The sequence below is a fragment of the Hemitrygon akajei genome, chromosome 3 (genome assembly GCF_048418815.1).
Source record: "Hemitrygon akajei chromosome 3, sHemAka1.3, whole genome shotgun sequence".
Lineage (NCBI taxonomy): Eukaryota > Metazoa > Chordata > Chondrichthyes > Myliobatiformes > Dasyatidae > Hemitrygon > Hemitrygon akajei.
In genome coordinates this window covers 132299410-132587767 of record NC_133126.1, presented here as the reverse complement: position 1 = coordinate 132587767, position 288358 = coordinate 132299410, and the positions used below count along the sequence as shown (strand labels likewise).

At 40.9% G+C, this 288358-nt stretch overlaps 1 protein-coding gene across 3 annotated transcripts; it reads right to left on the bottom strand.

Annotated features, from left to right (window-relative positions):
* Window positions 1-45367: 45367 nt before the first annotated feature.
* Window positions 45368-254239, bottom strand: LOC140725402 (SH2/SH3 adapter protein NCK1-like). 3 transcript variants are annotated; one of them, XM_073040825.1, is made up of 6 exons: window positions 254075-254239; window positions 173304-173353; window positions 144826-144868; window positions 110760-111003; window positions 51678-52390; window positions 45368-50566 (listed from the first exon to the last, which is right to left on the bottom strand). In XM_073040825.1, the coding sequence occupies exons 4-6, from the start codon at window positions 110983-110985 to the stop codon at window positions 50372-50374; spliced, it is 1134 nt and encodes a 377-aa protein (XP_072896926.1). In that variant the 5' UTR covers window positions 110986-111003; window positions 144826-144868; window positions 173304-173353; window positions 254075-254239; the 3' UTR covers window positions 45368-50371. The 3 variants fall into 3 exon arrangements, with proteins under 3 accessions (XP_072896926.1, XP_072896925.1, XP_072896927.1); XM_073040824.1 differs by lacking the exon at window positions 144826-144868; XM_073040826.1 differs by lacking the exons at window positions 110760-111003; window positions 144826-144868; window positions 173304-173353; window positions 254075-254239 and adding an exon at window positions 88621-88844.
* Between the last annotated feature and the right edge of the window lie 34119 nt (window positions 254240-288358).

The following is a 288358-nucleotide window of genomic DNA, read 5'->3' as shown; positions in this document are numbered from 1 at the left end:
CAAGTTTCCAAATATCACTCTACTTTTTCCCATTTCAGAGGCAACATTGCTTGTGAATTTCCTCTGAACCCTCTTCAATGTCACCACATCCTTAAATAAGGGGCCCAAAACGGCTCACAATTCTCCAAGTAAGGCTTCATCACTGACTTATAAAACTTCAGCATTACATCCTTGCTTTTATATTCTCATCCTCTTGAAATGAATCCTAACGTTACATTCACCTTCCACACCACCAAATGAACCTGCAAATTAAACTTTAGGGATTCCTGCACGAGGGCTCCCAAATCACTTTGCATTTCGGATTTTTGGATTTTCTCCCCATTTGGAAAATAGTCTATGCTTTTATTCTTTCTAGTGAAGTACATGGCCATTCTCTTCCCAACACTGTATTCCATCTGCTATCTCTTTGCCCATTCTCCTAATCTATGTCCTTCTGCAGCCTCTTTGCTTCCTCAACACTACCTGTCCCTCCACCTATCTTAGTATCATCCACAAACTTCCCACAAAGCCAACAATTTCATTATCCAAATCCTTGACATAAAACATAAAACGAAGCGGGCCCAACACAGATCCCTGTGGAACACCACTAGTCACCGGGAGCCAATCCTAAAAAGATCTGTTTATTCCCATTCTTTGCCTCCTGTCAATCAGCCAATTCACTATTCAAGTTGATATCTTTCCTGTAATACCATAAGTTCCTACCTTGCCAAGCAGCCTCAAGTGCAGCACCCTGCCAAAGACCTTCCAAAAATCCAAGTACACAACATCAAATTATTTTCCTTTGTCTATCCTGCTTATTATTTCTTCAAAGAATTCCAACAGATTTGTCAGGCAAAGTATTCCCTTAAGAAAACCATGCTCACTTTGGCCTTGTTACACACCAGCAGCAATAGATATGAAATTGAGTCAAGTTTTTATAAATAAACAATGAAATTTTAACCATAACTCAAAAACATTGATAAGTAAACAAACGACTAACTTAAATGGAAGTTAACAGTGTTATGCATCTATAGTTATCAAACAGTCAAACTTAGAGATAATTCTTAACAGAGCTTATTCAAGCACAGTCTTAAAGTGGTAGTTTAATAAGTCCATATGGTTCATAAAGTAAGTGAGAGGAGAGACTTCCCGAACCAGCATTGAGCGATTCTTGAATAAAAAAGACAAAACTGCTGACGCAGATTCCAGCCGAGAAATGCCTTTTCCAAAGAGATCCCAAAGAATAAGATTTCTCAAAGTAACTGACCTTTCACTGGAGGTGGTCACCGCACACCCGAGACCATGCAGGAGTTAACCAAAAGTGTGTGCCACAATTCACATCAATCACTTCGAGACACATAGAACGCCGTTGATTTCTACCCAATTCTTTGGGTTTGCACGAAGCTGGTAATTCTTGACTCTCTCTCTCCTTCTACAATTATGTAACCACCAACTGTGACTCCCAACAAAACAACTACCCAACAAACTACGGTCTCCCCTTTTATACCGGCTGGAACATTCCATCACGTGACATCACATCACCCCACTATCCGGAGACAATTACATCATGCTCGCAAGAAACTCATGGGGCAGGTTACAGGCCTAATTTGTCAAGTGCCTCCAAGTACCTCAAAACGACATCCTTAACAATCGACTCCAACTTCTTCCCAAGTTCTGAGGTGAGGCTAACTGCTCGATAATTTCCTATCTTTTGTCTCCCTCGCTTCTTGAAGAGTGGACTGACATTTCCAGCCCTTCAGAACCATATCAAATTCTATTGATTCTTGAAAGATCATTACTAATGCCTCTACAATCTCTCAGATACCTCTTTTAGAACCCCGGGGGTATAGTCTATCAGGTCCAGGTGACTTGTCTCCCTTCAGACCTTTCAGTTTCCCAAGTACAATTGCCCTCGTAATAGCAACTGCACTCGCTTTTGTCCCTTCACACTCTCAAACTTCCAGCACACTACTAGTGTCTTCCACAGTGAAGACTGATGCAAGATATTTTTTATTCATCCACCAGTTCCTTGTCTCCCATTACTATCTCTACAGCATCATTTTCATGTAGCCACTATCTCAACTCTCTTTTATAATTTATCTGAAGAAACTTTTGGCATAATTTTTGATATTATTGGCTCACTTACCTTCATATTTCAGCCTCCCCTAACCCCCTATAGTTCTTTTTTAGTGGTCTTCTGTTACTTCTTAAAAATTTTTAAAGTCCTCTAACTTCCCACTTTTTTGCTGTATTCTATGCCCTCACTTTTGCGTTCATGGTGGATTTGACTTCCCTTGTCAGCCACGGTTGCATCATCCTGCCTTTAGTTCCTCTTTTTTGGGATGTATATATCCTATGCCTTCCAATTTGCTCCCAGCAACTTCAGCTATTGATGCTCTGCCATCATCCCTGCTTGTGTCCTCTTCCAATCAACTTCGGCCAGCTCCTCTCTCGTGCCTCTGTAGTTTCCTTTACTCCACTGTAATACTGATACATCTGACTTTAGCTTCCCCCTTTCAAATTGCAGGATGAATTCTATCATATTACGATCACTGTTTCCTAAGGACTCCATTATCTTAAGCTCGGTGATCATATCCACTTCATTACACAATACCCAATCCAGAATTGCTGATCCCGTAGTTAGCTCAATTGCAAGCTGTTCCAAAAGCCATCTCAGAGGCTTTCCACAAGTCCTCTCTTGGGTTCCAGCATCAACTTGTTTTTCCCAATCTATCTACCTATTGAAATCCCCCATAACATTTCCTTTTGACATGCTTTTTTTTAATCTCCCACTGTGATGGTGTAGACCACATCCTGGCTGCTTTTCGGAGCCCTGTAAATAACTCCCATCAGTCTCTTCTCACTCTTACAGTTTCTTAACTCTACCCACAAGGATTCTACATCTTCCAATCCAATGTCACCTCTTTCTATAGATTTGACTTCATTTTTTATCAGCAGAGCCACTCTTCTTCCTCTGCCTACCTGCTTGTTCTTATCGGTAGATTATGTATCCTTGGATATTAAGCTCCCAACTACAATTATCTTTAAGGCACGACTCCATGATACCCAGAACATCATGCCTGCCAATCTCTAACAACACTACATGATCATCTACCTTATTTTGTAGACTGAATACTTTCAAGTGTAACACCTTCAGTTCTGTGTTTGTTACCTTTTTCAATTTTGTCCGTCCCCCCCACCCCACTAGACTTCAACCCATGCTACTGACTGCAGTTTTGACCCATCATCTGCTTGCCTTTCCTGACTATACACTACCTCTGCTTGCAAACCAACATCCCTATCCTCAGGCCTATCACTACAGCTCCACCCCCTGCCAAATGAGTTTAAACCCTCCCTAACAGCTTTAGAAAGCCTGCCCAAAAGGATATTGGTCCCCCTTGGATTCAGCTGTAACCAGGCCCTTTTGTGCAGGCATACCTTCCACAGAAGAGATCCCAATGATCCATAAATCTGAACCCCTGCCTACTGCACCAGATCCTCAGCTACACATTCATCTGCCAAATCATCCTGTTCTTGCCCTCACTGTCATGTGGCACAAGCAGCAATCCAGAGATTGTTACCCAGGAGGTCTTCCTTTTCAGTTTTCTACCTTGCTCTCTAAATTGTTTCTTCAGGACCTCCTTTCATTTCCTTCCTATGTCATTGGTGCCGATATATACCAAGACATCTGGCTGCTCACCCTCTCCTTTTAGAATGTCGTGGACACGATCTGAGACACTCCTAACCCTGGCACTTGGGAGACAACATACCACCTGGTCTCTCTATCGCATCAACAGACTCTCCTCTCAGCTCCTCCAACTATGAAATCTCCAATCACCAGTGCATTCCTCCTCTGCCCCCTTCCATTCTGAGCCACAGGGCCAGAGACCCGATTGCTGCGGCTCCCTTCCCAGTAGGTCTTCCCTCTCCCTCCTCAACAGTATCCAAAATGGTATACTTATTATTGAGTGGAGTGGCCACAGTGGTACTTCGTACCGGCTGCCTACTTCCCTTCCCTCTCCTGACAGTCACTCGTTCACCTGCCTCCTGCAACCTACCTCCCTGTAGCTCCTATGTATGATCTCCTCAGTTTCCCTAATGAGCAAAAGATCATCGAGTCGCTGCTCCAGTTCTTTAACACGTTGTTTGCTGAGTTGGAACTTGGTGCACCCGGTGCAGATGTGGTTTTCCGTGAGGCTGGAGCTCTCCCAGAATTCCCACTTCTCACACAAAGAACAAAATACAGCCCCTGGAGGCATTCTTAATGCACTAACTGTACACTTACAGATGAAGAATAAACAAGAAAAGTCCTAGCAGATATTTACGTTGCCCAAGCCTGATCCCCCTGAGCAGGTTGAGCCAAAGCCAAAAGTCTCCCCGCTCCAACACTGACCCATTCACACGATGGCCACTCCAACAGTGGTTTCTCTACTTGCCCTTTCCCTATTTTTAATTGACTGTGCTAATGAAGCCTGAACTCCATCAGACTCCGAAAAAAATGGCTATGAAGCGCTGACTTTTAAATCTCTCTCCTGGACCTGGGTGAAGACACCTTTACTTTTTGCCTCCAAACTCTGACTGGCCGCTGTTTAAGCTCCAATGAGAGAGGCCATCCACTTTTGATTTCTTTTGTTTTTGTCCTGAGCCATTGACGTCCTGCAGAGTGCACTGTTAGCTGCAAAACCATCAGAACTCTCAAGCAGATCAGATTACGTATTAGTGACACAACACAAAAGAAACTGCCACATCTGTGCTGAGAACTGACAACCAGTTTCATTTTTTATTGTACATCCCACATCCTTAACAACTCTATCAACCCCGTACTTCATCACACTCTCCCCTCCCACCACCCCCCAATGAAATTATCACTCATCTACACAAAATGCAATTTACATCTGTTGTTTGGCTGCCTATCTGATACATCCTTAGGCCACGGGAAGAAACTGGAATACTCAGGGAAACCCACACCGTCTCAGGAAGAATATGCACACTCCACGTAGGAATCAGCCAAGGTCAGAATTGAACCCTGGTCTCAGAGCTGTGACAAAGCAATGCTAACTGACGTACCTGTGCACAAAAGATCCTAAAACCACTAACATCGCAGCAGGAGGATGTTAGCAGTTACATGAGAACACCATGTAGTTGCACATTACGCAACCTGCACAGCTATCACCATTCCTTCATTGGTGCTTACTTGGTATGTAGGAAGACTTCTTACAATGCTCAGAGTACCTTCAGAAGAGAAACATTCGATATAACAAAGTCTCTCTATGCTACCACAAGGGCAATAAATTCTCACTTCCCAACAAAATGAGAGTTTTTTTAAGTTATCAAGAGCACTGTAAGATAGAGTTTTGAGCAAGAAGGTGGAACTGAGGCAAAATGTTATCCGTAATCTTATTGAATTATGGAACAAAATGGCAATTCCTGTTTCTACTTTCTATGTAAATATCTAGAATTAAAGATTCTCAGAATTCTTAACAAAATGTATGTGCTACTAGTTGCAGCTTTGGTTTGACTTTGTTTTACTTGTCCTGTTATACCCACATGAAGACAGGAACCTTGACAATTTGATCTTTAGATAATTGAAGTATAATAGCCTATTTTCTATGCACCAAGCAGTGTTATGGCAACATGCTTGAATTCTAATGAGCTGAAGGGTGGTAGAAACAGATTGAAGATAACAGTAATGGAAACATCAGGACATATCAACTTTGTCATCCAAGAGTAAATTCTGGAATTACTAATGCTCATGATTTTCGAAGTGAAAGCATCTAATAAACTAAGTAACTTAATTAAATCATTATGCATCCCAGCACCCAAATTCCCTGGAAAAAACTACCACTGCACACTTTATAGATCTTTCTCAGTATGCAGCACCACATGTTTACTGAAGATTCTTGATTAAAATATAACATAATAGCTATGCTTTCCTGGAAGAAAGCCAATTCCAAGCATCCACATAAATTCCCAATGTCAATGAATTTCCGTATAACTATTGTATCCATTAAAGTTGCCCAGAACTTCATGTCGCATTCCACTAGGGATTCATTCCTTTCCCATTCAGAACTAGGGCTTCTTCCAAACGCAAACATTGTAACATTATAATGGCTGCTATATTCATTTGAGCCCTGGAAAAAAATAGCTGCTATTCTCATCTTGATCCAGATAACTAGTGGCAGTGGTTTTCCTGCTGGCTGTTCTGTAACATCTTCAAAAAATCACAGCACTTCAGCAAAAGGTTAGTTCCATGTTCTTTGAAGCATTGATGAAGTGTGGCACTTTAACTACCATTTTAAGGTTACAGACCTAAATAGGAGACTATGTTTTTGAAATGTGCACTTAAGTTTAAGTGATATATAGAAACTAAATGAAGTTTCCATTCTCTGATTTTAATCAACTGCTAAAACTATTTTCGGTAGAATGTAAAGAACTGACTCCAGTCAGTTGGATTGGCAACAACATCTCCTCCACAATCACCATCACTACAGGTGCACCACAAGGCTGTGTGCTTAGCCCCCTGCTCGACTCACTTTATATTTATGACTGCGAAGCTAAGTACTGCTCCAATGACATATTCTTGTTTGCTGATGATAGTACTGTGGCTGGGAGAATCAAAGGTGGTAATGAACCAGTATATAGGAGGGAGACTAAAAATCTGGCTGAATGGTGCCATAACAACAATCTCTCAGCCACTGTCAGCCAAAACAAAGAACTGATTATTCACTTCAGGAGGAGGAAACTGGAGATCTATGAGCCAGTCCTCATTGGGGCATCAGAGATGGAGAAGCAATGCAGGCAATGAGTCATCCAGACAGTGGTATCTTCGCACTGCTGCCATCAGCAAGGAGGTACAGGAGCTTGAGGTCCTTCACCTCCAGGTTCTGGGACAGTTATTAACCCACAACTATTAGCCTTCTGAATCAGAACGGACACTGCAACTTATGTTCCTGAAAATTATTATTTACTTTTATTGTTAACGTCTTTTATTTCACTATTTGTTGTAGAAACATAGAAAACCTACAGCACAATACAGGCCCTTCGGCCCACAATGCTGTGCCGAACATGGATTTACTTTAGTAATTACCTAGGGTTACACACAGCCTTCTATTTTTCTAAGCTCTATGTACCTATCCAGGAGTCTCACAAAGTACCTACCATATCGGCCTCCACAATTGTCGCTGGCAGCCCATTCCACACACTCACCACTCTCTGCGTAAAAAAACTTACCCCTGACATTTCGTCTGTACCTGCTTCCAAGCACCTTAAAACTGTGCCCTCTCATGTTAGCCATTTCACCCTGGGAAAAAGCCTCTAACTATCCACACGATCAATGCATCTCATCATATTATACACCTCTTTCAGGTCACCTCTCTTCCTCTGCCGCTCCAACTAGAAAAGGCCGAGTTCACTCAACCTATTCTCATAAGGTATGCTCCCCAATCCAGGCAACATCCTTGTAAATCTCTTCTGCACCTTTTCTATATTTTCCACTTCCTTCCTGTAGTGAGGTGACCAGAACTGAGCACAGTACTCCAAGTGGAGTCTGACTAGGGTCCTATATAGCTGTAACATTACCTCTCGGTGCTTAAACTCAGTCCCACGATTGATGAAGGCCAATGCACTGTATGCCTTCTTAATGACAGATTCAATATACGCAGCAGCTTTGAGTGTCCTATGGACTCGGATCCCAAGACCCCTCTGATCCTCCACACTGCCAAGAGTCTTACCATTAATAATATATTCTGTCACCATATTTGACCTACCAAAATGAACCACCTCACACTTATTTGGTTTAAACTCCATCTGCCACTTCTCAGCCCAATTTTGTATCCCATCGATATCCCACTGTAACAATAACAGGGTTGTTGTGGTGGGAGATTTTAATTTCCCAAATATCAAATGTCACTAGAGTAAGGGGTTTAGATGGGGTGGAGTTTGTTAGGTGAGTTCAAGAAGGTTTCTTGACACAGTATGTAGATAAGCCTACAAGAGGAGAGGCTGTACTTGATCTGGTATTAGTAAATGAACCTGATCAGGTGTCAGATGTCACAGTGGGAGATAATTTTGGAGATAGTGGGCACAATTCCATCTCCTTTACAAAAGCATTGGAGAGGGATAGGAACAGACAAGTTAGGAAAGTGTTTAACTGAAGTAAGGGGAAATATGAGGCAATCAGGCAAAAACATGAAAGCATAAATTGGGAACAGATGTTCTCAGGGAAATGTACAGAAGAAATGTGTCAAATGTTCAGATGATATTTGTGTGGTGTTCTGCATAGGTACATTCCAATGACACAGGGAAAGGATGGTAGGGTACAGGAATCATGGTGTACAAACGTTGTTGTAAATCTAGTCCAGAAGAAAAGAAAAGCTTACAAAAAGTTCAAAAACTAGGTAATGATAAAGATCTAGAAGATTATAAGGCTAGCAGGAAGGAGCTTAAGAAAGAAATTAGGAGAGCCAGAAGGAGCCATGAGAAGGCCTTGGCAGATAGAATTAAGGAAAACCCCAAGGCATTCTACAAGTATGTGAAGAGCAAGAGGATAAGACGTGAGGGAATAGGACCAATCAAGGGTGACAGTGGAAAAGTGTGTATGGAACCAGAAGAGATAGCACAGGTACTCAATGAGTACTTTGCTTCAGCATTCACTATTGAAAAGGATCTTTGTGATTGTACCCATGATTTACAACGGACTGAAAAGCTTGAGCATGTAGATATTAAGAAAGAGGATGTGCTGGAGCGTTTGGAAAGCATCAAGTTGGATAAGTCGCCGGGACTGGATGAGATGTACCCCTGGCTACTGTGAGAGGCGAGGGAGGAGATTGCTGAGCCTCTGACGATGATCTTTGCATCATCAACTGGGACAGGAGAGGTTCTGGAAGATTGGAGGGTTGCGGATATTGTTCCCTTATTCAAGAAAGGGAGTAGAGATAGCCCAGGAAACTATAGACCAGTGAGTATTACTTCAGTGGTTGGTAAGTTGATTGAGAAGGTCCTAAGAGGCAGAATTTATGAACATTTGGAGAGGCATAATATGATAGGTATAGTCAGCATGGCTTTGTGAAAGTAGATCAGTAGATATAGTGTATATGGATTTCAGCAAGGCATTTGCCAAGGTACTCCATGCAAGCCTTATTGACAAATTAAGGAGGCATGGGATCCAAGGGGACATTGCTTTGTGGATCCAGAACTGGCTTGCCCACAGAAGACAAAGAGTGGTTGTAGACGGGTCTTATTCTGCATGGAGGCCGGTGTGCCTCAGGGATCTGTTCTGGGTCCCCTACTCTTCGTGATTTTTATAAATGACCTGGATGAGGAAGTGGAGGGATGGGTTAGTAAATTAGCTGATGACACAAAGGTTGGAGGTGTTGTGGATAATATGCAGGGCTGTCAGAGGTTACAGCGTGATGTTGATAGGATGCAAAACTGGGCTGAGAAGTGGCAGATGGAGTTCAACTCAGATGTGTGAGGTGGTATATTTTGGTAGGCCAAATATGATGACAGAATATAGTATTAATAGTAAGACTCTTGGCACTGTGTAGGAACAGAGGGATCTTAGGGTCTGAGTCCATAGGACACTCAAAGTTGCTGTGCAGGTTGACCCTTGGTTAAGAAAGCATACGGTGTATTGGCCTTCATCAATCATGGGATTGAGTTTAGAAGCAGAAAGGTAATGTTGCAGCTATATAGGACCCTGGTCAGACTCCACTTGGAATACTGTGCTCAGTTCTGGTCACCTCACAATAGGAAGGATGTGGAAACCATAGAAAGGGTGCAGAGGAGATTTACAATGATGTGGCCTGGATTTGGGGGCAAGCCTTTTGAGAATAGGTCGAGTTCACTCGACCTTTTTTCCTTGGAGCAATGGAGGATGAGAGGTGACCTGATAGAGGTGTATAAGATGATGAGAGACATTGATCGTGTGGATAGTCAGAGGCTTTTTCCCACAGCTGAAATGGCTAGCACGAGAGGGCACAGTTTTAAGATTCTTGGAAACAGGTACAGAGGAGATGTCAGGGGTAAGTTTTTTACGTAGAGAGTGGTGAGTGTGTGGAATGGGCTGCCGGTGACAGTGGTGGAGCCGGATATGATGGGGTCTTTTAATAGATTCCTGGACAGGTACATGGAGCTCAGAAAAATAGAGGGCTGTGGGTAATCCTAGGTAATTTCTAAGGTAAGGAAATGTTCAGCACAGCTTTGTAGGCCGAAGGGCCTGTATTGTGCTGTAGGTTTTCTATGTTTCTATACTTCTAAATCTGAATTCCTGCCCTCTGCTCCAATCCCACAGCCACACATTTATCCTCCACCTCACTCTATTCCTATACTCACTATCAGGTGGCATAGCCAGTAATCCTGAGATTACTACCTTTGATGTCCTGCTTCTCAACTTCCTTCCTAACTCGCTGTAGTCTGTTTTCAGGACCTCCTCCCTTTTCCTACCCATGTCGTTGCTTTTTAGCTGTTTCTCTATCTTTGGTGTGTTCAGGGTTTCATTGATTCTATTGTATTTTTTGTATCTACTGAATACCCACAAGAAAATGAATGCCAGGGTAGTGCTGGTGCCATAGATTTCCTTTGAAGTTGGTTGAATTACGTAGACCATTTATACGATCTTACTACAGTCGAGGACCTCAGGAGCAGGAAACGGAGGTCCATGAGTCACAATTACAGACTCTGCTGCAGGGTCTGTGCAGCCTCACAGGTGAGCTGTGGAATGGGTTCGGCAATCACGCTTGTCAGTATGCATATTTCAGCAAATTAGTGTTTCACCGTGATGGTACTTAACTCTCTTCCCCTTGTTTCAGTCAAGACCTGACCAAAGACAGAGCACTGTCAACGGTTCCTGCATAGCATTATCCTGGTTCAGGGAAAGAAAACTACCATTTAGACTGATGCTGTTAAGGAGTATTATTTATTTAGTTTTAAGCTACTACTGCTGAGCTGCTGTGTTGGTATTAGCTTTAATTTGAAAGTTCTAGTCTATGGCTGGTTGGCCTAGTGTTTATTATTTCCCCTTTATTTCTGCACAGTACCTATTCAAGTCAGTGAACAGTTGATCCATTTCAGTGCGTTTCTCTCGGCACTTAGGCCATAACTGCACACCTTGAGTCAACAAGCCTCAGCCAAACAAAATGAATCTAGCAGAAAGAGAACAGCTGACCTTATCCCTTACATTCATTGGCCAGATAGGTGAGAAGTTACAGTCAGTTGAAACTGCATTGCGAGAAGTGACTCTAGCAATGCGAGAAGTGACTCTTGTAATGCAGAGTGACAAGCCCAGTCTAGACCGAAGTTCGTGGAGGAGAAACTAAAATCAGTAGAGGCTAGACTGTCTCAGGCAGTGTGACAGATATCCTTAGAGTGGCATGCCCAGACCAGCTGGGAAAACAGCCGTCAGCCCTCAGAAACCCACTGCAGACAGACAGAATGAGGTGGCAGCCATTACCACTCTCACTGCCACAATTCAGCAGCCTTTAGCTATGTCAGTCCCACTCTCAGCATCTCATAGCCTGCTCCTCAACAGTCTCATCAACTTCAGCCACTAATTCCACGACTCGCATAACTTTTTTGTGCTAGAACTGAGTATTCATCCACCAGGCAGATACTCCAGTGACCCTGACAGCTGTAGCAATTTTATTACCCAGTGTGAGCTGTCTTTCCAAGCCCCGCCTGGTCAATTCAGAGATAATGCGCATAAACTGGTGTTAATAGTGAATCTCTTGATACAGCAAGGGTAAAAAGATGCTGAAGGGATACAGACCTCCAAATAGTAGCCAGGATATGGGATAAAAATTACAATGGGAGATAGAAATGGCATATAAAAAGGACAATATTATGATATTCATGGGGGATTTCAATATGCAGGCAGATTAGAAAAATCAGGTTGGTGCTGGATCTCAAGACAGGGCATCTGTAGAATACCAAAAAGATGGCTTTTTAGAGCAGCTTTCTTTGTTGAGTTAGCATGGGGACAGGCAATTCTGGATTCAGTGTTGTGTAATGAACCAAATTTGATTGGGGAGCTTAGAGCTAAGAGAATCCTTAGGAAGCAGTGATCATAATATGATAGAATTCACCCTGCAGTTTGAGAGTGAGAAGGTAAAGTTAGATATATCAGTATCACAGTGGAGTAAAGGGAATTACAGAGGCATGAGAGAGGAGCTGGCCAAAGTTGATTGGAAGGGAACACTGGCAGTGATGATGGCAATATAACAATAGCATGAGTTTCTGGGGGAAATTTGGAAGGCAAAGGAAAGATACATGCCAAGGATGAAAAAGTATTCTAAAGGGAGGATGAAGCACCAGTGACCGACAAGGTAAGTCAAAGACAGAAAAGGAGAGGGCGTACAATATTGCAAAAATTACTGGGAAGTTAGAGGATTGGGAAGCTTTTAAAAACCAACAGAAGGCAACGAAAAAGCCATAAGGAGAGAAAAGATGAAGTATGAGGGGAAGCTAGTCAATAATATAAAAGAGGATAGCAAAAACTTTTTCAAATATTAAAGAGTAGAATAGAGTTGAGAGTGGATATTGGGCTGATAGTGAAAATGATGCTGGAGAGGTAGTAATTTAGTAATTGGGACAAAGAAGTGGTGGAGGAACTTAAGTATTTCAGAATCAGGTTTAATACCATTGGCATGTCATGAAATTTGTTGTTTTTAGGCAGCAGTACACTACAATACATAATAATAGAAAAAATGTGAATTAATAATATATAAAATAGTTAAATTAGTGCAAAAATAGAAATTGAAAAGTAGTAAGGTAGTATTGATGAATTCAATGACCATTCAGAAATCAGAAGGCAGAGGGGAAGAAGCTGTTCCTGAATCATTGTACGTATGCCTTCAGCCTCCTGTACCTCCTTCCTAATGGTAGCAATGAGAACAAGGTATGTCCTGGGTGATAGAGGTCCTTAATGATGGATGCCGCCTTTCTGAGGCATCACCCCTTGAAGATGTCCTCGATACCATGGAGTCTGGTGCCCAAGATGGAGCTGACTAAGCTTACAACTCTCTGCAGCTTACTTCATTCCTGTGCCTTCCTCACACCAGGCTCAACCTGCAAGTTAACTTTTAGAGAATCCTGCACAAGGACTCAGTTTTTTATATTTTCTCTCCAATTAGAAAATAGTTAACCCTTTCATTTATTCTACAAAAGTGCATGACCATACACTTCCCAACACTGTATTCCATTTGTCATTTCTTTGTCCATTTTCCTAATCTGTCAAAGTCCTTCTGTAGCCTCTCTACTTCCTCAAAACTACCCAGCCCTCCACTTATCTTCATATCATCTGCAAACTTCGCAACAAAGCCATCAATTCCATCATCCAAATCATTGACATATAACGTAAAAAGAATCGGTCCCAACACAGAACTCTGTGGAATACCACTAGTGACCAACAGGGAACCAGAAAAGGCTCGACACAACATCAACCAATTCTCCTTTGTCTGTCTTGATTGTTATTTCTTCAACACATTTGTCAGGCAAGATTTTTCCTTGAGAAAACCATGCTGAGTATAGCTTATTTTATCATGTGCTTCCAAGAAAGATGGGTGAAGGGACTGGTAGTTTTGAAAAACCAGGGAGTCTGTAGAAGAACAGACAGATTGGGAGAATGCGCTAAGTGGCAGATGGAATATATTGTAGGAATAAAGGCGTAAACAATTTTCTAAAAGAGAGAAAATTCAAAAATGGGAGGTGTAAAGGGACTTGGAAGTCATTATGCAAAATTCCCTAAAGATTAACTTGCAGGTTGAGTCAGTGGTGAGAAAGGCAACTGCAAAGTTAGCATTTATTTTGAGAGGACTAGAATATAAGAGTAATGTTGTAATGCTAAGGCTTTATAAGGCCTGGGTTATTGTGATTAGTTTTGAATTCCTTATCTAAGAAAAAAATGAAAATTCAAAGTAAATTTATTATCAAAGTACACCATATACAAACCTGAGGTTTGCTCTCATGCGGCCATACTCAGTAAATCCAAGAACCATAATAGAATCAATGAAAGACTGCATCCAACACATTGGACAAACAATCAACGCGCAAAAGATAACAAACTGCAAATACAAAAGAGAGAAAAGAAGAAAATAATAACAATAATGAGCAAGAACAACTTATTTAATAGATATAGACATTCCAAATACACAGAACTTGTAGTATCTCGCAACTAATCACCACTCACTTAGATACCAAAAATACATACAGAAGAGGAGAAAAGATGCCATATGGGTATGAAAGGATGTAAAGAACAACCACTAATAGATTCCATAATTCTAAATTTTCAGAGGGAAAGCAGAAATATTTTATGTTGCTATATTGACTACCAATAGCCTCTGTCTCACACTAATGGTGAATAGAATTTCTTAACATATATATAAACTACACCTAATATTTGTGAAATTCACGCAATAACCGATGAAGCATTAGTGTACTCTAATCATCCTATCTATTAACAGCCAAAAATGAATAACCATGGTTATCAAAATAAACCGAGGCATTTTCCAAGACAACTTGCTGTCCACTATGGTCTGTCTAGCTTTAAACCTGCTCTCTAATTTATGGAATTGGATGAAAATTGGGTATTAAATCAGAAACAATGAAATCAGCTATACCTTAACCTTTTATACATGGATGATTTGAAATTATATGCTCCTTCATCAGTTAAGCCAAATCAATTAATCCAAATAGTAAAACTATATTTGAAAGATATAAGTATGAACTTTGGACTGGGTAAATACAGAGCATTAAACATAAAAAAATGTAATAAAGCTAATAGAACAGCAGGTAACAATACAACTAACAGATGAATATGAAACATATAAGCGTCTGGGGTTTCAACAAGGGAAGAAAATAGATCATGGTGTGTTAAAGGAAAAACTTCTGACAGAATTTACTTCAAGGCTTAAGAAAAATCTGCCAAACAGAGCTCAACAGTAAAAATATTACAAGGGCAATAAACACATTTACTATGCCTATATTAACGTATTCTTTTGGCATAATATTTTGGTCTGAAACTGATCTGGAAAATTTACAAAGTAAAATAAGAACTGAAATGATAAATTTCAGAAAACATTATGTTCATTCAAATGCGCATAGATTAACACTACCCAGGACAGAAGGGAGAAGAGGTTAAAACATTACACACAACAGTCAGATAAAACTTCTAAGGATATACTTCCATCAACGAAAACAGGAATCAGCACTCCATGCAAGTATTTGCAACTCCGATAAGAAGTATGCATCACTAAACTTAAATGAGAGCACAACCGAGAAAAATGAAGTCATCATTACTATTGATGAAAAAGTTAACCAATGGAAGAGCATGGCCCTCCAAGGAAGACACCCCACTATCTGAACAGAATAGATGTCAACAAGGAAGGGTTGAACTCCTGGATCAGATTTGGAGACCTCCTCCCAGAAAGAGAGGGGTACTTTGTGGCAATATAGGATGGAGTGGTTCACACAAAAAATTATAAAAATGACATAATAGTAGACCAACAAATTCAAGATGGTAAATATAAAAAAATGCCGAGAAAAACAAGAATCAATCCAACACATTGCAAGATCCTGTAGCAGTTTAACACAATCTGATTATTTACGCAGGCACGATCAAGTGAAACACCATTTATCAAAATCTTGCTTTAAAATACAAAACCATAAATGATATCACACTTTAATATAAATACAAGCCTGAGCCAGTTTTAGAGTTAGAATACCACAAATTATATCATGACAGATCAGTTATTACAGATAGGACAATCCATAATAACTGCCTGGATATTTGTAATAATACAGGATAAACAAGTAAGAACAACTTATTGAATAGATATAGCTATTACAAACATACATAACTTACAGAAATCAATAAGTGAAAATCACCAGAAATATGCTAAACTAAAAGAAGAAATTGAAAGACTTTGGAACACGAACAGGGTATACATTGTCTTGATAGCAATATCTACAACTGGTATCATTCCAAAGGCACTGCCCAATAGCATTAAACAATTATGGCTACATCTTCAGAAAAACTTCTAAATCTTCAGAAAGCCACAATACTAAACACCACTAGAATAGTCCAAAAATTCCTACCAATTCACAAATGAAATTTTACCAGCTTGAGCTGAGAAAAAAAACCATCTAAATAAATAAATAAACAAACAAACAATAAATATTGAGAACATGAGATGAAAAGTCCTTGAAAATGATTCCAAAGGTTGTCAGAACAGTTCATTAATGGGGCAAATGGAGTTGAATGAAGTTATCCCCAGGTTCATGAGCCTGATGTTGAGGGGTAATAACTGTACATAAACCTGGTAGAGTGTGTCTAGAGGCTCCTGTACCTTCTTTGTGATGGCAGCAGTGAGAAGAGACCATGACCCAGGTCATGGGGTCCCTGATGATGGATACTGTTGCGACAACACTGCATGTAGATTTGCTCAATGATGGGGAGGACTTTACTGTGATGGACTGGGCTGTAACCATTCTTCTTGTAGGATTTTCCGTTCAAGGGTATTGGAGTTTCCATGCCAGTCAATGTCCTCTCCATCACATATCTATAGAAGTTTGGCTAAGTATTAAATCTCATGCCAAATATCTGCAAATTTCTAAGGAGATAGAAGTGCTGCCAGGTTGGAAGAGCAACACCTATATTCCATTTGGGTAGCCTCCAACCTGACGGCATGAACGTCGATTTATTGGACTTCCAGTAATGTCTCCCCCCCCCCCCCCCGCCCCCACTCCTTCACCATTCCCAATTCCCATTTCCTTCTCTCACCTCATCACCTTATCTGCCCATCACACTCCCTTTTGGGGCTCCTCCCCTTCTCTTTCTTCCATGGCCTTCTGTTCTTTCCAATCATATTTCCCATTCTCCAGACCTGTATCTCGTTCACCAATCAACTTCCCAGCTCTCTACTTCACCCCTCACGGTTTCACCTATCACCTTGTGGATCTTCATCCCCTCCCCACCACTTTCTTACTCCTCCTCATCTTTTACTTCCGGTCCCGATGAAAGGTCTCAGCCCAGAACATCGACTGTTTACTCTTTTCCATAGATGCTACCTGGCCTGCTGAGTTCCTCCAGTATTTTGTTTATGTTTCCTGCCTGTGTTGTGGTGATTCACGACGTTTCCAGGCTTCATGTCCCAAACATCCTATAAAAGAGGAAACCTGTCAGCAGGAAGGGAGGTTCTCATGGGTCATTTCTCTCTGCAGGCATCTTCCCCTAACTGTGCGATGCTCCCAGCTTCCTTGTTGTGGGGGTCTCAGATCCATGAGCTTCAAGTGTTTATTGACTCTGCGGCAGCCGGGAGCCTCATGGTTATCTCTCTGGCTCAACGATGGAGAATTCCACCTTGGCAATTGAGAGAAAATATTGATGTTAAAGCCCTGGATGGTTGGCTTTTGGCACTGGTAAGGTTCAGCTTTCCTCAGAACCCCTCTAACTTGTGCTAGAAGGCAACTATCAACATGCAACCAAGTCTCACTAATGGTTACAATATCATAATTCCACATGCTATCCTCCTGCAACCACGTCTCACTAATGATTACAATATCATAATTCCACATGCAGAACCGTGCCTTAGGCTCATCCGCCTTCCCTACACTACTCCTTGGATTGAAACATCCGCAGCTCAGCACTTTAGCCCCACCATACTCAAATCTTGTGATTCCTGACTTTGCATGTAGCCTTAATAACATCTATCTCCACAACCACTCTACTGTGCGTTCTCATGCTCTGCTTCCCTCTGTCCTATAAATCTAGTTTAAACCTCACCCCCCAATCCTCCCTGTAGCACTAGCAAAGCTTCCCGCTAAGGATATTAGTTCCTCTTAAGTTCAGATGAAAACTATCCTTTCTGTACAGGTCCCACCTTCCCTAGGAGAGAGCCATATGATCCAAAACTCCGAAGCCCTCCTTCTTGCACCAACTCCTTAGCCACATGTTAAATTGTATGATCTTCCTAATTCTGGCCACATTAGCACATGCCATCGGACATGAGGTCACAACCCTAGAGGTCCTGTGCTTTAACTTAGCACCTAACTCCCTCAACTCACTTTTCAGGACCTCATCACCCATCCTACCCAAGTCATTGTGGTCTCTGGCTGCTCGTCCTCCCACTTAAGAATGCTTAAGAACATAATCCAAGATGTCCCTGACCCTGGTACTCAGGAGGCAACAAACTCTCCAGGTATCTTGTTCTCATTCACAGAACCTCCATTCTGCTCCCCTAACCAATGGATCCCCTGTCTCTACAGCTCGCCTCTTCTCACCCCCACCCTTCTGTGCCACTGAGCCAGCCTCAATACCTGAGACATGACCACTGCTAGGTTATTGTCCCAACAGTATCCATAGCAGAATTCCGGTTCTTGAGGGGGTTGGCCACAGAGGTACTCTGCACTTGGCTGCCTATCCCCTTCCCCACCTGACAGTCACCTAGTTTCCTTTGTCCTGCATCTTGGATGTAACTACTCCCCTATATGTCCTGTCTATCAACCCTCAGCCTCCTGAATGATCCAAAGTTTATCCAGTTCCAACTCCAACTCCTCAACATACTCTGTTAAAAGCTACAGCTGGATTTACTTCTTGCAATTCTCTGAAAAGCAATGATCACAAGCAAGGATCAGCATTCTCAAGAGAAGATTGTTGAGTAATCTTTCTAACTTACCTGATTCTGACATTCTTTGGAATGTATTTGTGTGTGCCCCAACACAATGTTCACTTAACCAAACAGTGGTTATGATCATAATGTGATTTTCCTATAAATACATATACAAATACTGCATTCACGAAGTCCAACATCCTTGTAACATTCCATTAAGGGAAGATCCATATCAAAAAACCTAAACATCATATATTTATGAATACTTTGGTTCAATGCATTTTTTTTGAGATTGGAATACTGTTTGGTATAACAAAAACTGATTTTACAAATCAAAGTAATGTACTCCAAAAAGTTCATTTCCATAAAAAATATAAATTGAACTTGCATGCAACAAGAACAGGCTCTTAATTACACAATAAACGCTTCTCAGAAACATGGAAAGAATTTTACTATTCAATGCATCGCTTTGATAGCACATGCTATAAAGTTTTTAACAAACAAAAGTCATATGTCTAATTAGATTTAAAGTTGGTTCACATGAATGCTTGCACCCAGACATTTTGCAGTTTGCATACAAATTGCTTGATTTGCAAATGTTATGCTGTAGATCTGCTGGTGTGTCAAGATTTAGGTCAGACAGCAGACACCACCCACATAGTCAAGCTCTGCTCCTTACAGCTACTGAGGGCTCTTGGGAGCAAGTGAAGGGTCTGGAGTGGTGGTGCTGATTATTCCTGAAGCTGTGTTTATTCGCAACTTCAAAAAATGTAGATGAAAGTCTAAACTAATCAATGTAGTTAAAAAGTACTAAATAAACATGAGCTTCTGAATTACAAGAAGATTAACATTTACTAAACTAACAACACTTGGGATAAAAACCAGCAAGAAATCTCTGAATAGTGATTAGGCTAGGATTAAATCAGGATATTGTTAGGCGGTATGGTTCAAAGAGACAGAAGGGCCTAATCTTGGGGGGGGGGGGGGGGCGGGGTGTGTGTGTGTGTGTGTGTGTGTGTGTGTGTGTGTGTGTGTGTGTGTGTGTGTGTGTGTGTGTGTGTGTGTGTGTGTGTGTGAGTGATAGATAAATAAATAGATAAATATATCTATATAATTGCCATATTGGCAATACAGAAACTGAAGGAATTGATTACGCTTTATCATGATCACCCAACCATCTGATGAATGTATGGCAGAAATGCTTTAAATGCATCCAGGTTCTTTTGCAACTTTAGGGTATTTCATCAGGAAACGAGGCATTGTAAACAAAATTAATTTCTTGAAGTAGGCAAAGATGCTGCCAGGAAATTATGAGACATTGGAAATATCCTCTCAATGGATAATATGATTATTATGTACAACATTGCCAGCACAATCCATCATCATTTTGCTCTGGTCACAATGTAGTGTGTCTGATGTGTTTAATGAGCTTGCTATTCAAAAAAAAACTTTATCACTTTATGTTAAGATTACTTTTGCTCCTTTGATTTTTCCATTCATTATTTTTCTCAAGACATGCACTTGCTAAGCTGAAGTTATTTGTTCGAAGAGTTTTGTTGTTCTTGCTCAGCCATAAGGACACCCAAGGAATGATATTATCTTCATTGCCCTCATGAACTTGTAGTCAACTGACCCTCAGTGGCTCTGTACAGTATCACAAATAGGATCACCAACTTTAAAGTAAATTTATTATCAAGAACATATATGTTACCATAAACTGTTACGATATGGCAACAATGAATATAGAATTGAGACTGTTTTTTATAAACAAATAATAAATTTATTAAACACAGCTCAACAACAAATGAAAAGTAAACAAATGACTAACGTAACTGGAAGTTAACTGCTATACGGCAACTCGAACCGTCTTTAAAGCATTAATGTGAACATAGTTCTTGAAGCAATAAATGCAAAAGTCCAAATGATTTACACAGTCAATTAGGAGAGACTTTCCTGAAGTAACGAATTCCTGGACGACATGACGTTACTGCTGATCCCCGCCGAAATACGCCTTGCCCAAAGGATTTACGATGTAGGAAATAAAGCAGCTTAAAGGCACTGACCTTTCCTTGGTGAATAACCCTGCTCCAGCCCTTTCTGCTCTTATTGCAGGGACTATCTCAGATGCAGGTTACTATCTCTTCCAAATGAGGATTCAATAAGGTCGATCCTGCATTACCGATGACGACACCAACTTTACTCCATCCTTCAGGTCTCCATACTTCCATAAATCTTCACTCTCCGACTGGACTAAACTGGCAGCATTTGGTGAGACTGCCGGCAATAACCTTTGAGACTTAAGACAGAAAGCAAAACTCCACTTTAAAACAAAACTGCGTCATGAGGTGAATACGCAACATAACGGAGTCACTGATGAATTAAACCATGAACTGACCTGCATCACAGCAAGTTTTCCCCCTTTTATACCTGTTGAAACAGGCCATCACATGACCTCTCATTGGCGGGAAAATTACATCATGTGGCCTCACATTGGCAGGAAATTACATCACCCCACCATCACAAGACCATTACATCATGCCCAGCAGAGATTCAATTACATCATGGTCATGTGACAGTCACAAGATACCCACGGGGTATGTAACAATACTACCTTGAGATTCTTTTTCTTGTAGATATTACATGGAAAAAAGAAATACGATAGTATTTATGAAAAACTACACATAAACAAAGACAGACAAACAACTAACAAGCAAAAAGGACAAAATATGCAAATAAAAAATACAGAGAACATAGGTTGTCAAGAGCCCTTGAATGCAAGTCTATAGGACATAGAATCAGCTCAGCATAGTAGTGATTGAAGTTAGTCATGCTGTTTCAGGAGCCTGATGGCTGTAAGGCAATATCTGTTGCTAAACCTGGTGGTGTGGGATCTAAATCGTTAGTAATCCAACCACCTACATTACACAGAAATTCCTGTGTGCCGACACTCCATCAATCTCACGTACAGTTACCAGTTTCTGACCTGAATTTGAAATAAATCGGGTACAGAATTGTTTCATTGCATAGAAACAGATCTTTCCTTGGAATATAGTCTGCTTGACCCATGTTCCAGAGAAGCAGAGCCCAGGATACACCAGAGCAGACTGAGGAATTTATAAAGTGCAAATCACACTAAGCAAGTTCTCAATCTTCTGGTAATTGCTCTCCCCTTCTCCTTCACCATTCTCCCATTCCTGGTCCCCTCTCTCAGCTTATCTCCTTACCAGCCTATCACTCCCTTCTGGTGCTGCCCCCTTCTCTTTCTTCCAAGGCTTCAGATTCCCCCTTCTCCAGCCTTTTATCTCTTTCACCAATCAACTTCCCAGCTCTTTACTTCACCCCTCCTACTCTCCCAGTTTAACCTATCACCTCCTACCTTGTACTTCTTCCTCTCCTCTCCCTCTCCCACCTTCTTACTCTGACTTTTAATCTCTTTTTTCCAGTCCTAATGAAGGGTCTCGGCCGAAACATCAACTGTTTATTCTTTTCCATAGATGCTGCCCAGCCTGCAGAGTACCTCCAGCATTTTGTGTGTATTTCTACTCTACTTTCTCATTCCTCATTTTGGGGGGCTTTGAGGTTCATGATGCATGTGTTTCTGGATTCTGCTTACCCTTTTTTGCTATTTCTGAGCGGTTTGATTGCGGCCATCGATGTAGACCGGGCCACTTCGGTGAAGAATGGCTCTGAGGCCTGCAATGGGCTAACAGCACAGTGCTGAACTGAACTGAATACGACTGGACTCCTGCTGTGATGTTTGATGTTCTCCGTGTTGTTCGCTAGCTTTTTGCTGCTTGCACAATTTTTTATTTTTTCTCATGTGTGGTGTTTGATGTTTTCTTGAGCGGGTTCCCCGAGTTTCTTTATTTTGTGGCTGCCTGCAGGAGGACAAATCTCAGAGCTGTAGCCCAAAAGACCACAAGACATAGGAGCAGGATTACAGCATTCAGCCCATCGAGTCTGCTTTGCAATTCTATCGAGGCTGATCCAGATCCCACTCAACCCCATACACCCTCCTTCTAGCCAAATCCTTTGATGCCCTGTCTGATCAGGAAACCACCATCTTCTGCCATAAATATACACATGGGCTTGGCTTCCACCACAGTCTGTGGCAGAGCGTTCCACAGATTCACCACTCTTTGGCTAAAAAATTCCTCCTTAACTCTGTTCTAAAAAGTCGCCCCTCAATTTTGAGGCTATGCCTTCTAATTCTGAACAACACATCCTTTCTGAGATATGGGTTCAAAACAGTTGACAATACTCCAAATGTGGCCTGACTAGTGTCTTATAAGCATCAGCATTAACTCCTTGCTTTTATATTCTATTCCCCTTGAAATAAATGTCAACATTGCACTTGCCTTCTTTACCACAGACTCAACCTGTAAATTAACCTTCTGGCAGTCTTTCACAAGGACTTCTAAGTCCCTCTGCAACTCTGAAGTTTGAACCTTCTCCCCACTTAGATAGAAGTCCATACTATTGATCTTTTACCAAAATACATTCTCATACATTTACCATGTATACAAAGTCATACTTTGATAATAAATGTACCTTGAATCTTTGAATTAATTACCTGCCTTCCCAATTTTCTAGCTTCTACAACCCTGCAGGTATGAGAATTGCAGACATTCACCATTCTCTGAGAGAAGTTGTTTCTATCAATCTGCAGTTTAAATGACTGTTCCTGAATCTTGTAACTATGTTCCTTCACAGGAATTTCCCATTGGTAGATACGTCTTGGCATCTATCTTATCTTATATTACTAAGACCACCCTTCATTCACCTTAACTCCAAAGAAAAGCCTTTTCTTTAGCCATTTGCAGTTTTCCTCACCTCGGGAATTAGCCTCATGATACTCTTGAACCTCCAAGTGTGTGTCCCTTCCTAAATAAAGGGAGCAAAAACTGCACAATACTTCAGGTGTGGCCTCAATGTAATGTTGTACATTTACAATTGTAACAAAACTTCCTGCTTTGAACTCCGACTCTCTTGCAATATTGATCAATGTGCCATTTTCCCTTCCTCATCACTGACTGAGCTGCCTGTGACTTTCTTGGTGATTTGTGTATAATAGCTTCTAGACCCCTCTTCACTGCATTTATCTGCAGTCTGTCTCCATTTAATTAGTTCGTTCATTCATTCATCCATCGTCCGATGATGAGAAGCACTCTAATCATCCATGATTTGTAGGGGCTGTGCTGGTCTGTGGGTACGCAGATGGCTGGAGAGGCCAACCCATGCTCGAAAAGCTTTTTGGCAGTGTGGACAAAAGATGACAGACACATCAGGTTGGGGGTCGCTGGCTCGGACTTTCCTAGCCAGCCTACATCTCACTGCTGCAATTGTCCTTTCTGCCTCATGTCACTGAACCCTTCTGAAGTGAGGAGTGTCATCCAACCTGATCCCAGGCAGTCTGTTCCCAAGTGTCTGGGTTGGTGCTTTCTTTTCTGTAGTTCACCACAGAGCAGTCTCTTAGGCAGTTGATGACCTGGCATATGAGCTATGTGGCCTGCCTGTTGCAACTGAGCCTGGGACAGGATGGTGCAGATGCCAGGCAGGCCTGCCTTGATAAGTCCCTCAGTGTCAGGCATTCTGTCTTGCCACTTAAAGTTGAGGAGCGTTCTGAGGCAGACTGCATGGAAATGGGTCATTTTCTTGGCGTGCTGTTGGTACACTGTCCGTGTTTCATAGGTGTGAAGCAGAGTGGGAAGTGCTATGGCCCTGTATTCCTTCAACTTCATCTGCAGACTTATGCCTATTCTGGTATAAAGTCTGCTGAAGGTTACACTTGCTTTGGTGAAACTGGTGTTTACTTAATCATCAGTGACAATGTTCTGGGACAGTGTGCTGCCAAGATATGTGAACCTGTTCACTGGGTTGAGTCTTTGACCATTGATTGTGATGTTTGGCTCATCATACAATTTTCCTGGAACTGGCTGATGCATTACTTCAGTCTCCTTGGTGTTGATGGGAAGCCTAAAGTTGGTGCTTGCAACAGAAAACTTGCCAACACAGTGCTGCCTATCATCTTTTGAACCAGCATTGAGGGCACAGTCATCGGCAAAAAGGACATCTCCGTCGTAACCTTAGTTTTTACTTGGACTCTCCTGAGGTTGAACAGTTTCCCATCAGTGTGGAATCTGATGCCATTGTCTACACCACCGTCTCTGAAGGCATCAGTCAACATGGTGGAAAACACCAGACTGAATAGCGCTCATGCCAAGACAAAGCCGTGCTTGACCCCATTTGAGTTAGGGAAAGCCTCGGATGTCTCTCCATTGTCCTGAACTCCCACTTGCATGCCACCGTGAAATTGCTGCTCTATGGTGATGAATTTCCTTGGACATCCATACTTGGCCATGATCTTCCACAGACCCTCCCTGCTAACAGTGTTGAATGCCTTAGTCAGATGGACAGAGCAGGTGAACAGATCAACGTTTGCCCCTGGCATTTCTCTTGCAGCAAACACCTTGCTGAGAGTGACACTTTCTTTCTGGAATCCAGACTGGCTCTCCGGTAGGAGTCCCCGGTAAAGCGGTGATGTCAGACAGTTGAGAAGAAGTCTGGATAAGACCTTGGCTGCAATAGACAGCAAGAATATTCCCTGATAGATGTCGCGGGATTGTGAGTTTCTCTTTCACTACGTGAACTATGGATGCGCCTTTAAATTCCTGTGGAATCATCTCTTTCTGCCAGTGAGCTGGAAGAGCTGGTGGAGCTTTTCTGCTTTGCTCCACCTTCCTTGTGTGCCTCGTCTGATCCAGGCGCTTAACTGCTAGAAAGCTGATGTGTCGCTTTCTGGGTTTCAGCTAAGGTTGGTGGAACACCCAGTGCTACACTGACTTGGGGCAGGCGATCAATGGCTTCATCATTCATAGTCAAAGGACAAGTCAGGACATTGTTAAAGTGCTCAGCCTACCTATGAAGAATTTTCTCTTTCTCCATGCTCAGCGTGTTCCCATCAGCACTAAGGAGAATGAATGATCCTGATAATGTAGATTTCTTTTAGTGCAGCGTAAAAGTTTGTTAAATCACACCTATCTGCATACACCTCAATCTCACCAGCTTTATTGCTAAATCAGGAAAACTGCATCAGGCACAGTTTGGGTTGTATGGTTCTTTGTATATTATTGGAGGCATCCTTCTTTGAGATGGACTTGGAGTCACTGAGGAAAGATTTGTGGAGACAATGTTTCTCATCCAGCAGTCATTTGATTTTGACACAGTTTTCATCATTCCAGTCCTTGTACTTCTGCTAGCAGCTCCCAGAATCTCTGTGGTGGTGTTGTAAATCAGCTCTGGAAGGCTTGACCAAGCAGCTTCCTCCTTCTGATTGTCCAGAGGGGCGGAGTTTAAGTGATCTTCCAGAGTGTCAACAAAAGTCTGCTTTGTGTTACTGCTTTTCAGCTTGGAGACATTCAACCGTCTTGGGGCTTTCTTTCCTTGTGGGCGTCTCTTGGGCTGGATATGATTTAGAAATGATGAGATGGTGCTCTGTCCAGCATTCAGCACCACACATAGACTTTGTCATACTTACATCCTTCCTGTCTCTCTTCCTGATGATGATGTAGTCGATTAGATGCCTATGCTTAGTGACTTGATTCCTACCATGTGACGGGGGGAGTTTCATGGTCATGAGCTTTCGGAGGTGCAGCAAGCTTGCCAGTGATCCCTGTCTTCACTGTAGTTCCAGACCCAGGCTCGCATTGGTCCCGATTTCCTCTTCCATGCCTAAAGAAATTGTATCCCAACCCCCCCTTCACAAAGGTTACTAGTAACCCCTGAAAAGCCAGCAAGCAAGATGTTTGATGAAATTGTTACCATTGTTACAAAATCATTTGAGCCCTAAACTGATGGTAATAGCTGAGGTATTTAGATTTTACAAAAGGAACCAGTCAAAAGATGAGAGCATTTCTGAATGTATTGCAGAACTATGCAAAGTTTCCCAGTACTTTAACTTTGGAGATGGACGTTCTGATGTGTTAAGGGACAAGCTTGAATGTGGCATGCATAGTCAAAGCACTCAAAAGAGGCTACTGGCAGAAAGAGACCGAACCGTAGGAATGGCCATTGACCATCACTAGAGACTGCAGCAAATGATGCAGCAGAACTACAGAGAAAAAGGTTAGAATGAGAAATGAACAAAATGTCCCTGAATGGTGCAAAAATCCAAAAATGTTATCAATGTGGCAAATCCTCCCATGGTGGAAATGATTGTTGGTTCAAAGCAAAAGTCTGCAGGAAGCGTCACAGACAAGGCCACAGAGAGAGAGTGTGCAGGGCAGACAAAAACCACAACCGAGTAAAAACTCCCAAACACCAAACTAATCAACAAATGCATAAAGTTACTGAATGTAAAACAGAATCAGACAACGCAGACCGTGAAAGAGGTGAAATGTCATGCCTAGAAATGCATGTATAACTGAATTAGATCACAAAATCATATAGATCACAATAGAAGTGTCTGGTGTAACACTGAAGATGGAGCTGGATACAGGGTCAGCTTTGTCCATAATCCCAGAGGTTGACTATAACAGACTTTTTTCTGCGATACCATTAGAGAAGAGCTCAGTGTTGCAAAAGACTTCACCATGGCAAAGATATATACTGACTTTTCTGGGCCATTCATGAACTCCATGTTTCTGATTGCTGCGGATGCTCATTCAAAGTGGCTGGAGGTTACACCAATGAAGTCAACCACCTCAGCGAAGATTGTCTCTGCTCTGAGGACTATCTTCGCCAGAAGCACTTTACCAGAACAAATTGATAGTGAAAACGGACCACAGTACATGTCAGAAGAATTCAGACTGATCATGAATTAAAAAAACATTAGACATTTTAAGTCAGCTCCTCACCACCCAGCAATGAATAGGTTAGCTCAAGAAGTCCATTAAAGTGATAGGCAAGGAGGACATTCCTCTGCAGCACAAGGTGGACGATGTCCCTTTTTGGGTATCAGAATTCTGCTCATCTGACAACAAATCAAACACCTGTAATGCTGTTCAAGTCAAGTCAAGTCACTTTTTATTGTCATTTCAACCATAACTGCTGGTACAGTACATAGTAAAAATCAAACAGTATTTTTCAGAACCATGGTGTTACATGACACAGTACAAAAACTAGACTGAACTACGTAATAAACAACACAGAAAAGAAAACTGCACCAGACTACAGATCTACCCAGGACTGCATAAAATGCACAAAACAGTGCAAACATTACAATAAATAATAAAGACAATAGGGCAGTAAGGTGTCAGTCCAGGCTCTGTGTATTGAGGAGTCTGATAGCTTGGGGGAAGAAACTGTTACATAGTCTGGTCGTGAGAGCCCGAATGCTTTGGTGCCTTTTCCCAGACAACAGGAGAGAGAAGAGATTGTATGAGGGGTGAATGGGGTCCTTCATAATGCTGTTTGCTTTGCAGATGCAGCGTGTAGTGTAAATGTCCCTGATCGCGGGAAGAGAGACCCCGATGATCTTCTCAGCTGACCTCACTATCCGCTACAGGGTCTTGTGATCCGAGATGGTGTAATTTCCGAACCAGGCAGTGATGCAGCTGCTCAGGATGCTCTCAATACAACCCCTGTGGAATGTGATGAGGATAGGGGGTAGGAGATGTACTTTCCTCAGCCTTCGTAGAAAGTAGAGACGCTGCTGGGCTTTCTTTGCTATGGAGCTGGTGTTGAGGGACCAGGTGAGATTCTCCGCCAGGTGAACACCAAGAAATTTGGTGCTCTTAACTATCTCTACCGAGAAGCCATCGATGTTCAGTGGGGAGTGGTCGCTCCGTGCCCTCCTGAAGTCAACAACCATCTCTTTTGTTTTGTTCACATTAAGAGACAGGTTGTTGGCTCTGCACCAGTTCATTAGCCGTTGCACCTCCACTCTGTAAGCTGACTCGTCGTTCTTGCTGATGAGACCCACCACAGTCGTGTCATCAGTGAACTTGATGATGTGGTTCGAGCTGTGTGTTGCAGCACAGTCATGGGTCAGCAGAGTGAACAGCAGTGGACTGAGCACACAGCCCTGGGGGGCTCCCGTGCTCAGTGTGATGGTGTTGGAGATGCTGCTCCCGATCTGGACTGACTGAGGTCTCCCACTCAGAAAGTCTAGGATCCAGTCGCAGAGGTAGGTGTTCAGGCCCAGTAGGTTCAGCTTTCCAGTCAGTTTCTGAGGGATGATTGTGTTGAATGCTGAACTGAAGTCCATGAACAGCATCCGAACGTATGTGTCTTTTTTGTCCAGGTGGGTTAGGGTCAGGTGGAGGGTGGTGGCAATGGCGTCATCTGTTGAGCGGTTGGGACGGTACACAAACTGCAGGGGGTCCAGTGAGGAGGGTGCAGGGTCTTGATATGCCTCATGACGAGCCTCTCGAAACACTTCATGATGATGGATGTGAGTGCAACGGGACGGTAGTGAGTTAAGCAGGACACTGAAGACTTCTTCGGCATGGGGATGATGGTGACGGCCTTGAAGCACGTTGGAATGGTGGTACTGCTCAGGGAGATGTTGAAGATGTCAGTGAGAACATCTGCTAGCTGGTCTGCACATCCTCTGAGCATTCTACCAGGGATGTTGTCTGGTCCAGCAGCCTTCCGTGGGTTGACACTGCACAGGGTTCTTCTTACATCGGCCACAGTGAGACACAGCACCTAGTCATCTGTAGGAGGAGTGGTTCATGAACAGGAATCTGAGATCTTACATAAAACCCCCGAACTCCTACCTCCAGAGGGAAGTACAGAATAAAGTTCAGCTAATTGTCCAGTGAAGTAGCAAAGAGCTTTGAGATTGGACAGGAGGAGCTGGCACATGATTATCGAGAAGACAAGTGGACACCCAGTAGGATATCTACAAGAACTGGACCACTGATGTACACAGTGGACATTGGAGATCAGACATGGAGGCGTCATAGCGACCAGATACCGGATAATCAACTGAAGAACATACCTAAGTCAATTGCATCAAACAAGATGGACACATTACCATCACCAGACTTACCTGTCAGTGATGACCATGTCACTGACAGCAACTTGACACTGGAAACCCAGAACATTGTCTTAGACAAGATACCTTCCAAACCTGATGCCACCCCACAGTTCCACAGGCACTGCGAGAACGCTATCATTGACAAGATACCTGCCAAGCCTGATGCCACCCCACAGGTCCAGAGGCACTGCGAGAACGCTCTCATTGACAGGATACCTGCCAAGCCTGATGCCACCCCACAGGTCCAGAGGCACTGCGAGAACGCTCTCATTGACAGGATACCTGCCAAGCCTGATGCCACCCCACAGGTCCAGAGGCACTGCGAGAACGCTCTCATTGACAAGATGCCTGCCAAGCCTGATGCCACCCCACATGTCCAGAGGCACTGCGAGAACGCTCTCATTGACAGGATACCTGCCAAGCCTGATGCCACCCCACAGGTCCAGAGGCACTGCGAGAACACTCTCATTGACAAGATGCCTGCCAAGCCTGATGCCACCCCACAGGTCCAGAGGCACTGCGAGAACACTCTCATTGACAGGATACCTGCCAAGCCTGATGCCACCTCACAGGTCCAGAGGCACTGCGAGAACGCTCTCATTGACAAGATACCTGCCAAGCCTGATGCCACCCCACAGGTCCAGAGGCACTGCGAGAACGCTCTCATTGACAGGATACCTGCCAAGCCTGATGCCACCCCACAGGTCTAGAGGTGCTATCCTGAAAGAAACACAGCGCCCACCAAAAGACTCAATCTTTAGAACTGTGAAGTCAGTTATGGACTGTTAGTGTGAAAGCATGTTATTTGGAATATGGGCTTATGAGAGGGAAATAGAATATTTTGTACATACACAGTTCTATATTGCATTAATCTAAAGAGGAAATGTAATGTATGGATCTATTTCTTTTAGGCAATGACCCCCTCCCCTTAGCACTACAAATTGATCTGATTTCTGCACATGTGCATAGTTCTCTCTCTCTCTTTCACTGCAATGTGAATACACCAGTTAAAGCCATCTCCCATGTGCATACTTCTATTTAATATACGGGGGGTGATTGATATGTTCGTTGCCTAAGGTTGAAGGAGTCAATTTTAGAAAACTTAGCACATTTATTTTTCAACATAGTTGAACTGCATGTGCATGTAAAGAGAGCTGCATAACTCATCTCCTTCTACCTTAGGCCACAAACTTATCAGTCACCCCTCGTTCATGTAGTTGTACACAGACACAATTCCTGTCAGAATAAAAGATGAGGATAACAGGCTTAGAGAGCCTCGATTTTTGAGAGACATTAAGGCCCTGCTTAATAAAAGGGAGGTGTGTAGCAGGTACAGGCAGGAATGAACAAATAAGATACTTGAGAAGTATAAGAAATGCAAGAGCACACTTAAAGAAATCAGAATGGCTAAAAGAAGGGATAAAGTTGCTCTAGCAGACAAAGTGGAGGAGAAACCCAATGGTGTCTACAAATACAGAAAGGATAGCAAGGGGCAAAATTGGTCCTCCTGAAGGTCAAAGTAATTATCTGTGCCTGCAGCCGAAAGTTATGGTGGAGAAAGTTAAGGTTAACTTGCAGGTTGAGTCAGTGGTGAGGAAGGCAAATGCCATGTCAGCATTCATTTCAAGAGGTCTAGAAAACAAGAGCAAGGATGTGATGCGGAGGCTTTATAAGACAGTGGTGAGTATTATTTACAGTTTTGGGCCCCTCATCTTCGAAAAGATGTGTTGGCATTGGAGAGGGTCCAGAGGAGGTTCACAGGGTTGATTCCAGGAATAAATGGGTTATCATACGAGGAACATTTGATGCCTCTGGGTCTGTACTCACTGGAGTTCAGCAGGGTGAGGGGGGGATCTCATTGAAACCTTTCGAATGTTGAAAGGCCTAGACAGAGTAGATGTGGAAAGGATATTTCCCATGGTGGGAGAGTCGAGGAAAAAAGGGCACAGCCTCAGGGTAGGAAGGCGCCCTTTCAAAACAGAGATGCAGAGAAATTTCTTTAGCCAAAGGGTGGTGAGTTTGTGAAATTTGTTGCCACATGCAGCTGTGGAGGCCAGGTCGTTGGGTGTATTTAAGGCAAAGATTGATAGGTTCTTGATTGGACATGGCATCAAAGGTTACGGGGAGAAAGCCGGGAACTGGGGTTGAGGAGGAGAAATAAAAGGGACAATCATGATGGAATGGCAGAGTATTCTCGATGCACCAGATGGCCCAATTCTGCTCCTATGTCTTATGGAGATCTGAAATTGATTTTCTTGCATCTGTACTTACTCAGGATCAGACCGACACAGTGTCACTGGGTTCGGATGTGACCCAGTGCGGAGCGAGAGACACTGAAGCAGGTCGATAGTTCACAGACTTTAATGCGAACAAGTTAACAGGGAAAAGAAAACAATAAATGTGAAGCCAAACAGGGCCATTAACTAAAACTACCAAATGGAAAACAAAGCCTATACTGCGGCTGAAAAGAACAACTAAATATAAAACAAATACCGCGAGTCTTCAGAGTCAGTTGACTCGACAGTCCAATTTCTCAGGCAAGGCCGAATGCAAGCAGGCAGCAAAGTGTTGCTGTGCTGTGTCCAAGTCTCGACAAGCACTACAACAGAAAGAATGGAGTTCAATACTATCACAATAAAATGATAATTAGCTGACACGTGTTTGCTGTCTTGCGGAAGATTAGGATGGATAAATCCCAAAACCTGATAAGGCTAGTCGGAAACTGCAGGAATCCTACTAGAGGTATTTGAAACATCCTTAGCAACAGGTGAGATGCTGGAGGATTGGACAATAGCTAATGTTTCGTTGTTTAAGGACATCTATAAGAATAAGTTTGGAAATTATAGGCCAGCAATCACATTATTAGCTTGCCTCCACAATCAACAGAAACATATGTGCATGTAGAAAAAATACAGATGAAACAATAGAACCAAGTTTTGTATTTCATTAAAGACCCCATTACAAATCTACCCATATTCTCAAGGAGAATTTTTAAATTTAGGAATTAATAAAAACAAATTCAAATTGATTTATAAACAGATTTCAGAAAATCTAAATAAACTCTCCGTCATTCAGCCTCATTCTCAACAAACCCACAAGCACAGGAGATAATCACAGCCAGGAATATTAATTCAAGGTCCTTCTGTAGATGAATTTATAGAACTTAGAGAAGCTAATATAAACAATGTTCAACAGAGGCAGAAAAACACTACCTTATTAGAAAATGCTAAGGCACTGCTGCATTAATTTTTCAATATTGCAGTAGAATGAAGAACTATATTAAAGTTCTAATCAAATCAGAATTTCTCCATTACAAGTCAACATCTAATCAAGTTCCTTCATACTGTCTTGTAAATGTATCAACCAAATTTCCAAAGACTATTCCCAAGTTGGAGAATCTCATTCCTTCGCATTAACACACCCAGAACACACCATGCATGGATTGAGTATATTGGAATGTTAGCAAGCCAAAAAAAAAAAAATTGAGAATGTTCTGCTGCTGTCGTGTGATCAAATGTTATTGCATTCACCTTTGAGGGCTCCTTTAAAGGGAACAACTAGAGACTCCAATACAAATCTATTTTTTGTAAACTCACTACTATACACCAGTTTACCTTTGTTACACATTCAACGTTAGACTTGTAAATACAATACAGCAGTGCTTTGAAACATGTACTTAAGCAAAATAAAATTACTAATTGCATAATAGAACCACATAAATAATTACCATACCTAGAACAGAAATGGTTGAAAATATACATAATTGAATTGTTTTGATGAAAAATCCACAGCCAACATGTTAATCCACACTTTCACCTTTGATATACTTAGTGATCAGTTGCACTTCCACCATCTCCAATGGGATCCCACCAGCAAGCCCATTTTTCCCTTCCCCCACCCACTTTCTGCTTTCCACAGCAATTACTCCCTATGTGATACCCTTGTCCATTCATGCCCCCTCCTGGTATTTATCCTTGCAAGTGGAACAAGTGCCACACTTGCCCCTACATCTCCTCCATCACCACCAGTCAGATCCCCAAAAGGTCCTTCCAGGTGAGCCAACACTTCACCTGTGAGTATAGCGGGGTCATCGAGTGTAACTGGTGCTCCTGGGGTGGCCTCCTGTATATCGATGAGAGCCGACTTAGATTGGGAGACCGCTCCACTGAGCACCTATGCTCCATCCAACAGAAAAAGCAGGATGTTCCGGTGACCACCCTCTTCAATTCTACTTCCTATCCTCATTGTGACTCTACTGCTGTGAAGAGACCTCACTCAGGTCGGAAGAGCAACACATTTTGTTCTGTCTGGGTTGCCTCCAATCAGATGGCATGAACATTGATTTCTCAAACTTCCATTGATTGTGCCCCCCCCGACCATTCTCCATTCCTACTTCCCTCTCACTTTATCTGCCCATTACCTTCCTCTGGTGCTCCTGTCCCTTCCCTTTCTTCCATGGTCTTCTACCCTCTCCTATTAGATTCCCCCTTCTCCAGCCCGTTATCTCTGTCATCAATCAGCTTCCCAGCTCTTTACTTCACCACTCCCCCTCTCCTGGTTTCACCTACCACCTACTGCCTTGTACTTCTTTCTCCCCTCCCCCCTCCATCTTCTGACTTCTGACTCTTTTTTCCAGTCCTGATGAAGGGTCTCGGTCTGAAGTGTCAACTGTTTATTCTTTTCCATACATGCTGCCTGGCCTGCTGAGCTCCTCCAGCATTTTGTGTGTGTTGCTTGATACAGAGCATGTTTTAAATGAGATTTTAATATTAATTATTTCTCCTTGCATCTCTACAATAGCTTCAGGTAACACTATGTCTTAGCTTAATACATGTCTTATGTCTTAGGTACACTTTGGTTGCTCTAGACCAGGGGTGAAGATTTTTGAGTGTGTGTGTCCAAATTGGTGATAATCCCCTAAAAATTGTTATGGTAATATTAAGCAGAGATTATCATTGATTAATGAACTAGTAACAATAATGACATTCTTAAAATGAAAAAGAATGAGTCCAATTTATTTATGTGCATTCACTGTTTTACTACTAATAAAATCATAACAGAGACAGATTGTAAAAGAAGCATTTTAGAAAGCCTGCTCAAAATTATTTTCTTATAACAACATGGAAAAATAACATTTCTAAATGGTGAAATACACAAAATGCTGGAGGAACTCAGCAGGCCAGGCAGCATCTATTGAAAAAAGTACTGTCGACGTTTCGGGCTGAGACTCTTCCAGCATTTTGTGTGTGCTGCTTTGAGTTCCAGCATCTGTCAATTTTCTCTTGTTTGTGATTTCTAAATGGTATTGTTATTGTATCCATTTTCAATCTAAATACTGATTTACACACCAGGTGTGTGAGGATTTCAAACTGTATGGTACAAAATGTCATGGGTGTACACCATTGTCCAGCTGGCACCAAGCAGAGCTGTGAAAACACCTCACTGCTCTCAGATTGTGTTAAAAATTCATTCACTGCTTCACTTGGCAGTAAAGATAATCTTTTTAATCTGCAGCAGGTGTTTTTTGAAGAATTGATGGGTGGCATTGAATGCCACGTGCCAACAAAATTTTTGCATATGCCATCTTTGGCAATGCATCCACAGGTTTGATGGCCCCACTCTAGACCAATGCAACAAGGTAGTTAAAAGTAATTTTCATGATATTTAATAGTTACACAAAAAATACTAAGTGTTTAAAAAAAATGAAAAGCACTTACTGCCTATTTCAGAACAATTTATGCGCCCATTTTCAGAACAAGGAGCTTGCAGGGATTCAAGAAAGTTCAACAGTAACTTCTTGGGGCAATAAATAATAGGCAATTAATCCATATTTATCATTGTTGCCCTCAATCCCAGCTGGCCTGTACCATTTATTTTAGTTACCTGCAAAGACTGGGTTGGAGGGATCTGTACTGGATCATTAAATTCAGCTTGTACGGCATGAAGGTACGCTAGCTAAAATGGAGTCCATGAGAATTAGTGGGAAACCTCTCCACTGGTTGGATTCATAACTGACACAAAGTAAGATGGTTGTGGTGGCAAGAGGTCAATCATCTCCTCCTCAGGACATCACTGCAGGAGTTCCTCAGGGAAGTGTCCTAGGACCAACCATCTTCAGCTGCTTCATCAATGACCTTCCTTCCATCATAAGGTCAGAAGCAGGGATGTTCGCAGATGACTGCACAAAGTTCTGCACCATTCATGACTTCTAGTTCATACCCAAATGCAGCAGGACCTGGACAATATCCAGGCTTGGGCTGGCAAGTGGCAAGTAACATTCGAGCCATGCAAGTGCCAGACAATGACCATCTCCAACAAGAGAGGCTCTAACCATCGCCCCTTGACATTCAGTGGCATCAGCATCACTGAATCCCCCACTGTCAACATCCTGTTGGCTACATTTGACATGGAAACTGAATTGGTCTAGCCATATAAACACCGTAGCTAGCAGAGCAGGTCATTGGCCAGGAATCCTACAGCGTGTAACTCACTTCCTGACTCCACAAAGCCTGTCGACCATAAGGCTCAGGTCAGGAGTATAATGGAATACTCACTAATCACCTGGATGAGTGCAGCTCCATCAACACTCAAGAAGCTTGTCACCATCCAGTACAAGGCAGCCCACCTGATTGATACCCCTTCCACAAGCATCCAATCCCTCCACCATCTATGAACAGTTGCAGCAGTGTGTACTGTCTACAAGATGCACTGCAACAACACACCGAAGTTCCTAAGGCAGCACCTTCCAGACCCACAACCACTACCATCTAGAAGGACGAGAACATCAGATACCTGGGAGCACCACCACTTGGAAATACCCCTCCAAGTCACTCACCATCCTGACCAGGAAACACATCACCATTCCTTCATTGTTGCTGGGTCAAAGTCATGGAATTCCCTCCCTAGCAGCACTGTGGGTGTACCTACACCTCAGGGACTGCAGCAGTTCAGGAAGTTCAGTTCAGTTCAGGAAGCAGTACCACCTTCTCAAGGGCAACTAGGAATGGGCAATAAATGCTGGTTTAGCTGGTGACACGCACATCCCGTAAATGAATAAATAAAAAAAATTATGTTTCTCTCCTCACAGCCCATTGTGCCATGTAGTCCCAGTACTTTCTGTTCTTTGGACAATCAATAACTAATTTGCTATCAGCGTGCAGCTCCAGACTCAATGTGTAAACTTTTTCAAATGTAGTCGGTACAAACACAAAATGCTGGAGGAACTCAGCAAGTCAAACAGCATCCATGGAAGGAATAAACAGTCAACATTTTGGGCCGAGACCTTTGTTCAGGACTGGAAAGGAAGGGGCCAGAAGCCAGAGCAAAGTAGGGGAAGGGAAGGAGTAAGGAAGGAAGTTGGTCAGACAGTCTCTTCAATTCAGCCCTGTATGCTGAAATGGGCTCCCCTTCTTTGTGATTCCACTTATGAAACCTGAAGTATTCTGCAATCAATAATGACTTTGGTTCTAAACATTCCTGCATTACTTTAACAACATCAGCAAAGCTAATTTCTGCTGGTTTGGTTGGAGCGGTCACACTTCTAAGCAAACTGTAAGCCTTTAAACCCAATGCACTCAGCAAAATTAGTACTGGTTTCTCATTGGCTATTTCATTTGTTTCAAAATACTGCTTAACTAGCTAAGTTTACATATTCCAGTTACCTTTCAAGTAATCAGACTCGTTTCTCTTTCTGAAGTAGCCAGCCATTTCTGCTTTTTTATGCTTATTATCAAGCAATACTTACTCTTTATGAAACTGTGAATTCTTCCATTTTGACTTTAAAAAAACCGATAATGCTTTCCCTTCTGAAGAACACATGCTGCTCTGTTTTTTTTTAGAAAATGCTTGACTGCCTCAGCATGTGCTGGGCTGCGTTTTTTCTTTGAACTCGAGTGTCTCGCTGCACATCAAGTTGGTAGCAGTCATGGGTTCATTAAAAAAATACCTTATCATCAAAGTTACGTTTTGTAACTTCAAAACATTAATCTCATTATAAGGAAGACACAGGAGTCTGAAAAAGTAGGCCTAACTTCAGGTTTGCTCTAAGCAAGGCACCCACCTATCATGTGGTAGCGTGATGACGTATGTAATTCACGTACTTATACACATAACAAGAATGCTTAATCAAACTATGTATTTACAAGACTACTAAAATATTACTTAAATACTAAATGAACAATAGGAGGAGAAGTTAAAGAAATTTATGTTCATGTCATCAAGTTGGAGGCTATCCAGACTGAATATGAGCTGTTGCTTCTCTGGCTTGAGTATGGCCTCATCAGGGCAGCAGAGGGGCCATGGACAGACACATCAGAGTGGGAATGGGAAATCAAATTGAAATGGGTAGCCACCAGGAGATCCTGCTTCTTGCTGTGGACAAAGCAATGGCAGATTACTCAAGTATCGTGGACTTCCACCCCTCTCCCCTACAGAAGCAAAGGGTCTTAGGAATGCAGTACATGACAGCTTATCTAAGTATATTTGTCCAGGATTTCTGCAACAGCACAAATATATTTGTCCGAAGTCACTGTGACTCAATCATTGAACATGATGGTTCTAAAAGATTAGAGGGTTAGAAAATTCTGCATAGCTTTATCAGTTACAGGCATCCTTGAGAGGAAAATTCATCCAAGGAAGGAAAATATGATAGTTAAGCAATTGAATAGCAGGGAATGATGATGTGTTCATGCAGACCTGGCCAGCAGGTATTGTATACTCATCCCTTGAGAGGAGAAAGGTCAGGCCACTATGGGTCAGAATGTTGTACAAGGAAGGAATGATGATAGGATATTCTACAAATAAAGGGAATGTATCCTTCCGGGCCAGGAGGATAGCAAAGATTGTGTTGCCAAGTCATTGCCTTGGGAAGAGACGTCAAGCAGCTAAGTTAATTTGGAAAGGCAGGCAGAAAATCAGAATGTCTTGTTCCAGCAAAGCCCTTTTTAAAGGAGTGGGAAATAGCTTAAAATTAAAACCACTAGGGTAATAATTACTACACTGACATCGAGACCCCTTATAAACTGTCCAGCTCTGTATCCCTTTTGCCAATCACCTTTCCGGCTCTCAGCTTCACCCCACCCCCTCCAGTCTTCTCTTATCATTTTGCATTTTCCCCTCCCCCTCCTACTTTCAAATCTCTTACTATCTTACCATTCAGTTAGTCCTGACAAAGGGTCTCGGCCCGAAACATCGACAGCGCTTCTCCCTATAGATGCTGCCTGGCCTGCTGTGTTCCACCAGCATTTTGTGTGTGTTGCTTGAATTTCCAACATCTGCAGATTTCCTCGTGTTCACAGAATTAACCATGACGCAAGGACAGGTGTGAGAATTGGTGCACAAGTGTGGGAGTGGGTTGGGGGAGGGTTCATAAAATAAAACATAATAAATAAACAAGTAAATTGATTATGTATAATTAATAGATTATTAAAAAATGTGCAAAAACAGAACTACTGTATATTTAAAAAAGTGAGGTAGTGTCCAAAGCTTCAAAGTCCATTCAAGAATTGGATGGCAGAGGGGAAGAAGCTGTTCCTGAATTACTGAGTGTGTGCCTTCAGGCTTCTGTACCTCCTACCTGATGTTAACAGCGAGAAAAGGGCATGCCCTGGGTGCTGGATGTCTTTAATAATGGATACAGCCTTTCTGAGACACCACTTCCTAAAGATGTCCTGGGTTCTTTGTTGACTAGTACCCAAGATGGAGCTGACTAGATTTACAACCTTCTGCAGCTTCTTTCGGTCCTGTGCAGTAGCCCCTCCATACCACCAGTGATGCAGCCTGTCAGAATGCTCTCCACGGTACAACTATAGAAGTTTTTAAGCGTATTTGTTGACATGCCAAATCGCTTCAAACTCCTAATAAAGTATGGCCGCTATCTTGCCTTCTTTATGACTACATCAATATCCTGGTTCCAGGTTAGACCGCCAGAGAGCTTGACACCCAGGAACTTGAAGCTGCTCACTCTCTCTACTTCTTATTCCTCTGTGAGGATTGGTATATGTTCCTTCATCTTACCCAACCTGAAGTCCACAATCAGCTTTTTTGTCTTACTGACATTGAATGCCAGGTTGTTGCTGCGGCACCATTCCAATACTTGGCATATTTCACTCCTGTATGCCCTCTTGTCACCACCAGGGATTCTACCAACAATGGTTGTATTCTCAGCAAATTTGTAGATGGTGTTTGAGCTATGCCTAGCCACACAGTCATGTGTATATAGAGTGTAGAGCAGTGGGCTAAGCACACACTCCTGAGGTGCGCCAGTGTTGATCGTCAGCAAAGAGGATATGTTATCACCAATCCACACAGACTGTGGTCTTCCGGTTAGGAAGTCGAGGATCCAATTCCAGAGGGAGGTACAGAGGCCCAGGTTCTGCAACTTCTCAGTTAGGATTGTGGGAATGATGGTATTAAATGCTGATCTATAGTTGATGAACAGCCTCCTGACGTAGGTGCTTGCATTGTCATAGGGCACAAGGAGCAGTAACAATGTGGTCATCTCCAACTGAACCATGGAAGAACCAGAGCCTTAACAAAATGGGCAAGTAGAGATGTGGCAAAGGCTCTAACCTAACAGGCTGATGGTGGAGTTGTGATGTAAGCCTCAATAACAAATTACTTTGAAATTGGCATAACAGGTAAAGACGGTATGGGCTACATTTAAGAGAACACAAATCACCAGTGCAAAATAGTCATATTGAGTATAAAATCGACAAACACAGCTATTGATAGTGTATTGAAATACACAATAACCAGGGTCTGGAATAAGGCAGAGAAATCAGAAGCAATATGATACAAGCAATTAGATAGAGTCAGGACAGGAAAGATATGGCTGCAGAGAAAGTGTGGATATGAATGAAATATTGCAGAGTTACGGAAAAAAAATATTCTTCCAAAAATACTAAACACAAATTAAACCTGTTGGATGAATGAACATGGGAAATTTTAATTAACATTTACTAAATACTTAGCAGATTAAATCACATATTAGACTTGAACTCTTAAATAATGCTTAAGAACAGAATCACGTAAATAACTTATGAAACCCCCCCCGGTTTCCTTGACTGCATAAGTCTAGGAAGACAGCCTCTGATCCTGCCAAACTTGTGAGACTGAGGTACTTTCCCACCTCAAACCCCCAGTTTGTGTGGATGCTGTGTAATTCGCTACCTTGTTCCAAATTAGTGCCACAAAATTAGACAATACACTGCATACAATTAAAGGAATTATCTTTATGAAGCTTAACTTAACTAAAGAGTTAGTAAAGAATAACAAAAAGAAAAGGGCCCATTCTAATTAAATATTCAAATATGCTCAAGTTGGAGCTCATCTTGAACTTCTCTGTCACTCATGCGCTGGGCCTTCGGGCAGTGTGAACACCCACACCACCTTCTGAACGTCGCTTGCAAATCCATCTCGGACAAATGGGTCTCCCACCAGATTGTATGCTACAACCGGTTCTCCCCAGTGTCTTCTCTCTTCATCTCTCAACAAACAAAAGCACAAGACCAACCTTGGTGTCCCTCACCAGAGAAACCTTCCCTTAATTCGACCATCCTAATTGGATGGCACACATTTCTCCTCATCCCTTATTTTCAACAATAACCCAAACAAGCTGGAAATGGAGCAAGCTGAAAACTTATAGAACTGCCAAATTAAAACACATACAGCACAAAATGAAATACATACAGCATAACAGTAAAAATATGAACCAGGGCATTACACTTAAAAATATAAAAGCTGACTAACAATAAATCAGAGCTGGAAATAATTCAAAATATTAAAGTTAAATAGGCATCAGAGTGTTGCTGCCTCACTAACACAGTACCCCAGGTTCAATCCTGACATTGTGCCTTTCTATGTGGGGTTTGCAAAGTGTTCCCTGTAATTGTGTGGGTTTCCCACCATGTAGTTTGGTTTCTGCTCACAAACCAGACATGCTAGTTGGTAGGTTAACTGGTTACTGCAAAAGTTTGGGCGAGTGATAAGAGAATCAGGAAGTTGGTGACCATGTCAGAAATGTCACTAAAACATGTGTGAGCAAATGGGATGGATATGTGGGTCAGTAAGACTCAAGGATTTCCTTCTATGAAGTAAAAGCAGGAGAAATATAAGCATTTGGGATGGCATGGAGAAACTTGGGTACACACAGAGAACATAACACAGCTCAATATCTCCCCAACTGTTCTTTAGATGGCACTTCCTCATTTGAGGCAGATTTTGCAAGTGTCACATTGGCCTCATTAGTTAGCACTAAGCCAACCAAATTAATGTGGATGGAAGTCATCTTTGACCCCAAGGAATGATTCAAGAGCATACCACAGAGAAGAATAACATTGGAGAATGTTAAAGAAACTGGGAGAAAAGTCAAAAGCGATTAGAAAGCCAATAAAACCTATACAATTAAATTATAAAGAAATAGGGTAAAAGCATTCTTTAGACAAAATGGGTAGAGTTAGGATCAGAAAAGGGGCTCTCCAAGGGTTAGAATGAAACAAAAACCATATGTAGGGGAAGGGAATAGGACACATATGACATCATTAGCTTGTTTTTAGCTGGGAGGTGAATTTTGCAAATGTCACAGAGGAATTTCATGTCTTAAATGCAGTTCTATCATACTCTAACTCGTTCAGAAAACAGACTAATCAAAAGCAGAATAAAATCGTCACACAACATATTACATTCACGTATTTTAAAATAATCTACAAAACAACAGCAGTCACAATCACAAATATTTGGCAGTGCAATAAAGAGCTAAAAGACTGATGATTATATAATTTATATTTAAATAGAGGGATGTGACATGTCAAGTCATCTTAACATCAGCTATAGGAAAAATAATGTAATCCCTACAAAGGAAGAATATAGACAAAACATCTTGTATCAACTTCAATAACTTATGTTAAGAAACCAAAGGTTACAGTGAGTAGTCAAAGATAATATGGTCTGTGACAAAGTATCACACAATAAACCAATAATGTGGAATGAAACGCTGAAAAACAGGAAGCAGAATAACAGGCAGATACTCTAAACGGTTCAAAGCAGGAAGGGAGGTCCCCCAGGATCAATGCCGGGATTACCATTGTTTATAACTTGTATTATATTAAAACACTGGAATCAAAATAGTTTCTAAATTTGAGAACATCAAATTCAGAGAGATGCTCAAAGGTGTAGAAAGTTTATAAATTCAATTAACAAGAGAATTTGAACACTGATAAAAATGAAGCTAGCATATATTACTCAGGAAATGAGAGTATTGTGGAACAAGAGGAACTGATGAAAAATACATAAATAAGCTGTGCTACAGAAAAGTAAGGCAAAGAAGTAAATGTCCTGAAAAGGATGGAATTTGGAAAGAAATCAAGTAATTCACAACTTGCAGCTAGCTTTGTTTAGATCATGGAGTGAAGCTCTGGTTCACATTTTATAGAAAGGATATGGAGTTGCAGAAGAGGTTTACGATCATCATACCAGTACCCAAGGTGATAAGGTGATGCAATTAAGGCTTTACAATAATGAAAAGTTTTAATGGACCCAGAGTAATTGTGGGGAAAAGCAGAACCCCAATCATTAATTTATGATTTTCACTCCTAAAAAAAGATAAACATTTATAGAAACAGGAAGAGAGCGCTAAACTGGGAGTTACGGGAGGCGACCCATTTATCCTCTTTGTTCTAACAATGCTCTGTAATGGTAAAAACCATTTCTATAACCTGGAAAATTGAATCCAATAATTCACCATTATTGAAATACCATCTGATCAACAGCTATTTAAACTGAGAATATTTCCTAAACATAAAGAAATCAAACAAAATGGTCTGGGGCTCCACGGATGGAATGGAAGCTTTTTTTGATCTCACTATAAATGACGATATCTATCCATTGGTACACCTTCATCTTAAGCTCAAAGTACCGCTGCTATTACTGAATTCCATGAACACTCTTGATGATATCCTTTGGTGACATATTCTAAACTTAAATCAGATCAATTGGCTTTCTAAAGGTAAATGCAATGATTTCATAATAATAAATACATTTGAAATACACTAATTAAAAAATTACATCAAGAAATCCTGGATCTATGAATGGAACAAACCGAGTGATGCCACAACAACTTCTCACTCAATGCCAACAAAAACAAGGAGCTGATTATTGACTTCAGGAGGAGGAAACCAGACATCCATGAGTCAGTCCTTACAGGAAGATCAGAGGTGGAGAGGGTCAGCAACTTTAAATGCCTCAGTGTTATCATTTCAGAGGATCAGTCTTGGGCTCAGCATGCGAGTGCAATTATGAAGAAAGCATGACAAGTGCATCTACTTCCTTAGACAATTGCGAAGATTTGGCATGACATCTACGGTAAATCTTTGACAAACGTCTGTAGATGTGTTACAGAGTGTATATTGACCGGTGCATCACAGATTGGTATGGAAAGACGAATGCCCTTTTACAGAAAGTCCTATAAGAAGTTCTTTCTGGATATGGCCCAGTCAATCAGAGGTAAAGCCCTCCCCACCACTGAGCACACCTACACAGAGCTCTGTCACAGGGAAGCAACATTTATCACTAAAGACCCCTATCACCCAGGCTATGCTCTCCTCTTGCTGCTGCTGCTGCCATCAGGTACAGGTACCGGAGCCTCAGAACCCACCCACAGCACAGGATCAAAAGCAGTTATTATGCTCAACCATCAGCCTCCTGAACCAGTGCAGATAACTTCAGTCAACCTCACTTATACCATCACTGAACTATTCCCACGCCTACTGTATAGACTCACTTTCAAAGATACATCTCATGTTCTCATCATCTCTTGCTTATTTATTTATTATTTCTTTCCTTTACATTTGCAATTTGCTGTCTTTTGCATATTGGTTGTTTGGCCATCCTGTGTGGTGTGGTCTTTAATTGATTCTAATAACTTTCTTGGATTTACCTCAAGAAAACAAATCTCGGTGTTGAATATGGTGATACTTTGATAAGCATCTTTGAAAGTACTTTGATAAAAGTACTTTGAAATAATCTCAAACATATTTCTTTCCTGAATTCCAATTAATACAAATGATAAATTAACTCTGACATGAACATCCCCAAGCCCAGCTGCAAATGGAAAAGAGTTGGTCATGGGACTAGCAATTTATCCCATAAAAACATAGTTATAGAAACTCCAATGGAAGCTCCAAAGACCCCCTACATGGGAGAGGAAGGATACACCAAGAAGATGGGATACGCCTGGTGACAACTTGAAAGTCTGTCCCCAGACAGGACACTGGCAAACTATTGTCGGCGGCCTCTGACTCAGGAGTGGTGATGGGCTGAAGTAATATATGATGAATTGGGAAAAAACATTTGAAAATCCATAAGTAGTGGCTACAGCCCAGTCCATCACAGATATAGGCCTCACCACCATTAAGCACATCTACAAGATCTGTCGCAAGAAAGCAGCAGTCATCGTTAGCAACCCCCACCATCCAGGCAATGCTCTCTTCTCACTGCTGCTATCAGGAAGGAACTCCCACTACCAAGTTCAGCAGCAGTTATTATCTGTCAGCCATCAGGTTCTTGAACCAGAGGAGATAACTTCACACAACACTGAACTGATACCACAACCGACACATTCACTTTCAAGGCCTATACAATCTCATGTTCTCTAATTTATTGCTCATTTATTTTTATTATAATTTCTTGTATTTGCACATTTTGTCCTCTGTCGCACTTGGGTTGTTGTGTGCATTTGTTCACTGATTCTGTTGTGTTTTTTGTATTAGCTGTGAATGCCAACAAGAAAATGAATCTCAGGGTAGTATATGGTGACATAAGTACTTTAATAATAAATTACTTTGAACTTTGAAGTAAGAACTGAAAATACAGGAAAAAAAGTCAATTTTTGATTAACATTCTTGCCGAGAAAAATCAGCGACTTCCAATTTTTTTTCTTCACGACTTATCAATAGTTCCAAATTATAATGATCTATAAACATATTATGCATATTAGACAAAAAGACGGGAGCAGAATTATGTCTGTCTTCTGCCTCCTCCCTTCTTAAAGAATGTAAAATTTGCAAATTTCCAGTCCCCTGGAAACATTCCAGAAGCTAGTGATTCTTGAAAGATAACGATTAATGCCTCCTTAATCTCTTTAGCTACCTCTTTCAGAATTTACAGAAGTCAATTCAATAACAGACTTAACAATTCCGATCTGCATGCAGAATTCTGACATGAGGATACTTGGTGGTTATCCCTTTTTCAATGAGGGAGCCACTGCCTTTTATCAATTAATGTGGTAAACAGATGGATTGAGATTGATTCTGTTATTTAAGCATAGATGGTTATTTAATTTCTCTGAAGCTTGACCAAATTAATATTGGGTGAAGTGTTTGTTGAATGTGTCTGTTTCCAAGCTGTTTCCTGCCATCAGAGATAAACCATGTAGTATCGAGAACAATAAGAATGGCTTGGTGCAAATATAACTTATGCTTAGGGAATGCTGTAAACATTATAAGCACACATGTTCCAATCTACGTGCAGAGCCTGGATGGGCATATATAGATTTAATCTGTTATCAACATTGAAATTTTGAGTTCAGATATTTCAAAATATGTTTCTTTAATGAGCAGAGATACCAAACAAATTGGGCACAAAACCATTTACAGTGACAAGAAAAATTTTGTGGACCCTTTAAAAATTACCTGGTTTTATGCATTGAAATGTGGTCTGATCATCTAAGTCACTGTAACAGTTAAGTAATTTGTACTTTTCATGTCTTTATTAAACACATTGCTTAATCATTCACAGTCCAGGCTGGAAAAAGTATATGAACCCTTGTATTTAATAACTGGTAGAAGCTCCTTTATCAGGAAGGAGGAATTTTAGACCATTCTGCCATACAAAACTATTTCAGTTCATCAATATTTCAGGGATACTTTGCATGAACAACCCTCTTCAGGTCTAAATTGGATTAAAATCTGGCTTCTGACTTGGCCGTTCCAAAACATAAATTTTCTTCATTTTAAAAACTATTCTGTTGATTTACACTTGTGGTTTAGATCATTGTCTTATTACATCGTCCAAATCAACCCCCAAGCCATGATGCTTCCACTATGCTTCACAGTTGAGATGAAGTTTTGGTGTTGTTATGCAGTGCACTTTTTCTTCCGAACATACCAGTGTGCACTTTTACCAAAAAGTTCAACTTCTGTCTATCTGTCCACACAACATTGTCCCAAAAACATTGTGAAACATCCAGGTGGTCTTTTGCAAACTTGAGACATGCTGCAATTTTGTTTTTGGAGAGCGGTGGTTTTCCCTCTGGTGTCCTTCCATGAACATTCTTGTTTTCTATTTTTCTAATAGGGGCACATGATTTTAGCAAGTTCTAGAGATTTCTGCAGATCTTTTGCTTTTACTCTTGGGTTCTTTCTCACCTCCTTCAGCATTGCACATTGTGCTCTTGGCATGATCCTTGCAGGATGCCCACTCCTGGGGAGAGTAGCAACAGCACTGAATTTCCTTCCTTTGTAGACAAATTCTCTTACTGTGAACTGATGAACACTCATGTCTTTAGAAATGACACCTTTTCCAGCTCCATGCACCTCTACAGTTCTTCTTCTAAGGTCCAATGAAAGTTGTTTTGATCGAGCCATGGTTCACATAAATAGATTTTTCTTTAGAAAAGCAGGCTCAGTCCATAACCAGATGTTGCATCTATTTTCTAGGGCAGGGCTCCTCTGCAACTCACACCTCCAATCTCAACACATTGATTGGAACACCTGACTCCAAAAAGTTTTTGTAGAAGGCATTACCCCAGAGGTTTACATAATTTTGAACATAGACTACATTTATTTAAATAGTGTATTCAGTATTGATGAGAAGTAATACAATTGTTTGTGTGTTGTAAGTTTAGGTAGATTGTGTTTGTCAATTATTGTGACAGAGATGAAGATCAGTCCACATTTTATGAGTAATTAATGCAGAAATACAATACAGGTAATTACAAAGTATTCACAAATGTTTTCTTGCAACTGTGCCACATTAAATCTGCGGCAGTTCCTTCAAAAAAGCAAATGGGGTTGCTATCAGTCATTTCCCCAATGTTCTTCAAACTACTAACTTCATTTTTAGTTTCATTCTTACACCTTGTATACTCTTGTAGACTTTCTGATATAGAGTGCTTGATGTCTAAATGTGCTTTCTCTTTTATCTCTTATCCTATGCAGCTTAGATCTGTTACTTTGTGCAGGGCAAAAAACTGTGCAAAAAAATTTGGCTTCATAGTATCTTATGCTTTCATAACAGTTATTTCCACTGTTACTTTGTGGAAACATTAACATGAAATGTTCTCTTAATGTCTCCAATTTACCTGACACCAACTTAACTTCACAAAACTATTTGCAGTCCATCTGTACCGAGTCATTTCTAAATAAAGCAAAGCAGACCTCAATTTTGGGACCTTTTTCTTTGCCCTTTTTACATTAAATGTCAGGAAATAAGATCACTAAACAATTATGTTCCCCTTAGCCCTCCTCCCACTTATCCAACTTTCTGTTCCAAAACTAAATGAAGAAAATTCTCCACCTCTTGTTATATACTGGTTTAAAAAAATCCACCGTCATTCCAATTTGGGAATTGCACACCCTACACCTTTAATACTGACTGTATCCCAAGCTACATGCACCTCTTGGGAAGAGCATCTCTCTTTCACTTGGTTAGCTTACAATTTTGCAGCATATTTTTCAACAATGTTACTGTCTTTGATTCTTAATTTAACCTAGAGAACCACATTTATTCTAACATACAATTCCTTCCCATCAAGAGCTACTATCCAACCATTCCTTAACCAAGAGCTACTGCTTAACATTTTCTATTATTGCTCCCTCAAGAGCCTAATAACCATAGATGTTGTCATCCAGTCACATTTTCATAAAAAATTCCATGTGCTCAATTCACCTGATGTTTTCAGTTATGTAATGGCATGGCATTACAAAGTTCAAGCTGCTAAATTCAGGAAAGTATCTGCAACAATAATATTAGGAGATGATTTACAAACTTTATTGGATTTTATAATAAGTGAAGAATCATACTTTGAAATAAGCTGCTAAAAGCATGTAGGATATTTGCTGCACCGTACAGCAAAAAAATTTGACTTCACAGTATCTTATGCTTTCATAACAGTTATTTTCAACATTTAAAAGGGGGATATATGCATATGATAAAGCAATTTCAATACAAAAAAATTGGATTAGGAACAATATGTGAATGGTTTTTGTATTCAATTTTTTTCTAAAGGATTACAACGATAATGAACATCAAAAGACCAGGGCTCAGAAACCCTTGAATTGCCTAAAATTCAATATATAAAAATATGATCCAACAATTCTCTTCATGGGTTTCCTTGAATTACCTACTGCAATATCACTTCTCTTTTCAGTGACCCACTGCATTCAAAATTAGTGTCAGCACTTGCTGCAGTATCATTTCTATTCACCTGTAGTTCCAACAAGATTCTAATCACTGGTCTTTAACTTACACAAGACAAAGTACAACATTTTTCTCCTGGACCCTTGGGTACAATTTCTGGTATTAATAACATTGTAAAACAGTACAAATACATACTACTGCTTTCAATGAGGTGATAACCATGGGGTGAGTTTGAAATATAAATTAAAGATAAATAATATCATTCAAATTCCTGACACTCAGACAATTCTTTTCTAGTGATGCTATAAAGTGATGTGTGTAGTACACAAGTTATGTGTTATCATATTCATGTCTGAGTAATTGACTGTGTAACTCTCCTCCCCACAATACAACAGCTCACTTTCATTGACCAGGATGCACTACATATAGTGGCCTACAGTATATACAATTATAGGTGCTGGGGTCTACGTTTATGCAAATCCACTGACTCGTGTCAAACAAAAATTGATACAATCAGTGACAGCACAATATCTGTTAAATGGCATTATTCTTTACAACTGCATGACAAAATTAAGAGCATAATATATAGTGTATCCTTAATATGAACAAGTACAAATGCAACAGACTTTATTTTAAAGTTATCAACTCTAGTTGAACAATTCAAAGCAGTTCTGTTTACAAATAATCTGGGAGTTAAAGAGAACTAAAATGATTATTAAAGTTTTAAAAGGTATTGTTGAAGTTGCAGGACATTGCATGATCTACCAAAGTGCAATCCAGCTGCAACTTTATTACAACAGTTAAACACAGCCTTTGGCTTGAAATATTGTAAGGCAGAATCTGGTACGTCCACATTTTAGCTTTATTCTGATGCAACTTGCACCCAAAAGAATTCCAACCAAATTAAACCAAAGCTGATTGATATTTTCTGTAAATAATTGAGAAAGGGGCAATTGAGTATTCCAATTTCATCATGCACAAAACATCACATCTCTCAAATTACAATCTACTCAACAAGGTTCTTAAAGCACAGAAATAATCAAAGATCTGCAATGAGAATGAAACACATTCCTGGCATTTAGAAGGTGGAATATAAAAAAAGGGTTAAGATGATTGGAAAAATTAGAAACAACTGTTGATAGTATATTCACAATGAGGAGCTCTACCAAAGCAAGGCACAAAAATTCTTTTTACAAACAAGAAAAGCTATTGAAAATTAAACAGCAGTACAATCCAACTAGGACAATAGTTCAAACTGAAAAGTTAAAAGTTGATCTGTTCTTTTACGTCATTACCGCCATTAAGTCGCAAATCATGATCATTCTTCCTTTTCTCCGCTGTTTATTTTTAATTGTTAGGAACAATCCAGTTCAGTGGATCTTTCTCCCCTCCATTAAGATAAAGGTTTCACCAAAAACAATTTCTCGCCATGTTCACTTGTGAAAATTGGCGCCTTTTTGTAATGTTCCACTAAATCTTCCATGCTGTCAAATTTTCGTTGTCCAATGCAGTAGAGGCCTTGCTTCAATTGTACCTTGAAGTGCTTATTTTTATTTTGAGCCTTCAAGGACACAGAAAAATCATTTGGCTGTGAAAGAAGTGAAAGCAAACTTGATTAGTCCTTTAAAAACATGTTCTGATAATTGGGTCCCATCTTATGTTACACATTGCAAATGTAATCAAACCTAAGTATCACCAGATAATAAATGAGAGGAAATAAAATTCAACAATAACCACAATCCAAATTCTTATTTTCATTGATGGCTGCATACCTTAAAAACAAACGTTTAACATTCCTACCCCAAATTATAAAGATTTGTTGTCATGGTTCAATTCATGGAGAGGAATCAAAAAGTGCCAATATTATTTCAAATATATTCCCAAGATGGGAATGGGAAAAGGATGCTCGAATTCCAATATTGGAGGAACTCATTAGGTCAGCCAGTCTCTATGGAGGTGCCTACACCCTTCATCAGGACTGGAAAAAAGGGCAAACACAATGAAAATGTGGGCGAAGGTTTGGAACACAGACAGCTAATAGGTGAATCCAGGTGAGGGGTAGTGGGGGAGGGATGTGAAAGGGAATGAGGTGATAAGCTGGGCGATGAGAGAACAGTAGGCTATGGAATAAAGACAATGAGGTGGGGAACCAGGGGGAGGTGAAGGGCAGGATTTTAGAATGGGAAAGGAGAAAAGACGGGGTGAAGAGGCCACATGAATGAGGGATAACAAAGCTGGGGGGGTGGGGAAGAAAGGAAAATAGGTGGTTACATGAAGTTGATGAAATCAGTGACAATGCTGTCAAGTTTGGCGACTACTATGAAGTGTTGCTCCTCCAACTTGCATCTGGCAATAAAGGAGCAATGACAGACATGTCAGCATGGGAGTTGGAAGTGGAATTGAAATTGGTGCCAAGCTGGAAATCCTGGCTGTTGCAGCTGGAGCTGCAAACTATATTCTGCACACTAATATTTTAACGTAAGCCAGTAAAATTCCAATAAATCTAGATACAACCAGCAGTAACAAATCTGGGTACCAATTTATACCACAATGAAATGTCATTTCTCTTTTGTAACCAATTTGACATCAAAACCCAAAAACGATTATGTAGCAACAGAAGCTACAAATCCTCAGTAAGGATTATTAGAATATGATTAGTAAAAGATCAGAATTTTAAAAATAACTAATCTGTTACTTACCGATGACTCGCTGTCTCGAATTATGAAATCTCCATCAACCCCTCTTTCATTCAGAGCCATTTCTCCTTGGTGCCTTGTAATCTTTCCATAATACCATGGACTACCAGCAAACTTGCCAGTGGTTGCTACTCCTATATAATCACATCGAGGTGGCGTTGGACCAATACTATTGGTTGGTGGTGATGTCGGTATGGTATTCACATAGTTCTTGGGTACCAGCCCTACTTGCCCGTCAGCTTTCCGGCATTTCCACCATTCTGGGTCATTTTCTGGTTTCTCAATAACATCCATCACCTCGCCCTTCTCAAAATTAAGCTCCTCCTCATTTGAAGAACTGAATGGGTACAAAGCCTGCACAACATGCAGTACTTTAGCATTGTGTGCATTCATCACAACTGCTAGTCTCTCTGATAATGAGCTGACAGGTTCTACAGTAGTCCCCTCTGGTTCCTCCATAACATAATTTGAAGGAAACCAACCAGTTTGTCCATTATAACTACCCCTCCACCATCCATCGCTGCATTTTTCCATGACAGTAACTTTGGTCCCTTTAACCAACGAAAGCTCATCATCTCTCTCTGCTGTGTAGTTAAATTTCACATAAGCAGGAGCATTCAAGTCATACAGACGTTCACCATTGTCAGCATAACCATCATTGTCTGCATTGGATGCCGTGTCTCGAATGCTTGGTTTCCGTTTCACCTTTCCAATTCCTTTAAAACAAAGGAGAGAGTGTATTATTGCACCAAATCTGAGAATAAAATCACGCATAGTATATCAAACACGAGTATGAAGCAATGGTGACTCATGAGTATTCTATGGAGACATGTTTGGAAACAGCTTCACAGTGTCAGTGAGTGAAACAGCATGTACAGTATGTTTAGTAACTGTTTATTCACAAGTAATGAAACCCTCCACTCAATGGAAGTGAACAAGTACTCATCCATGTCACCCAAACTACAGAAATTACAACAGTAAACATTCAAAACCCCTGTTAAATCAGTCCATGTTACACAGGATTAAACAAGCAATAAACATTACTTGACTAGGTGTAAATCCAAAACATGAGCCCCTCCCCCTATTAACTGTAACACACCTTCCACACCTCCAGCGCGACCCGCGGATCACAGCCCGCAGCAAGCTCAAGGGTCAAAAAGAGCGATCGCACACGTGTGTTCATCTTTAGACACCCGATGACCGGAAATCAGTAACAGGTATCACAGCACGCGGCCTGGGACCAGAAACTTGTGACACAGGGCACTGGTGCTAACCAATGGGAAGGGAACCACATACCTCATTAACCGGTACTGTGGAAGCGACTTTCAAACAATGTTAGATTAGCAATTAAGTTACCTGTTCACATTATACATGCTAAACTGCACTGACGTAAATACTTGTTTACCATCAGGCAGGAGGTACCATAGCATTAGGATAAGAACTGTTAGGGTGGTTAACAGCTTCTTCCCCCAGGCTGTAATACTAATGAACTCTCTGCCACCACCCAAGTCTCATCACACATGAAGCACCAGTAACGTTATACCGTTTACTTCTCATATATGCACCTTATTATGTGTTAATATGTGGTAATATTACTTTGTGTGTCAGCTATACGTACTGCATCCTGCACCTTGGTCTGGAGGACCATTGTCTCGTTTGGCACTATACATGTGTACGGCTGAATGACAATAAACTTGAAATCAAAAATAATACCCACTTTCAAATTATAAAATCCTAGAATGCTTTGAACAGAATCAGAAATAATGTAAAACAAAATTACTCTTTGTACATGGGATCTAGAGATGCAGTTATATTCGTAACTGATTAGTAATCATTAATGGGCAGAACAGACTGAAATAGATTGAATGAGTAAATTCAATTCTAAACAGTGTGTAAAAAATAAATGGAAATTTTAAAAACATGATTAAAAATAATTAAAATTGGGAGATAACTCAAGACTTGTAAATGTTAACTTTAGGGCCAGAAAACCTGACTGATAGCTATTATGACTTCACTTGAACTAAAATATTTTTAAAAACCCGTTCTTCTCCTGGCATATTTGGAATCAAATTACCACTCAAGGACAGTAGTTGCAGGTCTTCCCATGTACTTCAACTCTTAAGTCTATTAGAAAATAATAAGTTTCTGGAGGAGCAGGATAACTCAACAACTTGTGAATTCTTGTTTTTAACAATATATTGTATAGTCTTATCAAATTCATGCTTAAATAATGGATAGATGTAGCCCAATTTACTTGCAATGATATAACACACCTGACAATCAGTTCAGCCTATCAACTCCTGCCCAAGAAGCAACTTGGATCCACTCTTGTTTGCCTACCCTCACAAAAGGTCCACAGCAGATGCTTTATCAGTGGCTTTTCACTTAATCCCAGAACACCTGGACAGCAAAGATGCATACACCAGGATGCTTGCTCTTCTTTGACTACAGCTCAGCATTCAATTCCATCATCCCCTCAAAACTAATCAATAAGCTTCAAGTCATAGACCTCAATACCTCCTTGTGCAACTGGATTCTTGATTTCCGCACTTGCAGACCCCAGTCAGCTCAGATTAGCAACATCTCCCTCAACACAGGAGCACAAGGCTGTGTGCTTAGCCCCTGTTCTACTCACTTTATACTATGACTGTGAGGCTAAGCACAGCTCCACTGCCGAATCAAAGGTGGTGACAAATCAGCATATAGAAGGGAGATTGAAATCCTGGCTGTATGGTGCTACAACTACCTCATGCCTGCAAGACCAAGGAGATGATTATTGACTTCAGGAGGAAACCGGAGGTCCATAAGCCAGTCCTCATTAGGGATTTGAGGTGGAGAAGTTCAGCAACTTTAAAATTCCTTGTGTTACAGGTCCACCAGATAAGTTGCCATGACAAAGAAAGCATAGCAGCACCTCTACTTCCTTAAGACTTTGTGAAGATTCGGCATGACATCTATAACCTTGACTAATGAGAGGTGGAGAGTATAGACTGGCTGCATCACAGCCTGGTATGGAAACACAAATGCCCCTGACCAGAAAATGGATATGGCCCAGTCCATCAAGGGCACAGCCCTCCCCATCATTGAGCACATCTATACGGAGAGCCGTCACAGGAAAGCAGCATTCACCAAGTACTCCCACCATCTAGGTGATGCTCTCTTCTCACTGCCGTCAGAAAGGTGGTCCAGGAGCCTCAAGAGGCTACCAGATATATTCCCCTTAAGCATTATGTTCTTGAACCTGGAGAGATAACTTCACTTACACCTTTGCTGAATTGTTCCCATAACCTATGGACTTTGATAATAAACTTACTTTGCACATAATCTGTGATTACCTTTACAATCCACTAAATGCACTTGTGGGGGGGTACGTCATGTGATGACGTGGGATCGAGATGAGGAAATCCAGCTCTCCCATAAAAAACCAGTAAAACAATGTTTAAGTGAAGAAAAGTTAGTGAATACTTTTTAAAAATTACTTATAAACTACTCAGGATTGTCTTAAGATATGTCTCCTAAACAGAAGCAGAAGAAAACTACTACTTTGAAGACAACACAAGTTGGAAAAGAATCAAGGCTGGCAGCCATGAAAGAGCCTCGGGCTCAAGTGCATTTTACCTCCGGCGATACAGAACAGGAAACTGCGGCAACATCAACCATTTCCAAAAAAAAAAAAGAGCAACAGGAATTGCGCATGCGTGAAGGAAGGGGCATGCGCAAACACGAGCAACCCAAACTAAAAAGCCCAGCTATGATCGGAACCGAAACTGAAAGTGAATATGAGGTGGAATCAGATTCTCTGGATAAGTCAGATGAAGATGAAGAGACAAACAAAGAAGAGCAACAGGAAGAGGTTGGAGGTGATATTGGAGACATAAAAAAATCTTTGGTGCAAATAATGCATGAATTAAAAGCATTAAAAGTAATTAAAAAATATTAAAAATATGAAGATTATGTTTGATAAAATGATGAAAAGGCAGGACAAAATGGACAAGAAAATTAAAAACAGAAGAAATAACGGGAGACACCATTGATAGAGTGAATAAAATGGAAGATAATATTTCTGCCTGGACATCAGAAAGAAAACGGTTGTTGGAAAAAGTGGATGTACTTGAAAATTTTAGCAGACGAAATAATATAAAGATTGTTGGACTTAAAGAAGGTATAGAGGGAGAGGATCCAATAAATTTTTATCAAAAATGGATTCCAGAAATTTTGGAAATGGAAGAAGGAACCCAGTTAATTGAAATTGAAAGGGCTCACAGAGCTTTAAGATCAAGACCTCAAGTTGATCAAAACCCACGATCAATCTTGATAAAATGCTTAAGATATCAAGATAAAGAAAAGATCCTGAAGGCGGCTGCCCAACGTGCCGGAAAGAGAAATGGGCCATTGATGATAGAAGGGAAAACAGTTCTTTTCTATCCTGATATAAGTTATGACCTTTTGAAGATAAAGAAGGAATTTAACCCAGCGAAAAAGTTTTATGGGAAAAGGGTTATAAATTTATATTGCGCCACCCGGCAACCCTGATAATTTTTTTTGGATGACGGAAAAAGAAGATTTTTTACTGATTATCGGGATGTGGAAGAATTTGCACAAGAACTCCCAAATATTCGCTAACCACAGCCAAAGATTTAAAAGTGAAACGGATTAAAGATGAAGACAGGGACAGTGAATGGAGTTGATGGATGTTAAGGACAGAAGAATATTTAAATATATTCTTAATTATATGATACAGGGGGAGAAAGGTAAAAATTTGAGAAATATTAATCGAGAGTAGTGATATTAATTTTTCTTCTCATATTTTTTTATGTTACAGGGGAGCTTCGGATTGATTGCTACGGGATTCACGTGTGTAATCATGGCGACTGCCATGACCCGCACAACGGAGGGGGCTAATGTTGTGTTTTTTCTTTATTCACATTAGTAGGGGGGTATTTTGTTATTTTTTTTCTTTATAATCTATTTTTCTTTAATCTTTCTTTCTTTGCCTGGACAATCGGGGGGGGGGGGGGGTGGAGAGCGGGTGGGAGACACATAGCAACACGGAGAATTTTAAAAAGATTCCCCAAGGTACTACGAAAGTTGAAAAGTTAGGTATTACTATAGACTAGAGTAACCCTGTTAAAAATAATGAATAATTTACTGAATTTTTAAAGTTTTAATGTTAATGGGCTTAATGGACCGGTGAAAAGAAAAAGAATTTTAATGTACATTAAGAAAATGAAAATAGATATAGCTTTTAGCTGCATTCCATTTGAAAAAATTACTTATAATTTAAGAGATAAATATGAAATATTTCTGAAAATTTGGCGCCCTTATTTACAAAAGATAGGATTAAATATATAGGTGCTACAAAGATAAAATTATTGGTTATTTGGGGAAAGAAATAAATATATATACTAAAGCTATTATGAACTCCATAGAGCATGTGGGGATCTTCCGATATCCAGGCACTCTTTCTTTCTTTCTTTTTTTCTTTTTTTTTAAACAGGGATATGTTAGGGGGAGGGGTTAAGGGGAGGGGGGAAGGGTTGATAATTTTTTTTTCCTTCTGTAACCATTTGAAAATTCAATTAAGAATTTTTTTTAAACTAAATGCACTTGGCACCACAAATAATTAAGTAAACAGTAGACTTCCAACTGAAATACACTTGGATTTTATGATTATTTCAATTTCAGATGATTTTCAGTTGAAGGACTCAAAGATTCAACAATAAACACTAATGATGCTGTCACTCAATTTATTATGCACAAAACAAAATATCAATTCATGCTATGTTTCAATGAATTTCAGTTTTAAGATTCAGATGACCTTGAATAAAATCAATAAAATTAAAATTGCTATTTGTTGATATTTTAATGAAGTATTTTCAACTATACTAACTGAATGATATGCTAATGGAGAAATTAGTTTGATCATAGAACTTCAGATCCACACACTTCAATAATTATGCGTTTCTACAATAAGGGGGGTATTGGTTTTTCCGCATTGTCACCTATAGTTGCAGTAGAATAATACTGGCCACCTCACAGAATGCTCATCCCATTAAAAATGAAGCTCTCACATTCCTGAGAAAGCCTGTTTTACACAGAAAGGAAATAAGAAAATTCATTCACTTCCAGAAATTAGAAAACGATCCTAAAACTCAGGCAATTATTAATAATGAGTTTAGTAATTTTCATGATTTTGCATTTCCAAGAAATCTGATAAAACTCAATAGTACAGGTTATGAATGGAGGACAGTCTGATAATTTGAGGTCAATGGTAAGCTACTTACTGCAGCCAATAACCAAAGTTTCAGTATTTTGGGGGGGCGGGGGCAGAGAGTTGACTCCACTGGAGACATGCAATACAAAGTTAGCATGATCTCTTACATAGAGGTCCTTTTGTGTAATAATGTGATAGAAGAGAGACGGGGCACGGAACAAATTACTTTACAAGTTATTGGAAATCAGCTAAGTCACCCTTTGGCTTAACTAAGACTGTCATAACAGGCAAATAACACAATGTTGCATTCTTGTTCGACAAATTCTTGGGAAGTCCAGTGATGAAGTGCATCTTGAATAGTTGAAACTGGCAAACTGGTGCTACAGCTTCACGACTTGTCTGATTGTGTGAACATTGTTTGAGTTTACACATTAAAATGTTGGTAACTGCATGGATTTATACTGACTTTCCACGCCAAACTGAAGATTCTTTTTTCAAGATGGTTCAAAGTGAAGTACTTATCAGGGACAATGAGTTAATGAGATGAGAAGGGCATTCGGTCTAATAACTTATGCACATAACTTGCAGAATTTGTTTATTCCACCATCGATATTGCCTGACCTGCTGAGTTCCTCCAGCATTTTGTGTGTTGCTCTGGATTTCTAGCATCTGTAGAAGTTCTTGTATTTATGTACATAATAACATGTACATTTTAACGTTGCTTCTGCATTTCCACCACTCCTTTTGGCTTGCAATATGGCCAATAAACATGAAGTTGTAAAAAGGTGAAATCAGTCTCCTAGTCCTGAGAGCACAAAATTACTGTTTAAATTACTTTTGATAATCCAGTCAAACAGATGGATATTCCTTGGCTAAGGAGAACTTAAAAAACATGAAATGTTTACTCCTGCCGTGCCATTTTCTCTTCCTGGAAAAATGCAAAGTAAGCCAGATATAGTTTCACCAAGATCTTCAAACAAAAATAAATGCGTCAAGAAATAGTACAATTGTACTATATGGAAAAAACGTCATGGATTTAATATGGATAACGAAATGGGCACAAATAAACTAAATCATCAATCAATCCAATAGAAGTAACAGAAGAAATCATTTTAATCTTTATTTTCTTCCTTCAATCAAACAATCCATTTCAGAGAGAACCCTCAATAATTCAATATGAATCTTCTAATTTGACCCAGCATATCTTGTAGGCTACTTGCAAATGATATTATTTAAATGATTACATTGTAGTGTTACTTGTACTGTATTTGTAGCCAGTTTTTCTATTACTACTTTTTCAGGCATTACTTCAGAAAAATCCTTTGATCTGCATTTTAGATGTAAAACAAATCTAATACTTTTAAGTGTAATATTTTTTATCCCACATATTTGCCCAAGTCACTTTTTGAATCCAAACTAGCACTCATTTGGTTTCTCCAATAACTATAATGGAAGATGATTTGGCAAGTGATGAAATAAGTGAAGGATACACCCTTAGTTATAAAGAAATAAATGAGTCATAAGCACCAGAGACATGTACAGGTTGAAAGTTTTATACGAGATGGTCATCTTCTCCAGATACATTCAAATTGTGCTCTGATTGCACGTTTATTGCAGTACACAAATGTTAATTTGGAATTGTGGCCTTTATTTGGGGATACTCAAAATTAAGGCAGAATTCTTACATTTTCCTCAAATCAAGACAGCAACAGTAACATTGTAATATTTATACAACCATAAGATTGGTCATAAGTTGCAAGACATTTGACAGTAAAATGCCATATTTGCATTTTTTTTCCCTGGTTGAACTCTCAATTAATTTTAAAGAACATGAACTAAACTCAAACCAATTGTTATCACAATTTGAAACAGAACATTCAAACAGGAAATGATTCACTTCCGGACTCGCTGATGAATCTTTTCATATTCTAAACATAGCTGTTCTGCATGGAAATAATCTACATGATTTACGAAATTATATGCCTGTGTTGGTGCATACAGAAACGTGATTGATTCCTGATTCAAACAGAGAGAGTCATAATCAAGGCAATGTTTAAGACTTGAAATTGCTTCCTAACAGAGGATATCGAATCCAAATATTCCAACTAAAATGTTGTTGTTAGTACACTAAGTTCTGGCTTGTCAATTCCATATGCAATTCCTCTAATATGGAAAAGCTAGCCTCTTGCTTTTGATCACTATCCGTTGACCAGGCAGTTGGTAACTCAATAGCTGTGTTTCTAAGAAACGTTGTGTTACAGAAAAAAATACTTCATATGCGTCAAGAGTTTCAAACTTACCATAACAATTATTTTCACTGTTGGATTTTCAAAATTAAATGTCTTTGATAGCTACAAGTTTACTTTGTTACTGAAAGGGTAACATTCTGAAGGCTGTATGTTACATACCAAAGGCATAATAAAAATCATTGAAGATATCAAAATAGGAGTATGATGATTCTGTAGGTCTGCACGAATGTTATTTCTATGCAAATCATGCTCAGGAAGGATGAATTGGACCCTTTCCTATCAGAAATATTCTCATCACTATTCCTATTGAATAGTGATGAGAATTAGAGCTTAATAGTATTCTCAAAGAATAACACAAGTTCACCAAGAAGCCACCTGATACAAAAAAAAGACTTGGAAAATATTAGCTGGTTTTGATAGTAGAACACATTCAGGGTAATTCAACTAATGCTACAAAGAAATAGAACATTATGAGAAACAGTTGCTAATGGTTGCAGGATACAGACGAAGATAATGCATATGCAAGTTTAGGTCAGGAAATTGTTTTTATAATAAAAAATAACTTTGGAAAATGCATCATTAAGAATTGGTGCCGATGCCTTGACAAGTATTGCTTACACAGATGAACAAAGTAAAAGAATATGGTTCAGAGCACACACACGGAATAGAAGTCAAGCTCATGTGCAGAGTGAGCACAGCACATATAGTTGGGGTTAAAGCCCAACTCTAAGACTTATTTCAAACATTTCATACTCCTATAGGGTGCACCTCCAGAAATGAACACACTCCCTTTTTGATGTATTTCAATGCCAAATCAGACATTATCAAAACCTGCCTAACAGTAGATTTTATTCACTGATTGTTTTGCTTGTTTAATACATTTTAACAATACCTGGACGAAGCTTTAAAATCATTTAAAAATTTAAGAGCTTTAAAGTAATTTACATCAAGATAAACCAACCAGAGCACAGTACATTAACGACATGCAGAGCTTCCATCACCATTCCCAACACTCTGGTATACAGCTTCAGTTGCACAGCAACTATCTAGCTCAGAAGTGAGTCAGAATTTTTCTTTGTTGAATATATCATACAATAGCTATTTATGTCAGGACTTGGTGTAAAGTGCACAGATGGCTAAAGGCAAATAGTGTTAACAAGAACATACCACCATTGATGAGAAGTGGAACACTGAAAATTCTTGCTACAACCAGTGAACTTGGCAAAATGAGACAATGACATCCGACTCAACCTGCAAACTTTAATCTATGAAGCAACATGCTGACAGCAGAAACAAAGCAGGATCTGTATCAATACTTTTGAATGTGATTTCATTAGATTGGAAACTGCAAATACCCAGCATTGTGGAAAAATTCATGTCAGATAATGGCCTAAAACCATTCTTTCCACAGTGACACTTGGATGTTAGACAAGACGATCACCAGTCAGGAAAATAATTACATTATACAGCAGAACAAATCCTACCTCAAGATGCAGACAATAGTATGCGCTTTACTTGCAGAACGCACAAATATAAATGCAGTTGCTTGAAGGCGTCGTGTTAAGTTAATGGCATGGCCAATTAGCGAAGCATAACTAAACTAGTCCACAAATATTTCAGGATTATTTCACCTAGTACAGTGCATGCAGACCATTTTTATTGGTGCACTAGAGCAGAGCACAGTCCAGTCATTTATTGCCTACCAGATCAATGAATGACACAGTCCATTTTCTCAGCAGCACCATAAATCAACATGCAGTTATTCATTCAGGGTATTGGCATTTAAAGATAATGGAGCCAAATCAGGGCTAGGTAGGCATAGACAATAGTTCAAAGTATAGTTATTATCAAAGTACATATACTTGTACAATCCTGAGCATTTTCTTGCAGGTATACTCAATAATTCCAATAATTATAATAGAATTAATTGAAGAACATACCCAACAGGACAGGCAACCAGTCTGCAAAAGACGACAAACTGTGCAAAAACAATAGCACATAAATAAGCATTAAATACAGTCAGCCCTCCTTAGCCGCGGGGAATTGTTCCCGGAACCAATCCCCCGCGGATACTAAAATTTGCGGATGCGCAAGGCCCTTATTTAACATGTATCAGTGCCGTGGTCTTTAGGACCCAGCAGAACCCCGGACTTTATTTAACCTGTCTCAGTGCAGTGGACATTAGGACCTGGCGGCGTAGCTCTGAATCTGCAGTGTTCCTGTTCACAAAAATAATCACGATCATGATTGAAAATAAGGTGGAAGTAATAAAGCGATCGGAAAGAGGTGAAACGCCATCGGTCACTGGAAAAGCGTTAGGCTACAGTCGGTCAACGATCAGAACAATTTTAATGGAGAATGTGAAAGACCCTGCCCCGATGAAAGCTACAATTATTACTAAGCAACGCAGTGGTTAAATTATTGAAATACATATGTTTCTTAAATGTTTTATATGCATAGAAAGTAAAATATGTACTATATACTAAGAAAAACGTTTGACTAACTGACGCTAAATAATATCGGATGTACCTGTTCCGACTTCAAATCCGACTTAAAGACGGACTCAGGAATGGAACTCATTCATAACCCGGGGACTGCCTGTACTTTTAAGTCATTTCTAGATTACTTATAATACCTAATACAATGTAAATAGTTGTTATACTGTATTGTTTAGGGAATAATGACAAGAAAAATAGTTTTTACATGCTCAAGCAACGAGTGCTGGAGAGAGAACTTCCGGGTTTTCCCGATCCGCGGTTGGTTGAATCCACACATTGGGAATCCGCAGATAAGGAGGGCCGACTGTGTTGAGAACATGAGATGAAGAGTCCTCAAAAGCAAGTCCATAGGTTATGGAAACAGTTCAGTGATTGCGCAAGTGATATTATCCCCTTTGGTTCAAGAACCTAATGTCTGAAGGGTAGTAACTGTTCCTGAGCTTGATGGCGTGGGTCCCAAGGCTCCTGTACCTTCTTCCCGATGGCAGCAGCGAGAAGAGCATGCACTAGATGGTGGGGGTCCTGGACGAGGGATGTTGCTCTCCTGTGACAATGCTCTATGTAGATGGTGGGGAGAGCTTTAACCATGATGGACTGGGCCTTATCCACTACTTTCAGTAGGATTTTCCATTCAAGGTCATTGATGCTGCACCAGGCTCCAGTACACATCTATAGAAGTTTGTCAAAGGTTTTGATGTCATGCCAAATCTTACATACTTCTAAGCAAAGGCACTAACCAGAGAAAATCTACAGATGTTGGAAATCTGAGCCACACACAAGATGCTGCAGGAACGCAGCAGGCCAGGCAGCATCTATGGGAAAAAGTACAGTCAACGTTTTGGGCCGAAACCCTTTGGCAGGACTGGAGAAAAAAGGTCGAGGAGTAGATTTGAAAGTTGAGGGGAGTGGAGAGGGATGAAGGAAAAAGCTCCGAAGTTGATTGGTGAAAGAGACAGAAGGCCATGGGAAAAATAAATAAGGGGAGGGGGGAGGGAAGGAGCACCAGATGGAGGCGATGGGCAGTCAAGGAGATAACACAAGGAGGACGGGGGATGAGAAATGGTGGTGGGGGGAGGCATTACTGGAAGTTTGAGAAATCGATGTTCATGCCATCAGGTTAGAGGCTACCCAAATGGAATACAAGGTGTTGTTCCTCCAATCTAAGTGTGGCCTTATCCCGACAGTGGAGGAAGCCATGGATGGACATATCGGAATGGTAATGGGAAGTGGAATTAAAATGGGTGGCCACTGGGAGATCCCCCTTGCTCTGGCAGACGCAGCGTAGATGTTCAGCAAAGCTGTCTCCTAATCTACGCCGGGTCTCACCGATATACAAGAGGCCACACCAGAAGCACAAGTGTAAAGACACTGCAATGTTTTCTTCATAATTGCACTTGCGTGCTGGGCCCAGGACATGATAACAGTAAGATATTTGAAGATGCTGACCCTCTCCACCTCTGACCCGATGAGGACTGGCTCATGGACCTCTGGTTTCCCTCTCCTGAAGTCCACTATCAGCTCCTTGGTCTTGCTGACATTGAGTGAGAGGTTGTTGCTGTGGCACCACTCAGCCAGATTTGCAATCTCCCTCCTATATGCTGATTTGTCACCAACTTTGATTCAGCCAGTGACAGTGGTGTCATCACAGTTATATACGGCATCGGAGCTGTGCTAGCCTCAGTTATAAGTGCAAAGTGAATAGAACAGGGGTCTAAGCACACTGCCCCTGTGCTGAAGATGATCGTGGAGGAGATGCTGTTGCCAATCTAAACTGAATGCCATCTGGAAGTGATGAAATCGAGGACCCAATTACCTATGGAGGTATTGAGGGCAAGGTCATGAAGCTTATTGATTAAATACTACCATCCTTTCAGAACTAACGCTGAACTGTAGTCGATGAAGAATATCCTTTGCAGTCCAGATGTTCCAGGGTTGAGTGAAGAGCCAATGAGATGGCATCTGCTGTGGATCTGTTGTGGCAAATTGGAACAGACCCAAGTCGCTTCTCAGGCAGCAGCTGATATATTTCATCACCAACCTCCCAAAACATTTCATTACTGTGGGTATAAGTACGCTACTGTACGATAGTCACTGAGGCAGGTCATCACAGTCTTCTTAGGCACCGGTATGACTGAAGCCTGCCTGAAGCGGGTGAGTATGTAAGACTGCTGAAGTGAGAGGTTAAAGATCTCCGTGAACACTCCAGCCAGTTGATCAGCACAGGTCTTTAGAATTGGGCCAGATGCCTTCTGTGGGATCATCCACCTGAAAGACACTCGCATGTCGACCTCACAGACTGAAATCACAGGGGCATCCGGGGCTGTCGGCATTTGTGATGGTACCTCCATGCTTTGATAGACAAAAGTGAGCACAGAGGGCATTGATCTCATCTGGAAGCGAAGCCCTGCCAGGGCGATAGTGACATGTACCTGAACAGTTGGTCACATAAGATCTGGAATGCTTCACATTATAATGGCAAGGTCTCTTCCAAAAGTACACCCTCCAACTTGAATGTAGGATTAGATGGACAGATGATAAACTTCGTAAAAGCATTAGCTTCAGAGTACTTGCTCCTCTATATTATGAAATGGAAAGAGACTGTATCAATAGAACGATCGATATGGAGCTGCACAGTAAATTCTTGCTACCTAACTGTTAGTGTTTTTGAATCGACTCAGAAAAATCAGGGGACGTTTTCTTAATAACCATCCAGTTCCACTCTGTCTGTGTGACAGGACCTGTCCCCTTTAGTTGGGTAATGTCAGATATACTCTCGGCTGAATGAACTTATATGTAAGACTTCGAGACAATTGTCAATTTTGAGTCAATGATAAAATCACTGATAAATGATAAGCTGGAATTCTGGACTTGTTTGGGGAAAATGTATTTGTAGAACATGCATGAATTTCTGATACCAAATAACTACAGCCAGGATTGGACCATAAGACATAGGAAAAGAACTAGGCTATTCAGCCCACCCAGGAAGCTCCGACTATCTATCCTGGCTGATTCTTTTTCCCTCTGGGCCCAATTCTCCTGACCTCTGCCCTGTAACCTTTGACACCCTTACTAATCAAGAACCTATCAACCTTGCTTTAAATATACCCATTGACTTCATCTCCACAGCTGTCTGTGGCAATGAATTCCACAGTGCTATCTCAGTTTTGATTCTAGTTCTGTAATTTATTTGAACAGAAGAGTATTTCTAATCACAAGCATAATTATTACTGCAACAATCTTGCATAAATGTACTACACCTACAGCAATGGTACCCAACATCCAACTAGAGGCCTTCAGTTAAGCTCACCAACAGCCTCCAACATGAGCAAGGGCTAGTGAAAAGTAAGTAAATAAATATTTTTAAATTATTTACATGTAGTGGTTTGGTTGTAGACTCAATGTTATTGATTGATCAAGATAAAAAGGTCAAAACAATTAAAAGCAAATTACACCTACACCAGGTGCCACAATTCCATGCATTTTTATGTGATTACTGGAAACTAGCAGCCCTCCCCAGCAGGTGTGCACCAAGGATCTTGAGGACTGGAATAAAATGGTCAAAGACCCTGCAATAGTGCTGGCTAATCCTGGGGTTATGAGCTGCCTTCAGAAAGCTTTGACAGGAGTACATAAATGAAACCAGACTCAACCTGAAAACATAGCAAAAAGGGAAAGAGAGCACATTGTCAAGCAGGTTATATGCCAATTAGTGGAAGATGTGTTTAGGTCCATTAGACCAGAAGGCATAGGAGCAGAATTAGGCCATTCAGCCCATCGAGTCCGCTCTGCCACTTCATCATGGCTGATCCCAGATCCCATTCAACCCCACACACCTGCCCTTGCACCATATCCCTTGATGTCCCAAACCAATCAGAAATCCATCAACTTATGCTTTGAATATACCCATGGACTTGGCCTCCACCACAGTCGGTGGCAGAACATTCCACAGGTTCACCACTCTTAGGCTAAAAATATCCTTCCTTACCTCTGCTCTAAAAGGTCCACCTTCAATTGTGAGGCTGTGCCCTTGCATTATGGATGTCCTCGGTAGAGGAAACATCCTCTCCATATTCACCTTATCGAGTCCTCTCAACATTTAGTAGGTTTTAATGAGAACCTCCACATTCTTCTAAATTTCAGCGAGTACAGGTCCAAAGCTGCCAAATGCTCCTTGTATGTTAACTCTGTCATTCCCAGAATCACCCTCGTGAACCTCCTCTGGACCCTTAAATAATGTTAGCCAATTAATTTTTGCCAAGCTCCACATAAACTTGCATGCAAAAGGCTGTAAATCAATGAGAGAACCGTACGTAGAAAGAAAGAAACAAACTTACTGTAAACAATAATGTTTGAAAAACTGGATTAGCGTATGTGTCTTGAGCTGATGCAAGAGTAAAGCAGTCAGATTCTCAAAGCAACAAGAGGAACTTGTCCTATGTTTCCGGATGCACCGATGTGCTTTTAAAAGGTTCTATAATTTATTGGGAAACCATGCTAATGATCTGCAAGGCTGTGACATCGACTATCACTCAGACAGAAATAATCTTTGCAACATGTATAACTGACTCAAGAAAAGCAGTTCCTACTTCCATAATAGTTTGATAATTCAATGACAAGGTTGTCAGGTTATTTGCAGTACATGATAATCTTTGACAGCATTTTGCCAACAGCAGCAACCTTATTGAAGCATCAGATTACCAGAAATGCAATGGATGTTGATGGTTGTCAGTGTGGAATTTTATTAATCCATTTTCATCAGGCCTTTAGTGTTGGACACAAGAACATCTGTGTCTTCATCGCTTATGAAGATAATGTTCGAAAAGGTCTTCCCTGAAATCCCCAATTTAGTCTATTACATAAAACCTGGCCCTCTCTCTGATAGGATTGTAGTTTCTACCACCTACCTCACTTAACTTCATTTCCATTTTCCCTTTCTCATTTTCATGATTTTTTTCTCTATTACATCTCTCCCTTTAGTGATGCTGCTATTTTCAAATTGTACTCCTAATCTCATGTGGCTATTCTGATTCCAAAGTCAAAGATAAATTGATTGTCATGTGCTCAAGTGCAATGAAAAACTTATTAGTAGCAGCATCATAAGCACATAGCATTAGAGAGCATTCACAAGAAAAACAAATTAATCTAAATTACTTCTTCAGTGAATAACCGACATAAACAATCCTTCATTTAGCCAATCATTTCTCATTATATACATAAATAACTCTTAAATATTTGTTTGGGGTAGGAGTATGGAAGGACACTTCATCCTTGGTGTCCAACATGCCATTATTCCATACCCTGCGAGAGTGGCCACATCTTCCTTGAAGATGGGCTCCGAAGTACACCTTTGTCATCACTCCCCTTTGCCTACCTGAATTTATTCTTAGTGTACAATTTGATTCCATATATTCTCTTTAAGAAATGCTGCTATTGAAATCTATATGGGTCCCAGTTATGCATTAATTTTTCAGGGGTATAATTGCTTTGTTCCAGTTCTTTAGCATCCTCTCAGCTAATTTCATGTATAGTGATGATTGTCTAGTTTTCTGTCAATTGAAATTACATTTTTATACAATTTTTCACCCTCTTTTATCGTTACATGGTCCATCTTTGGTTCTTTGCTTTTTTCATCATCTTCAGGATGCATTATAAAACAAAACTTCCAGAGCTATTTTCACTACATTTCCTTACACGTCACTTTCTGCAAGATTTCTGTAGCATTGACAGCTTCTTTATCTCTGTTCTAACACAGGCATTTTCCATATCGGTGCTCATCATACAGAATGGCCACTTCATTAGGAATGTGTACATACATAGTCTTCTGCTGCTGTAGCCCATCCACTTCAAGGTTTGATGTTGTGCATTCAGAGATGCTCTTCTGCACACTGCACACCACAGTTGTTATGTGCGGTTACTTGAGTCATTTTTGCCTGCCTGTCCGCTTGAACCAATTTGATTATTCACTTCTGACCTCTCTCATTAACAAGGCATTTTCGCCCACAGAACTGCTACTCATGATTTTTGTGCCTTTTTGCACCTTTTTTTAAAAATAGACTCTAGAGACTGCGTGTGAAGATCTCAGGACATCAGCAGTTTCTAAGATACTCAAACCACTCAATCTGGCACCAGCAATCATTCTACTATCAAAGCCTCTTCGATCACATTTCTGTCCCATTCTAATGTTTAGTCTGAACAATAACTGAACCTCTTGACCATGTCTGCATTCCCTTATGCACTGAGCTGCTGCCACCTGTTTGGCTGATTAGATATTTGCATGAATGAAGTGTGCAGGTGTATCTAATGAAGTGGCTACTGAGTGTATATTTAGTTCATCTTAATCATGAGATTTCCCCTTCCGCCTTTGCAGTCAGTACCCTGACCTTATCTATCCACTATGCCCTTCTGCTATCATCCCTTCTCTCCATTTTCCCATTATACCAAACTTACGGCTGGCTTCAACAGCTCCCTTCCAATCAACATTCACTTTTTAATGGGTGCCCCATCATCACTTCCTTATACCATCTCACATCTGCCTTGCATCCGCACAAATTTCTCCTCCATTCCAAATTTCAAATTGGTGCTGCATCTATTTGCAGTTCTAATGAAATAATACAAAAAATGTCAATTGTTTCTTTTCACTAACTGTCCAACCTACAGTACATTTTCAGCTTTGATTACAATTTAAAATATTAACATAATCAGATCAATTATTAAATACTGCAAAATTCAATTAAGATTACTAGGGTGACTTCAGAAAACAAATGGCAAAGAAGCAACTCACTAGCTTATGCATTACAACTCTAGAAGAATGCACTGGCAGGGAAGGGGAAGTCATAGCAAAAATAACTCGATAATAGGGAAGTACATGATGAAGACTGAGTGGAATTTCCTTCAGTTCAGGAAATCGAAAGATAATCTAATTAGATGTTTACGATGATAAAGTTATTTGATACAGCAGATAGAGATTTTTTTCCTGACAAGGGATTACAATATGAATGGGCAAACTTGAAATTAGAGATAGGCCAGCCAAGAGCAATACTCAATATTTTGTCTCCAACCTTTCTGGGGTTCCCACATATAAGTAGCCTTCTGTTACATTAGCTGCATAGGTTTGAGGGATTCATCTTGCAAAAGTTTCTGTATTATTTATTCAAATTTAAGTAATTGATACTGGAGCAAAAATGCTACTCAATATTTAGTGTTTTATTAATCTCAAATTGTCATTTGTACTGAAAATTAGCAAATCTTTTGAACTTTTTAAAAATACAAAGGAAACCTTTTAAAAATGCACAGCAAAAATGATGCAATACAACTGCTTCAGTATTCAAAAGCACAGAGACAGGGGTAAACTATTCAATCCCTCAAAGCATGTCAATCAGTACTTTAAAAAAACATTTTTAAAGAATGCGGACTTTGCTGGGTTATTGCCCTTTCCTAACTGACCTTGAATAGCACTAAGCCAGTAGAACATCAGGGGACCTCAAACTTCATGTGGGATAAGCTCTGAAGCTAGATCTACAATATTCGGTCTTTGATCAAGAAAATTTACATTAATTTAACCAAAACTGAAAAACAAACTAAAACATAAAAAGCAGAAAATGCTGGAAATATTCAGCCAGTCAGGTGGCAACTGTGTAAGGAGAGAAAAAACAATTCAGGTTTAAAAAAATGAGCAAACAAGGTTGTTATTTGCAGAGAAAGGTGGTGAGGAGGAGGATTATGTCCGTCATAGAGTGGTGATTAAGGTGAATAAGTGGTGAATAATGCTTTCAGTTTTGTTAAATGGTGAAGGAGAGCAGTTAGAAGAAAATATTTTAAAATAAAAAACATCTCAGAATGGTGAGATGGAGAACACGACAGTTGCAGGCAACCTGAAACAAAAGCTTGCTGGGAAGTACTTAGAGAGAATGAAAAAGCAAAATCACCCACATTGTTCATCTGTACATTGCTGGTTCTGAACAGTAGTACACCAGACAGACAACCAAAGGATTCACCAAGGGACAAATATTAAACAGCTCATTATGGAGAAATCTGCTGTTCTTCAGATGTCTCATGGACGTGTAGTCTCATAGAGGACTTGCATCAACTTTTATTAAAAGGAAGTAGGCCCAGCTCGCAAGTGCAATTACGAAGGGAGCACAGCAGCACCTCTACTTTCTAAGAAGTTTGCAAAGATTTGACATGACATCTAAAACTTCAACAAATCTCTACAGATGTATGGTGGAGAGTATGTAGAATGGCTGCCTGATATGGAAACACCAATGCCTTTGAATAGAAAATCCTACAAAAAAGTAATGGATACAGCCCAGTCCATCATGGGTAAAGCTCTCCTCACTATTAAGCACATCTACACAGAGTGTTTTCATGGGAAAGCTGTTGGAAAACTTTTAAAAGGTGTTTGTATTTTTAAAGATAGCAACCCATGACAATTTAATACTTTTAAGTATGGCATTAGAATACTATTTTGCAACAGTTTTTCCTCAGCTAATCTGTTAGAAACAGGAACTTCAATGATAATACACTTATCTACTATGTGTGGAGATTTAAGATGTTTTTAATACAATATTACTACACGACTAGTAATCAAACAGCACACATGATAAGGTACAGATCAGCTGCTTTCCAAGTCATTTTCAACCCATTGTACGCGCAGATACAAATGCACAATGCCTAAGAATAACCACAGAAAGTTGATTGTTCACGGTTGAGAAAGCAGCAATCATTTACAGTGTGCTAAGCCACTGCACACTATCTTTCAAAAAGGCAACTTACAGTTGCAAGAAAAAGTTTGTGAACTCCTTGTAGTCACCTGGTTTTTGGCATTAATTGCTCATAAAATCAATAATAGACACACACAATCAGTCTAAACTAATAACACAAACAAATATACTTTTCATGTCTTTACTGAACACTGTTTACTCATTCACAGTCCAAGCTGAAAAAGTATGTGAACGCTAATATTTAACAACTGGTAGAACCTCCTTTAGCAGCAATAACCTCCAGCAAACATTTCCTGTAACTGCTGATCAGACATATACAATGGCGTGGAGGAATTTTAGAACTTTCCTCCATGCAAAACAGTTTCAGTTCATTAATATTTAGAACTATAGAACATTACAGCACAGAAATAGGCCTTTTGGCCCTTCTTGGCTGTGCCGACCCATTTTTCTGTCTGGTCCCACTGACCTGCACCCGGCCCATATCCCTCCATACACCTCTCATCCATGTACCTGTCCAAGTTTTTCTTAAATGTTAAAAGTGAGCCTGCAGTTACCACTTCATCTGGCAGCTCATTCCACACTCCCACCACTCTCTGTGTGAAGAAGCCCCCCATAATGTTCCCTTTAAACTTTTCCCCCTCCACCCTTAACCCATGTCCTCTGGTTTTTTTCTCCCCTAGCCTCAGTGGAAAGAGTGGAATTTCTGGGATTCCTTGCATTATCAGCCTTCTTCAAGTTGTGCCACAGCATCTCAATTGTGTTAAGATCTGGCCTCTGACTTGGCCATTCTAACAAATTTTCTTCTTTTTAAACCAATTCGCTGTGATTTACTCGTCTTTTGGATTATTGTCTTGTTGCATAATTCAACATCAATGAACAACTTCAGGCAACAGACTGCTACCCTGACATTCTCCTGTAAAGAATATTGATACAATTTTGAATTCACTGTTCCCTCAACAATTGCAAGTTGTTCAGACCCTGAGGCAGCGAAGCAGCCCCAAACCATGATGCTCCTTCCACCATGCTTCACAGTAGGGATAGGTTTTGGTGATGGTGTGGAATGCTGCTCTTTTTCCTCCAAAAATAGCTGTGTGCATTTCTACCAAAAAATTCAACCTTTGTCTCATTTGTCCACAGAATATTGTTCCAAGCGCTATGGAACATCCAGGTCATCTTTTATAAACTTGAGATGTGCAGCACTTTTTTTTTGGTGAGCAGTGGTTTCCTGTGTAGTGTCCTTCCATGAACACCATTCTTGTTCGGTGCTTTACTTATAGTGGACACGGAGACTTTAGCAAGTTCTAGAGATTTCTGCAGGTCTTTTGCTGTTACCCTTGGGTTCTTTCTCATCTCCTTAAGCACTGTACGTTGTGCTCGTGGTGTGATCTTTGCAGGACGCCCACTCATAGGGAGAGTTGCAAAACTAATGAATTTCCTCCATTTGTAGGCAATTTCTCTTGCTGTGGGCTGATAGACACTCAGATCTTTAGAAATGCATTTTTAGCCTTTTCCTGCTTCACGCACCTCTACAATTCTTCTTCTAAGATCCTCTGAAAGTTGTTCTGATTGAGGTATGATGCACATTATCAGATCTTTCTTGAGAAGAGCAGGCTCTCCCAGTAATCTGACTTTTTACTAGGGCAGGGTATGTTTACAACCCACACCTCCAATCTCATCTCATTGACTGGAACACCCGACTCAAAAGAGCTTTTATAAAAGGCATTATCTCAGAGGTTCACAGACATTTTTTTAAAACTTAGCCTACAATTGTTTAAATGGTGTACTTAGTATTGATGAGAAGTACAATTGTTTGTGTTATTATTTAGGCAGATTGTGTCTGTCCCATTATTGTGACTTAGATGATGATCAGACCACATTTTAAGCGATTAATGCAGTAAACCAGGTAACTGCAAAGGGTTCACTAATTTTTCTTGCAATTGTACATTTCTAGATAATTCATTTTTACAGAAATAACGGGTTCAGTAAAACAAGCAATAATATGACTGCAACAAATACAATGAATCTTTGTGCTTTTTCCATATAGGTCAGGAATAAAGGTTTAGACAAATTATTAGTTGATTGACATGTTGCCTAGAGCACAAGTAATATAAGCTACAAAAGGTAATTGTTTTCATAACTGTAAATATAGAAAAATGCTTTGCAATCTGATAGGAAGACCATTCATCATCTACATTTCACGATTTTCCATGTGCTTTTAAGAACTGTGTAAAAATCCTTGCCAATTAAAATAGGATATACAAGGGCTGGAAATGAGTTCCGGTCAATATGGCACTGAACAGTGGTCCCTGTTGAGGTCATGGCTCAGACTTGGTCGTGTTTTTTTTTTTAGGTTCATTGGGATGGTTTTGGGGATAGAGGGGAGTTTTGGTCAAGTTTGGGTTAGGGACAAGGATGTGGGAGTTAGAAGTCCAGCTGGAGTTGAGGCCTCTGCTTTGTATTCAAACACCAGCAAAAACATGGACAAGGGACATCTGTGGATGGATATCAGAGAGGCAAGCACAATGGACAAAGACCAGAGAGGATGAGGGCTGGTACACACCCCCAAGACAGACAGACAGACATACTTTATTGATCCCGAGGGAAATTGGGTTTTGTTACAGCCGCACCAACCAAGAATAGTGAAGAAATATAGCAATATAAAACCATAAATAGTAAGTTAATCATACCAAGTGAAAATAAGTCCAGGACCAGCCTATTGGCACAGGGTGTCTGACACTCTGAGGGAGGAGTTGTAAAGTTTGATGGCCACAGGCAGGAATGACTTCCTATGATGCTCAGTGTTACATCTCGGTGGAATGAGTCTCTGGCTGAATGTACTCCTGTGCCTAACCAGTACATTATGGAGTGGATGGGAGTCATTGTCCAAGATGGCATGCAACTTGGACAGCATCCTCTTTTCAGACACCATCGCCAGAGAGTCCAGTTCCACCCCCACAACATCACTGGCCTTACGAATGAGTTTGTTGATTCTGTTGGTGTCTGCTACCCTCAGCCTGCTGCCCCAGCACACAACAGCAAACATGATAGCACTGGCCACCACAGCCTCGTAGAACATCCTCAGCATCGTCCGGCTGATGTTAAAGGACCTCAGTCTCCTCAGGAAATAGAGACTGCTCTGACCTTTCTTGTAGACAGCCTCAGTGTTCTTTGACCAGTCCAGTTTATTGTCCATTCATATCCCCAGGTATTTGTAATCCTCCACCATGTCCACACTGACCCCTTGGATGGGAACAGGGGTCACCGGTCCTTAGCCCTCCTCAGGTCCACCACCAGCTCCTTAGTCTTTTTCACATTAAGCTGCAGATGATTCTGCTCACACCATGTGACAAAGTTTCCTACTGTAGCCCTGTACTCAGCCTCATCTCCCTTGCTGATGCATCCAACTATGGCAGAGTCATCAGAAAACTTCTGAAGATGGCAAGACTCTGTGTTGTAGCTTCAAGTCAGCGAGCTTCCAGGGGATCACAGGCCATCGCAAGAAGCTAGTACGTAGGCCAGTGATTCCCCTGGGAATGAGAGTCAGCAAGCCAGGAGTTCGAAACCTGGAGCTCAAGGCCCTGTCATCAGCAAGTCCTGGGTTCAGTACAGAAGACTGAAGCCCAATCACAAGTCTAGAATTTGGGGCCCCAGTGTCTGTGAGTCCATGAGCATAATAGAGGCTGAAAGCCCGGCTTGTCCTGGGGTTATAGGACTGTGTGGGTGAATGCTTGGATGAAAGGAAGGAAAGGACTTGTTTTGCCGTTGTTCAGCTAACATCATGGCTGTGCAACGCTGGTGCCAGAATTCCCACAGCACATCCTTCAGTTGTCAACTGTTTACGCCAATGATGCATTCACTGTATGTTTCAATGTACAGGTGATAAATAAATCTGAATCCAAGTTCATTGCCAATCGCGTTAGTATAGGAAAGTGCTTGTCCAAGATTAATCTCCCACCTTTTTGAGAAAAGGCAACATAAAGGGTGCAAATCAATGGGAGTAAGCAGTTTAAATGGCTCGGCACAGACTCAAGCCAAAGCGCCTGTTTGTGCTGTACTTTTCTCTATGCCTCTAAAGGAAACACCTTTCTATCTTGTGACCTCAGAAACAGCAAGTCATCAGTGTCAGGCTCTCAAGCTGTTCAGGTTTTGAAGAGAACCACATCAGAACACAACTGGAGTTACAGCCACTGGTGTCATTTTTCACCACTACATGCCATAGAATTTACTGATCAGCCATTTGTCCAGTGCATTGCCCAGAGATGCCATCAGACTGAAGCCTGAGTCTGCAGAATAATAATAATAATCTCAAACCAAGGATATCATATTAAGTAAGCAATTTGCCAGTTGATGACCTTGGCTAGCTACATGCAACAAATCCATCCTTTTGTGTTTCCTCTACCAATACATCCAAATGCAGCACATCTTCCTTGGATGAAAGAGTGAGAGAGCTTATTTTATACATGACTTTACAGGCAGTGTTAAGTTAAAAACTGCCAAGGAGGAAAGATCTGGCAGATTCAATATCTAAACCTAGAACACTGATCTTCCATAAATGTTTATTCAACATACTGTTTATAACTAGTAATTTTCAGAAAACAAACAAGCATTTACTTCATTTCCAGGCTGCTGTGCTACAGATCTTCACTCTACGCTTACGTGGAATAACTTTCACCATGCCAAACCTTTGAAAAAAGTTGGAGAATACTTTGTTAAGATACAAGGCCAACAACCAAAGGTTTTGTATACTGGTTGGTATTTATATTTGTCAACAATGAAAACTTGAATCGGGATTTAACGCCAAATATTTTCTATAGGAAGCTCTAATCACAACAAACAACTCTACATTCCAAGGAAGTCATAATCTGACTGGAAGGCGCTCGCATTGTTTTAACGTTTTGCATTTGATATATTAGTTGTTCCATTAACCTCTGAGTGAATAAAATACAAGTTAATCTGAGGGAGCAAATTTAAACCCAATATTCTTAGTTAATAATTCAGGACTAATATAAGCTGCATCAATAACGGGAGATAAAATTCCATTTGCTAAAGAGTGTGCCCTAAATTTTCATTACATTCTAGTGTACTAGTATGATATCTCCAATGCGTGCATCCACCATTCCTGTGGTGTTTAAATTAGTATAAATTGATCTTATGGAATCTCCCCATCAGGGATAAAATGTACAATGTTCATGTAAGAACGTGAGATATAGGAGCAGAATTAGGCCATTTGGCCCATCAAGTCTGCTCTGCCTTTTCATCATGGCTGATCCAAGTTTTTTCTCAGCCCCAATCTCCTGCCTTCTCCCTGTATCCTTTCATGCCTTGACTACTCAAAGAATCTGTCAGCATCTGCCTTAAGTATACATAATGTTTTGGTCTCCACGGCTGCCCACCCCACTGCCATTCTAAAAGGATGTCCGTCTATTCAGAGGCTATGTCCTCTGGTCTTAGACTCTCCCACCTCTCCACATCCACTCTATCAAGGCCTTTCACCATTCGATAGGTTTCAAGGTCACCCTTCATTCTTCTGAGTGCCAGCAAATACAGGCCCGGAGCCATCAAACGCTCTTCATATGACAAGCCATTCAATCCTGGAATCATTTTCATGAACTTCCTTTAAACTCTATCCAGTTTCAGCACATCCTTTCTAAGATGTGGGGCCCAAAACTGCTCACGATACTCCAGTGCTTTATAAAGTCTCAACATTACATTCTTGCTTTTATATTCCAGTCCTCTTGAAATGAATGCTAACATTACATTTGCCTTCCTCACCACAGACTCAACCTGCAAATTAATCTTTAGGGAATCCTGCACAAGGACTCTCGAGTCCACTAGCACCTCAGCTTTTTTGCATTTTCTATTTAGAAAATAATCAACCCTTTCATTTCTTCTACCAAAGTGTATAACCATACACTTCTCAACCCTATATTCCATCCGCACTTTTTTGCCCATTTTTCCCAATTTGTCCAAGTCCTGCTGCAATTGCATAGCTTCCTCAGCACTACCTACCCTTCCACCTTCGTATTTTCACATCATCCACAAGCTTTGCCACAAAGCCATCAATTCCATTATGCAAATCATTGACAATCTGCAAATCCTATACTGACCCCTGACGAACACCATGAGTCACTGGCAGCCAACAAGAATAGGCCTCCTTTATTCCCACAGACCTCCTGCCTGTCAGCCATTACTCTACCAATGGCAGCATCTTCCCTGCAACATCACAGGATATTATCTTGTTAATGCAGCCTCCTGTGTGGCACCTATCAAATGCCTTCTGAAAATCCAAGTAAATGACATCCACTGCCTGCCTCTCCTTTATCCTCAAAACCTCATCCTTAATAATAGACTCCAACACTTTCTCAACCACTGAGGTTAGGCTAACTGGCCGATAATTTCCTTCTTTTGCCATTTTCCCTTCTGAAGTGACATTTGCAATCTTCCAGTACTCCGGGACCATGCCAGAATCAAGAGATTCTTGAAAGATCATAACCAATGCAACTGTTATCTCTTCAGCCGCCCCTCTCAGGATTTTGGGATGTACTCCACCTGGTCCAGATGACTTACCCACATTAAGACCTTATAGCTTGCCTAGCAATTTTTCCCCTTTGTAATAGTAATGGGGCTCATTTCTGCTCCCTGACACTCACGGACCTCTGGCACACTGTGAGTATCTTCCACAGTGAAGACAGATGCAAAGTACCTATTTAGTTCATTTCCAATTTCTTGGACCCCGTTACCACATCAGCATCAGCAGCATCATTTTCCAGTGATCTAGTATTAACTTTTACCTCCCTTTTACTCTTCATATAACTGAAAAAAAAAACTTCTGGTATCCTGCTTTATATTATTGGCTAGTCTGCCCTCATTTTATCTTTTCCCTTCTTACAGCTTTTCTAGTTGCCTTTTGTTGGATTTCAAAACCTTCTCCATCATCCAACTTCCCTTCACTTTTGCTACCCTATATGCCCTTTCGTTGGCTTTTATGCAGTCCTTAACTTTCTTTGTTAGCCATGGTTACCTACCCCTGCCATTTGAGAATTCCTTCCTCTGCAGGACGTATCTATTTTGTGCCTTGTGAACTACTCCCAGAAACTTCAGCCATCTCTGCTCTGCAGTCATCCCCGCCAGTGTCCTCCTCCAAACTACCTGGGCAAGCTCCTCTCATGCCTCTGTAATTCCCTTTATTTTATAACGATACTGATACATGTAACTTATGCTTCTCCCTCTCAAATCGCAGTATAAATTCAATCATATTACGATCACTGCCTCCTAAGGGTTCCTTTACATTAAGCTCCCTAATAAGATCTGGGTTATGACACAACATCCAATCTAAGATGGCCTTTCCCTAAGTAAGCTCAAGCACCAGCTGCTCAAAAAAGCCACCTCATAGGCATTCAAAAAAAAATTCCCTCTCCTGCAATCTGACACCAACCTGATTTTCCAGATCCCCTTGCATATTGAATTCCCCCATTCCAATTGTGTCATTACCCTTATTATATGCCTTTTCCAGCTCCCTTTGCAATCTCACCCCACATTTTGGCTACTATTTGGAGGCCTACATATGATTCACACAATGTTTTTTCTTTACCCTTGCAGTTCCCTAACTCCACCCACAAAGATTCAACAGTCTCTGACCCTATGTCACCTCCTTCTAAAGATATAATTCTCTTACCAGAGCCACACCACCACCTATGCCTTCCTGCCTGTCCTGTCGATACAAAGTATATCCTTTGATGTTAAACTCCCAAACTTTGGCCTTCTTTCAGCCACAATTCAGTGGTGCCCACAGTCATACCGACCAATGTCTAGTTGCACTACGAGCTCGCCCACTTATTCCAAATGCTACGCATATTTAAATACTGCACCTTCAGTCCTACATTCTTTGCCCTTTTGAATTTTATCTGTGGTACAATTCAACTCTTTTCACTGTCTGCATTTGTACCCAATCATTGGCTTGTTCTTCCTTACTTTCATGTTACATCCATCATCTACTTGTAAACCTGCTGGCTCATATTCAGCTCCATCACATGATTCCCATCCCCCTGCCACATTAGTTTAAACCATTCCCAAAAGCTCTAGTAAACCTCCCAGCAAGAATATTGGTTCCCCTTGGATTCAAGTGCAACCCTTTTTTGTACAGGTCACATCATATCAGTAACACTCAAAGCTCATTTATTATCAAAGTATGTATAAATTATATCCTTTGAAATTTGACTGCTCACAGGCAGCCACCAAGCAAGAAACAGGAATAACTCAATTAAAAAAGACCAAAAATCACTGCGCAGAGAAAGAGGGAGAATAAAACAAACATTATTCAAACAATTGAAGCAAGCCGACAGCACCCTGAACTAGACTGAATCCCAGATCTGCTCCCGGAGCAGCCAGAGTAGGCCCAAGCCTTGGTCCCCAGTTCATCACACCAACAGGACAGATATACACAACAGCTGGATCAGTTCACAGCCTCGGTGCCACGGAAAAGGAATAAACATTCACGGGAGAGCAAGCGAAATCAGCCGGACTCCTGAACTTCTAGCTTTCCAGTTTACCCGAGCTAACGTTTAAATTATCCAAGCACCGATCAGTGCCACATTCCAGGACTCAGACCCAGGTGAAGCACGCACCCGGGCTGCCCAGCCTGTAGCTATTCTCGATGTCGCCAAATCAGCTCGGCTCTTGGAGCGACCCAGGTTAGGTGGACAGGCATCCAAACTCCTCTCCAAATGGCTCACTCCATGCCCCAGCACGGCTCAACCCCCAGACCCGCCTCACCTCTCCTCTCCCAGCCAATTTGCTTCATGAAAGGTGTTTTAAGTAACGTTTTTAGTTGATTCTCGTGGCTTATGATTTACCAGTAAACTGTCGCATATCATCAGTAGCACCATCTTAAACCAGAAGTTGTTCAGATTAAATAACATTTAAAAGGAACTTGGACAGGCAACATGGATAGGAAAAATTTAGACTGATATAGGCCAAACAGGATCAAATGGGACTAACAGAGACTGGAATCTTGGTCGACATGGGTTAGTTAGGTTGAGGGTCTGTTTCCATGCTATATGGCTCTATGCTTTGCATCCAGATTAGCATGCACTGGTAGCAGGTATTATGAAGCTCTTCCATTAATCTACCTGGAAGTCCAGTGACCTGCATTTTAGAATAAAATACAACTTCCTATCATCAATATATACAAATGCTTGAAATCTAAAACATTAAATCTTGTTTCATTCCACAGATGCAATTTGACCTACTGAGTACTTAAAGCATCTTCTGTTTTTTTTCCCCCTTCTCAGATTGGGAAAAGTTCTACATTGCTGTGAATTTCAAAAAATTCCAAATAAATTATGTTGCAAAGCCTCTGGTGTTACTCAGGAAACAACTGTGCACAATAAACTTGGTACGACCCAGGATCAAATGTAGATTTCTTCCCAAGCTTCAGCGACAAAGAAATCCATAACAAACCATTTTTTTACATTGTCTCAGGAGCTTTTAAAAGTACAGTTACAGTAAAACTGACAAACCTCCCACTGTCAGCACTTGTGATCATAGATCTTCCAATACTCTATTTCACAACACATGCTGGTGGTATTAAACACGATCCTGATGTATCGAATGCTATTCATTTTGAATAAAAGACTATTTGCCAATTTCTAAATTTCTGGCTAATCACTATCCTTTAATAATGGAGTTCAGAATTTTGATTAACTAGACTGTTTCCTGCTTCCCTGCATAGGATTATAACATTTGCAGTGTTCTACAACCCATGGACACATTTTCAAGGACTCTTCGCTATTAATGTTTGTTCTTAATAAAGACCCCAACATATTTATTTACAGTAATGGCTCTAGCTCCACACGATTGGCTACAACCCGTTCACCAATGATACTTCCGATTCCGGATGAGCCGCCTGCATTGCAAACTGGGAACTGAAGTTCTTTACACACATAATAACATTCACCCCATGCTCTTGATATTCATTTGCTTATTATTTTTCTTTTTATGTTTGCACAGTTTGTTGCCTTTTGTACAGCAGTTACCTGCCCTGTTGGTGCAGTCTTTCATTGATTCTATTGTGTTTCTCGTATTTACTGTCAACGCCTGCAAGAAAATAAATCTCAGTCTTGCATATGGTGACATACTGTACTTTGAACTTTGAGCAAACTATTCCCATTCCACAGCACTGTTTCAAATATAATCTGTTCTTGATCTGATTCCACTCTGCATTCTTCAAGAGAACATAATGAACACTCAAGGTTGGCCTTACCAATTTGAACTGCCCTTGGAGAGAGAGGGTTATAGACTGTTCCCACCAGTGATTACTTTCTTTTCCTTTTATAAAATTTCCACCGTAACTGATTCTGATTAGAACCAAGATAATTTCTTATTCCGGTATAGTACCAATCTCACCAATTATTGTCAGTTGTTGTCACTGCTATTTCCTTTCTGATTATCATTCTGAAATGTCAAATTGCCCAGAAAAAAGTTGCCACAATTCTTTTTATTCTTGTGCGATCAAGCAATCTATATTTGTGCCAACACTGTATACAGGCAGGTGAGCAATTTTATCTGTTAACGATTTTTTCCTTCCAACTTTGCATTGAAGAATTGTTTGTATGCCCTGTTCTTTTCTTATCAGTCTGGTTGCCATTACATGCTCTCCCTGCGTTATACCTTGTCATTTAATCTAAATTGTGGAGGTGGATATGTGCATGTGAGCAGCAAGATAAAAGGTTAAAGTTTCATTTACTTATTCAATTCTGCAGGATGCTGGTCCCATGCTGATTCAAGCACTTGTTAAAGAATAATTCTTCTCCCTCATTACTGGTGCCAGTACTCCATTAACTGACCAACCTCTCTTCCACACCTTCTCTACACCAACCTTTAAGCAAAGCATTTTAATCCTCCGACCTCTGCACTAATTTGCATGTTGTAATTCAGAAATTATAACTTGTCGTCCTCTTCATTTAAATCCTAGCTGCTCATGTACTTTTCCCCCAGCAGAAATTCTTAGTCCTTTCTATGTTATGTTTATCTATATGGTCTCACCACAACAATCTTCTCCAAATCCTCAGAGAAGTCCTTTACCTTGATATCAGCAGGCAGCATCTGGTACTTCTGCTAAATGGCACAGAGCATTATCCTTTTAAATTAGTCCCTTATCAGAACTATTTTTTTCCCCACTCTTAACTCTAATTTTCACTTACTCAGCTTTCTCTGCCATCATCCACAGAGTATAAAAACCACCAATTGGTTGGATAAGTACAAGAACTGAAGCTCTACCATCTCCCCGTCGGATTTCCATACTTGTCTCACTTGGCTGTCCCACCACCCTCAATCCAGCACAGTAAATTCCTTCTGAAAGGTAATCACAAGTGATGACCTCCTACCCTGGTGCACTGCAAACACGGCCACAGTGGGTCACTGATCTCCATCTGTAGGCACATCTCCCGCCTTCCTATATGTCATAGGCAACAAAACTTTGCATGTGGCTCTTCTTTTTTAATATTATAAATCATAGTTTAGGACTAAAAACTAATACACAGTGGTTTTGATCCTCCCTGATTTTCTGAAGCTCCTAATTTGTGGCCACTTCGCATTGATTTAACTCTCATGCAGTTACAAAGTACAAACGTGATACCTCTTTCCCACATTTCACTGAATTTTCTCCGTCGAACACTGCGCCGTCTTTCCATGCAGCAGCCAAAGAGCCCGCCCAGGTTGACAGAACTCAGCAGACACTCTAATCACTTCTAACTTGTACCTAAACAATTGTACAACTGCCCTAGCAGCTAAAAGCCTGTTCATCATTCACACAGTGAAAGCGGCAAGATTAAATACATTGAATCTCAGTAAAAGACAAACTTTTAAAATCATTAGAATACTCAGTACCACTATTGGTCAGTAATATTCTAAGATCTCAACCCCTAATTCGTCTCTATTTAAAGTCTAACCTATTCCAAAACGGCTGGCCAGTGGTGTGGTGGCATCTGTGCCAGACTTTGAGGCAAGTGGTCCCAGGTTCGAATCTGGCTGGCTCCTTGCATGCTTTCCATCTGTGCCGAGTTGAGTGTCGGGCTAGCGAAGCTGCCTCGTTAAAAAGCAGACAAAAACGCTAACAAAACGGCAAGATTGCCGCCCGATGCGCCACAAGGCGTGGCGAAGAACAAGCTTCCAAAATACTGATTCGTGCACTTTAAATACTTATTGATTGCGTGCAGCCTTAATACAGTGTTGACAGTTCAATGCCAGACATTTACACAAGCACTTGGAAATATGCAACAGAGAAAAATAAAATATTTGGAACTGTTATCATTGGAAGTTCATATGGGTTACAGGGAATTATTGCAAGAATTACAGCATTTTTTTAATTTAGAGATACAGCAAGGAACAGGCTCATCTGGTCATTCTACCCAGCAACCCCATATTTAAACTTAGCCTAATCACAGGATAATTCACACTGGCCAATTAACCCAGTAACCGTGAGAGGAAACCAAGCACCCGGAGGAGACCCACATGCTCACAGGAAGAACGTACAGACTGTGCCCGAATTGAACTCTCAACTCCAACACCTTGAGCTGTAATAGTGCCGCATTAACCTCGACGCTACCGTGGAAAATAAATTAAACTAGTGCTGGAGGACACAACAACAATGCAAAAAGATTCACTTTTTAAAAATATTAGCAATGCAAATTAAAAATGCTTCTACATATAATTAACAAATACTTATAGCAGGCTGATTCAGCTTTGCTTTAAAATCTATTAAATCTAAAATCTAAAATTAAAATCTAAAATCTTAGAAGGTTGGCGTCATTCAATGTCTGCAGTGAGATGCTGAAGATGTTCTATAGGTCAGTTGTGGAGAGCGCCCTCTTCTTTGTGGTGGCGTGTTGGGGAGGCAGCATTAAGAAGAGGGACGCCTCACGTCTTAATAAGCTGGTAAGGAAGGCAGGCTCTGTCGTGGGCAAAGTACTGGAGAGTATAACATCGGTAGCTGAGCGAAGGGCGCTGAGTAGGCTATGGTCAATTATGGAAAACCCTGAACATCCTCTACATAGCACCATCCAGAGACAGAGAAGCAGTTTCAGTGACAGGTTACTATCGATGCAATGCTCCTCAGACAGGATGAAGAGGTCAATACTCCCCAATGCCATTCGGCTTTACAATTCAACCGCCAGGAGTAAGATATGTTAAAGTGCCGGGGTTGATTGTATTTAATGTATTTAAGTAAACTACTTAAGAACTTTTTAAAAGCTATTATTAATGCTTTTTGAGAGAGTGATTTAGATGCATATCATATTTTTTACTGAGTTAAGTATTGTATGTAATTAGTTTTGCTACAACAAGTGTATGGGACATTGGAAAAAATGTTGAATTTCCCCATGGGGATGAATAAAGTATCTATCTATCTATCTATTGTTGATATCCCTTATCTCTTGTTCACAGAAAATCAAGGGTATGTTTACACACATTATTATACTCTGGAATATATACAGTACTAATAAAACATGGTTTATTGTCGTTTGGAACTTATTTACAGCAATAACATTTAGGAATGTATATGAAATACCAATAATTCAATCAGCATATTATTATCATTTGGAAGTATTAACAATCAGTACAGCAGAGTGAAAGATGAAAGTGAATGCAGAAGGTGAGCGCCGAATGCTTGCTTTTCGATCGCTCTGCTGCCTGTGTGGCTTGTTGCTGTGCTGGAGAGTGTTACTGAGCTTTTCTGTGTTTTTGGATATGGATATCAACCTGGACTGTGGACTCTTCTCCCCCCCACCCCGTCTTACAGTTTTCTGTGCTTTTCGCCCAATCTTTCTCGTGTTTTTGTGCAGAGGAGGGGGTATTTGGGGGTTGATGCTCCTGTTCTATATCTGTTTGTTTTTTGCGCAGGGGGGTGTGGATTTGGGGGTTGATGATTATGTTGGCGTTCTTTTTCTCCCCCTTAGATTCATGGCTATCTGGAGAAGAACAATTTCAGAGTTGTATACTTTGATAATAAACGACCCTTTGATGTACATTGATTAAAATCATTCAATTGCTACCCCTGAATAACAGTACAGCAACACATTGCACTGTTTAGGAATAAAAGCAGTGTTGTTGATCCACAAATTATACAATGACCTTTACTGAAATTCAACACTATACATTTGAAAGATTAAACAGACAAGCTCAACAATGTATGCATGATATCCACATTTGAAAACTATTATCCGAATCCCTATTGTTTAATGAGTTGCAAAAGCAGTAAAAACTGAGATTAACCACAACCACCTACCAAAATGGTCGCACCTATCCTTTTGATGAGTTAATTGAATGGATTTTGGAAAACAGGGGAGTGGGGAGCAATATGGACAAAAATAATAACCTTTTGATGTAACAATATACAACTAAGGCACCCAAATTATAATCACCATCATGATATAATGTTATATTCTCAGCTGATCAACAAAGATATTTTTATCTGAAACAAAATCACAACCAATAACTGAAAAACCCTATGCAAATCGTCTTAGAAGAAAAAAGTGATGGAATCCAGCAAGACAGATGTATACTCCAATGTACACTGCACAACATGAACTACAACCATTTCAGTATACTAACTGAAGTAGCTAATGATAGATTAAGCTGACCTGGGCAAATACTCAACTTTAAAATTGATGACTTCGTTGCCTGGTTCAATATTTGATGGAGTATGGAAGAATGCGAAGGCATCTTATAGAAAAATTAAATAATGAAAAGATAAAGTAGATGCAGGAAAGTAACTTCCACCTGTAAGTGAGACTAAAGCAAGGGAATATTACCTCAAGATTCAGGGGAATGGACTTGGAACAGATCAGGATAAACTTCTTTTCCAAGAGGGTAGTGGATGTCAAATTCTCTGGAGGGGGTAGCAATACTAGTACTGAGATAGCAGTAGAGGCTACCTCACTAAATATATTTAAGACATAGATTGATAGATTTCTGAATAGCAGGAAACTGAGAGTTATGGGGAAAAGGCAGGTAGGTCGAACAGAGCTCATGGCCAGAGCAGCCATGATCTTATTGAATGGGGGAGCAGGCTCAATGAGCAAGATGGCAGACTCCCACTCCTATTTCTTGTGTTCCAATCCAACGTCTGTTTGAAACTATCCTGCTCCCACGCATCTGGTAATTTGTATCATTACACAAATTAAAATGAGGGAGCCTTACTTTAGCTTCAGTCGATTGTGAGGGAATCCCTTCGAAGTTTAACAATTCAAAATGATAGAGATCACCACAATTGAAGGCCATCAATCTCTCCTGAACAAAGACTAGGTTTTCATTACAAAATGACCAAAGATTGTGTGGTTCCACCTTCTTGTGCAACTAGGGCCCATACACTGGAACAGGTCAATACACGAGAAAGAGCTTACCCAAAATCCTTCCTTGTATATATTTGACAGTGCTATTGACATGCAAGAATGAAGAAAGACTTCTTTCAAACGACATGGTGTGTGCACGAAACAAATACTTACAAATGTGATATTAAAATGGAAGTTCATTGCTTCCTTCAGAACACACTAGCTACACCTGTCAACAAGAATCATGCTGCCATATTTACTTAATATTTATAGATAGGTTTTCTGGAATATCAGTGGTTCAATTTTGCAGGCAACTAAACAGAATATTCTGCAGATGCTGGAAATCTTGAGGAAAGGCACAAAATGCTGGAGAAACTCAGCAATTCAGGCAGCATCTATCACGGGGAATAAACGGTCGATGTTTCAGTACGAGATCCTTCATCAGGATTGGAAAGGAAGAGGGCAGAAGCCAAAAATAAAGGTAAGGGGGAGGGCGAGGAAGAGAGCGACAGAGAGAGTACAAGCTGGCAGGGGGTAGGTGAAGAGAGAGATGAGTAGGTGGATAGGTGGAAGGGGTAAAGAGCTGAAGATGGAATCAGATAGGAGAGGACAGTAAACCATAGTAGAAAGGGAAGGAGAGGAACGAGAAGAAGATAAAGGGCAGTTGAGGAGCATATGGGAGGTAAGAGGGTAACAAGAAAAGGGTATGGAAGAGAGAAGAGGGAGGTGAAGTTAGAAAAGTGAATTAAGCCCTCCCAGCTTCATACCCCTCCCCTATCCCCTCACCTGGTTTCACCTACCACCTGACTTCCTTTCCTCTCCCCCCACCTGCTTATTCAGGCTTCTACCCCCTTCTTTTCCAGTCCCAATGGTCTCAGCCCAAAACAATGTTTATTCCCCTCCATAGATACTGCCTGACTTGCCTAGTTCCTCCAGCATTTTGTGTTATATAAATACACTTTTTTTTTCATCGTTGAGTCACCTGGGATGGGCAGGTAAAGCTGGCCGCATGCCGAAGATACTTGTAAGTGCCTGCATGAGTGTTCTAGTGATAATTGCTATGAAGTATGGCCTTTTTCATACTATTTAACAAAAGGTTGCAAGTTGCTTCACAGGAATGTAAATAAAATTTGGATACAAGCCACACAAGGAGATTCTAAGGCAACGTGGCAAAATACCTGACAGCAGTTTTCCCAAAGTTTTTCAGAAGTAGTATTCAATGTTTAGGAGAGAAATCCCGAGTTTAATGATTAAAGCCTAGTTAATGTGGTTTGCGCAATCATGAGATTAACGCAGAGTTGACAGGATCAGGATAGCTAACCTCGCACTTTCTTTCTGACTGAAATTTTTCTCCTCTCTCATTTCAATCAGAGATGTCAGATGCAAGTAAACTGAACAGTACAAATGTCATTTTCCACTGACATTTGGGTGAAGAATTTACAAATACAGGAAAGCAAGTTTTATGAAATAGTTCCACCATATGCTCATCAGCCATAGTAATAAACTGCAAAGTCAAATTTCCAAGTAATTTTCCAGAATATATCAGGTATATTTAAGTGCAGCTTGCTATAGTGAAGAGAACTTGTACTCAAAAATAAAACATTTTCAAAGCACCATTTCAAAACTCAAATCCTAAATGTACTAATGTTACAGTCCAGTTTCAGTGTTAACCAATTAAAACTGTAAAGCATGTTAAAAGTTCCACCAACCCACATTTCCAACAAATGGATTCTGACACTTATAATTAACAAGGCAAAATAATTCCATGCTTTGCTTTTACCTGGACCATTTATAAATTCCACTAGCAGGTTTGTAAAACTCCTGCCAGATCATTAACCACAATTCAAAAATCTCAGTAAACTTGCAGTGACTACTCATTTCTACTTACTTCAATTAAACAGACAAGTAGTTAAAAAAATTTAGAAAGAACAAGACTTACCAAAGAACTGCTTGATAATATTAACCGATTCCATTCTTGCTTCTGTTAACTCCCAAATAGAATGAAACCAAGTGAGGCGCTCAGCAATTATGCTCCAATTATCAGCAAAGAAACTCCCCAATCCCAGACCATGTGACCAATCAGCAAATCAGCCCAAACATTTCAGATAATTTACAACCACTCACTGCACACGGCTTGGTCTGAAGTCTCACAAAACCTGTCTAACAAATGAATCAAGTCGTTATGGTAACACTGATTACATCACTTCAGAAATTTTCACTAGTTGCAAGAATGATTCAATTAGATTCAGTGACCAAAACGCAAAACTGCCAGCAATCTTTCAACATCCACATCCTCTTTTTCCCTTCCCGTTCATTTCCTTCATCCCTATATGTAATGCAGCAGCATTCTCTTCCAGTTAGTATTGTGCAAGATCAGTTACAGCTTCCTGTCTACCTACTTCAACAACTTTACGCTTGAACAAAATGCACAGTAGGAACTAATGATTTGTCCAGATGACCTTTATTTATTTATATGCATGTGGCTAGCAAACAGCAATGCAAGGTTAGTTAGTTGAATTGTGTGACCCGAGAATTTCTCCCCCCCCCCCACTTACCCAAAACCCACATTTTACAAGAATAAAATTTCAAAAATATTTGCATATCAGACATTTACAGAATGTCTGGAATCCGTCAACTAATTACTTGATTGTTCAACACTTCTGTAGACCACATCCACTTTAATGCTGGTGTTAGAATCGGTTACTTTATTATGCTTTTAATAAGATAGTTTAAATGGTAATTTTACTAGCACACAATTTGCATTTTTAACTCGTATATTTTTCACAGTAAGTGGTGTTTGTCTCCGCCTAGTGGTGGAAACTCAATATAGATAACACTATCACCTTTTTCATTTCTTGTTGGCTAAGTACATGACATGTGCTTGACTGTGTGTCTTAATTGGTCATTCCTTTTCTCAGGAATGTGTTCTTTTCTGAAGTCACAAAAAAAAGTGCCAGCTTTTGCAAAGGTTCCATCTTTATATCTCGTTCTCTGTCTTTCCCTGAGGATCTTCAGTTTCATACGTTCTATATCTGTTCCTTATTTAAAGTTTAAAATAAACAAAAATGAAGCAACAAGGTTTCACTTATTCCTGGACTCCTAAAAGAACCTAGTGATCAGAAAAATCACCGAGATCGCACACTGATCTTGAAATAATCATCAAATCTAGCACTGTCCCCTCTGATCTCTCCATCCAGTAAAAAGTTGAATAATACAAAACGATATTTAATATGTCATCTTATCTCCACTGATTGCCAGACACTTAATCATCACTCAATGTTTAATATTTCTGTCCTGTAGTAAAAAAGGTTATATTAACATTTCCAAAAATGGAAATTAATTATAGTACTAGTTTTATACGACTAAAAAGATACCAAATCACATCAAATTAAATGAAATGGTGATGCAACATCAGGGGATGTAATGTAGCTGAATGATTGACCCCACTGCAGTTTCTGGTGGTCACATGTGCCTCAAGTATTGGTTGCTTGAGAAACTTGGGCTCAAGGCTGATGACCTGGAATCTGAGCTTCAAACACTGCAATGCATCAGGGACGGGAAGAGTTACCTGGAAACGGTTTTGGGAAGCGGTCACACCCATTAGATTAATTACTTCAAATTCGGACAAGCGGGTGTGACTAGAGAAAGGCCGGCAGGGGTTTCCAAGAGGAAGTGCTGCCGCTCCCTGTGAGGATGAGTGGGATGGAAGTGGGGACTGTAGGAAGGATGAGCAATCAAACCATTGTACTGTGGTTCAGGGAGCCTTTTAAAAGGGGAGCGAAAAGAAATGTAGTTGTAATTAGAGATAGCATATTTGGGAAACAGACAATTCTCTGTTGCAAGGATAGCAAGAAGTGTGCGTTGTCTGCCTGGTGCCTGAGTTTGAGACATGCCTTGTGAACTTCATGTGAATTTGTAGTGGGAGTATCCTCAACTCAAAAGTTGTGGTCCTCTTGTGTACCTATGATGTAGGAAGAAGAAAGGAAGATTCACTGCGGATAACACCAAGGAATTTAAAGTTACCGATACACAAGGCTGGCTTACGGATCTCCCGTTTACTCCTGCTGATGTCAATAATCATCTCCTTGGTCTTCCTAAAACTGAGAGGTGGTTGTTGTGGCAGCACTGAGCCACATCTTCAAATCTTCAAGATTTTCATATTCTGGACTTGCTGAGTAATTTTAGTACTGATGTAACTGAAACCAGTTTGAAGCAGCATTGCCACAATTAATCCAGCCTTCCTTCTAAGATTACAGCTAAAAATTTTGATTATGACCTACATTCTATGCATTTGAGATTTGTTCTCAAAGCTCACCAAATAGATGAAACTATGATCCACAGTATGCTCATGAAAATGACATTACACCAGTTATTTAGGTTAGAAATTAATGATAATTTGTTAGAAGCATAGTTAAACTCATTTATCCAAATTTCAAAATACACATGATACAAAATTAATTCAGAAATTTTAGCATAAAGTGTTTTAAGTGATAAAAATTAGAGCTCATGGGTAAAACAAGACAAGAACATTACAATTGAATAGGCATCCATATATCTTCAGGCTAAATAAACAGATGAAAGAAGATAGAGGGAAATTTAGTGAGAAGGAAGCTTTTTGCAACATCTAAATTTACAAATGCTACCTGCTTGGCTTGCACAATCTAGCTTCAAACACAAGACTAACTAGGTCTGGCAACAACTGTCTTGAATACTATAAATACTTCCCTGGACATCTCAAAACATAACCAAAATGCATCAGATATATTTTTTTCAGATCTCAAATTTCTGGGAAGCGATTTGAGGAACCTGAGAAATGGTGAACATCTGTTTCCCAACAGCCAGAGTATATGTAGCAGTATAGACCTCTCCTGAAACCTACAATCAGTTCTTTGGTCTTGCTGACATTGAGTGCCTCTCCTGGACTATCATACAAATATAGTTGCAAAGAAAGCACTATAGCGCTTAGATGTGAAGAGCAAAATGTATTGACTGGCTGCATTATGGCCTGATATGGGAACAGCAATGCCTTTGAATGGAAAATCTTACGAAAGGTAGTGAATTCAGCCCTGTACATCAAGGGTAAAGCCCTCTCGAACACTAGACACATCTACATGAAACATAGCCAAAGAAAAGCAGCATCCATCATCACAGATGATCACCACCCAGACCATGCTCTTGTCTCATTGCTGCCATCAGGTAGCAGGTACATGTGCCTCAGGACTCACATCACCAGGTTCAAGAACAGTTACTACCCCTCAACCATCTTGAACAAGGGAGGATGTTCCCACAACCAATAATCTCACTTTAAGAGCTCTTTATCTTGTTATTTCATGTTCTCATTAGTTATTGCTATTTATTTATATTTGCATTTGTACAATTTGTTCTCTTCTGTGCTCTACTGCTCTTCCACAGACCCTGTTTATAGTTTTTATAGTTACTATTCTACAGATTTGCTATTCCTGCAGGAAAAAGAATCTCAGGGTTGTATGTGGTGACATTATGTACTCTGATAATAAATTTGAACTTTGAAGTAGAAAGAACAGGCAAAAGGAATTTAAGGAATGAGACCAATCTTGATTAACAGACACAAGTGATACCTACAGGAGATAGTAAAGTTTTGACTCTTCCTCAGGTCAGGGGTGAGAATTTCAATCCAGGTTGGAGGATTTCTGACAGCATCAAGATCACCTGTTAGCAGCAGATAGTCAAGGCCTTACTTGATGGAAATATAGCATGTTGGAGGGGCAACACTGAGCAGGATAGACAGGAGGAAAATTATTCCCCATGTTGGGGTGCAAGTTCTGATGTTAAGTCACAGTAAGATGTAGAATATATATCTCAAGGGATGCAGCAATAATTTAAGAGCAACCACGACTGCATGTGATGACTTAAATGAAAAAAACTAAAAAAAATTGGAATTTTAAATTTGGGAACACAGGAATAAGGTAATATCCTCTGCAGCTTACTCCACCTCTCAATGAGATTTGGGTTGATCTATGAGCCAAGTTCAAGTAGTGGCTTTTATCCATGTTCCTCGTTCTTCAACCAACAAAATCAGTCTCAGAGTATCAGGAATATCTTTTTGTCTGCATATGAGGAGAGCACGGTCACTCTCAAGCAGCAATTTCACAGCAGACAGGAGCTTCAAAATGTGCTGTCCAAGCTCTTCTGAAGAAGCACAAGGTTCACAGCAGCCAGTGAGTGAGTGGGCCAGTGAAGGAGTGGAGATTTGAGGCTTTGACTCGAGAGATTCTGGCAGTTTTGGCAGTTGGACTGTGCAATCAAGTCAATCAAGATTTGAATACCTCAGCAGAAAGCAGCTGATTGGGCATTCGAGGTCAGGTGACCAAGCAGTTTGAAAAGCTCAAACAAATAGAGAGTTACCTCAAGCGGAGCGGCCTCTGGAAAGCAGCCAGTGAGTGAATGGGCCAGTGAAGGAGTGGAGATTTGAGGCTTTGACTCGAGAGTCTTCGACGAGAAGAGGCTGAGGACAAGCTTCACTCCAAGTGAGATAAGGCCGGGTAAGTTCCTTTCAAAGGAGAAAGTTTCAAAAGTTGAGGCAAGTATTGGGTAGGTCATGGCAGCTGAGATCGGCCCCGTGGTTTGTTCATCCTGCAGCATGTGGGAAATCAGGGATACTTCCAGTGTCCCTGATGACTATGTGTGCAGGAAGTGTGTCCAACTGCAGCTTCTGGCAGACCGCATTGAGCGTCTGGAGCTGCGATTGGATTCAAACTGGAGCATCCGCGATGCTGAGAAAGTCGTGAATAGCATGTTCAGTGAGTTGGCCACACCGCAGGTAAAGGCTACACAGGAAAAAAGGGAAGGGGTGGCCACTAGACAGCGTAGCAGTAGGCAGGTAGTGCAGGAGTCCCCTGGGGTCATCTCCCTCCTAAACAGATATACTGTTTTGGATACTGTTGGGGGAGATGTCTCATCAGGGGAAGGTAGCAGCAGCCGAGTTCATTGCACCATGGGTGGCTCTGCGGCACAGGAGGGAAGGAAAAGGAGTGGGAGAGCTATAGTGATAGGGGATTTGATTGTAAGGGGAATAGATAAGCGTTTCTGCAGCCGCAAACGGGACTTCAGGATGGTATGTTGCCTCCCTGGTGCAAGGGTCAAGGATGTCTCTGAGCGGCTGCAGGACATTCTGGAACAGCCAGTGGTCGTGGTGCACATAGGTACCAACGATATAGGTAAAAAAACGGGATGAGGTCCTACAAGGTGAATTTAGGGAGTTAAGAGATAAACTAAAAAGTAGGACCACAAAGGTAATAATCTCTGGATTACTACCAGCACCACGTGCTAGTCAGAGTAGAAATAGGAGGATATTTCAGATGAATAGGTGGCTTGAAAAATGGTGCAAGGGGGAGGGTTTCAAATTTCTGGGGCATTGGAGCCAGTTCTGGGGTAGGTGGGACCGGTATAAACAGCACAGTCTGCACCTGGGCTGGACTGGAACCAATGTCCTAGGGGGAGCGTTTGCTACTGCTGTTCAGGAGGCTTTAAACTAATGTGGCAGGGGGATGGGAACAAGTGCAGAGAGACAGAGGGGTGTAAAATGAGGGTAGAAGCAAAAGTAGTATGAAAAGTAAAAGTGGCAGGCAGGCAAATCCAGGGCAAAAAGCAAAAACAGTCACTTTTCAACATAATTGTATAAGGGCTAAGAGTGTTGTAAAAACAAGCCTGAAGGCTTTGTGTGTCAATGTGAGGAGCATTCGTAACAAGGTGGATGAATTGAATGTGCAGATAGTTATTAATGAATGTGATATAGTTGGGATCACAGAGACATGGCTCCAGGGTGACCAAGGATGGGAGCTCAACATCCAGGGATATTCAATATTCAGGAGGGATAAACAGGAAAGAAAAGGAGGTGGGGTAGCCTTGCTGGTTAGAGAGGAGATTAACGCAATAGAAAGGAAGGACATTAGCCTGGAGGATGTGGAATCGATATGGGTAGAGCTGCATAACACTAAGGGGCAGAAAACGCTGGTGGGAGTTGTGTACAGGCCACCTAACAGTAGTAGTGAGGTTGGGGATGGCATTAAACAGGAAATTAGGAATGCGTGCAATAAAGGAACACTAGTTATAATGGGTGACTTCAATCTACATATAGATTGGGTGAACCAAATTGGTAAGGGTGCTGAGGAAGAGGATTTCTTGGAATGTATGCGGGATGGTTTTCTGAACCAACATGTTGAAGAACCAACTAGAGAGCAGGCCATTCTAGATTGGGTATTAGGCAATGAGGAAGGGTTAGTTAACAATCTTGTCGTGCGAGGCCCCTTGGGTAAGAGTGACCATAATATGTTGGAATTCTTCATTAAGATGGAGAGTGACATAGTTAATTCAGAAACAAAGGTTCTGAACTTAAAGAAGGGTAACTTTGAAGAAATGAGACGTGAATTAGCTAAGATAGACTGGCAAATGATACTTAAAGGGTTGACGGTGGATACGCAATGGCAAGCATTTAAAGATTGCATGGATGAACTACAACAATTGTTCATCCCAGTTTGGCAAAAGAATAAACCAGGGAAGGTAGTGCACCTGTGGCTGACAAGGGAAATTAGGGATAGTATCAAGTCCAAAGAAGAAGCATATAAATTAGCAAAAAAAAAGTGGCACACACGAGGACTGGGAGAAATTCAGAGACCAGCAGAGGAGGACAAAGGGGTTAATTAGGAAAGGGAAAAAAGATTATGAGAGAAAGCTGGCAGGGAACATAAAAACTGACTGTAAAAGCTTTTATAGATATGTGAAAAGAAAAAGATTGGTCAAGACAAATGTAGGTCCTTTACAGTCAGAAACAGGTGAATTGATCATAGGGAACAAAGACATGGCAGACCAATTGAATAACTACTTTGGTTCAGTCTTCACTAAGGAGGACATAAACAATCTTCCGGAAATAGTAAGGGACCGAGGGTCCAGTGAGATGGAGGTGAGAATGTGAAGAGGGTAAGGGGTACGTGTAGAAGGGGTGGGCGAGGGGTAAGTGTAGCAAAATATGTAGACAGGATAAGGGGGAGGATACATTATTGGGAAAGTAGCTAAGATAAGATTCCAGATAGCAAGTTGCAACCACAAAGAAAAGGGAACCTGTGACCACAAGACAATGTGTTTGGCAAAGTATTTTGAGCTATATACCTATTTTGAGTGTTTTGCTTGCGTCCATACGCATTTCGAGTATTACGCTTGCATCTATGCTTATTCCGAGTATTTCGCGTGCTTAGCTATGCAATAGCCAATCAATTGATGAATTTGAATCGGTAACCATATTTGTGAATGTAGTACCCTGCTTTTGGGTATAAGTAGATAGATAGATAGATACTTTATTCATCCCCATGGGGAAATTCAACATTTTTTCCAATGTCCCATACACTTATTGTAGCAAAACTAATTACATACAATACTTAACTCAGTAAAAATATGATATGCATCTAAAATCACCCTCTCAAAAAGCATTAATAATAGCTTTTAAAAAGTTCTTAAGTAGTTTACTTAAATACATTGAGTCCTAACCCCGGCACTTTAACATATCTTACTCCTGGCGGTTGAATTGTAAAGCCGAATGGCATTGGGGAGTATTGATCTCTTCATCCTGTCTGAGGAGCATTGCATCGATAGCAACCTGTCGCTGAAACTGCTTCTCTGTCTCTGGATGGTGCTATGTAGAGGATGTTCAGGGTTTTCCATAATTGACCGTAGCCTACTCAGCGCCCTTCGCTCTGCTACCGATGTTATACTCTCCAGTACTTTGCCCACGACAAAGCCCGCCTTCTTTACCAGCTTATTAAGACGTGAGGCGTCCCTCTTCTTAATGCTGCCTCCCCAACACGCCACCACAAAGAAGAGGGCGCTTCTTTGTATGACCTTCGTAAACCGACAAATTGGGAGTTGGCTACCTTATGCCCGAAGTGCTTGGGGCTGCGAACTCCTCTCTGAATAAAAACCGTTTCAGAGGTAATTTCGTGTCTCTGGTGTTTTTCCTCAACTGAGCAGGTTAATAATTTCAGGTTGACAGAGGAACTGAGGGAAATACATGTTAGTAGGGAAGTGGTGTTAGGTAAATTGAAGGGATTAAAGGCAGATAAATCCCCAGGGTCAGATGGTCTGCATCCCAGAGTGCTTAAGGAAGTAGCCCAAGAAATAGTGGATGCATTAGTGATAATTTTTCAAAACTCCTTAGATTCTGGATTAGTTCCTGAGGATTGGAGGTTGGCTAATGTAACCCCACTTTTTAAAAAAGGAGGGAGAGAGAAACCGGGGAATTATAGACCGGTTAGTCTGACATCGATGGTGGGGAAAATGCTAGAGTCAGTTATCAAAGATGTGATAATAGCACATTTGGAAAGAGGTGAAATCATTGGACGAAGTCAGTATGGATTTGTGAAAGGAAAATCATGTCTGATGAATCTTATAGAAGTTTTTGAAGATGTAACTAGTAGAGTGGATAGGGGAGAGCCAGTGGATGTGGTATATTTAGATTTTCAAAAGGCTTTTGACAAGGTCCCACACAGGAGATTAGTGTGCAAACTTAAAGCACACGGTATTGGGGGTATGGTATTGATGTGGATAGAGAATTGGTTGGCAGACAGGAAGCAAAGAGTGGGAGTAAATGGGACCTTTTCAGAATGGCAGGCAGTGACTAGTGGGGTACCGCAAGGCTCAGTGCTGGGACCCCAGTTGTTTACAATGTATATTAATGATTTAGATGAGGAAATTAAATGTAGCATCTCCAAGTTTGCGGATGACACGAAGCTGGGTGGCAGTGTTAGCTGTGAGGAGGATGCTAAGAGGATGCAGGGTGACTTGGATAGGTTAGGTGAGTGGGCAAATTCATGGCAGATGCAATTTAATGTGGATAAATGTGAGGTTATCCACTTTGGTTGCAAGAACAGGAAAACAGATTATTATCTGAACAGTGGCCGATTAGGAAAAGGGGAGATGCTACGAGACCTGGGTGTCATTGTACACCAGTCATTGAAGGTGGGCATGCAGGTACAGCAGGCGGTGAAAAAGGCAAATGGTATGTTGGCATTCATAGCAAAAGGATTTGAGTACAGGAGCAGGGAGGTTCTACTGCAGTTGTACAAGGCCTTGCTGAGACCGCACCTAGAATATTGTGTGTAGTTTTGGTCCCCTAATCTGAGGAAAGACATTCTTGCCATAGAGGGAGTACAGAGAAGGTTCACCAGATTGATTCCTGGGATGGCAGGACTTTCATATGAAGAAAGACTGGATCGACTAGGCTTATACTCACTGGAATTTAGAAGATTGAGGGGGGATCTTATTGAAACGTATAAAATTCTAAAGGGATTGGACAGGCTAGCTGCAGGAAGATTGTTTCTGATGTTGGTGAAGTCCAGAACGAGGGGTCACAGTTTAAGGATAAAGGGGAAGCCTTTTAGGACCGAGATGAGGAAAAACTTCTTCACACAGAGAGTGGTGAATCTGTGGAATTCTCTGCCACAGGAAACAGTTGAAGCTGGTTCATTGGCTATATTTAAGAAGTTAGATATGGCCCTTGTGGCTAAAGGGATCAGGGGGTATGGAGAAAAAGCAGGTACAGGTTCTGAGTTGGATGATCAGCCATGATCACACTGAATGGCGGTGCAGGCTCGAAGGGCCAAATGGCCTACTCCTGCACCTATTTTCTATGTTTCTATGGTTGAGGACCAGAAACAGTGTTGCAGACAAGATACATCAAATCGACGTAACTTCTGAATCAGAAGTCCAGCACTGCTATTAGCTCTGAACTCAGAAACCACTGAAACCCAAGTACACCCCTCTATAGTCCAGATAAGTCTTGTCTGAAGTGGTCTTCATGTAAGAGTTGCTGCCAAAAGTCTTTCTCTGAAGTGGAGACTCGCCTGTAACACAAAAACACAAGGTGCTGAACAACTGTAGCATGTGCTCTAGGCTGACGAGTCGAAATTTGAAATTTTTGGCTCAAAAAGGAGGCAGTTTGTTGTGGAAGAGCTGGAGATAGATGAGTGTCTGGAAACAGCAATGAAGCACGGTGGAAGTTCCTTACAGGTTAGGGGCTGCATTTCTGCAAATGGAGTTGGTGATCTTTGTCAGAATTAATGGAATCCACAGTACAAGCAGACTGCCATCGATCAGGCATTACCATCAGGAAGGTTTCTGATTGATCCCAACTTCATTCTGCAGCAGGACGATGACCGCAAACACAACCAAGGATAAAGAATTATCTTCAGCAAAAAGAACAAGGAGTTCTGCTACAGATGGTATGGTCTTCACAGAGCCCTGATCTCAACGTAGAGGCTGTGTGGGATCACCATGAGAGACAAGGAAGCAAAACAGCCAAAGTCTGCAGAAGAACTGTGAAAAATCCTCCAAGATGCTTAGAACAACCTCCCAGCTGATTTTCTGATAAACTGCACGGCTGTGTACTTAAGAAAACTGACGCAGTTCTAAAGTCAAAGGATGGTCACACTAAATATTGATTTGATTAGTTTTTTAAATTATCTACTGTTCTTTATAGTTAATGTTCTGATATTTACAAACCTCAATATTTTTGAAAGCACCTTCACTTTACTGATTTTTTTTTTTTAAAAATGTGCCCAAGAGTGCTGTACATTCAGTGCCCTGGATATTGAAGTTCAACACCATTAGTTTTTAAATTGCACACATCAGAAGAAAAACTTGTGTTTTTTTTTTAAGGCAAGGCAAAAAACGAAACAAAAGCAACAGTTTTGCTGTCTGTCCAAATTTATTCTGCCATTCATTTTTTTTAAAGTACTGTACTACATTGCTAATACTGACAAAAAATATCAGTTTGGTCAGTGAGCATTGACTGAAAAATCCATCAGGCCGCTCAGTGAAATGCTAAGACATGCATGGAATATATCAACCAAATGCAAGAACAGAAAGTAAACATTATTAAAGGTCAACCAGTAAGAATGGCAGGCGGTGGATACTCATTATGGACACCAACCTTTGGACCAATGGGATTCTGAGCGTATAACTTGTTTTTAAGCAAAGGATATATTGAGCTGCCTCCTTATTCAAAAATCAGAGAAATTTACAGTCACTGAGAGCAACAGAGTGCTCGACTTTTAACAGCCAAATGCTCAATCGCACAGTGTTCCCTCAGAAAGGCACTTAAAATGTCAACCTGTATTATATGCCCAATGACCGTTGAAAAGTACAACTTGAACCTATAATGACTTGATCACTTTTCACAGCACAGCCAGAGCTAAATGTGCTGACATAAAACATATTCCAATCATGTTGGGCAGGAATTGGCAGAAAAGAGGACTGGCATGGTGGTGGCCAGTAAAACCAAGGGTAGATATGTAGGTCTTAGTATTAACTGAGATTGGAGAAGGGAGAATTGTAAGGAGAAACTCTGCTCAGTGAAGTCATGGGAGTGGTTAAGAAGCAGGTGTATAGAGGAGAGACAGAAGGTTTTAAAAAAAATATTGTTCCTAATTTTACCTACCATAATTGTTACATTCTTGGACTCACTGTTTTATGGAATACAGATTGCGCGCTGAAATATATTGGAGCACTCAACAAATCTGACAGCACTTGAACAAGAACAAACTAGTACAACACAAGTTCAACACTTAGGTGAATTTTCTCCTGGCCATTTACAAGGTAATGGCACTTTGAATCAAACGATTTCTCACATTAACGAAATACTAAAACTGACAGCATGCTAAAGGGTCTCGGCCCAAGACATCAACTGTACTCTTTTCCATAGATGCTGCCTGGCCTGCTGAGTTCCTCCAGTATTTTGTGTGTTGCTTGGATTTCCAGCATCTACAAGTTTTCTCTTGTTTGCAATGTGAAAAGCTTTTTTTTAAAGCACTGAAATAGAAATTACTTAATCTTGAAGGAATTGTAGAATTCACAATTTTATCATTTTACTGATCTATACAAGTAACTGGATAAGTTTTTTTGAACACAAGTAAGTTGCTTAATGGAATGGTTATCGATATGCTTCCTTTATGGTAGATATCTCCAGACTCTATCAAGCGAGAATATTTCTGTCCTATTAGCCTGCACGCTACAAAAACTCATTTATGGAAAGCCAGCTCCAAGGGAGGTTGTTTCAAGAAAGTGCAAATGTTTGTTCATAATAATAATGCCAGAAATATTTTGTTCGAAGCTGAATTGATCGTGCAGATTTAATGACTGCAAACAAGGATGTTTACCAGCCATATGGCATTTGGATTCCAATAACATACTTTTGAATGCTCATTAACATTCCAAGAATATATTGTTCATTCAAGCACTCTGATGCAATTTCCGATTACTGCCATAAGACAGTTCATTGTGTGGAGTTTTGAATGTCCCAAGGACAAGAGGGAAATATTATGTACTATCGAATTGTGATTGCTAAGATTACATATTCTTTACAAGCTTCAAATTACTTACATACTTACAAGGGAAAGCGTCGCTAAAATCAATCCATTTAGTAAAAGATCTTCCTAGGCAGGTTGGAGAACAAGTTTGATTTAAATAATAATCCAGTAACAACAGTTAGCTGTATGTCGATAAATACACATTTATCAAATAATAAAGATGGTAATTTAGTGGACCATTTTAAATAATTCATCTCAAAAGACTAGACTGGCAAAGCAATGATGCAACATCGACATTTCACACCCTCAGGAATTCTGTGATACAGCAATACCAGTATAAATTACCTAATTTCACAACTGTAGTACAATAGAAGGTAAAACTCTTTAAAAAAAAAATTTCACAAACAATTATCCATTTAGTATCTCTACAGAGAAGCAATTTCAGGGCCTTAAAGTACCCTTAAAATGTGAAGTGATTTATGAAAACAGTACTACTTTTTAAAGAGCTCATGCAATCAACATAATGACTGAAAGACCCAGGAAAGTCCCCATATCCCAGTTAAGCAAGGGGGAAAATAAAGACAAGCTTTCTGACTTCAGACAGCAGAAAGCATAACAGTAAGGGGAAACCCTAACATCAGCAATGCTCTCGCTTGCTCAAAATATGACTAGACATACCTCATTTGCTTCAACATCGAGCCTTTCATATACAAGAGATTTGCATTTTTGTGAACTCCACCAATTTGCAGATTAGAAGAGAAAGTTCCTTTGTTTAAAGTATTTGTCACTACCTAGTTTCGCCAATGGATGTCATCATGACTAAAAAAAACAGCCAGCCAACAAAATACATTTGAATAAGCAGAGAGAGCTCCCTCACAAAAGGCAAGCCAGTCAATGAAAGGACTAAATGCAGTTATTTTCAATGTTCGATTTGATACATTATCAAAGGTTCAATTTAATGCTAAGAAAATCTTATCTCACAAAACAGACATTTAACTCAGGATTTTTTTTTCCAACCAGAAACCAAGAATGAATTGGCGTTTTCATCTCAAAATTACTGCAGATCAACATGCAGAAAATTTGTCTGCCCCTTTCCGAGGATAAGTCCATGCCCAGCTGTCCTTCGAGAGGGAGCACGCGGTCACAATAGGTACAGCGGGGGACTTCTGAGAACAGTGGGACCCCGGGGGGGGGGGGGGGGGGGGGGAGACAGTAATAACCATATTTTGATCTGAGTATACTGATTATCTTGTAAATATTGAATGTCTGTACCTTGTGTATATGCGATGCAAATAAACTTTTATAGTTTTGTAAAAAGAAAGCTTTGTTTCTCATTGTACAGCTGCTTCTATTGCAATTCTAGTACTGAATCCAGCCAAATATTTTAGTTAAATAAATCACAAAATGCTGGCAGTAATCAACAGACCAGACAACATCTATGGGAGGAGGTAGTGACGACGTTTCAGGCCGAAACCCTTAATCAGGAGTGAAGTAACATGGGATGGTCAAGGGGGGATAAGAAGTGGGGGGAGGGATGAAGTAGAGAGCTGGGAAGTGATAGGCTGGAGGGAAATGGGCTAGGGGGGTGGAGAATTATGGGAAATAAAAGAGGTAGGGCTGGGGGGAGATTGTAGTGAGGGGGGGAAAAGGAGAGAGAAAGAGAGCTAGACTAAAATTATAGATAGGGATGGGGTGAGGGGGGGCAGGGGTATCAACGGAGGTCTGTGAGTTGAATGTTCATGCCGGCAGGCAGGAGGCTACCTAGGCGGGAGATAGGGTATTGCTCCATTGAATATTTTAGTTTTCTACTTTTCCAAGTAGATCAGACTTTAAATGTTAACCCTGGTTCCCCTCTGCAGAAGTTAACTTGACTGGTCAGCAACTGCCAGCAGGCTGGATGGAGAGCAAGGTGTCTCCCAGTGGAAGTTGGTTGTAGGGGATTTGCAGCCCGTTCCTTAGCCAGAGCCTTCAGCAATTTGGGCATCGAGGGAGAGAGGAAGAGGAGAGCCATCCGCAGTACCACCGATGCGGCAGAGAGAGCCTCAAGATGGCTGTGGCTCAAGAGAGGGGAGCCATGGAGTCATGTGTAGCCAGCCATCTGGACACAAGCTGGGGTCTGATCAGCCCTGGCTGGGTCACCTGGAGAAGGGTGTATGATGTTGAAAGACCTGAAACACCCGATGATTCCAGGAACATCACTGATGATGTGTCCAGAGGCATCAGCAGATGCATATACACAACTTTGAATCTTTCAAACATTTTGTTACAAGTCAATGTCAAAGATGTGCAGGTGACTTTTTTGCCTTTCAGTACCATTGCATGTTGGCCAAGTTAAATAAAATATTGATTCACAGTGAATTCCAGTTAATTGGGACACATTTTGGCACAATTAACTGGCTGCCCCAATTAGTTGAAGTTTCATGGGAATAGTTACAAAAGGTATAAAATAAGAAACTACCATTGAGTAGTAAATAAGGTATTTAAATGAAATACAGAACAAATTAGAACACTACCAATACAGTACTATACAACTGCATTAGCTCCTAAAAAGATGTTAGTTCCTATAAAAGTTATCGATGGAAGAATTCATCCAGATTATGCTGCTGTGTCCTTTTGGTTGACTGTAAATAAACAAAATCAGCACAGGTACATAGTGTAAATAATGGATTGTTTTCATATAATGCTTTTGACAATTGGTTCTTCCAAATCTTCATTTTCATTGCAACATTCAAGATGATGGTCGATGCCCTCAAATTCTTCATAGTTCCTAACTTGAAGTAGTGATATCTTTTAATTTTCACTCTCACTCCCGGCTGTTTCTGACATTTACTATTAACACACACACTAAGTGCTTGAGGAACTCAGCAGGAAATCTGACATTTCCAAGCTTGAATACTTGAAACTGCAGTGAGCAAAACAGTTCTGTATTGTCTTACTGCTTACTTCTTGCCACTGAGTGACAAAATTCACTGAATTATGTACACCATCACACACAACTGATGCTATTTAAACACTCTTTGGTCTAAGCGCGGCATAGTGTCTAACAGCCATGCAAGTGCGCGCATCACATGCTAGATAGAAACTGTCAGTGACAGTTTTCTGTCCCAGTTAAGCAAGCAGTGTCCCAAATAAACAGAATCCCAGCCATTTTCTCAACTAGTTTTTGTTCATTAAGAGTTGCCCCAAACAAGCAGATGCTCCAATTAACCGATGGCCCGATTAACTGGAATCCACTATATTTGAAAATGTTACATATAAAATATGAATGCAGTTCAAATGGCTGACTGGGCAATGAAGGGATGCCATTCTCCCTACCGTGAATTTACAACAGAATTAAAATAGCTTGCTTTCCCATCATGCCTCTGTTTATTTCACTGTTTCAAGAGATGAGGACATTGCTGGCTAGCATGGGATTGAGTACCAATTTCCAAATGCACTTGAGGAGGAGAACAATGCCAATTTGTTGAACTATCTCATTCCATGCACTAAGGGTTCACTCAAAGTATTTCAGGTAATGACTTGCAAGATTTGGAGACAACAACATTTAATGAATCGCGAAATACTTTCAAGCCAGGATGCTGTACAATTTGATGGGATTTTAATGTCATACCCTTCTACCCACCCTCAGCCTTCACATGACGGAACTTAGCAGAAGGAGGAGGTGCAGAAGACGGCCTTACAGGCAAGTTACTGCAGTGCTTGTTGCAGCCACAGTTGTAGAAGGAATGAATATTTAAAGAATGGGGATGCCAGGGAAGCTTACTTTCTAATGAAAGGGGTCATCGGCCTTGTATATAAAATAGGTTCTTTCTCTACAAATGCAGCCTGGCCTGCTGATCACTTCCAGCAGTTTCTGCTCCTAGTTCAATTGGATTGCTGCCCAAGTTTTGCTGCAGTGAGTATAGACAGGCTCATTAAACAATATAAATAGAACTTACTTCAGTGCAATCACAGATGAGCATTGCATTTCTAAACAAAGGGAAAAGTTGCCGATGAGGCAGTTGGAAATGGCAATGCGTCAGGCACTGTGTAGAACAGGGTTTATGCTGTGGGCCCTGATCGTTAACCGAGGGGTCCACGGGTCCCAGCCATTAGCCGAGGGATCTGTGAACACCAGGTTGGCAAACCTACAGCAATCACAGCATCAACCAGCCTCCTCTGCACCAAGACTAAAATTTTACCCACCCAACATCTTCAAAGAAACAGCACAGAACAACCTCCTTTGGCCCAACAAGCTGCGTCACCCATCAACTCACCTATTTAACCTTGGGCTAATCACAGGATAATTTACAATGACCAATTAACCTACTAACTGGTACGCCTTTGAACTACGGGAATAAACCGGACCATGTGGAGGAAGCCCATGTCTTCACAGGAAGAACGCAAAATTTTCCAGAGGACTCCAGAATTGAACTCTGAACTCTGCAGCCTTGAGCTGCAATCGCGCCAACCACAACACGTGCTAACTGGCTTCAGTTTTATTAAATCTCCTTCAAGAGACATTTGATCAGATGCTGCCTTCATTGCATTATTCTGATCAAGACTGTAATTAAGACCAGAGCTCAAGTGCCCTGGTGGAGCCCCAAGTATACTGGCAAGTGAATGCCACTCAACACATTTAACAACACCTTGCATTAATCTAACAAGAGAGGCCTGATAAGCAGGTAACTTTCACTTACTTTTAGTGTAGTGGGCAAGGTAGTACTTTTCCACAGTCATCAGTAGAAAGACTGTATTTGAACAGTGTGGTTTGATGTCTCACTAATTTGCTACAGCAGCACAGATACTGCGATATATTATAGTCTTCATTGCATGTACTGTATTCAACTTTTTAATTACATGGTGAATTCAGTGGACTGACAAATGGTCCTTGAGAAATTTGAGGATAAGCTAATGGCAGGTGAAAAAGCTTTGCTTCAGAGAATGCCCAGTTGAGCTGTTTGAACAGTTTTGAATGTTGGCCATTTTAGAACTGTGGCCGTGATACACAACATGGAGTGAACCACAGCGGATCTCCACAAAGACTGCACTTTAGCTACACTGACTATAATTTTATGAATATAGTGGATTCTAGTTCATTGGGCCATCAGTTAAGCAGAGCAGCATGTTATCTGGAACAACTCTTAAAGAACAAAAACAAATTGAGAAAATAACTGGGATTCCCTTCTCTTATTTAGGATACTATTGTCAAATTGGAGTAGGAGAATGCTGCCAAACCGCTTCCAACTAGTGTCAATCATGTGCACTTATGTGGCTGTTACACTAAGCCGTGCTTAAAGCAAAGTTTTATAGAGTCACTGTGATCGCAAGCATTTAGGCTTGGAGATGCCAGAAAGAGCCGTGAGTGAAAATGAAAATAATTTCACTCGTTCAACAAGTTAGGAACTACAAAGAATTTGAAGGTATCAACAATTTAAAACGATTTGGAAGATTTAATCATCAAAAGCATTGAATGAAGGCAGTTCATCATATGCACTCGATGATTTTACTCATTTACAAAATAACATGGCCACATACACTAGATGAATTCCTACATCGATAACTTACCGGTAATAAAAACCAATACACATGTACTGTAGAGGTATTGCTAATATTCTAATTCACTCTACACTTCACTTAAATACATAATTCGTTACTCAGTTAAACAGTAGCTTGTCTTTGTTTTAAACCATTTTAACTATTTCCACGAAGCTTTCTCTAATTGGGGGCAGCCGCTTAATTGGGCCAAAGTGTACTAGACCCGATAGGTCCCAATGAACCAAAATCCACTTTGTATATCTGCATCACATGAATGAGTAAGATGCAGCTGAAATATTTTTCTAACGCCCCTTTAGGTTCTTACTAGCTGCTTCAGATCCATTGTGGCAGTCATGTTGTACAGGATCCACCAACAAATCGACAGTCGCACTTGGGTAGTAGACATTGAAATTTCAGGGAAAGAGTACACCTTCTTTTCTGCACTCAACTCCCCCTTTCAAAACACAACACGGACAGCAAACAAATACATCAGATGACAGAGCAGTAGTTGGTCATGAGTCGGCATTCTTCCCCACAGTTCGATTGGTGTCACTGATTATTTTTCAGGGTATTTCCAGGATGACTCACCTTAAATATTATCACTGCATCAACCCTGCTCATGGATCCTGTTTGCTGTTCAAAACATACTCAAATGGAGCTGTCTCAATACATAGTTCTGAGAGCAGAACTGCACGAGACCATTGCTCCTCAGGGCTGTTAGTCCACCATCACATTTAAAAACATAGCCAAAGGTCAGTGACAGTGACAATGCAAGGCTGACTGGATCAACAACAGGGAAATAGTTATCTTATGTTCAGGTGCACAGATCTCCATCACCTCACTGGACTGGTGGAAATACATGTATACTTCACCAATTTATTAACAGCTTAAACAAAGTGATACAAGAGTGAAATGTCTTCTTACAATGAGCAGAACCTCAAATCAGTGCTTCAATATTCCAGATATGTCTGTTTAACATGTTACTATAAAATACAATTTCATTTGTTTAAGCTTCAGTTTTCTTTAATTCCAGCCCTTTGCCAGAATGACTACACAATGCAATGATGGAAGCACTCCAGGCCATTCCATTCAACATGATATTATTGAAGGTCAATTAATCACACTTCAAGATTACTTAAGTCAGCGTTTAACACTTTCAATGATGCAAGTGGAAAGGAATGTACAAACACACCTTGCACTCATCAATTAAACCACATTGATCTCTCTGCAGAGCCAGAAGATGTTTTAAATAATACTTGCATGAATTTTCTTTTTTAGTCACTGTAATGAGATGCCTACCAGCTACAGTGAAAAAGAAAATAAAATGGCCAACACCTTCAAAAATGAAGTGCTGGAGGTTCAATCACATGGAAAATTATAAATTTACTTCCAAACTTCATACTCAGTAATGCAGAAACATTAGCACTGATGTTTGTTTCCTAATCTATTTAAAAATATGGAGCTCTTCAGCATTTATGAAACATACATTTCAAGCATGCAAAAGTAGGCAATATCATATATTAATAAGGCTTCATGTAACCATCCATTCAGCTGCCATGAATCTCATTTACATGGCAAGATCCCCAAACAGTTTTAATTGGAGGTTAGCGATGCACAGGCGGGCAACAAACTCATCCCCAAAAGTAGACTAGCTCAATTCAAAAGTTGGCTTATAATAGTAATTTCCTCTACTTAATTATAAAATAGCATCCCCAACTAGAGTTGCACAACAGTAAAATAGGCTTTGGTCCATAAATTCCACATCATTTACTGCTGATAAATGCATGCAGAGCATGAACATGTCCAAAAGTAGCATATACAATTTTTTTAAAAATCAATTTTGTCCTCACTATGATTCTTCCTCTGAAAGACCAATATAAAATTCCTATGCAAAACAAAGTATTTTAAAAATATATACAAACTATGAAAATGAACAATGCAGTTGAAGTTTGCAAAAGGTCAAGTGAAAGTTGAATGTTGCTCATAGAAATTACTGCTCTTTAACTTTATGCCCAATTATTTGAGTCACACAGTTCTTATTTAAGCATTTGTTATACAATGTTTATATATTCCATTCTCTAATCTGTTTAAAAATGCTCTTTCCCATTTTTATCCTCTCAAATCCTTGGCATATTTATTTTAAACAGATGGAACAATACTAATTTTGTCCATCTATTACCACAAATACCAAACAGACTTCCTTCCACACTGTCTCTGTACTGTCATCCCCAGTCTTGCACAAACTTTATTCAATTAACCATCGGAAAAAGATTCAGAGGCTTGTCATTTGAAGAGTGGTGATGAATCAAGGCCTGTACGCACTGGAATTTAGAAGAATGAGGGGTGACCTCATTGAAACCAATTGAATGTTGAATAGTGGACAATAGAGTGGACAGAGCCTCAAAACAGCAGTGTCACTCTAGAATGGAGATGAGGAGAAATTTCTTTAGCAACACAATGGTGAATTCATGGAACTCGTTGTCACGGGCAGGTGTGGAGGCCAAGTCATTGGGTATCTGTAAGGCAGGGGTTGATAGATTCTTGATTAGTTGGACATGAAGGGATATGGGGAGAAGGCAGAAGATTGGGGCAGAGGGGGGAAAAAGAATCAACCTTGACGAAATGGTGGAGCAGACTTGATGGGCCAAATGGACTAATTTTGCTCCTATACCTTATGGCCTAAGCCAGTGACTTTACTGCTTGCCATGCTTAACACTAATTTAGCACCTTGATCTGACCACCATTTCAGGTTACACTAAATTATTCAGAACCTCAGTGTCTAGAATAAGCTTCCTCATGCTCAACCACCCACATTGAACATAAAAACTGTCTTTCCCTGTTGCCCTCTAAACCATCTGATGCTGAGTTTCATTTACCTTTAAAACCTCCAGGCTCAATGAATTCAATGGGATTTCTCATTAAGAAGGGACGCTGATATCCTTACCTGGATATCATATACATAACTCTACAGATTTGACTGAGGTGACACATCAAAGCAACCCTGTCAATTAATTCTAGTCTTGCAAAGTTGCCCCTATTGTAAAATATAATCTCCTAATTTCAGCTTGAAAACATAAACCAGAAACATTCAGAATTTGAAATCTGTGAAGTTTGCTAAATGGTAAAGAGGAAGACAAAAATGAGAAAATACCAGCGATTCCTTGAAAGAAACAAGACCCATTCTTAAGGAAAATCAATACCTGCACAGCCAACGAGTACTTTCCCACTCGTTTTAGTTCTTAGCTCAGTGGGGGAAGGTGATGCCTATCATTTCTGAAGTACATTTTGCTCATTCAACGGGCAGCAAGCATGATACTTTTATGAACTACATCATATTTTGCTACAACAAGTGTATGGGACATTGGAAAAAAAGTTGAATTTCCCCATGGGGATGAATAAAGTATCTATCTATCTATCTATCATATTGATATGAGGGAAACCAAAATATTTACAGTCGCCTCTCATTGACACACTTTATCACAGATCTTTTAATCACCAATACCATCTTCTTATGCTATTTATTAGCCAAGATCTACAGATGTACAAATTCATCCAATTAATTTCATCCAGACAACAGATGATTCAGGTGGATAATAATCAGATAAGCAACAAATAAGTGTATTGAAACCATATTTTATAAGGCATAATTAATGCTTAAAAGCTCAACTTCAGTGAATATACTGAATATTTGTATTATACTTGAGATAAAGGCTCCAAGCTAATATTTCAATAATTTAATTCTGTTAATAAACAAATTCTTTAACAATAAAGAGCCACATTTTCTGCTTCATGAAAAATTATATTCAATGAAATGAGATTTTAATGCAATCAAAATATTAATGACTATTTATCCAACCCAGGTTGCCAGAACTGAAGAAGCAGCACCACTAACTCATGCTCCAATGAAGCCCTAACATTTAAATAAAACTAAAGATACATGTAAGGATATTAATACAGGAGGATAATGTTTTCATTGCACGTTTGCTCCATTTACTATGCACTGATCAGTCCAGTTTAATCACTGAAACACCCAGCAGGGCTTTCAGCCATCAATGCTACAGCATTTTATTTTTCTTGAGATCACTGCTGATGTTCACGGTTTGGTTTCATGGCCCTGTGGCCAATAAACACTCAGAGATATGATTCTTACCTGGGTTAGAAAGGCAACAAAAACATTTAAGTAGCTAAAAATGCAACCATCCATCATGAAACTTGAAAAGCAACTTACCCAATGTATCCTTTAGATTTTTCACAATAGAAGCTTTCCTGGCACTGTTTTTCCTTTCCACGTAGTTGGAAGGCACAAAGCCAGTTTTGTTAGTGGAGTTGCGAACACGCCACCATGACTTGGAGTCATCCAACAGCCATAATCGCTCGTTCTTCTTTATGTCCAGTTCTTGCTCTTGCTGGGCCACATAGTCAAACTTGGCAATTACTATTACCTCTTCCGTCATCTTCCCCTGGGATCAGCACTAAGTTAAAAGATAATATTAACATTAGCAAGGCACTTCAAAAGAAGCAATGCTTTTCAAACACTAAAAGCAAGCCAATATATTTCGAGCAAAAGAAAAATCAGCAGATGCTGGAAATCTAAGCAACACACACAAAATGCTGAGGTCCTCCAGCATTTTGTGTGTGAAGCTAATTTATTTGTATTTTTATTGAGCTGTTGAAAAAAAACAGAAGTAGAAATGCTCTAAGAGTCGGAGTCATAGAAAAGTACAGACAGAAATAGGCCTTCAGCCCATCTAGTCCATGCTGAACCATTTAAACTGCCTAGTCTCATTGGCCTGCACCCAGACCATAGGCCTCCATACACCTCCCTTCCACGTACCTACCCAAACCTTTTAAACGTTGAAATCAAGTTCACATCCTCCACTTGCATGGCCCTCTGAGTAAAGAATCCCCTCATGTTCCTCTCAAACACTTCACCTTTCACTCTTAACCAATGACCTCTAATTGTAGTCCCACCCAATCTCAGTGGAAAAAGCCTGATTGCATTTGCCCAATATATACCCCTCACTTTTGTATACCTCTATCAAGTCTCTCCTCAATCTTCTATGTCCCAAGTCCTCACCAATTCAATCTTTCCTTATATCTCATGTCCTCCACTCCCAGCAACATGTTTGTAAACTTTCTCTGTACTCTTTCAACCTTATTTACATCTCTCTTGTAGATAGGTGAAATAAACTGCACACAATACTCCAATTTAGGCCTCACCAACACCTTATACAGCTTCAACACAACACCCCATCTCCTTATTGATTTATGAAGGCCAACGTGCCAAAAGCTTTCTTGACAACCCTATCCACCCATGCTACCACTTCCAATGAATTATGGACCAGTATTCCCAGATAACTTTGTTCTACCACACTCCTCAGTGCCCTACGTTCACTGTGCAAGACCTAACTTGGTTGGACTTCCAAAGTGCAACACTTCAAACTTGGCTGTATTAAATTCCATCTGGCATTTTTCCAGCAGGTTCAGATCACGCTGCAAGTTCAATAGTATTCCTGTCTACTACACCCCTGATCTTGCTGTCATCTGCAAATTTGTTTATTCAGTTAACCACATTATGTTCCAGATCATTGACATAGACGACAAACAACAACAGATCCAGCACTGATCCCCGCAGCAGTAAACCAGTCACAGGCCTCAGTCAGAAAGACAACCATCTGCTACCATTCTGCAGCTTCTCCCACAAAGCCAACGTCCGATTCAATTTACTACCTCATCTTGAATGCCAAGCGGCTGTACAGTCCTGACCAACCTCCCATGCAGGACCCTGTCAAATGCCTTACTAAGATCCATTTAGACAATATCCACTGCCTTGCCGTCAAATTTCCTAGTAACTTCCTCAAAAAAACTACAAGATTGGCTGGACACAATCTACCATGCACGAATCCATACTGACTATACCCAATCTATGCATCTATCTAAATACTCATGTTTGGTCTCTTAGAATACCTTCCAATAACTTTCCACTACTGATGTCAGGCTTACTGGCCTACAATTTCCTGGATTATTTTTAGATCTTTCCTTACACAGTAGAACATGAGCTATCCCGTGGCTCAGAAGGGTAGGGAAAGGAAGAGGATGGCAGCAGTGATAGGGGACTCTATAGTTAGGGGGTCAGACAGGCAATTCTGTGGATGCAGGAAAGAAACAGTTTGCCTCCCAAGTGCCAGGGTTCGGGATGTTTCAGATCGCATCCAAGATATCCTGCTGTGGGAGGGAGAACAGCCAGAGGTTGTGGTACATACTGGTACCAATGACACAGGTAGGAAAAGGGAAGAGGTCCTGAAAAAATACTACAGGGAGTTAGGAAGGAAGTTGAGAAACAGGACTACAAAGGTAGTAATCTCGGGATTACTGCCTGTGCCACGCGACAGTGAGAATAGGAATAGAATGAGGTGGAAGATAAATGCGCGGCTGAGGGATTGGAGAACTACCGAAAACGATCTTGGCAATTGTAGGGATGACTTGCAGTGGACTGAAAAGCTTGAGCATGCAGATATTAAGGAAGAGGATGTGCTGGAGCATTTGGAAAGCATCAAGTTGGATAAGTCACTGGGACTGGATGGGATATGCCCCAGGCTACAGTGGCAAGTAAGAGAGGAGATTGCTGAGCCTCTGGTGATGTTCTTTGCATCATCAATGAGGACAGGAGAGGTTCTAGAGGATTGGAGGGTTGCAGATGTTGTTCCCTTATTCAAGAAAGGGAGTAGGGATAGCTCAGGAAATTATAGACCAGTGAGTTGATGGAGAAGATCCTGAGAGGCAGGATTTATGAACATTTGGAGAGGCATAATATGATAGGGATAGTCAGCATGGCTTTGTCAAAGGCATGTTGTGCCTTATGAGCTTGATTGAATTTTTTGAGGATGTGAGTGAACACATTGATGAGGGCAGAGCTGTAGATGTAGTGTACTTGGATTTTAGCAGGGCATTTGATAAGATATCCCATGCAAGGCTTACTGAGAAAGTAAGGAGCCATGGGATCCAAGGGGACATTGCTCTGTGGATCCAAAACTGGCTTGTCCACGGAAGGCAAAGAGTGGTTGTAGACGGGTCATATTCTGCATGGAGGTCAGTGACCAGTGGTGTGCCTCAGAGATCCGTTCTGGGACCCCTACTTTTTGTGATTTTTATAAATGACCTGGATGAGGAAGTGGAGGGATGGTTTAGTAAATTAGCTGATGATACAAAGGTTGGAGGTGTTGTGGATATTGTGGAGGGCTGTCAGAGGTTACAGAGGGACATCAATAGGATGCAAAACTGGGCTGAGCAGTAGCAGAGGAAGTTCAACCCAGGTAAGTGTGAGGTGGTTCATTTTGGCAAGTCAAATATGATGGCAGAATATAGTATTGATGGCAAGACACTTGGCAGTGTGGAGGATCAGAGGGATCTTGGGGTCTGAGTCCATAGGACACTCAAAGCTGCTGCACAGGTTGACTCTGTGGTTAAGGCGGCATACAGTGCTTTGGCCTTTATCAACTGTGGGATTGAGTTTAAGCACCGAGAGGTGATGTTACAGCTATATAGGACCCTGGTTAGACCCCACTTGGAGTACTGTGTTCAGTTCTAGTCACCTCACTACAGGAAGGCTGTGGAAACCATAGAAAGGTTGCTGAAGAGATTTACAAAGATGTTGCCTAGATTGGGGAGCATGCCTTATGAGAATAGGTAGAGTGAACTCAGCCTTTTCTCCTTGATGCGACAGAGGATGGGCAGTGACCTGATAGAGGTGCATAAGATGATGAGAGGCATTGATCGTGTGGATAGTCAAAGACTTTATCGCAGGGGTGAAATGGTTAGCACAAGAGGGCACAGTTTTAAGGTGCCTGGAAGCAGGAACAGAGGAGATGTTAGGGGTAAGTTTTATTTTTGTTTTTTTTTGTTTTACACAGAGACTGGTGAGTACGTGGAATGGGCTGCCGGCGATGGTGGTGGAGGCGGATACGATAGGGTCTTTTAATAGTTTCCTGGACAGGTACATGGAGCTCAGAAAACTATAGGGCTGTGGGTAACCCTAGGTAATTTCTAAGGTAAGGACACGTTTGGCACAGCTTTGTGGGCCGAAGGGTCTGTATTGTGCTGTAGGTTTTCTATGGTTCTATCCCCAAATCATCCAGTACCTCACGTAGCTAAGGATGATTTAAATATCTCTGCTACGGCCCCTGCAATTTTTGCACTTGTCACCCACAGGGCCCAAGGGAACACCTTGTCAGACCCTGGGGATTTATCCACACCCTGATTTGCCTCAAGATGGTAAATACCTCCTCCTGTATAGGGCCCATGACCACGCTGCTGCTTTGCGTTCTTTCCATAGACCCTGTTGCTACCTCCTGAGAAAATACAGATGCAAAGTATCCATTTAAGATCTCACCCATCTATTTTGGCTCCATGCAAAGAATACCATTATGATCTTCCAGGGGACCAATTTTGCCTCTTTCAATCCTTTTACATATCTGCAGAATCCCTTCAGATTCTACACCACCTTGTCTGCTGGGGCAAACTCAAGCCTTCTTTTAGCCCTCCTGATTTCTTTAAATGTTCTCTTGCATTTCAAATACTCCATGAGCACCTTACTTGTTCATTCCTGCCCATACCTACGATACACCTCCTCCTTTGTCTTAACCATGGCCTCAATCTCTCTTGAAAACAAAGGTTCCCTAAGACTGTTACCTTTGCCTTTTGTTCTGACAGGCAAATCTAGCTTTGCACTCTCAAAATTTCAGTTGTGAAGGCCTCCCACTTCCCAAGTACACCTTTGTCAGAATCTACATACCATCCCAGAATCCTGCTCTCATTCACAAAATCTCCTTTCTGTTCCTTCTCACCACAGCTCACATCTTCTCCCCTTTACACTTTTGCCAATTTAAATCCCATTTGGTACAAAACAAACAAGCCTTCAAGATACAAGGCTATTACTTGTACAGTATAAAGTTCAAAGTTCATTTAATATCACTCTATAAATTATACCACAGGCAGCCACAAAACAAACCCAACAGAACCATTAAAAAAAGCCTAAAATACCCAATGCGCAGAGAGAGGAACGCAAAAACAAATCTTGCAAACAATAAAAGTAAGCAACAGCATGCAGAATGAAACTAAGTCCACAGACACGATACCCAGAGCAGCTGGTGGAGACCAGTGATTTATTTGAGCCATGAATATTCTCAACATTATTGACCCACGTGTTCAGACTTCCGCCTCTGAATCAGAAAATTATGGTGCAACCCCAGAAGCACAAGCAATTCAAAGTTCAAAGTAAATTTATTATCAAAGTACTATGTCACCATAAGTAGCCCTGAGATTCATTTTCTTGTGGGAATCACAGTAAATACAAGAAACAGAATCGATGATAGACTGCACCCAACAGGACGGATAACACCAATGTGTTAAGAAAACACAGCAGATATAAAAAAAGAGAAAGAAATTATTAATAAATAATGCAGAAATCTTTGTTTTATTGACTACCAAAAAGCATTTGCTTCTGTTGCAGACTCCTGATTAATAGAAGTTCATATAATTTTTTTTAAAAAAAACACCCAACACTTGTTAATTTCCTGCATCATCTTATGAAGCATTGGCATACTATAATCATCCTATCTATTAACAACCACAAAAGAACCACCACGATTTTCAAAATAAGCTGAGGTATTTTCCAGGGAAGCTCTCGAGCTCACCGTGGTTTTGTCTAGCTTCAAACCTGCTCTCTAATTTACTGAATCAGATGAAAATAGGGCATCAAATCAGAGACAGCCAAACAAATTCTACCTTGACAAACCTGTAAAAGGATGATTTGAAACTATATGCTCTTTAGTAAAGATGAAGCAAATAACTCAAATAGTAGAACTATTTTCTGAAGATATAAACATGAACTTTGGGCTAGATAGGAGCAGAACTTTAGAGATAATGAAAAGTACTAGAATACAAAACAGAGCAACAGGATACAATACAACTGGAAGATTAAAGTGAAACGCACAAGTATCTGGGATATCAGTAAGCATAGAAAATACATCATAATTCCGATAAAGGGAAAACATTTCACAGAATTTACTTCGCTTAATATAGCAATCACAGCTCAATAGTAAAAATATAACAAATGCAATGAACACTTTCACTATACCCATATTAATATTCTTTTGGCATAATATCTTGATCGAAACCAATCTGAGAAATTTACAAAGAAAAATAAGAACTGAAATGACAACTTAAAAAAACAAGTGCACTCGAATGCACTTCAATTAACACTACCTAGGACAGAAAGATGTAGAGCAATCAATAGACAAAAAAATTTACACAACAGCCAGCTAAAAATTCCTGGGACACATTTTCATCAAGGAACACAGGATTCAGCACTCCACAACAGCATATGCAATTCTGTTGAGCATCCACCACTAAACTTAAAAGCACAACCCAGTAGACTGAAATGCCAACCAGTGGAAGAGCATGATCCTTCATGGACAGCATCCCCGTGTTCTGAGCAGACTAGATGTCAACAAGGAAGCAAACACCTTGCTCAGCACTGGAGACCCCTTCCCAGAAACAGAGGACTTCTATGTGACAAAACAGAACCAGGTAGTTAACACAAAAATATCAAACATCCACAACAGAAGACCATATCATGCATGGTAAGTGCAGAAAATGCCATGAGAAACCAGAAACAATCCAACACATTACATGATCCTACAGCAGTTTAATTCAAACTAATTACTTACAGAAACATCATTCACCAATATCTTGCTTTAAAATACAAACTCATAAAAGACGCCATACATTACTAGAAATACAAGCCTGATCCAATTTTAGAATCAGAGTCCTACAAATTATATTATGACAAATCATTATCAAAGAAAGGACGATCCGTAATCACTGTCTGGATATAATGTTGCAGGATAAACTAGCAAGAACAACTTAATAAACAGAGCCATTCCAAACACACACAACATACAGAAATCACCAAGTGAAAAACAACAGAAACATGCTGAATTGAAAGAGGAAATTGAAAGATGGTGCAACATGAACAGGCGCACATTGTCCCAAGAGTAATATCTAAAACTGGCAACATCCCAAAGTCACTACACAATAGCATTCAACACTTGGGCCTACACAGCAATATTTATATAAATCTTTAGAAAGCCACAATATTAAGCACCACTAGAATGGTCCAAAAGTTTCTTGCAATTAAGAAATGGGTTCACTTGGCTATGCTTGTACCTCAGTTCAGTGACGGAGCAAGTGAAATCGAATGAAGTTATCCCCACTGGTTCAGGAGCCTGATGGTTGAGGGATAATAACTGTTCCTGAACCTGGTGGTGCGAGTCCTGAATCTCCTTCCTGATGGTAGCAGTGAGAAGAGAACATGGCCTGGATGGTGGGGGTCCTTGATGATGGATGCTGCTTTCCTGCGACAGCACTCCTTGTAAATGTACTCAGTGATGGAGAGGGCCTTACCTGTGACCGAATGGGCTGTAACCAGTACTTTTTGAGGGCTTACCTATACAAGGGCATTGCCGATTCCATACCTGGCCATAATGCAACCATTCAATACACTCTTCACCACACACCTACACGCATTTCTTATGGAGAGACAACAAAGGTAGAAGTACCATTCTTCATAGAAGTTATACAATTTAGGCCCCAATTCTCAGCCAAATCAGGTCACAATTCTAAAGTATTTTGAATGAAAGCTGGTCATGTTTCCTACAATCACTATCTCTAAACACACCACACTACCAATCTCGGTACTGAGCATTAGTTGGCAGCCTTGTTGCCATAATGCAAAAAAAAAGACATTTTAGAAAGGTACGGTTTTGCACATCCTGTTATTGTAAGAGGGGCAACCAGCATACAAATTATTTTCTCCCCATTAACCTAAAAGATGATTAAACTATTTGCTTTCACAAGATGGATTTATTGGCATTCACACCCCCCCCCCCCACTTGTCAATAACGTGACACAATTTGACATATACATATAAATAAAACCGCATGTAGGCCCTAAAGCAACAGCAGTATATGTTTTTTTAAATAACCGATACAGGGTAGGAAATGTTGCAAAATATTCAGCAAGTTTGGCAGCATTAGAACAGCGAGAGGTGAGCTTAAGTTTCCAGGTTGTTGACCTTTCATCAGAATTAGAAATTGAAGTCCTTTTTAGCACAGTGAAAGTGGTGAGTTAAAAAAAGCACTTGAAGTATTTGTGAAAGGGTGGAGATCAAGAAAATCATTGACAATAGCTTAAAAGCATTTATTTCCCCTTGGAGATCTGTCTGAAGAATGTCTAAGGAGGAGAAAATTAAATTGCAGGAACTGTGGGATATAGAGCAGTAGGAAATTTGTACAGCTTTTTCTACAACTTTGTATTGTGAATACTACAGTAAAAATGCTAGAAATACTCCAATGCAGGTTCCATTTTGTGGAGACAGAAGTTGTATTATTACAGATTGTTCATCTTTCCCTAATACTGGCCAATTCTGATGGAATTTGGAAAGGTTGGTTATGTGAAATTGTTGAATCCAATCCCAAAATTCTAAAGATTGTAATGTTTGAGTTTGAGAATGAGATTGAGCTCACAGTGCATGAGAACAAAGAAAATTGAGGTTACAATATAGATAGATAGATAGATAGATACTTTATTCATCCCCATGGGGATGAGAACAAAAGGTGAGTGGATGTGGAATGGACAACTTAAGGCAAAAGGCCAAGATATTCTTTTCTCCCTCTTGGGTGCTCGGCCAGATTAATAGCCACTAATGGAAATAAGAATTTTGTATTAACAAGATACTAAATACATTCCCCACCCTTTCTATTTATTAAGCAGACAAAATATAGAGAAATGGTGTATCACTTGAAGGCTCCTTGCAGTATAAAGTTTTTCTCCTAAATCATAACATAGAAACATAGAAAAGTCTACAGCACATTACAGGCCCTTCTGCTCACAATGCTATGCCGACCAAGTAATCTACTCTAGAAGTTGCCTACAATTTCCCTACCGCATAGCTCTCTCTTACTAAGCTCCATGCACCTAAGGGTCTCTTAAAAGATCCTGTTGTATTCTCCTCTACCACCTTCGCTGGCAGTGCATTCCACACACTCACCACTCTCTGTGTGAAAAACTTACCTCTGACATTCCCTTTGTACCTACTTCCAAGCACCTTAAAACTATGCTCCCTTGTGTTAGCCATTTCAGCCCTGGGAAAAAGCCTCTGGCTATCCAAACCATCAATGCATCATCATCTTATACACCCCTATCAAGTCGCCTCTCATCCTCCATCACTCCAAGGAGAAAAGGCCAAGTTCATTCAACCTATTCTCATTAGCATGCTCTCCAATCCAGGCAACATCCTTGTAAATCTCCTCTGCAGTCTCTCTATACCATTCACATTTTTCCTGTAGTGAGGTGACCAGAACTGAACACAGTACTCCAAGTGGGGTCTAACTCAGGCCTTATACAGCTTTAATATTACCTCACAGTAATGAGTAGGAATTTAAATAATTATGCACAGGAATAATGTAATGAACTTGCGCCAGGGATTGCTATTTTTGTTTGCAAGTGTAAATAATTCTTGACCTCAATTATGCACACAGGTCTCACATAAATAGCCATTAGGAAATGTAAATTCCCTTTATACTTCGAAAGTCTGAAAATAAACCAAAATTGATTAAAAAATGCTTTCAAATTTACAAGTACCTTCACTTAAATTAGAAACAAATGGGGGGGAAGGAATGGAAATAATGGTAAGCACCACCATAAAAAAGGGCACACACTGACCGATTTTTTTTAACAAAAGGAAGAATTCTGAAATGCACCATGTCAAAATGCAACACAATTTGAGAAGTCAAAGAACTTCTGCGGTGGCAAAAAAAAGTACTAGGTTGAGACTCTGAACCAAAGCCCCAATTTAAACCTTTTGCCTCCACAGATGTACTGTGACCTACTGAGTTATTCAAGCATTCTAATTTTATTTTAGATTTTTGCTTCTTTCGGCTTGTGTTCAAAATGCAACACAATTGCTTTATTGTGGCGACCCACTTTGTGCGCAGGCGAACCAGCTCACAAATAGCCAGCGCCGCGAAGTTTGAATAAACTAGTCTCGAAACGATTTACCGACTGCGTGTCGTTATTTCAGCGCTGTGTGTAGCACATCGCTACATTGGTGACCCCGACGGTCCAAACAGGATTTGGACCAAAGATGACCGACTCTTCATCTGTTCACGCAGTTTTGCTGAAACTGCCAACTTTCTGGACGCTGCGACCATGTGTGTGGTTTAGCCAAGCAGAAGCCCAGTTCCAGATTCGGCAGATATCTTCTGATTCCAAGCGTTACTACCACGTGGTGAGCGCCCTTGACCAGGAGATGGCCGCCCAGGTTGCGGATTTCATACAGTTGCCCCCGGAAGAAGGCAAATATGAAGCATTCAAGGCGCTGCTCATTGGGACCTTTGGCCTCCCACGGCGTGAGCAGGGTGCCCGCCTGCTTCACCTGGACAGTTTGGGAGGCAGACTGCCGTCAGCATTGATGAATGAGATGCTGGCCCTGGCCGAAGGACACAAGCCCTGCCTCATGTTCCAGCAAGCATTCCTAGAGCAACTGCCGGAGGACATACATCTGCTGCTGGCCGACCAGATTTCAGCGACCCCCCGGAAGGTGGCGGCCCGGGCAGACGTGCTGTGGAAACCAAGAGAGAGAGCATGGCGTCCGTCAGTCAGATTACCAGGCCACGCGCCCAGCAGCAGATCAGAACAGGCCCGGCAGGGGGGGCGCACACAACACAGAGGCAGGAGTGAGGAGGCCAGTGAACAGTGGTGTTTCTACCACCAGCGGTAGGGCACAAAAGCCCGCCATTGTCGCCCGCCCTGCAAGGGCCAGGGCCAGGGCCAGCTGCCGCTAATGACTATGGCGGCTGGCCACCAGGACAGCCTCTTGTACGTCTGGGACAAACAGTCAGGACGCCACTTCTTGGTTGACACCGGAGCGGAAATCAGCGTCTTGCCCCCGACGGGGTACGACACCCACAACAGGAAGCCAGGACCCACCCTGAGGGCCGCAAACGGCAGCACGATACGGACCTACGGCACCCGCACAGTGCAGCTGCAGTTCATCGCCAGCCGGTTCACGTGGGACTTCACACTGGCCACCGTGGCCCAACCACTCCTGGGGGCGGACTTCTTGTGAGCTCACAGCCTGCTGGTCGACTTGCAAGGGAAAAGACTGGTACATGCCGAGACTTTCCAGACGTTCTCCCTGGGTGAAGCCAAGTTGCCGGCCCCACACCTGGACTCCATCACGCTGTCGGACAACGAATTCACCAGAATCCTGGTGGACTTTCCATCGATTCTGACACCGCAGTTCATGGCAGCCATGCCCAGACACAGGGTACAGCACCACATCCCGACCCAGGGACCACCCCTCCACGCCCGCACATGAAGGCTCCCCCCAGAAAAGCTCCGCCTGGCGAAGGAGGAGTTCAAGAGGATGGAGGAATTGGGGATCGTACGGAGGTCCGACAGCCCATGGGCCTCCCCCCTGCACATGGTGCCCAAAGCAGCCAGGGGTTGGAGACCATGCGGCGACTACCGCAGACTGAACGAGGCTACAACTCCAGACCGCTACTCCGTGCCACACATACAGGAATTTGCAGCAAACCTGCACGGGGCAAGAATCTTTTCCAAAGTAGACCTCGTCCGGGGATACCATCAAATCCCGGTGCACCATGAAGACATCCCCAAAACAGCACTCATCACCCCGTTCGGCCTGTTTGAGTTCCTCCGAATGCTGTTCGGCCTGAAGAATGCCGCACAGATGTTCCAGCGGCTAATGGATGCGGTGGGACGCGACCTGGACTTTGCGTTCATCTATTTGGACGACATCCTTATAGCCAGTAGTAGTCGTCAGGAGCATCTGTCCCACCTCTGCCAGCTCTACTCCCGCCTGAGTGATTTTGGCCTCACGATCAACCCGGCCAAATGGCAGTTTGGACTCGATACCATCGACTTCCTGGGCCACAGGATTACCAAAGACAGGGCAACACCTCTGCCCGCCAAGGTAGACATGGTCTGCCACTTTGCCTGGCCCAACACGGTCAAAGGCCTGCAGGAGTTTGGTGGTATGGTGAACTTCTACCACCGTTTCCTCCCCTCAGCAGCCCGTATCATGCACCCTTTGTACACCCTGATGTCAGGTAAAGGCAAGGACATTACTTGGGACGAGGAGGCTGCGGCCGCTTTAGTTAAAGCCAAGGAAGCCTTGGCAGATGCCACGATGCTGGTGCACCCCAGGACGGACGTTCCGACCGCCCTCACAGTGGACGCATCCGACACAGCAGTCGGTGGGGTGCTGGAGCAGCTCATCGAGGGGCGCTGGCAACCCCTGGCATTCTTCAGCAAGCACCTACGACCACCCGAACTCAAGTACAGTGCTTTCGACCGGGAGCTGTTGGCACTGTATCTGGCAATCCGGCATTTCAGGTACTTCTTGGAAGGCAGGCCGTTCACCGCGTTCACGAACCACGAACCGTTGACCTTCGCGTTCCCGAAGGTGTTCGATCCCTGGTCGGCTCGCCAGCAGCGACATCTGTCCTACATCTCCGAGTACACAACGGACATCCAGCATGTCTCGGGAAAGGACAACGTCGTGGCGGACGCACTCTCCTGACCAGCTGTCCAGGCCCTGTCCCTGGGGGTGGACTATGCAGCACTGGCGGAGGCACAGCAGGCAGACGATGAGATGCCCAGCTACAGGACCGCAGTCTCGGGTTTGCAGCTGCAAGACTTTCTCGTAGGCCCAGGTGAGAGGACCCTCTTGTGCGACGTGGCTACCGGCCAACCTCGCCCCATCGTCCCGGCAGCCTGGAGGCGGCGAGTTTTCGAGTCCATACATGGTTTGGTGCACCCATCTATCAGGACAACCGTCCGGCTGGTCTCCAGCAAGATCGCATAGCACGGACTTCACAAGCAGGTCAGTGAATGGGCCAGAACGTGCGCGCAGTGCCAAACAGCCAAGGTGCAGCGGCACACTAAAGCCCTGCCGCAGCAGTTCGAACCCACCCATCGGAGGTTCAACCACATTCATGTGGATATCGTGGGCCCCCTACCAGTGTCCCGGGGAGCGCGGTACCTCCTAACTATGGTAGACCGGTTCACGAGGTGGCCAGAGGCAGTCCCGCTCATCGACACATCTGCCGATTCCTGCGCCCGAGCACTGATCGCAACCTGGGTAGCACGCTTCGGGGTACCGGCCCACATTACCTCTGACAGAGGCGCCCAGTTCACCGCCAGCCTGTTGGGAACGCAGCTACACCACACTACTGCCTACCACCCACAGTCGAACTGACTAGTGGAACACTTCCACCGTCACTTGAAGTCGGCTCTCATGGCCCGCCTGAGAGGACCTAACTGGGTGGATGAGTTTCCCTGGGTCCTGCTTGGAATTCGCACAGCGCCCAAAGAGGATCTGCACGCCTCGTCGGCCGAGTTGGTGTACAGCGCGCCCCTGGCCGTCCCAGAGGAGTTCATACCAGCCCCAAGGGGGCAAGAGGAAGAACCCGCAGCTGTCCTGGACAGGCTACGTGAAAGGCTCGGCAACCTGGCCCCGGTACGGACTTCACAGCACGGACGGACCCCGACCCATGTACCCAAAGACCTGTAGAACTGTAAGTTTGTGTTTGTATGAAGGGACAGACACCGGGCACCGCTACAGCGGCCGTACGAGGGGCCGTTCAAGGTGATCAGCAATAACGGGTCCACGTACGTTCTGGACATTGGGGGGAGAGAGAGGAGGTTTTCACGGTGGACCGACTCAAACCAGCCCATGTGGACTTGGCGCAGCCGGTCGAGGTTCAGGCACCGCGGCGCAGAGGCCGACCTCCCAAACAGAGGCTGATCCAGACTGTGGACATTGGGGGGGGTGTGTACCGCCGGTTCTTGGTGGGGGGGGGGATGTGGCGACCCACCTTCTGCGCAGGCGAACCGGCTCACAAATAGCCAGCGCCGCGAAGTTTGAATAAACTAGTCTCGAAACGACTTACCGACTGCCTGTCGTTATTTCAGCGCTGTGTGTAGCACATCGCTACATTATATGCAAAACGCAGCAGTGTTGTTCTCATTGATTAGTGTATTATTAATTGGCAAAAAACTTCAACAAAATTAGTGGTCACTTTCAATTTTTTATTACAGAAAAGTTACATTGTTAAGGGAAACACACGAGATGCTGGAGGAATTCAGTAGGCTCGGCAGCACCTATGGACCTCACAACCGGCCGCTTTTTGATATCCTAAGGAAGACTACTGCACCTTCAGGGTGCTGGAATCTCATGGCTCTGGAGACGGGCTGATTCAAGGCTGGTGCCTCGGACTGAGGCGTTGCAGGAGAACACAGACCATCAGGAGCAGCAGGTTAGCTGCTGGCTGTGTGTGCAGAGACCCGAGTCTTGGGGCCGGCCCTCTGGGCGCAGAGCTCGGAAAAAGCGACGAAACAGGTCTTTAACAGCATAAATCAGTTTGTTACGTCTCCCCTCTCGCTGTGAAACAGGGACACCTCTTTTGCCTTATTAGGGAGACAGGGAGCGCCTGTGGTATGTCGAACTACCAGGGGAATGAGTAGTCTTTGGGGTACTGCATGTCTGTCTTTATTGATGCTTTGCTTATGCATGGCTCCCATGTTTTTTTGCTGTTGGGGGGGGGGGGGAGGTTTGTTGCCTTGCTGCTGCTTGTGCGTGGGAAGGTGAGCTTCAGGGGTTCAGGGTTATAACATTCATTCGTTCTTTGGGGCAGTCCTGTTTTTGTGGATGCTTGCGTAGAAAAAGAATTTCAGGATGAATATTGTATACATTTCTCTGGCATTAAAGACGTGAAATATAGGACCTATCAAGTGCGACAGTGGGGAAGTGTGCATGGAACCAGAGGAAATAGCAGAATATTTTACTTCAATATTCACTATGGAAAGGAGCTTGGTGATTGCAGTGATGTCTTTCAGCAGACTGAAAAGCTTGAGCATGTAGATATTAAGAAGGAGGATGTGCTGGAGCTTTTGGAAAGCATCAAGTAGGATAAGTCGCCAGGACCAGATGAGATGTACCCCAGGCAACAGTGGGAAGTAAGAGAGGAGACTGCTGAGCCTCTGGTGATGATCTTTGCATTATCAACGGGAACAGGAGAGATTCCGAAAGACTGGAGGGTTGCAGATGTTGTTCCCTTATTCAAGAAAGGGAGTAGGGATAGCCCAGGAAATTATAGACCAGTGAGTCTTACCTCAGTGGTTGGTAAGTTGATGGAGAAGATCCTGAGAGGCAGGATTTATGAACATTTTGAGAGGCATAATATGATTAGTAGTAGTCAGCATGGCTTTGTCAAAGGCAGGTCGTGCCTTATGGCTGATGAATTTTGAGGATGTGACTAAACACATTGATGACGGTAGAGCCGTAGATGTATATAGAATTTAGCAAGGCATTTGATAAGGTACCCCATGCAAGACTTATTGAGAAAGAAAGGAGGCATGAGATCCAAGGGGATATTGCTTTGTGGATCCAGAACTGGCTTGTCCACAGAAGGCAAAGAGTGGTGGTAGATGGGTCATATTCTGCATGGAGGCCGGTGACCAGCGGTGTGCCTCAGGGATCTGTTCTGGGACCGCTGCTCCTCATGATTTTTATAAATGACCTGGATGAGGAAGTGGAGGGATGGGTTAGTATATTTGCTGATGACAAAGGTCGGGGGTGTTGTGGACAGTGTGAAGGGCTGTCAGAGGTTATAGCAGGACATTGATAGAATGCAAAACTGCGCTGAGAAGTGGCAGATGGAGATCAACCCAGTTAATTGTGAGGTGGCTCATTCTGGTAGGTCAAATATGATGGTAGAATATAGTATTAATGGCAAGACACTTGGCAGTGTGGAGGATCAGAGGGATTCAGGTCCATAGGACACTCAAAGCTGCTACGCAGGTTGACTGTGGTTAAGAAGGCATACAGTGCATTGGCCTTCATCAATCGTGGGATTGAGTTTAAGAGCCGAGAGGTAATGTTGCAGCTATGTAGGACCCTGGTCAGACCCCACTTGGAGTACTGTGCTCAGTTCTGGTCGCCTCACTGCAGGAACAATGTGGTAACCATAGAAAAGGTGCAGAGGAGATTTACGACAATGTTGCCTGGTTTGGGGAGCATGCCTTATGAGAATAGGTTGAATTTGGCCTTTTCTCCTTGGAGCGACGGAAATGAGAGGTGACCTGATTGAGGCTTTTCCCTAGGGCTGAAATAGCTAGGACGAGAGGGCATATTTTTAAAGGTGCTTGGAAGCAGGTACAGAGGAGATGCCAGGGGCAAGTTTCTTTGTGTTTTTTTAAAAACGCAGAGAGTGGTGAGTGCGGGGAATGGGCTGCCGGTGGCAGCGGTGGATGCGGAAACAATAGGGTCTTTTAACAGCCTCCTGGATGGACACGTGGAGCTTAGGAAAATAGAGGGCTATGGGCAAGCCTAGGTAGTTCTACGGAAAGGACAGGTTCAGCACAGCTTTGTGGGCCGAAGGGCCTGTATTGTGCTGTAGGTTTTCTATGTTTCTATATTAAATGTACCTGTTAAATAATGATTGACGTTTCAGGCTGAGATCCCTTAACAGGCTTGGAAAGGAAAAGGGACGACACCAGAATAAAAAGGAAGGGGGAGGAGGAGGAGGACCACCAGCTAAAGGTGATAGGTGAGGCCAGGGGTATGGGAAAGGCAAAGGGCTTGAGGAGGAGGAGTCTGATAGGACGGGAGAGTGGACCACAGAAGAAAGGAAAGGGGGCACACAGGGTGAGAAGAAAGGTAGGTGAGAGGAGGTAAAATATCTGCGTGGAGCACAGAGGAAGGGGGGAACAATGTTATGGGTACACTAAAAAGGCAAGTCAGGGCATGACTTTTTAAAGAACAAAGCATGCTGCAGCTTACAGTATATGCATTGGAATGGACATATAAGATTTTAAGCAATAGCATTTTCTGAAATTTATCTCGTACATTTCAAGTTCTTCCTCTATTACTGAAATCTGACCACAAGTACACTGCAAATAGCATACGGCCCTGTCAGATAAAGAACCCTGATATATCTATTCTATCAGAGCCTCCATGGTTTTCAAGCAGTACCGATCTTTATTTCCAAATCCTTTTTTGATACTATTGACTCTAAAGTTTCTTCTTACATATTGCAGAATAAAAATCCTAGTAAAAAAATATTTACAGAAATCCAAAAAGGATGGCGGTTTGGCACTGCCGAATTTAAGATCTTACTATTGGGCAATTAATATCTGATATTTAATATTTTGGACACAGGGTGTGGATATAAATATAAGTCCACAATGGGTTAACCTTGAATGTAATTCTGTATAAGGGTTTTCATTGGTTTCCATCTTATGGACTTCACTTCCCTTGGTTCTTTCCAAACTGAACAAATGGTTAAACCAATAACTAAATATACATTATGAATATGGTTTTAGTTTCATAAATTTTTTGGCTTGAATAAATTTATTCTATCAAGTCCTATTACATCTAATTTTTTTCAGCCTTCTATTATGGATCAAGCCTTTTCATTATGGAAAATGAAGGGTATAATATGTTTTTGTGATTTACTTTTGGATAACTGTTTCATGTCTTTTGAACAGTTGTCTAATAAATAAGGTGTTGTTCCTCCAACCTGAGTTTGGATTCATTTTGACAGTAGAGGAGGCCATGGATAGACATATCAGAATGGGAATGGGACGTGGAATTAAAATGTGTGGCCACTGGGAGATCCTGCTTTCTCTGGCAGACTGAGCGTAGGTGTTCAGCGAAACGGTCTCCCAGTCTGCGTCGGGTCTCACCATTATATAAAAGGCCACACCGGGAGCACCGGATGCAGTATACCGCACCAGCCGACTCACAGGTGAAGTGTCGCCTCACCTGGAAGGACTGTCTGGGGCCCTGAATGGTGGTGAGGGAGGAAGTGTAAGGGCAGGTGTAGCACTTGTTCTGCTTACAAGGATAAGTGCCAGGAGGGAGATCGGTGGGAAGGGATGGGGGGGGGGAGGGGGACGAGTGGACAAGGGAGTCGCATAGGGAGCGATCCCTGCGGAAAGTAGAAAGGGTGGGGAGGGAAAGATGTGTTTGGTAGTGGGATCCCGTTGGAGGTGGCGGAAGTTACGGAGAATTATACGTTGGACCTGGAGGCTGGTGGGGTGGTAAGTGAGGACAAGGGGAACATATTTAGTTGTTTGCCAGTTCTCCATCTCCCTCTGGTGCTTCCCGCCCCCCTTCTTTCTCCCGAGGCCTCCCGTCCCATGATCCTTTCCCTTCTCTAGCTCAGTATCACTTTCACCAATCACCTTTCCAGCTCTTAGCTTCATCCCATCCCCTCCGGTCTTCTCCTATCATTTCGCATTTCCCCCTCCCCCCACTGCTTTCAAATCTCTTACTATCTTTCCTTTCAGTTAGTCCTGACGAAGGGTCTCGGCCCAAAACGTTGACAGTGCTTCTCCTTATAGATGCTGCCTGGCCTGTTGTGTTCCACCAGCATTTTTTTCTGGTGTAACCGAGTCAGGTTTGTAGACTTCCTTGCTCGCACAAACTTTTTCAGGTCTGCCCACAAATTTTCTATCAGATTGAGGTCAGGGCGGGAGGTCAGCGGGAGACGCTCATGGAGTGAGTACTGTTTCAGATCCGCTCCATAACCTTTACTTTTTTTAACCTTTGATCACCCTTATTCAACTTATTGTTACCTACACCAAAAGATTCTTGCTACTTTCTCGGGCTTATCGTTAAGATTTTATTGTGAATTCTTGAAGATATGCAAACAGAAATGGCTCTTAGATCCAAAGGACGAGAACCGGGGCGTAACCCGAACGGTAATGGAAAGAAGCAAGCTCAACCGCAATGCACTGAGTTAACTTATGAACTGCTTATGGAGGGTTTGGATAGAAAATTTGATGAACAACATCAGGCTTTTCAACAAGATATAAAGGCTTTTCAAGATTATATGGTTAAGACGGATTCAGTAATTAACCAGCAACAAATTCTTATCGCGTCTCTGCAAGAAGAAGCTCGGAAACGAGATTTGACAATTGAAAAATTACAACAGGATTTAATTTCGACCATTAAACTGGTGGAAACACTTAAAGCCAAGAGTGTCGATTTGGAGAATCGGTCCAGAAGACAGAACCTACGCATACTTGGTCTCCCAGATGGCATAGAAAAAGGCGATCCTTCGAAATATTTTGCTAAATTTTTAAAAGATGCGTTTCCGTCGGTCTTTCCAGAGAACCCCCCGGTACTTGACCGAGCACATAGAATTTGAAGTCGTTCATCGAGTGCTTCAGCCAAACCTCCGGTGGTAATTGTCCGGTTTCACTACGTACACGACAAAGAACAACTCATTCGTGAGGCTCGGAGGGCTGGGATGATTAAATTTCAAAATTACTATTTCCGTTTGGTGGAAGATTTTAGTTCTGAAATTATGAAGAAAAGGCTTCTTTTTAAACCTCTGATGTCTGAATGTTATGAGAAAAATCTAAAACCTGCGCTCTTATACCCGGCGAAGCTCAGGATCTCACCGCCGAACGCTCCTCGTCAGGTTTTCCTTTCGACTTTTGAAGCGAAAAAGTATTTGGAGGAGAACTTCCCTACTGCTATAGACACTACTCTCTAATAAATGAGTGATTCTGATCGTGAAAGATGGTTTTCGATTCCTTAAACCAGGGTTAGTCTCTGGCTATTGGCGTAGGGTTATCCTATACTTCATATTTAAGTTAAAGTGTGCTTTCGTTATATTAATCGCTCTGTCTCATACACTTTAACCACTATACCATATTTTTGACTACTATTTTTGTTCCCTTGAAGGTATATTTTTAACCTTTCGAAGGGAATTTTTTTTTTATTATCAAGATGGTAGTTTTTTGCAAAATATTCTTGGTTTTGTTTAAGATGGCGTTATTGTTTCTTTTTTCGTCTTCTTCCTATAATGCATCGCTTATCATAGTTTAAGTACTTCTTGATTTGTTTGGGTTATAACCCGATTTATAAACTTTTAGTGATTATACTCTTTTTTTACAACTAAGCACATTAAGAAGCGCAGATTTTAGTATTGCGATCATAATTCTTAAAGTTGGGGTGGTTTTTTTTTATATATCCTTTAAACACGGAGTGGTCTGCCGCTGATATGGGGGTAGATTTAGTCTCATTTTTTCCTTTTTTTAGCCATATTTTGGCTTTTTTTCTTTTTCATGTGGGGGTGGGGGTTGGTCTGTTTTCCTTTTTTATTTTTCTTTTATCAATTTGTTTTAGTTTTTTCCACTCGGACTGTTCTTGAACTACAAATATGTCTACGATGTCGTCACTTCCGGGTCCGCTCTTTATTTTTGTTCCTCTTCCGGGTGCATGAGTTTATAATATGGTTAACCCTTTCTATACCAAAGGGATGACTTTAGAACCATGGCTCAAACCATTAACTTTGTGTCTTGGAATACTAATGGTTTAAACCATCCGATTAAACGAAAGAAGATTTTTAAAGTATTCCAAAGACTTAATGCTCATATCATTTTTGTACAAGAAACTCATGTGAGGAAGGAGGACAAATATCGCTTTTTTAGGTCTTGGCGGGGTCAACAGTACCATTCGAATTCGAATGCCAAAGTTAAGGGAGTTTCAATTTTTATTGACTCCTCTATTGCATTTGTTCAACATGATATCCTTTCGGATCCGAATGGTAGATTTTTGTTAATTACGGGTTTACTTTGTAATAAAAAGGTTGCTATGGTTAATGTTTATGCTCCAAATGTGGATTGTCCTGACTTTTTTAAGTCCTTATTTACTTCTTTACCTAATTTAAATGAATATAAGTTAATAATGGGTGGTGACTTTAATTGTTGTCTAAATCCTTTGATGGACAAATCTACATCTATTCAGACTTTACCCAATAAGTCGGCCACTTGTATTAACTCCTTTTTGACTGATAATGGAGTTTTTGATATCTGGAGATTTCGTCATCCTAATGATAAGGAGTTTTCCTTTTTCTCACATGTTTATCACTCCTATTCGAGAATTGATTATTTTTTTATTGACTCTTGTTTTATTCCATCGGTAATTGGTTGTAATTATGATATTATAGCTATTTCTGACCATGCTCCATTAAAACTTTTTATTAATTTTACGGATACAGCTTTAAGTGCTAGACAATGGCGATTTGACTCTACCTTATTGCAAGAGCCGGACTTTATTAAATTTATGAAGGAGCAGATCGATTTCTTCTTTTCAACTAATTCCACGGAAGATATTTCTTGCAGAATACTTTGGGACACCTTTAAAGCGTATATACATGGACAGATTATTTCTTACTCTGTTGGTCTGAGAAAACGCATTAAGAAGGAAACTCTTTTATTGGTTGATAAAATTAAGGAGATTGACAAGAAATATTCGACTACTCCTAGTAGGGAGCTTTACAAACAGAGGGTTGAACTCCAAATGGAACATAGTTTATTACTTACATCTCCGATTGAAAATCAATTAATGAAAACCAGATCTGATTTTTATATACATAGTGATAAATCGGGAAAACTGTTACCTAGTCAGCTGAAGAATGTTTGGGTTAAACGTCAAATCACTAAGGTTCGTCAGCAGAATGGGGATTTGACAGTTAACCATGATGAGATAAATAAGTCTTTTCAAGACTTTTATACCTCCCTGTATCAATCTGAATTCCCTCAGGATCATAATACCATGTGTGATTTTCTTGGGAAATTGAATTTTCCAAAATTATCATCCGATGATCTTTCAGTATTAGATACTCCGTTCACGGATGCGGAAATTAAAGGGGTTATTTCCTCAATGAATTCAGGGAAAGCACCAGGTCCAGATGGGTATACAGTAGAATTTTTAAAATGTTTTTTCTGCTACTCTTTCTCCTTGGCTATGCAAGGTTTTTGAAGAAGCAATTAGATTGGGGAATTTGCCACAATCTTTTTATAGAGCTTCCATTTCCTTAATACTGAAGAAAGATAAAGACCCTACTGACTGTGCATCTTATAGACCAATATCTTTATTGAATGTGGATTCTAAGATCTTTTCCAAGTTACTGGCTTCCAGGTTGGAGAAGGTATTACCCCAAATTATTTCGGAAGACCAAACCGGTTTTATTAAAAATCGCTATTCTTTTTTTAATGTTAGGAGATTACTGAATATTGTTTATACTCTTTCACATAACAATTCAGAATGTGTTATTTCATTAGATGCGGAGAAAGCATTTGATAGAGTTGAATGGCCTTACTTATTTTATGTGCTGGAGAAGTTTAATTTCAGTCCGACCTTTATTTCTTGGATTAAACTGATTTATCAAACTCCAGTAGCCTCGGTGTTTACTAATAATCAGAGATATCCATTTTTTCGTTTATTTCGGGGCACTAGACAAGGTTGTCCTCTTAGTCCATTACTATTTAACATCGCTTTAGAACCTTTGGCAATTGCCATCAGAGAATCACAGGATATTTTGGGTATTAATCGTGGAACAGATATTCATAAGGTATCTTTGTACGCAGATGATTTATTATTATTCATCTCTAACCCTGAGAAATCTATTCCAGCAGTCTTATCATTGTTGGCTCAATTTAGTGAGTTTTCTGGGTATAAGTTAAATCTTAATAAGAGTGAATTGTTTCCTTTGAATAGACAGGTCCCAAGCTATGATATTTTACCTTTTAAATTAGTTAATGATTCTTTTACTTACTTAGGGATTAAAATCACAAAAAACCATAAAGAATTATTTGGGTTTAATTTTCTACCCTTAATTGATCAGATTAAAGGCTTGTTTACTAAGTGGTCACCATTATCTTTATCTCTGATAGGTAGGATTAATGCTATTAAGATGGTTATTTTACCTAAATTTTTATATATTTTTCAAGCAGTACCAATTTTTATTCCGAAATCCTTTTTTACTAATGTTGATTCAAAAATTTCCTCATATATATGGCAGAATAAAAATCCTAGGTTAGGTAAAACATACTTACAGAAGACAAAGAAGGAAGGTGGGTTGACATTACCCAATTTCAGATTTTATTATTGGGCAGTTAATATTAGATATTTGTTATGTTGGTTGAAAGAATGGGATGGTCCTTTTGGCCCTCATTGGGTGAGTTTGGAAACTAAATCGGTATCAGGTTATGCTCTGGGTTCTATTTTAGGGACATCTCTCCCTTTTGCTCTTTCTAAATTGCCGAAACGAATTGACAACCCGATAGTTAAATATACCTTACGTATATGGTTTCAATTTCGGAAATTTTTCGGGTTGACTCAATTCGTTTTAAATAGTCCTATTGTAGCTAATTGTTTTTTCCATCCCTCAATTATAGAGCAAGCTTTTTCGGCTTGGAAAACGAAGGGTTTATTAAGATTTTCCAACTTATTTTTGGACAATTGTTTTATGTCTTTTGAGCAATTATCTAATAAATATAATTTGCCTAGATTTCATTTTTTTAGATACTTACAGGTTAGGCATTTTTAAAGTACGGTACTTCCTACGTTTCCAAATTTTGTGTCTTCAGATATTTTGGAGAGTTTGTTTGAATTAAACCCTTTTCAAAAAGGGCTTATATCAAAACTTTATAATATAATTATGAAGATACGTTCAGTGCCCTTTGCTAAGACCAAAAATGATTGGGAAAGAGAGCTCAATCTTATTATTCCTATTGAGAATTGGGATAAAATTCTTCAATTAGTTAATACATCATCTATATGTGCCAAACATTCATTAATACAATTTAAGGTTGTACATAGGGCCCATATGTCCAAGGATAAATTAGCTCATTTTTATTCTTATATAAACCCTATTTGTGACAGATGTCAATTAGAAATCGCGTCTTTAACTCATATGTTTTGGTCATGTCCGCTTTTGAAAAAATATTGGAAAGATATTTTTGATATTATCTCTGCGGTACTGAACATCGATTTACAACCCCATCCTATTACCGCAATTTTTGGTTTACCGATGATGGACTCACTCCATTTATCTCCTTCCGCCTGTCGAATGATTGCTTTTCTCACTTTGATGGCTAGAAGATCTATTTTGTTGAATTGGAAGGAAATTAATCCTCCCACGGTATTTCATTGGCTTTCTCAAACTATGATATGTCTAAATTTAGAAAAAATTAGAAGTGCTGTATTTGATACTTCTATTAAATTTGAAAAGATATGGAGACCATTTATTCAATATTTTCATATGATGTAATATGGCCCTGTGCCAAGCTTATTGGTTTTTTCAGCTTTAATTTTATGTATGTTGAGAGGATCAGAGTTGACGACATTGATGTTTATGTATTCTTGTGAGATACTATAAACAGCCCTTTTTTTTCTCTTTTTCTTTAGTTTTTTCTCTTTCTTTTGTTTTCTTTTTTTTCCTTAGATATTAGATTAGTAGGTTAGTAATTTTGCATATATTTTTTTTTCTTTTTCTTTTTTTATATATTATATATTATGAAATATCTAGATTTACCTTGTTCATATATATACTATATGGTTCATGTTTTGGGAAAACTTATTTATACTGTATTCATTGCTTATGTATTCCTTCATGTGAAATGGGAATTTGTATGTTTGTAATCCCTTTATTAATATATTAACTGTATTTTGTTCAAAATATTTTTAATACTAATAAAAAGATTGAAAAAGAAAGATTGAGGTCAGGGCTTTGTGATGGCCACTCCAATGCCTTGACTTTGCTGTCCTTAAGCAATTTTGCCACAAGTTTGGAGATATGCTTGGGGTCATTGTCCATTTGCAAGACCCATTTGCGACCGAGCTTTAACTTCCTGGCTGATGTCTTGAGATGTTGCTTGAATATATCCACATAATCTTCCTTCCTCATGATGCCATCTATTTTGTGAAGTGCACCAGTCCCTCCTGCAGCAAAGCACCCCCACAACATGATGCTGCCATCCCCAGTTGGGATGGTGTTCTTCGGCTTACAAGCCTCACCCTTTTTCCTCCAAACATAACGATAGTCATTATGGCCAAACAGTTCAATTTTTGTTCCATCAGACCAGAGGATATTTCTCCAAAAAGAAAGATCTTTGTCCACATGTGCACTTGCAAACTGTAGTCTGGCTTTTTTATGACGGTTTTGGAGCAGTGGTTTCTTCCTTGCTGTGTAAGCCTTTCAGGTTATGTCAATATTGGACTCATTTTACTGTGGCTATAGATACTTGTCTATCTGTTTCCTCCAGCATCTTCACAAGGTCCTTTGCTGTTGTTCTGGGATTGATGTGCACTTTTCACGCCAAAGTACTTTCATCTCTAGGAGACAGAATGCGTCTCCTTCCTGAGCAGTATGACGGCTGCGTGGTCCCATGGTGTTTATACTTGCGCACTATTGTTTGTACAGATGAACATGGTACCTTCGGGCATTTGGAAATTGCTCCCAAGGATGAACCAGACTTGTGGAGGTCCACATTTTTTCTTCTTGAGATCTTGGCTGATTTCTTTTGATTTTGTTTGTAAATTTCTGACCCACTGGAATTGTGATATAGTCAATTAAAAGTGAAATAATCTGTAAACAATTGTTGGAAAAATTACTCGTGTCATGCACAAAGTAGATGTCTCAATATCTTGCCAAAACTATAGTTTGCTAATATGAAATCTGTGAAATGGTTAAACAAGGAGTTTTAATGACTTCAACCTAAGTGTATGTAAACTTCTGACTTCAACTGTATACGTGTTTAAGACTTTTACACAATACTGCATAATGAGTCCTGGTGCTTATTTAAGTGTATTCATTGTTTTGCTATTAATAAAAGTATAAAAATGAGAGATTGAAAGAAATGAATTTTAAAACATATTCAAAAATTAATATTAATATTTTAAAAAGATATTTGAAAAGTAATATTTCTAAAGAATATTTTCACTGTACCTCAATTATGAACATGATCTTTAATAAATATGCAATGAAGTTTATAACTTCAAGGAAAGGAAAGCAGTGAAACGTTTGCTGCTGCACGAAATGACAAGTAATGTTGCTTTATGGAGGAAGTCCTGCACACTACTCTTTCAGAACGTATAAATAATGCTCTATTGCTCTTGTTAAATCATGCCTAATCTTACACTCCGTTACTCTTGAAAATCTCTGCTGCATCTATTTCTGCTTCTTTGCTAGTGTATCTGACATTTTAGCTGAAAAGGGTAAACACGACAAAAAATGTCACCGATAAACTTAACATTTTTACTGATTAAAAATGTTTATTGAAAGTGCAAGTATTCATAGAGGTGGCAAATTACATACTGTATTTACTGTTAACTGTTATCCAGCATTCACTCACAAATGACAGCAGAAAAAATAAGCAGAGCAAAGCCAATGCCATCTGCCCCAATCATTTACTACCAGGTCTGAAAGCATATCATCCAACATCATGTGTTGTCACAACTGTCTAATTGGTGCCAAGCTGGCATAAGACATTTCCTGTGAAAACATCTCATTACTCTCAGATTGGAAAAACTCATTCACTACTTCATTTGGAAACACAGATTATGTACTTTTTTTTATTATGGGTTGTGTTTAAACAACGTTGCGTTCCAAAAATTTTGTACATGCTATCTTGGGCACTCATGCCACTGATTCATCACCCCAGTCTGTGCTGCCCCTTTTTAAGCTTTTGCAGAAATTCTTGCACTGTACTTGCCAAGCCTAGGATTATTGACACAAGAGTTTCATCTTCTCAGTTACTCCCTCACTCCCTTTTAAGAGGGAGTCTCAATATACCTACTATTACTCTCCCATAGAAACTACCACTTCAAACTCTCACTTCACTTCCAATCTCTTCACCAAATTCCTTCCGACTCCACATCTGAATTGGTCCAAATCAAGTATCTAGCCCTGCTGCAAAACGAGTCTGATTCACAATTGCACATCAGCCTATTACTACCACACCTGACAGCTGATCATACCATTTGCATTCCTCAACCCACTCAAAGTAAGAGTTGGCCATTAAATTGGACTGGTCTATTCTACCATTAAACAAGATCTTGGCTGCTCTGAACTTTGGCTTTGACTTTTTCCATTTTTCCACCAAATCTCCATAACCTTTTCCTTTGTCTGTTTTCCAATGTCTAGCTCTGGCTTGCATACACTATGTAATTGGCACCCAGTTCTCAGGGGTCGGAGAAATTCCTCAAGGCAGTTTTAACTGGCAAACATAGCTGATTTCTGCTATTTGTTTCTGGAATTCCTTATTGGAGATAATACGTCAATGTCCCTTTAGCTTAATCGTTCAGGAAATAGTTTTTAAAATTCTGAAAGCGGAATATTTATCATGCAGAATGCAGCCTTTCATTTGCTTCCTGATAATCCATTCCAAGGGAGAGCATCTCTTGCCCTAACTAAGCATATTATAACCCTTAAATTCAGGATTAAATTCAACAATTTCAGTTAGTCAAAGCTTAGCGCCGAAAAAAAAAACCCTTCAGCACAACTCTTCCAAACTAAGTTAGCCCCAGTTTGGTCAGTTTCCTCTGAGCCTTTGCTATCCAGATACACGATAGCCAACCTTTCAAATCTGCATCAGAAATAGGGTTAATAAAAGTCCCCTCTACAAAAAGTGCTCTCTAAAAAAAAACTTTTGTCCTTTAACCGATAGAGATTGAGTGACTTTCATGCCTTCTGTTCTATTTACAGTGTGGAAGAGGATAAATCATAAGCCTGATTACATTCTGATCAAATGCTTATCCAATGCTACAGATTACACACAGAGATTAATTGCAAATAAATCTATCAACAGGACTCAAATTAACAAACATTATAAAGCAGCAAAATACCATGGATGCTAGAATGAAAAATGCTGTATTCAGTCAGCAAACAGGTAGAATCAGGCAAACTTACCTGCTACCTAAAATATACAGCACATGTCTGCAGCCTTAAGGCAGTAAAAAAAATTAGACTGCATATTGGAGATGTGGTAATCTCAGTGGCAGAATGGATAGACAATAAATGATATAACCGATGCCAGTTAATTTCTGTTTTCACATTTTGCAAAAGCACAGCATGGAATTATTTTCACACAATTATTTAAGATATTGAGCTTCTGGTTCCAGCTTTCTTACATACTTAAACTGTCAGATTAAAATGCAAACTCATAAATTGTGTCCTTTCTAAATCCTAACAGCCTTATAGTTTAACAAGATACCTTCAGCAGTTACATTCAAACATTACACAGCTCTGTACAACCCATCACCCATCTTCTCAACCGTTCATTTGTTGTCTTAATGTTAGCTTCAAGGTTCTTACGAATATAAAAAGTTACCCACCACATTACAAGTATAAGTAGGGTAACCAGACAAGTTTTCTAACAAAGTCTAATCCTTTTGTTGTTGAAACAGACTCTAAAGTTACAAATTGAGAGGGATTTTTGTTTTATTATGTTTAAACACTCATAAGATACGCATAAAGTTCCCATCAACTGGCAGCACATGTGACCATTGGTATACTGCATATCACACCATTTACGCTTGATAATTAGTTACATTATTAGAAATGTTAATGGAGTGGTGGCAGCTCAGTAGTGTAGTGGTTAACACCACGCTTTACAATACCAGCTACTCTTGATTCTATTCCTGCCATTGTCTGTAAGGAGTTCTTCCCTTGACCACATAAGTTTCCTCTGGGTGCTTCAGTTTTCTCCCACAGCACAAAGATGTACTGGCTAGTAGGTTAATTGGTCATTGTAAATTGCTAGTGATTAGGCCAGGGTTAAATCGGGGGATTGCTGGGTGGTGAGGCTCAAAGAGCCAGAAGGGCCGATTCCACACTGTATACCAAAAAATGTAAAATAGACATAATGGTCCCCATCTCCCCTGTAATCTTCTGGTTCAATGAATGAACCAACATAGCATGGGCCCTTTGGACTTTGGCCAAGATGCCTCAACCAAGCTTACCCCATTTGCCAGCATTTGGCCTAAAACTTTCTAAGCCTTCCCAATCCCTCTACCTACCATTTGAACATTGTTGTTTCACCTAATATTGTACTTAACAGATAACATTACAAAGGACCTCAGAAGCAAGAATAAACATTCTTTCCCATCCACTGTTGAGTAAAAAAGCTGCAGCCTGGGAACTGGATTCATTAAGATCCTACTTGCATGCTCAATTCACACATAACAGCAATTTAATCCAGAATCAGAGCGTTATCAATCATTTGTGGGCAAAAACAAAATTGTCTGGTCCTTCCTTGTGCAATTAACCTCACCGTGTCCAACATTTTCAGCTGCACCACTTAACTAAAACACAGGAGGCATAATGCACACTTCCTTCCTCCGTGATGTGTCAATTTGTGTTGCTGCTGCCCAGCTGCCAAAGGGAGTCTGTTTGTTAAATACCTTCAGTCAAAAGAGCATTTCCAAATGTGCTAAATTGAGCAGGGTCCCACAGGAATCAAGCAAGTCCAGTTTTAGTATACTATTCTGTTTAAAAACTACCAAAAGCTACTTCTGGCATTTTTTAAAAAATATACATTTCATGTTCTTTTTTCAAAAAGACCTTAGCAACGTGCATATTATGTGCCCAGGCGTGTGAGACATGGGGGCCGCCATCTTGCATGCCCGGATGTGGGCGGCCATCTTTGTCGGCGTCTGCATGCCCCGCCCCCGACCCACCGGTGTTTACCGGGCACCAAGCCAGCTCAACTCTGGCCACCGTAACCCTCGACCAAAGCGCCCCACACCAGCTTGCAAGGTCAATGATGGACATCCTGGTGGAGGGGCACAGGACTAGCTGCCTGTTAGACACGGGCAGCACTGAGAGTTTTATTGACCCGGACACAGTGCAACGCTGTGGAAACACATGAAAACCACTTTTGAGAAACACATAATTAATACATCTTGAAAACTCTTCCAGGTCTGAAGTAGTACTCTACAACATAGCAAAGTTAAATCCGTTGAATATTTTTTAAAAACTGCAGATTAATTGGATTTGGGTCGCAGATTGGAAAGAACATGTAATCACTTTAATCATCATTATTAATATGGGAATTTAAAAGATAGCCAAAGCACCCTGACCTATGACTCCAGTTATTCATAACCTGGACTAATGCCAAGAACAGGTCCTCGGTACGTAGAGTATTCAAGGCTATCTATCCGAACTTCAGCCAACAGCTGCCTCCCAAGCTGTAGCCATTACAGAAAAGCATGAGGATTTGTGAAGTGACATTGAAAGCTTACACAAGAATAATTTTTTTAAGACACTGGCTAAGTAACACACAGAGGCAATACATCCAGAACAAACGGAGTTGTCGATATTAATATTTCATTGATCTGAAAACGAAGACAAAGAAAGTAAAGGACAGCAGGGATAAAAATCATAGGACTGTTGTTTGGGGACAGGCCAAGTGATTTTCTCAAGCATTCCTGAATGATTGAATCTGTCCATGACTCAGTTCTACAGTGTATTGGAGTCCTATTTTAGAAAGAGCAATACAGGCAATAGAGATCCCCATGGCAATTACAGCTCTTTTAAATTTATCTGCTTCTTTCCTCAACTCACGCTGGTTTTATTTTCTTTTTGCCACTCCATCACCCCCCCCCCCCCCCAAGAGACCTTGCTTTGCTATAAGGCATTGGTCAGACCACACTTGAAGTATTGTGAGCAATTTTGGGCCCTTTACCTAAGAAAGGACGTGCTGGCATTGGAGAGGGTCCAGAGGAGATTCAAGAAAATGATCCCAAGAATGAAAAGTATGTCCGGTGTTTGGCTCTGAGCCTGTACTCGCTGGAGTTTAGAAGTGTGGGGGGGCGGGGGGTTGGTGGTGGGATCTCAATGAAACCTATCAAATATTGAAAGGCCTAGATAGAATAGACATGGGGAGGATATTTCCTTTCATGGGAGAGTTAAGGACCAGAGGGTACAGCCTCAGAAAAGAAGGATGTCCCTTTCGAACAGATGAGGAGGAATTTCTTTAGCCAGAAAATGCTGAATCTGTTGAATTCAATGCCACAGATGGCTGTGGACGCCAAGTCATTGGGTATATTTAAAGTTATCAGTAAGGGCGTCACGTCAAAGGTAATGGATTGAAGGTAGGAGAATGGAGTTCATAGGGTTAATAAATTATACATGATTGGATGGTGGAGCAGACTCAAATAAGTCCTAATCTTGCTCCTACAGAATGTTTTCTGGTCCCAGATTTCAACCACAAATTCTACTCATTAGATTCCTGGCCCAGGACTTCTTTTGTGTGAGAGGAAAATCATAAAGCAATCATACTGTTACATATCAATAGAATGTGAAACAAAAAACAATTTCCCTTCAAAATGAGACTGTTGGAAACCATATTGGAACCATCATTTGTTCTTTTACTCAACTGAGGTGTGTATTTCCAACAAGTTATATCTTTATGTCTGATAATTGGTTTTTTTGACGAGGTCCTGCAACTTGAAACAGCTACGGCACTCTTATGCTACGTTTTCTAGCACCTGCTTCTAATTTCTTTTTGGCTAAATGATGGCAAGAGATGATCCCTCATCAGTAAAAGTGAAACAAGATGAAGCGCTCAAGCACAAGAGTGGACACACAGTAAAAGATGTACTCCTATCCGAGCAGCACTGGCAGTGGAAATGCTGCTCGAGCCAAAAAGGTCTGACAAGTATTATCGCTGGTGGCAGCATGGATGCCCATTCTGCACAGGATGTCTGGCAGGAGTCAGGGCAAGAGGATTGGCCATGCCCTCAACAAAACATCCAGGTTCTGATGGCAGAGGCCAGAATTTGCAAAATAGTCACAAGTAAACAGCAATCTAAGGCAAGGTTGAGGCTTTAGACAGCACTGCTGAAAGAAAGCAGCTGTCTGTGGCAGGAGGAATTAATGACTCATTCAATCACATGTCAGGGGATGGCACACACCAATTTTATTTTAAAAAAATAAATTAAGTGAGCAATGCAATACATTATTCTACACTTAATGGACACCTAAAGAAGGACCCTAGCCAATATGGCAGGACAGTACATTTGGCAAGGGAAGGGCCAATGTAAAACAACCATTTTATACCATTAGGAATGCTTTCTATCGTTTTCTTTTTCATGGGAGTCGAAAGGCTAGGATATTAAAATTGGCTACTAATTAATAAGTAGTTCTGAAATGCAACAGTGCAATTTTGAACAAATTACTGCAAGGTCAATTTTCAAACAACCAAATATGGATGCGCATCATTTTTGTACTTGTGCTACTATTTCTGGTATCTTCAACTTAGAACTTGCAGAACTATCTGCTCAATCACTTTTAGCAGTAAAATATTGGCCATCTGGACAACTTCAGCAAGAAAACTGACAGCTTCCCTAAATGGCCACTTGGTGGCTCAAATGTTGGCTATTCCTGACCTTTTTTTTTGCTTATGATTACTGTGAAAAGACACTTCCATTTTTCCATGAAAATTCAATGTCACTCCTTAACTGACTGCAAGTGCTGGTGGCGGCATTGGTGGAATTAGATAAATGATGATGCAGAAATTAAATAGATTAAGAGTTAATCTCAACTCACAGCGGAATATTGCTACACTCAACAGCATGTGGATTTTAATCTGTCGTTCCCTTCAAGTATGAACTTTTCTTTATTCCTCCCTATACAACTTTCATGTGCTTTTGACAATATTTCCATTATTTCACAGAGACAGCCAGAAGATCAACTTTTCCCTCTTAAACTATTTACTTTATATCAGAAGGTGGCACGGTTTGGTAACAGCCAGGGATCTGGAGCTAAAAATAGCAAAGTTGATATTCAAATTTAAGTACTTATGAATTACAGGCAGTTTAGCATTGGACTACCACAAATTAACAGTAATTCAGTGTCTGGAAGCAGGTGCTTCGGTTTTGAGTCCTGCTTGTGTTCAATTCACTTACAATGGCTCAAGTGGAAAAAACATTAATGATAAAGAATGTTTGAAGTCTGGTTGGTAAAGTTACCTGCAATCAAATCTGGGATATACAGAGGGTTATTGTAAGAATAAGAAATGTAAGCACAAGACTGGACCATGACAATTCAATGTTTAATTCAGGTCAGGATTAATATTTAAAGAACCAGTATAAAGATTCATGAAATAACTTTGTAACCTCTCAGATTATCGGATTTCATTGTGTTGTGTAGATAGAATTCAAGCAAATCAGAGGTTTAGAACAATTGTCTTACATAATTTCACAACGGCTACTTGTTACAGCTTTGAATTCAGCAATAGTCTCACTGGTTTTGTACAGGATGCTTTTGCCGGATCTGAAACTGGTAGTTTTTCCTGTCTAATGATGATGTGGTATTTCAACAAACCAGCAGGATTAACTCGAGGCAGTTTAGTTACTTAAACCTTAAACTCATCTCCAACATTGAGAGGCTGTGCCTATGTGTAAATAAGAAAGCAGGAAGAAGTAATTCTGTTTGACATGGGGGGGGGGGCGCTGAAATTTGGAGTTCAGTACAACCATGGGTGTTGACCAGGTGGGCAAATGCAGAGGATATTGAATTAGGCTCAAGTCTTTGTTAAGTAACTTTTTTTAAAAATGCTGACAATTGAACAACTGCTGCATGTCCAGCTCAAGCTAGGTAGCACAACTTTATAAATGCAGTAGCATGACGACAGTAACTTCATATACGTACTCAAAGTTTGTCTTTTAGCACCTTCCTGTTCTGGCAATCATTCGAGACAGTTGCTTTCTCCCCCAAACCCCTGCATTGGCTGTTTATGTTCTTACCCAACAAGTATAAATTATCCTGAAATTCTTTAATTAGCAATCCTCTTTGTAAGCTACAATGCACAGATGTGCCTCCAGAAGAATAACTCAAAGTTGAATTTGTCACATGCACAAACACAATGAGAAATCATCTTACAGCAGGATCACAGGCGCATGGCATCATTAGCAGAATCAGAATTAATACCACCAGCATATGTCGCAAAATTTGTTAACTTTGCTGCAGCAGAATAAAGCAATATAACAAAGATAGAAAGATAAATACTTAAAGTATATGTGTATATCAAATAGTTAAATTAAAGATAGCGCAGAAACAGAAATAATGAAAAAAGTGAGATGGCGTTCATGGGTTCAATGTCCATTCAGAAATCAGATAGCAGAGAGAAAGAAGCTGTTCCTGAATCACTAAGTGTGTGATTTCAGGTCATTCAATGCAGCATTAAGGCAAACCAATTACACAAATTATACACAATATTTAACAAAAAATAATTAGATTCAAAAAGCTGAAGACAAAGTGCTTACATCACAAGAATAAAATAATTAAAATAACTGGGCCCAGAACAGACACACTCTTACGATTCAAGCTTATTTTATTTACCTGTGCCCAAGGAGAACAGCATGCGCCCGTTACCCACACTGTTCTGAAATATTAACAGAAAATTGCTATTTTTATACAGAATTGGCTTATCAGTTACGGATGTTGGCCATTTGGCAATCTGGACATGTTTGCTAATCAATCACCATTCACAATAGAGATAAAAGCCTATAGAAACGACAAGCTGACAACCAGTGACACATTAAAGTCAGTAAAGCAATTGTCCCTGGGTGTTATTTCACAGCCTTCTGTTTTTCCCATTTCATTTGTCTTCAGCACCCCTTGCTGTGGAAAGGGAAGCCATGTTCTTCTAGAACAATCTCGGTTGATTACAGCATGCCACCGTCATCTGTCTGTAGTAAGCAAAACTGGCTCTAGCAATCTCACTTCAAAAGACCCCCTTGTCTGGGTTTGACTACACGCCACCACAGTCATCCTGACCTGGATGTTGTATTTAACTTTCGCCTTACTGTAACTAACACACCACTAACATTGCCGAACTGTCATAATTAGGGTACTACTAATTGATTGAAGAACTGAATAGTGGAAGGGAAGCAGTTGTTCTTGAAACTGGTAAACAGTCACTTCAAAAGTAGGAAGTACAACATTGCAAAAACAAAAAGGTAGATAACGCCCAAAGTTGTCGATTGTGGAACATCACAAAAGCATTCCAGTAAGCTTCAAGCAGCATTGATTAAACACTTAATACTATCTGACAGTATTTACATAACACTTAACTTCAATAATACTGACAGTGCAGCCCTGAGGTTTCTGGCAGTGCCAGAACGGATTTTTCAACTTCAAATGTTGCTACCATTCATAATCAAGACACTGATCTCACCTTTATTTCCAAAAGTAAATACTGAATTGTACCAAGTGTTCTAATATTAAAATACCGTGTGGATTTGCAGTAATAAAGCAAAAGGATAATGCAATAATTTACTAATCGATATGAGAGCTAACCGGGGACATTACCAATAGCAGATGATTAGCAAGAAACATTTAAAATCATTTAAGCTACTTTATATTAAGGCATGAGAATAGTTCTATTACCTTGACCTTCATTGTGGTACAGCCAATGTTTCCGATTTAAAACTCTGATTGCCTTGTTTTTATAACTCCTATTGGCAGAGTGTTCTGGATTAGGACCTGCTTCAAAAAAGGTTTCGTCACACCTTTTCCCATCACTATAGGTCTATGGTCCAATATTTTAATTATCCATGAATGGAGATAATTTGATATTGAACAAATCTACAACAATCATGCCTTTTTAAACTTTTCTATTTAATCTCTCAACATTCTTTGCTCTAACAGTCTCCACAGCCTCTTCTACTGCCACATTGAAGCCAGACATAGATTATAGGATCATTATATTGCACCTTCGTAATTTGCAGCTTGATGGTATCACAGGTCTCTCCAACTGCTGGTGATAACTCATGTCCCCTGTACCTCCTCCTCAACTTCTGTTTGGGCTTATCCCTCTGGCCACTTTACCCCTTCTCAACAGCCTACCAATCTACACCTGCTCCCTCTGGTTCCCCACCTTCTTCCCTTTATTGTCCTCTACAATCAGATTCTTTGTTCTACAGCCCTTTGCCTCTTCCACCACTCAGCTTCTCACATCATCCCCTTTACCCCCAAATCCTACATATTCCTACTTTCCCTCCTCATCCAAATTCATCCATCACCTGCATGCCTTTGCTCCAAGAAAATAGCCAGGATTCCTTTAGTTTATTTTGGACACTATGCCACTTGATTGCAACAGAAGACTGTTGCCAAACTAGCGTCAGTCGTGTGCACTTGCGTTTCTACATCAGCCATGCTTCCAGCGAACGATTTTAAAATACTGTCAATTGCGTGGGTTTGTCTTCAAAAAGTCATTGATTTTTATAACAGATAAATTAGTGAGAAATAAGCAGCAAGACAATTCAGAACTGCTTTGTTCACTTGCACTTTCAAGCATTCAGGCTTGGAGAGGTCAGACATGGCCGGGAGTGAAATGAAACTATGTCACTACTTCAAGTTAGGAAGTTTACGACGACTTTGAAGACATCAACAATTATCTTGAATTTAACAAAGAAAATGACGATTTGAAGCATTGTACAAAGGCAATCTATTTTCTGCAATGATATTGGTTATTTACAGTCAAAAGAACATGACAGTGTACATAGGATGAATTTCTCCATCAATAACTATAAGGAATGAATAGTTTTTACAAGACTGTAGCAATGGTACTGTTCTAATTTGTTCTGCATTTCATTCAAACACAATTTGTTACTCAGTTAAATAATTTGTCCTTTTTTTTTTAAGAAAAAATACCTTTTCAGCCATTTCTATGAAACTTCGTCTAATTGAGGTAGTCACTTAATTGGGACAAAATGTACTGGTCTGATATGTCCCAATTAACCAGAATCAACTGTATAGGAGACAAGCTATCTTAACATCAAATTCAGTAATACAGTGGCATGCAGAAGTTTGGGCAGTCCAGTCAAAATTTCTGTTACTGTGAATAACTAAGCGAGTAAAAGATTACCTGATTTCCAAAAGGCATAAAGTTAAAGATGACACATTTAATATTTTTAGCAAGATTACTTTTTTATTTCCATCTTTTACAGTTTCAAAATAACAAAAAGGGAAAGGGCCTTGAAGCAAAAGTTTGGGCACCCTGTATGGTCAGTATTTAGTAAAACCCCCTTTGGCATGTAAACGCTTGCTGTGGTCAGCCAAGAGTCTTTCAATTCTCGTTTGGGGGATTTTCGCCCATTCTTCCTTGTAAAAGGCTTCTAGTTCTGTGAAATACTTGGACTGTCTTGCATACACTGCTCTTTTGAGGTCTATCCACACATTTTTGATGATGTTTAGGTCAGGGGACTGTGAGGGCCATGGCAAAACCTTCAGCTTGCGCCTCTTGACGTAGTCCATTGTGGATTTTGAGGTGTGTTTAGGATCATTATCCTGTTGTTAAAGCCATCCTCTTTTCATCTTCAGCTCTTTTTTTAAACAGACTGTGTGATGTTTGCTTCCAGAATTTGCTGGTATTTAATTGAATTCATTCTTCCTTCTACCAGTGAAATGTGCCCCGTGCCACTGGCTGCAACACAAGCCCAAAGCATAATCGATCCACCCCTGTGCTTAGCAGTTGGAGAGGTGTTCTTTTCATGAAATTCTGCACCCTTTTTTCTCCAAACATACCTTTGCTCATTGAGACCAGAAAGTTCTATTTTAACTTCATCAGTCCACAGGACTTGTTTCCAAAATGCATCAGGCTTGTTTAGATGTTCCTTTGCAAACTTCTGACGCTGAATTTTGTGGTGGGGATGCAGGAAACGTTTTCTTCTGATGACTCTTCCATGAAGGTCACGTTTGTGCAGGTGTCACAGCACAGTAGAGCAGTGCACCACCACTCCAGAGTCTGCTAAATCTTCCTGAGGGTCTTTTGCAGTCAAACAGGGGTTTTGATTTGTCTTTCTAGCAATCTTACGAGCAGTTCTCTCGGAAAGTTTTCTTGGTCTTCCAGACCTCAACTTGACCTCTACCGTTCCTGTTAACTGCCATTTCTTAATTACGTTATGAACTGAGGAAACAGCTACCTGAAAACACTTTGCTATCTTCTAATAGCCTTCTCCTGCTTTGTGGGCATCATTTATTTTAATTTTCCAAAGTGTTAGGCAGCTGCTTAGAGGAGCCCATGGCTGCTGATTGTTGGGACAAGGTTTAAGAAGTCAGGGTATTTATAAAGCTTTGAAATTTGCATCACCTGGCCTTTCCCAACATTGACTGTGTACAAGCCGTAGCCCTGACAAGCTAATTAAGGTCTGAGACCTTGGTAAAAGTTATCAGAGCTCAAATCTCTTGGGGTTGCCTGAACTTTTGCATGGTGCTCCTTCCCTTTTCTCCCCCACTCTAAAATTGTACAAAACAAAAATAACACACTGATCTTGCTTAAAATGTTGAAAGGAATGTTTCATCTTTTTTATAACTTTTAGAGATCAGTTCATCTTCTACTCACTTAACTACTCACAGTAACAGAAATTTTGTCCATGGGTGCCCAAACTTCAGCATGTCACTATATACAATGGTGGTGGTGGGGGGCATTTATAAATACTTTGCTTTAATATTCACCAGCGAGAGAAATCTTGACTAATGTGAGGTCAGCACAAAACAGGCTAATACACTGGCACAAATCAAAGTTAAGAAAGAGAATGCGCTGGAAAAATTTGGAAAACAATAGGGCAGAAAAGTCCCTGGGACTTGTACCGCAGGTTATTACAAGAAGGGATTAAAAGGATTGCTGTACCTTTGTCTTGATCTTTGTGTCCTTATTGGTCACAGGAGAATAGAAGATAGAAAGGTGGCAAATATTATTGATTTGTTCAAGAAATGTAATAAGGATAATCCTGGGAATTACAGACTAGTGAGCCTTACATCAGCAATGGGCAAATCATTGAAGAAGATTCTTAAAAACAGCATCAATGAGCATTAGAAGCATAGTTTGATTAGAGATGGTCAGCATGGCTTTTTGATGGACAGGTTGTGCCTTATGAGTTTGAATGAATCCTTTTTGAGGCAGAAAAAAATTGTTGAAGATGGAGCATTACACTGTAAATGGATTTTAATAAGGCATTTGACAAGGTTCCTCATGATAGGTTCATTCAGAAAGTCAGGAGGCATGCGATCCAGGCACAGATTCAGAACTGGCATGCGCATGGAACCTGGAGGTTGGTAGTAGATAGAGAGTATTCTGCCTCGAGGTCAGTGATCAGTGGTGTTATGCAGGGATCTGTTTGGGTCCCTTGCTCTTTATGATTTTCATAAATGACCTAAATGAAGAAGTGGAAGGGAGGGTTAGTAAATTCACAGATGATACAAAAGTTGTGCTATGGATAGAAGGTTGTCATTACAACGGGGCAATGATAGGACACAGAACTGGGCTGAGAAATGGCAGATGGAGTTCAATCTGGACAAGTGTGAAGTGATACAATTGGAAGATCAAACTTGGAGACCGAGTACAAGTTAATGGCAGGATTCTTAGCAGTGTAGGTGAACTGAGGGATCTTGGAGCCAATGTCCATAGATCCTTCAAAGCTGCCTTGCAATTTGTTTGGGTAGTTGAGGTGACACAAGGTAGACTGGCCTTCATAAGTCAAAGGATCATGCTCAAGTACCACAAGGTAATGTTGCAGATCTGGAAATCTCTTGTCAGACAACATTTGGAGTACTGAGTTCAGTTCTGGTCACCTCAGAACTGTAAGGATGTAGAAGCTTTAGAGAGGGTGCAGAGAAGAATTACCAGGATGCTTCCTAGATTAGGGAGAATATCTTTGAAGGAAAGGTTGAGCAAGCTAAAGCTTTTCTCCTGGAAGAAGAGGAGGACAAGAGGACACCCAATAGATGTCTATAAGAGGCAGAGATAAAGTAGGCAGAGTAATGCACTGCCAGGGATGTTGGTAGAGGCATTTAAGATGTGTGAGAGCAAGAATTACATCTTGATGTAGATTCAATGGTTGGCACAACATCATGAGCCAAAGGGCCTGCACTGTGCTGTCCTGTTTTATATTCTAGAAATTATTATTTAGCATTAGTCTTGCATGCTTTTGATGCCAATTTTCCCAATGCTATGATGGTATGATTACTATACAAGACTTTTTTTTTGTGTGTTTCCTCACAGACAAAATTAATGAACATCTAAAAAACATAACCCATTTGTTACTCAGATACAGCCGATACTTGGCTTATTTCTGTTGCCTTTCTTAAAAGGAACAATATTAGCTATCTTCCAGTCTTCTACACCTCAGATGCAAAAAATCCCATCAGGTCCCCAGCAATTTCCTCCCTCTTTCCCCATACCATTCAGGGATAAATCTCATCCACCCCTGGAGATTTATTCACCTCAGCTAACTCCCAAACCTTCTGAAAACCAACATGTTCCAGACTACCAGCTTATCATTTAACTCACTAACATTCACTTCTGAGAATAGGGGAAAGTTGTACTCATTCAGGGCTCTCTCCACATCTTCTGGCTCTACCCTTAGTCCCAAGCTACTCTCTTGCTCTAAATATACTTCTAGAAAAACTGGGATTTTTCTTAATTTTGCCTGCCAATGGTATTTCATGGACCATTTTCCCCTCCAGCACCCTCCTACAATTTCTGTATTCCTTAAGGGATTCACCTGTCATACGCCTACAAATTTTTTCCAAACCTTCAATAACATCAGTCATCCGAGATTCCTTAATCATTCCATCTTTTTCAATTGTCCTTGTCAGGACACGTTAAGCCCTGAAATCTCACTCAGATTTATGAGCTGATTCCTCAACAATTTTAAAAGTAGTCATTTTACATGAATATTCTGGGAAGTTGAGAAAACTGGTGGCAGTATGGAAAAGCAGACAACCCTTTCCACATATCACACTGAGTACCTGTCACGCCATTGTGTTAACTGAAAAACTTGTCAAACAGGGACTGAATGTAATTGCAGAAAATTGAAAGAAAACCTCTAACAGTGTACTACATGTCACCATACAAAAAAGACAGGAAACCACATTATAGCTTAGATGAATAAAATTTTCCATGTCACTTGTTCATACAAAACACAAACGCTTATTGGCAAGAATTTTTTTGGACAAGACTACATTTTGACTCAAGATGCGAGTCTGTCGTTTCAACGGAGAAAGGGAAATAATTAATTAATTATCCCACTACTGTGGGCATGATACAATTAAGTTTGAACAGAGAAAAGATGGCATTGTTGCAACTATTTAAGACTCACGTTTTAGAATAAACTATGTTAAAAGGACATTTAAATGCTGCAATCTTTCCAACCACAAAAGCTGTTAAGCAAGGCACAATGTATACAATTTACAATAGAAAGACTGAACTGTGATGATGAACCTTCCAATATGCCTATAGGTTTTTCAAATTATTTTAATAAAATGCATTAGACTGAGATTCTCAATAATTTACAATTTGACCATTTTACTTACGCATCACATTTATCACTTATATTGCCAACGCATGTCAAGTCATTAAAGAAAAGCTCAGAAAGTAAGGCACAAACTGCAAACCATTGTTGAAATGATTTATTACACAAATATGAGAAGAAATAGACAATTTTCACAGCAGTCACAGTTTCTTAATTTAAACAATTTTGATGTCTATAATGCACAAAATTTTTAAATCAAAAACTGTTTTTCTGGAAATCTGACAAAATAACAAAATACCAGAAACACTCAGCAAGGCAGTAGGCATCCATGGATAAAGGAAAGCAGTTAAATGTTTCAGATGAAAGTTCAACCTGAAACATTAGATCTGTGGCTATTTCCACATTTGCTCAATGAGCTGCTGAGAAAAGCAGTTAAATGATGCACATTATTCAAGTTTTATCCTATAGCTATAATTAACTATCTTTTTATTTGTTCCATTTTGTGGTTGTGAAAATTGAACATTGGAACTACAATGGTTAATAGGTGAAATGAGGCTTTAGAACATTGCCTTGGATCCTACATTATTTTCGGGATTACCAGATTAATTACTTAAGACCTACATATTTAAAGGAGTGCACTTATTGCATTATTCAATGTCTGGTATAACTATTGAATAAGTGAGATCAGATTGGTTGAATTAGCACGTCCTTTTGATTTACAGTAAACCAACTGCTAGAGGAACTCCCAATCAGGCAGCATCCAAGGGAGGAAAATGGCCAGTTGACATTTCAGGTTGAGACCCCTCATCAAAAGGCCGGCTACCCATTTCCCTGCTCAGATGCTACCTGGCATGACTAGTTCCTCCAGCAGTTTGCTTTTAGTTCCACATTCCAGCAGCTGGAAGGAGAGACTGAGTCGCCTAGGATTATACTCTCTGGAATTCAGAAAAATCAAAATCAGATTTATTAATTCTGACATGTTCTATTTCTTTTGTGGCAACAGTACAGTTCAATACATAAAAACACTAAATTACAATGAGAAACATATATTAAAAATTATTAAATAAGTAGTGCAAAAAGAGCAAGAATAGGAGCTGGTGTTTTATGGGTTAGTTCATTGTGCATTCAGCAATCTGATGTCAGAGAAGAAGCTTTTCTTAAAATATGGAGTGTGTCATCAAGCTTCTGTTCCTCCTCTCTAATGGCAGTAATAAGAGATGTCCTGGGTGATGGGGGTTCTTAATGACAAATGCCACCTTTTTGTGGCACCGCCTTTCGAAGATAGCCCTCAGTGCTGGGGAGGCTAGTGTCCTGATGGAGCTGGCCGAATTTGCAACCTTCTGCAGCTTTTTCCAATCATGTACAGAGGCTCCTCCCTAACAGACAGTACAACCAGTGAAACTGCTCTAAACAGTATGGGGGAATCTTACAGAAACAGAATTAGGAAAGGGATAGATAAGATAGAGGCAGAAAATTTGTTTCCATTGGTGAGACGAGAGCTAGGGGACAAGGCCCCAGATGGATTTAGAACAGATGACAAGAAACTGCTTTTGAGGGAACAGTGAATCTGTGGAATTTGCTGCCCAGGGAAGCAGCAGGGTTAAGGGAAAAGGCAGGTAGATGGAGCTGAGTCCATGGTCAGATCTGCCATGAGTTCATTGAATGGGCCAGATGGCATATTCCTGCTCCTGTCTTAAATTCTTGTTCTTATCTGTTCCTTAATATCCAGTGGCTAATGAGGGGTCTGTACAAGCCCAGTGTGACTGAACCTTGCCTATTTTAAGACCTACCAATAGTCTCAGTGGACAAGCCCTACATTATGCACCCAAGCACAGCTGTGATTGTCACCCAGATTAATAGCACTAATTCTCACCTCTACCCCACCCCCCCACCCTTTTAGCTCCTTCAATATCTTTCTAAAAGGCTGAAACCCTGGAATTATCATTAAATTAATTTTGGATGTACATTAAAGGAAAAATATATTCATCATTTTATTCAGTGGATTAAATGACATGGCAGTTTTGTTAACAGTGTTTTCGAAGTGCTATTGTTTGAAAGCATGGCTATTTCCTTAAATAGAACCTGAAATGTGCTACTTTGAAAATTCAGCTCCAATAAATATAGATAGCAGAAAAATCCAGATGGCTGATTTAATATGCTGTGATGACATTCCTCAAAACATCAGCTAAGTTACTGTAATATATGTGACTGGAATTCATAAATTAGAGCAACCACTTGCATTATCTGGGTTACTTTAAGACTCCCTCTCATCCTGGGAATATAAACAATTGCGGTTTCTGACTTACTCCCATTTTTGCCTCACTGTCATTCCTTAACTATGTGCATTAAGAATCCAGCAATACTGCTCTTCTTGGAGGACCTTGGTCACAACACCGACACAGGAATTGATTGAGTCAATTAGGACTCCAAACTCTCTCACGACTCACTACGTATGCAATCACTTGGCAAAGTTCAACCATAATAACTTGAATAAATAATAAGCATCTGCATATCAACAACAAAGTAGTTCGTGTGGTCACAATGAAAATTCCATCGCTGGAGGAGCCATGCATCTGTCCTCTATCTGCTTTGTATTCTGTGTTGCAGGGTGTACTAGGTTTACTTTGGTAACTCGTCACATGAGTGGAAGTGCAGTAAAGGGAATAAGTTACCTATTCTTACTTATTCGGTGGCAGCTTGAAGCTTGGGGCGGTGGACGCTGTATCTTTTGCTGACCGCCGAGATGACACTGAATAATGCTTAGCTTACACTTGGGAACATTCAAGTTCATTGCTTCAAGATTATATGCTTGCTATTAAAGGATTGAATAAAGAATTCGCCTTTTGGAGCAATCATTGGAGTTACGGGTGCATCATGGCGGTATAACAAATCCGCAGCGCCGTAGACTAGTGGCAGTTTGGCTTTGCTCCTACAATTCCGTCAGCAAAAGTTTTCAACTGTTATAACCAAACGAACACCAAGCATTCAGATGGTCCATGTAATTAGGAGCACAGCAGCCAAGAGCCGCTTGTGGCAAGTGACAATCTTTTGTGGATTTATCCTGTGCTTGGATTTGAAAGTTTTGAAGTGGGTCAGCGCTGCATGTCCAACTGGTGGACTGAAAAACTATTTAGTGGTGTCTGCCTGAAGAGTTTAAACACTTGGGTCTGTTGAAAAGCTGAAGAACTGAACTGTTAAAAGCTGAATTGAATTGGCTGTTTTGTCTGGCTTGTACACTCGGAAAGCAACACAAGTCCAGCTGGAAGCAGTGATTTTGAAGCCAAGACTAAGAAATTAACTAAGCATGAGATGTTGAAGGTCAGTTTGATAGAGTAAATGAAAATATTTACAAAACCAAATAGGCTGTCACTACATTAAGTTGATTAGGTACAGAATGATGTACGCACTTAAGACAGCACATCTAACACACGTGCAGAACATTCTATCGGTAGCAAAATGACTTGTGTCTGATACCTCATTAAAATGGAGACAGATTTAGCTGAGTTACACGCAAAACAACCGGTGTCTTGGAAGAAAAGGTGGAATAGAGAAACCAGGAGGAGCTGGAAGAACAATTTAGGAGGATGGTGGAGAAGCTCAAGTTGCAGGAAGAAATTGCAGTCCCAAGCTGCCCAGAGTTGAAGTGCTAAGAGCTAAAAGTGCCATGGGTTATAAACATGCTCCGGCTGAGCAGTTCTATGATCAGAGTTCACATGGAACACAGGAAATCCAACATACTCTTTCTCAATACAATTTGAGGAACAAGTGTCTATGAGCCACAAGTTCGAACTCCAAGGGGTATTTCAGGGTGTTCACTCTCAGCCTACACTAAGGAGGCAATCTGAACCAATGCCACGTCCAATGGCACACAGTGCTTCCGAGGACACTGACTGACAGTATGATGACACTCATGTTTCAGATAAGGTCTACATGCTCCACTGGAGGCCACAGGAACACAAAAGGAAACAACAAGCAATAACACATTGCATCTCTGCCTAAAGATAGATAGATAGATAGATACTTTATTCATCCCCATGGGAAAATTCAACATTTTTTCCAATGTCCCATACACTTATTGTAGCAAAACTAATTACATACAATACTTAACTCAGTAAAAATATGATATGCATCTAAAATCACCCTCTCAAAAAGCATTAATAAATAGCTTTTAAAAAGTTCTTAAGTAGTTTACTTAAATACATTGAGTCCTAACCCCGGCACTTTAACATATCTTACTCCTGGCGGTTGAATTGTAAAGCCGAATGGCATTGGGGAGTATTGATCTCTTCATCCTGTCTGAGGAGCTTTGCATCGATAGCAACCTGTCGCTGAAACTGCTTCTCTGTCTCTGGATGGTGCTATGTAGAGGATGTTCAGGGTTTTCCATAATTGACCGTAGCCTACTCAGCGCCCTTCGCTCTGCTACCGATGTTATACTCTCCAGTACTTTGCCCACGACAGAGCCCGCCTTCCTTACCAGCTTATTAAGACGTGAGAGATTCCAATCTTCGATAACAATCCATGACAGTGTCATTCATTCACGATAGCTCTCAAGAACACCACTGAATGCTAGACTAATAATTTTGATGACCACCTCTATTTTCTTGATCAGTAACTGGAGGCTACCCAAGAGAGCTTGCGAAAAGTTGCCAGCAGTCTGACAAGGATATCTAAAGAACCATGCATTACTACAGGAACATTTTGGTGCTGAGCACAAAATTGCTTTGGCCTACATGGAAAAGGCTCTTTTCTGGCCACAAGTCAAATCAGAAGATGTACAAGCTTTTCAGCATTACAGTTCTTTCCTTAAGAGACCGTTGCAATGCCACAGAAGACGAGCTGGATAGGTATGAGTTGCACATGCCGGCTAATGAAGATTGTCGTAAAAAATTACCCAATAAACTTTGGAAAGAATGGAGATTGGCAGTGTATAAATTGCAAGAAAGGCATAACCGTAAGTTTACTTCCACTGACATTGTTGATTTTATGGAAAGACCAGTGAAGATTGCTACACCCCCAGTGTGTGAAAAAAATACAATGCTACATCTCTGGTAATAAGTAAAGGTGTGAACACAACTGGATCACAAAGTCATTTTCAAGCTAAAGGAAGCTGCTTTGCCATCACTGTGGCTATTGTGGAAAGTGAAGCTAAAACTGAGCCCGGAACTGATGAAAAGGGTGCAGACTCAAAACAAGCCGTGAATGAAGCAAACAGAGGTGCTAGAAAGTTTGTGAACCCTGCAGAATTTTCTCTTCCTGCAAAAAAATGAACTGAAATGTGATCAGATCTTCACAAATGTCCTAAAACTAGATAAGGAGAACCCAATTAAATAAATTAGACAAAACATTACAATTGCTCATTTTTTTTATTGAAAAAAATGATCCAATATTACATGCATTTGTTGGAAATGCATGTAAACCTCTGGGGTAATGCCTTCTACAAAAGCTATTTGGAGTCAGGTGTTCCAAATCAAACAGATGAGATTGGAGGTGTGGGTTGCCCTATAAAAAAGACACACACAAAGTCAGGTTACTGACAGAGCCTGTTCCTCTCAAAAAAAAGATCTGTTTATGTGCACCATTCATCGATCAAAACAACTTTCAGAGGACCTTACAGGAATCGCAGAGATGCATGAAGTTGGAAAAGGCTACAAAGGCATCTCTAAAGACCAGTGTGTTCATCAGCCCACGGTAAGAGAACTCAGTCTACAAATGGAGGAAACTCAGTACTGTTGCTACTCTGCCCAAGGGTGGGTGGGCATCCTGCAAAGATCACACCAACAGCACAATGTGCAATGCTGAAGGAGGTGAAAATGAACCCAAGGGTAACAGCAAAAGACCTGCAGAAATCTCTAGAACTTGCTGAAGTCTCTGTTCACGTGCCCCCTAAGAAAAACTCCTTCCATGGTGTTCGTAGAAGGACACCACAGAGAAAACCACTGCTCTCCCGACAAAATAAGTAGCTGCACATCTGAAGTTTGCAAAGGACCACCTGGATGTTGAGCAACGCTTCTGTGACAACGTTCTGTGCACAGATGAGACAAAAGTTGAACTTTTTGGCAGAAATGCACATCGCTATGTTTAGAGGAAAAAGGACACTGCACACCACCACCAAAACCTCATTCCAACTGTGAAGCATGGTGGAAGGAGCGTCATGGTTTGGAGCTGCTTTGCTGTCTCAGGGTCTGGACTGCTTGTAATCATTGAGGGAACAAGGAATTCAAAATTGTATCAAGACGTTTTAACAGGAGAGTGTCAGGGTAACTGTCGGTCACCTCAAGCTTAATGGAAGTTGGATGATGCAACAAGACAATGATCCAAAAGACAAGAATAAATCAACAACAGAATGGTTCGAAAAGAAAATCTGTGTTTTGACATGGCCCAGTCAAATTCCTGACCTTAATCCTATAGAAATGCCATGGAAAGCCCTGAAAGGAAGCCCAGAGTTGAAGCAGTTTTGTAAAGAAAAATGGCCTAATGTTCCTCCAAACCAATGTACAGGGACTGATCAACGGTTATTGGAAAGGTTTGGCTTAAGTTATTGCAGTACAAGGGTGGTCGCACTAGTTACTGAAAGCAAAGGTTCACATAAATTATTCAACAACATAATATTGGGTCATTTTTCCTCAATAAATAAATGAACAAGTATAATGTGTTTTGTGTTACTTATTTAATTGGGTTCTCTATGTAATTTTAAAACCTTGTGTGAAGACCTGATCACATTTTAGTTCATATTTATACAGAAAGAAAATTCTACAGGGCTAACAAGCTTTCTAGTACCACTGTATCTAAGGGCCTTACTGGGGTTGGTGATCATGATTCCAGTTTTTATGTATTTAAGAACTTGTTATTCCAGTTCAGGTGAAGTCTATGAAGAGTAACAAGACAGTGGTTACTTAGGCTTTCCAAGTTCAAGGGCGCACAGTAGTGTTCTGCACGGAGAGCCTCATGCACAAGTTCAACCCGACAGGAAAAGGAACACGCATTCCCTTAAACATGCTAGGTCCAGAGAAGGTTGTTCGCATCTAGGTTGTCTCAGGATTGGAAGTGGCTGGGTTAGGTAGTGAAAACTATTAACTGCCTAACATGTCGATGCAGGAAAGTATGCCTGTCCACAAACACTCCTCGTCACAGATCTTCAGGAATGGTTTCACCTGAAGTATGTTCATTTGCTGGAAATTGAGCTCCTGATAGAGATGAATGTGTCTGATGCATTGGATCCATTGCAAGTTATTCGCAGTGTTAGTGGTGGACCCTGGGTTGGACTGATAACGGTCCACTGAAAGCAGACTGTAATGGTGGTAGTGATGATGATGATAGAGATTACTGCTCAGTCAGAGCTTACAGTTAATGGGACTTCTCTTTTGTGCTTGAATGAGCTTTGGCAGCAATTCAAGACAGATTTTCCTGAGTGCAGTCAGGATGGACAACCTGGTTTGGCAAGAGATCACAATCTAAGATAGACTGCTTACCAAAAGAGGGCATTTGTGTAAATGTTGAGATTACATGACCATTTTGTCATAGGGGCCTGGAATGTAAGGGGCATGCATCTGTTCTCTATCTGGTTTGTATTCAGTGTTGCAGGCTAATTATGTTTATTATGGTAACAATCACATGATTGAAGGTGTGGTAAAAGCCAAGGGAATAAGTTACGCACTCATTATTTCCATGGCAGTTTGTAGCTTCGGACCAGCAGAGGTATCGTTTGCTAACCACTGAGATAATGCTTAGCTTACACTTGGGTACACTTAAGCTCATTGCTTCAAAACTGTACGTTTGCTAATTGCTAGAAAAGGATCAAATAAAGGATTTGATTATGCCAAAAGTCATCGGACCTGGAGGCACTTCATGGAAGTGTAACAAATCCATAGGGTCACAGGCTAACAGTAGTTTGGTTTTGGCGCTACAATCATAATTCAGAGAAACCTGTTACTGAAAAAAGTCCAGTGTCAGACAGGTCTGAAAATGCGATCTCATATCTCAGCAGCTCAACTAGAACTACACTACCGTATTGACACAAACAAGGTTCAAATATTCTGAGTACATTAGAACAAAAAATTCTTAATTTTACATGGTTAAAAATGAAAAAGGCGAACTGGAAATAACAACTAGGAGTACGTGTTAATACATTCTTCAAACACTATCCTGGACCAAGCTCAATTAAATATACTTTAAAGCACTAAATACATTAAATAGTATTACTGACTTTACACAGTTTCGGAAGTGGGTTTCGTCCCTTGTCAAACTTCTTTCACAACAGACTAATTATCTAATTTGGGCTTAATAAAATAAAATTTTCACTAGCTTGATTTATTGCACAAAAATGTTTAGGGGTTTACTCCAACTTTAACAAATTGGATCAGGATTCACAGTAAAACATTGTGAAATTCAAATCACAGAGAAGGGGCATCCAGTGGAGTTGTGGATCAACAAAAGCAAGCATCTTGATTGCCCTACAGCAGTCCTGGTCCCCTTTTTCCAGTATATTCACGGCAAACCTTAAATTGTACCCTTCAATTAGAATACCCATTTCAGATGGACTTCGAACAGGAGCCTCATTTTGTCTTGCAAACAGAGACAACTGCACTGATTGCCCGTCAGGCTGATGGGGAACACAAGGACTAACTGGGCAGTGAAGACATGTTACACTCAAGATTAGAAGACATACTGAACAAAAAGTTAACATTAGTGTAGCCAGTTGTATACCTTTCAGTTATGGGAGCCTGCATGCAAAATGTCTACAATACCGATTCTCATGCATTGCCTTTTAAATCAACCAATGTTTCAAAGCAATACAGAAAAATAAAAAAATGATTTCACCAAGAGTCATGAACCTGGATGAAATTCGTTTTTGTGCAGATGAACTCTGCTGGTGCCTTTCCTGTTACTCAGTTGTTTCAACACGTTCTGCTCACAGGGCTTCCAGCTGCTACTACAGGTGTGCTGCTTTAATCCGTTGACAATTTCATTAACCGATTTTGAATAAATGATGCATTACAAACTGATGAATGTCAACGTTTCTGACAGTGCATATGATTAAAGTAACTATGTTCAGCTGCATACAGTAGAAAGCAATGAAACTCAGTGAAAGGTGAAACAGGAAGCATAGCCAGGGATAGGCCATTTGCCTTCACTCACTTTGTATGACCACAATGCTATGTCCTTGCATTATTCCAATGTTATTAAAATCCAGAAATCCATTTTCAATATAGCTCATCAGCAAACTACCTCATTCAGCCCTCTGAGAACATCAATTATTCACCTTTTAAGTGGAAAAAATTGCCTCTCATCACAGTTCTGACTAACAAAACCACTACTTTAAGGCACTACATCCCTGGTTCTGAACACATCAGTCAAGGAATGTTTCGTCTATCCCATGAGGCATCTGAAAAATTTTGCATGACTCAATGAGATCATGCAAGGTTTCCTGCAAGATGCGGGGAAGTAGGCCGGCAGTGGTAGCATAGAGCAGCCAATCTCGGAGATGACAGCAGGGGGGCATGTAGAAAATTCGATGGCGCAGCAATCTGTCTACGATCTAATCCAGAATTTAAAACATACATAATCTGAAAAAAAATGCAGTTGAATGAGATATGGAAGATGAAACTCAAGGCTAAAACAACACAAAATGTTGGAGGAATTCGGCAGGGCCAGGAAGCATCTATGGAAACGAACAGATAGTCAAAGTTTCCAGCCAAAACCTTTCTTCAGGAAGTAGTACGGGGTGGGGGGGGGGGGGGGGGGGGGGGGGAAGATGCCAGAATAAAAAAAGGTGGGGTGAGGGGAAGGAGGTTAGCTGTAAGGTGATAGGTGAGTGGGAAAGGTCAATAGCTGGAAAAGAAGGAATCTGATTGGACTGTAGATCATAGAAGAAAGGAAATGAGGAGGGGATCAGGTAGAGGGGTAATAGGCAGGTGAAAAGTAGCAGAAGGTCAGAGTGGAAGTAGGGGGGGGGAATTATTTACCGGAAGGAGAAATCAATATTCACGTCTCCAGGTTGGAGGGTACCCAGACAGAATACAAGTTGTTGCTCCTTCGCCAAGGGTAGCTTTATCTCGGCACAAGAGAGGCCATGGACCGTCACGTCAGAATGGGAATCGGATTTAAAAACCACCTCAGATGCTCAGTTGAATTCTGATTCATCCAGTGTTAAAATACAATACAATGACAGTCCAGAGATGGTGAGATATGGAATAAATTGTTGTCACAGAAATGCTACATTGCCAAACGTCGCAACAATTACACAAGTGCAAGCAAAGCAGCCGGATCTTTTCGGTAGACAAAACAATAGTGCAGGGAATACGACAAGCAATTTTGTAAATGATTAGACTACAGAAACAAACAGCAATAGAAGGGCTCAAGACCAGTCAAACAGATCTCAATGCCAGAGGGCAACTGCTCAAGGATGCCTATTAAATATATCAAAGTTTTACAATGTTCAGGTAGGTGAAAGCATTCCTGCCATTGTAGATTTGATTTAATTGGGCCTACTTTAATGCAGAGATCACCATTAGAGTGACTGATCAACTCAAACACATTCCTATGACCCTTGAAGCATGACTCAGAGAGGCAACGACAATGCAGCACTTAAAATGTGCACACTCAGCCCTCATAACTGGGCTCAACAGCAGACCTACGAATACTCGACACAGCCACTGGACACAGAATAAAAGCAAAAGTGGAAAGGCACTCCGGACAGCTGAGAGTACACCACATATACCAGCCCTCCAGAGTTGAACTCCAAACGTCTGGCAAAAAAATTATATAATTTGCTGGTGCTGAACTAGTACATTTTCCAGACAATGACATTTTTTCTATTGTAAACCCACGTTGGTGTTATTAACTTTAATCACACTGTACAAAGCTTTCCAGTGAACTGGGAAAGTTTAAACAAGGCCCAGAAACCAAGGCCTAGCAGTGAGTGGAGACGGAGCGTGGGAAATGGGACATGCAGGCCCATCAGCACTGCAGAATATTCCGACAGCAGATTAGGAGTTTCAGAATATGGTTTAGAACTAAACAATCAAATGGTTGAGGTCAACAAACAGCTTGGTTTTATTAGCTTTGACATGACTTTTTTTTAAAGCCCATGTCACATTGAAGAGCGCATTTGTTAAGTTATTTCCTGTTGAATAAGTCAGATCAGATGCACATGACTAAAGGAGGGGGGGGGGGGGAGGACATTTCTGATGAAAAATAAAGCTTAAGTTTTGAATAATACAATGTCACAACATGTGAATTCCTTGACAACAAAGTTTACAATAGTGGCCGAAGTCAGCCTTGTTTTTGAAAATTGTTTAAAAAACACACACACAAGATCATTGGGGTCATTTGAAGATATATTCCAGAAAAATAACGGCTTTCACAACTAATCATGCTTGGATTTCCCCAAAATTTCCATTTTAAAAAAATCACACAGAACTGGAAGTTTCCAGGACACAGGCACAATGCATCTAAATCTCAAATATCAGGCCACTAAAACACAAATGTAACTCTACTCAAAAAATGCACCAGATAGTTTGGACACAATCATTTTAAATTATTAAACAGAATTTAATTTCCCTTTTATCAGCACTATATTAAGGATACATAAACAGAATAATATTGCACAAACTGAGACTTGAAGCTGAAGTACAAGTTACTTTTTGTTTACAATCCCTAAACAGGCCTTCAACAAAGACCTTTGTTTATAAACATGGAATCATTTAAAATAATGATCCAGGGTTATACTTTCAGTTAAAATGGTTCGATGCTTTAAATAGCATATTCAACACAAACACTGCTAAAACACGTTTGCTGAAATCAGCTTGTTGCCAAGGCTGAAGACAAAGAATTTGCTTTAAAAATATGCATTATTCTAAAGCTGAATGCGCAAGTATGGTTCGGAAATGACAATTAACCAGGGAGGAATATCCAAGGGGCATTGTTGTTGAAAGAAATTTCTGGAAGAAATTTTCTACAGCTTTTTCTTAAATGGTCATTGTTGCTATGACAGTGAGATCTTGGGAAGGTTTGAGCTTGTTGTTAATTAAGGCAGCAGATTTATGGCAAACAGTGGTGAACAACCACTCCTGAAGGCCCAGTCCTGGGCAATCTACCATGAGGAATGCAGACTTCTCACTAGCAGATTGATGGAGGAAATAATTTAACGTCAGGCACCTGGCAGCCTAAAAGCTTTCTATTTCCAAACAATATTGGAAGATGTAGTGCAAAGGGAGAGTGGGAGAAACTTCACTCGAAGATCAAATAACCAGTTATCAGACATTCTACAAATTCAGAAAATGCTGCAAATGAAAAGGTGACTTTTCAGAGCAGTTGTTTGAGGGATTGGTGGGAATAAAGAGGGAAGAAATTGGATGCATGAGGTTAGGAAACCATTCATTATGAATTTAAAATATAATAGAATATGAAGAAATAGTAACCACTCTTCATTTTCATTCGAAGTAAAATTAACCTCAGAACTACAAGTAATATGCCGTCAGCGATGAAAGATTTTGCACACTAGAGCCATATTGGCAAGTTATCTTCTCATCTGCCGGGTTTCGACTATTTCTAAAGCCCTGCAGTGGCACAATGCTCCTTCATTCATTTTAAAGCACAGTAGGTTCCACCTACTCAGGCTATGGGTGCTTCATAACGTTGATCAGAATGCAAACTCCATTTATCTGCATTGCAATTCAGCTCAGAACACAGCACAGTACAGGCCCTTCACGCCACACCACTGTGCCGAACGTTTAACCTGCTCAAGATCAATCAAACCCTTCCCTTCCACAGCCCTCCGTTTTTATTTCATCCAGGTGCCAAAGAGTTTCTTACATGCCCCCAGTTCTTCTGTATCCATTACCAGCCCTGGCAGAGTATTCCATACACCCACCATGCGTAAAGAACATGCCTCTGACATCACCCCCATACTTCCCTTCAAACACTAAAATTGTACTCCCTTTATCAGCCATTTCCATCCGGGGGGGGGGGGGGGTGGGGGGGAATGTCTAGCTATCCACTCGATCTGTGCCTCTCATCTTGTAAATTCTCTATCAGGCCATATCTCATCTTCCTTAGCTCCAAAGAGATGAACCCTAGCTCAGTTAACCTAAATCATGCCCTCCAATCCAGGCAGTATGCTCTCCTCATTTCCTCTCTAAAGCTTCCACATCCTCTTCCTATAATGAGGTGATCAGAACCGAAAACAATATTCCAAGAATGGTCCAACCAAGGGTTTAAAGAGCTCCAACACTAGCTTGCAGCTCTTGAACTCAATACCCTAAACAAAGGCAACACACCATACAACTGGTTAACAACCTCCAACTTGCAGGCAACTTTGAAGGTTCAATGGATGTGGACCCCAGTATCCCTCTGTTCCTCCACACTACCAAGAATCCTGCCATCGACCCTGTATTTGGCCTTCAAATCTGACCTTCCAAAGTGAACCACTTCACACTTTTCTGGATTGAACTGCATCTGCCACTTCTCAGCCCAGGGCTGCCTTGAGTCAATGCCCCATTGCAACCCACTTCATCAACATCCTTTGTGTCACCTGCAAACTTCCTAATGCACCCTTCCACTTCTTCGTCCAAGTCATGAAGAGCGGGGGTCTCAGAACAGATCGCTGTAGAACACCACTGGTCTCTAAACTCCAAGCAGAAAACTCTCCATCTACTACCACACTTTGCATTTTATGGAGAAGCCAATTCTGTAGCCACGCAGCCAAGTTTCCTTGGATCCCATGCCTCCATGCCTTCTGAGTGAACTTATCATGGCGGAAATTTATCAAACACTTTACTAAAATCCACATACACCAAATCAATTGCTCTACCTTCAATGTGCTTAGTCACATCCTCAAAGAATTCAAACAGATTTGAGAGGCATGACCTGCCCTTCCAAATTCATGTCTCCTATCATTTCAGATCGCCCCCTCCCCCTCCCACTTTCAAATCTCTTACCATCTCTTCTTTCAGTTAGTCCTGACAAAGGGTCTCAGCCCGAAATGTCGACTGTACTCCTTCCTAGATGCTGCCTGGCCTGCTGCATTCCACCAGCAATTAGTGTGTGTTGCTTGAGTATCTTTAATAAGGTTATGCTATCCATGTACTTATAAATCCTGTCTCTGAGAATAGTCTCCAATAATTTATCCGCCACTGAAGACTCACTGGACAAGAATTCTCAGGATTATCTGAACTTCATTCCATCAACAAAGGAATTGGCCATCCTCTAATCATTTCGTATTATTCCTGTGACCAATGAGAACATAAAGATCAAAGGTGCAGTAACTCTTTCCTCATTTCCAGTATATCCTGTCTGTCCTTGAGGACCTATCTATCCAAATGTTTTTCCAAAAGTTCAGACACATCCTCCTTCTTAACATCAATATATTCAAACATATCAGCTTGTTTCAGACCGTCCTCACTAATGTCAAGTCTCTCACTGATGAGCACTGAAGTATTCATTAAGGATCTCCTTACCTCTGACCCCACGCACATTCCCTCTACTATACCCTCTACTATGTCTCAATATCTATCCTTCTACTGCAGTGGTCCCCAACCTCTGAGCCACGGACCAATACCGATCCGCGAAGTATGCAGGGGTGCAGCGGTAGCCGAGACGCACCCAGCAGCACATCTTTAAGAAAAAAAGCCGAAATAAACAAGCTAATTAATTAGGTACCACCTGGCATGTAAATGTCGGCCCAGATCAGAGGTGACGCAATTGGCAATCGCTTCTGATCTAGGCCGACATTTACATGCCAGGCAGCACCTAATTAATTAGCTTGTTTATTTCGGCTTTTTTCTTAAAGATGTGCTGGGTGCATCCCGGCTACCACTGCACCCCTGCATACTTCACGGATCGGTATCGGTCCGTGGCCTGGAGGTTGGGGACCACTGTTCTACTACACCCTCACGCTTACCATTCTCCTGTTTTTCCACATACATGTTGAACACCTTGGGGTTTTCTTTAATCCAACTCACCAAGGCCTTCTCATGCCCCCAAACTCTAACTCCATTCTTCAGCTCCTTCCTGGCTACCTTAACTCTTGAACACAGTCGGATTCTTGCTTCCTAAACCTCAAGTTCAATTCAATTAATTTACTTATTTATGAGGCTGCGGTATGAATGGCCAAACTTCATTGTTGACCGCTGGACCGCGATCAAAAAGCTGAAGTCCACATGTTGAAAAAAGGGTTTGTGGTTCTGACACCGCCTTCTTGGAAACCAAACTCAATTCAGATTTTAAAAAAAACACAAGATGCTGGCAGAACTCAGCAGGCCGGACAGCATCTATGGGAGGAGGTAGTGACGACGTTTCAGGCCGAAACCCTTCATCAGGAATGAAGTAACATGGGATGGTCGAGGGGGGGAATGAGAAGTGGGGGGGAGGGATGAAGTAGAGAGCTGGGAAGTGATAGGCTGGAGGGAAATGGGCTAGGGGAAGGTGGAGAATTATGGGAAATTAAAGAAAGAAAGGTAGGGCTGTGGGGAGATTATAGTGAGGGGGGGAAAGAGAGAAAGAGAACCAGACTAAAATAATAGATAGGCATGGGGGTAAGGGGGGGCAGGTGTATCAACGGAGGTCTGTGAATTGGATGTTCATGCCGGCAGGTAGGAGGCTACCCAGGCGGGAGATAAGGTAGTGCTCCATCGACCTGCGTGTGGCCTCATCTTGAGGAGGACTTCACCTGCGAGTCAACTGGGGTGATATACTGTATCCGGTGCTCCCGATGTGGCCATTTATACATTGGGGAGACCCACCGCAGACTGGGAGACCGTTTCGCCGAACACCGGCGCTCGGTCCTCCAGCAGTGGCGTGATCTCCCTGTGGCCACACACTTCAATTCCACAGACCACTCCCACTCCGACATGTCTGTCCATGGCCTCCTCTACCTTATCTCCCGCCGAGGCAGCCTCCTACCTTTCTTTCTCTTTTATTTCCCATAATTCTCCACTTTCCCCACTTCTTATCCCCTCTCCACCATCCCATGTTACTTCACTTCTGATGAAGGGTTTCGGCCCGAAACGTCGTCACTACCATCTCCCATAGATGCTGTCTGGCCTGCTGAGTTCTGCCAGCATTTCGTGTTTTTTTAAATTTATTTCCAGCATCTGCAGATTCACTCGTGTGCCTTTCAATTCAGATTTAATCACTTGATCAAGGTGAAAATGCACCTCTTGAAATGAAGACACACTTTGTTTATTCAATTCATGGTACGAGGGGGAAAAGACCCAAACATTTGCGGGTATGCTGCCTTGGAGATGGAGGAGGAATTGAAACTGATGTGGCATGCCAAACGCATGGCTCAGACAGAGAGTTTAAGTTATTATTATGGCTTACATTGCCACCTATGGAATATTTGCAAACCAAAATAAAACACTTGCCTTTCAGTGCTAAGTTTGTAGATTTCAAATAGCTCGCTACACCATGACAAATATTATACAAAACATTGCTTACCAAATATCAAATTATACATATATTTCAGTACAATGTAACCATTTTAAGCACAAGTTACTAAAGGGATAGAGTGACAATTCAACGGTAAAAAGATACATTAGAATTGATAGAATTTTTTTTGATCTATTCAAAGACTAAAAATTGCACTGAAATAATGGATTTTTCATAGCCCAACCAAGTCTAAATTTAGACAATGCCATTTGAATTCTCCTAATCACCTTGCAATGAAGTTGATGCAATTGTAATTCACCCAATTCCTTTATGAATTAACTAGTACTGCTCAATGAAGAACTCCATTCATAAAACCTTCCACAATCTCAATTTCCTAAAGCACTTTGAATGAAAAAGAATTGCTTCCTGGGTGTCACAATCCAGGAAGTCTCTGAGCCACTGCAGAAAATTCTCAAGTGGGAGGACGAACAGCTAGATGGTAATTGTACATGTTGGTGCAAATGACATACTTAGAGTACAGGATGAGGTCCTGCAACATGATTAGAGGGATTTAGTTAAAAACTAAGAGGCAGGACCTCAAGGATAATGAGTGGTGGATTACTTCTGGTGCCACATGCTAGTGAGGTCAGAAATACAAAGATAGGACAGATGTATTCCTGGCTGAGGAGATGAAGCAGGGGTCAGGGATTCAGGTTCTTGGAACACTGGGATCTCTTATGGCGTAGCGGAAACATGCACGAGGGACGTGTTGCACTTCAGCCAGAGAAGAGCCAAAATCCTTGCAGGGAAATTTGCTGATGCTGCATGGGAGTGTTTAAAACAGATTGGTGGAGAGTGGGACATTGAGAAGGAGGAAGTCCTGGGATAAAGCAGAGCACACGGTTAGTAACAGTAGCCAAGGGCACAGTAAAGGCAGGGAAGGGAACACTCATTTAAACTGCACTTATATCAATGCATGACATTTAACAGAAAAGGCAAACTAACTCTGAATGCGGATTGAGTCCAAGGACTGGGATGCTGTAGCCATGACAGAAACATGGCTATGGGCAGGACTGATGGCTCAATATTCCAGGTTATAGATGCTACAGGCATGTAGGTAGTACAGGTAAGTGGGGGGTGGGGATGCAATGCAGGGTTGCCTTTTTGATAAAGGTGGAGATAACGGCATCTCTTAGATATTCAGTGAGGCCATTAGGGTAGAACATAGAAACAAGGGCAGAGTCATTCTAGTCAAGCCTTATTAAATTACTCCTCACACCCTTAACAGTTAACAGGAACTTGAGCAAGTGTGCAGAAAAATAGCTCAGTTGTTTTAGTGGGAGATTTTAATGTTCCCAGTACTTATTGGACAATCCAGAGTCTGGATGTGATGGATTTTATCAACAGGTCCAGGAAAATGCTTCCTGAATCTTTATGTTGAAAGCTCTACACAGTGGGGGCACAATGCTGGACCTTCACTTAAGGAAAGGGGCAGGGCAAGAAACTAAAGGGGCAATCAGACAGCACTTTGGCTCTCGTGACCATAAATCAATTTGTTTTAAGGTAGTCATGGAAAAGGATGGAAGGTCCACAAGTTAGGGCCCTAAACTGTAGCGGAGATAATTTTGGGAGAAATGTGGGAGGATCAAGCAGAAGTCAATTGTGACCGTTTGAAGGAAAGGGAGGCGGTCAAAAAATGTGATATCAAGCGCCCAGGAGCAGCATGTTCCTGTCAGGACAAAGAGTAAACCTAACTAGCTTAGGGAACCTTGGCTAATGAGAGATATTGAGACTATGGTCAAGAAAAAGGAGGCCCTGCAGTGGGTATAGGAAGTTGGGGACAACCAAATCCCTTGGTAACTCGAAACAGATTAATCATACCCTTCTGAGAGAAAACAGGGCCACAAAGGCAGACCCAGCAGGTAGCACCAAGAGAATTCCAAGAGGTTCTATAGCCTTAAGAGTAAAAGAGTGACTGCGGATCCCCTTGGAGATCATCTATGTTGAGCTGCAGAAGATGGGTGGGATTTTAATGAATATTTTTCCTCTGTTTACTGAGGAGAAAATCATGGTTGCTCAAGAGATAGCAGAAAAAAGGTGGATGATGTGGAGGTCATCAGATTACACAAGAGTATCTGCAGGCTTACAGTGCATTGAAATGTACGAACCCCTAGAACCCTACAAAGTACATTCTCAATTTGTCTAGATAAGAAATTGCGAAGCCCTTGCAGGGATATTTGTTCAGTGAAGTTCCTGAAAACTGGAAGGCAGCCTGTATTGTTTTGGTTATGGGTTGCCAAGCCAAGCCAGAGAACTACAGCCAGACAGCCTGACATCAGTAAGGGGAAGCTGCTGAAGGGTACTCTGAGGGACATCACTACCAGCTTTTGGATAGATGCAATCTGATTGAGAGTAAAGACAGCTTTGTGCTTGGAAAGTCACGCTTGATGAATTTTTTGTAGTTTTTTTTTAAAAGAGCTAATGTAAAAGATGAGCACATGGCAGAGGATGCTGTCCATTTGGACTTCACCAGGGTCTTTGAAAAGGTCCCACATAATAGACTAGTCACAGAATCCAGGGAGAGCTAGTTAGATGGATTCAAAATTGCCTCAGGAAGCAGAAGATAGTGGTTGAATTGTTGTTTGTCAGACTTGAGGCTAATGGTTTGCCACACGAAAGGGTGTTGAGACCCTTGTTCTTCATTATTTATGTAAATGATTTGGTTGTGAGTGCACAAGACTGAAATGGGAAATTTGCAGATGACACAAAATTAGGATGTGCTGTTGAAAGTGAACATTACCAAAGAAGACAGGAAAATCTTTTTCCACAAAGACTGATTATATGGAATGAGATGCCTGAGGAAGGTACAACAGCATCATTTAAAAATGACTCTGATATGTACATGGGGATATGAGTCAAACACAGGAAATTGGGACCATCTAGGCAGGCACCATGATCAGCAAGGACTCATTAGACTGAAGGGTCTGTATCCCTGTATGACCAGTACTTCTATTGCATGTTCAGATTCAGACAGAAATGAAAATTCAATGGTTTGAATACAGAACTGATTGTCATATGGAACAGTCCAAGAGCATGGATGTACTTGAGGGAAACCAGGCAAGTAAATGAGGAAGGACTAGCAACAATTACTGAAGCTGTTAGATGATGATGATGCCTCTGCCAGACATCATGGCGGAGGGACTATCTGAGGTTTACAATCAATGCAACTCATAAAACCCCTTTTCAGCCATTTTCTAAACCGGGCAATGAAACGACTAGCTCTTTGCTTAGTAACTGCAGATGTGGTACCTTTTTTTGGTCTGATGTCCAAATCTATGTGCTTCATGCTACAAAAATATCAAAGAAAAAAATCTGTTCTGAAGTCACCATAAACGGTACCAGTGGGTGGATGTTCTGCTAATGTTAGTAGGACATTCCCTAAAAACAACATTTACTTAGTGGTGCCTTTAGGACAAGTCCCAATCACACATACTGAAAAACAGCCAAGTAGGTATTTCATAATCTTTCTTAAAATCAAAACCCAAAATGCAGCAAAATACTATATAATGAATGATTTGAGATGAGATTTAAAAATTTATAAGACATGTTTAGTATTTTTACTTACTGTTTATTACTAAACAGTACACAAGCAATGTCCAAGTGCAGCAGAATGAATTTCCTCTTCTCCAGTACTATTGACCAGGTTTGTGCTAGACCTGAAGCTAAGGGACCTTGTCTGTATAACTTACTACCTTTATTCAGCAAGTGGAAACTCAGTTTAAAAAATATGAATGTTTTAAATAACCATTGCTCTCTTATGACATTGGAAATAGGTATTTACTATGAAACAGTAATTCTTAATCCTAGCAAGATATTCTATGAGCTTTGACTAAAGGATATTTGCCTTAGTTCAATAATCGCAAATAAAAGGTTTACAGTGCCATAAACACTAAGTACTGGAAGAACACAACAGGACAGGTAGCATCTAGATCCAATAGGTTTTCACCTGTTTACTATACCATGACATAAGTAATATTGATCAATTAGCATAAACCTACAGAGCAGTCAAGTTGACAAAATAGGTTTCATAAAGCATAAAACTAACCTTATTAGCCTTTTCTCTTCCCACTGCCTCCAAGTTATGCATTTTTCCATTTGAAACTGACAATAAATCATTGTCCCAAGAACTAGAAAATATTTACCATAAATTTGTCCCTCTTTGTAGAATAACTAGTCCCAGCATTACAAGTTACTCCACAATTCAGTCAATGTCACCCTGCATCATTTTGATGGGCATGTACTCTTTAGTTTTAACAATTATTTTGTATCACAGAAGATGGACTAGCCATTAACTTTTTTTCTTAACAAGTTTTTGTTCTTTGGTAATGTACACTACACCCACTGCCGAACTCAAAATGGAGCTGTACTCAAATTTGTAACCGCTTTGTAATCTGCAGTTACCTCCAACAATTATTCTGTTCATTCCTCCAGAATCTATATTTGGTTAATGCCATAACTACAAAAATATAAATTCATTTAACGTTTCAATTATATTTGTCACGCATGTTCTACAACCACATGCCAGCATTAAATTACAGAGGGATTGATTAATTGAGTGGGTAAGAGTAAAAGTAGCTAGGTTTCAGTGCAGATCAAGGCTGAGATCAAGCACTTTAGGACCAAACAAAAACACAAAGACAAGTAATTCCCTCATGCCAAAAAAAAGCTAGAAATGAACTCCATTACAAAAGAGAAATCCAAAAGGCTAAATGGAAAGCTTCAAGGTTGGAAATCAAAAGGCATTTAGCCATCACTGCAACAAACCTTCGTCGGGACTACATCGAAGAATTCTGTATGGTTCTGATCACACCTGTGAAAAGGCCACATAGGCCTTAAGCTGTATTGCTATTTATCCTGGATTTGATACCACTGTACATCAGCAATTATTCTGCCCGGCAGCTTTATTAGATCCTTTTGCATAGCACTAAACAAAACCTATTTGAGGTTCAGCATCCAGGCTAAAGATTTATGTTGTAATGAATACCACAGTAATGCCATTTGAAAAAAATGCAATCACACTGTTTAGAGAATCAATTCCCCCCATGCATTATGAAAATTATACAGGTACCCCAATTTATGGCAAATCAAGTGATTTTAAAGTTATTTGTTGGTTAATAAAAAATATTCTACCTGTGCCACATCAAAACAGCCAGCCTCAGAGTTTCTTGTTCAATGACGAGCTGAAATTAAAACAAAAACAATTCAATTCACTGCATTATTAGATGGTTTTCCCCTCAGTGTTTAGAACCAATATGATTGTTGTAACAATGGCAGCTTGATGATACAGTAGTTACCCCTGCCCCGCAGCTGCAGAGGCCCATACTGAAAACTAACCCCCCTCTATCCCACCTGTCCCCCTCAAAGTCTCTCTGGAATTTGTGGAGTTTGCATTGCTCTGTGTGGGCTTGAACGCCAGTTGAAGATGTGCTGGTACTGTACGTTAATCAGCTCCGTAAAAAAACACTGAGTACTTGAGCGGCAAATGAATCGATAGCGATTTGATGGACACGAGAACACAGGGAAGAGGGGAAGGGAACTGGATTTGCTGGTGAGAAGTGGCATGATCCTGATGGGCCAAATGATCTCCATGCTGTAACAAGTGCTGCAAGAATTATCAACGCAACAAAATAGCTGCATTTTTTCTTCCCTTCTGAGGTAACGACCAAAGCATTTTGTAAACCAGCAAAGGGCGCTTTTTAAGTTTACTCATTTTATGTTTCATTCATCTGCAAGCATTTCCTCATTTAGTTATTACATGCTTTGGAAAGAATAATTGCATAATGCATCTCAAATGAAAATGAACTTCCTAAAAACAATTAAAAGTAAAAACACTGCTTCTGAAAATATCAAACACTAATATAAATCACAACATTCAACAGTGAATGCCTTTATGCCAGAAGCTAAAATAGTCAGAAAAGCTATATTTGGTGAAGGACAGAAACAGAAGTAAAGCTGAAGAAACAAGAGAAACTAGCAGTCAAATCTGACTGGACAAAACAGAAAATAACGTGTCTGACTACTTATTTAAAATTATAGTAGAGCATACAGAAATGAGAAAGACTTCTTAACTGAACCTGCTCTTTATTTTCTTGGAGACACTGTACCACGAATTTAATTTGAAGTGTTATTTATTTTGCAGGCACAGAATCAAGCTTTTTTAAACACCCAAATGCTTCATCTGGATTGGCCACCTTTCCGAATGTGATATGGAATGGTGTCCGATATCGATCTGCCATTAAGTCATCTCTTGCACTAGCCCCAAATTTATTTCAGCCCATCACTCGAGATTGGCACTCAGAACATACATTTGAAACAAAACCTTCTAGTTCCTATCAGAGGCTTAGTATGAATGCTGAACATATCAAAATTACTAAATACCAGTCTGCTAACGTGTTAACTGCTTGGTCTGGGAATCATCTAATTTCCTATATCACATGTGGAGGTAAGAGCAAAGGAGAAATGTTTTAAATCTTCACTGAATTTGAATAATCTTCTTTGTTCTGCTTTTAAGTATACATTCCCAAGTTAAATAGTCTGTTATTATTGTTTCACATAACTTGTTTAAAAAATATTAGCATTTGACTTTCACTTCCCAACTAAAATCAATTTTCATTCTGCAACTTGAGTGCAAATCCCAAATGCGTCATCCACAACACCCTCCCCCCTCCAAAAGGATAAAACTGACGTTTATCCTGGACATTACTTTTGGATAATCATTACTGAGTATTCAAAGCACAACTTCCAAATTTTACAAAACCATTTAAAGCAACAAGTTTTCTTTGAATAAACTGAAGCACTAATTATTTGCAACACGAGTGAATCTGCAGATGCTGGAAATAAATAAAAACACAAAATACTGGCAGAACTCAGCAGACCAGACAGCATCTATGGGAGGAGGTAGTGACGACGTTTCGGGCTGAAACCCTTCATCAGGAGTGAAGTAACATGGGATGGTCGAGGGGGGATAAGAAGTGGGGGAGGGATGAAGTAGAGAGCTGGGAAGTGATAGGCTGAAGGGAAATGGGCTAGGGGGAGGTAGACTACCTCCCATACCTCCATTCACTACCTCCTCCCATAGATGCTGTCTGGCCTGCTGAGTTCTGCCAGCATTTTGTGTTTTCACTAATTATTTGCACTATGTTTCTGACTAGAGTCACTTTTTTGTAAAGCAGGATTCAAGCCATCTGTAATAAACAAAGTCAAAGCCAGTCAGCAAAAACAAAGTTTGCTATTTAACTTTGTTTAAAAGTTGAACTATCTTGCTCACATTTACTATTTTACTCATTAGTTCCCAAAATCCTGAAAGTATTGAGAAATATGAGGTAAGGTTATAAAAATATTGCTCATTGTTTCTCTTCTCCACCAAGGACTGATCAAGAAACATCCTTAACTTTATACTTTATAGTGACAAATTAAAATGTATGAAATAGACTGGATATAAACAGCAAAAAAAAAACTGTTTGAAAAAGCTTCCCCTCACCCCAAGACCAAATCAACTTCCTGACATTACAAGATTGGGGAAGATCATTACAAGCCAAGCAGGGTATTAATTCAATCCTGGGCATTTACCAAACAATGCACTCTACAAGGCAATGTTTTTCATATTTATTTATACACAGGAATTTCAACTGAGCTCAATTTATTATTTCTTGCCAGCACCTCGTTCATTATTGGTCAATATCTTCTGTGCTGTTCTGAGTTCTGCCGCAGTTTTCTTGCAAATATTGAATGCAATTTTGTCACCAAATCCATAGGCCACTTCAACTGCTGTGCATCATATCATCCTTGCCAAACAAATTTCTTTCTCTCCATCCTGCCACAGAAACAGTTCCTTTATAACCATGTACAGGTTGTTGTCCATTGATTCCATTTAGTCACTGTTCTATAGATTTGCTAAGTATGCCCGCAGAAAACAGAATCTAAGGTAGCAAGTATGAGGTGGCATGTACTCTGATTATAAATTTTACTTTGAACTTTGATATTCTAAAACTCAATTGACAGATCTTAAGTTCTGATTTACTACAATATATTACAAGGAGGAAGGATGAACATGATGCCCTTATCCAAGTTTCCTCAAACCCAGTGAGTGTCATCATTAAACAATGTTCAAGGCGTTCACCGGAGATGAATGAAATAAACAAATCCAGTGAAGCTAGGAACACTAATCTGAACTCACATTACGGAGTCAAGAATATCCTTTGACATCCTATACAGCAATTCTCCTTAAACTTCAAAACACCTAGCCTCTTTCTCTCCCTGTGTCACTGATCCCTACACCCTCAAAACTATGTAGTTTGTGGACACCATTTCCCATCCAGGTTTCAAGGAGCAGGGTGTGTTTGGGGGGTGGGGGGGGGGGGGGGAAGGAAGGGGAATACAATCTGGATGTTCTTTTTCCTGACTTGCTTTAACTTATCCCCTTCTCAACTTGTAGCAATGAGGGCCAAACCAGATACCTGACAAAGGTGGTGCTGCTCCGGTTGGTGAAAAGTCCTCTACCTATCAGACACCATTTTGCCTCAAACAGTAGCATCAACTCTCAAACGGTTCACTGCTCCCTGCCACAGTAGAAGACAAGCAGCATGTGGACTTTATGAACAATGGTCATACCAAAGCCACTCTCACTTGAGTACACTGAAAACTGAATTTGTGCTGCTTCTTTTCTCACACTGTTCCATCGCTCGCACAGCTCTACCTCATGTGTTCTCGCCCCAACTCTAATCTCTCCCTCTCAGAGATAACACTAATACCAAACACCTATTACAGGACTCTAGACTCCCACATTTATCTCAACTATACTCCCTCCCATATTCATCCTGTATGGCTTCTCGGTCTAACAACCCCTGGATCTCTACCTATTAACCAGACAGCTTCACACAAACACCAAACTGCCCTTCAGATAGTACCACAGCTTTACCTTATTTATTCCCATCCCAACACCTCCTGCCCCCCACTCAACCCAAGCCCCATTTAGTTTCTCTTCTCACTTCTGGCAGAGGATTTTCAATCTGTAACACTAATTCCATTTCTCGCCCCACAAATGTTCCCTGGCCACTCAATATTTCCAGTATTTTCTTGCTTTCAGATTTCCAAATCTTCAGTTTTTTTTTAAATTTCATGGTAAATTGTGTTACAGCCAATATAAAAAATAGCTTTCACAAGACTATTTTAGGGGTGCCTTTCCAGTATTGTTTACCGGCTTTGCACTTAACACAGGCATCAAGGCATTACATGTAAAAAACAATTTGCCCATTAACAGTGAAATTCAACTCTAAGTTCTAACCCTGAAGGGATAAACTACAGGGATAGACAGCTGCTTTCCAAACAAATGCTTCTAATGCTAGGATTAAAAACAAAATCCACTACACAGTGTTTGCATTTGTAGACAATTGTTAGCCAATAATCATGTTACAATGAAATTTAATGTGGTTATTTTCTGAAGTTCAGTGTCCCAAAAGAATTGACCTTTAATATAAACTGAGCCAGGGAACAAAGCAATACTTTTCTATCTTCATATGCAAGAGCAAATTCAAAAAGAGGGTAATTATCCTAATGTACTAATGGCAGACCGGAGCCAGACTTCCTTCTATTTAAAAAAAAATGGCACAACAGCTTGCCAAATCCTAAAAAGGTTCCAAAAATACCTTAAGTTTACCTACAATCTAAGCTTCAGAGCATTTTAAAAGATTCAAAGTACAGTTATTTACTATCAAAGCATGTATGCAGCATTTTAAATCCTCTTCCCCACAGACAGCCATGAAACAAAGAAAACCATGAAACCTCTTCAAAAAAGCATTAAATCCCCCCTCTCACCACATGCGGAAAAAAAACACAAATCCGGTAACTGGCAAAAAGTGTGAAAAAAAGCAGAATATAAAACAAAATCAAAGGAGTCCAGGCATATTCAATTCAGCTCAGTGTTCATTATCTGCAAAAAAGTGACTAGAATCCAGAAACACATCATAACCTGAACTGCAAACCATGTCAATTAAACCTTATTCAAGGACTCCGGCGCCATCCTCCAACAGCACTGAGGGAGAGAGAGAGACCCGTCACATGCAGACTCCTTCCTCTGGCAGGATTGAGCGAGAAGCTGGGTAGATGATTTTGAACATCCTCTTGCCTTCTGTACGTGCCTCAATGATTTCACTCCTCCTCAGCACTCTCATCTGTGAGATCATCGAGAAATCGAACACGGGCTTGTGCCCCATCTCCAGGCCGCACACTTCGAAGACTCCCAGGACTGCCTCAGACAGCAAAGCACCAGATTGCTCTATCGGCCCGAAAACAGATAACCCATGTGTAGATCGTAGGCTCCAACAGTAGCAGAACCACATTTGAAAGAAAAGACAAAAGTGAAAGTAGTAGTTTTGAGTATCTTCTGGAGAAGGTTTCCCTTGGTCACATTGTTTACTGACGCCATCTTCGTCTGGATATTGTCACCGTTTTTTTTGAAAACGAAGTTTGTTTCAAAATTTTCAAACAAAAATTCAATGGAGTATTTAATACAAATATTCAAATATGGAGAAAAGACTGCATTAAAACACCAAAAAATAAAACACATGGCAAGAAACCTGTTAAAAAAAATTAAAGCTCATTTTAGAGAATGGAATTGATGACACCTGACACGATGGTTTTCTGCTTTTTATCTCGCATGTTGCAAATTTACAATGAAGCCCATTTTATATCACTTCACATTCTTAAAAAACATACAAAGTAATGAAGCATAGAAAACGTTTGCTAGTTCCAAAGGTGGTATTGAGTATTCTTTTTGCCCCTTCAATTGCTAAGCTATTACTGGTGTGCTTCACAAGCGAATACCACCATTCCAGATGCTAGAGAGAAGGCACAAGAAAATAATTCTTAGAATACTATGTTGACATTCAGCTAGGGTGCTCGTGCCTAATGGGAGTGGAGGCAATACCCATCTCCATCATGCTCTACTCATCCTCTGGAACACATTTCCCTCCAGAGAACTGTCATGTTATTCTGCTTGCTACCATCTCTCGAGCCAAGTTTTTCCACCTACGGTTTTCCTAATCTGGCCAGTCTGGATTCAATCTGACTTTTTTTTGGCTTTCTTCTACAGAGGAACCTCATTAAATGCCGGAGAAAGATTCTTCTTTAATTCCATTTTTAGGTCTGGATTTCAGGTGTTCTGATTTCTGAGTGATTAAATTACTGTGTCTGTGTACATGATTCTGAGAGATCTGAGCAGAGCTTTGAGCAATTAAAACTCACTTCAGAACACCAAACTCACCTCACATGAACAAAATGTCCTCAAACTCAAGGATGCCCACATTCCAAGGGATCAATTGTGTAATAAATGGGCAATGGGGTTAATTTTCAACTTGCAAGTTTGATGATACACAAGCCAAACACAAACTTTCTATTATTCAATTTAATTCAAAATCATACCAATGTGGAAATACATTTACGAGTCTTAACTGCTGGCTAAAACACCTAGAAAACTCCCACTCAGTTCAAGTTACAGCTCAACACCATCCTCTGTAGAACCGCTAGGGATGGGCAACAAATGCTTGCTACGCATAGACTCTCAAAGAAATAATTTTTCTCCACTTAAATTCCTTAGTTAAGAATCAAAGCTGAGTTGATGAACATGACACAAGACAGAAGTAAAAATGACACTAGTGGGATTGCTTACAATTAAAAAGAAAAACTTGGTGCAAACAGGTCAGACGTCATCCATGGAAGCATTTGTTTCAGACCAAAAATACTGTCAGAAGTCAGAAAGGAAGAAAAATGATTTTAAGTTGTAGAGAAGGCAGAGGAAGGAACAAATAGGACAAAGGCACATCCATGATGGGGTAACCAGGATTACCAGGGGGAAAAGTTGCAATTATCCTCAGGTCAAATTAGTTAATGAGGACTGGTATAAATAAAGTACAAAGTTTTGCAAATGTATGTAGTAGGCCTCCGTTAATCTTGATAGACCATGGATTTGTGCCTTGGAAAGTTTCCAGGCACAGGCCTGGCTGGGCAAGGTTTTTTTTAAAAATGGAAGACTGGCAGTTGCCCAAGCTGTAAGTCTCCCCTCTCCACACCACCAATGTTGTCAAGGGAAGGGCACTAGGACCCATACAGCTTGGCACCAGTGTCGTCGCAGAGCAACGTGTGGTTAAGTGTCTTGCTCAAGGACACACACGCAAGCCTCAGCCAAGGCTCGAACTAGTGACCTTCAGATCACTAGATGAACACCTTAACCACTTGGCCACGCACCAACACTTTTGCAAACAGCAGGTTTACAGAACACATCAAGTCACATCAGAGCTGAATGGAATAGTCAGATCAGATGCAGAGGCGGCAGGGAACCGAAGTTGAGGAAATTAACGTAGACTGTGGAAAGCTGCAGTGTGCCGATGCAGATGAAATTCAGTTCAAGCATGCACTGGGCACCATTACCACAGTCCAGGAAGCCACCTTAGATGGGTTGGAAACGAGTGAGATGGAGAATTTAAATGGCAGTCAATGGCAAACTATGGTTGCCCAAGCAGGCTAACCATGAGTACCCTTGTAAAGTTATCACCCAATCGGCATTTAGTCTCTGCAAAGCAGAGAGGACAACTACACTGTCAATAAGAAATGTGGTACACTATATTGGAAGTGGAAGTGATTTTAGCACCCATCTCCTGTCTTCTCGCCATATCCCTTCATGCCCTGACCAATCAATCTATCAACATCTGCTTTAAATGAAAGTAAAATCCTTGCCTCCCAGCTGCCTGTGGCAAAGAATTCCACTGTTTCACCAACCTCTGGATAAAGAAATTCCCCATCTCTGTTCTAAAAGGACGCCCCTCTATTCTAGGGCTGTGTCCTCTGGTTAAGACTCTCCCACCATAGGAGACATCCTCTTCACATCAACCCTATCAAGGTCTTTCACCATTTGATAGGTTTCGATGAGGTCACCCCTCAGTCTTCTGAATTCTAGAGAATACAAGCCTAGAACCATCAAACACTTCATGTAACAAGCCAATCAATCCTGGAATCATTTCTGTGAACCTCCTTTGAACCTCTCCAGTTTCAGTACATCTTTTGAAAGATAAGGCACCCAAATCTGCTTACAACACTCCAAGTGAGGCCTCAGTTCTTTATAGAATTTCAATATTACATCCTCGCTTTTATATTCTAGTCCACTTCAAATGAATGTTAACATTGCATTTACCTTCCTCACCACAGATTCAACTTGCAAATTAACCTTTAGGGAATCCTGCACAAGGACTTCCAAGTCCTTTTGTGTCTCAGTTTTTTGTAGTTTCCCTCCATTTAGAAAGTAGTCAACTCTTTTATTTTTTCTACCAAAGTGCATGATCATACACTTCCCTACACTGTATTTGGTTTGTGACTTGTCTATCCAGAAAGGGAGTCAGAACTAGACCATGTGAATCACTGAGCAAAGTGGAAAATAATGAAATTTAGAAGTTTCATGTGTACACAAGAAGCAGTGTTAATGCAGTTGACTGATAAAGGGATTGCTCTGCTGGGAAGTAGAGGTAATTACAAAAATATCTTTCTTTAAGTAGTAACACCAAAATGAGTAAGCTTTAGAAAAATGGGGTTAACCAAAGTCACGTTGACTTACTTTATTTGCATCTTAAATGAAGGAGATCTGGATTAGAAAGCATTCAAAGTACAATATCAAAGACTGTATACAAATTATACAACCTTGAGATTTGTTTTGTCAACAGGTAGCCACAGAACAAGAAACCCAAAAGAACCCAGTTTAAGAAAATATAAAACCCAATGCCTGATGTGCAGAGAAAGGGGTTAAAAGACATTAATCATGCAATCAACACAAGTGAGCAGTAACATTACGAGCCGAAATGAGTCCTTAGGTCTGAACCCTGGAGCAGCCTGGAGTAGGCCTAAGCCTCAGTATCAGTTCACCCACCATATTAGCAGGCACGAAGCACAGCAGCCGAGGCAGTCTTCATAACCTCAGCGGCATAGAGAAAGAAGGTAGCAAGATTTAGAGAAGGAATCTAAAAAGCAAAAGATTAGAGATACGAGGAAAGCACAGTTCCAGAAAGAGATAGTCTATGATAAGTAGTTTAAGAGAAGCAAATACAAGTAGACTTCACCATTATCTCTTGGAGGTGAACCAAAAGGACCGAGGCTGCCTTTAGAAATAATGCATCTTAAACCTGCCAGTGACAGAAACCTTAGGTTAATGTATACAAAAGCAGTTTTCTTTGTGATGCACAGCATAAACTTCAATTTTAATACACCAGAGATTACAAGCATTTACCTTAATATTAAATGGCCAGAATTGGAGACAGAATTATTGGCACGAGCACAAGACTTGCAATATAGACAAAAATTACAAACCCTTGCCAACAATTTCGTCCCTCAACAACAATCCATATAAAAGAAATTTAGTTCCCTCATTCAATGTCAGGAACCAGCAAACATTCATATTATTGTAAAGCTGGCATTTCCAGCAGTTACATTACGCCCAGCAGAGACCTGCAGAGAAGGACAATGAACACATTGAATCAGCAGAGGATTGCGAAGGGAAGAGAACTTGAAGCCAAGAATGTGTGTCGACACATCAGGAGCCACATTTAGAAAGTTAATAGCCCTTCTATAAGTGGGTCATGTTTAAATAACCCCTGCAAATTACAGTGACTATACAGCTTGTTAACTGCACAAAAAAAATCAAACTGAATTGGGAACTCAACAATTATGCACAATTTGTGTTTTATCCTATTCTCCCCTTTACCTCCAGGGATTCATGCAGAATAAGAAAAATCCAACATAAAGAACTGGCCTGCCTGCTACCTATAGTAGTCCCACAGTCTGCATCGGGTCATCACTCTCCTTTCTCAGTGTCTCCTGTGCTGCTCCAACTTCCGACATCATGGGCATACTTGAGCAGTTCAAGCTTCTAAATGCACCATTTAATTCATGTCTATTTTTAATCTGCTGTTGTATGGCTTGTGAAATCTAAAATGCATGGTGCTCCATCAAAACCGATGGCCAGAATAACAGTGCAAAGCTGGAAATCTAACATTACCAATTTTTTTGTTCACAGCCTGGAAATATTGCCAGAGATTGTTCTGCTTTTAAAAACCAAAATCATACTTAAGTCTTTTAAACACATTGCCTTCATACTTAATGCAGGTAGAAATGCTTCAACCAAATTCTATGGGTTAAAAGGCCTAATGCAATGAACCAGTAAAATCTGCATATTAACTTCATGTTTCTTATATCGAAGCCAATACACATCTTCCAAAAGACAACTGAAGTAGAACTATAACTTCATGATTATATATTGGCATGGGCAGCTTTCATATTGTGAATATTTCATATTCATAATAAATGCCAGCTGTGGATGCAGGAGTACTGATCAAAGGACTCTTTACAACAATGTGACCTTGCCCTCTGGTTAACCTTATTAATATTAACATACTGAAGGAAACCAACTCTGTCATTAGCAGCTTAAAATAGCTTTAAACTTCAGCTTTACCCTTGAAATTCCCACAAGATCATTCAAATGAAATTACAAAGAAAAGCAATTAAACCAAATTGTTTAACCAGTGAAAGCTGGTTCTCAATTTATAAAACTTTATTGCAAGTACAGTACTCATCATCTGGTTTTCAAATTTTTACATTGCATTCACAACAATGCGTGCCTCTTTCTCACAGCTTCTAAATCAGCCCGTCAAAAAAAATGATATTTCAAATGATGGGAAATTTTGTCAAAGTTAGTCATGGCTGACCATGGGAATGAAAACAGTAGGAGCCATGCTGAAGAGGTCACCAAGCATGATGTCATTGCAACCAAGTGTCACAAGGACCAAACCTTCACTTGCATATTTAATGCATCTCTTTTACCTTTTGGAGAACTTAACATTGTAAAGAATCTGTAGTTTCACTAAAGATTGTATTTTATCCTCACGCAAGTGCTTTGTTGAGTTAATTACACTGGTAACAACTACTATCAGTGAAATTACTCAACAAGGCACTTAATTGAGAATAAAATGCAATCTTTAGTGAAACTACAGATTGTTCACAGTTGCAAGGCCACAGCAACTACCATCTAATTACACAGAATGCCAGCATTTCAATTTGTCCAGAAGTTTTTTTTATTGCTTCCAAATGGCCTGACCATTGGTTCACACTACAACTTTGGAGTGATTTGCTGGAGGTTCACACTGAAATCTACACAAGTGATTGTTTTGCCTTTTTAAAATCACCTTTCTCAGATACAGAAGATCAGATTCCCGATGCTGGCACACCAATTTTGAGACAGGACATGCATAAAGTAATGAGTTACTTATGGAGAAAATGAAATGCAATTAAAGAACACTGGATTTCAAAATTTTGCTTTATACTTTCCATACTGATTCTGAAAAGCTATTCACCCAAGCTGCCAGGTTTAGGCACCAAATAGCTTTTGGGGAAAAATAAACTGTTACACCAAAATGGCACTTCAAGACAACTTAACAGCAAATGCATACATAGAATACAATAACCTTCAGCGAAAAATGGTCCTCCTGAAGTTTATATTTGATGTAACAGAATATACTGTGTGATACACCAACTATTTTTCTGACATGTATTACACACAACAAAAGCCACAGGGATACCACCTGGCCCAGAGGTTTTGTGCAGGAGTTGCTTTGGTAGTGATCACTACAATGTGCAGAAACCAAACACTTTCTGTCTGAATCATCTCTGAACCTATACACACTATTTTAAGCCAAGGCATGTTAACTGCAATCATTTAACAGTAATTTTGGAAAGCCAAAGGCCCTATATCAATGCACGAGCTCCCTTTTTAAACAAGTTATCAATATATTGCTCCATACACGATATTTGAAAATGTGACCAGGTTTGCAAAATAAAATTATGGAACTATGGTCTACAGCTCACCAACTAGCAAAATACTCTTAAAGAAAAAAAGCATCATGTAAAGTGGAGTGCATGTTACATGCACAGGTAACATTAGCTAATACAAAGAGCATCACTGCCTCTCTTCATCTCAGTCTTTTTCCCCAGCCATGGGGGGAAAAAAAAATCAGCTTGTATTTCAAAAGAGTAAGCACAGAATACTTCAATAGAAATGAAGAACTTGCCCCACATACATAAGGCTAAAAAATCCAATGTGGTTTTACATAAAAATCTATTTATTACCATGCTTTTCATTTTGGCTCTGAGATGACAAAAAATACAATTTCTTGCTATTACCATTAAGTCCCCAGGGTAAGCAGCAAATTTTTGCCTTTGCAATTCATAGTATGAACTATCACGAAAATCTAGCCTTGAGCAGCTGTCTGCTCAATTAGGCCTTGGAAAAACTTGGCCCAGGGAAATAGTTCTGTGCGCTTGTGTGTCTACACCAACTTGTTTGAAAGCTGCCACATACTGGAACATTTTTAGAGGAACCAGTTATTAAAGGGCTCCACTGATTTAGGCATTTGAAGTTTTTATTTTATGGGAAATCTACCTTCCATAATGAATCCTCATTCTGAATATTTGATACACAATTTTTTTTCTTAATCTAGAATGAAACTTAGCTTATATTAAAGTAAAGTTATGGAATCTAAGAAAAGTCCACACTCTCACGATCCTCTGGGTGAAGAATTAAACTTTTCACCTTTCAGCTTTAACCCATGACCTCTGGTTTTAGCCCCATCCAACCTCAGTGGAAAAAGCCTCCTTGTATTTTCCACTATCTATACCCCTCAATTTTGTATACCTCTCAAATCTCCTCTTAAATCTTCTAAATTCCAAGGAATAAAGTACCAACCTATAAAATCTTTCCTTATAACTCTGGTCCTCCAGACCTGACAACGTCCTTAAATATTTTCTCTGTACTCTTTCTATCTTATTTACATCTTTCCTGTATGAAAACTGGTGATGAAAACTGCACACAATTCTCCATATTAGGCCTCACCAATGTCTTCTACAATTTCAACATAACATCCCACTTCCTATACGCAACACATTGATTTATGATGGCAAATGTGCCAAAAATATTATCACCCTATCTGTGATGCCACTTTCCAAGTTATTGATGCCAAGTTATTCTGGACCTGTGCTTCAAAACCCTTTGTTCTAACACACTCCTCAGTGCCCTACCATTCATTAACCTACCCTGATTGGTCCAACAGAAGTGCAACAGCTTGCACTTGTCAGCGTTAAATTCCATCTGCCATTTTCCAGCTGGTCCAGATCCTGCTGCAAACCATGAGGGCCTTCCTCACTGTCCACAACTCTCCCAATCTTGGCGTCATCTGCAAATTTGCTGATCCAGTTAGCCACATCATCCAGATCGTTGATAGAGATGACAACAGACACAGCACTCCATAAGCCTCCAGCCAGAGAGGAAACCATCTACTACCACACTGGCTTCTCCCACAAAGCCATTGTCTAATACAATTTACTACCTCACTTTGAATACCTGTCCCAATCCACACTTGCCAGATCATTTCTGATACCATCAAGATTGTCCTTTCTCTAATTTAGAATCTCAAACCATGGACCAGACCTACCTTTTTGCATATTTACTTTGAAACTAATGGCACTGTGATTACTAGATGCAAAAAGTTCCTCTACACAAACTTCTGGCACCTACCCTGTCACTCCCCAACAACAAATCAAGTATTGCACACTCTCGCATTGGGACTTCCACGTACTGATTAACAGAATTCTCCTAAACACATTTGACAGACTCTATCCCGTGATGTCCTTTTACAGTATGGAAGTCCCAGTCAATGTAGAAAGTTAAAAATCACCAACTATAACAACCTTGTTTCTTGCAATTGTCTGCAATCTCTACAAATGTGTTCCTCTATATTCCTTGGGTGGTCTGCAATATAGTCCATTAACATGGTCATATCTTTCTTGTTTCTCAGTTCCACCCATTAAATCTCGCTAGACGAATTCTCCAGTTTGTCCTGACTGAGCACTGCTGTGACACTTTACCTGACAAGTAACATCACCCCTCTTCATTTAATCCTTTCCCCTCTGTTGTGTCTAAAACAGAACCCGAGTATTGAGCTGTCAGTCCTGCCCCTCCTGCAACCAAGTGTCACTAATAACTACAATATCATAATTCCAGGTGTTGATCCATTCCTTAAGAGCACGTGAACAGAAAGGTATTTCAGTTGTTGCTACTAAAAGCAATATTACAAGACAAGGAACTAAAATGTAAATATAATCTTCTGTGACAGCAGGAAAAAAGCTCATACAAAAGCAAAGAAATTAATATTCCAATGCAAGTGGCGGCAGGTGCAAAAAAATTCATTTATACACCTCTGCTGCACTGAGCAATAAGCTTTAAAGCAGATTTTGTAGAAGGCTTGCAAAACTACTCATACTTCAAGATAGATCTCATTTTTAGTGGATTCATCCGTGACTTCCAAAATGGAATGGATATATAATTAAAATTGAGTTAACGGCAAGAGCTGAGAACCAGTAGATAGCTTTGTTGATCTCAGACTAACGCTGACTTTGATTGCCAAGGACTTAAGTACAATCTATAACATCACTTGGATTTTACCACAAATGCAGTCTGGATCAACAGGAAGACCCAACACCATTGGTTGTGTGTGCAAAGTCTGGAAAGAGTTGAAATGGGCACAGATGTCAAAGGAGGCCAAATCCAGGTGAGTAACAAGGAAGGAACTGATGGGTGGCTGACACCAAACATAGAAACTGATCAGGAAACAGAACCATAAAGATACAGAAAAAATAATGTCAGAAATGTTGTCAAACATATTTCTTTAAAAAGATGATACAATACCTCTGGTATGTTCCAGAAAGTTCCTCAGAACAATTCTGTACTGTCACAGGATAATTTCATTAAAAGACAGCACATGGTATTTTGACCTTCAACATAAGAGCATGGGAGCCTCTGCACAGGAAAAATTCAAACATCTGGCTCAAGATGTTGCCAAATAAAACTTGCAAAATGTCACTTTTTTTAGCTATGTTCCATTGAAACACGAGGATTACAAAACATTTACAGTGACTTAGCTTAACAGAACTAGCCAAACTGAAATATTAAATTGCTTGAAATACTATTTAAGTGCTGCAATAGCCAGCAAGTTCCCACGATATGTCTAATGGGAGAAGATGACATTTTTAATCAATTCTTAATATGACTAAAGAATGTACCAGTGACAAAAGAAAAGCCACAAGTGCAGAAAGACTCACGAGTTCATATAGAGCCCCGCAAGCTTGTCTTACTCCAATATCATCCAACTTCCTTTCAAATCATTGCTGGTCTATGCTTCGATAGACAGGAAGTTTCAGGTTCACCAATGCTGTCACCACTTCTGTCTTTCATCTTCATTTGTGCCTCACAAACATTTAAAAATGCCTTCAGCCACAGCAAGGTCCTACTTAGCTGAATGGAGAAACCCTTAGGATCAATCCTAACTTGTTGTTATCGGTAATCCCATGATCAGCTGGGCAAGCATTTGGACTAAAACGTTGGTGAATAGCATCTGGAGTCCTTGAAGGGTACAAATGATACTTGGGAGACCATAGGAAAAGCAACCTCAATATTGATCTTTGGGCACACTTAATTTTTCTAATGCAAGATATTACTGAATGTGTGCCACAAAGTCAATTTTGTTTCCCCAAATCTCATTCTTGCCTCAAGACAATCATCCGTATCGTCTGTGCATGCAATGTGATAGTTCTTGTACTAATACCCACAAAGTATTTACTGGCTGTGTGGTTCCAGTGCTCAACGGGACCAGAGCATTCTGTCACGTACAGATTGAGCTTTAAAAACTATAAATCTGGTTACATTTTCATTGTATCTTTGACGAAATCTGTTCCTGACAAGCGATTCATGTTGGTTAAGAATTAGAGTATGAGAGCAGGAACTGTTTTGTGGAGCACGTATTTCAGAATTTAGTTACAGCAAATCTGTTAAGAATGCAACCAATTTAAAAAGAAGAAAGACTTGCGTTATTAACAAAGCAACATTTGCAAAGTGTAGTGGAATCTGGAAGTTAATTTATTGGTAAAGAGTTGAATCAATCCAATCCAACCTGAGTACCTCTAAACTTTTTCATAGCTTAATCAAACCTGACACATAATTAGGTTCCTTTGCTTTCAGGTCAGATACCCATGTTGTTAGTGCAGAGACTAGAAGGGCCTAGTAAAGTTAATCCTCATTTTTAAAAAATTACATACTTTGTAAATGACAGATCAACAATTTGGTCCAAATACTCAGACATACAGCATACAGCAACCCAACTCATTTATTTATAATCAGATTTGATATCACTGACATGTCATGAAATTTGTTAACTTTGCAATAGCACTACTTGATAAATGAAGAAAAAACTGAATATAGTAAATTTATATGTATATTACATAGTTAAATTAAAATAAGTATTGCAAAAACAAATAAATAAAATAGTGAAGTAGTGTTCATGGGTTTAATGTCCATTTAGGAATATGGCAGAGGGGAAGAAGCTGTTCCTGAATTGCTCAGTATGTGCCTTCAGGCTTCTGTACCTCCTTCTGCATTAATGTCTGTACTACAATTGGAATAGTTTTCCAATACAGCTATGGGAGGTAGATGCAACTTCAAATGAACTGGAAGACAGCATTCTTGTCTTGACTACACTCCACAGCCATTCCCCATTTCCCAAGGTGCATTCACATTTGTTGCTGAATTTACCGGTAGTCAGCACACCTGACATAGCAGAAGTGCTCTAAGGCATAGCACAAAGGTTTAAAGCATACCATACAGAAATATTAGGGAAGATAGTTAAGACCTTGGATAAAAGAGAAAAATTTAAAAGAGCAATTTAAGAGACAGTTCAGCAAAGGAATTCCAAAGCTTCATCCAAGTCAAAAGAGTCGCTACGATGAAAATCGGATGTCCAATATGCTGAAAATGTAGGGCAGAAACCTGCGCGATGAAGGGGTAAGAGGTTATTCAGAAAGCTACAGAAAAATACAAACACAAAATAAGTAAGTTAAACTCAAAATTGTACAAGATTACTGACATAGCAGTGGACACAAGTATACTAAGAATGAGACTTGATGCAAGTTATAACAAGACTAAGAGCTGAGAACAAGTTGAAGTTCAGAAGTGGAAATAACAGCAGAAACAAGGTCCTCAGCAGGAAACGGACGAAAGTAGGACAATAGAATATTACTGAGGCTACTTTGTTTATGGAATGGAAACTAGATACAGATGTGAAGAATCTGAGCGACTTAAACACTGACTAGTGAGGGAAACATAGTCAATGTGATTGAGAGCACAAAGCAGAAAGTGCTGTCAAAAATCAGGCAGCAACTGCGGAATCAAGAGCAAATATTTCAGTTCAGGTCGACATCTTTCAGACTTTTCCGATTTCTGACACAAGGTCATTCACCTGACATCAAGTTTCTTTCACCTCAGACGCTAACTGACCAGATGACTACTTCCAATGTCTACAATACCCTGATTTTGCTGTACTGAATTTCTCTTCCAACATGAAACAAAAAAAAACATTCAAATGTTATTTTGACTCCTAACAAACTGGTCATATACAATGCAAGCAAAAGTGAAGTAGAACAAAATTAACTTTAAAAGCAAATTAAAACTTGTTTTTCTTCTTTAGACATTGAGATAGCTTTTAAACAAAAATGAACACTTCTAGCCAGGAGAGGTTTCAAGGATGACCCAAAAGTATTCTAAAGTGTGCAGAAAAATCAAACCCATCAATAAAAGATCAGAGTTATGCACATCTGATGGAGAATAGTTTATCCAATGCGTTGTTCAAGTATAGCACTGCTGACTTCAGGATCTCTTTGTGGAGATGTGACATGAAGAAACAGAAAATGCCACATTAATATGGCTAAATAGAGGCACGGGTAGGACTGCAATAAACATGAACAATTTGGTCAAAATGCTTCCCTCCGCAATGTTTTAGTATCTTGTAAAAGCTTTCAGCCACATGAATAAGTCTGACAACCAGGCTTTTTCCACTGAGGTTGGGTGAGATTAGAATTAGAAGGTTGAAAAGTGAAATATTTCAGGGGAAGCTGTGAGGGAGATGGTCAGAGGATGGTGCGAATGTGGAATGAACTGCCAGCGGAAATGGTGAATGCGGGTTTAATTGCAACGTTCAAGCTTGGATAAGTACACTGATGGAGCGGTGGGGCGTTTGGAGGGCTAGTGTCACAGGACAGCAGAACAATTCAGCATGGACTAGGTGGGGCAAAAGGCGTTTCTGTACTGTACACTGAGTCCGTCATTAAAGATTAAAGTACATTATCAAAGAATGTATAAATAATACAACCTTGAGATTTGCTTGCTCACAGATAGCCACAAAACAAGGCACTGAGAGAACCCAATTCAAGAAAATAAAGCAAAAAGACCAACACTATGTGCAAGAGAGAAAAGAAATACAAATCATGCAAACAATTGAAGCGAGCAACATCATTCCAAGCCAAAACTGAGTCCTCGGATTCGAACCCCAGGGCAGTCCAGAGGAGGCCCATGGTCTAACGGACCAGCAAAAGGCTCCAGCACCCTGGAGAGAGATTGAAGATCGGGGAGAGCGAGTGAAATCAGCCCTCGCCTCCAATCTATGCCAGCATTTAAATTGTCTAAATAGCAAAGTATACGTCACACTCGGACCTGGGCACCACTGCTGCAAAAGACTCCGGGCCTAGATGACGTCACCCAGCAACTCATTACGTGCCCAGATTTTGTCGCACAGCTCTCCTCCAACCTCCACGACTTCGCACCTGGGACCACCCGAAACCCGAAAATCCCAGCTCCCAGACCCACAAGTAAAAAATGACATCCAACCCCACTGGTTAACAAATGAATACAATCCCCGTTATCAGCAATTCTAAACCTAAACAGACTCATATTCATCCTGCAGCAAAATTAGGTTTATCAATCGAACTTCAAGTTTACATAGACCCAAAATTCATCTTGAATCCTGCTTTTTGCATCAACAAAATTCACAACACCTAAAGGTCCAACTTTGGCCCCATCCTAGTTAAGCACTTTAGAAATCCACTCTGGATTCAGATCATCAGAACCAAAGCAGTTTCCCGTCTCCCCATCTCCGTGCGTAGCTGCAACAGCAACCCGGCACTCGCCACTCTCCTGCTTCTGACCCCAGCTGTAAAACATCTTAGCATATTGAAAGAAAAATTTAAGAAACTGCAGATTCCAGAAATCTGAAAAATCAAAAAATGCTGGAAACACTTTGCAGATCAGGTAACATTGATGGAATGAGAAAACTGTTTCAGGTCAAACTCAGAAAGAGAGGAAGAGTCTCCCAACTGACACATTAATTCTGTACAGTCTTTCATAGATGGTGCCTGATCTGCTGAATACTTCCAATGTGTTTTCATAATTTCAACATCTTAATTAAATTTACCAAAGCTCAAATGCTATATGATTTCTGCAAGTTCCTTTCCAAAGCGGCTTTAACTTTTAAAGGCCATCGCTGCTAAAGGCTTGTTAAACCTGGGCCATTGCAGACACATGCTGACGTTTGTGGCCAATGCTCAATCTGAACACCAATCTACACCACCAGTATCAGTCTGAGTCGGCACAGTTAACAAATTCTTTATAAACGTTTTGCAAGATGTACATAATACCCTAGGTCAATCGAGACACCTTGTAATGATCATTTCTGCCCCAACTACGTTTTTAAAAAAAAAATATTCATATGGTCCTCAGAGATAGAACATAGAAGAACCACAATTGTTTCTCACTACCAGCAACAATATTTGCTTCAGAAGATGAGCTGAAATCAACCAATTACTACCATTGTTCTAACTTAATCTTCCACATCACGTTATCTGCATTTCTCAAATGAGATAAAATATTTAATGTGCAAAAAAAACTGTCTACATCAGTTGCAAGTTGAGATTTTTACTAACGGTTGCCATGCCAACAACTTCATACATTTTGTACCACAAAACAAATATTTAGACTTTTCTTCCAAAAAAAATCAAAAATGTGAACCTCACAGAAGCAGACTGCCAGAATGCAATCTTCCATCTACAGTTTGATACTTAACTGGGTCCACCCAACCAACGACATCAGTAAGGCTAAAGGACAGTGCACATCAACTTGAGGGAAAAGATCAGTGAGCAGCACCCACCCCTACATAAGCATGGTAACTCAAGCGGAGTTGCAGGAAGTCCCCAAGTAATGATACAAATCAGAAATTGAGAGGACTGGCTGTGTACAGGACAGCATGCAGAGATGTAAGGAACGGAGCCACCAGCTGACCTCTAACTCAGAGCAAGCAAGTCTGTTCTGTGCTCCCAGTTCCAGCTAGCATTTCCCCGATTGTCGTAGGTCAGCAGGGCTGGGACTGAGGAGCAAGAGTAAATGGACGTGCCCCGCTCCCACCCGCTCTCAAACACTCACCGATTCAGAAACCGTCCCCATCTATTTGCTCAGCTCTTAAACGATGAAAGAACACCTAACAAAAAGGGTCATCTTTGTAGAAAGTGTCGCAGGAAACATAACCAGGAAAACACTGCCAATGAAATTATTCTCCAACAGGCTGGAAAATCATACTAGAGAGCATGTCCCTAAAGTCAAAAACAAAAACCATCAGAATAACCAATTTTCAGGATTTTGCAACAGCTGAAGGAAAACAGGCAAGAAAATTAAGTAGCATGTGTGTATTTTCAGGACATATTAATATGTGCTTGTAGCTCTGCACTACTCATACCAATACAATAAAAGAACTCCAAAAGCTACTGACAGGCAGTCTCATTGACGGCTATTTGCTTCACAGTTCGAAAAATGCACGCTTCAAAGCTTGAATAAACAGCATGTGTGCGTGGACACATTCACAGAATTCTGTCATGAACAGATGTGAGGTTTGCAAAAGCTATTTATCTAGATTTGAAACAACCTTCTGCACTCAAACCTGCCTGTACCTTGTTTATCCAGGATCAGTGGCTTCCACATTACAGATCATGCAAGATATAAAAAAATGTTCATTCAACTGTCCAGCTTTTCTCAGATTTATCTTGTCAACAATCCAAGATTAATGTCACACACACTTTGGCACAGAGTTTTGAGGATATTAAACAAAGGTTTTTGACAAATGGAGGAACAAATGTTTCAAATAGAAAAGCAGTCAGAACAGTTACCCAATTTTAAACTGGTTTATAAAATCAAAATCAAGAAAACAAAAAGAGCACAACGACAGTAATAGTGTTATGAATAGTAACTGGTTAGAGCATATTGTGCATATTTCCTTAGCAATTGTCATGCTCAGATATTTCTCAAGTTCTCCAAGTGAAATTACCACCTTTAAGAAGCTCTTAATTACAGAAATATTACTTGGATTTCTTCAGAATATTGCAATTTACTGACAATACATTCCCAAAATCCTACCACCATGTGATCCATCATGTCTGTGCCCCGCCATTGTTTCTTTTTTGAACCTCCCCAAGCTTCTATCTTCTCAGACTGGAAATACTTCATTTTCCAAATTAATGACTGTGGTAGAAAAGTGCACATCTTGCAAACAGTTTAAAACCTATATCCTAAAACTCATCCTCTTACATCGTTTGCTTGACTGAATAAATTATTGTAGTGTATCAGAATGATTAACAACTCTTGATAAATAACTGGTTTAAATCCACTTTTAAAGGGAAATATATTCCTTCATTATCTCTTGGATGCATTCACATTTCCAGACCAGAAAACAAAACAGACACTTTTCACCATCCCAACATGCTAAGAACAACACCTGCAAGTGTAGACTTGAAAGCACCAAAACCACAAGCCTCAACAGATGGAGCGTGTTGCAACTCAACACATTTAAATTAGGAATCTGTTCATAAAGTTGGGAAAAAATTGCAGCTACTCAAAGAAGCAATTCAAAATCCATACACATGACTACTTACTTGTTTACAAGTTATTTTTAAGTGTAACCTTTCTTCCCCCTAGAATCGAGACAAACAAAAAAGAAAGCAACAAGCATTCCTGTTGTCATTATATCCCATATATGGTTCTTCTCCCCCTTGGCAAATCTGTAACAGCCTCCACACTGGTCAAGAGTTATTTTTAAACAAAATGCAGAAATGCTGTTTTTGAAATGACAGCCTGAGAGGGAAAAAAAAAGACCACTTTGCAATAAACATCTGCACTGCTGAAAACAATATTGTGAACAGTTTCAGATACCAACATTTTGCTGTGGAGCTGTAAGTGACAATGTCAGACATAAAATGATTATACAGAGAAACTGATTTCATTTCTCTTTAGAGTATCCAAGTAAAACCTGCCATGACAAAATGGACACCTTTGTGGTAAAATCTGGACACTGACACATCCACTTGTGATCAGCTTATTCCCAGTAATATGCACAAAGACAGTACAATAAAGGCTCACTTGATCAATTTCTGGGATGGAGGAAGGACAACACAATTTCCCAGTATCCACACAGTTACAAAGAATGAGAATTTAAACACAACTGAGGGGTCACAAAGGGATAGGATCCCCGAAGATAGCTTCCCCGCTGAGAAAGTTGAGGACTGTCTGAACAAGTGGTTACCTACATATAGTCCCTACCACTCGACACTTAACGATCTCACAGCTCCTTCACAATCAGGAAATCAGACAGCAAAGTATATAGTGAAGCCTTGGTACCAATTAAACCTTAGTTGGCTGTCACTGGGTCCACAAAACAGAACACTGGAAACATTTAGCAGTAGGCAAAACAAGGAACGGAACTGCACTTTGTCTCAAATTTTAGACCATTTTAAATTTGCCAATGATCTTCAGAGCCATTTAAAAACTTTAAATTGCACATAATTAAAAGTTAAAACCACATTAACATGCCTGTAAACTTTTTTTTTTAAAGTTTTCCTATTTTCCAAAACAAGAAACCCAACAAGCTCAATGTTACATAAGCAAATTCAACGAAGCAGTTCTCCACCATAATTCAGCAGACAATTGCAGGGCTTTGCTGTTTTACTCCTGCAATGAATCAGCAGCTCTCACAGTACGTCTCAGATGGACTTCTGAAACTTGTGGATTTAACAAACTGCTGCTGGCTCCTTTCAACATGATTTGAAGAACTGCGTGTAAGAATGAGACAGGTTTTTGGACAAGACGGGAACCAAGAGATTCAAGAATCAGCTTGAAAATTGGGGGTTGAGCTCAAAACTTAGAGCGGCATGGTAGCGTAACTGTTAGCATAACACTCCATTGTTGGCTATCAGGGTTCAATTCCCACCATGAGTTTGTAAATTCTCCGGGACCGCAGGGACCTCCTCCAAAGGCACTGGATTCCTCCTACAGTTGAAATAGGCAGGGTTCCAGTTAGTAAATTGTGCACATATTGTATTGGCACCAAAAGCTGACGACACTTGTGGCCTGCCCTGAGCACATTTGTACTGAGCTGGTCCTTAGCACCAACGACCCATTTCCCAGTACGCTTCAATGTGCATATGACAAATAAAGCTTGCCTTTAAAACTGGTTACGTATCAGAACCGGTCAACTGGCTTCCTACTATCCCTTCGTAATTGGAATCACTTTTCCTGGGGCTGATGTGCAATAAGAATGCCTGTATATAGTTACTGACGTTATGCTATGCGGGCACCGCGGCAGCACAGCAGTTAGAGCGACACAATACTGCCCGAGTTCACAGCATCCTCAAAGCTTGTATATTCCTTCCTGAGAGTGTGCGCGAGTTTCTTCTGAGTACTCCAGTATCCTCTCACAGTCCAAAGACACGCGAGTCAGCAGGGTAATTTGCTATTGTACTTTAGGCCTGGGTTAAATTGGTGGATTGCTGAGCAGTGCAGTGCAAAGGGTCAGGAGGGCCTGTTCTGCACTGTATCTCTACATAATAAAAATAAACCCACAGAGACCCAGTTTCATCATTCCTGATCACAGGTATTGTTTGTGTGGAATTTCAACCTCCCCCCCCGCCCGTGGTCATATGAGCTTCCCCAAAGGTACCTTGGCTTCCTCCCAAATCCCAAAGATGAGCAAATTGGAGTTAACTGCCCACAAATAATTTGTATGCCAGTGGCAGATTCTGGGTTTGGAGGTGAGGGGCGGTGCCGAGGGAATTGATGAGAATAAGGAGAGAATAACAACAGAATTCACATAGCATTCTTCCCCGTAGGTAGTTGATGATTAACGTGGATCAGGCCCGTTTCTCCGCTGTCTCTGACTGACAAAACGGTCATTCAATCAGCAATTGCTTTAACTTATTTACTGGAAATTTTATGAAATAAATTTAAATTTGAGGTTAAATGGAAAATTACATACACAATGTTACTCTAACCTTTTGCAAAGGCTGACAATAAGAGAGATACCATTAACACTATACCAAAGAAACACAAGCCAATAGAATTCAAAGGTTAACTAAAGGGGTAGCCAATCAGGAACGATGTAAGCGAATGGGTGCTATATAAACAAGCACTCCCAGAGAGAAACACCAACAGCTGCACAGAGGATCTCGCCTCGACTGGCAATGAAACATCTGCATATTAATTGCCCAGCGCAGCAAACACTGCATCAAACTATGCCAGTGCCTTACACATTTTATCTGATTTGGTACAGTTGATTCTGCAAGGACCAAGAGGAAACTGAGCAAACATTAAAGCTAATGTTAAATCCAGACTGCATAATATTTTGATATCTCAAGTCAACGTGCTAATATTTCATTGCTAACTCCTGACACAAAGCATGGGCATCCATCTTAGTCATTAGATTAGGCAGGATCTCCTTAATTGCATCAGTATAGAGGAAAATGACAGGAGGTTTTACAAAGAGTTTCTGGGCTCCTGACTTAAGGAAATGGATAAAATTGTAAAAGTTCTTCATTGTTACCCTGAATGTTTATTTAAAATTCAGCCACAAATGGTCCATATTGGCTATCTATACCCAACATCAAGGCTACATGTGAGATCAAACAGGGAAATTTGACAACAGACCAACTAAGTATAGTAGCCCAGACATTCCAAACTGGCAATTAGACTTGTCACAAATAAGAACCTCAACCAGGCTTAAATCACTGGCACATGGCATGAAATTTGGTGTTTTGCGGTAGCAATACACTGCAATATGATAATAAGCTGTAAATTATATAAAGAAAATTAAGTACGAAAATGAGAGGAAAAGACATTAAGTAGTGTACATGTGCTCATTGTTCATTAAGAAATCTGACAGTGGGGTGGAAAAAGCTGTTCCTGAAATGCTGAGTGTGTGTCTCCAGTCTCCTCTACCACCTTCTTCTCAATGCTATCATCAAGAGGGCATATCTTGGCCGATGGGGGTCCTTAATGACAGATGCTGGCTTTTTGAGGCATTGCCTTTGAAGGTGCCCTTGATGCTGGGGAGGCTAGTACCTACAATGCAGCTGACTGAGCTTGCAACTTTCTGCAGCATTTTCCAATCCTGTGCAGTGGCCCCTAAATACCAGATGGTGATGCAACTAGTAAGAACGCTCTCCAAAATATACCTGTAGAAATTGCAAGAGTCTTTGGTGACATACCAAGTCTCCTCAACCTCCTCATGAAACACAGTCGCTGTCGTACCTTCTTTGTAATTGCACCAATATGTTGGGCACAGGATTGATCTCCAAAGTTGACGACACCCAGGAACTTGAAACTGCTCATACTTTCCAATGCTGATCCCTTGATGAGGACTAATGTGCATTCACTCACCTTCCCCTTCCTGAAGTTCACAATCGATTCTTTTGTCTTACTGATGTCGAGTGCAAGTTTGTTGTTGCAACACAACTCAACCAGCTGATCTATCTCACTCCAAATGCCTCCTCATGACCACCTGAAATTCTGTCAACAGTTGTGTCAGCAGCAAGTTTATAGATGTCTTAGCTGTGCCTATCCAAACAATCATGTGTGTAGAAAATAGAGCAGTGGGCTAAGCACACATTCTTCAGATATGCCAGTTTTGATTGTCAGCGAGGTGTTATTTCTGATCCCCACTGATTGGTCTCTCAGTGAGGAAGTCAAGGATCCAGTTACGGAGAGAGGAACAGATGCCCAGATTTTAAAGCATGTCGAGTAGATCTGAGGTACGATTGTGTGGAATGCTGAGCTGTAATTAATAAACAGCAGCCTGACTATTGACTGCAGCAGTTCAAGCAGGCAGCTCATCACCACCTTCAAGGACAACCAGGGATGGGCAATAAATGCTGACTTAGCTGCCACAGCCCGTAAATTAATAAAGAAAAGAAACAACTATTGTCCAGGTGATCCAAGGCCAAGTGGAGAGCCAGTGTGATTGGATCCGCTTAGATCCACTGTGGCAATTGACAAATTGCAGTGAGCTCAGATCTTGCTTAAGGCAAGAGCTGATTCTGGCTGTGACCAACCTCTCAAAGCACTTCGCAGTAGGTATAAGTGCAAGTGAGCAACAGTCGTTGAGGAAGCTCACCCCGCTCTTCTTGGGCACTGGTAGGATTGTTGCACTTTCTAAGCAGGTGGGAACCTCCAACTACAGCAGTGAGACATTGAAGATGCCCTTGAACACTTCCCACCAGATGGTTAGCACAGATTTTAAATGCCCTACTAGGTACATCTTAAGGGCCTGTTGCCTTGTGAGGGCTCACTCTCATGAAAGATGTTCTGACTTTGGCCTCCGAGACAGATCACAGTCAACAGATGTCGCAGCAGTTTTATTCTCCTTTTTCAAGCATACTTAAAAAGTGCTGGACTCATCTGGAAGTGATGCACCACAGTCAGTCATATTGTTAGGATTTGCCTTGTAGGAAATAATGGCCTGCAAACCCTGCCAGAGCTGTGCCTGTGGATTTTAGCTGTAATAGACCCAATACTTACTGGCCTTTAACAATGCTTGAGAATAGGAAAGGATGTACAACTGTTGACCAAGCCAAGACTGCACCACGTTCTGATTTGTATGCAAGGCTTTTAGAAAGGATATGTTAGGAATGTGAAGGAAATACAATGTGCTTTGGAGTTTTAATACAAGGAGCAATTAAACTAGATGCCTTCCCTGGAAGAAAAACCACCAAGTTGATTTCATTGTGATTTTTCAGATTTTGAAAGGACGAAGGTCAAGGGAAATTATTTTAGTAATGAAGCTTAAGGGCAGACATTGCCTTACTCCTAGATAGGCCTTTCAGGAAAGCTTGCAACAGTTCTTAAAACAAAAATTAAATCATCCTGTACACAAATATTGCTTAGCTTTCTGCTAACCAAGAGATATAGAAGAGAGTAGAGTGTGTTGAATGGTAGATGAGATGCAAGGGGCTGATCATCATATACACATGGAATAATGGAAATTCAAATGTTTCTTGATTAGCAAAATAGGAAAGTTATCTACTTACTTTGGTTTGAATGCACCACAAATACAACTAAATGCTGGTTGAAATTTATTGATTGTTCAGAGTGAAGGCACAGTTGGAGTTAATTGCATTTGTATGCAAAAGTTGTATTCATTCTTAAACACTGGTCACTTTCAAACTGTCAATTTTAACATTCATCTGTCATCACAAGGAAATAGTTAATCAAAAACATAACTAATAGCTTTCAAATTACCAAGAACCATTCCACATTTAAAACACAATTCATTGCACTTCCGTGGGGCTTTTATATAACAGTTTCCTATTTTTAAAGCAAAATTAAACCACATTTCAGACATTGAACTTTATCTAAAGTTATATAATTATCCTGCCAAAGTTGGAATCTTACTCAATAGTTTCATCATGCAATTCTTTAATATTCTTTACCACAGTCAACTGATCTCAGACATAGCAAGAGATACACACACAAAAAGCTGGTGGAACACAGCAGGCCAGGCAGCATCTATAGGGAGAAGTACAGTTGACGTTTCAGGCCGAGACCCTTCGTCAGGACTAACTGAAAGAAGAGATAGTAAGAGATTTGAAAGTGGGAGGGGGAGGGGAGATCTGAGGCAGCGCAGCACGGCAGCAGCGGCCTTTCAGACTTGGTGTTACTTTAATTTAATTTTCTATTTTAAGTTTGATACACAATTTTCGATTAGGGCACATGGAGAACAGAGCAGCTATCTACCATCACCAGAAACTACTACAATACAGAGATCGCCCAAAAACAAACCTTCACAAAGATCTGCTGGCTGAATTACGCAACGTCGGCTTGCTGAGGGGAACGGGCCTACATTCCTCGGACTTGCCTGATGCTGGGAGCCGGAGTCCGTGCCAGGCAAAAAGCAAACCCCAGCCGGCCGGCTCTCCTGTCCATTCTGCTCTCCAATGTCCGCTCCCTGGACAATAAAATGGACTACATCCAACTCCAACGTAATACTCGGCGGGAGTACAGAGTTTGCTCCGCGTTTGTCTTCACAGAGACATGGCTCACTGATGGGATTTCGGACGCTGCCATCCAGCTTGACAGGCTAGCTTTGTTTCGTTCCGACAGAGATGCAGCTGTCTCCGGTAAGACTTGCAGTGGCGGTGTCTGTGTTTACTTCGACACGGAATGGTGTAAGAACTCCATGCTGGTTTCCAGACACTGCTCATCGTTAGTGGGTTTGTAGCAGTTCGACGCAGACCATTTTATTTGCCACAGGAATTCACCTCTGTCCTTATATTCGGTGTCTACATTCCCCCCCAGAGCTAATACTAAGGAGGCGCTCTGTGAACTGTACAGGGCTATTAGCGAACTGCAGAATGCACATCCTTCTGGTCTGTTTATTGTTGCCGGTGATTTTAACCACGTGAACCAAGTCAGTGCTCCCCAAATTCCATCAGTATGTGGACTTTGCAACAAGGGGGGAGAACGTGTTGGACCTGGTTTACACAAACATCCCCGACGCGTACCTGGCAGAGCCCCGCCCCCACCTCGGATACTCAGACCACATCTCTGTTATGCTAATCCCAGCATACAGACCGCTCATCAGGCGCTCCAGACCAGTTCAGAAGCAGATGAAAACCTGGCCAGCAGGAGCCATCTCTGCTCTTCAAGACTGCTTTGAGCACACTGACTGGCGCATGTTCAGGGAGGCTGCAACCGATGGCGACTCTACCAACTTAGAGGAGTACACAGCATCAGTGACCAGCTACATCAGCAAGTGCATTGATGATGTTACTCTGTCCAAGACCATCACTATATGCACTAACCAGAAGCCATGGATGACCGCAGAGGTGCGTGCGCTGCTGAGGTCCCACGACTCCGCCTTCAGAGCAGGCGACAAGGCAGCTTTAACAACAGCAAGGGCCAAACTGTCCCGAGCCATCAGAGGGGCAAAGCGTGCACATGCTCAGCTAATCCACAGTTACTTCCAGGACAGCGGTGACACGCGGTGCATGTGGAAGGGCATCCAGGACATCAATTACAGGACAACATCACCTGACTGTGCAGGTGATGCCTCCCTCCCAAATGCGCTGAATAACTTCTACGCCCGGTTTGAGGCAGAAAATGAAGTCCACCCCTCCTACAAATGACCAGGTGCTGTGTCTCACCATGGCCAATGTGAGAAGAACCCTGTGCAGGGTCAACCCACGGAAGGCTGCTGGACCAGACAACATCCCTGGTAGAGTGTCAGAGGATGTGCAGACCAGCTAGCAGATGTTCTCACTGACATCTTCAACATCTCCCTGAGCAGCACCACCGTTCCAATGTGCTTCAAAGCCACCACCATTGTCCCTGTGCCGAAGAAGTCTTCAGTGTCCTGCCTAAATGACTACCGTCCCGTTGCACTTACATCCATCATCATGAAGTGTTTCGAGAGGCTCATCTTGAGGCATATCAAGACCCTGCTGCCCCCCTCACTGGACCCCCTGCAGTTTGCGTACCGTCCCAACTGCTCAACAGACGACGCCATTGCCACCACCCTCCACCTGGCCCTAACCCACTGGACAAAAAAGACACATACGTTCAGATGCTGTTCATAGACTTCAGTTCAGCATTCAACATAATCATCCCTCAGAAACTGACTGGAAAGCTGAGCCTATTGGGCCTGAACACCTCCCTCTGCAACTGGATACCAGACTTCCTGACTGGGCGACCTCAGTCAGTCCGGATCGGGAGCAGCATCTCCAACACCATCACAGTGAGCACGGGGGCTCCCCAGGGCTGTGTGCTCAGTCCACTGCTGTTCACTCTGCTGACCCACGACTGTGCTGCAACACACAGCACAAACCATATCATCAAGTTCGCCGATGACACAACCGTGGTGGGTCTCATCAGCAAGAACGACGAGTCAGCTTACAGAGAGGAGGTGCAACGGCTAAAGGACTGGTGCAGAGCCAACAACCTGTCTCTGAATGTGAACAAAACAAAAGAGATGGTTGTTGCCTTCAGGAGGGCACAGAGCGACCACTCCCCTCTGAACATCGATGGCTCCTCGGTAGAGATCGTAAAGAGCACTAAATTTCTTGGTGTTCACCTGACGGAGAATCTCACCTGGTCCCTCAACACCAGCTCCATAGCAAAGAAAGCCCAGCAGCATCTCTACTTTTTGCGAAGGCTGAGGAAAGTCCATCTCCCACTCCCCATCCTCATCACATTCTACAGGGGTTGTATTGAGAGCATCCTGAGCAGCTGCATCAATGCCTGGTTCGGAAATTGCACCATCTCGGATCGCAAGACCCTGCAGCGGATAGTGAGGTCAGCTGAGAAGATCATTGGGGTCTCTCTTCCCACCATCAGGGACATTTACACTACACGTTGCATCCGCAAAGGAAACAGCATTATGAAGGACCCCATGCACCCCTCATACAAACTCTTCTCCCTCCTGCCGTCTGGGAAAAGGCTCCGAAGCATTCGGGCTCTCATGACCAGACTATATAACAGTTTCTTCCCCTAAGCTATCAGACTCCTCAATACCCGAAGCTTGGACTGACACCTTGCCCTACTGTCCTGTTTATTATTTATTGTAATGCCTGCACTGTTTTTGTGCACTTTATGTAGTCCAGTGTAGGTCTGTAGTCTAGTATATCTTTCTGTGTGTTTTTTTTTTATTACATAGTTCAATCTAGTTTTTTGTACTGTGTCATGTAAACCATGGTCCTGAAAAACATTGTCTCATTTTTACTATGCATTGTACCAGCAGTTATGGTCGAAATGACAATAAAAGTTGACGACTTCAAATGATAGGAGAAGACAGGAGGGGTGGGGTAAAGCTAAGAGCTGGAAAGGTGATTGGCAAAAGGGATACAGAGCTGGAGAAGGGAAAGGATCATGGGACGGGAGGCCTAGGGAGAAAGAAAGAAAGAGAGGGGAGCACCAGAGGGAGACGGAGAACAAGCAGAGTGATGGGCAGAGAGGGACAGAGAGAGAAAAAAAGGTTGAAAAACAAATAAATAAAGGGATGGGGTAAGAAGGGGAAAAGGGCATTAATGGAAGTTAGAGAAATCAATGTTCATGCCATCAGGTTGGAGGCTACCCAGACAGAATATAAGGTGTTGTTCCTCCAACCTGAGTGTGGCTTCATCTTGACAGCAGAGGAGGCCATGGATAGACATTATCAGAATGGGATGAGGAGCTAAAATGTGTGGCCACTGGGAGATCCTGCTTTCTCTGGCGGACCAAGCATAGGTGTTCAGCGAAATGGTCTCCCAGTCTGCGTCGGGTCTCACCAATATATAAAAGGCCACACCGGGAGCACCGGACGCAGTATACCACACCAGCCGACTCACAGGTGAAGTGTCGCCTCACCCGGAAGGACTGTCTGGGGCCCTGAATGGTGGTGAGGGAGGACGTGTAAGGGCAGGTGTAGCACTTGTTCCACTTACAAGGATAAGTGCCAGGAGGGAGATCAGTGGGAAGGGATGGGGGGGACGAGTAGACAAGGGAGTGATCCTGCGGAAAGCTGGGGGGGGGGGGGGGGGGGGGGTGGCCAGGGAAAAATGTGCTTGGTAGTGGGATCCCGTTGGAGGTGGCGGAAATTACGGAGAATTATATGTTGGACCTGGAGGCTGGTGGAGTGGTAGGTGAGGCCAAGGGGAACCCTATCCCGAGTGGGGTGGCAGGCGGATGGGGTGAGGGCAGATGTGCGGGAAATGGGAGAGATGCATTTGAGAGCAGAGTTGATGGTGGAAGAAGGGAAGCCCCTTTGTTTAAAAAAGGAAGACATCTCCTTCGTCCTGGAATGAAAAGCCTCATCCTGAGAGCAGATGCGGAGGAGACGGAGGAATTGGGAGAAGGGGACAGCATTTTTGCAAGAGACAGGGTGGGAAGAGGAATCATCCAGGTAGCTGTGAGAGTCTGTAGGCTTATAGTAGACATTAGTAGATAAGCCATCTCCAGAGATGGAGACAGAAAGATCTAGAAAGGGGAGGAAGGTGTTGGAAATGGACCAGGTAAATTTGAGGGCAGGGTGAAAGTTGGAGGCAAAGTTAATGAAGTCGACGAGCTCAGCTTGCGTGCAAGAGGCAGCACCAATGCAGCCGTTGATGTAGCGAAGGAAAAGTGGGGTCAGATACCTGTATAGGCTTGGAACATGGACTGTGCCACAAAGCCAACAAAAAGGCAGGCATAACTGGGACCCACACAGGTGCCCTTAGCTGCACCTTTGGTTTGGAGGAAGTGGGAGGAGACGAAGGAGAAATTATTGAGAGTAAGGACTAGACGGAGACCAGATGAGTGGTGGTAGAGGGGAACTGGTTAGGTCTGGAATCCAATCGCAGCACGTGAAGACACGGCCTGGAGCTCAAGGCTGGAGTCGAAGCTGGAGGCTGTGCAATTGCTTTGAAGGTGTGCATAGTCGTTGGCACCCCCATTGATGGTGCTGGAGTCCGGGTTTTGAATATGCCCCTGGGTTGCTGGGGCCGCGATCCGAAGATTATGCCTGCTAGTGGTAAAGCCGGCAGGCTCTGGGGTCTGCAGACAGAAGATCTTGCGATCCTTGCCTAACGTGACAAAGTCAAGGAAACGGCGACTGCACACATGGATCCGACAGAAGATGAAATAACCGGCAGGTCCATTACAAACAGCAAAGAAAGTGTCCCAGCGATGTGGAAGGGACTGGGATAGGGATGCCAGGTACCTCCTCATGGCGGACAGTGTTGCCCTCAGAGCTCGACAGGAGAAACACCGGGAGGCAGAGTCAATTAAATGCGAGTACCTGGGATCCTCAGAAGGTCCAAATTGAGGGACTCGAAAACAAATCCTGAAGCCAACTGGAGTAAGTTGGTGGCGGAGATACTTTCCAAGGAAGGATATATGGCTGTAGTAATGGGTCTGGGTCAAAATGTGGTCAAAAAGTTGAAGGGTCAAAGAAATTATAGATGGGGAGCAGTATGAGGGGGTTTCACTAAACTCCCGAAGAGACAATTTCAACTTCTTCAGTGTAGGCATCACTGGGAGAGGCTTCGTAGTAGCGAATTTAAAAAAGCAAACACAAAAGAAATCTGCAAATGCTGGAAATTCAAACAACACACACAAAATGCTGGTGAAACGCAGCATGCCAGGCAGCATCTATTGGAAGTACAGTCGACATTTCGGGCCAAGACCCTTCATCAGGACTGGATTTGAAAGTGGGGGGGGGAGGGGGAGATCCAAAATGATAGGAGAAGACGACAGGAGGGGAAGACAGAAGATAGCAAGAGATACTGTAGCTTTATGTCTTGCTTCTACACATTATCACTAGCCCCAAGGATCCATCTTTAACATCCTAAGTCCACCACATCACTACTTCATTCAAGGCAAAAAAGTTGTCAGTGTCTACCAGAATCCTGACTAACAGCTAGATCCACATTATGACCTGCTCCTGATCCACCGATCTCAAATTGTTCATCTAACATTGAGCAAAGACTTAAACAGATAGATCCACTTGCACAACAATGAAAAGTCTGAAGGTGTCATTTCAAAGCCCTACTATAAACCCTTTATCAAAACAACAATTAAATTTGCTGATGATACTACAATGATTGGATTAATCTCAAATAATAATGAGGCAGCCTACAGAGAAGAAGTTATCTCCCTGACAGTGGTGTCAAGAAAACAGCCTCTCCCTCAAAGTCATAAAAACAAAGCAGCTGGTTGCAGACTACAGGAGGAATGGAGCCAGGCTAACCCCTATTGATATCAGCTTCAAATTCCTCAGCATAAACATCATTGAGGATCTCATATGGTCTGTATATACCGGCTGTGTAGTGAAAAAGGCACAACAGCGCCTCTTTCACTTCATACGGTTGAAGTAGTTTGGTATGGGCCCAAATCCTAAGAACTTTCTTCAGGGGCAAAATGGAGAGCATCCTGACTGGCTGCATCACTGCCTGGTATGGGAACTGTACTTAGTTCAATCACAGAACTCTGTAGAGAGTGGTGCGGACAGCCCAGCGCATCTGTAGTTGTGAACTTTCCACGATTCAGGCCATTTACAAAGACAGGTGTGTAAAAAAGGCCCGAAGGATCACTGGGGTCCTAAGTCACCCTAACTACAAACTGTTCCAGCTGTTACCATCCGGGAAACTGTACCGCAGCATAAAAGCCAGGACCAACAGACTCTGGGACAGCTTCTTCCACCAGGCCATCAGACTGATTAATTCATCCCGACAACTGAATTTCTGTTATATTGTTGTACATACTATTTACTATCAATTACAAATTGCACATTTAGACAGATGCTAATTAAAAGATTTTTTACTCATGTATATGAAGATGTAAGAAATAAAGTCAATTCAATTACTTGGCCTGGCAACTGCCCAAACGAAGCAGGACTGTTCCAAACTGGCAGTGCTAACTTGACAGGTATCACCAAATCAACATTAACTGAGGAGAGGACTACCTTATGCAGTTCATCTCCTACTTATCAGCTGTCTTAATTATTCAAATGCACACCAGACTAACCTCCCTCATTCCACTCTGCAGAAAGCTTAGATCATCCCAATTCTGCTATTTGATACCAAAGATCCACTCCCTCGGCTCAGACAAATGTATATAAAATAAGGGCATGAAAATGAACAAGTATCCAGCTGAAGATAAAGGTGCAAAAACCCATGCCGGAATGAAAACCAAACTTGTGCAGTTTCTAATCCCTACTCACCCGGATATTCTGCTTGAGAAACCATTCATAGTTTTAAATTCTCATCCATTCCAACTTCTTTGATTATATGCACCTTTGTAACATCATATCATATTCCACCAGTCAAGGAATCTGTGCTTGTCCAATCTTTGAACTGCCCCGAGTTGAAATGCTGATCAACAGCCATGCTCTCAAATACCAGGTCAATTACTTTTGGGATTCCAGCTCCCCTTCCTCAAAAACTCGCCAAAAATGAGACCCACTTGGCCATGGGTTTTGGTCATCTGCCCAAACTTCTTCCCTGCTTTCATTTCAAAGTTGGTTTGAAAGCATTCCCTGTGATGCACCTTGGGTTATTCTATGATATTAAACATGGGACAAATATAGACGACTGTATTGTGACATGATACCACAGAGTTCAATCCCTGTTGCAGACCATGAGCAAAAAAAGCCATCAAGGCCAAGACATCAGAATTTGATGATTACATAGACAGATTTGTACTTCTGCTGTTGGCAAGTAGTAATGGGAGAGGGGGGGGGGGAGAGAAAGAACTTAAATAGGAGCTTTTCTGATTTCTAGGCTAAAAATTAGTCTTTGAAAATACAAAAATAACTTTTCAAGTAGATAGTTGATCCAATACAATCCAATACAAATACAAAATGCAATACAAAAATGTGCTCTTACCTGCAAGCTATTTTGGAACAAACTCTGAAAAGAAGGAAGGGGTTTATACACACAGGCTTTGTTCCAACTCAGGCTCCTGCTTCACATCTCATCACGTTAGTTACTTTTGATGCCTTACTTTATTCCTTTGTTCCCCAAGCCAGGGTATGGATCAAATCAGCAGTGGAATCAAGTACAATACTAGCTCTCATGACGACCAGTTTTCAAAACTAGCATTTTATGAATATCATCTTTTTAACCCCTCATGCAATCTAAACATTTGTGGATTGGAAGCTGCACTCAAAGCTGATTTGGGCATCACGGCAGTTTAGCAGTTAGCACGACACTATACAGCTCAGGCTGGACTTCAGGAACCAATTCCAGCACTATCTGTTAGAAGTTTGTGTCCCATTTCTGTCAGTGCACCAGTTTCCTCCATGAATTCTGGTTTTCTCTCACATTCCAAAGACATTCCAGCCAGTAGGTTAATTGGTCATTGTATACTGTCTCGTGATTAGGCTACGGTTAAATAGGTGAACAATGGACAGGGCCTGTTCAGCATCCCCTAGAAAGATATTTTTTTAAAATAAAAATGATTTACTGCGTATTGAAGAACGCTTGACAATCAATTTCCCCATTCCTTTGGAGATTAAAGTAACTTTCCGATAGTAATGGCTACATGTTAAATGACTCAATTGATGTACAACTGAAATAACATTAAAATAAGAACCAAGGACAAGGTTGCTTAGGAGAGAAAAATATACAGAGCAAGACTGAATGTCACCTGATCTTTTAAAAAATCTTAAAAGCTTTTTATTGTAATATATATTGATAATTCAAAGCCAGAAAAAAGAATGAATTGCAGTTGAGTTAATTTGCAACTGTTTTCCTCTTGCACTGCATGGGACTTCATCTTTCTCCTGCTAAGAGCTCCAAGTCAAAAACATTGCAACCACTGAATCCATATTAACACCTTTGAGTGTAGCAAGAGCTAAAAGGTCACTTCAAACTGATCGAGGTACACAAATTGTGTACAGGAAGCTATCTTCACTTTACTTAAAGCTTGATTTAATGCTTGCAATTTACTTCAGCTGAAAGTGCTAAGCTACTTGAAACAGAAATGTGGGTATAGGGAAAATGCAGTAGTGAAGAAATTGACATTGCTTATTATGGTGTACAAAACAAAAAATAATTTTTGAAAATGCTTTATAGAATACAATAGAATTAAAATTTGCATCTTCAATTGTTCCGGGTACAGGTCCAACCAACTTCAAAGTGCAAGCGTGACTGTTGCTGTTCAAAAGTACTGCGAAGGAAGCAGCTAGCCACACATCAGCAAGCACACCACAGCATAACTAAGACTGCAGGACTTACAACTTCATTATTAAACTTTACTATTTAGATAAATGAAATCAACAATGATACTTCAAGAATACCTGTCATATTACAACTCCGATTCTTGAGGAGACTGATTTTCTCCAGCTGCCTACATGTTACAATCACCTTTTAACAGACCTATCACCTCTTAACAAGTGTTACCAAAGGCAAATTTCACTATTTGCCCTGTGTAAAAACCATCTGATAAATAAAATATAAAACTTGCGGGGAAACTAGAAGGGGGAAAAAATAATGGAGATGAGAGTGCAAATGCAAAACCAGAACAAAGCACACGAGCGGGAGCATCCAGTCCATGTTTCAGGCCAAGGCCCTTCATCCAGACAAGAGTCCCAAAACACCGACTGTTTATTCATTGACATAGATGCTGCCTAACCTGCTGAGTTCCTCCAGCATTATGTGCTGCTCTGGATTTCCAGCATCTACAGATTTTTCTCATGTTTTATGAGCAGGAGTATCATTGGGCTGACCACAGCAAACACTAACGCCGCAGTTTTTCATCTTAAAAGCAGATTAACAATGGTATCTTGTCAGAAAACTGAGACAAGCCAAACGAGAGGAAACTGGACAAGATCATTTTAGTGCAGCAATTCAGGAAATAAGTTTTACAGGAAGCCACTGTTTGAATGCATCTGTCAAACAGCACAATTTAGTCCGGATGGTATGGAACCGAATTCTCTGAGTAGCGCTTGACTATGCATTTAGGAATTTAGCTCTGATGTCATGCACATAGATCAGTGTAATGGATGGTATTAAAAAGGGATTCAGAGATGGGGGGAGGGGCTGGTGCATTTAAGAGAATTTCTGTGGCTCCAACAGCTTGGAAGTGTGATCCGTTGGAGTTGAGAGTCTGAGCACTTAACCAGGAGGCAGCTGGGAGGAAGGGCAAAGATTCTGAGGCTACCAGAAGGTTACAGTTAGGAGAGTTAATGCTTTTTAATGTGCTTTGTATACATATTGGCAAGTCTAAAGAACAGGGATGATGGAGGACCTAACTTAGGAGATCAGATTAATTGGAGTATGGAGGACAGTACTCACCGTGAGAAAAGTCTGTAGCCAGAGGTGGAAGTGGCAATGGACAAAAAAAGTGAAGGATCAAAGAACGAGATAATGGATACCCGAGTTTAATTGTAGCTGCTGTTTACTATAAAACAAACCACAAAGTAAATTTATTATTGAAGTGCATTTATATCACCGCATACAACCCAGAGATTCATTCTCTTGTGGGCATTCACAGTAAACACAAAAAAACTTAATAGAATCACTGAAAGACCACACCAACGGCATGGACAAACAACCAATGTGCAAAAGACAAACTATGCAAATACAAAAAGAGAAAATGAATAATAAATAAGCAATAAATATCAAGGACAAGAGACAGTCCTTGAAAGTGAGTTCATAGGTTGTAGGAACAGTTCAGTGTGGGATGAGTGAAGTTATCCCCTCTAGTTCAAGAGCCTGATTGTTGAGAGGCAATAACCGTTCCTGAACCTGATGATGAGGATCCTAAGGCTCCCACATCTCCTTTCTGTTGGGAGCAGTGAGAAAGGAGCATGGTCTAGATAGTGGGGTCCTTGATGATGGATGCTGCTTTCCTGTGATAGCTCTCCATGTAGATATGCTCAATGGTGGGGAGGGCTTTACTCATGGTGTCATGGTGGACTGGGCTGTATCCACTACTTTCTATAAGTTTTTCCACTGATTCAGATCCAGTTAGGTTTAACTTACAGTTCAGGTGAAGTTAATATATTTTCATCTTGACTAAGTGAGACTGATTGGCAGAAGCATCAGTCTGCCTCAGGAATTGCTGCTGCAGTTCTACACTGCAGTCATTGAGTCTGTCCTGTGCACCTCCATCATTGTGTGGTTTGGAGCCGCCACCAAGCAGGATAGAACCAGACTACAGCGCACAGTGAGGACTGCCGAGCGCATCATTGGAGCCTCCCTGCCCTCTATTGTGGACCTGTACTCTTCCAGGTTGAAGAAGAGGGCGGGGAACATCATAAAGGACTCCTCCCATCCTGCGCACGGACTGTTTGATCTGCTTCTGTTTGGTAAGCGCTTCAGATCCCTCCAGACTAAGACTAATAGGCACTGGAGAAGTTTTTTCCCTACTGCGGTCACTTTGCTGAACAGTTAACTGCCGGTTAACTGTCGGCTAACTATTACTTGGATTGCACTACCTGTATGTATAATCTATATTTTCATTTATATTTATCATTATTATTGTTATGAGCAGAGAGACAACATCTGCCGGAAGTAAATTCCTCGTATGTGCATAGGTACTTGGCGATTAAAGTCTAATTCTGATTCTGATCCTGATCTCCTCCACAATCTCCATCAGCACAGGAGCACCACAGGGATGTGTACTTGTCTCCCCCCCGTTCTACTCGCTTTACACCTATGACTGTGTGGCTTAGTACAGCTCCAACACCGTAGACAAGTTTGCTGATGACCCCACTGTTGTGGTACCAGGGATGGTGATAAATCAGCACGCAGGCAGGAGATTGAAAATTTGGCCGAGTGGTCTAGTAAAGACAGCCTTCCATTTAATGTCATTAAGACCAAGGAACTGATTGTAGACTTCAGGAGAGGGAAACCAGAGGTCCATGAGCCAGTGCTCAGAGAATTAAAGGTGGAGAGGGTCAATAACTTTAAATTTCTGGGTGTCACCATCTCACAGGACCTGCTCTGGACCCAATATACAAATATAATTACGAAGAAAGCACATCAGTGGCTCCATTTCCTCGGGAGTCTGCGGAGATTCGGCAGGTCATCAAAAACCTTGATAAGCTTCTCTAGATGTGTGGTGGAAAGTGTGCTGTTGGGCTGCGTTACAGCCTGGTATGGGAACACCAATGCCTCCGAGCAGAAAATGTAGTGGATTTGGCCCTGTACATCAGGGGTAAAACTCTCCCAACCACTGAGCACATCTACATGAAACGGTGCCACAGGAAAGCAGCATCCATTATCAAAGATGCTCACCACCCAGGCCATGCTCCTTACTCACTGCTGCCGCTGGATTCAAGAATAGTTACAAACCACTCCATCATCAGGCTTTCGAACAAAACGGGATAGCCAGCGCTCAATTAGGACTCTTGTACTGTTATTACATGCTTGTTATTTATTGCTATTTATTTATATTTGCACAGATTGTTGACCACTGATCCTGTTTACAGTTACTATAAATCTGATCTAGCAAATCTGTTCTATGGATTTGCAAAGTGTGCCCACGGGAAAAAGAATCTCAGGGTTATATGTGGTGAGACGCATGTACTCTAATAGTCTTTACTTTGAACTTTGCTAATTGTTGGTAGTCACTGAAGGTTTATTTCATCAATGGCGACTCTGGTTTGAATTTTTATGCTGACCATCTTCAGTCCATTGCCAGAGCACGTTGTTAAAAGGTAGATTGGGAAGAGTATTCTCTGACTTCATGGCAGCAATTTTCTAAACAGGCCGACATTATGACTGAATAATGAACGTGGTATGTAGCCCAACTTATTACACTCAGAACAGTACATTTTGCCCTAATTAGTCAATGGTTCCTGGAAATAGTAAAAAGAGCACAGAAAGGCAAACTGAGTAACAGACTATGCAATGAAATACAGAACAAATGAGAACACTACCAATAGTACAAGAGTACTATAAAACTGCATCAGTTCCTAATACTTTTCGGAGGAATTCATCCGCGTCATTCTTCTGACGAGAAATGAATGAAATCAGTGCTGACAGTGCAGATAATGACTGCTTTCATACGATGATGCTGACGATTGTATCTGCCAATCTTCGCTTTCACTATAACATTCAAGATGATTGTGGATACCTTCTTTGTAGTTCTTAACTTGTAGTGAAATTGTTTTACCTTCGTTTTAACCAAGGTACTTGAAGATCAATTTTGCTACAGTCATTATTTCACAAGCTACAAATGGGTAACCAGTGAAACAAACTATTTCGGAAACTTTTGTTGGAACCTCACCAGTACAGGAGCGACCGTGTCTTTGCTTTTCAAGTTTTGAAAAGTCCTTGTTGTGGGAAAATATAAAAATTGAGGTTATAATTCAATTGTATAATCAAGATGTTGTTGTACAAGCATCACACCAAAAGACCACAAGACATAGAAGCAGAATTAGGCCATTTGGCCCAGAGTCTGCTCCACCATTCAATCATGGTTATTCTTTTTTCCCCCTCCTCAGCCCCACTCCCTGGCCTTCGCCTTGTAACCTTTGATGCCATGCCCAACCAAGATCTGCCTTCAATACATGCAACGACCTGGCCCCACAACTGCCTGTGGTAATAAATTCCACAAGGCCACCACCCTCTGGCTAAAGAAATTTCTTTGCATGTCTGTTCTAAATGGACACGTCTGTATCCTGAGGTGTGCCCTCCTGTCCTAAACTGCCCCACCATGGGAAACACCCATTCCATAACCACTCTATCCAGGCCTTTCAGCATTTGAAAGGCTTCAACGGGATTCTCCCCTCATCCTTCTAAATTCCAGCGAGTGCAGACCCAGAACTGTCAAAATTTCTCATATGATTAACTCTTTCATTCCCAGAATCATCCTTGTGAACCTCCTCTGAACCCTCTCCAATGCCAGAACATCTTTTCACAGATAAGGAGCCCAAAACTGTTCACAGTACTCAAGGTGAGGCCTTACCAGTGCCTTATAAAGCCTCACCACCGACTCAACTTGGAAGCTCAGCACAAGACCTCCCAAGTCCATTTGCATCTTAGATTTTTGGATTTTCTCCGTTTAGAAAATAGTCTGCACATTTATTTCTATTATCAAAGTGCATGACCATGCATTTTCCATTTCATTTGCACTCTCTTGCCCCTTCTAATCTGTCTAAGCCCTTCTGCAGCCTACCCTTTTCCTCAACACTACCTGCCCCTCCACCAATCTTCATATCATCTGCAAACTTGGCAACAAAGCCATCTTTTCCATCACCTAAATCATTTATATACAGCATAAAGAGAAGCGGTCCCAATACTGATCCTTGCAGAACACCATTAGTCACTAGCAGCCAACCAGAAAAAGATTTCTATTCCCACTCACTGCCTCCAATTAGCCAATGCTCTAACAATGTTAGTAACTTTCCTGTAATATCATGGGCTCTTAACTTGCTAAGCAGCCTCGTGTGTGGCACCTTGTCAAAGGCCTTCTGAAAGTCCAAACATACAACATCCACTGCATTCTCTATCTACTCTACTTGTAATCTCCTCAAAGAATTCCAACAGGTTTGTCAGGCAAGATTTTCCCTTAAGGAAACCATGCTGACTTTGTCCTATCTTGTCCTGTGTCACCAAGTACTCTGTAACCTCATCCTTAACAATTGACTGACATCTTCCCAACCACTGAGGTCAGGCTAATTGGTCTATAATTTTCTTTCTACTGCCTTCCTCCTTTCTTAGAGTGGAGTGAGATTAGCAATTTTCCAGTCCTCTGGCACCATGATTTTTGAAAGATCATTGCTAATGCTGCCACAATCTCAACCACTATCTTTTCAGAACCTTGGGGTGCAGTTCCTCTGGTCCGGGTGACTTGTGTCTTGAGCACCTTCTACTGTGTAATAGTAACTGCAATGACTTCTCTTCCCTCACACCCTTCAACATCTGGCACACTGCACATGTCTTCCACAGTGAAGACTGATGCAAAATACTCATTTACTTCATCTGCTATCTCCCTGTCCCCTGTTATTACTCTGGACTCATTTTCTAGTGGTCCTATATCCACTCGTCTCTTATTATTTATTTCATATTTGAAAAAGCTTTTACTATCCACTTTAATATTATTTCCTTGCTTGCTTTCATATTTAGTCTTTTCCCTCCTAATGATTCTTTTAGTTGCTCTGTAGGATTTTAAAAGCTTCCCCATCCTGTCTTCCCAGTAATTTTTGCTTTGCTGTATGCCCTCGTTTGCCTTTACATTACTTTTTTTAAACTTCCCTTGTCAGCCACTGTTGTACTATTTTGCCATTGGAATGTCACTTCATTTTTGGAATACATCTATCCTCCACCTTCATTTTTACCAGAAACTCAGACCATTGCTGCTCTGTCATCCCTACCTGCATCTCCTTCCAGGTTACTTTGGCCAACTCCTCTGTAATTTTTTTTTTACTTCACTGAAATACTGCTATGTCAGACTTTACTTTCGCCCTGTCAAATTTCCAGTTGAACTCTGTCATACTGTGATCACTGCGTCCCAAGGGTTCTTGTACCTTAAGCTCCCTAATCATCTCCACTTAATTACATAACACCAAATCCAGTATAGCTGATCCCTAGTAGGCTCAATGAAAAACTGCTCTAAAAAGCCATCTCGTAAGCATTCAAGAAACTCACTCTTGAGATGCATTTCCAACCTAATTTTCCAAATCGATCAACCTCTTTCAGAACCCTGGGGTGCCATTCATCTAGTCTGGGTGACTCATATACCTTTATGTCTTTGAACTTTTTGAGCACCTTCTCCCTTGAAATAGTAACTGCACCCACTTCTCTTCCTTCATCAGGCATATTGCTAGTTCCTTCCACAGTGAAGACTGATGCAAAATGCTCATTTAGTTCATCAGTCATCTCCTTGTCCGTCCTCCCCCCCCCCCCCCCCCCCCACCGCCGTTATTATTTCTCCTGCCTCACTTTCTAGCTATCCTACATCCACTCTCCTTTCTTTTATTTTAACATACCGGGTACTTGGAAAAAACTTTTACTATCCACTTTGATATTATTTGCTAGCTTGCTTTCATATTTCATCTTTTCTAATGTTTTTTTTAAGTTGCTCTCTGTAGGTTTTTTTTTTTAAAACTTCCCAATCTTCTATCTTCCATTAATTTTTGCTTTGTTGTATGCCCTTTCTTTTGCTTTTACAATAGCTTTGACTGCCCTTGTCAGCCACGTTGGTACTATTTTACTATTTGAGTACTTCTTCATTTTTGGAATACACATGTCCTGCACCTTCCTCATTTCTCCCAGAAACGCACGCCATTGCTGCTCTGCTGTCATCCCTGCCAGCATCTCCTTCCAATTTACTTTGACCAACTCATCTCTCATACCACTGGAATTTCCCTGACTCCACTGAAATACTGCTACAGACTTTACTTTCTCCCTATCAAATTTCAAGTGGAACTCAATCATATTGTGACCACTGGTTCTAAAGGGTTCTTTTATCTTAAGTCCCCTAATCACCTCCAGTTCATTACATAACACACAAACCAGTATTGCTGATCCCTAGTAGGCTCAATGACAAACTGCTCTAAAAAGCCATTTAGTCAGCATTCAACAAACTCACTCTTGAGATCCATTACCAACCTGGATTTCCCTAATCAACCTGCATGTTATAATCTCCCATGACTACCATAACATAGCCCTTTTGACACACCTTTTCTATTTCCTATTGTAACCTGTGGTCCACCTCCCAGCCACTGTTGGGAGGCCTGTATATAACTGCTATCAATGTCCTTTTACTCTTGACGTTTCTTAACTCAACCCACAAAGATTCAACATCTTCTAATCCTATGTCACATCTTTCTACTGATGCCATTCTTTACCAGAACTACGCCACCCTCTCTGCCCATCTTCCTATCCCTCCAATACAACATGTAACCTTGGACATTTAGCTACATCTTATATATTCAGAGGCAGCTCTGATATACTGACATTCGTGGAGAAGAGACAAGCAGTAATTGCTGGAAGTTAAGCTCTATTTTCAGGATGTTTTTGGCGGAGGAATTGGGGAGGTGTAATTGGAATGCACTTTCAGAGGGGAGTTTGAGAAAGATGGGGGCAAGAAGAATGGAAACATCCCAAGACTTCTGCAATGTAACAAGACAGATAACGGATGGAATTAGAAGATTCTTGCATTGAACTGAATCAAGTTGCAAAAGGAGAATGAGAACTGACATGTTTAATGCATCAAGTTCAGGGTTATAATGCCACTTGAAACTGGTAATGACACGATAATCAGCGAGCAGATAGTAGAAATATGATTCATATTGTCAAATGCTTTTAAAACAAAGGGAAGTTAGAACAGGGGGCAGATTTTTTAAAAACAAAGCAAAAAATTGATTAGATAGCTCAAAAGGAAATCTAGCTTCAGACACAGGAAATAAGATGGAACAAGTTTAGAACAAAGGCAAAAAAGTACTAAACAGAGAGCATGCAAATTACAGATAATAAAGCAACTTTTTTTTTAAGAAATGGAATGACAGATCAATTTAGAAAATCCTAACGATGTATGAAATACATCTGTAGGTAGTTCAGGGTTGGCAATTATATTTCCAATGAACTTTTCAGAAGGGAGAGCAAGAAAAAAGATAACATTAAAAATAAGAGGGATTTGTGTTATTAAATTCAATAACTCTATTAAAAGTAGCCCAAGCAGAATACAGTTACTGATAAGTCAGGGATATTTGACATTAGTAGCCACTATTGTCCAAAAATCCTATGAAAACTAATTAAACTTGACAATTAGTACAAGAATAACACCAAGATCTGCAGCACCCAAATTTAGTCGAGTATATTAAAAATGCAGGGAGAGGATGTTTTTGCACTCTGCTCATTTCCAATCAGGAAGGAAATACGATCTGACTGGCTGCAGTTAATGAGGCAGAGACAGTAGGGATCAAAAATGATTGAAACATTAGGAAGAGTAATAAACTATCAGGCTTGGTACAAAAGCCAAGAGAACTTGAGAACAGAAGGATATTTTCAATCAGTATAAAATAGTTGAAGATTTCCATATATGGAGATGATACAAAACTTGTTCACGTGGAAACAGAGAGATTAATGGGAGGCTGATTATAGCTGACTGAATGGGTAGACTTAAGGTTGTTTTGAAGTTACAAAACATATGTCCTGGGGCCTCCTTCGTGGTGCTTGTAGATAACAATCTCCACTGTGTAGGAGTTTGATCCAGGTCTATCCTTAATCTTTCCATGTACCCACTTTTGATCACCTCTGTAGTCCCTCGCCAGCATTGCTCGTCAAGAATGAAGCATCAAACCTTGTTTGAGCCTTCAATGTGTCGCAGTTGTCTGTCCTCCATGAATGCAAGGGATGACCCAGGAACAGTCTGGCTGGTGAGATGCTGTTTATGGAGTGTGCTGCACTGAGATATGCAAGGGATGACCCAGGAACAGTCTAGCTGGTGAGATGCTGTTTATGGAGTGTGCTACACTGAGATATGCAAGGGATGACCCAGGAACAGTCTAGCTGGTGAGATGCTGTTTATGGAGTGTGCTGCACTGAGATATGCAAGGGATGACCCAGGAACAGTCTAGCTGGTGAGATGCTGTTTATGGAGTGTGCTGCACTGAGATATGCAAGGGATGACCCAGGAACAGTCTAGCTGGTGAGACGCTGTTTATGGAGTGTGCTACACTGAGATATGCAAGGGATGACCCAGGAACAGTCTAGCTGGTGAGATGCTGTTTCTGGAGTGTGCTACACTGAGATATGCAAGGGATGACCCAGGAACAGTCTAGCTGGTGAGACGCTGTTTATGGAGTGTGCTACACTGAGATATGCAAGGGATGACCCAGGAACAGTCTAGCTGGTGAGACGCTGTTTATGGAGTGTGCTACACTGAGATATGCAAGGGATGACCCAGGAACAGTCTGGCTGGTGAGACGCTGTTTATGGAGTGTGCTACACTGAGATATGCAAGGGATGACCCAGGAACAGTCTAGCTGGTGAGATGCTGTTTATGGAGTGTGCTGCACTGAGATATGCAAGGGATGACCCAGGAACAGTCTGGCTGGTGAGATGCTGTTTATGGAGTGTGCTGCACTGAGATATGCAAGGGATGACCCAGGAACAGTCTAGCTGGTGAGACGCTGTTTATGGAGTGTGCTGCACTGAGATATGCAAGGGATGACCCAGGAACAGTCTGGCTGGTGAGACGCTGTTTATGGAGTGTGCTACACTGAGATATGCAAGGGATGACCCAGGAACAGTCTAGCTGGTGAGACGCTGTTTATGGAGTGTGCTACACTGAGATATGCAAGGGATGACCCAGGAACAGTCTAGCTGGTGAGACGCTGTTTATGGAGTGTGCTACACTGAGATATGCAAGGGATGACCCAGGAACAGTCTAGCTGGTGAGACGCTGTTTATGGAGTGTGCTACACTGAGATATGCAAGGGATGACCCAGGAACAGTCTGGCTGGTGAGACGCTGTTTATGGAGTGTGCTGCACTGAGATATGCAAGGGATGACCCAGGAACAGTCTAGCTGGTGAGACGCTGTTTATGGAGTGTGCTGCACTGAGATATGCAAGGGATGACCCAGGAACAGTCTAGCTGGTGAGACGCTGTTTATGGAGTGTGCTGCACTGAGATATGCAAGGGATGACCCAGGAACAGTCTAGCTGGTGAGACGCTGTTTATGGAGTGTGCTGCACTGAGATATGCAAGGGATGACCCAGGAACAGTCTAGCTGGTGAGACGCTGTTTATGGAGTGTGCTGCACTGAGATATGCAAGGGATGACCCAGGAACAGTCTGGCTGGTGAGACGCTGTTTATGGAGTGTGCTGCACTGAGATATGCAAGGAGGAAACTGGCAAGCTTCTGATTCACTTTCAGTGTAGTGTGTTCTGTCGACATTACTCAGTGCATTCGTTAAAATCTGTACAAACTTTCTGCCAAGCCATTTGTCGCTAGGTGGTTTGGTGCAGACATAATAAGTCTTAATCCATTCAATTTTAGAAAGGATTGAAACTGTTCCGCCACAAACTGTGGTCCATCATCTTTGCAAAGCAACTTCTCTAAACGTCAGTTTACGAGACCGTAGTGACGGCTACTGGGAATACTCCTGGCCACCTGATAGCTGCATCCACTACCACCTCCAAGAGATTTATGCCCATGAATGGTCCAGCAAAATCCACATGAATCCTCTACCATGGCACTGAAGGACATTCCCAGAGATGGAGAGGCACAGGACGATGTGATCCATAACATGCGAGTACAGTGTCTGATGTCGCCATTTCCTTAAACTTCTTTGAAAGCCACCTGACACTGCTTTGTCCTTGCCATTTCTTCCCGATCCCTAGTAATGAGAGAGGGGGGCTGGGCGCGGCAGGAGCTTGTTATAGTAATTGACAAATTCTAAAAAGTACCGCATCTGTGACACATCCTTTGAACTTGGGGTATCTACCACTGCTTGAATTTTCTCAGCGTGCTGGTGTAATTCTTGTGCGTCAATAGAGTGACCACATTAAGTAATGCTTGGTTTAAAGAATTCACACTTGTCACGTCGTGCTCCAAGCCCTTTTCTGCAGCCGATGGAACCAGGGTGTTTCACACTGCTGCGCACGTTCACTTGTTAGAGAGGAAATCGGATTATCTGCCAGTCTTGTGGTCGGTTTGGAACTGTCGGGAATGTTCTACCACAGAATCAAAGGGGCAAATGGCTTCTATCTTTCAATAATTCTGATTCTGAAACAGAAGTGGATAGCAAAGGGCGAGGACTAAGGAAAGAGATGTACAGCAAGCACATGAAGTAGAGAAGTGCATGAAGAAAATGCTGAAGGGATTAGTAAATCTGGGGAGACCAACAATGAATGTAAAACAATGAAACATTTTAGATTCATCACCAGGGGATGCCCTGTAGCAGTGACTTGAAAACAAACCAAAACTAGTGAGATACTGAGTATGAGAACTGACACTGTTATGACGCCCTTCCACATAACTGAATTCCATGTCGGAAAAATACATCCAATCCTTTATGAAACCAGCAAAGATAATGATTTCATAGTGATATTAGAAATTAACAGAACTAAATTAGCAATTCACAGAATCAAAGTAGCATTCAACAAAAAAAAAATCACTCCCAGCCCATTTCCTCTCAACCATATGAAGACAATGCAACTGTACGCATTTGTTTCTCCCACACCAACCCACATTACAAATTACTGAAACCCATAGTACACACGCAGCACAAAATACAATACAGAGACAGAAACTAGATACATGGCTCCAACATCCCAGCCCCTAATTACACCATATTAAGTACAACTACACAACTACTAAAATAGGAGATATGAAATCTTCAAGAGTGAACATGTTAACATTTATACAAATGTCCTCTTTCTTCCAGAGGAGTCATGTTACAGTCACCTAGACCAGCACTTAGCCCAGTACAGAGTGATTTTTACCACTGCTGTCAAGTAAGGAAGTAAAATCAAAGTCATGAAGCTTCTGAAACTGTAGTGCCTCAAACCTCTGCCTCCTGTAGAAGATAGATCTCGGTTATCAGCCTGTAGAAACAGCTGGTCTTGGTATTGCTGCGCACGTGCTGTAAAAATCCTCGTCTGGAAAGACTTGAATGACTCTTCCCATGATACACTAGTTGAGGCGCTGTTATCAACCATAAGCACAATGTCTCCTGGGAGGAAATTGGTCATTTTAGACCGACCATTTCTGACATTTCTGTAACTGTGGCAAATACTCTGATTCACTGTTTCCAAATCAAGTTTGACATGTATCGGACTTGCTTCCATCTACAATGAGCATAAACGCCTTCCTTTTGAAACTCTACTGGTGGCAAGGACGAGGAGGTCTTCAGAAGCAACAGATAACTGGATGTTAGTGCTTCTAAATCATTGGATCAGAGGATGCCTTAGTAATTGGACAACCATTGATAGTTCTCTATTTTGCAAGGACTGTATGGAAACCCTCTTCATCCAGATTGAGTAACTTTTGCATGAGACCTGATCAATCTCTCCCATGTTCCTTTTCACACCATCTCCCCTTTGCAAACTTGAAACTACATCTCGAATAGTTTCTTTGGCAAAACGCAATGATCTCCATTTCAGCTGTTGAGCTCTTCCACTGAGACACAACCTTAACTGATCTGACCTTTTTCAATCTCTCTTTTCAAAGATTACCCTTGTTCCTCTTCGTCCAAGTCAGACCGAGCAAGAATTATGTTCAGTTGCTTCCTCTTTTGACTGAAACACAAGTGCAGGTTCTTAAGTCTAAGAATCCAGGGCACTATTTTCCTTAAATGGGTTCAAGATTAGAAGTGATAGATTATATGTGTTACCATATCCACATCCTCTTCAATCTGCATGGCATTCATTGTAACAGCCCTCATGACTTTTGGATCATCTAGCAGGAGTTCTCCAGGACAATCAAGATTCACAGGAAATTTCCTTTCAGGCTGAAGATACAGAAGCCCTGACACTCATAACTCAATCTTTAGGAATATTTTTAACTTCTACCTCTAGAGGCCACATCTACTGCATTGAAGTGTTTACATACCTCCATTGAGTTGCCCATGAGTCCTTAAGAATTTCTGAAACTGTTTGCAAAAAGGGTTCTGGAACTGGAAGTTTCACTCTTGATGTACATCAGCTCAGAAGTGTTGTCAGTCCAAAAATCTGAGTCGTGAAGATGCATGTGGAACTCCTTCCTCCACAATGTGCCCATACAGCTCGTCATCGTAGCAGCAGTAAGCTTCTTATGAGGGATGGAAACTGACTTCGGAGCTGCCCTAGATTTTCCCCATGATAAAACCACTGTGCACCTGAGAGTGTATGTTGTGCAATAACAACTTTGACGTCGTCCATCCAGCAGAGTTCTTCCAGCCAGCTTGTCTACTCATGAGCAAAGAATGTTGGTATACCGTCATCCCAGCCACGCTCTTTCCTACATAGATCTCGCAAGAACTTCTCGGTGGGTAGCACCATTGGACTCAAGGTTCCTAAATGATATACATGGAACTAACTGTGCAGAGGATCCCAATATCTTGGATCGCGATCTTAAACTTACAAGTCTCAAGACTACACACCCAGAAGTCCCTCCACTGAAGGAACATCTTGATCCAAATCCTTCATCTTTCACTCTTTGCTCTTCTGTTATCACAGATAGCACTTTAATAACCTTTTGAGTCGAAAGCCACCTTTAGCACAAATGGATACAAGATCATGATATAGACACACAGCTTTTTCCTCAGAGGACACTGACGCATCAACACAGAAGCAAAGCAAGAACCTAATCCACTCCCTTACAGTCAAACTGTACTTCACTGTCTTCTGTGCATTTCCAAAGAGTGAAGCTGGCACAGCTCAGTGATGAAATTGCTCCAAAGAGATGTATCACCATTCTAAAGTCCACCACATCTTGGCTGAAGTCACCATCAGGGCACCAGCGCAACCTCAACAGATCGGTACTTTAACCTGATGAAACATTGATTCAGTATCTGCCATAATCACCACTGGCTCTTTTCTGACACTGGTTATGACTCCAATCAGTCAGCTAGTAAGATCTGATCTCTGGTCCCTGTAAAAACTGATCATCAAGTGACATAACATTGTTTCAGGGTGCAGGCTGAGAGTAAACACCCTGAACTACCTCTTGGCAGTCTTGTACCTGAATCCCAAACACTTGCAGAACAAATGAATCAACATTGACACTATTTTTTCTTTCCCCGTCTTTTTAATTTCAGTACCCACACCATAGGACTGTCCTGCTGGAGCACTTTTAACACTCACCACACTTAAAGCCCTTAGCACAATAACTTTGGCCACCTGTGTGGCAATTTCTTCCTGCAACTTAAGCTGATCCTTCCTTTTCCAGAGCTGTTCCTCGTGCTCTTCCAACACATCTTCACTTCAATAACCATTGAAGTGCAATCAATGCAGCGAAGTCAGCCTCTATTTTAATGCATGCAAAGGCGGCATTAGATATAGAAGATTGTTCCTGCAGCAGAACTTCAAGTGCTGGCATTTGACACATTGTCGTTCAGTTTCACATTATCCTGCGGATCACCTGTTATATGTGTAGTTAAACCATGCCTTGGAATTTGAGGAACATCAGCTGATGGAAGGTGAGACGTCCACTTTCTGTAGCAATATGACCTTTAATGTAACAAGTTTGGGGCAATCACTGTTTCACAACCACAATGAATGCACTGCTATAGCTATCAGTGCTTGAAAACACTTTCTTGTTCATCCTTGGGCACTAACAACAACTTTTTGATGTTGCTAAGAAACAGCTTCACAGGGATTAGACAAGTCCTCAAGATGAGATGTTTTCCTTATTTTCCACAAGATCCTAAATTAATGGTGTTAAACTTTTAATTTTGTTCACATTTGTTTTGTACTTCTTTTGAAGACATGATTAAACCCACTAAAGCTTTAATTTTTCATTTGATAGCCACGATTTTAAGGTCACTGACAACAGTTTCATGCCTTCAATTCACTCATGCCACTTTACTCATGCGCAACTCACAATTAACTGTTCACATTTGCAAGATGCACTGTAGATATTGTTCGATAAATGTATGCAAGAAACTGTCCACACATCCACAGCACCTAAACCAGACCAAACAAACAGCGATCAATTCAAACATCGGAAACTGGAAGAATATTTTAATATTTCAATAAAGCGAAGCAATGAACACTCCAGCACCCTGTCTAGCACCAACAACCATTCCATGGTTAAAGTCACTTAGATCACATGTCTTCCTCATTCTGATGTTTGGTCTGAAGAACAACTGAACCTCTTGACCATGTCTATGTGCTTTTATGCACTGAGTTGCTGCCACATGATTGGCTGATTAGGTATTTACATTAAAAGAGTAGTTAGTCAAACAGCATGCAATAAAGCAACAGTCCACAACAGAGAGCACTGATCATTCAAAACTCTTCAAACCACAAATACACAGCATGAATCAACAAAAGGCCACAGATAATCCTGTCACAAACTGCTCCAGCTTCACCAACGGGTCAGAGGGAATCCTTTGCCATAGCTGGTGTTCGTTTGGTATAACTATTTTTTTGTGGACAAAAGGTAGCAGTTACGTGAAAACAAACTATAACAGAATCTGAGTGCAGGAATCAACATTGTACAACATGATTCCAAATTACTTAAAGGACATTCAATCTTTTATTACGAGAGCAGCAAAAGTGAACGATCTTCCAGCAATATTAGAAATTAACAAAACTAAATTAGCAATATAGTGAAATAAGAATAATTTATTTTCAAATTAGTGTAATTAAGCATAATTAGCAGTCAACAAAAACAATCAACCTATGGCTCATTCCCTCTCAACTAAACGAAGACAAAGCGTGCATATACAACTAAACTCATCTGCTTCTACCACGCCCCAACCCACGACAAATTACTGAACCCCATAATACACACGCAGCACAAAATCCAATACAGACCGCCAGAAAATAGAAACATAGCTCCAACAGCCCCATAAAAGCGCATTAAATTTATGACAGGTTTTGGAGGATAAAGAGTTCTTACCCATGGAAAGAAAATAATAGTGGTCATAACAGTACGACAGCCAACAAATCTAGTTGGGAATTTTGAAGAACAGCCAATGAGTGATCAGAATGTACAAACTGCTGTAGCTCAAACAAGTAGTATAGATGTATTTATAAAGGAGGCTGGATGACTACTAGAGGATATAGTGGATTACACTTATAGATTTTGATGATCAAAGTTAGGGAAAAATTCAGATGGAGCAGAGAGAAAAAAAAACTGGTTGGAACAGATACAATCCTGTGGTGCTTGACTGGCTTGATTCTAAGTAGTAGAGTAAAAAATGTCTTTGGGGCAGTTCTAATGTTAGGCATCAATGTAGAGAGGAAGTGTTGTATAGCTAAAGAATAAGATTAAAGTTCAAGTAAATTATCGAAGTACAAATGTCACCATATTCAACTCAAATTCATTTTCCTGTGGGCAACCCCAGTGAATACAATAAACAATAGCATCAAAGACTGCACCCAAAATAAATCTGTGCAAACAAAAAATAAAAATAACAATAATAAATAAGCAATAAATAGAGAACATGAGACAAAGAGTCCTTGAAAGAGAGTCCATAGGTTGTGGGAACAGTTCAGTGCTGGGGCAAATGAAGCTGACTTGGGTTTAAGAACCTAACTGTTGAGGGGTAATAACTGTTCCGGAACCTGGTTGTGTCAGCCCTGTACCTTCTTCCTGATGACAGCAGCAAGAGAGCATGACCTGGCTGATGGGGGACCTTGATGATGGATGCTGCTTTCCTGCGACAATGCTCCACATAGTTCTGCTCAATGGTGCGGAGGCCTTTACACCTGGTGGACTGATGGTCCCAGTTAGTCATATTTAGTTGGTTTTGAAGTGGCAGACCATCTGCTCTTCCCAATTTTCCACATCATGGCAGTGTTACTTTGGCTTGACACATGTATACGGAGTATTGCTTTTCACCATATTCAGTTCAGCTTCATAAATGAGCTGTTTCACCCCCACCCAAACCCTGCACATCATCTCCATGCAGAGATAATGAAACCCTGAATAAATATCAGCTTCAAGCTTACTTAGGTTTCAGGAGCCATTGATTAAACCTTGAGAAAAAAGCTTTAAGTGTGAGAAAAATAAATTATGGTCCATTAAAAGAAAATTAGGAGACCTGAATTTTGTATTCCCTTTCACACTTTCTTTTTGGAAACATTTGGTTTAAAATTTAGAAGTATACTTAAATGAAAAAAAAATTTAAAAGGATGATATAAAAATTACAGCCATTAAAGTATTCATTTTTCTTAATGCAGCTGTGCATTTCCTTGTCTTTTATTTCACATTTAATCAATTTTATTGAAGTGCATCATGTGCTTAACTGCATTTTTTCTTTGACAGTGAAGTTAAGATGGCACTAAACGGCGACTCCTTTGCTTGCGTTTTCAGAAACAGCTCTACTTCCATCTTTACTATCTTTATTTTTCCTTTTCCGGGTTCTTTTGAAAACCCTGATCTGGAGGCACACGCTGACTACAGTTCTTTATGGGAATGGGACCCATTCTCAGGGTTTCAGGACTGGCCGTTGTTCGGCATGCCAAGGGTTCAGCCTGAGAGCCCGGCTCGAATTTGGAAGCCTAAGATCTCTGGGCTCTGGAAATGAGCGGATTGAGGTTCGGTGTCACAGCAGGAGACCTGCGTGTCTTTGGGGAATTGGAAAACCTATTGCTATGTGTCCAAAGACCCGAGATCTTTGTGATAATCAGGCACAGAGCTAAAAAAAAAACGACATAATGGACTTTTAACATCGTAAACCAGCCAGTTGTTTGTTATGTCTCCCCGCTCACTGGGGGGAAAAAAAAGAGACACCTCCTTCTCCCTTATTAGGGAGAGAGAGAAAATCTGCAGTATGTCGAATGCCAGACAAAACTTGAAGTCTTTGGGGTAACTGCAAGTCTGTCTTTGCTATTGCTTTGCTCACACAAAGTGGCGGGTACCAATGCTTAATTTTTCTTTTGCCGGTGGGGGGGGGGGGAAGAAGGGGTTTGTTGCTCATTGCTGCTTACATGTGGGAGGGAGAGGAGCTGGGGGTGGGGTCTTTGGGGTCCTTACGTTTATCTGTCGTTCACTCTTTGTGGCACTTCCCTGTTTTCATGGATGTTTACGAAGTAAAAGCATTTCAGGATGTACATTGTATACATTTCTGACATTAAATTGGACCTTTGGACAAAGCTTTCTTCCAAGAGAAAAGGCGCCCCATCTTGTCCTCTGCTCCATAAATTAGGTTATTAAATCTTTGCTGTCAGTACGCAATTCACACCAAGTCATCTGCCTTCCTTCTTCCAGACCTGCATTCCAAGTCTCCTCCACTGCCACACTGAGGCCACACTTAGGTTGGAGGAGCAACACCTCATTCTGTGTGGGTAGCATCCAACCTGATAGCATGAACATCGATGTCTCCAACTTCTGGTAATTATTCTTTCCTCTCCTTCACCAATTCCCATTCCCGTTTCCCCCTTTCTGCTTCTCCTGACCTGCCCATCACCTCCCTCTGATGCTGGTCCTCCTTCCCTTTCTTCCATGGTCTTCTACATATTCCTATCACATTCCCCCTTCTCCAGTCCTTTGTCTCTTTCACCAATCAACTTCCCAGCTCTTCACTTCACCCCTCCGCCTCTCTGCTTCACCCATCACCAACCACCTTGTAACTTCTTCCTCACCACCCCCTCCACCTCCTTACTCTGACTGCCCTTTCTTACTTGGCCCAAAACATCAACTGTTTATTCGTTTCCATAGGTGTTGCTTGACCTGCTGAAATCCTCCAGCATTTTGTGTGTGTTACTACTCCTTTACTAACTTTTTAAACCTTTACCGGCTGCTTCTTACAACTTCTCAATAGGAAAGCTGCATTGCAGAAGGCATCGTACAAGTCATTCCACTTTTTGGCACCAATCTCATTTTTCTGTTTTCCTTAAAATCTCATGTTTCTTCCTTTTTGCAATACATTGTGGCCCTGTTATTACTTGTTACAGCAACAAGTAATAACAAGGCGGTAAGGAACAGGGTTAGAAAAATCCAACAGACAGTCTAATTAAAGCATCCACATCTGCCTCTTCTCATTTTGTGTTAAGTCACCCAAGCCAATAGACCATATTTCAAGGTTTAAAACTAAACACATTAATATTTTGATGTTCCAGTTAAGTTCCAAAACAGATCTGTAAATAATTGAGAAAATGCTGTCTGCAAGATTTCCATTACAAATATTTACAACTAAGTTATAATAGTTGTTATTATAAGTTATAACAATAAAAAGTTATTTTTCAAAGTGATTGAAATGTTTTTTCCTCCATTATACAAAAACAATTTCACATCAGAAATGTATTCAACTGATTTTGTGTTTCACCTTTGCAACAGTTCCCCACCAGTATAATACACAACAAATATCAACAATGAATACCAATGCCTGGCAGCATTGTCTTATGAACAAAAAAAAAGCAAATTATTGCCCATCGCTGGAAATCAGTCTCTGCGAGAAGGACAAGTACCTTTGGTATGGATTTTTTTTTAAAGCAAAATTCATCACATTTTCTGTAATCTGCTCTCATTTGAATCATTACAATTTTCCTGCTCAAAATAAATCTGCATGCGCTCACATGTAGGTGTCAAACTCCCAAGTTTATACTTGAAATGTACTTGGAGGAAATTCAGAATAAAATCAACTCCCAGCAGCTTTTTCCAAAATAAACTACGAACTTGGCTCAGACTGCACAGTACCACCATTAGTCCTGTTGCTGTATCAAACAGTAGTTAGCAAAAGGCACTGCTGATAACAATTCTATTTAAGATTCAATTATCTCCTAACTATCACGAGTGGATTCTTAATGGTAGGAGTGCAGGAAAATGAAAGAAAGACTATTTGGAAGCAAGCAGACTGAAAGAGATATTGGGATGGTTGAGGAAATCTAGAGGAAGACAGCTAAGAACTGAGAGCTGAGAGGGCCACAGTGGGCCATGGATTGTAAGTGCATGCTTTATTCAGCATCTATGTTGTTTGCTGTTCCTCTCCACGCTTTGCTCAACGCTCAACCCAACACAGATGGCAAACATGCAAGGGGCCTGCTGGATTCGAACGTGAGACCACTCACCTTGAAGTCCAGTGCGGATGCCGCGACATCACCAACCGGCTATCTGCTCATGGACTCATAAATCCAAGCAACAGAGCTTGGTCGCCAATCATCTTGGATCACTCACTCCCCATCACCCTCCCCTCCATCTACAGATTGAAGCTTTGCTTTGTCAGCTCTCCAGGGAGCTGATGTGCAACTTCAACCTCATGGTAAAAAGATCACACACACGTTCCACTTAAATCCTCCCCTCCTCACACCAAATCCCCCTTGAACCAAGAGACTGACAAAGAGACAGTGACTTCTGCTTTCAACAATGCATGCTGAGGCAAAGCAGGTTTGATCAGTTTGCTAGGATTTGCATGTCCGTTAAAGTAAACTAATTTGGGCAAAATAGAAGTTAATGGCAGCATTAACTAACACCATATGTTAATGTTTAACAGTTACAAAACAGCGTCACCTGTTTTAAACATACAATTTACTGCTCTGAAGAACACAGCTAAACAACTCTTCTGGCAAAAGAAAAGGTGCTTAACTGTTTCACTTACTAATGCAGTTAAATTTAAAATTCAGTGGTTTCCTTCCAGCTTTTGCTCCAAACCACACTGAACAGAGCAGAATACCCAATTGCCGGTGAGCTCATTTCACATTTACTGCCATTCTGCTTATTGTGCAGAAAGAGACCATGATAAAGTTTCACTTTCCATGGCACACACTAAATGTGTCTCACAAGATGAATGAAGTTGAATCAATCAAGCACCCTGCAAAGCATATTCCCCAAGGAACTGATCAATCCTTGGGGGGGGGGGGGGGGGGGAAAGAAAAACACTGCCGAAATTCAGGATAGTCGGACGGACGAAGAACCTCCAGCTGTTCTCTCCACCAGAGAGAAGCAGGATGCACCTACATCCAGAGAGACGTAGACAGCATTCAGACATTGGGAAACGGTTGCAGCACACAAGAGGCAACTAGCATACACCACTGATACAAATGCTCTGATCCTGCTACTTCTTATTCAACAGCACTATCTTCAATAACTTCCTTCAGTAACACCACCACAGAAATAACTGACTAGAAGCTTATTCAATAGCAAGTGTGACCACAGGAATAGGTCACATGCCCTTTATGATGCAGTAAGAGCTTTTCTCCCCCAAGCTCTTCATTTTCTCCCAATACAGGCAGCATAAGTCAGATCAGATGTACTGGTCTGTACATAAACACATCAGGAAGGGAACAAGGAGGGAATAAGGTATATTACATTTTCAAGTCAGGACAGGGTACTACTTGGAGGGGAGCCTGCAAATGACGGTACCATGTGCGCTGCCTTTGTCCTCCGTGGTGGCAAGTATAGCACATCCGGAGCTCAGCAAAACTAAGTGCAACCCATTTTGTAGAAGCACACATTATGGCCAAGTTGCAGTGGTTCCAGAGTAGGGGTTCCCGACCTCTTGTGCCATGAACCCCCACCATTAACCGAGGAGTCCATGGACCCCAGGTTGGGAAGCTCTGTAGCCCTGTTCGAGGGGGAACAAATGTCTTGGGTGATAGATTTGGGGGGGGGGGGTGAGTAGGTAAGATCATATAGGCCTCAGGCTAGACTCTTGGATACACTGATGCTACACTCACATGGACTGCATTCCATCCTTGTGAAGTTTTTTTTTTTAAAAAGTGCTCCAAGGTCCTTGCAAGTCATTTACAGACTTTACAATCCTGCTCCCCAGTACCTTAAGCAAAGCTTATCAAGAGTATGATGCTACACACTCCACCTTTCCAGACAGGCATTTTCTACAGCTCTTTAAAACATTCACAGCCATCCAGGATAATCCAATGTACTTGCAAGAAAACCAACTACTATCTACAAAATATACTGCTGTACTTCAAGGCTTACATGGGAACTTCTAGAAGGATTCCCCTCCAAAAAGATAACTAACTTGGAAATACATCTCTTTTCTTTCACTGCATTTAAGTGTTCTAACCTCAGAGCATGATGGGGCATTTTCAACTCAACATATGTAACTGTTGAATGCAGTTGAGTCTTCTTGAACCCACCAACTCATGAATGAACGAAATACAAAGAATGCAAAGCCAGGCAGTCCACAGAAGGTAGATATTTACATATTAGTTGAAATGAAAGAAGTCGAACTGTTCATGAGCAACACCTGCACAAAATGCTGGAAGAGCTCAGCAGACCAGGCAGTATCTATGAAAAGCACAGTTGACATTTCAGCCCGAAACGTTAACTGTACTCTTTTCCAAGTTGCTGCCTGGCCTGCTGAGTTCCTTCAGCATTTTGTGTGTGTTGCTCAGATTTCCAGCGTCTGCAGATTTCCTCATTTGTGATTGAACTGTTCATTAGTTGCATCACTCTTGGAACAAATGTCAAGAGCAACCTTGCTTGGGTGCAATTCCCAAATTACAACTTGGAAGTCAACTAAAATCAAATAAAGTTGATCGCGGTAAAAACGAAGTTCTTCCGGTGGAAGGCAAGTACAGGATTACATGTCAGAAGAGACAGATGGTAATAAGTCACAAACTGGCTTCATCCACATTGTTATTGACAGACCCACCCGGTTACCAGGAAAAGGAAGCCAGATTTAACAAAATAAAGTGAAACAAACTGGCAAATGAGTCACATTTCCAGAACTTGAGCTAAACATAGCAACCCTCAAATTGGCATCAGATTCACTGACTTCATTGCCTCATCTGTGACAGTTGCCTTAGAAATACAAAAACCAGATTTTAATAAGATCAAAACTGCACCTTTTTTGCACAAGAAAACATTAAAATGTATTGTACAGAAGTCAAAATTTATTCATGTGGATCCAGATCCATTCAAATTCGATGAGGAATTATGTAAAATTTTAGTAAGTGAATGGACAAAGTGCAATGTTGGAAAGAGCTAGACTACTCACTTTGGCAGGAAGATCAGAAAAGCAATTTCTAAAATGGAGAGAAAGTAAAAGTCAGTGTACAGAAGAAGCTTGGTGCTCTGGCTCCTGAAACATGGAAAATGACTGTGGGTAAATGGGAAGCCTCACAAATGTTATGTTGCTTTTCAATTACATTTAGTGATGGAGTAGGCATTCTGGCCCTTTGAGGCAATTTTAACCCAAACCTAATCGCAGGACAATTTACATCCATTTTATTTAGCAACGCAGCATGGAGTAGGCCATTCCAGCCACGCCGCCCCAGCAACCCCAATTTTAGCCCAAACCTAATCATGGGACAATTTACATGAGCAAATAACCTCCCCAGTACTTCTTTGGACTTGGGGAGGAAATTGGAGTGCCCGGGGAAAACCCACACATTTCTTGGGGAGGACATACAGACTCCTTACGGATGATGCTGGGATTGAACTCCCAACAGCCCGAGCTGCAATAGTGTCACACTAACTGCTACACTACCGCGGCGCCGTGCAAGGAAGTTGCAGAAACGAGCAGGCAATTCTTGCTCCAACCTGTACAGGGATTTGTTCAAGGAGAGATCCATGTAGACTTTGAAGAGTGAGGAGTAATGCCATTAAAGTCATGTTAAAAGGATGGATGCTGTGAGGTTCTGAGCTAAGTTTGGAAAGCTTTAACAACTGAGTGAGACCTCAACCTGGTATAATAGACTGAGAGGAAATTACTGGCTGAGGTGGTTTGTGACCAGAGGAACTGCGGATGTCTAACCACCAAGTACTCCTTTTAGGATGAGGACAAGGGAGTTGAATGAAAATGTAAACAAATGCAAGAGCAATGATTTTACAGAACAGCAAGTCTACATCTGCTTTCAGTTCTTTCACAAGACCCTCAGTCGCACATTATTCAGTGGCAAAAATGCATTCTTGAATCCAAACATCCTATTATTACTTCAATGACTTTATACTAACAAAGTATAATAGTAGTGGGAAGCTTTTCGGACAAAAGAAATAGATTTCGTAGCCCGCTGTATGCATTTCTCAAACTCCCAAATATTTTAGAAAATAATCTTTCACATTCATGATCCAATCTTAAATCTGAACTTTGCTCGTTTCTAATTCCTTCACAAAATCTCAACCAGATTAGGTTACTGCAATACACACGCAAAATGCTGATGGTACGCAGCAGGCCAGGCAGCATCTAGAGGAAGTAGTACAGTCGACGTTTCAGGCCGAGACCCTTCGTGTTTGCAGATTAGGTTACTGTCTCTTCGTATCATTTGCCCCAACAAACCAGACTACAAAAAAACTGGGTGGGATTACAAGCACCTGCAGTGATCTAAATAGGAAAACATGTCTAACATCACAAGCACAACCTAGTATGGGAATATCATTTCTCCTTTACAATTTCATGCTGAACTTGTTTAAAGAACTAGAATGAAGCTGCTCTAACCAAAGCCCTGGATGTCTACTGTGGAAAGCTGCTAGCATTCTACTATGCTCTCACCACTGATGGCCCTTATATAAACCTCCTCAAAGCTGGCTTTTGAAATGCAACAGGCCTTTGGTATCAAAGTATCATGGAATGCACAATTCAACCATTATCAATTTGAAGTGGCTGTTACAGAGCTTGCAGGTTTGAAGTTGACTCTGATAATTTTCATTAAATCTGGCCATATAACATGCTCTTCCTCCAAATTACAAACCAAAAACAAACATCTGCAGACTCTGCTGCTGAAGATACTGCAGTTGAAAGATTAGGACAATTACAGGCCAGTGTTCTTCCCAAGACCTGCAAATCTGTAGCAGTTCCTGTCAACCCAAGTGCAGGTCTAGAGTTGGAAACCTGGATCAAGGGTAGTGGGAGATGGGGACAGGGCACAGCTGTGAAGGGAAGCAGGAAGGTGAGCAGGAGAAACAGAGCCCATGTTTCCAGAGAGAAAGTGAAGAAAGAGAAGGATATTCCATGGGGAAGCAGGTAGATCAAAGAATTAGAGGGCCAGGGAAAGGAAGCCAAATGAAAGAACCCCTTGAACAGGGACGTTACACGATAGGAGGGAGGCTGTGGCCGAGGTCACCTGCACCAGAGCTCGTGCTTATAGAATGATGCCACCCAGAACAAAGCTCTTCAGCTCAGCATGTCCACACCAACCACATAGCACCTACCCACCCACACCAAGCCTGCTTTCCAAATCCAGGCCCAAAGCCTCATGCACTGACGATTCTAGTATCCTCTAGACTCTGACCATCTAGTGGGCAAATTAAATTCTTTCCCACATCCCCTCCACACCTTCTGCCCTTTACCTTAAATTGTTTTATACATTTCTGCCATGGGAAAAAGTTTTGTTGCTCCACAACTTACTCCTGTCTCTCAGCTATTTTTGAACCCCCTAGTCAGGTATCTCTTGGTCCCCTCAACTCCAAAGGAAACCCATCCTCAACCCTCCCTTCTCATATTTGAAACCCTTCACCCCATGCAATACTCTAGCTAATCTCCACTATAATTTCTATACTCAAGCAGAACTATACCATAGCTGTTATCTAATGAAAATACACAATTACATAATTTTACCCCAATATCTTATTCTACGTAGCAACTGATAGGCATCATCTTACATTGCCAGCTTATCTATTTGTGCTGCCTTCGTCAAGGATCCTTGGGCCTATACAGAAAGATCTGCACCATTTATTATGTCCTAGTCTTACTAGACGTCCAAAATGCAGAATCTTACCCCTATCAGGATTAACTTCCCTCTACCATTGCTTTGTCTACTTTACCAACTCAGTATTATGATGTAGCTCAAGATTACTCTTCTCACTATGAACACCACTAATTTTCAAGCCACCAACCTGGCTTCCAATAGGAAAAGCAAGGTCACCATCACCAATGCCTATTACATTTCAAAATTTGGATCTGATTCCACAACTTGATCTAGATTCCATGATCTCCCCCTCCCTTCCTTTCAACCAGTCTTCCCCCTCCCTTCCTTTCAGCCAGTCTTGGGAAAGACCTTAATGAAGCCAACATTGACTATATCATCTGCTTATTAATGCACTTGGTCATCCCTTCAAATATTTAATCAAGTAGTTCAGACAAGAATGCCCCTTAAAACCATGACTACCTTTGATTCATCCCTACTTTTCTACACAATTTTTTCCAAAAACTTCTCTACCACTGACACACACATAGGCCTGTAATTATTTGGCTTATTGCAGTTGAATCACTGCTATTCTTGCGCATAAAAAGGTACAACAAAACACTGAGAATCCAACATCCTCAGCAGCACCGCCAGATTTGTACAGTCCGCTGAGCATTACAATTCCTAATCCGTTAGCACATTTCAAAAACACCTTTTCATTTAAAAGTTTTAAAATGCAGTACGTAAAATTTTTCTGTGACTTTGCAAGAGTTTTTAAAGGGAGCATGGGAAACATCACCTAGTGAATCATATGCTAAACAGGTGGGATTGCTGAACAATGTAGTAGTGGATGTCAGGGTTTACCATATCACACTTGTTCTCTAGACATCTGGCACCTTAGCAGTCTTAGTGATGATTTGAAATTCTGTCAGAACTACTATTTTTTCCCTCTCACTTCAGCCTGGTGTACATCACAAGGCCCCAAGGGATTTATCCACCTGGAAATCCATCAGCACCCTCTCCAAATTCCTCAACAATAACATCCTTCCTTTTAAAAAATAAACAGTAAGTCCTCATTTAAAATCTCACCCCGCTCCCTGGTTCTTCACTTATTGTTGTACACTACATCTTAAAATAACAATAGTAGTCTCCAAGTTTACTTGGATAAGAACCTTTTTAATTCTCTAAAGTTTCTTAGATTTATCTAAAAATAAAACCGGTATTGTTTTATTAAGGAGATTCTAATTACACAAGCTGCTATGTCAAATTACATGAAGTAAGCATTGTACTTTTTATAGTTATGTAGGTCTCAAAAGTTTTTCCTCCCCAAAGTGGACCTCAACTTAAACAAGGGAAGGTCACTGACATGGACAATCTTTCCATAATGTGCATTCCCCTGCAATTATTTAACAAAAACTAGAATGCAATTAGCATTACTTTAGTCAAACAATATGATATGCATTACCAACTGAATTCTGCCTAAATACACAAATCCTTTAAATTCTAGCAGCAAAAGTCAAATGCACAACACAAACATCTAACACGGGTCAAGATCTGACAACGGTGAAAGTGACTTTAAAACAAACAGTGGACAGACTAATAACAGTGTGATCAAAACATCCCCAAATATCTATATGAGCATTTAGAATCAAATAACAGAAAACCACTTCCATTAATGTTCTAAGCTTTCTTTACTTGCATGGAAAAACTAAAATTTTAGTCACTAAAACCAAGCAATTTCTGTTACACTCCTCTCAAGTTTAGTCATGGAATGAACAGAATAATATAGTTTAACCAAACTTATACAAGTAATCAACAGCTACAAACAGGTTAAAGAACAATAAAAACTTACTTTTAAATGTTAGTCCAAAGAAAGTACATAAATTAGCCCACTCATGAGGAATAAAGTACAGGATATCTTCCCAGGAATGATGAATGAGGAATTTCAAAGGAACAAAGAATCCATTTACACACCATGGTTTAAATTGGTGATGAAAGCTGCTTTGGACTTTTTTTAAGAGATTGGAAAGAGCTTAAAAAACAAATGCCATGAGGCACTGTCTACCGGTAACAAGGCAGCAGTTTATCCAGCTTTAAATCATTTACAAACAAGCAAATGGATACAAGCATTGATCAGGTAAAACCTACTTCAAGATTCATCTTGACAGGTGGTTTCTATTCATTCACAGTAGAGTAATATCAAAAGGAAAAGACTAGCAAGGGCAAATTATGGCCCCCTAGATAGAGGAAATAGCAAAGAAATTAATTAGCATGTGTTCTGTCTTCACAGAAAGCCTTTCAGATATTAAAGTCAAGCAAGAATGGGAAGGTGAAGGAACTAACATTAGTCAAAAAGAGAGACTGATGTGCTTGAAAGCTGATGAAACACAAATATCTATCTGATGCTGTACACACTAGTATTTTGAAAAGTTGGCAATGAAATATTGGATGGTTTGTGTTTTGGGAGTACTGATTCTAGATTTGCTGTTGTCAATTAGGAACTAAACAGAGGCAGTCAAATTGTCGGTCCAACATTAATGGTACAAAAAAATTAGGATGAAAGCTCGGAAGATGGAGTAATAGAACACCTTGAAAAGATTCACAGGCCTAAGCCAAGGCCTCTGCTGGTCGGGGTCGAGCATGGATATTGTGTCCTAGCTGTCTACATGATATGAAAGCCGAGCAGAAAGACATGGAGAATAAGCTTTGCCCCTGCAGCAGCCTCCCCACCTTCACACAGCTGATGAATCCAAAGGAACAGCAGATATAGTTTGGCACCACTGGCATCACAGGAGCTGCCAGGCAGCGTGGAACTAAACGAAGGACTGCCTTAGTAACTCCAGCTCTGTATTTTTCCCCTCAAGCTTTACTTGCAAAGCCTTCCCTGTGAATCTGTATAACTGCAAGGCAACAGAGATTGGAAATCAGAGCTTTCCTTCTCCTGAAGAAGCCCCACCTGCTCAGAGTGACTGCTTTTGAGGTGCCAGGTACCCACTTTTGCCCCTTCTCCTGTCAGGTGAAACAATTTTGCTAGGCTTAGTAGCTAGACCACACACGAAGGCCAGGAGTTGGACCTGGTTGTCAGATTATTTGAGATGCACACCATTTGAGATGAGCTCCCACTACCATCTAATAAGTAATGGGAGTTCATCCACACTATACCACACCCCCCTCAACCTGGCTATGACAACCTTAAGGAACCAAGGAGAACAATATCAGCATAATTTATGGAAGTTAAACATATTTTTAAATATTTAAGGATGTCACAAATAGAACAGGTAAATGGGGCAAACAAATTATGTGGCACATCTGCATTTCCATGAGGTTTGTAATAAAAATCATAAAGATATCATTAATTACAGGAGTAAATCTTATTGTAATTGTATTGAGATTTGCTGCAATTGCAAGAGAGTAGTTTCTACAGTTTTGTTCATCTTACAAATGAAGATTCACTGAACTAGCTTTATTACAGCAGGTTTACTTTAAGTTCAGAGAAATTAAAGAACATTTCCAAAAAAAATTATAAAGAATTCAACAGGCAAGATGCAGGGAGGATGTTTCTGCTGACTGAGAGGTCCAAGTTCAGGATGGGTAGTTTGATATTGAACATTGAAGGGTAGGTTATGAGGAATAGAATGAAAAGTTTCTTCACACAGCTCCATCCCAGAGAGCTGTGGAGGCTCAGTTGCTCAGCTCATTCAGACTTTGATAGATAACTAGATATTAAGGCAAACCAAGGATGCATTATCTCTCTATCTCTTACTGTTTTCCCTTGTACTACTTCAGTGCGTTGTTACAATGAAATGATCCAATGGACAGCATACAGAGTTTTTCCTCAGACCTTGGCACATGTGACAACAATGAACTAATTTATCTACGGTGATGACAATTTAAACAAAATGTAGATATTGATCATCTACAACATAAAACAGAAAATGCTAGAGGGAAAAAAAAACAAGTGGTCTTCAACCCAAAATATCAGCTTTATTTTGCTTTCCAGAGATGCTAAGTGATCTGCTGAATACTTCCTGCATTTTCTGCTTTTATACCAGGTGTGGTGGTGGTGCTAGAAAATGGCAGTGGAGGTGACATCAGGTTAGAGAGCCAGGGAGCTTACACCTGCTCCCACTTGTGTTCATATGCTCAAGGCTACTCATTTGCATCTGCAGATTTCCTCATGTTTACTCATTTGCATATTTAGTTTTTAACTAATCCAAATGGATGACATTGCCATCACTTGGCAAACCCAATCACATGGAATCCATTTCTGATTCCTGATACATGCTCTGCTTTCCAATGCTGTAATATTTTTCTTACCCAGGGTGGGTAGCAACATTTCCTACTGTATCTCCCAAATACTAAGCTGAAGTAATTTGAATAAAAGATCAAATAGTAGCTTCAATTCCTCAATATGGATACAAACAATTGTCTAACAAGACAATGCCTACTACAGTATTTAAAGACTCTCTGCAACAGACAAAACCAACCCCCATCACTATCAGCAAAATATCAATTTTAAATCAAGCCTACATTTCCTCATTCAGAAAATGTACAAACTCTACATGACAATAAACACCATCCTCTTCTATAAAGATTGGGAGGAGTTAGTCATATTATAAATAAAGGAGTCATGAGTAGACCATTGAGAATTACTAAAACTCCATTTACACATTATTCCAAATCCACTAAAATGTGATCATTTACACACACACAATCTTTATACCACAAAGTTCCCAGAGCAATCCTCAAACTGATTGGAAAAAAAATTGGATAGGTAAACAGAGGTCATTATCTCATGCTCCAGAAGTGCAAAAGAAAATTAAGGATGTATTAAAACTGTGGCACCGTTTAATTTTAAATAAATCACCTCTAAAGATCTCAGATGAAACTGTGCACAAAAATGTGGCACAGTTAAGATAGATGATATGGCAATAGCAGTTCTTTTTAAATATGTTATCTGCATGAATACTTCCGGCTGCTGCCCTCAAATCTGACCACACATTGAGTATTGCATAGGACAATAGTCATTATCAAAGACATAGTCACAAGTGTTTATCATCGCACTTGCATCTCAACAAAAATGCAAACTGCTCAGAAAAGCAGGATGTTTGTACAAGATTGCAGTATTTCACATTAAAATGACCACCTCACAGTTTAGGTCTCTTGCAATTGAACACCATGTGCATCATGGAATACTTCATCAGTTCTCTGAAGTAAAAAATGCCCTCTAGTTCTCTTTGGTTGTTTGAAGTGGGTTCTATCAACACAGGATATAGATATTTCTTTTGTCTTACAACAATTCACAATCTTCATTTACAGAGCAAAGAGTAACTAAAGCACATTTGGTACACAAAATACTTAGCTTCCTTTCACTAACTGGACTGAAATTTAACTTTGCCTCCTGTCATGATTAAAATGAAACATTAAATACACTTAGAATGCAGAGCAGCTCAGGTGAAGAGTTAGTGATTCAGTTAATGATCACAAAGGTTTCTTTTCAAGATACTAGCCTACAGGAACAGCATAATTTTCTTGAAGTACAGGCCCACTGCTTTAGTCTAACACAACGTAGTATCAAAACTAAACTGGGAATAACACTGGGAGCCGGTTTCTACATGTCCACAGAGAGGCAGCTGTGCAAGACATTTTACACAAGCCAGGAGAACGTAGGGAGGCAAGTGACAGGAGCAGGAGGAGCAATTCAATCCCCTTTGTTTTAGCAAGATCAACGACAGCATTCTTCCTCAACACCATTCTTTGCCCTATCCACATGAACCTCGATTTCTCCCCCACCATTTTAAAAAAAATGCAATTTACAAGTCTCCATACCCTGAAGTAATATTAGCCACCTTCTGAATGACACAAAATCTAATTTCCCTCTTAAAATTGACTACTTATTCAGTTGAGACGCAATGCCCGCAGGAAAGGAATCTAAGAATTGTATGCGATAACATGTATGTACTCTGATAATAAATTTTACTTGAACTGTGAACTCAAACAAAACTCAGCCAAGAGACATCATTTGCTTACATGCAATATATTTCAATATGGTTACCTCTTATTCTTCAGAACTCAAAAATTAAATTTCTCCTTGTATGATAAACCTGCTATAACTAGGAATGAGTCAAGGTGAACCTCAAGATACAAGACCAGGCCCATTCTCAGGTGTGTGTCAGTGAACAAATCAGACTTCAAGTTTATTATCATCTGACAGTACATACAACCAAACAAAACAATGTTCCTCCAGACTTGGAGACTAGCTTCTAAGTATGCCTAGACAAAAATACCATCTGCATACTTGTAGCTCAATAATCAACTTGCTTCTGGGTGGAAGCAAAACAAGTTGAAGTTCCCCATGCAATCTGTAAATTTGCTTTGCTTCAGTGAGGAACTTCACGGGTGTGAGGTACAATAGCACTGCCAGAACGGTGATAGACGAATTGAAACAATGAGTCTGTGTTCCTTGACCTTCGTCTGCATAACAAGTGGGTCTGTGGTGAACTTGCTTAAAATAAAAAAGGTAGAACGGAGATGCTGTTTCTGGGAAAAGTCAAACTCAAGATAAATCTTACAACCAATGAATATTCTCCTCGGCAGATGAGAGAGATAAAGTTGTAAACTCATGCTGAGTTTGAGAACTGCAGCAGAAACCTTCTCCACTTTGTTAATATGGACTTTCTAATCTCATTGGGCTGTGTGACTTTAAATCAAGGCCACCTGTCAAGGACAGAATTTCACTTTAAGAAGAGTCCCTTCCCCTTCCAGCAATCAGCAGTACATGAGATAACGCAACCAATAAGCACAAAGCTTTCCAAAATGAATTTTGAATTGAATTGACTTTATTACTTAAATCCTTCATATACATGAGTAAAAATCTTTACATTACATCTCCGTCCAATTGTGCAATTTATAGTAATGTACAATAGGACAGTCAATATTAACAAGCTGTCCCAGAGCCGTTTCCCAGATGGTAGCAGCTAAAACAGTTTGTGGTTGGGGTGACTCGGGTCCTCAATTACATGTCTCTGTAAATGTCCTGAACAGTGGGAAGTTCACATCTACAGATGCGCTGGGCTGTCCACACCACTCTCTGCAGAGTCCTGCGATTAAGGGAAGTAAAGTTCCCATACAAGGCAGTGATGCAGCCAGGTAAGATGCTCTCAATTCTACCCTTATAGAAAGTTCTTAGAATTTGGGGGCCCCCACACTAAATTTCTTCAACTGTCTGAGGTGAAAGAGACACTGTTGGACCTTTTTCACCACACAACCGGTTATGTACAAACCACATGAGATCCTCTATGGTTATATTCAGGAACTTAAAGCTCTTCCCATTCTCAACCCCAGATCCACAACCAGCTCCTTTGTTTTGCGACATTGAGGGAGAGGTTGTTTTCTTGACACCACTATGTCAAGAAACATAGTTTCATAGTTTCAAGAAGATGACTTCTTCTCTGTGGATGCCTCATTATTATTATTTGAGCTTAGGCCAATCAGTGTAGTGTCGTCAGCAAATTTAATTAGCAGATTGGAGCTGTGGGTGGCGACTCAGTCATGGGTATATGGAGAGTAAAGGAAGGGGTTTAGTACACAGCCTGTGTTGAGGGTCAGAGGGGCAGAGGTAAGGGAGCCCTCTCTTACCACCTGCTGGTGATCTGACAGGAAGTCCAGGATCCAGCTACACAAGCCAAAGTCAGGCCAAAGTGTCTTTTTCTTGTCGAGCCTGGAGGGAATTATGGTGTTGACTGCTGAACTGTAGTCCAAGAACAGCATTCTCACATAAGCACCCCTCTTCTCCAGGTGTGTGTGTGCGCGTGCGTGCGTATATAGAGCTGTGGCTATTGCATCATCTGTTGATCGGTTGTGTCGGTAGGACAGTCGTAGGGGGTCTAGTTTGGTGGGTAGCAAGCTGCAGATGTAGTCCTTGACCAGGCTCTCAAAGCACTTGCTTATTATTGAGGTGAGTGCAACACGATGCCAGTCATTCAGACATGTCTTTTTAGGTCCAAAGCATTTGACAACTGATCCCAAATCATTTAACAACTGAAGCAGCAAGTTGAAATCTACCTACTGTTGTTATGCAGGGAAGATAACAGCCAATTTTCTAGGACATATTTCTACAGGCACCATTGTAATATGTGGGGGGAGGGGGTAAATTTACCAAATGATCAAGAAATTAGCATCCATTTCAAACAGCACAGTCATCTCATTATTTAATCCTCAATTATATTTTAAACAACTGAAATAAGAAATGTACAACTTTGTTATCAACCTGGCTAATTAAGGGCACAGATTAGTGAGGCATCTATTATTATTCTGTCATTTCTGTTGTAACAGTACATTCCCAGAAAGGCTTACCTTGTGCATAATTTTGCAGAGGGCTCTGCAGGGAGTGAACTCAAGGCAAGCCTAGATTTAGCCTAAGTGTAGGCAGCTACTGGTCAGAAAATCCTGGACTCTCAACTCTTAAACTAGCTATTTTGTGATTAAGTCCAATCAACCCAGATAGAAAGCAGACAACAGTGCAGTAGTAGTTATTCTTCAGATCAAGGGCAGTATGAATAACTTTCACCAGTGTTCTCCTAGTTACCATCAGGAGAGAGGTACAGAAGCCTGAAGGCACACACTCTGTGATTCAGGAACAGCTTTTTCCCCTCTGCCGTCCAATTTCTAAATGGGCTTTGAACCCCTGAACACTACTTCACTACTTCTTTTAATTTGTTTTTCCACTACTTAACTTAATTTAATTTAATATACTGTACATATATACATTTACTGGAAGTCTGGTTTTCCCATATTTATCATGTACTGTATTGTACTGCTGCAGAAAGTTAACAAGTTTCATGACATATGCCAGTGATATTAAACCCAATTCTGAATTGATGCTTTTTTTCAACTTACTGATCAGGATATGATTTTCAAATTGGTGTTATGTACAGAGCAATGGAGCAAATAACAGTCATACATTATCATTCAGGTGCCCTGCGATTCAGCCTGGGCGATCATGTCTCTCCATCCATCACGGTCCCTGACCCTCCGAAATGTAGTTGTTGCCTCCCCTGTTTCTAACCACGATGTTAATCCATCTACCATTTTCATTCTCTGACTGCCTCTGCTTCTTTTTCCTTCCAGCTTTTCAGTTGTAACTAAATGTTCTCATGTCTCTCTTCGCATGACGTGTCCAAAGAATTTTGATTGCCGTTTTCTGATTTTTTTTTATGTACAACTTGCTTTCTCTCTCTGTAGAACTTCTTCATTGGTTATCCTGTCCGGATACGATATGCATAGCACTCTTCTGAGGAACCACATCTCTGCTGCATTGTGTCAGTGCTGTGCAATTGCTCAGCAAAAGGAAGTGTAAGGCGCTCCTTCCTTCCGATAGCCTACAGGTCACCCTTGGACAAGGTGTAGTACCTGTTCAGCCTCCCAGCCAGGGTCACGTGAAGCCATGGCTTGCAGGTGGTGGATTTTTTTTGTTGTTGTTGTTGTTGTTTTTTTGTTTTTTTTACAGGCAGATTCTACAAATTAGAATTTATGGTTGCAAAACTAAAAACGCTGGGCAGATGAATCTGCTGATCAATGGCCAGGTTTACTCATCCAGTACGGAAACTGCAACTGAAGGCGGCAACAGGAAACTACTTCAGTATTCCTCCCTTGTACAATCATGAACAGCCATAACCTACCAGAAAATCTAAGGCCATAAGACAAAGGAGCAGATTTAGACCATTGGACTCATCAATTCTGCTCCATCATTTGATCATGACTGGTTTATTTTCCTCTCAATGCCATTCTCCTGCTTTCTCCACATAATTTGACATCCTTACTAATCAAGAACCTATCAACCTCCACTTTAAATATACCCAATGACGTGGCCTCCACAGCCATCTGCGGCAATGAATTCCATAGATTCACCACCCTCTGGTAAAAGGAGTTCCTCATCTCTGTTGTAAAGGGACATCCTTCTATTCTGAGACTGTGCCCTCTGGTGATAAACCCTCCCACTGTTGGAAACATCCTTCATATGTCCACTTTATCCAGGCCTTTCAATATATGGTAGGTTTCAACGAGCCTCCACACCCCCCCCCCCCCACCCCGCCTGTTTAAACTCCAGTGAGAACAGGTGTGGAGCAGCTAAACGCTCTTCATACATTAAACTTCTCATTCAGGAACCATTCTTGCAAACCTCCTCCAGACCCTCTCTGTGAGCTCCCTGCTTTCTCGACATCGTCTGCCCCTCCACCTATCTTGACCAAAAAGCCACCAATTCCATCAACCAGATCATTGATATAGAAAGTAAAAGTAGCAAACCCAACACTGACCACTGCAGAACATTAATCATTGGCAGCCAACCAGAAAAAAAGTCTGCATTGCCATACTTTGCCTTCTGCCAGACAACCAATCTTCTGTCCATGCTAGTATCATTCCTGCAGTACCAAAAATCTCATCTTGTTTAGCAACCTCATGTGCAATACCTGGTCAAAGATCTTCTGAAATTCCACATACACAACACCCACCGACTCTCCCTTATCTATCCTACCTGTTATTTCCTCAAAGAATTCCAACAGATTTGTCAGGCAAGATTTCCCCTTAAAGAAAACCATACTGACTTTGGCCTATTTTATCATGTACCCTGAAACAGTATCCTTAATAATGAGCTCCAACATGTTGCCAACAATGAAAGTCAGGCTAACTGGCCTACACTTTCATGTCTTTTGCCTCCCTCACTTCTTGAAGAGTAGAGCGACATTTGCCCTTTTCCAGTCCTCTGGAACCATTCTAGAATCCAGTGATTCCTGAAATATCACCACTAATGCCTCCACAATCCCTTAAACTACCTCTTTCAGAAACTTAAGAGTACAGTTCATCTTGTTCAGGTGATTTATCTACCTTAAGACCTATCAGCTTCCTAAGCATCTTCTCCTCAACTATGGTCACTACATTCATTTCTGTCCCTGACACACTTGAACTTCTGGCATACTGCTTGCTTCTTCCACAATGAAGACTGACAAAATACTAGAGTTCGTCTGCTGTTCCCCACTGCTATCTCTCCAGCATCATCTCCCAGCAGTCCAATATCCACTCTTACCCCCTTTTTTTATTCTTTGTATACCATTGGTTAGCTTAACTTTGTATTTCATCTTTTCTTTCCATATTGCTTTAAGTTGCCTTCTGTTGCTTTTTTTTAAAAAAAAAGCTTACCAATCATCCAGCTTTCCACTTTTTGGCTATACTGTACGCTCTGGCTTTCGTTGTGTCTTTTCTCGACACCATTGCCTCATCCTTTAGAATGTTTCTTCTGTTTGAGATCCTGCAATGTTGGAATTACTCCCAGAAACTTTTGCCATTGCTGCTCTAATGTCATCCCTGTTCAAGTCCCCTTCTAGAGAACTTTGATCAGTTCCTCTCGTGCCTTTGTAATTACCTTTACTTAACTGTGATACTGATACATCTTATTCTGGAGACTTCAGTAACGCCTCTAACCCTCCTTCACCTTCCTCCCGTCTTTTGCCTCATCCATATGCTTCCAAACTGTGGAATATCCCACCCCCCCCATCACCATTATTTAGTTTAATGATTTATCCACAACCTTGGTTCCTCCAGCACTTCCTCTTGGTTCTTCCTACCTGCCTCACTCAGTCACACCTTCCTAAACATGACCACAGATAAAATTTGAAATAGTTATTCTCATGGTTGCAGCCTGAATCACCATGCCCAGGTAACTCTCACCCTGCATGATATGTCATAGAGTTGGAAGATAACAACCCAGGTCACCAACTTTGAGTTCAAGTTCCACAAGCTGCCAATACTTTCTGCAGATGTGGCCACCAGAAACCACAATGAGTCCATCAGCTCCCACATTATGCAGCTACAACAAATTACCTGATCCTGTATCCCTGCTTTATATAATTAACTGGAATTTGGTGCCTTTTTATTTTAACTGCTATAACTATGGAAGGAAGGATTGAGTAAGCTGCAAGAAAGACTGAAACATACCTCTTAATAAGAGATGGCATCACAATACAAACTAAATTGCACCATTTTTAATGGGAGCAAGAACAGCAAGCACTGGGGGAAAGATACACCATGCTTTGAAAATAACCAGACAAAGATGGAGACCATGGATAAAGGCATACAGTACTAAAGCCAATATTTTCATAAACTACCAGTTTGATTGCGTTCCACACTATCAAAAAAAAAACACAAACAGACTAGAAGATACCACAGAAAAATAACTTACTATATGGGTTAACTACAGCTAAGTCTTCCCATTAGAAAAGAGGTTCAGAGGATAACTGATGGAAGTGCTTACAATGACAAGCAGTTACACACTGTAGAGGTGAAACATTTCCCATGATAGTTGATAATCAGAGGTAACAAATTAAGTTAAAAAAAAATCAATAAGTACTCAGATGAGAGGTTCAGAGGGCTGTGGAACAAACAAGTATCTAGCTCTCTGGGCAACAGTCAATATGGACATGTTGATTTGAAAGGCCCACATCCACGTTATATGACTAAGACTCTGAATGATTGCAATTGAACAACAAAAGGAATTAAAATTTTATAAAATACACAGCCTGGAATATGGTCTTTGAAGAAGTGCTGTGAGTACCCACAAAGTAGCAGCTTAAAAACTAACATGAGCAAACCTGAAGGACAAAATATCTAGAAAGAGTAAATATGGAAACAATTGCATGGCTTTACAAAAGAAACCACAGAACACGAGAAGCAGCCCATTCATATGTAGTTCTATGGTTCTGCAATATGCACTTAGGTTCAGGAAAAAATATGACCACATTTCAGTGCACCAATTAATTCTAGCTGACACCTGTAGAGTCTACAGCAAAGCATATGCGTGCAGGAAAAAAATGCACAATATCATTGCACATGTGCATTATACACAAGATAAAAATGAAGCTTTTACAAGCCATCTCTTTTTATGTTGAGTAAAAATCCCAAAAATAAATTTAGTACAAGCGTTATTCTTCTTTTGGTTTTTGTTATAAATCTCAAAACCAATCACACCTAATTCCAAAGAGAAACAAAACTGCAGATGCCACAAACAGAAGTAAAAATGGGAAATTTGTAAGTTTAAATGGTCTGAATGCATTTGTGAAAAGAGGAATGCAATTAGCAATGCATTTGAGGAAAAATGATTTAACACCTCAGGTTAAAGACCTTAGGTAGTTAATTTAAAAGATCAAATAAATGAGTTAAATATATTTAAACAGTTAAAATGTAATAAACATATCTTGCAATTCAGGATGCAATTGCAAAGGAAATCATTATGTCAAATAGAAGAGCAGAGTTGATTCTAGCAAATTTAGGAAGATTAGAAAGCAATTTGGGGGTTAAAAACAAGCACACAACACAGGTAATAACTGTTCAAAAACAACACAGCAGCTGAAAAACTTTATTCCAGCACATAAAGAACCGTCTGAAATTTTTGGTTGATGTGAAATATCAAACCAAATAGCAAGGTTTTTTAAACAACTGATTTCTTGACAGGAATAAAGCTGACCTGGATTAAAAACTAAAGTTCCCACAGTACATGATCAAGACCACCTCGAGACCAAACATCCTCCTGGTCTCAGAGGCAGCAAAACACATCCTCCTGCTGGAGCTGGCAATGCCATGGGAGGAGCATCTGGAAGGTGCCCATGGGTGGAAGCTTGCCAGATACGAACAAGCAACTGCCAGAGGCAGGGCAGAAAGGCAAAATGCATGCCTACTGAAACGGGCTACCGGGGCTTCACTTAGGTCTTTATGGTGCCCTCAGCGCATTGGGTATTCCTGGTACAAGGAGGCAGACAGCCATCGGCAACATCACTGACCCACTCATGGTGGGTCTGCATGAAGACAGCCAGTCCATGGGGATCTGCACCACATGCTACCTGAACACCAGTCGTGACTTGATCAACCAGGGCCGGGTCGCCTAGGTGAGGGCATCTGATGTTAAAAGACCCGAAACATCTCTGACCCCAGGTTGCATCCCTGATGTGATCAGAGCATCATTAGATCTATTCTTAAAGAATGGTCCAAAGAGAGAAGGTGTTAAGGCAAATTCAAAATGTTTTTCATACAGTAAAGCACATGAATGCTTTAAATCTAGGCATTCTCTCAGAGGATTGTCAAATGGCAGAAGATATTTAAAAATATCACATATAAAGTAAGTGCATCCAAAAACATTTACTGAAGAGAATTTTGAACAGATGAATCCTCAGATAGATGGGCACAGGTTGGATGGATAAAGACAACTGAACATGCACTGTAACAGGACAGAACACATATCAGATTCTGGGAAACTGCAGAAGCCCTGGAAATTAAATTCATACTTTAAAACTTTCATTATGTACCAAGGACAGAAAAGTTGTCTTAAAGACACTGGAATAAATGGACTACTTTTGGGTTCAAGCTTTCAAAGGAATTAGTACTAAAATGGCCTGTCCTCTCAATTCATGTCAATAATTTGGTTATCAGGATCATAAGTGATATGTTTGCTTCCTCACGATAACAAGGAATTTGACTGTATGCTGAGAGCAGGAGAAAATAAGGTTAAATTAATAGCAGAGGACAAGCAAAGACGGAACCAATTACAGAAATGAAAACAGGGGTCTCCCATTTTAGTAGAGAAATTAGACCGAGTATTTTAAAAATGTTGAGAAACTGCAAGACATTGACAACGAGAAAGGACCGAGTGCCTTTATGAAGTAAAATACCACATGCAAATGGGAAGGCAAGTGGTACCTTGACCTGTATTGCAAAGAGATTTCTACAGAAGAGTGACATCTTACTCCAATTATACAGGACCTCAATGAGACTGTAGTCAAAATATTGACATAGGTCTGGTATAAGTGAGGATATACTTGCAGTAGAAGGAATGCAGTTCAAGTCCACCAGTTTAATTCCTTATAGCAGAGGTAAATTGTAGAAAATCAGATTAGACAGACAGAATGCCTACATCAGAATTTAGAAAAATCCAAATCTTAGCACTGAACCATGTAAAATTCTTATATTTGTCAGGGTAAATGAAGAGTTGGTTGGGACACCTTGAACCAAGACTGTCAGAAATAGGCATCAACCATCCAGGACACAAGAAATTTCTTCACACAGATCACGGAATCTTTGAAATTCTCTACTCACTGTAGCTGTAGAAACTCAGCTGCTGAGAATATTCAGTAGATAGATGAAAAATTTTGTAAGCATTAATGGCATTAAGGGAGATGGAAGTAGTCCAAGATAGTCACACCAACGAAAAGTATCGGTAACAATTATATTCAATGGTGGAGTAGGTTTGAGAGCCAAATGACTTCCGTAGTTTCTGCTCATGTCAATTGCAGGCCAGTTAACCAACAGTTGAAGATAAAATTGAAAATCTTTAATTTAAGATACAGTTACCAAATTTCTTACTATAGAAAGAATAATTTGTAGCCACCAGGAAAGGTTTCCAAACAAACCTCAAATTTTCAGAAACCACATTAACTGAGGAAATTGTAATGAATACAATTTAGCAGAACTTCAGAAACGACTCTGACAAGCAACATCGACTTTTATAGATTATGGCTATGAACGGAAAATATTGAAAATGGGATTCAGAGTCCCTCCACGGAGTAGAAAGCAAGGAATGGTTTGAAATGATAAGCAGTGTTCTTCGGTCAAGAGTCATTGCTGTTCAGTTTGTATATTGATACCTTTCAATAGGTACATTTAATATCAGAGAAATCTATAAAATATACATCCTGAAATCCTTCTTCTTCACAGACAGCCACAAAAACAGGGGTGTCTCAAAGAACGAATGACAGTAAAAACATTGGAACACCAAAGCCCCCAACTCCCCCCTCTCACACACAAGCAGCAGCAAGGCAACGACTCCCCCACCAGCAAAATCTCATCAGCACCCTCCACCGAGCACTCAAACGTGCAGCAAAGCATCAATAAATTCACAGACTTGCAGTACCCCAAAAAACTGCTCATTCAGCCGACAATTCAACATACCACAGGCTCTCTCGCTCAGCCTCTATGCAAATCAAAAATCTGATGGATAAAACATATAAATATATCAAAAACAAATTTAAATCCAAAGCAATGTGAAACGCTAAAACTTGTAGCAAGCATTTTAATGTTGTTTATTTGATACATATAAGTATTAAAAGCTATGAAGGGAACAAACCCGAGTTCTGTAAAACAACAATGAAATATGGGCATAGTTTCAGACATACAGCATTCCCACACAGGCTGATGCTACTTGAAATCAATGTTTATCTCAGTAAAAACCAGAAGGTAACTGAAAGCCCCTATCAAGTGTCAGAAGCTGTCTTAGTGTATTAAAAGGTAATCAACTTAAGGGGGTCATTTAAGATTTTCTTTAATAAAGGTGTTTTAATGGAATTATGTTGAGATAAATCAGCACTTAAACAGAGAGAGGAACAGTCAACATTCCGATGAAGGGCTGCAGACCAGAAGTATTTCCCTTTCCACAAATGCTGCCTGACATGAGCATTTTCGGTGTTTTTATCACATTTCCAATACCTATTTTTGTTCATATTTTCTAAACTGCAGAAACAATGCAGGCACATGAATACAGTGGCTGCATTGAATGAATACATGAATGGGGACAAAATGCAGAAGAGGTACGTGGAAGCTGGTTCCAGTAGGAGCTGGAATAAAAATGCAAGACTGATGCAGGGTGGGGACCTCAACAGGAGCAACACCAGAGTTGAGAGATGGTGAATTCACTTTCACGGTTTGGTGGTTGCAACAGAAACTATGCAAATATTAATGGTAAAATAGGGAGGCGGATGAAGGGGGGGGGGTAATAAATGAAATTGTTCACAAAGAGGATGGGAAATTGCGATTTAGTTATCTTGCCTACATGTGTGGAAAAATGCCTGCAATTAGCTGGTTGAACGATCCATTTGCCAGGGAGCGACTATTGTGATTTATTTTCCAAATTTAGCAAGTAACGGCATACAGATGTGAATGGTCATTTCGGAGAAGCAAAATATCCACTAGCGTACACAAGGGAGCACTTACGGGCAGAGGGGAAAAGTGCCACGGGGGGAGAAATATTAACTTCACAATTCCGTTAAAACGATGAGAAAAGGCGAAAACTGAAGGACCAGATTTTAGATGGCTGTTCATGTGATTTCCTAACGCTGCTACGCGGTTTAAAGGGCTGAAATGTTGTTCTCCCACGTTTCCTACTTTAAAATCACACAGGAAAGTTGGAAATCTCGCCTGGTAGTGCATACTGTTATCAGTAGAATTCACTGGTGTTAATGAAGCAAACAGGCGTTCTAGGTTGCCTGTTCGCGAACTGGACCCAATGAGAAAAGATGAGACACCACAAAACTTCAGGCTTAATTCTGACCGTTCCTCCCCCGAAATAAAGGGAACGAGCAAACAAGCTTGAAATTTTTTTTGTTATATCGCCAGAATTTGGGGGGGGGGACACCACGTTTTAACAAGATTGGTCTCCTCCAAAGACCCCCCACCACCACGTTTTCAATGCATTTACAGGCGATTGATCCAGTTCTTCCATCCAGAAGTGTGGGCTGTTAATTCACGGTCTCGAAGAGGAAAATTTCCGACACGAAAGCAATGAGGAGAGAAGAAAAGGCTCGGGTTAAATGTGAACTAGTAGGAGTAATAGTTCAAGAGTTGGTTGAATTGTTCTGAACGCTGAAGACAACCTGCTGAGATGTGGTATTCAGCAGTTAAGCAGCAAGAGTTAGGAAAATAAGTTTTAGCTCCCGGCATTACTATTCACTGTTTGCGACTGTTATTCTCTCCCTCTCTCTCCAAATGGTGGAGGATTCAGGCGTCGGAACGTTAAAAGTACATAGTCGTTCAGTCACCCCACAACCAAAACCCTAACCCTGCGTGACCTTGCTCCACAATCAGACGTTCCAGCCACCCCTCCGGGCTACCGACCACGTACTGGTAGCGGTGACCAACTGCAGCGCTTGTTCTTCTCTACCATTAGTAATCACTACTTTCTCCATAGGAAATAGAGTCGAGCAAAAAAGAAGGACTTGCCTGAACAATAAACTGCACTCCTGAAAATTTGGTGCCAAAATCAATAAGATAACATCCACCGGAGCTTTAAAAATCCAACAACAAAGTGATCCCTTTTCCCTCTTTCCAATTAAACTCTCCTTTCACCACCCCGAGACCTGCGAAAGTCTCAATGCGCATGAGAGCTTTCACGACCGCGAGTTTTACTTGAGGAAGTCCCGCCTTTACACGCTTTTATTGGGTGACAGTGTCGTCTTTCTCTCCTCTTGTTGGTTAAACTTCCTGCCAATCAAAGACTTATTGACTTCGGTTGCCACAATTGTAACAAAGTGCTGGCTTCCTCGGCTATGTGTCTGGCATCATCCGCAGGCGGAGTTTTCCTAGCTCGCTTTGCAGGGGATCGCGTCAGATCAAGTGCAGAATTGTCTCTGATTATTTTCTCGTTTATTCTTTTTTTGGGATCTTTTTAGGCCAAGCGAGGAAAGTTCTAACTTTGTAGTGACGTCATTGAGATAGTCATCCGCAATCGCGGAGGCAAAAAAAGAGAAAATACAGTCCGTGAAATTGCCCACTAACATTGTTACAGAAAACAGGAAAATCCTCATTTCTTCATGCAATGGACTGTGAAGAAGTTCCGTATACAAATAGCATTTGTTCTGTTTTCTGACTGGGGAGGGGCGCATTTTTCTTTGTTATGTACTTTAAAGAACATTATAATGCAACCTTTATGTTAAATATTTACTTGACTGATAATAAATTTCCTTTGTTTTCGAAATTAATCTGCAATCAAATACCGTACTTTTGAAAAAAAACTATTTTTGTCTTAACTTTTGCATAGTCCCAACACAACACACGAACGGATTCAAAATCATTGTTTTGGTGTGAGTATAATTATGGTATTGATCGGAGAATGGGCAAAGGGCAGATGAAAAGACTTTGTACCTGGGCCGTTAAGCTTCTTCGTGACTACCCGGTACTATAATTATTTCAGAAAAAATGTTTTTCTTTGTAATCAATGATCAACATGCTCCCATGTTAACCGACGTTGTCATCATCTTAGTATTTTTTCATTGAAAGATGACGTTATCATCTGTTGATCTGGACCCTGAAGTCAGTAATACAACCGTCAAAACGCAAGGAAGGTTACATTTTTTATATTGCGGATTAAGCCATGTTGTATCATTCGTATGTCAAATGAGAAATCACATAATAATTTTTAGTTCAGGTAACAACAAAGGTAACGTACAATTCTGGGCAAAATGAGGCAAAAAGACAATAAAGGCAAACAAATGTCGTTGATGTGCAGATGTATCAATGGAGATTGGAAAGGCACAAGTGGATTTTTACACGCGATCATCTCCGGTCACCTTGTTAGGTGGACGAATGAATTAATACAACCGCTGGCCGTTTCCTGTCCTGCCGCTCACACGTACGTGTGCAATTTCGATCTCGCCTCCAGGGGATTCTTCCAAATGGCACTGCGGCTGCTCTCTTAAAGAGAAGACGTGCACGTTCATTCAAATTCCTGGACACCTGAGAGAACGGTTCACAAAGCACATCGTCTGAAGTACACTGGGTTCATTAATGTCTAACTTGCTTGCAGAAAATTGCCGACAACATTTCGCTGTTCGCAGCCTAAAGCCATACTTCGGGCGTGTTCATTTGGGAAGGTGTGTTGTACGGTATCATATGTGGGCAACCAATGTTTTCATACAAGTGACACCATGCAGCACACTGCTGGTTTTTTTAAACTTGCGTTTGTACGCATCATTAATGCACGTGGGAAAAGATCTTCCGCAGATGGTGAAAAAACGTAGGAATATATTACTTGGACAATAAAGACCACAATATAATATGACAGAGAAGAGCATACGAATAAAAGTGTTCATGACAGCAGGTCGCGGAAAATTTTCCTTTTGAAGAGCTGAGAATAACATTTGGAAAAACTCGAGAAAGAAAAAAAAGGAAATGAAAAACAATAATTTCAAATGCTGGAAATCTGGGGGGAAAAAGACCAGAAAACACAAGAGGCACTCAGTAGGTCAGGCATCATCTGCGAACTGAGAAACAAGAATGAACGTTTCAGGTCGAAGAATGGCGCTCGATTTACTGAATATTTTACGCTTTTTTGTTTGGTTTTCGCGTTCTATGTTTATTTCTTGAATAGTGAAGATTAACTTCTACTTTTAAAAAATGTATTGATAGGTTGCATCAATGATGCATACAAACGCAGGTTAAAAAGCAGTAGGTATGAAAACTGAGTGAACACATATGCTACCGTACAGCACACCTTCTGCTAATGGTGGAAACTAAGTCACGTACAGACGATTAAAGAAATGAGCAATCTGAAAAGCTTTGACTACTCTGCAATTAGTTGTCCTAATAGAATTGATAAAACTGAAAAGGAATCGAGTTTCTACAGTTAATAAGGACTTTCTCTAAACCCAACCGGGGAATTCACAAGTGGACGTTATTATCTATTTAGAGCTACGACGCGGAACAGGCCCTTCGAGGCGCGATGCCCAGCAACGCCAGTCAACTCTCGCTTAATCACGGGACAAATTGCAATAACCATTTACCTGTGGAAGGAAACCGGAGCACCCGGAGAAAACGCACGTAACAAGCTTATACTGACTGGCAACCACCTATTTACAACAATTCTGCATTATTCCCTTACATTTAATGCTGTACTATATATTCTATTGCCGTTATCTGACATCAATTACTCAGTATTGAATTGATACTAAATACAACATGCCCCAAATAACTAATAAAGGTCAAATAAAAGATAGTGTCGTCGTTTTGATTTATAATTTGCGTAATGTATAAAGCTTTTTCCTAGCCGTGACCTAAGTTAGCAGCGCTATTGTCTAACTCCTGTCACTTACAATTAACGTATGTCGTCGACTGACTAGTCATTCCATAAATAATTGCCCGGGTCCATCATATATGCCCTGGTGGTCTGGTTCGAAAAGAGTGCTTCGCTAATTGGTTCTGACAAGCTCAACTGGGGGCGGCACATCTTTTTGACGAGTTTCTCACTGGACGAAAACGACTTTACAAAGCAACATTAGCAACGATACTGAACAAATGCCCACGCAATATTTAGGAAGCACATGAAGAATGAGGAGTATTGAAATAAAACTGAGAACTGAAAGTAGGCCCAGCGTTCTACAAACGAATACGTTGAGTTAAAGCTATTTTTGGCACGAACGTTCTTCAATGCAAAACACTAAAAATATCGGAAAGCAATACAATAAACATTTAAAAACCAGAAACCTAACATCATAAAATCACGTGGAGGGCGCGTGTGGCCCACTGACAGATATTTTTACTTCCCTTGGGTGGAGATAAACTAAATCCAATTCGGTGAATAATATTGATCGTGCTTAAAATTCAGATAATATTGACAGCACGTGTGTTAATCTGTAGTTAAAATTGGATGGGACGAGAAGTACATCCCACCGTGCATTATTGTTTGTAGGATCACGTACTTTCTTCAGTCAAAATGTCACTTCTTAATACTATCTGTAATAGCGGCGAACTGGTGGCGCGAACCCGGCAAACCTGCCCCCATTTCCCGGGATCTCTGAAACGTGCTCTGCAAGCACAATCACAACGTTCATTCCTCGCTGCTCCGCAAAGCCCCTCAGGCAACCGTAGTAACATCTGATCGTCTTAACTGAAAAAAAATATTATCTAAGGACAAGAAATTCCCAATATCAAACCAGAGAAAATCTGCAGGTGCTGTAAACCCATATAACAGAGACGCACCCAAGATACTTTCTGAGGAGCTTCCATAAGCTCGGTCAGCTGCATAGAAATTATATACACGAGATCAGGATTGTGCTCCTCGACTGATTAGCTAAAAGGAAAATGGCTGAGTGGAAGTCTACCCATTTCCAAGTCATTAATATTGTGGAGCTGCTGATTTACTATCGCCCATTACCAATGTTTTAAAATGACATTTTCCCACCCCACCCCCAAAAAGCACGCCACTGACCTTTCACGCGATTGAGTACACAGCCAAGATAATGACTGCGTGTGGATGTAGCCATCTCAACAGCTGACAAGATGTATTACATATCAAGAAATAAGGAGCAACTGTCATATAGTAGTCCAGTAGTTAACCCTCAGACTGACAGCAAGTGTTAGGAAATTCATGTTCACTTTTAAAAGGTTTCAGCTTCATGCATTGTGACATCTGGGATTAAAATGACCACTGTGCTGTCTGTCACATTGTTGCAAAATTAATAACTGATTCAGTGGCATTTTCTGAGGAAAGAAAGCATGTAAATCCTACCCAGTCTATCTCATGATTCTTCTAACAAAAGGCAAGGAAATTTTGGTCAGCCCTTGTAAAGTCCTGTAGACCCTGCTGAAGTATTGTGCTCATTTCCAGATACCATATATTTGGAAGAATTTCGAAGTGGGTGTGGGGGCAGGGTGGTTTGTTGAGAAAACATTTGCAAAGCTAATATCAGATATGTGAGAATTTAATTATGTGAAGTCTTTGTAGAAATTAGGGTTCCTACTGAAGATGACTTGAAGAAAACAACAATATATTTTGCCCATAGCAATAAAACAACCATTCTATATGAGATTTGGAGAGATATACAAATGAATAGGAAACCACCAAAGCAGGGGCCTTATCTTGGATGGTGTAGAACTTCTTAACTGTTGTAGTTGTATACATCAAGGCTAGCTGAGTATATTCCACCATGCCCCATACTGCTGGCTCACATCTTGATGTTGGAAAGACTTCAGGGAATCAAGAAGCTACTGCACATGCTGGGGAGATGGAGGGTCAAATAAATCCCAGAGCAAGAACCTCCTTTATATAGCCCTCAATAGCACCTCTTTCCAGGCCTGAGACCCTGTGGAGGACAAGCACCAGGCAGTAGGCCTATTGCACAATCATAAGGTCAGAGCAGTGGAAGAATTGAGGCATTTTCCTTGCTGAGGCCTCTTCCAAATCCTCGGAGAGGGAGGGAATTTCAACTGGCTGGATGTTGCAACTACCCCAAACATCACTCTGAGGATGACTCCTGGGGCTCTTTAGGTAGCGGGGGTAATTCGGCAGACCCCAGAGTCTCCTCCATAGGTTCACCGGAGTCTTTAGTCAAAACAGAGTCCAAATCCTGATCCGTTCCCTCAGGGGACAGCAATGATGCACTATGAATATTCTTTGTCCTCCTGGGACTAGGCTCTATGTTTTGGAGCCTTCCACTTAGACAGGATGGTGACTGGTTACCTTAATCTTGGTTGCTAGGGTCCCAGAATTCTTGGGCACCTTCTTGGTGGGCTTCTTGGCTTGCTCCTGAACTACAGACCCTCTCCCTTCAGTTCCAGAGCACCATTGACAAGACAGGGTTGGGACCTGCATGGTCCTGTTAAATGGAGTCAGCTTGTCTGCCCTTGGAGCCAGGACTGGGTCTCCCAAAGGCTTCAGGTTACTGCCTCCTCATCAGGAGAGTCTAGGGACTGGAACAACAAACCGAAAACATTCCCTCTTGCAGAGACTTGACCAAGCAATGATTCTCCTTTCTTCCCAGTTCACAGGAGGGTTATGCTGGACAGCCAAGTGTGCCTGAGGATCAGGGCTACGTGAGGTGAATCGATGATATGGAAACCAATGTCCTTCACATGTTCCCCTATCCTCATTCGTAAAACCGCAGAATCTGTCCAGATCCGAGGATGACTGTCCAGGGCAACTGCGGTCACGTGCTGGCTCGACTCCCGCAGAGGCATGTTGAGTTGACAGGCTGCCCTCAAGACCAGGAAATGACCAGCTGGGAGTAATGGCTGCTATTGTCACAGTCCTCCCGACATTGGACTGCCTTAACAGTTCTCCCGATGGCTGCAGCTGCAGACATTCGACCGGATGGTGCCCTGCTTCCCCGCAGCAACAGCAGCAGCAACCTCGACACCGACACCAGAACCTCTCCTTGGCGGACAGTCTTGTGCAGCAGATTTGCATCAGCTTGATGGGATCTGGTGCAGGACACAGGTCGGTCATTGTCCAAGGTTGGGAAGTAGAACTGTGATGCATTGAGGCCAGGCTTGGGCTAGCATTCTTCGACATTCTCAGGTAGTCTCTGCCAGGAGATCATTGAGGCAGATGGACCGATCAATCCTCAAAGTCCTCTACTGGCTCTCCCAAGGAAAGGGTATACTTTAAATCACTTTGGAGTCCGTGGTAGTACAGAGTGGCCAAAGTCACACTCCTTGGCCAAAGCCCAAAACTCAATAACGTAGTCGGCTGCTGACCAACTACCCTGACGCACCTTCATCACACAGTCCGAGTCTCTGTTTGCTCTGGTGAGGTGATGGAACACCTTCTTCATGGCATTTGTGAATTCATCCGCCCTCCATTTCCAATGTGCAGTGGCCCAGGCCACGACTGTCCCAGTCAGGAGAGAGATCATGTGGCCACCTTTCCACACTCTGCAGGGAGCCACCATGGCTGGAGATCAAACACCAATGAACACAGAGTGAGGAAGCCGCGGCAAGAACTCGGTCACCGCCAAATCTCTCCTGAGTTGGAAGATGGACTGACTCCGCAGAGCGACCGACAGCCTCGCCCTTGTGACTGGCTTCATCCTTGACATAGCTGGCACACGGAAACCTGGAGGTCATGTATCTCCAGGCTCTGTCTAGAAATGTTCTTGCTGTGGCTGGCCACAGCTGGCAAGATGCTCTGATACTCTGCTGGGTCCATGTTAGGCTCAGTCACACTGTGACAAGAGACCTAGGCAAGGATGGATAGGACCCAAGTGCTGGAGTATCCAAGACTGAAACGAGGACTAGATGCTTGACGAGAATCCCAAGTAGAGCTGATGACTGAGCACTGATTGAGTTCAGGTGCTCTGTAAATATTAAAATCTTGGCAGCAAATTTGGCTGCCGATTAGCAGGGCGGGCCTGATTACTTAAAGAGACTGTGTCAGCTATCCGTTTTCTGAAGAATCAGAGCGTCTAAACCTTGGAAGCTGGCACGGTCGGGTGTGTATCATAACAGGACATAAAGGAAATGTGGTTATTAATGCATCAAATGAAGTTGATTTGAACAAGTTTACTGAAATGCTTGGCTATACAGCTCTAATTTGCCCCAATGTTGGATTTAATTTCAATTGCGAAACCTGTGTTCATTCTTCTTAGAGATTTTGATTCTTGAGATTAAATACAAGAATCACATTTGACTTTGCAGTACAGAAAGAGGTCATTTATCTTTGCAAATCAATTCTTGTGTTTATAATCCACCCCTTGCAGCTCATTCCATCTCACCTGCTACAAAGCCCTCCATTCCCCTTTCCCCCACCTACTAATCTTTCTTCTTTTCGAATGAAGTTACTTATTCTTCTCCAGTAGTGGAAGTGTCAGTAAATTCCAAAAATAATTAATAATCTAAAACAAAATATTGTGCTGGATGCAAGACCTGTGACTGAACCGACCATGCCTCAGATAGTTTAATTGCCACAATATATTTCTGCTAATTACACATGCTTCCAGTTTTTGAGGAAGCTCTAAAATTAAATTGGATACTGGGTCAAAGGGTACTCATGAATATGATTCCTTTCACAAGTTACAAAGAATTTATCTCAGACAACTAGGTAGTGTCCTGACGAAGGGTCTCGGCCCGAAACGTCAACAGCGCTTCTCCCTATAGATGCTACCTAGCCTGCTGTGTTCCACCAGCATTTTGTGTGAGTGTTTTTTTTAAATCATTTTCAGCCATTTAAGATTAAGTAACCCACAGTGACCTGACTGGAAGCATAATTGAAAATGTTTATATTTGTAATTTACTGACTTCACCTGAGGAGTTTTCCTCATGTGCTTTTCCTCATGCGTTTCTTCATCTTTGTTACTTTAAAGAAAGTAACTTCAAACGGCCAAGCATCCAGAATTCTTCAAACAGGCTAAATGGGAGTTAACAATATAGACTGAATAAATTTATTACATTGTCACTATCTAAAACAAAATAATGAAATAACATTTTGTAAAATACTTTTATCTTGCGTATTTCATAGTGAATAATTTGTAACATCTTTTGGCTGTACAACTTAACCCAGAGATGTTTGAGCCAACACTATCACAGGGCACCCTTGATGTAGGAGGAGGATTATCAATTATTTTATGACAGTAGCTTATTATACTATATCAATGAGATTAAATGAAATTTAAAGAAAAAAAATACAGTTCTCCAATTGGTGTAATTTGTGCCTTGACTGTCAATTGCAGAAACAGCATGTATTTTGTATTCAAAATAATCATTTATGTTAGTAGCTTATTATACTATATCAATGAGATTAAATGAAATTTAAAGAAAAAAAATACAGTTCTCCAATTGGTGTAATTTGTGCCTTGACTGTCAATTGCAGAAACAGCATGTATTTTGTATTCAAAATAATCATTTATGTTTGATTTAAAATCTTAATTCACTTATTAACTGACACCACTATATTAGTTTCTCCAACCTTCATGTGTTTCTTCATCTTTTTCAAAGAAAGGAATTTCCATTGGAATTCCAGTTCAAAATGTAAAATTTTCTAGTAGGTACTTAAAAGAGAAGTAAGTCTCTAAAGTTCCATAACTCAGCAAAAAAAAAGCCGCAGGAATTTCTGAGAATTCTGCTTTGTATTTTGCCCCAGGGGCATTCCAATTTGCTTGTTCTGCACTTAAACATCTCTAGAGTTGTCTATGGTCTGATTAGAGGCATTGTGGGGCAATATCCACCAACCATTGCCAGTATGAACATAGTTGTGTTATTATTTGGACCGGTTTTAAGAAGAAAATTGTTGATGGATATTTTCAAGGTCGGTAGAAAGTTCGCCACACGCCTTTCTGTTTTATTTCTTCTCAAAGTTGTCTAGTGTCTTTTATTAAAGGAAAACATTTTGATGGGAAATTCAGTGAAGGAAATACAGTATCTTAACTTTAAAGTGAATGCAACTGCTTCATGATCTTTGTGAAGAGAGGAACTGAGACTGAAGTCGTTTTCATTTTTTGCCAAATGTGAAATTACAAACCTTTCGATTTTCTCTTTTACATTTAAATTTCCATTTGACATTTAACGTGGAACTTTTGTGTTCATTAACCAACCCATTTCTTTATAATAGGCAAGTATTTCAAACAAAACTTCACACTCTTGAATTCTATATAAAGACAGGCAACGTATGTATCTATTTTACTCATGATAAGCTGTTATATTAAAAAGCTTATCAATGATAACTTCCCCCAAAACAGTCATAGATTATCATAATTTTGAGAAGATGTTTCAACTCATCCAGACTGATCTTAGCTATATTGCAATTATTCCTGCCATCAGCAATGGTACAGCTTTAAGCAATTTTTGGCAGTGATGGGGAATAAATTCTGACTCTTGCCATCCATGCCAACAAGATGTAAATTTATTTTTAAAGATGTATATCTATGACAGAGTCTGTGGTTATGATCTTCAATGCTTTTATAGCTGCTGCCTTCCAGGCTGGAACTCATAATGTCCACAATCTTTGGTATCTTGATAAACATCAGTTAATACATTGCTTCTGGGAAAATCCTGAATCAGTAAGACATATGAGCAAGTTTTGTTGTCTAGACAGAGTCATCCTTCCAACACAATTGATAACATAATATTTGGACCTCAAGTACTCCTGAGTCTTGAACATTGCTATCTGGGCTAACACTGTGGAGTAATAAGGAAATGAAATACTGTCCTTTTGATGATAAGCCTAATAGAATCACTATATTGTCTCAGAATGAATATAAAAGATCCCAAGGATCTCTGCAAAGAGAAGAAAGAGAGGGTCTGAAAAGGAGTCAGTAAGCTCTTCACAATGTCCAGGACAATAGATATCTCTCAGCCTAAAACATTAAAACAGATTATTCAGTCATTTTCTTATTGCTGACTGAAAATGTGACTCTTGGATTTCCCACATGACTGCAGTTCAAAGGTTTGTTTTATTGACATTGTGTACTTTTGGGCATCCTGCAATCATGAAAGGTATAATCAACTCCAAGTTGTTGGAGTGTCAACAAAAATCAACACAAGTGTAATTACTTCTAACGTATATGGTGAACTTAACCCTTAACAGTCTGGGTGAATGCTGCCAAATGACATTAAGGAGTCCCCCTACAAAGTCTTTTTTTCCTGAGCCCAATATTGTCTGAAATTAATGTTTTATCTGCTTTGTTCTTAATTAATTATGTTGCAAGTTGTTTTTGCCTGTATGGTGTGTATCTATATTCTGAATTTTTTTGTTTACTTACAGTTGCTCATGTCTATATCACAGCTGATAATCTGCCATATCTTTTCTTACAGCAAATTGAGAAAAATCTAAGAACTTCCTGAATTGTGAAAAGTGATAATGTTTATTCATATCAGCAAAGCATTGCTACATATTTCAATGCTCAATGTTTGTTTTAGTAGAATGTGTTATAAAACCTCTGAGACTGACTCTAAACTGCTTATAAGCTGTAGCTGGATACATGAAGGTATATTCAGTTAATTTCCAAAGAGCAAATTTTCAGTAATCAATTCAAAGTGATATTCAACAAGTCATAATAATTGCTTAAGTGCTTCTTATGATACAAATATACAACAGTCAATTTTTGTAGATAATTATATGGAAAACAACTTATTTATATTTTATATTGTTTTTCACAGTATACTTGTTTGTCCTTCATATATGTTTTCCATGGTTGGTTGTTGCTTCAGCATTTGATAATTATGTTAAGATTTTAGCTCATCAGCTGGCTGGTGGTGTAGTGGCATCAGCACTGGACTTTGGAGCAAAGGCTGATGACTCCACTAGGGCTTTCTTCTTCTTTCTTCTTCTGTAGCTCGCTCATCATTTTAACAACCATGACTGATGTTGATTACATAAGAATTAACAGGTACAAACCAAGTTCAAGTTTAATTCTCATTCAACCATGCATGAATACCCATTTCTCCAGGGCCAAGGTGCAAAACACAGTACCGACAGTCATTCACAGAACAAGACACACATCACACATATAAGACAGCAGTAAAAACAATCACACAAAAAAATAGAGACCAAGTCCCTGAGTGCATGAATGTTGCAGCAGCCAGCAGTCAGAAGCAATACATCGTGTCTTCTGCCGAGCGAACACTGGAGAGCAGCACCAACTCCAGCATGGACGCTGGGCCACACCGTTTCCACCGTTCCAGCTCCAATGCCTCTCTCCGGGAAGGCTGCAAATAGGCAACACTGCCGCCTGAGGACCAGTCCTCGCCTCGACTGAGGCCACGCAGCTTCTCCGCCATTCACCAATAAAGCAGCGAATCGGACCTGCAGCTTCGCACATTACCAATATCCACCAGGGAAAAGCAACTGAGACAATCACTCGCTGTTAGACTGAACACCACCTTCACACACCAATGCCCCTCTGACACAGGCAGCTGCACGATCCACACTAAGTCCAGCTCCTTCAGTTTCTCCACCAGTGAACAACTCCCTGATGGGGTAGACTTGCAGTACTTTAAGTTCTTAATGTCCCACAGCAATCATAACAAGCATGTTTAAAAAGACAATTACAACTTTGGTCGATCCCGCAGAAGCCACAGCATCTGAACGTGCCTCCTTCTTGCCAGAATCAACTGATATAAATCCTCTGAAAGCATTGTCGGATAAAGTCCACTATAAACTTATTCTTTCAGTTGTCAGAGGTTCCCGATCTTGAACTAGTCTGATGATTTTAGCCGGGTAGCAGGTTGGACATAATCATTGTTCACAGAAACTCTAGTTTAAGTTACAGGCCAAATCAGCCTGAATTTTGACATCTAATTGGATTTCTGGATAACTGGAAGGAAGTGTGTATTTGTAGGCATCAGGCATTAACAGCACAGAGATGTCTTGTGAAGTTGAATAGAACCAAGAATTTCTATTAAGGCTGGGCCTAAAAATATGTCCACTCACCTAATGGATGAAGGGCCGTGAAAGCTGTACCTTTCCTCTCACTGGCTTTGAGCGGAAAAGATAAGAGGTAGGAGAAACCTTTCTGTTATTTTTAACTACTTTATTTATGTATTTGGTGACAAGGGAAAAGTAGTAGGAAGTCCTTGGAAAAAAATAATGTGTTGCAAAAACATTGGACTCTTGGAACTTGACCTTTATGCAGACAAGTATGCTGTTTTTCTTCAAAGAGTTTGAATACCACATTCAACACAAACAATTGAACAACTGTTAGATTTTATTGTGAGGTTATTTGTTCAGTCAAGTAAAGGTATTTTCTGGGAGGATTACAATTCAAGTCGAGTGTGCCTGACTATCATACCAGTTAAAAATAGGAAAGTGACTTTATAGATCAGTGGTTCCCAAACGTTTTTTTTTTCCGGTTACCACCCCTTTGGCTCCCAGACCACATCACTAGCGCTCCCTCTCCCTTTCTGGCCATTACATAGCAGCTATAAAGAATTTTGATTTACAATGGACAGTTCAAGAAAAAAGGAACTGCAAATTCAAAGCTGTGACAGATAATTGCAGTTTGTATTCACTTCTATTTAACGCTACAAATAAGATTATTTCTTCATTTAATTGCAGTAAAAACTATTTTCATCAACAATTTCAGAACATATTAGTAGTCCAACTTCACTACTTCATTGCTTTTTCACCTTGCATGGATGGGCTTGGTGCAGCGATGTCAGCTTCACAAAATCAGTTTGAATGTCACTCAGAACAAGTCTCAGATCTCCACATTCAGTAATTTGTAGTCTGTTTCATTGCTTTGAAAGAAGCTGGGTGACTGCACTGAAACTGAACATGACATTAGAAAGGCAATAAAGAACATCTTGACCTTTTTCCACAGCGCAGGATAACATTCAGAGATTTCATTCTGTGACCAAAGATCTTGATATGATTTTTATTTGAACCTCAGTCATTGTGTAGCAAGACCAGTTCTTCCTCCATCCTTCCTATTAATTCTTCATTACAAGTGTTCAGCAATGAACTTATTACCCAATCTGGAATTTGGATCGAGAGAAGGTCCTGAAATCTGTCCGATATGTCTTTAATGTAGCTTACTCAGGTGGGCACAGTATACTTGAAGTTCATCATCTGGTACTCTTTCCTTCTTTTCCAACTCAGAGAGGCCCTCTCTAACATTGGAAAGGGTTGCGACAGCCAACGTTGCTCTTAAACAGGGTTAATTCGACAGAAGTGTGGTGACGACTGATTTGACATAAGATTCGCATCATTTCCTTGCAATTGAAGGCTGATTTCATTAAAATTTGCAAATAATTCTGACAAATAAGGAACATCATGCTGAATATTCTTGAGTTGATTACTGAATGAAGCTTTCATATCTTTAAAGAACTTTATCACAGTTTCAAAAAACAAAACACATCAAGGCATCTCAGGCTGTTTACTTGGACAGCCATCAGACCTCCGTGTGCAACAGCAAGAGTTCCAATTGTTTATCATCCTCTATACAAAGCTCTTGAAGCAGTTGAGAATTGAGAGCATGGGACTGGATTTTATTTACTCCCATGATAATAGTGTTTAATGATCTGCGCAGTCAATCATTTTTTGTGACAAGATTTATCTGTGAATTACACAGTAAATGGTAAATATGTTTGGTGCAGCTTTTTTTCCAAGAAATAACACCATGGTGGCTTCCTGTCATTGATGGTACCCCCATCTGTTGTGCAAGCAAGAAGGCTGGTGAGAGAACGTCTTTCTCTTTCAAAAATTGCTCGTTTACACAAAATATTGACTCCCTCCTTGTATCTGTTTCTAGACCCTTGTAGATAAAAACTTTTGAATCATGCTTTCATCTTTTATGAAGTGAATGCAGCCAAGAAGCAAAGTTTTGTTGCCTGGCGAAGTTGATTCATCCAAATGCAAGGCAAATTTGTCGTGTGTTACATAACGTGTCTTCCACATTCTCAGACATTTCATCTTTGAACAGAGTTGTTGCCCAGCAAAATTGCTTTAATTATTTGGTCTGGTGACATGCAACATCATCATCAGAACCTTCCTTATATAAAAGCCCCATATAATTCTCCAATTACATGGGGCTTTCTGGGTTTAGCAATAAGCAATAAAATGTTGTATGGAGCACGCAGGGAATCTCTGATTTATTGTGAGGTGCTGTCAAACATATTTTGAGGTGGTTTCCATTTCTGGAAGTTTTGACAAAGTGACAGAAAGTAAGCTAATTTCTTGTTTGCTTTATCAGAGTGTATTCTCTTCAGTGTTCAAGGAGCCCGGAGGGTTTCATGGTCTCATTTGAAGAACTTTTTCACACAACGGATACATTGGCTGCTGTTGGTTGCTTGGTGCTGGTATCTATCCATATTCCAGATACTCTACACTATACTCTCTACACTTCTTTCTCATTTGGTCTGCTTCTGCCATTTTTGTTATGGATTAACCACCACGGTCAATCAACTGTTGTTTAAGTTCAACCTCAAGCACTGCAGTCAACGAAGGGAAAAATTATGGTACGATCATAGCTCAGGCAAAACCTGACTCTGTGTGAAGATACTTAATGTGGGGCAGCGATATCTTGCTTGGGCCATAGGCTAGAGAAAAGCAGACAAGACCATTCAAAAATGCAGATTTTGAACTTTACCCCATTGAATGTCAAACCCTCATTCAGAGGAGTTGTGTCATTGCTTGATTAGAGCATGTGAATCATACTAGCTAACACTTCATATGAATGGCAATAATGCACAAAGTGGGCTGGAAATAACACAGTTTCTTCATTGCAGATTTCTCATGATCTGCCAATTCAGAAGTGTTACATTGCTTTTCCATAACTATAACGCACTTAGAGCAACATCGAAGAGAGCAATGGGTTAGCAAGAGATTAGGTGATTATGTGATCATGGTAATCAATTATAAGGCACTGAGGATTACATTTGTATAATAGTAATTCATTTCTTAAATTAAGCCTGTAATCCCTCAGCTGCACCCCGTGCTACAGAGCATCATCCCCCCTACCAACACATTTATCTTTATTGCTCCCTTCGAAACTCACACCACCTCCAGGGTGTTGGGGTAGGGGCAATATCACCCACTTTGGAACCAATATAATATAGACGGTACTATTTGCTTTACCTACAGCTGAATTCCTTAACGATATTTGATCCTACAGCGTATTTATTATATGAACATCTTCATGTTTCCAAAGAGCCACAGGCCTTTTGTGTGCTTGCCAGTTATTTTTGTCTTCTTTTCCCAGAGTGATAATTTTATTTCTAAAGGTTTCAGCAGATTTCCTGTGGTGATAGTCATGGTGATTTGGTGGAATGCTTTTACAAGAACATGTCATCGGGGAGTTTTGCGGAGGCCTATATTGCTGCAGCAAGGATCTGAGTGAAGAATTTGGAAAGAAATAATGACAAGGAAATGCTTGGTCCCATAAAACTGAGTGCCACGTTTCTGCTGCACTGAAGAACCAGGCTATTTGTCTCTGTTTATTTGAGTCGCCTTATTGCCCAAATTTCTAGTGCAACAGCTTGTGTGTTTTTATGTATAAGGTACTTTGATTCACTGTTGTTGCCTAACAAGCACTTGATATAGCAACAATTCGGCACAACTATGAAACTCAGTGAGAGGAGAGGGCACTGCTGCAGCTTTAAAAGGAGAGCAGACAACATCTTACATCACTTCTGGAAATCATCACACTCCTTTTATTGTAACATCATCAAACGTTGTTAAAGATTTGGGACTGTACGGGGGTTTCAGCCAGCAACCTGCAAATCCTGCCGGAAGAAATGGAGACTCTGAAGTAGATGTTTTACCCAGGAGTTCCCGCAGACTGGTTCATGCCCAAATGGAAGATCTGGCAACATAGTCGCTCTCTGGATCTGTACTGACATCTTCACACTTGCTGCCATATTCCTTTCCTTCAATCACACCCTCTCATAGATATGCATGTGCGTACGTACACACACACACACACACACACACACACACACACACACACACACACACACACACACACACACACACACACACACACACACACACACACACACACACACACACACACACACACACACACACTTTTTTCTTCTTGGGCAGGTCCTCAGGTTTAAGTGTGCCTTCCATTCCAATCCGGCTGGTAAGATTGGCATGGGAATCACAGACCGGGCAGGTGCAGGCAATGGGTCAGGTGATTGAAAGTTTTAGAGGCAGGGCTGACCTTCCAAAGTTCACGCAGAACTTCCGAGTACTCAATGTATGGACTTAAATGTATGAATTTCTGAATGAGTCACAAGAACTCTTGTCCAAGGTGGGCTGTTTTCAGAATATTGCTCAAGAGCTGAAAGAGCAGTCAGGCTGTTTCTTTGTAAGTGGAAAGCCATGCTGGGAAGTGAATTAAATCTGCTTTGAGAGGAAAATCAATATCCTGAACTTGCTCAGCAATAATCTTTCAAGGGAAGTCAAATAATTTGCTACCACCTAAACTGCTGCACCATTGCTTAAGGCCAGAAGCTAAGCTGGAAACAACCCCAGATCCCAAGAGTCTGCCACACCTTTCTCTTTGAGAGTCAGCTTTCTGTGCAGGATTCGTCATGAAGAGGAATGGGGGTAGGCAGCACATTTAGGGACGTTTAATGCTGGGATGATCACTTTTGCAGAAGCAATGAAATATTGTGTGCCATACCTCTGGTCCTCAAGGAGAGTTGTTCCCTCACCAGTTGTATCTTTCTGCTCAATAAAGACATCAAGCCTCTTCCCTGCGGCACACCGCTGAATAGTTTCAAGTAGCTGTATGCAGCAAAATGTTTTCTCTTCTATTTTTCACATTTTGTGATGTGACTGCTGTGGCATTGAGCAGGGTGCTTGAAATTATTGATGGTGAAGGATTGACTACATGTTTCCAAGTATAAAGGTGCGTGACATGGAGGGAAACCTGCAGGTGTGGTGTTTCCATGTTTTCATTATCTGTACCTTTCTTGCTGATAGAAGTCATGGGTACCGTTGGTTAGTAACTGCAGTCGTATTTTTGTAGGTATAATGTACTGCAATATCTGTGCCTTGGTATCAGAAGGAATGAATGTTTAAGATGGCTTATAAGTTCCAATCAAAGTGGCTGCATTGTCATGCATGACACTGAATGTGTTGAGCGTTGTTAGGACTGTGTTAAGGCTGCACTCATCCAGGGAAATGGGGATTATTCCATCTCACTACTGACATCACGGCTGCATCACGGTAACACCAATGCCTTTGAATGGAAAATCCTACAAAAGGTAGTGGAATCAGCCTAGTACATCATAGGTAAAACCCTCCCAACCACTGAGCATATCTACATGAAACACTGTTGTAGAAAAATATCTGTCATTAGAGATACCCACCACTCAGATCATGCCCTTTTCTCGCTGCTGCCATCAGGTAGAGGGTACAGGAGCCTCAGGACTCGCACCATCAGGTTCGAGACAAGTTACTACCCCACAACCATCAGGCTCTTGAACACAGGGGATAACTGCACTCACTTGCCCATCCATTGAGATGTTCCCACAGCCAGTGATCTCACTTTAAGGACACTTTATCTTGTTATCTCATGTTCACGTTATTTATTGCTATTTATTATTATTTATATTTGCACAATTTGTTGTCTTCCACACTCTGGTTGATCTTTCATCGATCCTGTTATAGTTACTATTCTATAGATTTTCTGAGTGTGCCCAAAGGAAAATGAATCTCAGGGTTCTATCTGGTGACATATAGGTACTTGGATAATAAATTTATTTTGAACATTGAAGTTTGAACATGCCTTGTTGATGGTGGAAAATGTGAGTTATGCACTTAAGGACACACAGTGGCTAACCTGCTCTTAAATCCACAGTATTTCTGTGGTTGGTCTACTTGAGTTCATTAATAATATTGATCCTTAGGATGTTAATGGTGTGGTACATGGCCAAGTGGTTATGGCATTGGACTTGTGATCTGAAGGCCGTGAGTTCGAGCCCCATCCAAGGCAGCATGTTATGTCCTTGAGCAAGGCACTTAACCACACATTGCTCCAGTCCACCCAGCTGAAAATGGGTACCAGCAAAATGCTGGGGGTTAACCTTGCAATAGATGGGCGTCCTATCCGGGGGGAGTCTCGTACTCTCAGTTGCTTCACACCACAGAAACCGGCATAAGCACTGGCCTGATGAGCCTATAAAGCTTGGGACAGACTTTAGGATGTTAATGGTGGGGGGACCTTTGACATATTTGGACAAGTACTTGAATTACCAATGCATGCTAGGCTAGTAAATGGGATTAGGATAGACCTGTCTTTGATGGTTATCATGTACATAGAGGTTATGTTGCATATGTCAACGACTCAATAACTTTTTGATGGAAATGATTGGTTATCAAAGTTGAGTGATTAGATTCTCTCTTACCTGTGTTAAGGTATTCACCCGACCACACTGGCCTCCAGGGCTTAGATGCTCTAATTCTCCAGAACATGGATTACTGGTACAGACCCTTTAAAGATTCTGGCCTGCTCTGCTAATTGGCAACCATGTTTTGGGACCAAGATTTGGATATTTAAAGAGCACCTGAACACAGGTTCACTGCTCAATCATCAATTTGACTTTGGTTCAGTCTGTGATTGCATTTAAGACTTCTGTATCATTTAGATTTTCGTCTTGTCTCATCAGATTCTCATCTAGTACCCTGTTCTCATCTCAGTCTCAATTGTAGTTTCAGATGCCCCAGCACTTGTGTCCTTACCATCCTTTCCTAGGCCTCTCATCGCAACCTGACACTTTACTGGTTTGAATATTACGTGTCATTTATCAGACTTTGCCTGAAAGCTAATATTGCTATACTGTATGTTGACATAGACTGCTTAACTTAGGTGGTAATTGTAAATAAATTTGAAAAATTCTTATTGAACGTTCCTACTATTGACCTTTGGATGCAAGGAAGAACAGTGATAAAGTAACTGAAAATGGTTGGACTGATATTTCTTCGAGCAATTGCAGAGATATCCTGTGGCTGGGAAGAATAACTTCCAACACTAACAACCGTATTCCTTCTTGTGAAGTTCGACTCCAACAATTGGAGTGTTTTATTCTTTGGTGCCACAGTTAATCAAGTACTGCCTGGCATCAAGGGCAGTCATTCTTAACTCTCTTTTAGAACTCTCTGGTTTTTGTTTAAACCGAGGTGAATGGAAAGTCTGATCAAAGGCAGTGGAAAATAAGTGCTGCATACAGTAATGCTGACCGTATCTTCAAAATGAACCTACGACTGTTTCAGAACCATAGACTACAAAGCTGCTTAGGGTTTGCAAAGTATCGTTTTACTTAATGCTTATGATATTATTGGAAATATTATATAGAATATATTTGGCCAATTCCACATTTTTCTAAGTACAATGCAAAATTTTCTGCAAGGTCAGTTAGAACAAAATAGGAACTCACATTACTTCTGCTTTTTCTATCTTTCACACCGCTTACATCACAATAGTACTAGGTCAAAGCATAATTGTTCTTGTGAATAAAGTGCAAGCTGACCACGGGAAATGTGCAGTCTCAAGCAGAACAGTTAGCTTTAGAGTGTTCTATATTTAAAAATTAACTTGTTGGCTGAGAATACAATGTAAAGCAATAATTTTGATTAATACCTTTCATGTTTCCAGGATTTGCCGAAAAGGCTTACAGTTGAATTTTAGACATGGTTGCATTAAGGGAAACAAGGCAGAACATTCACATTCAGCAATGATCTCTTGCCTTATAGTCCTGTTGGTTGAGATATACATATATTGACGAGAAGATGTGAAGAAATGCTTTTCCTCATGACTTCAGATGTCCATCCATATTAGTGCAATGGAAGAAGTATGTGCTTTTCCCTTGTTCTGCAGTACAGAGGATGGTGGCAGGCAACATCCCTGAAAGGAAGGTGGGGAATTCAGCACTCTGTGTCTACTCTTGATGAAACCGTGAGGTTGTAGGAAATGAAAAAGGAGTAGTTTGCGGTTGCATGGTTGTTGTCACGTTATGCTGTAAGGTTCAGTTATTTATTTGCATCAATATCTTACCTTACCTGCTTTGGCTGCTGATTAGAAAGTTGCCTTTTGACTTGTTTGATGATAAATGGAAGGTGTAAATTGATGGGATGTCGAAGGAGTGACTGTTTGCAGCGTTGCTCTGTGTGTACAGCAATTGAATGGAATGGGCAAAGATGGAAAGAGAGCATTTTACATGCAACTCTATACTTGTCAGCAGCATGATGATGGATTAGTAAGGGATCTGCCTTTCCCTGGCATTAATATGAATAGATGATACAGCAATTCATTTCTGTTCATTCTCACTCAAAAAGCATCCCAAGAAGCCTATGTTGTTATTCGATGTGCAGGTCAAAATTTGCCAACTAGCAATGTTGTACAGAGCAAAGCATACAATAATTATTTGGAATACAGACTGATTTGTCCTGAAAGTCTTTAGATCAGGTTAAACATTAAAGTGTAATCTCAGTATGTCTTGTTCACTTTCATATCTAATGGCAATAAGGTATTCATTACATTTCATTGGCTATGTGTGAATGGTCAAGTTTGAAGTGGGTGTTCCTTGTTCTTCTGGATTCTAAGTTTAGAAGACTATGGACCAAGTGCTTGTATAGATAGCTAATTAATGGTTGGCATGACCATGCTGGTTGGCATTCCCAAAATCCTGATAGAGAAGTTGCAGAACCTGGACTTCTGTACCTCATTCTGCAATTGGATCCTTGACTTCCTAACCAAAATACCACAATCTGTGCAGGTTGGTGATAACATCTCCTATTCGCTGACGATCAATGCTGGCGCACCTCAGGGGTGTGTGCTTAGCCCACTGCTCTACTCTCTATATACACAAGACTATGTGGCTGGGCATAGCTCAAATACCATCTATAAATTTGCTGACAATGCAACCATTGTTGCTAGAATCTCAGGTGTTGACGAGAGGGCACACAGGAGCGAGATATGCCAACTAGTGGAATGGTGCCACAACAACAAACTGGCACTCAACGTCAGCAAGACGAAAGAGCTGATTGTGGACTTCAGGAAGGGTAAGACGAAGGGTAATACAGGGATCAGAAGTGGAGAGAGTGAGCAGCTTGAAGTTCCTGGATGTCAGGATGTCCGAGGATCTAACCTGGTCCCAACATATCGACGTAGTTATAAAGAAGGCAGGACAGTGCTTCTACTTTATTAGGAGTTTGAAGAGATTTGGCATGTTAACAAATACACTCAAAAACTTCTATAGTTGTACAGTGGGGAGCATTCTGACAGGCTGCATAACTGTCTGGTATGGAGGGGCTACTGCACAGGACTGAAAGAAGCTGCAGAAGGTTGTAAATCTAGTCAGCTCCATCTTAGGTACTAGCCTACAAAGTACCCAGTGAGCAGTGCCTCAGAAAGGCAGCACCCTTTATTAAGGACCTCCAGCACCCCGGGCATGCCCATTTCTCACTGTTACCAACAGGTAGGAGGTACAGAAGCCTGAAGGCACACACTCAGCGATTCAGGAACAGCTTCTTCCCCTCTGCCATCCGATTCCTAGATGGACATTGAATCTTTGGACACTACCTCACTTTTTTTTAATATACAGTATTTCTGTTTTTGCACATTTAAAAAAAATCTATTCAATACATATAATTGATTTACTTGTTTATTTGTTGTCATTATTATTATATTTATTTTTTCTTTTTTTTTCTCTGCTAGATTATTTATTGCATTGAACTGCTGCTGCTAAGTTATCAAATTTCACATCACATGCCGGTGATAATAAACCTGATTTGGAAGGATGTGTTTTTATATGGCTTTAGGAATCTTGGATTGTATCCTGATAGCCTGTTGCAGATCCACACAAATATCTTTTTGTGATTTCACATCACTTCTTCATGTTTCCCATTCATCTTGCACTGACACATGTACATTCCTATGGTAACCCAGTCAGATATGTGAACCCAGAGTGACCAATCATTCTGTCTGGCATCAGCACAAATAATATTGGTGTCTTTTCTGGCCATTATAGTAGGTACAATACCATGCAAAGGTCTTAGGCACATATATACAACTAGGGTGCCTAAGACCTTTGCACAGAACTGTATTTGTCAACTTAGAGCAGAGAACGAGTTTGTGAACCTAGTGGATGCAAAGGATGTTGGGAATTGCGAGGGTCGAACGTCATGGGACAGGTGGCAGAGGAGAACCGAGGCAGGGGTGGCATGGCTGCACATACAACCAGCACTGAGGCACAAGGCATGGTCATTTGATTCCTAAATAGACATTGGTTTATTGATCAATACAGAATGCCTCTCTGGTGCCTCACACTCTCCTTTCCCCTTTTCCCAACCATGATTCCACTCTCCCCGCCCACTCAGTCCACAATAGAGACACATATCAGAATCAGGCTTTTCATCACTCACTTCAGTGCATGAGGGAGCAGATTCTCCTTTATAAAGTTGTGGATGGCTACTATTTGCTAATTTGTCGATCTGAGGATCTAAAGTATCGTTATGTTGACAAATCAATAAATGTAGAACATAGAACAGCACAGCATAGTATGGCTCCTTTGACCTCAGTGTTATACTGACCTAAATAAACTTATTCCATGATTAATCTAACCTTTTCCACCATCCATATCTCTCCATTTTTTACACCCATTTGCCTATCTAAGGGTCTCTTAAATAAGACCATAAGACTATAAGATTAAGGAGCAGAAGTAGGCCATTTGGCCCATCAAGTCTGCTCTGCCATTCAATCATGGGCTGATTCAATTTTTCCAATCATCCCCACTCCCCTGTTTTCACTCCATACCCTTTGATGCCCTGGCTAATCAAGAACCTATCTATCTCTGCCTTAAATACACCCAATGACTTGGCCTCCACAGCCGCTCATGGCAACAAATTTCACAGATTTACCACCCTCTGACTAAAGTAATTTCTCTGCATCTCTGTTCAAAATGGGCATCCTTCAATCCTGAAGTGTGCCGTCTTGTCCTAGAATTCCCTTCCATGGGAAATAACTTTGCCTTATTTAATCTGTTCGGACCTTTTAACATTTGGAATGTTTCTATGAGATCCCCCCTCATTCTCTTGAACTCCAAGTCTTCAGAGAATACAGCCCAGTACTGCCAGACGTTCCTCATACGATAACCCTTTCATTCCTAGAATCATTCTCGTGAACCTTCTCTGAACCATCTCCAGTGTCAGTATATCTTTTCTAAAATAAAGAGCCCTCTTATCACCTCTGGATCATTGCACCACACCCAATCCAGCACAGATGATCTCCTAGTGGGCTCAACAATGAGCTGTTCTAAAAATCCATCCCTTAGACATTCTACAAATCCTCTCTCTTGAGATCTAGTACTGGCCTGGTTTTTCCCAATCTACTTTCATGTTAAAATCCCCAACGATTATCATAACATTGCCCTTCTGACATGCCTTTTCTATCTCCTACTGTAATTTGTAATCCACATCCCGGCTGCTGTTTGGAGGCCTGTATACAACTGCTATTAGGGTCCTTTTACCCCTGCCATTTAACTCAACCCATAGAGACCTACACCTTTGAATCCTATGTCATCCCTTTCTAATTATTCAATATTATTTCTTATACACAAGGCCACACCACCCCCTTTGCTGACTAACCTATCTTTCCAATACATCGTATATCCTTGGACATTCAACTCCCAATGGCAGCCATGCTTTAGCCAAGTTTCAGAAACAGCCACAACGTTATACTTGCCGATCCATAGTTGAATTTCAAGATCATACATTTTATTTCTTATGCTGTGGATTTAAATACACTTTCAGTCCCTAATGTATCAGAAACATATTTTACTTGTAGTAACAAAATAGTTTTTCGTCTGTAACAAAATGGAACCTGTATTGTACCAGAGTGCTTTGCCAATAGTGTTTGTGCAACGTTATGCTGACACGCCCTAAATATATGACAAACTGCAGAAAGACAAGCAGATTCAATTACTGGAATAATGCCAAATATGCTGATTAAGCAGATGAACAGAATACTCCCTGTCCTTGAACTGGCAAGGGTAGCCAACACTTGTGTATAAAGGAGTGACTATGCTGTCTGTTTTTATTGAAGCCATCACCAAATCTTGTACACTGCTAGTCTTCCATCGCTGCAAATGAAATAAACATGTTTATGATAGCTCCACTCTGAGTTAATTGCTGTTTGTTATAAGACGTAGTGAAAGGTACCTGACAGAACTTGGAGGTCCCACCAAGAATGCATGTTTAGCTGTGGGAGCTGGGGTGAACCAAGGGGGATTCTGGTGACTACCTGTTTCTGAAGAAACTCCAGTGGCGGAGCGATCATCAAACAGTAAGTTGGGTTTTTGCTCTGCGTGGCCTTTCCAGGCATGTAGCAAATACTTGGTTCTGCCCCACTCGCACTGCAATCTATGTTACTGTCTAATGAGTGGAGTAGTTTCTCTACCTGTGATTCTGACACTTTTGCACTGTGATTTTTCCCATTCAATGATTAAATCTGAATGGTAAGCATGCCAGGAACATCTCTGGCATTACGGGCACACCAAATTGAAACGGTAAGAGTGTTAGAGGAACCTCAGACATCAGAAAAGCACCAAATCTGTACAGTAAGAGTGTCAAGGACCTAAGATCTGGTGTCAGGGACGCACTGGTAAAGAGCAAGTAAGAGCAGGATTTGTGGAAACTGAACTCATAACTTTAATCCCTACAGGATGCCATAGTGAACAAAAGAAAGAAAATACAGTAAATAGGGTGAGGAAGAGAGACTAGAAATTGGTAATAATGGGACAAATGGAGTCCTTCCCTGTCCCAAATAAGGGGACACCAGCATGGTATACATTTAGTAATTATGGGAAGGGATTGATGGAAGAATTATGGATGGGGAACCAAGGAGTGTCTATCAACTTGGGATGGCAGGAGAATTACGGGCCATGGCAGAAGAACTGCCCAACCTGGAGACAGGTTTGGAAAAAGCTATTCAGAAACTTAAAAGTATTGTTTTGTGTCACAACCTTAGTATGATGGATTTGGAAACCTTAATGAGGACATGGTTAGGCTCCAAATTCAAGTTTCATGAGGTTAAATTTCAGGGCTTTCAAGAACACTGGAACAGCACTAGGCCAGGACTGGCCACCATGCCAAATGAAGACTTATAAAAATATGTATGATGCACTAAATGTTGCCTTTCCATAAGAAAAGACCAATAGGTTTAAGATTATGGAGACACAACAAGGTGGAAATGAGTATGTAGAAGAATATATACAGAAGATAGTACAGAAAATGGAACAATATTCAAGGCTATCAAAAGAGCAGACTACAGGACCTACAATTGGTATTATTGCAAATGGTCTTTGGCCAAATTTGCATTCTGTCCTTCCCAAGGACAGCCTATTAATGTCCCAAAATCAAACCTGGTAGAAGTTAGCATCAGAGACCAGGATTTATATCTTACCTTTCTACTTTCTCCAGATATGCCTGTAAATTTATGTAGAAGTAATTTATTGTGTAAAATGTGAGCTACTATTATTTGCACTCTTGAGGGACTTAACATGTATATACCAGAGAGCCATTGTGGATGATACTATTTCAGCAGTAGTCAATGTGTTTTGTATATGTGACAGTTACTCACTACCCATTAATCATGGAGTATGGTTCATTTTTACAATAGTGCTTTGAAAGCCTCCAGAGATTTCTCTAGATGCAGCTTAGACCTACAAATCGGTAGATGGCTCTGTTATGTTCACTGTACAACTGATTATCACTTGGCTGGAAATGACCATTTTCTGCATCAAAAACTGGACCCTACATCGGTAAGGAAATTGTTCTATACATTTCTGAAATACATGTGGGTCATTCAGGTATTGTGGCATAGCACAACCTCCCCACGATGTTCAGTGGATGATACAAAATCAGGAGGACAGGGAATCCCACCAACTCTAGCAGTTTCCAGAGTTAAGGACTGCCATGACAGAAGGTTTTGGAAACAACTGGATGGAGTCTGTGGCAAGTGGAAGGAGGTAAGGACTTTCTTTTATCACTCCCTAGTATATTAGGAGCAGAGGCAACCTTTGAACAGGAAGTTGTAGGTGGAGTTTCAGTGATGAAGTGGAACCTTTACTCTCCAAAGTCCCACTGTGACTTTGGGCCCTCCAACCAAATGAACTGGGTAAAATGCTCACACTGCACCACATAAAGTTACCATGAACCCAAGTACTCCACTTCCCCACAGGGCACAGTTCCCTCTTTCACTGGAAGCTGAAGGGAGGATTGATGGATTGTATAAGTCAAATAGGGTATGACCCAGGTTTATCGCAAGCTGTAAATCAAGTCTGTGACCAATGTATGATATATATTTTACAAAATCCAGGGAAATCAGCAAAGCTGGATGGATCTCATACACCACTCTCTGATGGACCATTTGTGCATTTACAGATGGCTTTTATAGAGTTACTTTTGTGTGGATATAAATATGTATTGGTTATTATTGATGTTTTTCAAGATAGATTGAAACCTTCTCTTGTAGAAAGAATGATGCAATTACAGAAGCTAGATACTTATTGACGGAACTGAACACAAGGTTTGGGATCCCTTTGAAGCTGTTGAGCGACAACAGTACTCACTTACCTGGGAAGGTAACAAAAGAAGAATGTTGACTGACATTTTCATTATAGCTACCATCCTCAGTCAACAGGATGAATGGAACTATTAAAAACAAGCTTAGTGAAATGTGTGAGGAATCTAGATTGAGATGGAAACAAGTATTACCTTTGGTTCTTATAATCATTAGGGCCCCAGTCAACAGGACTTCTGGATTGTACCTCGATGAAATCATAATGGGATGGCCATTGACCTTGCAGTTTGATGCAACACTAGGAATTGATCAAATGGACATACATAATTTGGATGAAAGCGTGCTGGCCAATTGTATATCCTTGACAAAAAATATCACCAAGTGTACTCAACAGGTGAAGGAAGCACAACAACTGACAGGCGACACTAAGTGTCACAATATGGAGCCTGGAGATTACGTGATTGTCCAGGCATTTAAGAGGAAGAATTGTTTGCTGCCTCAGTTTGAAGAACAATTCCAGGTACTGTTGGTGACTAATACAGCTATCAAGGTAAGAGAGAAACATATGCCCTGTGTTGTAAAAAGATTTCCAAGCCAATAAAAACATGAGACTCCACAACGCCGCACCTATTGCCCTACTCATACCAGTGATACTGCAACTGGCATGCTGAAGGAGAAATTCCACTATGGGTGGTTCCATTTAATTCCTGTGAATGGGGTTCAGCATACATGTTCAGGAATAACTCAGGGACGAGTGAAGCTGAACTGAAAACCCTGAACGGTTACCGGACAGACAGCAATTGCCATTATGAGTGTTTTAATGGATGGTATGCTCCCCCCCCCCCCTTTGAGCACATTGTTCATCCACAAGAAATATGGGGACCAGATTTCCCACATGTCTGGTTCAATAGCTGAGGGTGTTGCTCAGGTAACATGTCGCTGCAATTGGATGGGTATCCCTGGAAGGGCTGCTGTTATCTTGCACATGTAGTGCTCCGCATGCAACACTTGGCATCACCAACTTACTGCCCTCATGTCCAGCAGCACCAGAGGTCCACACCATCCATAACAGAGGCCAAGAGATTCTGGATTCTGGATTGTCTTTCTGGGATATGAGATTGCGACATTGTCCCAGGAACTGATTAACAGGGAATCAGCTTTGGATAAAACAGCAAATGAAACTGCATACTATATGCCTTTGATCAAACCCAACAAGCATTAACCAAGTTGTTGGCAGGACTGATGGCTGTTCGTACAACAGCATAACAAAACAGAATAGCTTTGGATTTTACTCTATCAGAAAAAGAAAGGTGCCTGAGTTGCTGTAGGTACATACCTAACAGATCAGAAAATATAGCTAACTTGGCAAATCACGTATGGGAAGCTACCAAAGAGATTAAGAAAGCAGGGGATCAGTATCACAACTACGACACTCTGTGAGGCAGATGGTGGCCATTCAGAGTGCTGGGAGTATGGTGGCAACTATTCCGTATTATGATATAACTATTGGTATTATAATAATGGTTGTTATTTTCTTTCAATTTTTTGTGTGAAATAACAGGATGAAGGAGAGGACATTAAGGAAAGGAATGGGTACTCATTGAAGTGGGCAGATGAAGAGGGAATTTTGGGTAGGGCTTTGAAACTGTATCATATTCATATTTCAGTTACTGTGTTCGGTGAAATGTTATGTTGTCATGAAATAAGAAATTAGAGGGAATTTGGAAATATACTTAACTTGTAACAAAATTGAATCTGTACTACTCCAGCAAGCTTTGCTAATAGTGTTCATGGAATGTTATGCCGATGGACCATGAGCATAAGACAAACTGCAGAAAGAAAAGCTGATTTGGTTTCTGGAAGAACGCCAAGTGCACTGATTAAGCAGATGAACAGAATGCATCCTGTTCTTGATCTGGCAAGGGTAGCCAACACTTGTGTCTAAAGAAGTGACTATGGTCTCTGTTTCTTTGAAACTATCACCATCTCTAGTGCTGTGTTAGTCTCCCTTTGCTACAAGTAAAATAAATATGTTTATGAATGATCCGCTCTGAGTTATTCATCGTTTGTTATAAGACATAGTGAAAAGGTGCTTGACAGCACCTACCACTCTCTGCAAAAAAAACCCCCACCTCTGACGTTTCCCCTAAACTTTCTTCCACTCACCTTAAATGGATGTACTCTGGTATTAGCCAATTCCACTCTAGGAAAAGGCACTTGCTTTCCACTCTATCTATGTCTCTCATAATCTTATACACCTCTTTCAGGTCACCTCTCATACTCCTTCTCTCCAAACAGAAAAGCCCAAGCTCTCTCAAAATTTCTTCATAAAACATGACCTCTAATTTCAGGCAGCAGCTTGGTAAATCTTTTGTGCACTCTTTCTAAAGCTTCCACATCTTTCCCATATGAGGTGACAAGAACTGAATGCAATACTTCAAGTGTAGTCTGATTAGAGTTTTAGAGAGCAGCAACATAACCTTTCAATCCCCGTATAATGAAGGCAAACATATCATATGCCTTGTTAACCATGCCTTCTACTAACTTACACAACAACTTTGAGGGATCAATGGATTTGTACTCCAAATTCCTCCACACCGCTGAAAATCATGTCATTAAACTTGTACTTCACGTTCACGTTTGATCTTTCAAAGTGCATCACTTCACATTATTCCAGATTTAAGACCATCTGTCATTTCTCCAACCAGCTCAGCATCCTACCTATGACCAAAGACAACCGTCCACAACACCACCAATATATGTGTCATCTATAAACTTACTGAACCCCGCCCTTACTTTTCCTCATTGAAGTCAACCACAAAGAGTAGGGATCTCAAAACAAATCCCTGTGGAGCACCACTAGATATTAACCTCCAGGAAGAATATGCTCTATCTAGTTCCACCCTTTGCCTCTGTGGGCAAGCCAAAACCAAATCCACACAGCCAAATTTCCATAGATCCCACGCCTTGTGACTTTCTGCATGAGCCTGCCATGGGGAAGATTGTCAAACAACCTGCTAAAATACAAATACACTACATTCACAACTCTAACTTCATCAATTTTCTTTGTTACCTCCTCAATAAACTCAATCAGATGCATGCACCACAATCTGTCTCTCATAAAGCCATGCTGTCTACTTCTAATAAGACTATACTTCTCCTAATGCCCATAAATCCTGTTCCTCAGAATCTCCTCCATTAGTTTTCCCACCATAGACATGCGACTCACTGGTTCATAATTCCCTCTTACCTGTCTTGAACAACGGAACAAAACTTGCCATCCTCCAATCCTCTGGTACTACTCCTGTGGCCAGGAAAGATGCAAAGATCTTTGTCATTGCCCCAGCAATCTCTTCCCTCACTTTCCTCATTTTAACGGACTTTGCAGTTCATGTTGCGTGTGTTTCTAGATAATCTATTGCAGTTTTTGAGCAGGTTGATGGGTGAGAACTGGGGCACTTCAGCGTAGACTGGCTCTGTGGCCTGCAGGCAGATAGCAGCACCAAATTGAACTAACCCTGGACTCCTAGTGTGACGTTCTGGTTTGGTTTGATGTTAATATCCTATGTGTTGTTCACTCACTTCTTGCTGTTTGCGCAATGTGTTCTTTTTTCTGCGTGTTGGGTGTTTGTTTTCCCAGGAACGGGTTCCATGGTGTTTCATTGTTTTATGGCTGCCTCTGGAGATACAACCTCTGAGTTGTATTCTGTATCCGTACTCCGATAATAAATGTACTTTAAACTTTTTTTGAATTTTTCCTTGGTAATCTGGTGTATATCCATTCTGCCCCCTGGGGTTTATCTATCCCAATGAAACTGAGCCTTTGCCGGTCCATGCTGACTATATTTCCCATGAGCTGTACCTGTCTATTACTTCCATAAATGTTTCTCCTCACTTTCCCACTCACTTATCAAGCTGCAGGCATCTCAAGAGGCTGCTGCTGGTGGTTTCCTACACAGAAAATCGTAGCTGGATTATGCTATTCAGTCCCTTGTGTCTGCTCCTTCTTTCAATAAGATCATGGCTAACTTTGGTTTTACTTCAGCACCGTGTCCATGAATTAACCGCAAATGCTCTTACTATTCAAAAATGTACCAATCACTGCCTTAAATATACTCAATGATTAAGCCTCCACAACCCTCTTAGGAAGAGAATTGCAAGGATTCATTCTTCTCTGAGAGAAGTAATTACCTCTAATCTCTGTCCTTACTTTGAGATTGTGACTCCCTAGTTCTTGACACCTCCTGTATGTCAGGGGAAACCTTATACCGGTAAGTAATTGATCAAAAACTAAGATTATTTATGTTTCAATGAAATTGCCCTTCATTCTTCTCAACTTCTGGAGAGTATAAAGCAGTTGGTTTAAACTCTTCTAAAATCTTCATCCCAGCAATCAAGCTGCAGAACCTCTGTTGCTCTTCATTAATCACAAGAATATCCTTCATAAGGTTGGGAGATCAGAACGTTGGGCAGCATTCCAGGTGAAGTCTCTGTAAGGCCTTACAAATGATTACCATCTTTACTCTTATATTCAAATCCTCTTACAGTAGCGCTCAGAACAACATTAATTTCCTAAAGGACATTAGAGGATGAATCCTGCCGTGCTCACCTGGTCTGGCCTATATGTGACTCCAGACCCACAGCAATGTGGTTGACTCTTAAATGCCCTCTGAAATGGCCTACCAAGCCACTCAGTTGTATCCAACCACTAAACTTAAAATAAGATAGTTGTGCTGGTTGGAGGCCAATCATCTCACCCTCAGGACATCACTGTAGGAGTTCCTCAGACCAACCATCTTCAGCTGCTTCATCAATGACCCTCCTTCTGTCATAAGGTCAGAAGTGGGGATGTTCGCAGATGAATGCACAACCATGCGTGACTCCTCAAATGAAGCAGTTCATACCCAAATGCAGCAGGACCTGGACAATATCCAGGCTTGGGCTAGCAAGTGGCAAGTAACATTCGAGCCACGCAAGGGCCAGACAATAACCATCTCCAACAAGAGAGGCTCTAACCATCGCCCCTTGACATTCAGTGGCATCAGCATCACTGAATCCCCTACTATCAGCATCTTGGGAGTTACCATTGACAGCAAACTGAACTGGTCTAGTCATATAAACACCGTGGCTACCAGAGCAGGTCAAAGGCTAGGAATCCTGTGGCGTGTAACTCATCTCCTGACTCCCCAAAGCCTGTCCACCATCTACAAGGCTCAGGTCAGGAGTGTAATGGAATACTCACCACTTGCCTGGATGAGTGCAGCTCCATCAACTCTCAAGAAGCTTGACACCACCCAGTACAAGGCAGCCCACCTGATTGGTACCCCTTCCACAAGCATCCAATCCCTCCACCATCGATGAACAGTTGCAGCAGTGTGTACTGTCTACAAGATGCACTGCAACAACACACCGAAGTTCCTAAGGCAGCACCTTCCAGACCCACAACCACTACCATCTAGAAGGATGAGAACATCAGATACCTGGGAGCACCACCACTTGGAAATACCCCTCCAAGTCACTCACCATCCTGACCTGGAAACATATCACCATTCCTTCATTGTTGCTGGGTCAAAGTCATGGAATTCCCTCCCTAGCAGCACTGTGGGTGTACCTACACCTCAAGGACTGCAGCAGTTCAGGAAGGGAGCTCATCACCACCTTCTCAAGGTTATCTAGGGATGGGCAATAAATGTTGGCTTAACTGAGGATACCCACATCCTGTAAATGAATAAATTTTAAAAAAATCGAATCGTAAGTTCTGTTTCTTTCTCCAGAGGTACTAGCTGTCTTGCTGAATATTGATAGCATGTATTTTACTTTTTAACCTCTTATAGAACTGATCAGCAATATCAATAAACATCACAATACAAAAATAAGAAAGTTTGAAATTGTTCAGATCTTATATAGTCAAAGGAAATAAACTTTGTTTCACTATACCCGCCAAAGGAAAATACAGTGAAATGAACAAAGGCATTGAAGACAGTGGGTGCTAAGGCACAACTGTTGCTACCAGCTATCTTTGATGCCTTTGTTTATTTCATTGTATGCAGAGGGGAAATGCAACAAAGAGATATAATACACAGTCAGGAAATTGGTGCCAGCCACTTAGTACAGAAGGTGGAGAAAAATATAAATGCTTCATGTCAGTGTGTTCAGCACACCTTACTGATAACTTGTTGTGTCTGTCATAATTTGCAACTATCAAAAATGAATAACTGAGCAAGGTTTGACCTGGAAGTAACTTTCACCAAATAACATCAACATTTTTATTCAGGGCAACAAATTAAGACAATACAATTCTAAACTATGATGCAGTTTCATATGTCACTAATATCTAAAGGAAGGAAGATGAGAACAGGAAAAGACCGTTAATCCTTTTTGGCCTATTTTACTATTCATATACAAAGACTGTAATCTAACTTCCTTCCATTTATTCAGTTTGTCTTCTGATTCTTAAGACACCGTCAAGCAGAAAGCTATCAATCACTTTTTCCAAACTTCCAACTGATCAAGCCTCAGCAGATTTTTGTGAGGCAATTCCAAACTTGCTCTTCCATTTGCATGAAGAAATTATTTGGGATATTCCTCAAAATATTTTTATTTAGAGATATAACACAGTAATTGTCCCTTTTAGCCCAAAGCGCCTGTGCCACCAAATTACACCTGTGTAACCACACATCCTAATGACTTGCATGTCTTCAGAAGGTGGGAGAAAACCCATGTGGTCATGGGAAGAATGCATTTTATAGATAGCGGTGGAATTGAACCAGGTCTCTGGTGCTATATTAACATTATGCTAACCACTATGCTTTGTGCTGCCCCAATGCATTGCTTGTCAAAGTAGAGCTGCAGGCACTATCTATCATGTCTTCAGTCATTCACATTTATATCTCTAGAAAAATATGCATTAATTCTTTACATATTCATTAAATATTGCTTGTCTTCTGTCCGATTCCTTAAAGTATGCCCTGAGTTTGTCTCATAGCTCCAGCGACCTGGGTTGAGTTGTGTCTTCCATTGCTGTCTGTATGGAGTTTGAACATTCCCCAGATGCTCCACTTCCCTTCCTCACCCCAAAGAGGTGCTGGCTGTTAGATTAATTGAGCACCGTTAATTGCCTCTAGTGAAGACAGCTGGTGTGTGAATCAGGGAAGTGTTGATGGGAATGTGTGAGAGAAGAGGTAGCAGGAAATGGGTGGGGTATAATATTGATAGATAAGCTGTGAAAACCGACATGGGTTGGAAAGGATGTAATGAAATTTAAGATTTACATCACTTTGTTCTGAACTCTACCAAAGCGGAAAAGCAATCCCATCCTCCCCCCACCATCAAATCACATTGTCTAGAATTTAGAGTAAAGGAAATCACTAAAACAATGTCAAGCAGCTGAGTGCATTAGTGCAGATATTGCTTCGAAGCACCATAAGAATGCCCATCTAAATGTACATGAGCTGCACCCTATCTTTGCTATGCGAGATTGTGAAATCTTATCTCTTATGTAACTACTGGACCATTCCTTAGATGTTTTGGATGTAGATTCCGTGATGTTTGATGATTTACTGGGTAACTTCACCTATGTATAATGTTGACCGACCAGAAAAGCAAAGTTTTCTCAGAATTGCGGTACAAAATGATGTTATAAGGCATCTAATCCAATAAACAGCGATTTTTCAGGTAAATTAAGATGCCTTTAGAAATTGAGGATGTCCCTAATGTTGCGGCAAAACTGCAAGAATGCAATTAATGTGGCAACAAGGAAAATGGGACA

What these genes read in the sequence shown, in the direction of transcription:
- LOC140725402 (XM_073040825.1), bottom strand. Translation starts at nt 110,985, where the DNA reads ATGACGGAAGAGGTAATAGTAATTGCCAAGTTTGACTATGTGGCCCAG. An exon ending in AAATCTAAAGGATACATTGG is followed by an intron (nt 52,391 to 110,759) that starts GTAAGTTGCTTT and finishes TTTGTTTTAAAG; the next exon opens with GAATTGGAAAGGTGAAACGG. An exon ending in TTCGAGACAGCGAGTCATCG is followed by an intron (nt 50,567 to 51,677) that starts GTAAGTAACAGA and finishes CTTCTTTCACAG; the next exon opens with CCAAATGATTTTTCTGTGTC.